Source organism: Sinohyriopsis cumingii, chromosome 1 (genome assembly GCF_028554795.1).
Source record: "Sinohyriopsis cumingii isolate HCF-2022 chromosome 1, ASM2855479v2, whole genome shotgun sequence".
NCBI lineage: Eukaryota > Metazoa > Mollusca > Bivalvia > Unionida > Unionidae > Sinohyriopsis > Sinohyriopsis cumingii.
In genome coordinates this window covers 20,211,446-20,463,252 of record NC_142961.1, presented here as the reverse complement: position 1 = coordinate 20,463,252, position 251,807 = coordinate 20,211,446, and the positions used below count along the sequence as shown (strand labels likewise).

Sequence of the window (251,807 nt, the reverse complement as noted above, 5' to 3'; positions counted from 1 at the left end):
TATCATGTATATTAATGTTTATCGATCTCACATTGATGAAATCGCGGACGGCTACTACAGCGATTAAACTATTAAATAACAGATAAGATGATCATACACAACAACAGTCACCACAGACCCGTGATGGACAGAGTAGTAAACCAACGATTACCCGTTTACAGTGCGTATTACGGAGATGGACTCGGTAATATTATCCAGGGATTATTTGCAAGGATGGCTCCCAAAGCAGCACCAATCGCGAAACAATTTTCAGTGAAAACTCCTGGTGCAATCAGCGACGTTGCTGGTAAAGCGTTCATGGCAAACAAAGACAGAATAGCAGGAGTAATACGACGAAAACCACAACCAGTGAAATTACCAAGCACCAAAGTTATGGCCGCGGATGTCAGTAAAATAATAAGTCAGGCTGCAAATCAAAAACTAGCAGAGTTAGCTGATGTACCTTCCGCCAAAGAAATAGAAAAAAATATAACTGCAAGTCTGATAGCAGGAAGTGGTCTTCGTGTTAGACGATAACAACTATAATAAAAATGTTCAAGTGCATATCCGACACAGCATTTGACGTAGATGCACCAGTTCCCAAAGATGAGTCTGTGCGTGATTATCACTATTATTAATATGATGCGCGCACACCAGACGCACGTGGAAGAATTAAATTACAAGTTCAGGATTCAAGTAAATATTTTCAAACCTCTGAGACATTTATCGAAGTTGAAGGTAGACTCACAAAAGCAGATGATTCAGCATACGGAATTGGTGATCGAGTTGGTTTTGTTAATAATGGCATGACGGCGTTATTTAACAGAGCTACATACTCTGTTGATGGAAAGGATATTGAATCGTGTCTTGAAAATGTCGATGTTGCCACGACGATACTTGGTCTTGCAAGATACTCCGATGACTACACAAGATCGACTGGTCCAACAATGATATTTGCAAAAGACACATATGATCACCCAGAAAATAGAAACGTAAGAATGAATGCAGCTGGAAGCGAAGTTGCATCAATGAATGAAGATTACAATATGGGGTTTGCTGCACGCCGAGGAATGTTAAACGAAAATGAAGAGTTGTCATGCGCAATTCCACTGTCTCATATTTTTGGATTTTGCAAAGATGTTAGAAAGGTTATATTCGGCGCTAAACACACAGTAGTACTTGTTAGAAAACCCACTGACATTGATGCAATATGGCATTCTGCTGGAGTTGATGATGGTAAAGTAACACTAACAAAACTGTCACTGTGGATGCCGGTAATGACTCCATCGCTTACTGACGAACAGCGATTACTTTCTTTTATGAACACAGGTGGTAAATCGATGCTATCATGGCTTGCAATGTCCACAGATAGTTCTCCCATTAACACCGCTGGTTTGTTCACGTGGCAAATAGTATCACAACAGGGAGTGCCGGCACCACGAAATATATTTGTTGCGCTTCAGGCAAACCACAGAGTGAACAGATAAGAAGGAAATCCAATGGTATTTGACTCATTTGGAGTTTTTGAAATTGCTTTGAGGATAAACGGACATCAAGAACCATCTGAAGAAATACTGCTGAATTTTGAGCGTAATCATGTTGCACCTGCATATCATCGATTAGTATCATACATGGGACGCATAAAAAAATCGATACTGGTTTACAGATATCTCAGCGTGATTTTACAACACTGTATCCAATCTATTATTTCTCGTTGGACTTGGATTTATTCAGGCAATCTGTCGTTGATATACACTTTCGAGCTCGCATAGCTCGAGTACCACCAGGAGCAGCTGGTCCACCGGTTATTCCTGCTGGTGCTAAAGCAATTGAGGCGATAAGGCAATGTTGCTTGAAGACGCTGGTGGCAGAATGAAAATCATTGACGCAACCGTAGAAAACATGTAATGTTTTCCAATATATAACGATTTAAAAACACGAGTATTTTATAAATGTCATCATATCATCATGTTAGTGTCAGTCTGACTCCTGGTCAGATTAAAAAACTACAATCCGCGTCAGTGAAAAAAAAACAGGAACCACAATAACGCTAAAGCACAGTCATATCACAGGCGGTGAAAATAAGTTGTCGTTGACAGAACGTCAGCTTAAATATCTTAATAAAGCCAAACAATCCAAAACTGGAATACGACTTAAACTTTCCACTGGTGCCATTAGCGACACCGCTAAGACCGGAGGGATATTTCCACTTCTCGCGGCAATACCAGCGCTGTTAGCCTCAGCCGCACCAGCCGTCGCAAAAGCAGCTGCGTTAGGTGCTATTGGAACCGCTGATGGAATGGCATTAACAAAAGCAACAAGAAAGGGCTTAAGACTTACAGGAACTCATTGAGGAATGGGTCTGAGACTTCCAAGAATAATGCGTTAATTTTACCGTTGTCGAATTTTGATTTATGTGATGCTGCTAAACTATTTTTTAAAAAATTAGAGGTGTTTTTATGCGCGATGAGTTACCGCAGTGACCAAACAACGCTGAAACTGGTATTATTAATCTCGATAATAGTACCGGTGCAAGAACTCATTGTGTAGCATACGCGATTGATCCCCGTGGAATTATTTATTTTGACTCGTATGGGCTAGCTCCACCGCAAGAATTCATCAGCTATGACACGCCGTTCAAAACCCCGGTTTGGTATTCAACGCTACCAGCACAAACACTAACCGATCCACCAATATGCGGCCGTGAAGCAATTGCTGTACTTGACGCTATTTCAAAGACACCATCGTTACCACCTCACAAAGTTGTGCACAATCGTACAAGTGCGTCGTTTGTGAATAATGGTAGATATTTACGGAAGATCCCGCGGTGATACTACTAAGAGTAAAAAAAAAGTTCGACGAAATAGATTTGTCAAATTACGGGACTAAAGAAGAACTCGCTGAAATTATGAACCTCTCTGGAGTTGACCGAGATGAAGTTGTTTTTCAGGGTAAATACGGCGTTTTGAAAACGATCAATATCAAATGGAATGATATAATTTGTAGAGTTCTCGGTGCTACCACGGATAACATCCCTGTGTTTACTGACGGCGGTAGAATCAGAGACTCATATATATCGTTTATAACCATCAGAGATGAAATTCCAAGAAGCGTTGATAATCGTTGAAGAAGACCGGCGACACAATGACAGGTGAATTCAGCATGAACGGAAATAAACTAGTGCTAAAACATCCAACATCCGACGAAGATGCCGCAACAAAAAATATGTAGACGTTAACTACAGCACCGTTGATGGTAAATTATCCACGTTGTGGGCCGAGTATGACGTTCACGTAAGTGCGTGTACAAATCTCCGTAGAAACTTTAGAAAACTTAATGAAATCGCAGATGATTTCTTTTGTACCCCGTTGACCGCTGACGCGAAACTCTCTGATGTCAAGACGAGCATTGAAACGATTAAAAAAAACTAGATGTCGTAAGTAGAATTCCTGATATCATTAACAAATTTAATCTGATTAAAATTCATCACAAACAGATTACAACGTAGTATATACACAGTGCCATCAGGATTCTCAACATGGTCACAGTAGAATAATACAATCAAAGATACCGCGGAAGTCACTGGTGTGTACATGTTGTCTGTGTTCAGCACTGAAAAATTTAGTATGTACACTACATATCCCTGGCGTCATTCAACCGATAAGTTTTCCGGGGTTGTGTCTATTGTGTTAAATAGCGGGAACGAAGAGACATTTATACTAGAAGAGCTGATAAGAAATTAACCGCAGCATCTGACTGGTGGTGTCTGAAATTTTTGCTGAAACGCCTCAATTGGTTACTTTGTAAAGTATAATGGCGTTGACAGAGTTAAACGTTCAAAAATTCCAGTATGAACAAGTACGTGAATGGCAAACAGCGCTAGAAACCATCGTTGACAAGTATACAACGAAAGTAAAAAAAAATATCGAAGACGTGTGGTTGCCATCGATGTTGTTGTATACGCGGTATCTACACTCGTTGCATCCACCGGCGTAGTGTTATTAGTGCTAACACCATTAACGGTAGCAGTAACACCGATATGTGTTTCATCATCAGCAACAATTGCTGGGGTTTTTAATATTATCGCGAGTACACGTGCACGAGTACAAAATTTGATGATTACTCTGTGCGATTACACACGGCAACAAACGCGTACTCTAAATTGTCGTCGCTGATATCATCAAGCCTTGACGATACGACGATATCAGATTCTGAATTTAATATAATGGTTAAGACATACAATGAAGTAATTGATTTAGAAAACCGCCATTTGGAAAATGGAAATTTAAATAATGACAGAACTCCTTTAGCAGACAGCCGCAAATACAAGTCCGCTGAAAACCACGATGATATCAGTAAGCTCAACCAACCCTGAATTCAGTATTAATTTTCCAACCACGATTCCAGTAAAAGAAATCGCCCTTGCGCAGTTGCGAATTTACTACAGTTGGCCAAATATCAGGTCAAGATTGTTTGGTGGATTGCAATCAAATAATTCGTTGGCATTTGCAAATAAAAATAAACCAGATGGAACACCTGACTGGATAGTTATTGGAATATCCACAAGCAGTTATCAAATCGAACAGATCAATGATGAATTTCAACGTAGAATAAAAAATATTACGGGGAAAGAATCCAAGATAGCCATAACAGTACATGAACCAACACTCCGCCGCGATAGGGATAAATTCACCGGACTAGGTCGTTGATATCTATCAGTCGTCGATCAGATCAGTGTTAGGATGGCCTGAAGTTGCACCACCGATACCTCCACCACCACCTGAACCAAAACAGTCTGATTTCTTCCCCGACGAAAAGAAATTTATAGCGGAGCCAGGGTACAAAAAAGATATTTGGGAAAGGGAATTATTCATTACTTTTGGTGACAACAAATACCAAAAGAAAAGCTTTGGGGTTTATTTACGACTTCGAATTTTACATTACTTGTAAACGAAAGATACATTAATAATTTTTCAGAAGTAATTGTGCCTGAATTTATACGCGTATTTGTTAGCTTAAAAATTTATTTGCTAGTATCACTCAATATTATTCTTGACGAATTAAAACAACAAATCATCGAAACGATGCAGCATTTAAATCAGGTTACAGACGATATTGAGCACATTAATTGGCGAATTCGTGATAATGTGATGAATGCTAAAGAGTATGATGACTATGGACGATCCAAAATTCGTCAGATAAGGTATTTCATGATCACTATAAAATAACTTAAGAACAATTACCAACATTTGCAATACCATCACTTCCAACAAACTAAAAAAAAATCAACCAGCGATCTTATCAACGAAAACTTTCCTAAAATACTTGAATAACGGAGAAAGATAACACCACAGCAGGATAACATTCTCAGATACAACAATGGACAACACGGACAAGACCGTCATATTTCACGGGGAATTGTAAATATATCCTCGACGATCGCGATCAATCTTGTATGTGAGGTAATTGATGGAAGCTATCAGACAAATACTGAAATATCAAATCAAGCACAGAAAAGATATATTCTTTATACTTTACCCCGCATGTCCCGCCCGGATATCTGATTGTGCAAGAACCGATCAATCCGGTCTATCTACGATGTCATAATTCGCTATTATCAAGAATAAATTTGAAACTAACTGACCAATCCGGCAACTTCTTGACCTTCGTGGAGAGGTTTTAAGTCTGAATTTATATATGAAATCTTAAAAACCTACGATTTTCGAGGACTTTTAATCGTTGAGTGTTGTCTCCCCATATCAAGGACAGAGTCAAGGGAACAAGTACATACCTGAAAAATGCCACTGACGCGTGATACACATTAAAAACAGTATAAAAAATAATCATGTTTCCTTGATTTTTATCCCCCTGATTTTATAAAAGTGGTGGATATATTTTTACTGACAAATCGACTAAAATCAGTGACAGAAAGACTAAAATCTGACATACTTTCACTTTCGTTTCCACGAATGACATTCTTTCATTTTCATTACCACTGACAGTTTCTGATATAACGTTTCTTAATTGTGTTATGCGAGTATTGTCTTTTTTGCCTCATATTCACGAGACAGTTCTGATCTGATTTTTTTTCTATTGCGAGAGAGAGAGAGAGAGAGAGGGACGAATTCCCTCACTTCACTTTCTTTTACTGTAGCCAACGATTGAATTATCCCCGTTTGAATTTGCTTTACGAACCTGTATTCTGATTGTAGTTTGTATCCCCCGTCATCTTTACGTTCTTGTAATGATTCAAAATCAGAAATAATTTTTTCAGGATTGATTTCATCAGATATATTTATGCCGTCTTTTTCTAATTTTTAATAGCAGAAATAATATCATTGACATTTTCATAGTTCATTATACAGTATATAAGATATCTTTAAATTATATTTCTCAACTATGTGATATAATACAATTGTGTAAAACGCAACCTCTAGATTACTGAAGAAAGTAATTCACTTACCTTTGCTGCTTACACTTCAGTCAGACTGACTAGAAAGTCGCTGATTCTCGTCTTTATAGTTATACACACAATATTTCCAAGAGTTATTTTGGGAAATCGCACACGATGATTCACTAGGAAATCGAAATTTTCCGTCTTTATAGTTATACACACAATGTTTTCGGTGAGTTATTTTGGGAACTCACACACGATGCTTCACTGGAAATATTGTGTGTATAACTATAAAGACGGAGAATCAGCCACTTTCTAGTCATTCTGGTCTGAAGTTTATAGGGGTAAGTAAAATATTTTCTGTCAATTATCACGTAGACATATAAATTGCACATAACAAAAACAATATTTACAAACATTTTGAAATCTATCTTCGTTGATAAAATCAAAGATAAAATCAAGGGAACAATGATAACTCTATCAACCACATTACATATCCGCGGCAGAGTTATCTCCGTTGATTTTATCAAGGATGTTGTCCGTATCTACATAGATTGGAACATAACAAAATGAAATCCATTGTTCATACTTGTGTGAAAAAGACAAATTAGTTATTTTATCTGCTACATATTGCACTGCGCATGAGTTAATACCGAAATACTTACCAGCCGCTTTCATTGACTGAAATATTATTTCTTTGCCGGCCTCAGTATTTATAGATTTAACTGCTTTTCTTGAAAAAGTTTTACATTTTCCAGTATTCTCACGTGCAGAATTCTCGCTCTGTGTAACAGCTTGAAGGTTGTGTAAAGAGTTATTTTGTTGTCCGAGTCAATATGGTCAATCACAAGACCGTTTCTGATCACCCCGTGAAAAGTCACGTACACAAACCTGTGACAGTAATACCTCTTCCCCCAGAGCAGAACGTTAGATAACCAGTATTATCAACAGCACCAACAGGTGCTTTTAGTCGATACTTTCGATTACACCATCACGAGATGCTTCATAATTCTTGATGATAGGATGTGGGACAAATTCTTTTTGCTCTATTATATATAATATTATTTGTCTAAATTATAATTTGTCTTTACAGATCTATGTATATAATCTTCAGGGGTTCTTATAACTTTGTCCAGAGCAGAGTCAACGTTGTTATACTTTTTTATCATAATATCGTTTTAGTTCTCTATATCTTTTGCAACCACATTGCACACACAACTGCGTTTTCCTTCTAACTCCAGCACCACACCGAAAACACGGTTTTGGATCAAGACTCCCTCTTCTTACACTTTGTAAATGTTGTCCACATAATTCATTTACACAGGATTTGTTATAAGGAGTTGAAGACCCTATCGTCAACCACTTGCATAGATTCCTTATTTGAGTCATTGTATATATAATATCTTAATTTAAATACTTGTTTTAAATATAACATGGAAGAGTTTGGGAGATTATCTACAATCAAGCCTTGGAAAACTTCGTTTCCTGAATCCAGATTCAGTCTTGACAGAAAACCTCCTGACTTGCGGAGGCGAGCTCTGGCTGATCTGACGAATAATCTAATTAATATTATTCGGGATGCTAAAAAAGAATTTCGCGATGATGGGGCATCTCACGTATGGTCGACATTCAATATTATACGCGATGACAAAGTCATTGATGCTACAATGAACAATGAGCGAGCAAAAATGATTATCGATTATCTCAACGCTTGAGCGTATCCTGTGACTGCGGTTATTTATGGAATTTATCAGCTAAATGATAACCCCAACATTAATGATCTTGCGCCAATGAGATTTTCAAAACTGAACTGTATAGCCGAACGAGTAATCGAACATTTTACAAACACGATCTCTGGAAATGGGTTAACGGATCTACGATGTGAAAAAAGAAACAAATGGGCCGAATCTGTCAAGGATACTAGAGTAACAATAAATGATGTCGCCAAGTTAGAAAATAAATTAAAATTTCCAATAAAAGTAAAAACGAGAACAGTAGAGATTTTATACGAATCAAAGAATAAATCGAGAGGAGCCCGAACTGAAATTATTGATCATAATGCGCATTCTTGGACTAGCACAGTGACAATGTTTCCACAAGATCGAACCTTAAGATTTTACCCCCAGAGACCTCTGGGAGGGGAAATATGTTTAATTCTTTTCATGAAATAAGTAAAAACGATCCTGTATCAGTATGGCTATTTAAGAGTTCAGGTGATGAAAATATGATCAATTTGAATGACCCAACGGCGAAATTCATCGTGAAGAATCTCTTCATGAAGAAATGAAACATCTTGCGCAGAAATTTTCAACAGAGAATATGAACAATTACTAAATAATTGTTTCACCATTCCATCAGTTGCTGCTCACTTTGCAAGAGAAAACAATTCGTGGAAGCCAACACGATTTGAATTTCTCGAAGACGTACAACTAAGCTGCTGTGAATATGGACACGGCGGATTGTGGAATACAAGTATGACCGCAACAACATTATCTTGGTTGATATGGTCGCGTGTTATCCTGGAAGTTTTCTCTGTTAAGGAGAGTATTCTGGGTATTTTAAAAGATTTGGACACCCCACACATGAGATGACAAGAGTATCAGTAAATGGACCCCAACCTGATTTTACTCTGACCAGATTCGCTTGTATTGTATCATTCGAGTTTGCTAAAGGTCTTCATCCAATCTGTTATGTTTGGTTTGGTAGGCACTTTTCAGAAAAACACTAGACACCAATGGTGCTGTTACAATATATGCTTGATTGTAAAATATTAATATCATTGGTTGTAAGTGAGGCAATTATATCGTACTGTCCTCAGACCGAAGTTTGGTTACCACCACGTCAGAGTTCTGATGATGAAAATAAAACCGCAAAAGATCTTGGTAGCAGAATAATTGGTAAATTTACTCAAGGCAAAGCATATGATCATAAATGACATTATGCACGATTGATCATAGACGATGTTGAGTATGATTTTATAATTACTGATGCAACGAAGAGAGATATATTTGTAAGTCAAGAAAACGCTTACTTGTCTAACGGAACATGATTAGGTACAATTGTTGGTTATATTGATGGTGAATCACCTCAGTTTACTCATTTAAGATCCTCAATGCTCATTTATGTTTCTATAAATTTATTATCGATGATAAATAGATTCCCTACCACTACAGTCAGAGTTGCTATGGATTCATTTTATATTGAAAGAAAATATACATAATTACTGACTCAATTTACAACCACTGAGGCATCATTGGGTGAATGGAGAATAAAAACAAGAAATGTTATATAATTATACTGAATCCGCATATGTTGAAATCAAAGATAGTTATTAAAAAATAATCAGTTATCAGAATTATTGTCTGTAGCATCTGTGTATGATCCAGTATCCAGACACAAGACGGTCTATCTAAACAGACCGGAAGGTTCTGGTAAAAGAACGTGAGTTATTGAATTATTTCAGCAGAATTCGGATGATATGGTTGTTTTAACAGCTACACACAGACACTCAAGAGAAATGAACCAATGAGGAGTGCGATCATGTACTTATCATAGTTTCTTCAGATGGAAGGGAGACACATGGACACCTGATCGAATGGGAGAGAAATATATTCCAAAGATAATCAATTACGAAGGGTGGTTGTTGGTTTTGGCCTTAGTTATTTCAAAATATTGAGTTTGGTTCAGCTATTACTGTACATGCAAAGTGCCTGTAATGAAAAACCCAATTACTTCCAGTTCAGTTGCAGTTGATTTGGCAATAACCATGTTACTTACAGTGTAAATTCTCACTGTAGTATCACTATACAGACAATTTTTATCAGTGAGCTATTTTATACAAGCAATCTTAAGCTGTAGAGGAATGTGAAATATAAATTGTATTCTTTCTTGATATCCATTTTATTTGGTTGAATTGCTTTACGTATTGAATATTTGAAATTTTATTATAAATTTTCTAGAAAGTGAGACCTATGTTGTGTAATACCATGCTACCAGATGACGATAGTTTGTTTTCAAGATGGCCATAGTTATAACTGAATAGACAAGTTGAATGTTGCATGCATTAAATGATGAGTAATGTTGAGTTTCTATAATCCAGTGATATCATTGTTGTTGGACACAGATTTGTGTATGGAATTGATTTTTATAAAAATGATCTTATATAGTAGCTCAGATAAAATAATTAAATATGTATTGAATCAGATATTTTGTTGCATAACATATATCATTCCTTATGTTCATACTTAACAGCGATATGTATTTGTTAAACACTATCATCCAAAATTGCCCTACTCAGCAGAATCAAGAAATATTTACCTATGGAAACTCACAATCTATACTACAAATCATATATTCTTCCAGCAATGGAGTATTGCTCAAATATATCGGGAAACTGTGCTAAATCTGAGCTTGACAGGATTTATAAACTTCAGAAATGAGCAGCATGCATAATTTTAGATGCATCTATTGATCGTCCCTTAAGCATTATTTACAGAACTCAAATGGTTCACAATATATGAAAGGATAGATTTTCACAAGGCAGTTCTTTTATATAAATGCTTACATGGAACTGCACCAGAGTATCTTCAGGACTTATTCAGGCCTTTTTCAACACAATACCAGTTGAGATCAATATCACATGGAAACCTTCTAGCACCAAAACCAAGAACAGAGCAAGTTAAAAAGAGCTTCAAATACTCTTGTACAGTTCTGTGGAACAAGCTTCCACTACATGTAAAATATGAAGAAAATATTAGAGTATTTAAGAAAAGATATCATATGCATGTATGTGTTTCTAATAGATAATGGAATTTAGTATTTTAATACTAAACATGTTAAAATAAATGGTAATTATTGCCATCTTCATATAATGTGTATTGTTATACTCTCATTAAGAGTGCCTCAAGGGAGAATAGTCCTTAAATAATGGGTCACCCTCCATAAATAAAGCATTATTATTATTATTATTATTATTATTATTATTATCAGATGGCTCAGTTATTATATTTGTAGCTCTTTCACAGCATCTTCGCTAGCCAAGGTTCTGATATGCTAACCTTATCTACACCTTAGTGGATCGATCAGTAATTTCAGTGCTTTGTCCTAGCAACATCTATTGCATTTCATGAGTTGTTGCCCTTAGTATATAATGCCAAATGACTAACAGCTTGTAACAGCAGTATATTGTAAATATGCTAAAAATGGTGGAGGCAATTGACTTCAAAAGGATACTTTTTAAGTTTAACATCAAAAGTATGACTGTATACCAGAGAGAAGCCTTTACACAGACTGGTAGTGGAAAATTGCTTATTTATGAGTCCATTCCAATTGTGTGCTTCCCTTGCCTCAGTCATGTGAGATAAGTGTTCAAATTCAAACACCTTGATTTTGATTGGATGTAGTGGCTTGCCTCCACATCCAATGAAATTTGCAGACCCAAAGCACAGAAATATCTGATCAATCGGCCAAGGTGTAGATAGGGTTAACATATCTGAACCTTGCCCAGTGAAGATGTTTCACAGGGACTCATAGAACTCTACTGAGTAACATTTAAAACAGATGCCATGGTTGATGGTGACATTGGCTCAGAGGATGATATTGGTTTACTCACAATGCAGGACCGTAGTTCCTTCAACCAATGGGTCTGCAGGAAATAAGAAGGCACTTGAGGGATCCTTTGTAAGTTCCTTCAACCAATGGGTCTGCAGGAAATAAGAAGGCACTTGAGGGATCCTTTGTAAGTTCCTTCAACCAATGGGTCTGCAGAAATAAGAAGGTACTTGGGGGATCCTTTGTAAGTTCATTCAGTAGACTACAGTCCTAAATGAAAAGTCGATTGCTCAGACATCAAATGTGGCCATCGCAGTAGCCATTTTGACAATCTCATTGTCACTACCTCTCCTGAATGAATGATTATATCAACATGGGTTTTCACTGAAAGACTTTTCATGATATCTAGCTGGTTGTAAATAGTTATGGTGCCAATCTGACCTCCAATATGACATAAAATGGCCACCTGGAAAATATTATTATCATGGGTTCTTCTAGATAGCTGGTCACATCAGCATTGTGCTTTACTAGAAGATTTCTTATAATGTCTTGTTGGTCCTAAATTGAAATGGTACTAATTGGATATCCAATATGGCCACGATAGGATGGTATCTTAAAAATCTTGTTCTTGTATTCCTCAGAAATAGAAAATCATTTTGACATGGGTTTTTTATTATAAGTTTTATTGTGTCTAGTTGATCCTAAATGAAAATGATATAAATGACCCTCAACATGTACGACATGGTAACTATCTTGAAAATATTGTTATCTCTACTTCTCTCTAGAATGACTTTTCACCAGTAGACTTATTTGATGCTTAATTGACTCTAAATAAAATGGTGGCATTTGTTTATTCAATATAGTTGCCATGATGGCTGTCCAATAAGAAATAGAAAATTTTCTGTTTTCACTCCCCTTCATTGGCTGGTCATATTGACATGGGATTTTCACAGAAGACTTCCAAATGACCAGTACTTGGTCATAGATGAAAATGGTATCAATCTGACATCCAGTATAATGTCCACCACAGCAGCTAATTTGAAAATCTTTTTATTGCTGAAGAATATCAGAGATGTTTTCAAAACTCATCAGTTATAAGGAGAAACAATCTTGTCTTGAATTCTTGGAATTTGGTTTCTTTGTCCTGTAGAGTGCCAGTTCCTTTGAAGGACTCTTGTTTAATGGTTATTTTAACACATTATTGGCTTGATCCTGTTGAGAAAACAGGAGATAGGTACCAGATTGGGTATCATACGCAAAATGCCATGGATTATGAGTCTGACACTCTACCACCTGCAGTAAAAGCAGGTGTAGACTGTTTTTGTTTTTCTCAGATTAATTATTTTATGAGATTGTGCATTTGTTTATTTGTTTATTTATTTGTTCAATTATTTATTCAAATGATTAAATATCTACTCTAATATTAAATATGAGCATAAATTTATTGAATCATTGATGGAGTATTTTATGTTAGGTTCAGTAATTGAAACTAATTTCTTTAAAGCTGTGGATTGTATTTCTTTACGTAATTGATCAAGAAGACTTTATGACTTTCCATATAACAACATTTTTTCTTATGTGAATGTACCTATACATAGATCATACAGAGTTCTCCAAGATGTTATTGAAAATTTTAAAAATCAGCCGGGAATTGAGACCAACCATCATGTTGGAGCTATAGATTCTAAAGGAATGGCTTGTATAAGACTATGCTTCATTCAAACAGAGAAATATGTCAGAAAAGAAATGCACATTGGGGTAGGTTAAATGCAGTAATTCCAATGCTCAATTGATCCATGATTAGTGAAAAGTGCATCAAACAAGTAACAGTGTAGGGTGTTAGGCACCAATCATTTATTCATTTCTGTAGGTGAATTTTCTATTAATCCAGAATTTTTATTTCTCTCTGGGAAAAATCTGGTTGTTAATTTTCTACTGGAATATAGGCATACATGGAAATTCCTGCCAGGAATATAGTGCTGTAATTGGCCCAGATCCTGCAAGGGCAAGTGAAATTAAGTTATCCTCAATAGAGTATTTGGTTTCCTAATCAGCCCAACTCCTGCCAGGGCAAGTGAAATTCAGTTATCCTTACTAGAGTGTTTGGTTTCCAAATTGGCCAAATCCTGCCAGGGAAAGGAAATTCATTTGTCCTCACTTGACTGTTTGGTTTTCTAACTGGATAAAATCATGCCAGGGGAAGTGAAATTCATTTTTCCTCACAACAGTGTTTGGTTCTGGTTAGAACATTGAACTACAAAACTTTGTCTAAATTCATTCATGACTTTAAAACTTAGAGCCAGATGGAATACAGCAGAACTAGAACATTTCAGCATACATAATAATGGAATCAGACCAAGTCAGCAAAACAACTCAGCATACATAATAATGGAATGTGCCGAGTCAGCAATACAACTCAGCATACATAATAATGGAATGGGCCAAGTCAGCAAAACAACTCAGTACACATAATAATGGAATGGGCAGAGTCAGCAAAACAACTCAGCATACATAATAATGGAATGGGCCAAACAACTCAACATACATAATAATGGAATGGGCAGAGTCAGCAAAACAACTCAGCATACATAATAATGGAATGGACAGAGTCAGCAAAACAACTCAGCATACATAATAATGGAATGGGCAGAGTCAGCAAAACAACTCAGCATATATAATAATGGAATGGGCCAACTCAGCATACATAATAATGGAATGGGCCAAGTCAGCTAAACAACTCAGCATACATAAAATTGGAATGGGCCAAGACAGCAAAACAACACAGCATTCATAATAATGGAATGGGCAGAGTCAGCAAAACAACTCAGCATACATAATAATGGAATGGGCAGAGTCAGCAAAACAACTCAGCATACATAATAATAGAATGGGCAGAGTCAGCAAAACAACTCAGCATACATAATAATGGAATGGGCAGAGTCAGCAAAACAACTCAGCATACATAATAATGGAATGGGCCAAGTCAACAAAACAATTCAATATATATCAAATATTGCATCCATATCTAGAATAGTCATTCATTCAGTCATTCAGTCATTCACTCATTCATTCACCAGTCTGACCTTCAAAAAGTGTAATTATTAAGTCATAATCTTCATGGTGCAGCTGAGATAAGGTCATGCATACCAGTTAATTCACTGTCCAGCTGAGATAAGGTCATGCATACCAGTTAATTCACTGTCCAGCTGAGATAAGGTCATTCATACCAGTTAATTCACTGTCCAGCTGTGATAAGGTCATGCATACCAGTTAATTCACTGTCCAGCTGAGATAAGGTCATTCATACCAGTTAATTCACTGTCCAGCTGAGATTAGGTCATGCATACCAGTTAATTCACTGTCCAGCTGAGATAAGGTCATTCATACCATTTAATTCACTGTCCAGCTGAGATAAGGTCATTCATACCAGTTAATTCACTGTCCAGCTGAAATAACGTCATGCATACCAGTTAATTCACTGTCCAGTTTTATACAATTAAATATATGGGATGGGGGGAGGAGCTGGACTCTTGGGGGTTATTTCAGTTACAGTTACATTCAGTTTGTCAGTACTGTGCATTGCCATTGTCATATAACAATTTCATTTCATGTTCAAGTCACAAATATTGACTGATGCAGATTGTGAATTTTTTGAACAATTAAGGGCTATCAAATCAAATAAAACAAGAATTTTTGAGCATTTTGAGAGAAAGCTTTTCACTACTTGTACTGTAAATATTTTGCCTGATTTGTTTTATTTGGAAGTAGCTATGTAATTTTGTTCATACATCCATGTGAGTTTATGGCATGACCATGTTCTGGCCATGCATTGTCTGTGGCCCATCCATCAACATCTGCTTGTTTCTGGAAGCCATAGAGTTTCTGATCTGACTTTGATGAAACCGTATTAAGTTTATATCATCAAGATCTGAGATAAGTAAAATTCACATGCATTTAGGAGTTGTGATCTAATATGACTTTGATTGAACTTGAAATAGGGTGTAAATCATCAAGAACTGCAATGAGTTTGATAATTAAAAAGATGAATTCACATTAATGAGATGATCTTGCATCTGACTGGCTACATCTGTTTCTACCAAGGAGACCATATTTTGTATTTGATTTTTATGAAACCTGGAATATGGGTTACATCATCAAGCTCTTGAAAAATTTAGATAATAAATGAGAGCCATTTAAATTAATGGAGTAAGCTTGTTACCAATCTAGAAGTCATATTTCTGACCTGATCAAACCTGACATATAGGTCTTATATCATCAAGTTCTCAGAAGAGTTAGGTAATAGAACCATAATTATTAATTATGTAATCTTGCATCTGATTGGTTCACTTTGGAAACCATATTTCTGACCTGATTTTGATGAAACTTGGATTATGGGCTTGTACTGATTGACTGGGTCTGTTACCACCCTGGAAGCCATATGCCTGGTCCAGTTTTATTTTCAAGTTTGCTTATAGGCTGATATGATCAAGCTCTTAGAAAATCTAGGTAATGAAAAAAATAATGTATATTAACGAGAAGATCTTGTATAATTGGATGAGATTGTTAACACTATGGTGATCATATTTCTGGTCTGAATTTATTAAATTTGAAATATGAATGTTATTGAGGTGATCTTGCCTCTGAGTGGCCAAGATTGTTACCATTCTAGGGGTTATATTTCTGCATAGATGTTTATCAAATTTGACATATATGATAATATTATCATGAACATGCATCATTTTGATAATGAGGGGATCCACGTATATTATTGAGGTGTTCTTGCATCTGATTGACTGCGGAGTCTGCATTTTTTATTGGATTGATTGAGCTTGTTACCAGTCTGGGGTCTGTATTTTTTAATTATTGGATTGATTGAGCTTGTTACCAGTCTGGAATCTGTATTTTTTATTGGATAGATTGAGTTTGCTACAACCCTGGAGTCTGTATTTTTTATTGGATTGATTGCGCTTGTTACCAATCTGAGGGTCTGTATTTTTTTATTGGATTGATTGAGCTTGTTACCATTCTGGGGTCTGTATTTATTTATTGTTGGATTGATTGAGCTTCTTACCAGTCTGGGGTCTGTATTTTTGTGTGTGGATTGATTGAGCTTGTTACCAGTCTGGGTTCTATATTTTTTATCTGATTTAGATTAAGCATGGTAGATAGACTTTAATCAGTAAGCTCTTAGATGAGTACAGTTATTAGCCAGGTACGTGAATATTCATGAGTTGATTTTGCATTCGATTGGCAGAGTTGTTAACTCTTTAATAAGTTTCTTCCGCATCAGGTTTTTATTAAACTTGATAAATAACCTTATTTGATCAAGTTATCCAATGAGTTTTATTTTGAGCAGGATTTATGCATATTAATGAGGTGATCTTGACTATGATTGGCTAAGCTTCTGAACATTGTTGAATCAGTGATTCTTACATAATTTTGATCAGAGGTAAGGTAAATAGGATACTGTTATCAAGATGTTGATGGGTCTTATCATGAATGTGACATATGAATATTAATGAGGTGATCTTGCATCTGATTGGCTGAGTTTTCTTTAGCTCACTAGAAGTAGAAAGTGCATCTCCTATCCAATTTCAGTAAAACTTGGTAAATATGTTTTTATCTCATAGATCTTGGAACTGATCTATTATGAAGAAATCATTTGTCTTTTGAAATTATTTTTTTGTCGGACTGTAGTAAAATAGGTAAAACTAAAATTTGGTAGATAGCATGCATATGTTCCTATGCTACATGTTGAGCTTGTTGCAAAGGTCAACTGTGAATGTATGCCAGGTGAGCAATATTAGGATGACTTGGGCCTCATGTTTCATTTGGATTTCAACTTTATATTGACTCTTTCTTGCTTTCTAACCAAACTACCTCCATCCCCATTTGTTTTAAAACTGCCAGATGTTTTCAAAAGAGCACCCATTAATCCCCAGTGCATTAGTGATGTGTAATAACTTATTTTTAGTCTTCAAATGCCGATAAAGTTCCACTTGACTAAAGAAAGGTAAGGGTCCTGAAGAGTGAGGAAGTGAAATATAAAAGTCAAAACAACACAGTGTGTAATATAATTGCAGTATAAGTCCAGTGTGTAATATAATCACAATATAAGTCCAGTATGTAATAGAATTGCAATATAAGTCCAGTATGTAATAGAATTGCAATATAAGTCCAGTGTGTAATATAATTGCAATATAAGTTCAGTATGTAATAGAATTGCAGTGTAAGTCCAGTATGTAATAGAATTGAAATATAAGTCCAGTGTGTAATAGAATTGCAATGTAAGTCCAGTGTGTAATAGAATTGCAATATAAGTCCAGTGTGTAATATGTGTGATGTGATTTTGATTTTTATCATAACTTTAACAATTTTTCAGTCATATCGCTAAGATGTCTGCAATGTGGCACTTTATAGTGATGTCTAGCACTGGGGCATCATGCCACAGACATATAGCATGATGTCCTACCCAGTCACATTATCCTGACACCTGACCGACCAGTCCTAACACTAACCTCTTAATGCTGAGCGTCAAGTGAGGCAGCTGTTAGTACTATTTTTGTAAGTGTCTGGTATGACTCGGCTGGGGATTGAATCCATGACCTCCTGCACAGTGTGTATTATAATTGCAATATGTATCCTAAAACAATGCAGTTTATTAACATTTATATATTAACTATCTAATGATTGTGCCATTTTTTTGTTGTTTGCATTTACAGTATTTTATTTCATTTCCAAGTCACACAGTTTAAAGAGGATCTGAGGTGCATTTTTTCTTGCTGGATTTAAATTGATTTTTATCTTGCTGGATTTAAATTGATTTTAGCTTGCTGGATTTAAATTGACTTTTAGCTTGCTGGATTTAAATTGATATTTAGCTTGCTGGATTTAAATTGCTATTTAGCTTGCTAGATTTAAATTGATATTTAGCTTGCTAGATTTAAATTGATATTTAGCTTGCTGGATTTAAATTGATTTTTAGCTTGCTAGATTTAAATTGATAATTAGCTTGCTAGATTTAAGTTGATTTGTATCCTTGCTTGATTTAAATTGATTTTTAGCTTGCTGGATTTAAATAGCATCAATGACCATTATTTTTCATCTATACATAAATTTTCTTTTGTATGATTTAATACTAAATATCACTGTGAAATAGTTTATATAAGATAAGGGTTTTATATATCCTCTTTATTTAGACTGTATCATGCATGCCAGAATACTAAAAATGTTAATGGTGTGAAAATGGATATGTTTATGTATGGTGTGAACATTTTTATGTTAATGGTTGGTTTGAAAATAGATACATTTCCTATTAATCAAATGCAAACTTAATGCTAGATTATTTATGTTAGATTTTTTCAGCATAGTCTGGCTGTAAAGAAATTGCAGATTTCACCTATTTCCAAATGGATTCCTGTTACATTCCAGGTAGATTCCACCTAGAATTTAGTTGTGGCTGGACATTTCTTGGTATACAATTTAGACACTCTAAATGATTAATGCAAGGAAATTCACAATAAAAAATCCCCGACCCCACAGCAACCCAGAGCAGAGATTAAAAGGTAAACAAAAGCTTGACTGCATTGCATTGTTCAAATGCAGGTGTGATCTGAAACTTCCACAAAAGGTAATAACTAAAAAGATAAAGAATTCTATTACCATTACAAAAGAGACCTCTAATACCAAAACGCAATCAGATGTGTCAATCAAGATACCAGAATGCACTTGACTCTGTGAGAGATCAATTCAGGGTTGCTAGGGTAAGCCAACCTGGCTGGCCTCTTTGGCAAGGGAGGTAACTTCTATATACAACTGAGCATTGCTGAGCAGGTGTGAGACTGAGGCTCTGTATGAGTGGGTATGTGTCTTGTAATGCTCAGGATGTCATTTTTTATATCACTGGCAAATAAATAAAACATTATATCTGTTGATATGATATTGTTTCAGCATCAGTTAATCATTATCTTGAAATAAGATGGATCCATTTCTTAAACACACATTCCATTATTGTCATGAAAGTTTATTTAAGGTCAGAGATAGCTGATTAAACATCCAAATTATTACATTCAGTTTATTTCTGATCTATTCTTTCCTACTGTCTATTGGCTGTGATAAGAAACAAAACTGGTATTCATTAAGGAAAGCAAGAAGACAAAGAAAGATGATGGCCATTTATGTTTGCATTTACGTCATGGCAGTAAAAGCTAGTCATAAAAAGCAAGTAGCTGGCTTTATATTATTTTCCCTCCATCCCACCCAATTCCTCTTTATTTTTATAATCTGATATAATTTGATTTTTTATTGTTTCTTCCTTGAGAAACTTTACACAACATACTACCAGTAGTTAAAAGTCTTGAAGACTTCATCATCATCATCATTGTCATCATACAAATCTTGAAGACTCCATGCCATCATCATCATTGTCATCAGTTCTTAACCTCCATTTTTTTCTTCTGCTTCTTCTACCTATCATACTTGTAAAAGTCCACTCATAGTTGTTATAAAAGTCCACTCATAGTTATTATAAAAGTCCACTCATAGTTATTATAAAAGTCCACTCATAGTTGTTATAAAAGTCCACTCATAGTTATTATAAAAGTCCATTCATAGTTGTTATAAAACTAATTTCATAGATTTGTTGTAAAAGTCATTATATAGTTGCAAAAGATGTTACTGTAAAAGTGGTTTCATAGTTGTTATAAGAGACATTTTATAGTTGTCCTTGTAAAACTCATAACAGTTGTTGTAAGAGTCATTTTATAGTTGTCCTTGTAAAACTCATAATAGTTGTTGTCATAAAAGTCATTTGCTAAAGTCATTTCATAATTGTTGGTGTAAAAGTAAATTTATAATTGTTGTTACTTACTGTTGCTTTTTTGTTGTTGCTGTCACACAGTAAGTTGATGGATGTAAATCATGGATGTACAGCATGTGTGGACAACATGGATGTACAGCATGTGTGTGGACAGCATGAATGTACAGCATGTGTGGAGAGCATGGATGTACAGCATGTGTGGACATCATGGATGTACAGCATGTATGTGGACAGCATGGATGTACAGCATATGTGGACAGCATGGATGTACAGCATGTGTGGACATCATGGATGTACAGCATGTATGTGGACAGCATGGATGTACAGCATGTGTGGACATCATGGATGTACAGCATGTGTGGACATCATGGATGTACAGCATGTACGTGGACAGCATGGATGTACAGCATGTGTGGACAGCATGGATGTACAGCATGTGTGGACATCATGGATGTACAGCATGTATGTGGACAGCATGGATGTACAGCATGTGTGGACAGCATGGATGGACAGTAAGTCTTTCTTCAGATTATATGCATAATATACAAACATGGAACAAGACTTTAATCTGTCAATAAAACTTTGTATAAATGGAAACTTACAATTTTGAACTTCATGATTCTGCTTCTTATCTGACAACCCATGCTTAAATCCATCCAACCCAGCACATTAACCCATTGGCTCCATCCATCCATCCATCCATCCATCCATCCATCCATCCATCCATCCATCCATCAATCCATCCATCAATCCATCCATCCATCCCTGCCTGCACATTAACCCATTGACTTATTGTCCATCCATCCATACATCCATCCATCCATCCATCCATCCATCCATCCATCAACCCATCCATCCATCCATCCATCAACCCATCCATCCATCCATCCATCCAACCCAGCACATTAACCCATTGCCTTATTGTCTATCCATCCATCCATCCATCCATCCAACCCAGCACATTAACCCATTGACTTATTGTCCATCCATCCATCCATCCATCCATCCAACCCAGCACATTAACCCCTTGACTTATTGTCCATCCATCCATCCATCCATCCATACATACATCCAACCCAGCACATTAACCCATTGACTTATTGTCCATCCATCCATCCATCCATGCATACATATATTGACTTACTGTCCATCCACGCTGTACATCCATTGACTTAATGTCCATCCATGCTGTACATCCATCGACTTACTATCCATCCATGCATACATCCATTGACTTACTGTCCATCCATGCATACATCCATTGATTTACTGTCCACCCAGGCTGTACATCCATTGACTTACTGTCCATCCATGCTGTACATCCATTGACTTACTGTTCATCCATGCTGTACATCCATTGACTTACTGTCCATCCATGCTGTACATCCATTGACTTCTGTCCATCTATACATACATCCATCGACTTACTGTCCATCTATTCATACATCCATTGACTTGCTATACATCTATATATACATCCATGGGGCCCCGAGTGGCCGAGTGGTCTAAAGCGCTTTCCATTACGGATCACTGCCATCTCACCTCTGTCTGCGTGGGTTCGAATCTCGGATTCAGCCAATGTGGGTATGTGAGAAAGCTTGCCAGTAGCTTCTCGTGGGTCGGTGGTTCTTTCTGGGGTTTTCCTGGGTTCTTCCTCCACCATTAATACTGGTCGCCATGTATAGCCTATCGGTGCTGAAAAATGGTGTTAAAACAACAACAACAACAACAACAACATACATCCATCGACTTGCTGTCCATCTATTCATACATCCATTGACTTACTGTACATCTATCTATACATTCATATTATTTTTGTGAAATATTGTCTGATTTAAGATATAGGTGATAAAGCTGTACTTGAGGTCTTATTGATACATTTGCTGTACTTGAGGTCTTATTGATACATTTACCATTATCAGATCCTGGATACATTTTACCATTATGATATCATAGCAACATTTTACCGTTATATAATCATTGATACATTTTACCATTATCCAATCATGGATACATTTTACCATTATCAGATCATGGATACATTTTATCATTATCAGATTATGGATACATTTAACCAATATCTGATCATGAATACATTTTAATATTATCAGATCCTGGATACATTTTACTCTTATCAGATCATGGATACACTTTACCATTATCAGATCCTGGATACATTTTACCATTATGATATCATAGCAACATTTTACCATTATATAATCATTGATACATTTTACCATTATCCAATCATGGATACATTTTACCATTATCAGATCATGGATACATTTTACCATTATCAGATTATGGATACATTTAACCAATATCTGATCATGAATCCATTTTAATATTATCAGATCCTGGATACATTTTACCATTATCAGATCCTGGATACATTTTACCATTATTAAATCATGAATACATTTTACCATTATCAGATCCTGGATACATTTTACCATTATCAGATCATAGTTACATTTTACCATTATCGGATCATGGATACATTTTACCATTATTAGATCATGGATACATTTTACCATTATCAGATCCTGGATACATTTTACCCTTATCACATCATGAATACATTTTATCATTATCAGATCATGGATACATTTTACCATTATCAGATCCTGGATACATTTTACCCTTATCAGAAAATGGATACATTTTACCATTATCAGATCATGGATACATTTTACCCTTATGAGATCATGGACACATTTTACCATTATCAGATGAAGGATACATTTTACCATTATCAGATCATAGTTACATTTTACCATTATCAGATGATGGGTACATTTTACCATTATCAGATCATGGATACATTTTACCATTATCAGATGATGGATATATTTTACCATTATCAGATCATAGATACATTTTACCATTATCGGATCATGGACACATTTTACCATTATCAGATAATGGACACATTTTACCATTATCAGATAATGGATACATTTTACCATTATCGGATCATGGACACATTTTACCATTATCAGATCATGTATACATTTTACCCTTATCAAATCATGGATACATTTTACCATTATCAGATCATGGAGACATTTTACCCTTATCAGATCATGGATACATTTTACCATTATCGGATCATGGATACATTTTACCATTATCAGATCATGGATACATTTTATCATTATCAGATCCTGGATACATTTTGCCATTATCAGATCATGGAGACATTTTACCATTATCCAATCATGGACACATTTTACCATTATCAGATCATGGATACATTTTACCATTATCAGATTATGGATACATTTTACCATTATCAGATCATAGTTACATTTTACCATTATCCGATCATTGATACTTTTTACTATTTTCATCGTTAAATGTACTGTATGTTCTGATATAACTTTACTTTAATTGCAAATAACATAGACCATGATGGGCCATTGCATACTGTGCTTGTAGGTCAGGGTCTATGGTGTTTGTTCTACTGATTACATCTAAAAGAAAATGCATAAATGTTTGTCCTTTGAGCACATTTCTGATGCCAAAAATGTAGGTTTCACATTCAACTCTTTTCACTGTAGTCACCGGTTGATAACTTCAGACCTAGTGGTAACAGACTTTTAGATCTGTGGTGTTAGACAGACTTTTAGATCTGTGGTGTTAGACAGACTTTTAGATCTGTGGTGTTAGACAGACTTTTAGATCTGTGGTGTTAGACAGACTTTTAGATCTGTGGTGTTAGACAGACTTTTACTGTGGTGTAGTGAGTACATTCTTTAGGAATTGGTACTGCCTTTTTGTAGTCCCTGACTTGGATTGATTTGGTAGAGCCATGTTATTTTCATAACTGATAAATTCAGTGCTATTAATTGCCTTTTTTTTTACCTTAGTCTCTAACATGTCATGGATGCACTACACCTTATGCAAAGGACATCAGTTTCTGCAGAGTGCATACAGGTAATGTTTAGCAACAAATAAGCAACATTTATATACGTTACCATTTGAAAATAGACCAGTTACCATTTCAAAATAGACCAGTTACCATTTAAAAACAGACCAGTTACCATTTGAAAATAGACAAGTTACCATTTGAAAATAGACCAGTTACCATTTGAAAAGAGACCAGTTACCATTTAAAATAGGCCAGTTACCATTTGAAAATAGACAAGTTACCATTTGAAAATAGACCAGTTACCATTTGAAAATAAACAAGTTACCATTTAAAAATAAACAAGTTACCATTTGAAAAATGGACAAGTTACCATTTGAAAATAGACCAGTTACCATTTGAAAATAAACAAGTTACCAATTGAATTTTGAGTGCAATGACTCAAGAATACCTTAGAGTGCCAGGGTGATGCATTTATGATAAAGACAGTTTTGTGCCATGCAGCAGCTGCATATGAATTTGTTGACTTTCAAAATGAAGGAGTGTTATGCTTTGGTACTTATGCTAGGAAATGCTACCTGTAGGTGTTACTGCACTCAGAAGGTTATATCAAAGTTCTGTAGGTGATTCTATTCAACCAGTATCATTTATAGTTAGCAGATGAAATTCGACCCACCCTACAGTACCCTCAATTGTAGATTGATTCTTTATCAGAATTAGATTTAACATTGTCCCAATGTGTTAGGAACCTCAATCACAAGCCACATATTTAGGACTGTTTTGTATCAGTCATTGACTGATAGACACCAAGCTCAATAGAGTGAACTGAGCTGGCCCAAGTTGCTAAATAACTGATACTGCTAGAGGTTTTCATGTTGATATGACCCCAGTTAATACACTGAAGTCTATTCAAGTTTTTTAAATTGGAATTTGAGAATTATTTCTCTTTGTAAATAAGTTCTAATTGAAGTAACTTAAGAGTGGTTGCTAGTGTTTGTAATTTGTCAGACTACTGATGGTATCATAGGACTCATATATCATAGGACTGTCTAATACATAGCGTAAATGTGGAAAATTAATGAGAACCTTAAATTCATTTCAAAATGAGTGAAGTTGGATGATATATTCTAAGGATTCAAATTTGCTGGAGAGGAATTTATTTAGGCAGAAATATGAAGACCATAAAAGTTAAAACAGGTAAGCCATCTTTGATGTACCAATTCTGTCTTTGAATGATCCATTGGAATTATAATTTATTGCTGGACTAAAACAAAAACTTTTTAGGAAGCCTGAGAAAAGTTGAAACTTAGGCTAGGCAAGGTTTATTCCCCTGCAATCATAAATTTGCCTTTTGGTTGTCCTATTTCTCTAAAGCTAAGAGTTTTGGTTGACTTCTCAAAAATTCAATAAGTATGTTTGTCACAGACCAAAACACTTCTCATAAATCGCAAAATAAACCATTGAGTTACAGTACATTTTCCTAACTACAAATTTGATTCACTTTCTTTATTTTGTCTTTTTTTCATGTCCAACATGTCTACCCTATTACATCAGTTCATTTATCTTGGTTTTCATGTGTAACTTATAAAGATGTTTTGAATCCAGTTTTTAACCATATAAGAGTAATATAGGTCACTGTGTGGTTTAAGTACATACTATAAATGTGTGACTTAAAGTGCAAATGCTATGGCAGGTTGTTTTCTTACAGCTTCTTGTAAAATTGACATAATATTATTTTGTAAATTAAATTCACTTGAAATGTGACAACAATAATTAAAAAATAATATTCATTACAGTGAGGGTTTATGCATCTACAGGCTGTTTCTCATATATCATGTACTTTCAAATACACAAAATACATACAGCTGTACTATGGACATATACTATTGGACATATATGGACATATATACTATTGGACATATATGGGCATATAATATTGGACATAAAATATTGGACATATATGGGCATTATAATATTGGACATATATGGGCATATACTATTGACATATATGGACTTATAATATTGGATATATATGGATATATACTATTGGACATATATGAACATATACTTTTGGACATGTACTATTAGACATATATGGATATATACTATTGGACATGTATGGACATATACTATTAGATATATATGGACTCGTACTATTGGACATATATGGACATATACTATTAGATATATATGGACTCGTACTATTGGACATATATGGACATATACTATTAGACATATATGGACTCATACTATTGGACATATATGTATGTATACTATTAGATGTATATGGACATGTAATATTGGATATATATGGACATTTACTATTGAACATATATGGACATATACCTTTGGACATATACTATTAGACATATATGGACATACAATATTGGACATGTATGGATATATACTATTGGACATATATAGACATGTACTATTGGACATATGTGAACATATACAATGGATATATATGGTCATATAATATTGGACATATACTATTAGACATATATGGGCATATACTTATAGACATATACTGAAAACATACTTTTGGACATATACTATGAACATAATATGGATGTATAATACTAATGGACATACAGTATATGGACATATACTTTTGGACACAACATGGACATACACTATTGGATGCAATTTGGACATATATTGTTGGACACAATATGGACATACACTATTGGATGCAATATGGACATATATTGTTGGACACAATATGGACATACACTATTGGATGCAATATGGACATATATTGTTGGACATAATATGGATATACACTATTGGATGCAATGTGGACATATATTGTTGGACACAATATGGACATATGCTATTGAAGACAATATGGACATAAGATATTGCAAAGCAAATTGTTAACCTAGTAAAGTGATATTTTACAATACATGCCATTAAACTGAATGTCTGCTTAATAACCTAGAATGTGTCTTACATTTTTGTCTTAATATGGTTTAAATGATCATGATTGATTATAATCAGGTCTAGTTATTACATCTAAACCTACATCCCCTCTGGGGGAAAAAATTGACAATTGAAAGGATGGCATTTAGTTATTTTATGATGTTCACAATTCAACAATTGAAAGGATGGCATTTAGTAATTTTATGATGTTCACAATTCAACAATTGCAAGGATGGCATTTAGTTATTTTATGATGTTCACAATTCAACAATTGAAAGGATGGCATTTAGTAATTTTATGATGTTCACAATTCAACAATTGCAAGGATGGCATTTAGTTATTTTATGATGTTCACAATTCAACAATTGAAAGGATGGCATTTAGTTATTTTATGATGTTCACAATTCAACAATTGAAAGGATGGCATTTAGTTATTTTATGATGTTCACAATTTGACAATTGAAAGGATGGCATTTAGTTATTTTATGATGTTCACAATCAAAAGCAGCTGACATAGTTTGAACAAAGGTAAACAAGACCAGAGTCAAACATTTCATGTATTACCTTTATCTTTCAGAGTATATACATTTAAATGAATTTTATTATCATTAATTTTTTGAATTATCTTGTCTTGTTTAGCTTTGTGTTCATGATTGTTTAGGGTGGGATTGGGGGTGTATGTCTTCTTAATTTGTGTGCAATTCAGTTGTTTAATTTTTTATACTTTGCCTTTAGTTAGCACAATATAGCCACTGTTGTACTTATGAGCGATAAAACACACACACACTCACACATTCACACACTCACACACATACAGACATACATACATGCATACACACACACCCCCACCCCCACACATATGCATACATAGATACATACATACATACATACATACATACATACATACATACATACATACATGCATACATACATACATACTTAGACCATAACATGAGAGTTTTCCTACAATTAAACAAGCCAAACTGTATGATCTGTGTGGATTTTGTGACAAATCATCATAAGTCAATGCAGTGAACACACTGATAATAATATTTACAACTCAGAGAAGGAATACAGCTTTAATAATAATACTGATTGTGACATGTTTTATTCCATGATTGTGACATGTTTTATTCCATGATTTTGACATGTTTTCTTCCATGATTTTGACATGTTTTCTTCCATGATTGTGACATGTTTTATTCCATGATTGTGACATGTTTTATTCCATGATTGTGACATGTTTTATTCCATGATCATCATACATGATTAACTACAATTTTGAATCTAATGGTTACAACTGGTTTTTCAATGAACATGGAATGACTGCCATTATGTGGGTAGGAAGTGTATGATTTTTTATAATACCATAATATTCATTGCATGAAATGTGTAATAGAGTTTTAAAGAGATTCAAGTAGAAAATAACCCCATTTTCATGTCTTTAAGAAAGGGAAAAATGAAATCCTAATATTTAGTATCATTATTGTATGTTTAAATGATTGTAATGATTTACTTTGGTAATTGTGATATAATTGGTACACCAGTTCAGTAGTTGTGATATAGTTAGTACACCACTTTAGTAATTGTGTTATAGTTATCACACAACTTCAGTACTTGTGATATAATTAGTACATCACTACTGTATTTGTGATATAGTTAGTACACACTTCAGTACTTGTAATATAGTTAGTACACCACTTCAGTAATTGTAATATAATTAGTGCACACTACAGTACTTCTAAAAATAATTAGTACACCACTTCAGTAATTTTACTATAATTAGTACACCATTTCAGTACTTGTGACATAGTTAGTATAGAGTATGACTATTTGAAGATTAGGATAGAATTATGATTTTAAAATAAGTATCTGCCATATAAAAATTACAGCTGAAAGCAGTCAGTAACGGATGTCAGTGAGACCAAAAATTTCAAATTCAGTGAAGACATAAAGTTCAATCAGACTTTAGTGTGAACAGATAAGTGTACTACCTGTAATTTGACTTCACCAGGTTTTGACAATACTTGTTTTTATCAGCATTGATACCTAGACACAAGCCACCTTGATTGGTATCTGAGATCTGTAGGCTAAAAGTTAAGCCATCTCTGTAATGCTGAAAATCAAGGGGATTACTGGGCAAAACTCTAGACAGGTAGCTGAAAATCAAGGGGATTACTGGGCAGTACTTTAGACTGGTAGCTGAAAATCAAGGGGATTACTGGGCAGTACTCTAGACTGGTAGCTGAAAATAAAGGGGCTTACTGGGCAGTACATTAGACTGGTAGCTGAAAATCAAGGAGATTTCTGGGCAGTACTTTAGATTGATGGCTGAAAATCAAGGGGACTACTGGGCAGTACTTTAGACTGGTAAGGGGATTACTGGGCAGTACTTTAGACTGGTAGCTGAAAATCAAGGGGATTACTGGTCTGTACTTTAGACTGGTAGCATATCATTTGAAGTCTTTATTATAATTGTTCCTTGATAAGAATCCTGGATGGCATCTATTGATTTTTATCAAATGATCAATGATTCTATCTTAATTGGCAAAGCTGAACTTACCATACCTCAGGCCAAGAGCCATGATTTTCAAATGCGTTTAAATAGTAAACACTAAATTCTAATTGAATCAGTTTCTTTTCATCTAAATCCTTGACAATAAAGAATGAATGATTACTATAAAAGCAGTCAGAGATCATTGAGTCTTTTTGTAAAAGTCAGATATATAAAGATAAATAATGTTTTAATAATAATAATAATAATAATAATAATAATAATATCATCAATTATATTTGTGGACCTGTTAAGAAGTAGTTTCAGTTATTTTTTTGTTAACTTTGGCATGAAAGCAATATATACATTCCATATGAACTATGCTGTATTATTGTGGAATCCAGTGGTGATGGTGGTAATGGTGATGGGGAAAATTAGAACAAATGTTACCTATGTCCATGATTGAATTCTTATGAATTTAACATAGTTGTGATTTTCACGTTTCTTTGTTCTTCAATTACCCAGTCAGTTTGCTTGTATCTCAGTGAATGCTGGTTAATTGGGGACCCTATTATCAAAAGTTAGATTTGTGTTCATTCTTTATGCAAGAAAATTTGAGATATATAATCTTATCTTCCAATATGTCACATTTTTCCATTAATCTGGAATAGTTTTTTACATTTTGCTGAGAAATATCTACAACTTATCTGTTAATATACCTTGCATTATCAGATCCATGTCTTTTTCAGAGCTTATCTTTAGTGTAATTCCTACATAGATTCGCAGATGGTTGAATCAAACTATTGCATTAACCTGGATCTTCCACTGCAATGTGCACTTAGGAATAGCACTTTATTTCCGTTGCCTCGGGACTAAATAACCTACTTGTGTTGCTGTGCCATAGACACACCCAACCAAATTTTTATGTTTCACCAATCTGTTGTAAGCACATTCCTCCGTAGTTGTAACAATTTGTAGTTTCCCATTAGATGATGATGTATCAAATGTTGACACCACTGAGCAGTACTAGTTGTGAAGCATTACTCTAGGATCCAAACAAAACTTGAACATGATAGTCTCTATGCTTGTCAGGTTTCAAAGTATTGTGTCATTGAATGTAATGCTAAATATGTAATTTATGCAAATATATATAATAAAGTGTAATTGTATATATATGCTGTGATGTTCAAGTCTTTAGTAAGGATCAGATTATTAAATTGGTTGAATGGTGGCCTGGGATTTTTGGGAAACCTGTCCCCATATAGCTACTCAAATAGATACCCTTACTCTAATTTGTAAAACAGATAATTTTATGCATAATATTAGTTGAAAAAAATATGTTGAGATAAAAGAAATTTAAATGTTTTAGAAAGAAAACTCCAGGCCTCCCCTGAAGGACGGCCAGTCTGTAATTCTGATTTGTGCTGTTTGAGAGAATTTCAGTTTTGCAAATAATAGTATATAAAAACTAATTCTTTTCATCATATTAGTTGCCAAAATAATATCTTGGTTGGAAAAAAAAATTGCATGCCCTTCACTCCCCTTCCCCCTCCCCAAAATGAGTTGTTGGTCCCTAATAAATGACTGTTTTAAATGTCTCTAATTGCCTGTGACAGGTAATATTATAAATTTAATGGACTATGATTATACAATGTTTTCAGGTAATGTCTCTAATTGCCTGTGACAGGTAATATTATAAATTTAATGGACTAGGATTATACAATGTTTTCAGGTAATGCATACCTAAGTACTTTTACCTTTGAAGTGGATTTATACAAATTACCAAAGTATGCATTTGCATGATGTGATAGGGTCATAGAATTATCAAATAGATTTGCATCAATGTGGAAATTTGATAAGAACCTTGAAGTCATTTCAGAATGAATGAACTTTGATGATATAGTATAGGTTGCAATTTGTTGGGGAGGAATTTATTTAGGTGAAAATATGAAGATCTTAAATGTTAAACCAGGTAAGCACTAATTCTATCATTGAACTACATACTGGAATTATAATATATAACTGGACTGGAAAAATCCCTTGTTAGGAATCCCATGACAAGGTGAAAACTAGACTGGACAGGTATACCCTTGCAATCGTAAATTTGCCTTTTGAGTGCCCCATTTCTATAAAGCTAAGAGTATTTGTTGATTTCAACAAATATTCAATAAATTTGTTTGCCACTGACCAAAACCATCACATAAATTGCAAAAGAAACAATAGGGATAGCAAAGACTTCCCAAAATAAAAATTAGATTTAGTTTCTTCATTTCATTCTTTATCACGTCCACTTTTTCTGTCCTATTGTGTCAATCTATTTGCCTTGAATGGCTGTACTATTGTGTCAATAGATTTGACCTGAATGACTGTCCTATTGTGTCAATCTATTTGCCTTGAATGTCTGTCCTATTATGTGAATAGATTTGACCTGAATGACTGTCCTATTGTGTCAATCTATTTGCCTTGAATGGCTGTACTATTGTGTCAATAGATTTGACCTGAATGACTGTCCTATTGTGTCAATCTATTTGCCTTGAATGGCTGTACTATTGTGTCAATAGATTTGACCTGAATGACTGTCCTATTGTGTCAATCTATTTGCCTTGAATGGCTGTACTATTGTGTCAGTACATTTGACTTGAATGGCACTGGTTATTATGTCCACTATGTGTGTTATGTTGTGTAGGTGCAGTTGACTTGACTGTCTGACTTTTAATGTCAATGCATTTGACTTGAATGTCAATGGTTATCATGTCCACTATGTTTGTCCTATTGCCAATGCATTTGACTTGAATGGCACTGGTTTTCATGTATAACTTTTAAAGTTGTTCTGAATCCATTTCTTACCCATATCAAAGCAATATAAGTCCAATTCATACCCATATCAGTGCAATATAAGTCCAATTCATACCCATATCAATGCAATATAAGTCAAATTCATACCCATATCAAAGCAAAATGGGCCTAATTCACACCCATATCAATGCAACATAAGCCTAATTCATACACATATCAATGCAATATATGTCAAATACATACCCATATCAATGCAATACAAGTCTATTTCATACCTATATCAATGCAGTATATGCATAATTCATACCCATATCAATGCAATATAAGTCAAATTCACACCCATATCAATGCAACATAAGCCTAATTCATACACATATCAATGCAATATATGTCAAATACATACCCATATCAATGCAATACAAGTCCATGTCATACCTATATCAATGCAATATATGCCTAATTCATACCCATATCAATGCAATATAAGTCAAATTCATGCCCATATTAATGCAATACAAGTCAAATTCATGCCCATATCAATGCAATACAAGTCAAATTCATGCCCATATTAATGCAATATAAATCCATTTCATACCCATATCAATGCAATATAAGTCAAATTCATACCCATATCAATGCAATATAGGTCCATTTCATACCTATATCAATGCAATATATGCATAATTCATACCCATATCAATGCAATATAAGTCAAATTCATACCCATATCAATGCAATGTAAGTCTATTTCATACCTATATCAATGCAGTATATGCATAATTCATACCCATATCAATGCAATATAAGTCAAATTCATACCCATATCAATGCAATATAAGCCTAATTCATACCCATATCAATGCAATATAAGTCAAATACATACCCATATCAAAACATTATTTGTACAATTCATATCCATACTGAAGCAATGTGGGTCCAATTCATACCAATATCAAAGCAGTATGGGTCTAATTTTTACCATATCAGAGCAATGTAGCATAATTCATACCCATGTCAGAGCAATGTAGCCTAATTCATACCATATCAGAGCAATGTAGACTAATTCATACCCATGTCAGAGCAATGTAGCCTAATTCATACCATGTCAGAGCAATGTAGCCTAATTCATACCATGTCAGAGCAATGTAGTCTAATTCATACCCATGTCAGAGCAATGTAGCCTAATTCATACCCATGTCAGAGCAAATATAGGTGACTAGAGTTCCAAATACTATAGCAGGCGAGCTCTGCTGTTTTCTGCAGCTTCTTGCAAAATTTTAATATTTTATTATGTTAGCTAAATATACTTGAAATAAGATGATGTTTGGAAGAAAATAATGTTCAAAAACTTATGCTTATTCAAGAGTGGGTTTTTACATATGCAGTCTGTGTCATGATCCAGTTACAGTTTTATAAATAATCCTTCAGAATGTGTGCATTAACAAATTTCAAGCCTCCAGTCAGCAAAGCTGACACTCTAAATATATAAAATAACTCCTGACACCCTAAATATATAAAACAACTCCTGACACCCTAAATATATAAAAAAAAATCCTGACACCCTAAATATATAAAACAACTCCTGACACCCTAAATATATAAAACAACTCCTGACACCCTAAATATATAAAACAACTCCTGACACCCTAAATATATAAAACAACTCAAGATTCAAAAGGTACGAATTTTATAAAATGGAAAGAATTGAATTGTTAAAAATATTCAACATAAATTTTTAATTTCTGCTCAGTACAGTGGAAATAGTGATCAACTTGGTTAATCAAATTCCCATGTTAGTTCATCTTTGGAAATTTCATGATCTATATGCAAGAGAGTTACTATTTTTTGTGTTGTTCCTGTTAATCATCTGATACAATCTTTCTCCTCCTTCCTTCCTTCTTTCACCTCCACCTCTTCATCCTTCCTCCTTTCCTCTACTTCTTCCTACTTTATACTTTCCTACCTCCTTCCTTCTATTTTCACCCTCTTCCTCCTCCTGTCTATTTTGTGTAATCTCATACATGTACCCTGGAAGCTTCCTGAAGGAAAACAAGGGACATAATCCTTTGCATCCCTACCCTGTCTTTTAAGAAATCCATCACTCTCTCACAGACCATACATCAGATTAACTGGTGACCAACCTTACAAGGTCCTATGTACATCTCCTGTTACATAATTTATTCATGCCTTGTACTATTACATACAAATAAAAATACGTCTATGAAAAATGATAACATACACCATCGAAATACTGATATATTCTTATATGGTAAACTGAAACATAGTTAACAAAGTGATCATTCATACCACATGCTTCTTAAGAATTTAGAAAATCAAACTCAGCATTTAGCTTGACAGAGCCATCAATCTATGCCTGTTACATTCTAATAAATGCAAATCCACATCATAACTCAAACATTCTAATAAATATAAATACACATCATAACTCAGTTCAAAGGATAATTACAAGTAATTGAAGGTAAAACAATCTAATTAGTTCAAATCAATTGCATAATTTGGCCAAGATATTTTCTTACCTTTTAAATTCTAATTCCCTTTTACGAGATAACCTGATTTAACTCAAGACATCTGTACTATTTCAGAATTCTCAGCACACTGAAAATCATAATGAAGTTTTCCCATATGAAGGTGTCTGTTTCCCCAAAAAATTGTTAGACCCTGCCCCCATTTGGTTTAAGCCATCTAGTTGACTATATTGGACTAGTCCATTGCCATCATTTGAATTTTTCTTGGTGCCAACCTTCTTATAGCTGGAGGCTTTAACATGTGGGGCATTAAGGAGCTGACTTGCATTAATGCATCTGACTTGAATGTCTGTTTTATTGTGTCAATACATTTGACTTGAATGTCTGTTCTATTGTGTCAATACATTTGACTTGAATGTCTGTCATATTGCATCAGTACATTTGACTTGAATGTCTGTTCTATTGTGTCAATACATTTGACTTGAATGTCTGTTCTATTGTGTCAATACATTTGACTTGAATGTCTGTCATATTGTGTCAGTACATTTGACTTGAATGTCTGTTCTATTGTCAATACATTTGACTTGAATGTCTGTTCTATTGTGTCAATACATTTGACTTGAATGTCTGTTCTATTGTGTCAATATATTTGACTTGAATGTCTGTCATATTGTGTCAGTACATTTGACTTGAATGTCTGTTCTATTGTGTCAATACATTTGACTTGAACGTCTGTTCTATTGTGTCAATACATTTGACTTGAATGTCTGTTCCATTGTGTCAATACATTTGACTTTAATGTCTGTCATATTGTGTCAGTACATTTGACTTGGTAATAGTCAAAGTTAATTAAAGGATTATGTCTCATTGAAGCAGTCTTGGTGGCTCATGCTTGCAGTATACCAAAGTAGGACACCCTGTTCTTGGGTATATGTGAATTCAAAATTCTTCTACAAACAGAGTTCGTTGCACACAGTTTGTCATGTGCTATATACTTTGGGCCTATACTATTGCACAGAAAATTGCCAGTGAAGTGATATTTTACAGTATTTGCCATGATTAAATCTTTGATAACTTAGAATCTGCCATACATCCTTGCTTTCATCGTAGTTTATGTTCTCAGAATTCTTAAAAAATGAATTCTAGTTATTAGATTTAAAGCTGTTATACCTCTGGGGAAAGCTTTGAAAATTGGGATACATGTAATGGAAGGACATGATTTTGTGGCCTTCCAGGTACACCAAAGTGTAGAAAAAATGGGGACTCACAGTGGGGACCTAAACTATCATGGCAGACAACTTAAATAAGGTGGAGTGTTTTCCAGTACATTGTCATTCACTTGTATAATAATGTGAACAAACAAGCAATGATGTTAGTGTGGCACATGTAACTATCAGAGTGGCACATGTAACTGTTAGTGTGGCACATGTAACTATTCACAGCTAACACCCAAAATTAACTTGAGAGATGATAAAGAAAAATGAAGAGAGCAAATACTGTGCTCGGCTGAAAACGTACCATCCTTATGAAAGTGTTGTTGATCCAATTGAAAAAACCCAAGACAGTCTTCTGAACACAGTATTTATTTACAAAATTTGCAAAGTTAGTCTCCTCCTCAAAACCCACCACCACTGAATGTAACTAATATTATTTTTAGACCATAGCACACATGTTTCCCTAAAAAATAAACAAGCCACACTCTATGATCTGTGTGGATTTAGTCATAAGACCACTGAATTCCATTGTGAGGCAACACAAGGAACACACTTGTAATAATAGTTAAAAATCAGTTTTGGGGGAAGAATACAGCTTTAATTATACTAACTGTGATGTGTTTTGTTCCATGATTATTATACATGATTAACTACAATTTTAAATCTAATGGTTACGACTAGCTTTTCAATGAACATGAAATGGCTGCCATTCTTCCAGTGAAACATGGAATGTCTACATTGCCCAGTCAAACATGGAATGTCTACTTTGCCCAGTCAAACATGGAATGTCTACATTGCCCAGTCAAACATGGAATGTCTACATTGCCCAGTCAAACATGGAATGTCTACATTGCCCAGTCAAACATGGAATGTCTACATTGCCCAGTCAAACATGGAATGTCTACATTGCCCAGTCAAAAGTTGTGTTTATAAAAATAAAATAATGCCATGATATTTGTACATGAAATATAATAGAGTTTTAAAAAGAAAGTAGAAGGTAACCACACATGCATGTATTTAAGAAAGGGAACAAAAAATTAAATCCTAAACAATTGTTGCATGTGTAAATAACTGAGATATAATTAGTACACAACTTTTGTAAATGTAATATAGTTAGTACACCACTTCATTAATTGTGTTACAGCTAGTACACCACTTCAGTGAATATAGTTAGTATACCACTTCAGTGAATATAATTAGTATACCACTTCAGTAATTGTGTTATAATTAGTATACCACTTCAGTGAATATAATTAGTATACCACTTCAGTAATTGTATTATAATTAGTATACCACTTCAGTAATTGTATTATAATTAGTATACCACTTCAGTAATTTAGGTATAAATAGTAAATGACTTCAGTAACTGAGATATAATTATTACACCACTTCAGTTATTCTACCCGAATTAGTACACCATTTACAGAGTATTAGTATTTGAAGATTATGATAGAATTATGATTTTAAAATAAGTATCTGCCATATAAAAATTACAGCTGAAAGCAGTCAGTAACGGATGTCAGTGAGACCAAAAATTTCAAATTCAGTGAAGATATAAAGTTCAATCAGACTTTAGTGTGAACAGATAAGTGTATTACCTGTAATTTGACTTCAAGGTTTTGACAATGCTTGTTTTTATCAGCATTGATACCTAGACACAAGCCACCTTGATTGGTATCCTAGATCTGTAGGCCAAAAGTTAAGCCATCTCTGTAATGCTGAAAATCAAGGGGATTACTGGGCATTACTTTAGACTGGTAGCTGAAAATCAAGGGGTTTACTGGGCAGTACTTTAGACTGGTAGCTGAAAACCAAGGGGATTACTGGGCAGTACTTTTGACTGGTAGCATATCATTTGAAGTCTTTATTATAATTGTTCCTTGATAAGAATCCTAGACGGCATCTGTTGACTTTTATCAAATGGTCAATGATTCTATCTCAACTGGCAAAGTCAAACTTACCATACGTCAGGCCAAGAGCAACAATTTCACAATGCATCTAGCCAGTTTGAACTCACAGCTGTTAAATCACTTTTCATTCATCTAAATCACTGACAGCCAAAAATGGTTGTTAGAAAGGCAATCAAATTTGTACACCTGTCAAGAAAACTCTTAAATATTGTTTGTGTTAACATTAGCATGGATGGAATATGTACACTGCACATGGCATACACTGTACACATTGTTATCCAGGTTGGTGAGGGGAGAGGAGAGAGAACAAATCAGGTGTCAAAGTATTGTGTCATTGAACATTGTGGCATGACAGGTTGTTATGCCGCAATGTGGTAGGTGTGTTATGTTTAGGGTGGGGTGCTTCCAATATTCTATTTATATTATTATAGAAGTCCCACCCAGGCTCAATTTTGGTTGGAAGTTAAATTAGTGAAAGATAGATGTAAAGCTCTGATCCCCCAGTCAACAATGCCAATCGTTAAATGAATGAATATACAAAAAAGTGAAATTCAACAAATAACAATTTAATAATAATTCAATAGTCAAGTGCTTCAAATTTCTCAAGTACTCTCCTTTTGCTCAACTTTGTGATAGCCCTTTGCATCATTTGAATAGTAGTGTGAGATAGCTTTCCACCTGTCCTTGTATATATTAGGGGTCCTGAGTGGCCGAGTGGTCTAAAGCGCTCTCCGTTATGGATCACTGCCATCTCACCTCTGTCTGCGTGGGTTCCAGTCTAGGATTCGGCCAATGTGGGTATGTGAGAGAGCTTGCCAGTGGCTTCTTGTGGATGGGTGGTTCTTCCTCTACCATTAATACTGGCCGCCATGCATAGCCTATCATGTGCTGAAAAATGGCATTAAACCCCACAACAACAACTGTCCTTGTATTTTACTCATTTGTGTATTCCTCTCTCCTATTCCTCTAAGTCCTTCTCCTCTTCCTCCTGACTTTTCCAAATTCCTTAGCCTACTCAACTTTTCTATATTCCTCCTCCTCCTCACTTTCTCCTCCTTGACTCCTTTCCTCCTCCTCCTCCTCAACTCTTTCCACCAACTAGACCTTTCGACTCTGACTGCTCTGCTAGTCTCACTTCCGTCTCCCCTCTTAGAGACTTGGGACTTAACTAAACTGAAAGTTCTGCACCCCAAAAAGCTTCCTGTGAAAACACAAGGACAGTAGAATATTTTCCTCTCATTTCACACTACATCCAGCCTATCATGAGATAATGGCTATTAAATTTCTTTGGTCATGAATTCATTCACATCAAAATACTCATACGTTCTTGTATGGTAAAACAATGTTGTAATAAAAGCACAGTATCAATTACTTCGCATACATACATCAATAAATTGCATCACATCAGTACATATTCCTAATCCCATTATACTAAACAATATCACATTAATTAGATGCATTTCTGTACATTACAACTCATACAAAGTACACAAATGTTCAAATATTTATGCTCTGATATATCCATACATTTCAAGCATGTGTAAATGCTAACATATTTCATGAATAAATGCACTAGTTTACTATGAAGTAACCTAATAGTGAATTACAAAATTAATTCTGACTACAAGTTAACAGTCTACATAATTCTCTACATAATACGCAAGCTCATTTCTCAAATACTCATGTAAATTAAACTCTACAAAGGTAATTCTATGTACTAAACGATCCTATTAATTAAGTATACATAATACCCATAATTATGATTACAATGCTGTAGTATTCTAAAAAATCAAGAAGATAACTTACTGACATTTATGAAGCTTTGTCTTTCTATAGAATCTCCTCTCTAAGTTTTACTGCCAAATTATGGGTGGCTTCCTCAGATCAACCTTATATTGCTCAGCAATCTTCCTAGGCAAGACTAAATTTTTGCTTGCTTGTTAGAAGTTATAATTTGGATTGAAATTGTTATCACAATTCTGATTGGGTATTGCTGGCCACGATCCAACCAAACTCAGCAGACAATGTCCTTCTCGCTGTCTGTCCTTGTGGGGATGGATTTAGAACCTGCCTCTGTCCCCTGTGGGTTCCTCTGATCTTATGACTAAGCTGGATCTTCTCTCTGGTTATGGTAACCTTGCATAAGAGATTAACTCTAGACTACGGCAATGCTTAGACATCAACTATGGCTTTTAATAATACCTTAGTTTATACATGACTTACAACCTGGGGCTGAGTAAACATGACAAACATAATATGCTAAATATGTAATTTATACTTCTAGATATAATAAAGTGTAATTGTATATATATGCTGGGATATTCAAGTCTTTAGTAAGGATCAGTCCGTTTCATTTTCAGAGTCAGGCACGAACCTGGGATTTTCGGAATAATATTTCTAGTTGTGGAATCACTTGTAAAATTTATTCTTGATCTGATTCATAAAAAGTTAAAAAGGTTGAAAACAAATATCTTCAGATAAGAGAAAACAGATATTGGTTAGAATGAAAAAAGCTTGACCCTTCCCCAAAGGTCTGCCTCAATTAAATTAGTTTTATGAATGTCTCTAGTTTTGTATAGCATGTAATCAGTCCAATCTAATGAGTATGATTGTTGAATGTTTTCATGTATTGCCTACTTGAAGACTTTTACCTTGAAGTGGATTTGTACAGATTACCATATGGATGCATGTATAGAAACCAAAATGTAGACATGTGATTATGTACAGCTGTTATATAGCAAGAGAGATTTAAGTGGCTTTGAATGGGGGTACCTGTTGAAAGTTTTAGCTCTGGTGATAATAGACCAAGAGAGCTTATGGGATGACCTGTTGTATGTCGGTCATGATCCATCTGTCTGTTAGTCATATCAAAATGAAGTTTTCACCAGAAGACTTCTTATGATATCCAGGGTCCATATTGCATGAAAATGGTTCCATAAGGAAATACAATATGGCAACCACAGTGGCCATCTTGAAAATATTATCACTTCCCTTAGTGGATGGTCATATAAAATTTCAGGTTTAACTAAAATACTTCTTTAGATGTCTAGTTTGCCATAAAGGAAATTAAGTGAATCTGACATTCAATATGGCCATCACAGAAGTCATCGTGTTATTGCTACTCCTCCTGAAAGGAATGTTCTGTCAAGATCAGGTTTTCACCAGAAGACTTCTTTTTATATCTAGTTCATCCTAAATGAAAATGGTTCCCTTGGACATTCAGTATAGCTACCATTTTGGCAACCTTTGAAGTTTTTTCCCCGCTACTTCTCCTCAATGGATGGTCATATTAGTATGGGAGTTTCACTAAAATACTTCTTATGATGTCTAGTTGATCCTTACTCTGCATATCTAATATGTATGGACACCTAACAGTCATCCTAACACATATCACTACTCTGCATATCTAATAGGTATGGACACCTAACAGTCATCCTAACACATATCACTACTCTGCCTAGTCATATCAACCAGAAGACTTGGTATGGTATCTAGTTGGTACTAAATGAAAATAGTGCCAATCTGACATCTGGTATGACCACAATGGCAGCTATCATGAAAATCTTCATTTACAGCTCATTGTAACAGGAAAGTCAGCTCAGTGTAACAGGAAAGTTAGCTCAGTGTAACAGGAGAGTCAAGTAGGGAACTATACAAATTGTAACTGTGACGATTAGGTCATTCATGCTTTAACATCTAGCACTTCCAAGTTGTATTATGTTGTGTCCAGTTGGGATGAATCTTTTCTTAAAATTATTGAATACAATTGTTATTTTCTCTGGAAATACAAAAGTGCTCTGATAAAATTCTTGGATAAAGACATTCACTGTAATTTATAGTATATTCAAACTTGGAATTATATTTCTGTGATTCAACAAAAGACTGTTGACACTTCAACACTATAATAGCTTTCACAGACACATCATCAACTTCAGTTTTGTGGATTTCTTTGGGTTTTGTACTGAGTTTTATTTAGGAATTTAACTTATTAGGACTTTTGTCTGTGATTCTTTGATTATTTTTGGATTTAATTTGCAACACCTTAAGTTCTTTTTTCTCATTTTCACCTTATATTGTTGGGAAATTCATTATTTGTTAAATTTTACAAAGCTTGTTGTCTTTCACTCTTTTCTGTTACTTATTTTAAGAGTATAGACTCCTAACAGTTTGATGACCTGGATGGCATAGGGTGCAATCATGTTAGATGGAATTACATAGATTGACCTGGATTGCATCGGCAGCAATTATGTTACATGCAATTACATTGGTTGACCTGGATTAGAAAAGGAGGATTTGTTTCATCATACATATGTGAATTGTATTCTACACATTTTTTAGAACATATATAATTATGTTGTATGCATAATTATTTTTCACTGGAGGTCACTCAGTTTCTTTCCTCAGAGATATAATTTACCTACTTTCTTAGTTTATGGGACTAACACAGATTCCATGAAAAAGTCTGAGGATTATATATATATAATTTAGTGCCACTTATATCATAAAAAACATAAAAATTTGATACAATGATTGATTGTTTGATGTTGTCAGCACATCAGCACAATTGAATGAAAGTGTCTCGCCTAGTGATACATTATGACAGTCAGTAAAGCTAGTACCAATTTCATGAAACATCTCCAGTTTTTATAGTCAAATTGTGATTTTTGAATATGTTTCTTATTGTATGGAGTTCCTCAAATTGTGATTTTCAGAAATGTTTCCTATTGTATAGACTTCCTCATATTTGTGGAATTCTTGAACTCTCTTTTCAAGAATGAAAAGGTTTCAGTGTCAAATGTAAAGCCTTTAAACTTTCTCTCTTTCACTGCCAACAGTACTGGCATTGTTTGATGCATGCAAACTATTACAGAACCTTAATTTGAGTGTAAATTTTTAAAATTTGAATGAAACTGGGTCTTGGTATGGACAAGAAGTGAACCTGCATGTGACTGTGCCAAAGTTACTTCCCTACGTGAATGCCATGTACTGTGCCAAAGTTACTTCCCTATGTGAATGCCATGTACTGTGCCAAAGTGACTTCCCTACGTGAATGCCGTGTACTGTGCCAAAGTGACTTCCCTACGTGAATGCCATGTACTGTGCCAAAGTGACTTCCCTACAGAATAACTTGAATGCCATGTACTGTGCCAAAGTGACTTCCCTACAGAATAACTTGAATGCAATGTACTGTGCCAAAGTGACTTCCCTACAGAATAACTTGAATGCCATGTACTGTGCCAAAGTGACTTCCCTACAGAATAACTTGAATGCAATGTACTGTGCCAAAGTGACTTCCCTACAGAATAACTTGAATGCAATGTACTGTGCCAAAGTGACTTCCCTACAGAATAACTTGAATGCCATGTACTGTGCCAAAGTGACTTCCCTACAGAATAACTTGAATGCCGTGTACTGTGCCAAAGTGACTTCCCTACGTGAATGCCATATACTGTGCCAAAGTGACTTCCCTACAGAATAACTTGAATGCCATGTTAAGTATGCCTTTGTTGTGAAATTGTTATCAATCTGCATGTCTAGATAGAAAGAGTAATAGTGACTTCTACACTACATCTTAAAATGTGTCCAAAAATTGCCCCATATTCATAAACAGGCCATCATCAATGTATGTAAATCTCTCCATTGCCAGAAGACTTAAACAAAATAAACTTTGCTGTATTATCAGAGAAATGTAATGAATGACCTGGGGGAATTTGAGCTTGTAATTATAGAGTTCAATATGCAATTGGGGCATGTAATCATGGAAATTCAATATGTAATTGGGCATGTAATTATGGAAATTTAATATGTAATTACTGTGTTGCAATGTACATATATTTCTAGTAAATGTAAACAAAATACAATCAATTATTCATTTCTGTAGCTTATTTTAAGAGAACACAATAAGAATTCTATGGAACCATTTATAAAATACTGAACTTAAGTTGATATGAATAAAGATGATTTTTTTGGGGTGGGGTGGGGGTGGGCAATGAAAACAGTAACAGTCCTTCTACAAAAGTTCCATCTACCAATGAGTAGATTTTACCTGAATTGATATAACTGAGTTATGCAGAAGGCAGCTTTAAATTCACTAAGTATTTCATATTTATTTATTTATTTTAAGGGTTGTCAGGGGCTGATAAGGGGACATCAGCCAATAAAAATAATAAAATTTATGCTGAAAATTTTAAATTCTATGGGCTTTTTTCCCCCAACAAAAAATGTTTTGAGCCCAAAGGCTCCCCAAAATCCATGAGTTCTTGACCTGGGTTAATAAAAACTTCAAAATTGCACAATTATTGCAGAATTTAAAGATGTGTGTCAATTGGTTATGATAACAAGTCCATGAAAATATTCATTTAAAAGGTAGAATGACTAAAGTAATAATTGGGGACCAAGGTGTAAAATTATTAATAAATTTGCCTCAATATCCAAAAATAATCTATCCAACAAATAAGAAAATTCAAGATTTATTTGCACAAATTTGGAGGTGTGTCAATTTATCAATCTCTCATTGGTCAAATTTAGTAGAACATTAATGTTAAAAACTGATCATGTAATCATGTGTGTGGAAAAACTTCAAGTAGCATGACAAGCAATTTTAAAAACAATGTCTGTTTATTTGTAGAAGTGCATGTTATAATAATGTGAAATAAACACAAGTCAGTAGCTGCATTCATTAATTTCTTTACACCATTATTGGATATATAGCTAGCAAATGCATGTAAATGTATACAATATGATGACATTGTCAAATAAAGATTTGTGTAATTCAATTACCTGGAAAACACATTAATCTGGACATATTCACTGGGAATGAAAGTGTCTGGATTAACAAGGTTCCACTGTATTGTAATTGTAATTGTAGTTATATGTAAACAAAGTACTCTGGAATTTACCCTCCTAACTTTTCTTTTCAAACATAATGTTTAAGAAATAATTAAATGTTTATATTGTTGTATTTGTGACTGGTCAAATACTGGTCACACAAAGTTTTCTCAGATTTTAGTACATCTGCTTATTATCATTCTAGGGAAAAAGAAAATGCTTTTATATTAGATGCATATTGAGGGGAAATCTGAAGATTAGATGAAAGAAGGCTGTATTAAAGCTAACAGTTGTGACCTCCTTTACAAGAAATCCTTGAGAAGGATTGCACAAATAAACCAATACTCTATCCCATGTAGACTGATATGTTTTAATAGTAGTTGTGGGTAGATCTAAACGCTTGACTGCATCCCTATACCCCAAAAATTGAATAGTCTGAGTTAAGCAGTAGTAAATCACATCAAATAGGAAATCCTGGATAGATTTCAATAGCTTCACTAAAACTTACCCACACTCACAAAGATCGATATCAATCAAATCTAACATATTATCTTTGCTCCATGGTTCTGTCTCAATATTTGCAAAGTCCTATCAACTATAGAGCTGTCACAATGTCAGAAGCTACAATGTTATTGATTTTAGATTTTTGTTCCCACTTAAAAGACATGTTCCAGAAGCAACATATTTTTATTATGATAATTGTCATAATCAGCCTGTCATAGAAGGTCATTTATTTTAATCAAATACATTTAGTGACATTGGCAATTTCATATCCTTATCAGTTAAGATAGCTATATCATTTTCAGACAGAATTTTAAGGAGTTATGGCCCCTTTTTTGACATGAAGCTTTGTCCTTCATTTGCATTATATTGATTAGGGCATCAATGTCATATAGAATATTAAGGAGTTATGGACCTTATTTTGACACGAGGCTTTGTCCTTCATTTGCATTATATTGATTAGGGCATCAATGTCATATAGAATATTAAGGAGTTGTGGACCTTATTTTGACATGAGGCTTTGTCCTTCATTTGCATTATATTGATTAGGGTATCAATGTCATATAGAATATTAAGGAGTTATGGACCTTATTTTGACATGAGGCTTTGTCCTTCATTTGCATTATATTGATCAGGGTATCAATGTCATATAGAATATTAAGGAGTTGTGGACCTTATTTTGACACGAGGCTTTGTCCTTCATTTGCATTATATTGATTGGGTCATCCGTATCATATAGAATATTAAGGACTTGAGACCCTTTTTTTCAGCATGAAGCTTTGTCCTTCATTTGCATTATATTGATCAGTAGTGCATCCATGTCATATAGAAATCTTTCTAGTCTGAAGTAAATTAGTGTGGTGGGGACTTGAGAGCATTTTGAAAATTCAACTGTTAGTTCTTTACGCTGACGGTTATGTGTAGGTCTCTGTGTCATATACCCATAGTCAGTCTGTCCATTGTTCATCCACTGTCTGTCTGTCACATTTGCTTTTCTATTTCTACAGAATGGCTGAATCAGTTTGGATCAACCTAGGAAGAAATATTCCTCATGAAATGCTGTATTGAAATTATTTTTGACTTCCCTATCAATGATGTAGGTTCTGTTGCAAGAAAGTGGAAAACCTATTTTCAACTTCTTCATAAGAAAGGCTAAGCCTATTGGATCAAACATGCAGATATTGCCCTTTTTCATAATGTATTTGCATATATACATTGCCATCTTACCTTGCATGAAAATTATAGAAATATTCCTACAAAAATAACATAATGTTTGCAGCTAGTTTATTTAAAAGCGCTTCTGGGATTATATTCAAGCCATGGAACTGAAAAAATACAGGAAGGCAGCTTGTCAACACTAAATACAGAAAGGCAGCATGTCACCACATGATGCACATAGCTGATAAAAAAATAGCATTTAAAATTTTGAAAATCCTGGTTTTAGCTTAGAAAAAAAATGCAAATGTTAAAAGTTGATATATCTGAATATGTGATGCATGTAGAATAGACACATATTTAAAATTCCCCATGATCCCAGAAAAACACACTCAGTGACATAAACACATGTTCAGCTACAGTTTGTGGAGATACTGGGCTCTTCGAAGCTCGGATAGAGGTTACATCAAGTAAATATGGAAATGTTGGTAGTTCATGAATTCAGGAATGAATTTTGATCAAACAGGACACTGGAAAGAAAATAAAATGTTATTAATGAAACTGTTTACTTGATGACATTTAATCTGACTGGTAACTGAAACATAGATAGTTTTATGGATGTCGGCAGGGAATAAAAAAAAGTCAATGGAGTGCCCTTAATTCTTAAAGAAATTAGAAGCTTATTTTTTTATTGGAGTCTGGAGCCAAAAGACAACCCAATCAGGAAGACATTTAATGACAGGCAGCTTGTCACAACAACATCTTACAAACAACTTAATTCAGTTAGTGGGAAACCGAAGATAATAGAGACTGTTAGATTAAAAAGGTAAAAATGGAACACAGCTGAAGATACTGGAGGTTTTCATTTATTTCAAAGGGTTTATCTTCATAAATGTTTGTGCAGGTAATGTTTACCTTTTTTGTACGTCACCTTTAGCTGGTACTATATAGTAACTATTGTACTGATGTGCCATAAATAGCTACAACATACATGTACATACATTATGAACCAGTGTCACCATTTCAGTGAGTACTGATGCTTTAAATTAAATTTGGTTCCAAGAAAATCTTTTCAACATAGGAAATATGGGAAAGGCAGAGAAATATTAAAAACGAAAAAGAAAGATAATTAAATTGATGTAAACTATACTGACTTGCTTGTATTATTGAAAGAACCAGAGTCTACATATAGTTTTTGCTAAGGTAGGTATTTATTTAGTGTTATGGCAGGTTAATATTTTTGCAGTTTGAAAATAGTGCAATGAAAATGAACCCACCAGTAAGTAGACTAATGGTAAAGAGACAGATAATCCGATAAAAACAACCATGGTGTCATCAGAGATCAGGCACAATCTAATGGTAAAGAGACAGACAATCCAATAAAAACAACCATGGTGTCATCAGAGATCAGGCACAATCTAATGGTAAAGAGACTGACAATCTGATAAAAACAACCATGGTGTCATCAGAGATCAGGCACAATCTAATGGTAAAGAGACAGACAATCCGATAAAAACAACCATGGTGTCATCAGAGATCAGGCACAATCTAATGGTAAAGAGACTCAAGGCTGTTACCCATTTGGCTCAGTTTTAGTGAGACTCAGGGCAGTTACTCATTTAGCTCAGTTTTTTTAAGATGTATATCATGTGCCATAAACATTACAAAGTTACCTAACTTAAAGCAGGAATTAGCATTATAAAGTAACCCAACTAAATACACAGGAATTAGCATTATAAAGTAACCCAACTAAATACACAGGAATTAGCATTACAAAGTAACCCAACTAAATACACATGATTTAGCATTATAAAGTAACCCAACTAAATACACATGATTTAACATTACAAAGTTACCCAACTAAATATGGGCTTAGCATTTGACAATATATAACCCTTTAACCATCATGCTTGGTGTCAGCAATTGACAATATATAACCCTTTAATATCAGGATATTGTATGGTATGAAAATATATATTGCATGCACAAGAAATACTTTGTAAATGGATAGGGGTTAAATAATAAATACTCCTAGACTTGGGTATTATTTTCAACAAGAAACCACTTTAGCTAAGTTCGTGAGTGATGTCGTGAGGCAAGGAGCAAGTAGATAAAGGTGTGTGTGTGTGTTTGTGTGTGCAGCCTGGTTGAGGTTCACTGTATGGGAGACATGCACAAGATCATGTATGTGTGTTTCCCATACACGATTGTCACAATACCACCTCATCTCTGCAATTGAAATCATAAGCAATGAAAACGTTTGCTTTTTGGGAGCTAGGCTTCATTTTAGTGCAGACACCAGTAGGACTATGGTAACCGCTATAAACATGGAGGCTTTACCCAAGATGGTGCCATAAGGTATTTGCAATGGCAGCTGTGACCTTGTTGATTAGAAAAGAAAAAGAAAAGTCTGCAGTTTTTATTTAGGAAACAAAAGAAGTGTGTGTGTGTGATTTGGATTTTTAACATAGCTTTTTAAATTTTTCAGTCATATCGCTACGATGTCTGCATTGTGGCAGTTTATAGTGATGTCTAGCACTTGGGCATCATGTAGCAGACATGTAGCATGATGTCCCACCCAGTCACATTATCCTTTCATCAAAGTTTTTAGTTCATCTCTGCGTTCTTCTAGTTCTTTGTCTATCTTGATCACTCTCTACATGTTGGTGTTGCTTATTTTATAATATATATATATATATATATATATATATATATATATATATATATATATATATATATATATATATATATATATATATATATATATATATATACGTGTGTATGTATGTATTATGTATGTATGTAAGTATGTATGTATGTATGTATGTATTCATGTATGTATTCATGTATGTAGCAATTGATTACATGTATATATATGTATGTATGAAGAGATTAATTATATATATATATATGTATGTATGAAGAGATTAGTTATATATATATATATATATATATATATATATATATATGAAGAGATTAATTTTTAACTGATGTCAGATTAGTTTCATAGAATAATAGAATTCATAATTCAATTAAAATGCTGCTTTATTCTACAATAGTGTATTTGCAACTTGATATGGTCATCACTACTTGACAATGTACAAAAAGGTATATGTACAGTTAAATTCAAGGATGCAAGTATTGACTATGAACAAAATGTGTATGACAGTTAAATTCAAGTAGGAAAGAATACAATTATACCTTTTCAGATTGAAAAGAAAGATTGAAAGTTATTTGATGACTACCAGGTAACACCTCTGGTGGATTGTCAATTTATTCATTTTAAGACTGTATGATTTGTGCAGGTAAAGCAAAACATTTAAATTGAAACTTTTCAAGTGTCACACCATTGAAAGGATTTTGACATGAGAAAAGGATCACTGTACATGAGACGGTTAAATCTGTAGGATTTCTTCATGAAAACAATTATATATTTAGAATTTAACTTGGGAATTTTGTCACAGTGAGCTTGACCTTTGTTAAAGGCACATTTTATTTAGTCATTAGTAAGAATTCATTGTTGAGGCTCTCTCAGTGATATGGGGAGGTTCCTTTATTCTTGTTATCTTGTTATTTACTGAAAATATTGATCTCTGTTACCTTGTTCTTTAAACTGAAAATCCTAAATATGTTCCATAAAAATGAACACTTTGTTCCCTGAGATTCCCTTATAAATGTCTGGAAAATGAAGGTTGATATTCCCATGTTTCCCAGAGATGGCCTTATTTATGCCAGTAACTAATGGCTTGTAATTCAATAAGCCTATTCTAGCCATTTGGAAAGTTTTAATTGACATTTCTATACCTTTTCAATATGTTATTATGGATGCAATATAAGCATGTTTTTCCTTGTAATCCTTACAGGTATCATTCAATAGAACATGCTTTTTAAATAGTGGAGCTATGGTCCACTTTAAATGTAAAAAATTATCTCCTGACAGAGTTCAGACTATTTGACATGGAGGGGAGTTGCTTTGGTAACTACAGGTGATCTTCCTGCATGTTTGCAGATCAAGGTTGACATGGAGGGGAGTTGCTTTGGTAACTACAGGTGATCTTCCTGCAGATCAAGGTTGACATGGAGGGGAGTTGCTTTGGTAACTACAGGTGATCTTCCTGCAGATCAAGGTTGACGTAAATGCGACACTGCTATAAAACTATTTAACTACAACCCAAATGAGATTATGTGGAGTTCAGTTGTGAGTTGCTGATAAAAAATATTTCATTCTGTCTAATTGTCTGGGAAAAGCAATCATTTGAAAGGGAGAAATTGATTTGAAAGGGAGAGATTGATTTGAAAGGGAGAGACTGATTTGAAAACTGCAAACAATTTAACATTGTCCTATCCTGCAGTAGAAAATTGAAGTTTTGTTTAGAATGCTCTCAAATATCTCCAACCACCTTCCTCAAAAAAACTATTAATTAGATTCATAAAATAAATTTTTTAAATACATTCCTAAAATCAGTTCTTATTTAGATTCACACAGCAATTTTTTTTCTTAGCAACTTTCACCTAAATCAGACTGATGATTATAGCTGATTCTACAACTTGTACTAATTGAAAAGAGAACCATTTACATTGTACTCTTGTGTCCTTAAAGTCAGTATTGCTTATCAAATGTACAATTGCCTTGAGAGCCAATATTGCTTATCAAATGTACAGGTGCCTTTAAGGCCAACATTGCTTATCAAATGTACAGGTGCCTTTAAGGCCAACATTGCTTATCAAATGTACAGGTGCCTTTAAGGCCAACATTGCTTATCAAATGTACAGGTGCCTTTAAGGCCAACATTGCTTATCAAATGTCAAACTGCCTTTAAAGTCAGTATTGCTTATCAAATGTACAGGTGTCTTTAAAGACAGTATTGCTTATCAAATGTACAGGTGCCTTTAAGGCCAACATTGCTTATCAAATGTACAATTACCTTGAGAGCCAATATTGCTTATCAAATGTACAGGTGCCTTGAAGGCCAACATTGCTTATCAAATGCACAGGTTCCTTTAAGGCCAACATTGCTTATCAAATGTACAACTGCCTTTAAAGTCAGTATTGCTTATCAAATGTCAAACTGCCTTTAAAGTCAGTATTGCTTATCAAATGTACACATGTCTTTAAAGACAGTATTGCTTATCAAATGTACAGGTGCCTTTAAGGCCAACATTGCTTATTAAATGTACATGTGCATGCATGCTGTATCTTTCTATTTATAAGATTTCATTATTTAAACTCTTGAAGATGACCCTCCAAAAAAAAACAAATCGAGAAAAAAATGGAAATCTCATGAAGCTAATTCAGAACTTCATTAAAACCTGACTTTGCAGACACATCATTATAAAGGAGGTTCTTCATAAAGGACAACAATTCAATCATTTATTTTGCATTACAATTTTATCTGTATATAAATTAAAGACAAACATTTGCATTCCCATAAATTACAAACATATTTCAATGTATGCTTTTTATATCTTGGAAAATGTTCTTAAAATAAACAACAAAATACTATGAAGAAATTTCCCAAAGTATCACATACATGGAACAGGATAATAATAACCAAAGTGAGAAATCATTTTTACATGTTGCAAAGTGCCAGAAATCATTTGTACATGTTGCAAAGTGGCAGAAATCATTTATACATGTTGCAAAGTGCCAGAAATCATTTGTAAATGTTTCAAAGTGCCAGAAATCATTTGTAAATGTTTCAAAGTGCCAGAAATCATTTGTTAATGTTGCAAAGTGCCAGAAATCATTTGTACATGTTGCAAAGTGCCAGAAATCATTTGTAAATTTTGCAAAGTGCCAGAAATCATTTGTAAATGTTACAAAGTGCCAGAAATCATTTGTACATGTTTCAAAATGCCAGAAATCATTTGCAAATGCTGCAAAGTGCCAGAAATCATTTGTTAATGTTGCAAAGTGCCATAAATCATTTGTACATGTTGCAAAGTGCCAGAAATCATTTGTAAATTTTGCAAAGTGCCAGAAATCATTTGTAAATGTTGCAAAGTGCCAGAAATCATTTGTAAATGTTACAAAGTGCCAGAAATCATTTGTACATGTTTCAAAATGCCAGAAATCATTTGCAAATGCTGCAAAGTGCCAGAAATCATTTGTTAATGTTGCGAAGTGCCAGAAATCATTTGTACATGTTGCAAAGTGCCAGAAATCATTTGTAAATGTTGCAAAGGGGGTGCTCACCAATTAATATGTACTTTAGAGAGAGTGATGTATGTAAGGTGAAGTAGTTTGCATTTAAAACATGCACAGTGGAGAGAATGTTGGCATACCTATATGCTACAGTAATGTAATGTGGATGATATTTCTTTGGATATTGTACTTTTGGAAATTTTACATGATTTAAGCACACTGCTAACTAAAATGATTGCTCCCTTCTGTTAAAAAAATCAACCTGAATTAGTCTAAAGTACACTATACATAGTAGCTATTAAAATAGGGAAAATGAATTTTGCCAGACTAGACAATACCAGCTTCTGAAAGTGTAATGAATGAATTACCAAACATATAAAATGCAAAAAAAGTTATTGGCTCTTTTTTATACAATTTACCTCTGAAGTTCAGGAAGTGAAAATGACCAAGTAGAGCTAGCACTTTTTTGAAAAGTGCACATTTGAAGTAGGGCCAAGCTGTATACTCTGTAACCCATAGTACACCCATCAATCATACACCAAAATAAAGGGAATTAAAGGTTCTTTTAATTATACCTAAGATATACAAGGTCTTTTTTAAATAGCCAGTATAACCAGTGAGGAAAGCCGGGGAAATTCTTTTTCTTTAAAATCCTAACCCTATGCAAAATGCGAAACTGTATAGCGCCACCAAAGTGACAGAAATCATTTGTAAATGTTGCAAATTGCCAGAAATCATTTGTAAATGTTGCAAAGTGCCAGAAATCATTTGTACATGTTGCAGAGTACCAGAATTCATTTGTACATGTAAAAAAGGGCCAGAAAACATTTCTACACGTTGCAAGGTGCCATAAATCAGTTGTAAATGTTTATCATCTAGCAGTGGGTTTATCATCTAACAATGGGTTTATCATCTAGCAATGGGCTTAAAATCTAACAATGGGTTTATCTTATAGCAATGGGTTTATCATCTAACAATGGGTTTATCATCAAGCAATGGGTTTATCATCTAGCAGTGGGTTTATCATCTAGCAATGGGTCTATCATCTAACAATGGGTTTTATCATATAGCAATGAGTTCATCATCTAGCAGTGGGTTTATCATCTAACAATGGGTTTATCATATAGCAATGAGTTCATCATCTAGCAGTGGGTTTATCATCTAGCAATGGGTTTATCATCTAGCAATGGGTTTATCATCTAACAAATGGGTTTATCATCTAGCAATGGGTTTATCATATAGCAATGAGTTCATCATCTAGCAGTGGGTTTATCATCTAGCAATGGGTTTATCATATAGCAGTGGGTTCATCATCTAGCAGTGGGTTTATCATCTAGCAATGGGTTTATCATCTAACAAATGGGTTTATCATATAACAATGGGTTTATCATATAGCAATGGGTTTATCATATAGCAATGAATTCATCATCTAGCAGTGGGTTTATCATCTAGCAATGGGTTTATCATCTAGCAATGGGTTTATCATCTAACAAATGGGTTTATCATCTAGCAATGGGTTTATCATCTAACAATGGGTTTATCATATAGCAATGAGTTCATCATCTAGCAGTGGGTTTATCATTTAGCAATGTGTCTATCATCTAACAATGGGTTTATCATATAGCAATGAGTTCATCATCTAACAATGGGTTTATCATCTAACAATGGGTTTATCATCTAGCAATGGGTTTATCATCAAGCAATGGGCTTATCATGTAGCAATGAATTTATAATATAGTGATGGGCTAATCATCTATCAATGAGTTTATCATCTTTCAATGGGTTTATCATCTAGCGATGGGTTTATCATCTAGTGATGGGCTTATCATCTAGCAATGGGTTTATCATATAGCAATAAGTTCATCATCTAGCAGTGGGTTTATCATCTAGCGATGGGTTCATCATCTAGCAATGGGTTTATCATCTAGCGATGGGTTCATCATCTAGCAGTGGGTTTATCATCTAGCGATGGGCTAATCATCTAGCAATCGGTTTATCATCTAGCAATGGGCTTATCATCTAACAATGGTTTTATCATCTAGCAATGGTTTTATCATCTAGCAATGGGTTTATCATCTAGCAATGGGTTTTTCATCAAGCAATGGGTTTTTCATCAAGCAATGGGTTTATCATCAAGCAATGGGCTTATCATGTAGCAATGAATTTATAATATAGTGATGGGCTAATCATCTATCAATGAGTTTATCATCTAGCAATGGGTTTTTCATCAAGCAATGGGTTTATCATCTAGCAATGGGTTTTTCATCAAGCAATGGGTTTTTCATCAAGCAATGGGTTTATCATCTAACAATGGTTTTATCATCTAGCAATGGTTTTATCATCTAGCAATGCTTTTATCATCTAGCAATGGCTTTATCATCTAGCAATGGGTTTATCATCTAGCAATGGGTTTTTCATCAAGCAATGGGTTTTTCATCAAGCAATGGGTTTATCATCTAACAATGGTTTTATCATCTAGCAATGGTTTTATCATCTAGCAATGGTTTTATCATCTAGCAATGGTTTTATGATCTAGCAATGGTTTTTCATCTAGCAATGGGTTTTTCATCAAGCAATGGTTTTATCATCTAGCAATGGTTTTATCATCTAGCAATGGTTTTATCATCTAGCAATGGTTTTTCATCTAGCAATGGGTTTTTCATCAAGCAATGGTTTTATCATCTAGCAATGGTTTTATCATCTAGCAATGGGTTTTTCATCAAGCAATGGGTTTTTCATCAAGCAATGGGTTTATCATATAGCAATGGGTTTTTCATCTAGCAATGGGTTTTTCATCAAGCAATGGGTTATTGGTAGATAATTATGGTGATTCAGATATGCCAATCTTCTAACAGAACACAGAGTGGACTACTTTCTTCATCTACATTTTGCCCTAACCAAAATTGTTTTCTCATTTGCAGATCCACCTGAAGTGTTTATTGAAGATGCGGTGAGTATAGATGAGTCCTGCAATTTGTCAGGATGCTTTTTTTCATACTTCTGTGATGTTTGCAAAATATGTTTCTCCTGAAAGAATATTTGGAAAATACCCACTTCTCTTTTGATTGATTTCTTTAAGGCTTTTGAAAAACCGTATCCTAAAGTACTGAAATTCTTTGCTTGATTGAACATATGCATAATTTTATCTTCAAAATTTCTACTTTATCAATATATTTTAGTCATTACTAACAAAGAAAACAAAATGACTCCCAGTTTTCCCCCCTCCCCATAAATTTTACTTTGGTTTGAAGATTAACTTTATATCATTCTATTAAAACCCAAACTTTATTTATGCTGGAATTTAATATTACCATGGCATCTTGAGATTTGGCAATCAGAAATCAGCCAATTATAAATAAAGTATTAATTCAAAAGAACTTCTTCATGTCTGATTGATAACAGTACAGTATCCTTTGATTTAGTGGAAAACAGGAATCTTGTTGAAAACTGTCTCACCTATGACAGAGTAAGTTTAACAATCAATGATTGTCTACAGACTTAAAGTACTTTGGTCGTACAAATAATAATATACACATGACAAAATATAGTATATGTACTTATTTCCAAGAGAGCATATAAACGACAGAATACATATGTGTGGTTGTTCTTTTTGTACTAATTTGATAAACATTTGGAGTTTCTTGAAGGTTGGCACTGCCATAAATATCTGTTAATTTCATCAGAGTACATAGGATTTCTGGATAATGACTTCTTAATTGTAAGTTGACTTGGTAGCTTTTATAGGTGAAGGGGGTATTACTCTCCCACAAAACTTCTCTGATATTGGACAATAGACCAGGTGGGAAATAAATTAATAACAAGACCAAATATTTTGAAAATGAGGAGAAGAGTTTGTATTAGTGCGTTGAATATGTGGGCACAACTTTAAATTTGAAAAAAAATTCTTCACCAATTTAACACTGAAATGATTTTGATGTCATTAGGTACCTTAATGCAATACAGGAACTCCTTGTTTTATGAACAGGATGTATTCTTTGAAAATCATTTGTTAAGTGAAAATTTGTTAATCGAAAATGAATTTCCCATTAATTTAAAGGCAATAATTAGAGATAGATGTCTAAGATAATAATAATAATAATAATAATAATAATAATAATAATAATAATGATAATAATAATAATAAAGTCTTTATTTAGAGAAGGTAACTCAGTTAGTTACAGAACTAATCTACCTTGAGGCCTTCTATCTGTTGTGTACAATATATACAGTATATACAACATGATGTGAAGAGTCTGGCTTGACACTAAATAAGTGATTTTAAAAATCAAAGGATCAAGCCTGGAACATATGCACAGGCATCTGTGAACACATAAACATATATAAAATATTGTCCTGCATTGAAAAATTCAACTGTGAAATCGATGCCAAATTACAGAAAAGCAGGCAGTATTTCTTGTACTAGAACTGTTCAATTGTCCAAAGATTTCATCCATTTGAGACATTGATTATAAAAAAAAAAGAAATGCTAGGAGCCTCACTAGGAATGTTGTTCCATACCAGTGGACCAGTATATTGAAAACTTTTTTTTAACAATTCCTTCTTTGGCCTTGGTATAATGTCATTTTTACTTCTTATGGAACATAAATTTGGAGTAACATCAGCGTCTCTTTGGTGAAAGATATTGCTTAGATTGACAGGAATGGTTTTTCTGGATACTTTATTCATCAGTTTGGCTTTTCTAAGAAATATTCTTTCATGTATTAAATGCATATATAAATCATAGTAAATACATAGCACACATAAATATTTATTATAATAATCAGTAATTAATTTGGAAGTAACAGTACTAATTAAAACATACAGTATAATGGAAAAATGGAACAAAAATGAAAAGAAGTGGTGCTATTTGAAATAACAGGCATTGATTCACTGGTATAGCGTACACAACAAATAATACAGTACACACAGAAAGACAGCCAATGTGAGAGATGATGGCAGCATGAGCAATCTATACATATCTGGTATAGCTTACACAAGAAGCAATACAGTACATACAGAAAGACAGACACTGTGAGAGATGATGGCAGCGTGGGCAATCTATGCATATCTGGTATAGCTTACACAAGAAACAATACAGTACATACAGAAAGACAGCCACTGTGAGAGATGATGGCAGCGTGGGCAATCTATGCATATCTGGTATAGCATACACAAGAAACAATACAGTACATACAGAAAGACGGCCACTGTGAGAGATGATGGCAGCATGGGCAATCTATGCATATCTGGTATAGCTTACACAAGAAACAATACAGTACATACAGAAAGACAGCCACTGTGAGAGATGAATCTATGGCAGCGTGGGCAATCCATGCATATCTGGTATAGCTTACACAAGAAACAATAAAGTACATACAGTAAGACAGACACTGTGAGAGAACAAACAATACAGTACATACAGAAAGACAGCCAATGTGAGAGATGATGGCAGGGTGGGCAATCTTTGCATATCTGGCTTGGTATGCTTTTGTTGTATCAAAATTCATTATGCATGATGAAAAGTGGGTATCATTTTTTAATGCATTAATGTGAAAATTTTTTAATTTTAACGTTCATAACACAAAGTGAGTATGTAGATATGCACTTTAGAAATTGAAGCTAAGTGAAAAAAATATTACTTAGTTTGTAATGATAACTTCAGGACAACAAAAATTAAATATTACTTAGCTTGTAATGATAACTTCAGGACAACAAAAATTAAATATTACTTAGTTTGTAATGATAACTTCAGGACAACAAAAATTAAATATTACTTAGTTTGTAATGATAACTTCAGGACAACAAAAATTAAATATTACTTAGTTTGTAATGATAACTTCAGACAACAAAAATTAAATATTACTTAGTTTGTAACGATAACTTCAGGACAACAAAAATTAAAGATTCTTAGGACACAGAAGCTACATTTAGAAAAACATGTTGTGCAGAATTGCATTATACTCTCAATATATATATGTACACCAGTGCTGTCCAACCTTTTTGGCAGCATGAGCCACTGAAAAATGTTTTTGTTGAAGCCAAGGGCTGCAGCAAAAAACTGAAAAGCAATGACTATATAGCTGCTTCAGCTCTGGCGGGCCATTTCAAAATCAACCCGCGGGCCATGGGTTGGACAGCACTGATGTACAAATATGTTATATAAAGGGATCATATTGGAAATGAATATATAAATAGAAGCATTCATCATGAAATGTTTAAGAATATTATCAAATTGTTGTTTATACATATCTTTGATTATTTCATCATTTACACTTGTATATGTACGATAAAGTAGAGGGCAATACTGATTTGTTTGTTTGTCTTGATTGCCAGGCACCTGTTGACATGTACTTGGTATTTCTTCAAAGATATAAATTTATGCATAAAATTTACAATTCCTGTGTACCTGTATTTAACACTGTTCCAGGCAGATAAAAGGATCACTATGAAGAGGAATTCTCCTATTGCTGATTTACAAGGCTAATTCAGTTATTATTCACCATTCTACACATATTTAATGCAATCTTTTAATCCCTTTGCAAATATTTTAAAGTTATATGAGTCAATATGTATTATAAAAAAGCTTTAAAACCAGACATTAATATAGATCGTATATCTCTCTCCAGGGTATTATCAAAGTGCTGTGTATAAAATATCTCTTCCATAAATGCATCCAGCTAATCCATTGGCATACAATCTTTCTTCCTTGGAGAGCACTGAACACAAATACAGTATTTCTAAACAACTTGTTTGACCATTTTCAGCTTTTATATTACGAGGGATGTTAAATCTTTTTTTGAAAAAGTGATTCAGGAATGGAGGTCCCCTGTTCATATCCACTCCATGCCAGATATGTATATAGTTGCCACTTAAATACACACTAGATCTATGAAGTCTTCAGCAGTTCAACTTGCTGTCAACTGCTTGCTTGTGTCCTATGCACCTGATGTCCTTCCTACCATTCAGACTGTACAGGTGGTATGCAGAAAACTGATTGGGATGGTTTTTGATTGGTCATTTTTAGTGTTTGATGAGAAGATCAAAAGTTGATCATGTCTTTATATCATCAGTCATGTCTTTATATAATCTGTCATGCTGCCATATAATCAGTCACATTTACATATAATCAGTCATGTTTTCATATAATCTGTCAGGTTATCATGTCATGTTTTCATATAATCTGTCAGGTTATCATATAATCTGTCAGGTTATCATAATTAGTCATGTTATCATATAATCAGTCATGTCTTCATATAATCAGTCATGTCTTCATATAATCAGTCATGTCTTCATATAATCTGTCATGTTGTCATATAATCAGTCATGTATTCATACAAAATCTTACTAACAAGTTTCTTGAGACGGATGAACCAATCACTTAGATGTATGGACCAGTCATTCACTTGAATGGATCAATCACTGAGATGATGGAACCAATCATTGGGATGGATGGACTAATAATTGAGATGGATGGACTAAATCATTGACATGGATTTACCAAATCATTGAGATGGATTTACCAGTCATTCAGCTGGATGGACCAAGCATCAAGATGGGTGGACCAACCATTAAGATGGGTGGACCAAATAATTAGGATGGATGGACCAAATCATTGAAAATCAACATAGGGTTTTCACCACAAGGCTTCTTAATATGTCAAATGTCAAGTTGGTATTAAATGAAAATGGTGCCGATCTGACATCCAATATGGCTACTATAAAAAAGGCATCTTGAAAACCTTGTTATCACCATTCTTCTAGAATTGATGGTCATGTCAACATATGGTTCTGACCAAAAGAACTTATGATATCTAGCTGGTCCTAAATGAAATTTGTTCACTGCAAACATTCAATATGGCTGCCACAATGAGCATATTGAAATCTTGTCACTAATTCTCCTAAATGAATGGTCATCTTTATATGGAGTCTTCACAATAAATCTTCTGATGGTGTCTAGTTTGTCTTAAAATGGCATGTCCAGCTCATGACCCATGGGCCACATGCATCCTTGTCCTTCACATTGTGGGCATGTCCAGCTCATGACCCATGGGCCACATGTATCCTTATCCTTCACATTGTGGGCATGTCCAGCTCATGACCCATGGGCCACATGCATCCTTGTCGTTCACATTGTGGGCATGTCCAGCTCATGACCCATGGGCCACATGCATCCTTGTCCTTCACATTGTGGGCATGTCCAGCTCATGACCCATGGGCCACATGCATCCTCGTCCTTCACATTGTGGGCATGTCCAGCTCATGACCCATGGGCCACATGCATCCTTGTCCTTCACATTGTGGGCATGTCCAGCTCATGACCCATGGGCCACATGCATCTTTGTCCTTCACATTGTGGGCATGTCCAACTCATGACCCATGGGCCACATGCATCCTTATCCTTCACATTGTGGGCATGTCCAACTCATGACCCATGGGCCACATGCATCCTTATCCTTCACATTGTGGGTATGTCCAGCTCATGACCCATGGGCCACATGCATCCTTGTCCTTCACATTGTGGGCATGTCCAGCTCATGACCCATGGGCCACATGCATCCTTGTCCTTCACATTGTGCAGTACATGGCCATGTATGTAGGCCTTTTGAAAATATGCATTTTAATTAATATGTATAACTATTAATAAGGAACTTCTTGCTCATGTGGCTTGTGACCTAAAGCATTTTATATGTTTTGGTCCCCAAACAAAATAGTTGGGACACCCCTGTCCTAAATGAAAAATGGTGTCAATCTCCAATAGTGCTGCCATGGTGGTTGATTTGAAAATCTTATTGCTCAAGAATATCAGAGATGCTTTCAGCACTCAGCAGTTGTCTTATCTTGAATTCCTGGAAATTCTTTTCAGACAATGAAGTGTAAGTCCCTTTGAGGGACTCTTGTTTAATTTTAGGAAGTTAGTCTTTTTTTCAGAATAACATCTTAGCACAATAAAGTAAAAGCCATTTAAGGCAGGCAGATAAAATTAAGTAGGCATTTTTGTATGCACGTATAAATGATAAGATTAGAGTTTAATGCCATTTTAGACATTTTTAACTCTTTTGAGTTAGAATTTATGGTTTCTAGTGAGGAGGTACATGTTGTACAAATATGAATCTAGTTTTCTCATTAAATGGTTCATAAACATTGTGTTCCAGTTAGACCATGGTCTCTGCAGCAACTGTATTTGGTTTCTAGGGCAATCAATTGCAAAGACAGTGTTTCATTTCTGATATGTCAGCTCAGTTTGAATTGATTGTCAATGAAATTAGTAAATAACTTTTTGGAAGCTTTAATGAATTTTACTTGCCCATATTTGCCTTATTTTCTCTTTTTTAATCTTTTTTATGTTTTGAGTAAAATGACACCTGCATGGGACTAAGTTGACATGACATCATTGCGTCTGTTGATCATTTTTTAAAGGAAGAAGGAATAAATATTATTAGTCAAATATCAGTTACAATGGTCTAAATGTTCTCAATTTTATAAATAAAATTTTAAATCTTTTCAATATTATAGTGTTTTGAATTTTTCATAGCTGAAGTTTGTGTCAGTTTTTGACCATTAACAAAGCTGTTGTTATACCTGTAAGAGTTTTCCCCCTTAGTTGCAAACGTCACATGAAGGTTTGTCTTAGATTTTATATGATAGTAAAAAAATATTTTCAAACAATAACAGGTATTTTGTCTTTCAAGGGAAAGATCTAATGGCTGTAATCTGTTGAAATTTGAGACAATTTCAAGTTGGTATGGTTGTTTTATATTTTTTGACACTGAAATATGGAAACCATCAATCAACATGTTGGATTTTGAGAGAAAAATTAAATTTTATAATTTGTGTGAATAAGGTCCTGTGTAACATTTGAAGACTAATACTCCTACAGGTAAATCTATTTTACCATTAGTGTATTTTGCTTAGGAATTAAATGAATATAATTTCAACATCAAAGTATCATATTTTTTGGGGGGTTGCAGTCACTAGTTAGTATATATTTTCTGTCAAAACATAAATTTAAAATTTCCCTCTTTTTAATGAGTGTCTTTAATGTGTGCAGTTTCTAATTTATTTTAGTACTCATGAATATATTTCTCACATTGTTAATCAAATACTTCTAAACATTTATGTGAGACATCTTGCAAGAGGGGAGATAGCTCTTACTTACCGGTAGTCACAGGACACATGTTTTAAGTGAGAGTGATTTCCCATTGTACCCAAAGTTGATCTAATTTGAAAGTTAGGCTGATAGAACTGGATTGTCTAAATTTTTTATTGCACTTGCTGATTTCAGTGTCATGAATTCTGAAGCTATTAACTAGCTCTATCACTCTTGCTCTTTCGGCCAATGACAGTCCAATAAATATTCCATAAGAAACTACAGGGTCCTTTCTAGAAGCCATAAAACTTGCATAGCAGGTAATGAAATATGATTTAAGCTATTTGGTACATAAATTCCATGATGCCTGCTATCATGTTTTGATTACAAAATGACAAGAAAACAATGAGAACAAGTAACTAGATATGACTGGAATATAATCCTGATGCATGGACAATGTATTTTCCCATGACCTTATCAAAATCAAACTCCTATGGAGAAACACAATCCTGAGTGGAGATTCTTAAAATAATATCTTTTATAACTGGTTTGATAGTGGAGATTGACACATGTACATCTTTTGTAACAGTGGGTTTGTTTTTTTTGTGTTTGTTATAGTTACCACTTGGTATTTAGCTCACCCAGCTGTGTGTCTAACTGATCTTATACTATGGCTTAGGGTCCATTTAGCTCACCCAGCTGTATGTCTAACTGATCTTATACTATGGCCTAGGGTCCATTTAGCTCACCCAGCTGTATGTCTAACTGATCTTATACTATGACCTAGGGTCCATTACATTCACCCAGCTGTATGTCTAACTGATCTTATACTGTGACCTAGGGTCCATTACATTAACCTTGCTCTATGTCTAACTGATCTTATACTGTGACCTAGGGTCCGTTACATTAACCTTGCTCTATGTCTAACTGATCTTATACTGTGACCTAGGGTCCATTACATTAACCTTGCTCTATGTCTAACTGATCTTATACTATGGCCTATGGTCCATTACATTAACCTTGCTCTATGTCTAACTGATCTTATACTATGGCCTATGGTCCATTACATTAACCTTGCTCTATGTCTAACTGATCTTACACTGTGACCTATGGTCCATTACATTCTCATCAATAGCTCTGTTTAAAATTGTTTCTAAACAAACTGTGGTTTGGCAGATTGCATCTGATTTCAAACTGACTTCAAACACTGACTTCAAACACTGATTTCAAACACTGATTTCAAACACTGACTTCAAACACTGACTTCAAACACTGACTTCAAACACTGATTTCAAACACTGATTTCAAACACTGATTTCAAACACTGATTTCAAACTGACTTCAAACACTGACTTCAAACACTGATTTCAAACACTGATTTCAAACACTGATTTCAAACACTGACTTCAAACACTGATTTCAAACACTGACTTCAAACACTGATTTCAAACATTGATTTCAAACCTGATTTAAGAAAATAATAAAGTTTAAAGTGGAGAAAACCAGCATAACCACTTGATACAGTTGGACTGTCAAGAGTTTTATATGTATTATTTTTTATCCAAAAGACGCAGTTGTCCTGGTACTTGCACCTGTACCTTTCTCTGCTGGTGACAGAGGAGATCTGCATGCCTCTAATGTGTTGTCAAAGTTGTAGAACATTACTAATCTACCCATTTTTGCCTTACTCTAGTGGTGTAAGTGGACCTCTTCAAGCCTCCAATGCATTGCCAAAACTGTGGAACACAACTAAACTACCTATCTGTGCCTTACTCTGTTGGTGTCAGTGGACATCTGCATGCCTCTAATGTGTTGCCAAAGTTGTAGAACACTACCAAACTACTCTTCATGCCTGCAATGCATTGCTAAAAATGGGAACACAACTAAACTACCTATCTGTGCCTTACTCTGTTGGTGTCAGTGGACATCTGCATGCCTCCAATGTGTTGCAAAATTTGTGGAACACAACCAAACTGTCCATCTGTCCACCAGCATCCTCTGTATCTATTTACTCCATGACAGGACACAGATACATAAATCTGCCATTGTGACAGACTTCCTAGATGAGTACAGCATCCAAACTTCTAGCTGTAACATTGTATCAAGTGATTTTTTAAGCTGAATCCCATTATCAAACATTTACAGAAGTGCAGACAATTTAAAAGCCATCATGCAAAATGAAGGGCAGACAATTTAAAAGCCATCATGCAATGAGAAGGGCAGACAATTTAAAAGTCATCATGCAATGAGAAGTGCAGTTTTCCAGTGTAAGAACATCATACAAAAAGTGAATACAAAATGACATTTAAAAATTGGACTGAAAAAGTATGCAGAGGTGGATGAGGTCCTTACACTGGCACATTATAATACTCTTCACTGATACCCTTCGTACAAAGTACATTTAAAAATTGGACTGAAAAAGTATGCAGAGGTGGATGAGTTCCTTACACTGGCACGCTATAATACTGATACCCTTCATACAAATTACATTGGTCCACTATCAAATAGAGCATCTGTATAAAAAAAAATAGATAAATCTTTAACTGATGTATCAAATTAGTCGCTTAACATAATTGGAGCAAATTCTGACAAAAAGTATCCTGGCATAGATGGCTTTGAAATGGATGCCAATCTGCCTTCAGATATGGAATCAGATGCTGAAAACCAAAAACATTTTAGTCTTTTAACAATTTATTTCCAAAAACTTCTCAACAGAATGTGACCAAATATGACATGCATCCTGGCTTAGTTTTCAGTATCATAGGAATGATACCAATTTAGCATTGCATTTGGTCAATGTTGCTAAAAACTGAGAAGAAAACATTCTATGGAACTAATAAAACTGTTCAACATATGATTTAATGATTTTCTGTTTTGACCTTGCCTTTTTATTTTATATACCTTGCACAGAATTTTAAAATCTTTACCTTTCTTTTTTTATTTTCTCGTACTTGATGTTTACCTTTACTTGGATAGATTTTATCTTTTTCATAAATGTGCATAGGTCTTGATGATTATAAAAATCATCCAACATCTTGATAATATTAGCTTATAAACCAAGTTGGAATAAAAAGGTCAGAAACTCTGCCAATCATGTACAGAACCACCTCTTTAATATGTAAAGAACATAATAAAGCATTCTATTCCAAGATTATTGAAATCAGAAATATGTACTCCAGAGTTATATCAAACAATAATTGATGGACAGATGATGTATGATGGACTTCAGATGATGTACAGCACACAACAGGTTTTTTTTGTGGTTTATTTTTTTTTTTTTGGGGGGGTGATGGCACTTTTAGCAAACTATGGGCTATGTAATGTCAAGGAAATGAAAGTTTACTGCCTTCCTCTAAGGCACACCAAGGCAGCTAACCCAAGCTGGCCTGGGCAGATATTGAACCTGGGACCCTTGGTTTAGGAGTCAGATACTCTAGGATGCTCTACTGGCTGACCTACTGTGGCTTCACAAAAAATGCCTGTACACAACTTGGCCTTGTGACTTTCTGTAAAAAATTGCTGAGCAGAAATTGACTAAATTTGATAGAAAGCACTCTGACATTAAGTGTTTCAAATTCGTACAAACGATGCTTATTTGCCATCAAATATGGCCACTGATACTAAAAATGGAAATCCTTTAAATGACTTTTCTATTGGACAGAATTTAATCTAGTCTTGCAGAAGACTTGATGGGCTTTGTATTTTTTAAATTATGTCAATCTTCTGTTAAATTTGACTGATGTTACTAAAATTTAAAAATCAATAACACTGTTAAAAAAGGCTAGACAGACTTTGATTAATTAGACAAAAAGTGTCCTAGCTTCAATGTCTGTAATAATTTTGTTAAATGTTTTTGTTCCCTCATCAAGAATGGCTGTCATTTTTAACAGTAGAAGAATGTTTACACAATTTTATCTCAAAGAACCATTGAATAGAATTTGACACACTAAAACAAGGAGCATGTTGTCTTTACAATGTTGAGGATGTTGATGTACTATCAAATATGGAGAATGATAATAACATTCAACTGTTTTCATTGTTAACTTAGTGTATCAAGGATCACAGGCATTATATCATAACATTCAACTGTTTTCATTGTCAACTTCAGTGTATCAAGGATCACAGGCATTATATCATAACATTCAACTGTTTTCATTGTCAACTTCAGTGTGTCAAGGATCACAGACATTATATCATAACATTCAACTGTTTTTATTGTTAACTTCATTTGAAGCGAGGACTTGTGTGCATATTTATTTTATGCCATGTGTACAGGTTTATATTTATTTTATGTGCAGTGTACAGGTGTATATTTATTTTATATCATGTGTGCAGGTGTATATTTATTTTATATCATGTATACAGGTATATATTTTATATCATGTGCACAGGTGTACATTTATTTTATATCATGTGTACAGGTGTATATTTATTTCATATCATGTGTACAGGTGTATATTTATTTTATATCATGTGTACAGGTGTATATTTATTTTATATCATGTGTACAGGTGTATATTTATTTTATGACAGGCTTATATACATAATCAGATTCCTAAATGGAGTAGATGGAAAGTTACACTGACAGAAAAGTATACTATTATGAAAAATCTTTGCAGTGTCAAATATTTCTACCTGTATTACTTAGACAACCATATTCTCATGATGTTTTTACTGAATGGGTAAAATAACTGTTCATATCATAAAAATAAAAACACAACTTCACCTGTTCATATCACACAAAAAACCACATTAAAACCTGTACATATGACACAAAAAAAAACACATTAAAACTTCACCTGTTCATATGACACAAACAAAAACACATTAAAACTTCACCTGTTCATATCATACAAACAAAAACACAACTTCACCTGTTCATATGACAAACAAAAGCACATTAAAACTTCACCTTAATGCTGTATTATTATTAGTTGTTGACCTGAACAGAAATTCATACTTTCTGACAGCACTGAGAACAAAAGCGTGGAATCAAATGTCTCATGGGTATTTAAGGCACAAATTTGTCATTGAGCTTTCTGGCTTGAAGGCATTTCAAAGTGATACCAATGAAATGATGCTGATCTAATATGGTCACTCTTTTTTAAATTTCTTCTTCAAGAAAACAGAAAACATCATGGCATTAAAGCCTTTATAGTTATACCAATGCTGCCCATCAAACAGTCAACTTTGCTCAAAATAGAAAGCATAAAATGACTTTTCAAAAACCACTGACCAAAATTTTATCACATTTCACTGAGATTATCCTGGCTTGAAGGATGTTCATATGTATCCAGATTAAGTTAATCCACCTTAAATAAGGCTGCCTTTACTAGAAAAGAAAAACGTTTAAACTACTTCTTCTAAAAAACAACACTGATCAGAATGTGATCAGATTGATGACAGAAAGCGTCCAGGCATCTCAAGTTTAGGATGCTCATCTGCATCAAACATGGCTACCATTACTATTTCACAGAAAAACCTTTAAAAAATTTTTTTAATGAACAAAAGTTGACCAAATTCGACATTATGCAGTCTAGCTTGAAGCCCATAAAAACTTATACAAATGATTCCATTCCATCATCAAGTATGGATGCAGTTACTAAAATTAAATAACTTTATCTAACAAAACTTTGGAACAGATTTTGACAGAAAGCACCATGAAACAAAGGCCTTTCAATAATAGACTAATGATTCCATTCCATCATCAAGTATGGATACAGTTACTAAAATTAACTAACTATATCTAACAAAACTTTGGAACAGATTTTGACAGAAAGCATCATGAAACAAAGGCCTTTCAATAATAGACTAAGGATCCTGATGAGTCCACAAATAAGGTTGAAGATACAAGAAATATAAAAACCTTGTAACAGTTGTTTACAACACAATTGTAATCAACATCATAGAATAGATTTCTAGAGAAAGCATCCTACTAACCCAGATATATTTGCCGTCTGCTCTGCTTTGGACTGTTAGGCAGAAGTCAGCAAGATAAGTTATCATTTTATATTATACCACCAATAACAACTATCACATATATCTTTGAACAATATTGCACACATCTACTTAGTTGATCTGGTTTTGACATATCTTAACCTTTCAGGATCATGGTATGTTTGCATTCAGCTTATGTAGACCTAGTTATATGATTTAGTATTTACTTTACTTTTCACATTTGAAACTGTGAATGTCAAATACACCACCATATTCCATAATTATGCAATCATTGTTGATCTTGGACTATCCAGGTCCTTTAATGCCAAGCTGTTGTAGCACTTATATCGCCTTGTATTGGTTCTCTTTTGGAAGCCCAGAAATGAGGCATTCATTTCATTAATTTCTTCCTTTCTTCCCATTCATTCCTTCCTTTCTTCCTTAAATGCAGCATAAGAGATTCAATCTGTAACTATAATCCGTTAGAGATCCAGTCTGTAACTATAATCTGACTGAGATTCACTCAGTAACTATAATCTGTTAGAGATTCAGTCTGTAACTATAATCTGTTAGAGATTCAGTCTGTAACTATAATCTGTTAGAGATCCAGTCTGTGACTATAATCTGTTAGAGATCCATCCTGTAACTATAATCTGACTCAGATCCAGTATGTAACTATAATCTGAGATCCAATCTGTAACTATAATCTGACTCAGATCCAATTGGTAACTATATGTTAGGGATTCAATTTGTAACTATAATCATTTAGATATTTGGTCTGTAACTATAATCTAATTATATAATATAATCACTCAGTAACTATAATATGTTAGAGATTCACTCAGTAACTATAATCTGTTAGAGATTCAATTTTTAACAAAATCTGTTAGAGATCCAGTCTGTAACTATAATCTGATATCCAATCTGTACCTATAATATGCTAGAAATCCAATCTGTAACTATAATCTGAATGAGACCCAATCTGTAACTATAATCTCACTCAGATCCAGTATGTAACTATACTCTGAGATCCAATCTGTAACTATAATCTGTTAGAGATTCAGTCTGTAACTATAATCTGAGATCCAATCTGTAACTATAATCTGACTGAGATCCAATATGTAACTATAATCTGACTGAGATCCAATCTGTAACTATAATCTGACTCAGATCCAATCTGTAACTATAATCTGACTCAGATTCAATCTGTAACTATAATCTAACTGAGATCCAATTTGTAACTATAATATGACTGGAATCCAATCTGTAACTAGAATCTGACTGAGATTCAGTCTGTAACTAGAATCTGGCTGAGATCCAATCTGTAACTATTATATGTTAGAGATTCAGTCTGTAACTAGAATCTGACTGAGATTCAGTCTGTAACTAGAATCTGACTGAGATTCAATCTGTAACTATAATCTGACTGGGATTCAATCTGTAACTATAAATCTGTTAGAGATTCAGTCAGTAACTATAATTTGAGATCCAATCTGTAACTATAATACTTACATTATCACTTGAATGTGTATCACGTACCACAGTGGAGGTCTTATCTTAAAGGTCAAATTCATAGCTTGATATTATACATTTTTCATCCCACTTTCATTTCTGCTCTGTAACTTTAAACCATTTGATATTAAGGGATGAAACTTGGCATCACTAGGAGATGTGATACTTACTTCATTGGGGGTATTATTGTCATGGTCAAGTTATGGCTCAATATTTCATTCCATGACACATTCCCTATTGCTCTTTGAAGCCATTTAAGGGACAAAACTTCACTGAATTTAGTTGTTGCCAGTAGACATGAATGAGCTTTTTAAAATATTACATTGTAGAATTAATTCTTCTCTCCTTCTTTATGTGAAGAGGTTATAATATGGGTCAAACATTTTCAATGGCTGACAGTTTGATTTTTTGAATGCACAGTACAAATAATAATATATGCTGGTGTCAACATTAATTTTTTGCTTGTTTGTTGTCATATTGTCATAATGATGTCATGATATCACCAGTGTGTTGTCAGTATATTAGCTTAATGTTGTCATAGTATCACCAATGTGTTATGAGTATATCAACAGAGTGTTGTCATAGTTTAATTGCCAGTGTGTCCTATCAGAATGTTGCCCAGATGATTTTAATGCCATCTTGTTGTCAATGTTGTCAAAACACTGGAACTAATTGGTGAGCAATGACAATGCCTGAAAATGTTCCAAGATCATTGTCACTGAATTACCAGATTGTTGCCAGATTAAATGATTTCCAGTTTATTACCAAAATACTGCCATTGCCTTCCTAGGTTCTTGTTTTAGTGCCAGTTTGATGCCAGACTGGTTCCAAAGAGCATTGCTTTTAAAAACAATCAATTGAACAATTCTCTTTATATATCCAGCATGAAAAACGGGGGCAATTCATAAGATATAGAAAGTTTAGAAGACTAAGGTTTACAAACATGTTTTCAAGCTATCTTTTTGTCAGACTGTGGATAAAATGGCATGAAGTGGCAACACACTGGCAATAAACTGTTGAGAAACTGGTGATAATAATGACCAGTTTGTTGTTGTTTGGCAATAAACTAAGAAGACATTTGCAACATACTAGTATTGCAGTGACATTTCTCTGATGTTGCACTGGCATCACAATGCCAACATAAAAAACTGCATAAGGTAATTTTTATTGATGATAACAAACAGCTGGATGTATATGGTAGCATTTACCAAGAGTAATATATGGTGTTACACCTTCTTTTTCCTGTCTAGCTGAAGGGTAATGGGGAAACAAAGTACCTCTGTTGTGGAAATTCAAGTGTCTACTTGACTTCTTGTGAAGAAAACACACCCAGAATAAAGAGCCTGAAGTTCTTACTTATGCATACCTAATTTTTGGCCCTGTGCCATGCTTGTAAAAGTGGACGGATTTATTGCATGTTTAAACTCTCATTTTAGATTGTTCAGTTTACTTGTACAGCAACATATATTTTCTGTTGCTCAATTTTGTAATAGTTGTAAGAAGAGAATGTTTTTTTTTATCTACCATATGTACTTGCTTTTAAGTTTTAGTTTGTTTTCTTTATCTAATGTATGTACTTGCTTTTAAGTTGAGTTCAACTGCAGACTGCAAAGATCTAGATTCGCTGTCAAACAGTATAGACCCTGATCTACTGACACATTTTGCATGGAAGATCATGGTCTATGATGTTTGTAGTTGGACTCGATTTACATGTGATTATATACAATTATACAAAATGCAATTTTTGTAATCCTTGTATTAATTCCTTTGTTTGCAAATTAATGAACAATGTAGTCTAACTTTTGATATTATTTGCTAGAAAAGTCTATAGTTTTATACAAGTTGGCAGAGAACTTTTTAATTTTATGGGATCAGAACATGTGCATAAAGCAGCAGCATTCCCTATGGATTTTAAACTATCAGTATTCCTTGCTATGTATCATGTATCACACCAGTTTCCATTGCCCTGTATTATCACACAAATTGCCATTGCTCTTTATCATGTATCACTAACTCCCATTGCCCTTTATCGTGTATAATGCTAATTCCCATTGCCCTGTATCATGTATCACACCATTTTCCATTGCCCTGTATTGTGTATCACACCAATCCCGATTGCCATGTTTCATGTATCACACGAATCCCCATTGCCCTTTATCATGTATCATACCAGTCATCATTGCCCTGTGTCATGTACCAGTATACAGCCATCACCATTCCCTGTATCATGCATCACACCAATCTCCATTGCCTTGTATCATGTATCAGACCAGTCACCATTGCCCTGTATCATGTATCACACCAATTGCCATACCCTCTATCATGAATCACACCAACCCTAATTGCCCTGTATCATGTATCACACCAATCTCCATTGCCCTGTATCATGTATCAGACCAGTCACCATTGCCCTGTATCATGTATTACACCAATTCCCATTGTCCTGTATCATGTATCACACCAACTGCCATACCCTGTATCATGAATCACACCAATCACCATTGTACTGTATCATGTATAACACTAACTCCCATTGCTCTATATCATGTATTACACCAATCCCCATTACCCTGTATCATGTATCACACCAATTCCAATTGCCCTGTATCATGTATCAGACCAATTGCCGTTACCCTATATCATGTATCACACCAATCCCAATTGCCCTGTATCATGTATCATACCAATTGCCGTTACCCTATATCATGTATCACATCAATCACCATTGCCTTATAACATGAATCACACCAATCACCATTGCACTGTATATTTATCACACCAATCACCCTTCCCCTGTATCTTGTATCATGCCAATCACCATTGCCCTATATCATGTAGCACACCAATCACCATTACTCTGCCCCCAGGGCATTGATAAGGACTTTAAGCCTTTTGTTGGATATACACATCCCAACCTCAAAGTATTAAGGAGTTCTATTACAAACATATACATGCATTCCAATGACAGAATCCCAACCTCAAAGTATTAAGAAGTTGTATAACAAACATATGCAAGCATTCCAATGACAGAATCCCAACCTCAAAGTATTAAGAAGTTGTATAACAAACATATAGATGCATTCCAATGATAGAATTCCAACCTCAAAGTATTAAGAAGTTGTATAACAAACATATGCAAGCATTCCAATGACAGAATCCCAACCTCAAAGTATTAAGAAGTTGTATAACAAACATATACATGCATTCCAATGATAGAATTCCAACCTCAAAGTATTAAGAAGTCGTATAACAAACATATGCAAGCATTCCAATGACAGAATTCCAACCTCAAAGTATTAAGAAGTTGTATAACAAACATATACATGCATTCCAATGACAGAATCCCAACCTCAAAGTATTAAGAAGTTGTATAACAAATATATACATGCATTCCAATGACAGAATCCCAACCTCAAAGTATTAAGAAGTTGTATAACAAACATATAGATGCATTCCAATGACAGAATCCCAACCTCAAAGTATTAAGAAGTTGTATAACAAACATATAGATGCATTCCAATGACAGAATTCCAACCTCAAAGTATTAAGGAGTTCTATAACAAACATATACATGCATTCCAATGACAGAATCCCAACCTCAAAGTATTAAGAAGTTGTATAACAAACATATACATGCATTCCAATGACAGAATTCCAACCTCAAAGTATTAAGAAGTTGTATAACAAACATATGCAAGCATTCCAATGACAGAATCCCAACCTCAAAGTATTAAGAAGTTCTATAACAAACATATACATGCATTCCAATGACAGAATCCCAACCTCAAAGTATTAAGAAGTTGTATAACAAACATATACATGCATTCCAATGACAGAATTCCAACCTCAAAGTATTAAGAAGTTGTATAACACAAAATACACATGCATGTCAAATTCACATGGTACCTGAGATTCTTTGAAATATGTGGGAATGAAAATTATGTTGGCCTGATTAAAAGTAATTATAAGTGTGATTTTTTTGGACTCAGCATTATTGGAAATATGCAAGTTAGATAGTTTAACTATTAGTCTTTCATTTTAATATGTCTCAGCTGCAGTTTTACCTAAAATAATTACACTTGCATATATCTACACAGTATTGTATTAAACAATTCATCTTCTATAAGTATATAGAAGTTAAGGCCCATTATCATTAACATCAATTATTTCTGTATAATTAGTTTACCCGACTGTAAGGTCAAGTGAAGAGCAAGGCATTGCCTTGCATTTGTTGTAAGTCACTGATCATATGTTCATCAACAAATGATTGTTGCCACTCAGGAGTCCGTATTCTGGTCTGAGTTTGATAAACTTTTACATGTGGGCTCATGTCATCCAAATCTAGGATGGCTTCATTCAAAATCCATGCATATTAAAAAGGAGATCTTTCATTAGCTCAGCTTGATGCCACTCTAAAGGCCACAGTTTGGATATGACTTTGATCTGTGTCTTGGACAAGGTCAGTATGAGTGAGATGTGTGCATATTAATGAAGCAGGCTTGTATCTGATTAGCTGAGCTTCTTACCACTCAGTAATCCATATTTCTGAATTTCTGATTTTGATCAAACATGAGATATGGGCTCATATCATCAAGATCTTGGATGATTTGGTTAATGAGGAGATGTGTGCATATTAATGAGGTAATCTTGCATATGATTGGCTGACCTTTCTAACACTCTGGGGGCCATATTTCTGATCTGATTTTCAATAAACTTGGAACATAATCATCAAGATCTTAAGATTTTTTGCACTGGAGGACATTTTTTTAATCAAATTTTTATAAGACTTGGAGTATATGTTTATATCAATGTCTTGGAAAATCTCAGTAATTAGTGAGACGCATGCATAATAATGAAGTGATATTGCATTTGATTGGCTGAGTTTGTTACCACTTTTGAAGCCACATCTTTCATCCAGTTGTGTTCAAACTTGAAATATAGGCTTATACCGTATAAATCTAGGATGGATTTGATGATGAGCAGAATCCACCCATATTAATTTAGTAATCATGCATCTGATTGACTGATCTTTTTGCCACTTTGGAAGCATTTCTGATCTTATATGGATCTAACTTGGAATATATGCTATGATCATCATAATCTTTGACAATTTTTATAATGAACCAGATCCATGCATACTAATGAGGTTATAATGAACCAGATCCATGCATACTAATGAGGTTATAATGAACCAGATCCATGCATACTAATGAGGTTATCTTGCATCAGATTGGCTGAACTTGTTACCACCCAGGTGGCCATAATTCTGATCCAATTTTGGTCAGACCTGGAATATGGCCTTATATCTTCAAGATCTTGGATATATTCAGTAATGACTAGGATCCATGCATTTCAATGCAGTGATCTGACATCTGATTGGTTGCTTTTTACCACTCTGAAAGGCTTTGGCCTGACTTTGATCTGAATTCAAGTGATCAAGAACTCAAAGGAGCTTGATAATGCACAGGATGCATGCATGATAATGAGGTGATCTTGCATGTGATTGGCTGAGCTTCTTATCAGTTGAAAGACTGTATTTCTGATGTTATTTGATCAAATTGGTAAATAGGCTTAAATCATCAAAATCTTGGATGAGTACAGTTATGGGCAAGATTCATGTATTCTAATGAGTTGATTCTGATTGGTACAGCCTGTCAGTATTTCACAATGCTGCTTTTGATTGGTACAGCCTGTCAGCACTTCACAATGCTGTTTTTGATTGGTACAGTCTGTCAGCACTTCACAATGCTGTTTTTGATTAGCACAGTCTGTCAGCACTTCACAATGCTGCTTTTGATTAGCACAGTCTGTCAGCACTTCACAATGCTGTTTTTGATTGGTACAGCCTGTCAGCACTTCACAATGCTGTTTTTGATTGGTACAGTCTGTCAGCACTTCACAATGCTGCTTTTGATTGGTACAGCCTATCAGCACTTCACAGTGCTGTTTTTGATTGGTACAGCCTGTCAGCACTTCACAATGCTGTTTTTGATTAGTACAGTCTGTCAGCACTTCACAATGCTGTTTTTGATTGGTACAGCCTGTCAGCACTTCACAATGCTGTTTTTGATTGGTACAGTCTGTCAGCACTTCACAATGCTGCTTTTGATTGGTACAGCCTATCAGCACTTCACAGTGCTGTTTTTGATCATATTTTTTTCTCACAGTCTTTATATGAAGGCTTATATCATCAAGATACATGGTGTGTTTTATCATGAGCAAGATCTATGCATAATAATTAGGACATCTTGGAAAGTATTGGCTTCTTGAGATCGTTAAACTTTTTATTTGACCTGATTTTAATCAGACTTGACAAGTAGATGATATCATCAAGATGATGGATGTTTTTTATTATAAGTGATACCTATGCATATTTATGAAGTGATCTTAGAACTAATTCAATGAGATGTTATACCTCTCTAGAGACTGCATTTTGATCAAACTTGGTACATAGGCCTATGTTATCAAAATTATGAGTAACATTCATGCAAATGTGACCATGCATCTGGCTGTGACCTTGCATATGGTTGAGTAAATTTGTGAACTTTTGAGTTACTTTTTCTTTGTTTAGAATTTAATTATAAAAAACAAACATGTTAATTAGTCTTTTATATTATCAAGATTTAAAATGAATTTGTGTATGATTACACCCTATGCATACTAATGAGGTAATATCTTAATTGTTTGGATGAGCTTGTTTCTACTCTAGAGATAAAACAGGCTTATTGATTTTGGGGTCAAATGTGAGGGTCATTGTGCCTCAAAGAAAATGGGGGTTTTGTAGAATAAATTTGGTTCTAGATTAAAATCCTGGACCAAAACTTTATAGATTACAAATTTCTTTAGATTCTGGGGTTTTCAAAGATCAGAGGTCAAGGTCATGGCAAGTCTAATAAGAAAGTGGTGGTTTCTGCAAACTAAGGTTAGTTCAAAGTCACATACCTTGACCAAATGTTGATGTTATTGAGACCCCTTGGTTAATAATCCCTGGAGTACCTACACAGTGTTTACATACTGATTTGTTAAACGCTGTGAGGATGTACAAGGTGCTGTCACAGTACTCTTGTTTGTCCATCATGAATGTTTGTTGCTTGTTTACATATACATGTACACACACAGTTTTTGCTCATTACTTCTTGCAAAACTAACTAAAAAAAGGAATAGGTGGGGCATCTGGAAATGCCTATCAGAATAATGAAAGTATTGTTTTTATTATCCATGTTAATTATGAATGGATGCAATATATTTTCAATCCTGGTTCTTGATATCACAATACTTACTATGTACCTTTGTTGGATGGTAGACTGGTCTCCATGAATTCCAAGTATAGAGTTACAAACTTGCAAGATTCAGTGGCTGCAATCATATGGAAATTAAGGCAGTCTGTTCAATCACTGACTGCTTTGCAACTTGGATTGATGTATTCATTCCATTATGGTTATGATGTCATTGATGATATGACTTTTTACCTGGGTCTATTGTAGCAATATGAACTTGGAGATTGGACATCAAATGATGTTAGGTTATGACTATGGGCTCTTATTAAGTAATGAAATGAAACACAAGTTTTAAATATTTACAAATCACAATAACAGTAAAATAAAATTAATTATTAAGTAATTTAAAGAAACTTGATTCTAAAATATGTACTAATACAATAAAAGTTCTGTAACAGAAAAAGAAGAGACAACAAAAAGTACACAAAACAATAAAAAGTACACAAAACAACAAAAAGCACAAAAAACAACAAAAGCACAAAAAACAACAAAAGGTACAAAAACCAACAAAAAGTACACAAAACAACAAAATAGTACACAAAACAACAATATTTACAAAAAACAACAAAATGTACACAAAACAAGAAAAAGTCACAAAACAATAAAAAGTACACAAAAACAACAAAATGTACTCAAAACAAGAAACAAATTAGAACTAAATCTCTTACCTAGCATATGTGAGATTAATTTTTTTTAGAACTAAGTCTCTTATGTGGCATGTGTGAGACAAGAAAAACAAATTAGAACTAAATCTCTTACCTATTATGGCATCAATATTTTGTATCTTGTCAGAAGGGCAAGCTGATATGTAGAACTGTACAATTGTGCATGAAATATATGAGTTTATATATATATATATATATATATATATATATATTCTTGAGGTTATTAACTATCTTATATTGAAATTTTCCTAAGGTATATCCACATATAATACATTGAAAACAATTCTAACTTCATGGTACTTTTAATATTACAAATATTACTCAATTGTTAAATGTGCATATGACATTATTGTTTCTTTGTAAAGCAGATAATCTGATTTTTGTAAACCAGATAATCCAATTTTTGTAAACCAGATAATCTGATTTTTGTAAACCAGATAATCCGATTTTTGTAAACCAGATAATCAGATTTTTGTAAAGCTGATAATCATACCTTAATTTCTCCTGATAATCTTGGATAATAATAGTGAAGTTCAGATCAATTTTGCAATGTGAAACCATTAAGTCCACAAGTTTTACCTGTTGACTTTACCTGTAAAGTCAACATTGTATGCTTGAAGCATTTGTTCATTCAGGGGGAATTATGGGTATTTGTCACCATTCCTGCCATTAGGTTTTGTTACTAAATGAACAGCACAAGGTAGCAGGTAAAGCTTTACATTTACTATTAGCAACAAGGTAATGGCTTGGTGAGGGTACTCCCCTTGGAATTTGAATGTATGTACAAAAATCAACAGACAAAAAGTTCTGCAATGGATATTAAAATTGGATAGACCTGGAATGTTCAGAATGGTTTCATTAGGAATTGAAACCAAGACTTTGGTAAGTGTACAATTTATCAGTTTATGCACTAGATATTCTTTTCAAATCATTGAATATAACAATAATAGTAATATCAGTGACAGTCGCTACAGGTATGACTTTTAGACAGGTAGTGCAAAAGCGATTGCAAGTTAATCAATGGGAAATAGTGTTTAATTTGGCCAGTATAGATAGGATACTATTACCTAGTGACAGGTGATTTATTTATTGGCTGAATTAGGGAAATTTTTTAATACATTAACACTGTACATGTATATTAATTGTCAGCTGCATATAATTTCACTATAGTATATTGAAATGAAACTCTTCTATTTCAAATGGAGAAAAGGAAGAGATTATTCTTGTTCATTTTTCACAAAGTCAAAATATGATTGCTAATATTTCTAGCTGGGTGAATCAAGATATTTTGGTTAAATTTGGTTAAAATTGGTTAAATTTGATTAAAATTGGTGAAATTTGCAAACTTTTAGTAAAGTAGTCAATCGTATCATTTTCAAGTAAATGTTATTCACAGTCTTTTGCTATTTTCCCCGCACACTAAATGGCACCTTACCACACCCCTGGAACTAATGGCGATTTTCTGGTGCAAATGCTGACATGGAATACTTCTCATGTTTCTCTTGCTTTGGTTAATGTCCAGGTCCACCACCACCACCACCAATGACTTAATTCATTATCATTTGTACTGTGAAATTGCTGGACTTGTAATCTTTGATTTTCTTTATGGACAAAAACTGACCCTAGGGTATAGGACTTTGGTAATTTCCAAACAACACTATCCTTAGCGTATATGAATTTGGTAATTTTCAAATGACACTAGCCTTAGGGTATATGAATTTGGTAATTTCCAAACAACACTAGCCATAGGGTATAGGAATTTGGTAATTTTCAAATGACACTAGCCTTAGGGTATATGAATTTGGTAATTTCCAAACAAAACTAGCCTTAGGGCATGTGAATTTGGTAATTTCCAAACATCACTAGCTTTAAGGTATATAAATTTTGTAATTTCCAAACAACACTGGCCCAATTTGGGTATAGAAATTTTGTACAAACTGGTTAAGTGCCATGGAATGGTTATGGGGCAATGATTAAAAATGATGATTGTAACAGCTATTCCATTTTGTATTACAAATATATAAATTATTCATTCCTCATATTATCCTGTATATGTGTTTAGTCCTTCCTCTTCAAAGTTACAATTTATACATTTTATAAAAACATTCCACTAATTTCTTACAACATACAAGCTGGTAGAATCTGTTAAATGTAGTTTTATCAGAGGTAAAAATGAAAGAATCTTTGGACCATGTTGTGCCTATATTTGTATATCAAAGTTAAAGTTGGATTTCTCGAATATCAACCATATCATAGAGTATTTTCAGTAAAAGAAACCAGAAAGATTTATAATCTCTGAATATTACAAAACACATTTGGTTATGATTCAGAGGAAGTGGAAGATAAGTGTCTTTCTCAAGGGTACACTAAGGCATCTGATCCAGACTGGTCACATGGGTAGATTAAGGCATCTGATCCAGGCTGGTCACATGGGTACATTAAGGCATCTGGCCCAGACTGGTCACATGGGTACACTAAGGCATCTGGCCTCGGCTGGTCACATGGGCACACTAAAGCATCTGATTCAGGCTGGTCACATGGGCACACTAATGTATCTGATCCAGGCTAGTCACCTGGGTACACTAAGGCATCTAGTGGCCCAGGCTAGTCACATGGGCACACTATGGCACCTGATCTTAGTGCTTTGGTGGCCTATGTGGTTAGAGCATCCACCTCAGACATGGGAGATTGTGGATTCAAACCCTGGTTGAATCATACCAAAGACTTATAAAATTGGTACTAGCAGTTGCCTCGATCACTGCTCAGCATTAAGAGGTTAGCATTAGGACTGGTCAGCCTGGTGTCAGGATAATGTGACTGGGTGGGACATGATACCACATGTTTTTGGCATAATGCCTCAGTGCTAGAATCACTAGAAACTGCCACATTGCAGACATCATAGCAATATGACTCCAATTGTTAAAGCTACATTAAAAATCCGAAAACACACACAGACACACACACACACACACACATCTGACCCAGGTTGGGTACATGGGCACACTAAGGCATCTGGCCCAGGCCTATCTTATGCAGATTTATTCTGCATCCTTTGCATTTCAAGTGCAGTGCATTAGGCATTAACTATTATTATGTAGATCTATATATTTATAACTCCGGGAATATGATTTGATATAATTTATGTAATTTTTATTCATGGCTGTAAATTGTACAGTTGTTGTATTAGGGTTTAACACATATTTCAGCACACGATAGGCTATGCATGGTGGCCAGTATTAATGGTGGAGGAAGAACCCGGTAAAATCCCAAAAAGAACCACCGACCCAAGAGAATAAATTGTACAGAATTTCTTTATTAGATTTTGCCTATGTGACCTGAGTTAGATTTTGCATATGTGACTTGAGTTAGATTTTGACTATGTAACCCAAGTTAGATTTTGCCTATGTGACTTGAGTTAGATTTTGCCTATGTAACCTGAGTTAGATTTTGCCTATGTGACTTGAGTTAGATTTTGCCTATGTGATTTTGAGTTAGATTTTGCCTATGTGACTTGAGTTAGATTTTGACTATGTGACGAGTGACTTGAGTTAGATTTTGACTATGTGACGAGTTAGATTTTGACTATGTGAGCTGAGTCTGTTAAGAGCATAATATTACATCAGAACTATAAATAGATGCTTAGGTATGGGTTGACAGTTACTAATAATAATCTTCATAAAAAAACTTAATGATGTCTTTGGGCTAATTTTTCAATGGCAGATGGGGTTTGGAAGGTTCTAGAATAATTCAGTAACTTCTCATTGGTTTCTGCTAGGTTACATGAATAGGTAAGTTAGGAGTAAGATCCATCATGTGGGGTATCTTGTGAAATACACTCATCATAGAAGGTGTATATAAGGAGAGAACTGAACAATCAGATTTATTCCATTTTTGGAGTCATCCTCATTTTTTGTGTTTCCGTTGCAAGCCTGCAGATTTGTTTGATTTTGTACTTTGATATTATTTGATGAGGATGAACATTTGATTGGACTGTTCAGTGGAAATAGAAAGTCCTCATTATTTTCACTATAGTATTTTGGAACTGATGTGAATTATTCAAAGGATTTCTGATGATGCCATCTTGACAATGTCATGATTCTTGGTGGACCAGTATATTTCCAGTTTTGAAATTTATACAGAACTTTTCATTGTTTTGGACTTTCATAGAACTCTGTCAGAATTATTTTGGATTCATTTCATAATATTGTAAGTTCCTCTTACATTCCCATTGATAAATTTGATAATTAAATCATTTCTTAAGTGTTTACAAAACTTGTTAGTTTTGATTCTTTCTGCTACTTAGTTTATGACCACAGAATTTTTTTACAGAGCTATTTCTGTCTATTGATAATAATACACATATGGACAGACTTGGACTATTTATGTCTATTGATAACATTACACATATGGACAGATTGGGCTATTTCCATCTATTGATAACAGTACACATATGGACACATTGGGATATTTATGTCTATTGATAACAGTATACATATGGACAGACTTGGACTATTTATGGCTATTGATAACATTACACATAATGGACAGATTGGGCTATTTCCATCTATTGATAACAGTGCACATATGGACAGACTTGGACTATTTATGTCTATTGATAACAATGCACATATGGACAGACTTGGACTGTTTATGGCTATTGATAACATTACACATAATGGACAGATTGGGCTATTTGTGTCTATTGATAACAGTACACATATGGACAGATTGGGCTATTTATGTCTATTGATAACAATACACATATGGACAGACTTGGACTATTTATGTCTATTGATAACAATACACATATGGACAGACTAGGACTGTTTATGGCTATTGATAACATTACACATATCGACAGATTGAGCTATTTCTGTCTATTGATAACAGTACACATATGGACAGATTGGGCTATTTATGTCTATTGATAACAATACACATATGGACAGACTTGGACTATTTATGTCTATTGATAACAGTACACATATGGACAGACTTGGACTATTTATGTCTATTGATAACAATACACATATGGACAGACTTGGACTATTTATGTCTATTGATAACAATACACATATGGACAGACTTGGACTATTTATGTCTATTGATAACAATACACATATGGACAGACTTGGACTATTTATGTCTATTGATAACAATACACATATGGACAGACTTGGACTATTTATGGCTATTAATAAAATTACACATATGGACAGATTGGGCTATTTCCATCTATTGATAACAGTACACATATGGACAGATTGGACTATTTATGTCTATTGATAACAATACACATATGGACAGACTTGGACTATTTATGGCTATTTATAACATTACACATATGGACAGTTTGGGCTATTTCTGTCTATTGATAACAGTACACATATGGACAGACTTGGACTATTTATGTCTATTGATAACAATACACATATGGACAGCCTTGGACTATTTATGTCTATCACCCTGATCTGTCAGTGCATTGTTTGGAGTAATCAACCATAAAAACACAAACACCCTGATCTGCCAGTGCATTCTTTGGAGTAATCAACCAAAACACACAAACACCCTGATCTGCCAGTGCATTCTTTGGAGTAATCAACCAAAAAAACACAAACACCCTGATCTGCCAGTGCATTCTTTGGAGCAATCAACCAAAACACACAAACACCCTGATCTGCCAGTGCATTCTTTGGAGTAATCAACCAAAACACACAAACACCCTAATCTGCCAGTGCATTGTTTGGAGTAATCAACCAAAAAAACACAAACACCCTTATCTGCCAGTGCATTGTTTGGAGTAATCAACCAAACAAAACACAAACACCCTGATCTGCCAGTGCATTGTTTTTGGAGTAATCAACCATAAAAACACAAACACCCTGATCTGTCAGTGCATTGTTTGGAGTAATCAACCATAAAAACACAAACACCCTGATCTGCCAGTGCATTGTTTTGAGTAATCAACCATAAAAACACAAACACCCTGATCTGCCAGTGCATTCTTTGGAGTAATCAACCAAAAAAACACAAACACCCTGATCTGCCAGTGCATTGTTTGGAGTAATCAACCAAAACATACAAACACCCTGATCTGCCAGTGCATTGTTTGGAGTAATCAACCAAAACACACAAACACTCTGATCTGCCAGTGCATTGTTTGGAGTAATCAACCAAAACACACAAACACCCTGATCTGCCAGTGCATTGTTTGGAGTAATCAACCAAAAAAACACAAACACCCTGATCTGTCAGTGCATTGTTTGGAGTAATCAACCAAAACACACAAACACTCTGATCTGCCAGTGCATTGTTTGGAGTAATCAACCAAAACACACAAACACCCTGATCTGCCAGTGCATTGTTTGGAGTAATCAACCAAAAAAACACAAACACCCTGATCTGCCAGTGCATTGTTTGGAGTAATCAACCAAAACATACAAACACCCTGATCTGCCAGAGCATTGTTTGGAGTAATCAGCCCAAAAAAACAAAAAGACCCTGATCTGCCAGTGCATTGTGATGATGGAGCAGGGTCCGTAATGTTTGCAGTAGGACCTGATTCATAAGTAAGCATATGCGTTAGATAAAGAAGACTGCCAATCCCATGACCAGTATTTCATTATTTAATTTTTTGCCTTACTGATGTTTAGCATTCTGGTTTCTTTTTTGCAGCACAATACAGGCTGCAAATATTCTAAAATAATAAATTTGTCTGAATCTGATATTTTCATGAAATCATATAAAAATATGAACTTTTTCATATTTTATGCAAAGTTCATGGCACCTGGAGGAAAATTTTACTTTTCCAGGAAAATGTTCTTTTTCTAAGGCTGCTGGATACTGGATTTTTTTTTACTCATCTGTGATAAATTCATTTTTTCTTCTTCTCATGCTATACAAAGTAGTATCAAAGTACAAAATCTTAATAAGACATTTTTATTTTTCTGACATTGTCATTAAACCTGTCTTAGTACATTACTATGTCCAGTAATCTGTGGAATATCTAGGCATTTTTACATGTAGTGGTACATTATTTTCACAGACAATTAGATCCAGGTCAGAAATCATTTAATAATCAATGAACTTCAACAACAGTAGTTATGGCCGTCATTGTTGTAAATGGTATCAAATGATCTCAGAATGTAAAGCTATGGTTGCTGTGAAAATGGTTTTTACGGTGTCATTATTTTATCTGATACCATATACTGACGTGTATATTTCCTTTGAAATGTTAGCTATAATATGATATAATATAATATAATATAATATAATATAATATAATATAATATAATATAATATAATATACATGTAATATGATAATAATTTATTATATCATAGAATTTAATTTAATTTAATTTAATTTAATATATGAACTCTTCCATTAACTTGTCATTGTTTTAAGTGAATTATTGGCCCTTGTGTAGAAGTGGCCCTAATTTTGAGGTTTGATTATTATTAGAAGGCTTTATAAGCCTGCATTCAAATTGTGTCCCAAAGTCAGCTATTTCCAAAGCAGGCCAGTTACTTTTCAATGAATTTTGTTACAGCACTTTCTCACTATGATACCATCCATGGAAGCCATGGAGTATGGAGCTTTATAACAAGACTGCTTAATAATACATTATACATTATAATATTATTACTATACAGTAAAATAGAGTCCATGATATACATTATGCATTATATAGAAAAGGTTGTTCTATCCCAGCTTGTATCTCATCTAAATTCAAATAGTCTTTTTAGCATTGTACAATCTGCATATCGCCCTAGCCACAGTACTGAAACTACTCTTCTAAAAGTAGTTAATGTCATTCTCTGTGCGTTGGATAGTGGAAAGATTACAGTCCTCACCCTCCTTGATTTGTCTGCAGCATTTGACACAATAGACCATGATATATTACTTCACCGTCTCCAGCATGTATTTGGCATTCATGATACAGCCTTACTGTGGTTCAAGTCCTACTTGGTCAATAGGACACAAATTGTATCTGCAAATGGAATACACTCCAGCCAAAGTTGATCTATGTTGTGGTGTTCCACAGGGGTCTGTTCTTGGACCTGTTCTCTTCATTCTGTACACTCAGTCGCTCTCAAGTGTCATAGATCATCATCCAGTGTCTCACCAGTTGTACACTGATGACACCCAAATATACAAATCTAGCCACCCAACTGAAGTTGATACTACCATCCAAGGTGTAGAGATGTGAAATCATGGATGACTTTTAACAAACTGCAGATGAATGATGATAAAACTGAGGCCATTCTGATCACAACACAAAGACTTTCTCATTCACATCCTTTACCTCAAACAATAAATATCAGCAATGCCAACATTAAATTCACACAATCAGTACGAAACCTAGGTGTTACTCTGGACAGTACTCTCACATTGCACCAACATGTCATGAACATATGCAAGGCTGCATATCTTGAGCTGAGACGCATCAGCTCAATTCGCAAATATCTTTCAGTTGATGCCACTAAAACACTTGTGTGTTCATTAGTACTTTCAAGACTGGACTATTGTAACTCAGTTCTGTCTGGTTCATCTCAATCTCTACTCCAGAAACTTCAAAAAATTAAAAACACAGCTGCTCGGATCATCCTTAGAGTACCACGATCAGAGCACACCTCCCCGCTGCTCTGTACCCTACAATGGCTATCCATTCAATCCACAATCAAACACAAAATTTGTTCTCTGTGCTACATTTCACTGTCGGACTCTAGTCCAACATACCTATCCGATCTCACCCATGTGTACACACCTGCAAGATACTTACGCTCCTCTTCTGACAATTATATACTCATTATTCCCACTATGAAAACAAAGTAATATGGACAGCGTTCTTTTGCATACCAGGGTCCAGCAACATGGAATGAATTGCCCACTGAACTTAGACACAAAGACACTGTGATCACATTCAAGAGGGCTCTCAAAACTCACTTATTTCAACTGCAAGAACAAACTTAAAGACCTAATAATGTTTCCTACCTAAAATATTCTCAGCATGTTTTTTATTGTTTAAAGTTTTTCTAATTTCATGTTGTTTGTTTTTGTAATAATATTATTATGTTTCTTATCTTATAGGTGTTGTCTAATGTTGTAAAGCGCTTAGAGCTTCTAAAGATTAGGTGCTATATAAAGTCCTCATTATTATTATAATTTTATTACTATATAGTAAAATGGGGACCATGATATACATTATACATAATGATTTTGTTACCAAACAGCAAAATGGGGTCCATGAAATACGTTATATTTTAATTATTATGATGTAAAATGGGGTTAATTAAATACAGTCCATGAAATACATCATAATTTTATTATTAAACAGTAAATTGAGTCTATGATATACAATATACATCATAATTTTATTACTATACAGTAAATTGGGGTCCATGATATACATTATACATAAGATTATATTACTATACATGAAATACGTCATATTTTAATTAATATAATGTAAAATGGGGTTAATACAGTCCATGAAATACATTTTTATTTTATTACTATACAGTTAAATGGGGTCCATCACAATACATGCTGTGATTTCTCCACAAATTTCACACAAGAGGGGAGTTTTCCTCAAGCAGGAGGTATTTTCAGTTTTTAAGGAGGGGGGTAAGTTTTTATATGAGAACAAAATTTATAAATAGACCTTCTTATATTATGTTTCAAGAAACATGTGGGATGAATAACTCTGAGTGAATAAAGATAAAAATGTGGCATGATTAAAACTAAATGGAAAAGCAGAGACATTACCACTGAATACAGAAAACTGCATATGACAGCAGAGACGTTACCACTGAATATTGAAAAATGCATATAACAGCAGAGGTATTAGCACTGAATATTGACAAATGCATATAACAGCAGAGACAATACCACTGAATACTAAAAACTGCATGTAACAGCAAACATTTCCACTGAATATTGAAAACTGCATGTAACAGCAGAGACATTACCACTGACTATTGTAAGCTGCATGTAATAGAAGAGACATTACACTGAATACCAACAGCTGCATGTCAGCCATTATACAACCTCACCAAATGCAGCTATTAACATGTTTTTAATAACTAGATAACATTATGTCATTATACCTTTCAAAACTCCTTGGATTTGAGGGTTGTCTTAAAATCTTGAATATGGAAAAATGTGGTTTTGTCATTCAACATTCCTTGAATTTATTGAACAATTCCTTGCATTTATTGAACAATTCCTTGCATTTAGTGAACAGTTCTTTGCATTTTTTGCCGAATGTTTTGAAATTATCCTGGACAATAAATTATTAAAACTACATAAAATCTATATCATATTTTACATCCAGAATTGTTGTTTTGATGTATTTTCTAAAACTATAAGTAAATAATTGGAATGAAATAAAATTAGGTGGATCAAATGACTCACTGTCTGGGGTGTACTAATTAGTTATGTGTTTTCTCGTACTTTGCATTGATCAGCAATTAAAACATAAAAAATGATTACTATCCACAATTTTGTGATATTTGACCACTGTGATCAGGTTATTTAAAAACATTACCCATATATGGGTCAAACATAATGCAAAAATGAATTTATCAATCATTAATTAGTCATCGACTGGTAAGGCATACATGAAATTGTATCCAACTCCAAACACTAGCTCTAGCACTCAGCCCTTATCAGTTTTGAAAATTTAGTCTCCGTAATAAAAAATAACCTGCTATTTATTGGATTGACTTGTTAATTTGTGTGACATTACACAGATATTTGTTAATTTGTGTAACATTACACAGATATTTGTTAATTTGTGTAACATTACACAGATATTTGTTAATTTGTGTAACATTACACAGATATTAATTTGACTTGATGATTTATATAGCATTACACTAATATTAATTAATATGACAGGATCATTTTGTGTAAAACTACACTGCTATTAATTTGACTTGATAATTTGCATAACGTTTTATATGTCTAGCAATATTTTGGTATATAAGCATATTTATATATTCTGTTTTAATGACAAAAGTTTTCCCTTGTTCCACAATATTGGGTTAAATATAACTGAATTGCAAACATTATGAACTGCTTAACTGGACATTAAAACAAGGCAAACCATGCTGTGTTCACTGCAACATGCTTTTTAAATTCATGCTCAAAAGACAGGATTTTGAAACCTGTGCAGGTGAGAGGCCATGCTATCTGGCTATCTAAACAATTAAGTATATCATTAACCAATCAGTTAATGACATATGTACTTGCTTATAAGTTCGGTACAACTGCAAAAAGAAAAAGACACTGATCTTCTATCATGTAATATACCAGCAAATCAGGACATATCTAGTAAATTGATTCAAACTGTTAGACACAATCAGGATCTACGTTGTAAATTGATTTAGAGTAATCAACCAAAAAACCACAAACACCCTGATCTGCCAGTGCATTGTTTGGAGTAATGAACCCAAAAAACACAAACAACTGGATAATCCTTTAATATCTTGGCCCTATTTATAATAATCTGTCTTAGAAGTGATCCTTTATGGACACAGCTAGATAATCCTTTAATATCTCAGCCCTATTTATAATAATCTGTCTTAGAAGTGAACCTTTATGGTCACAGCTAGATAATCCTTTAATATCTTGGCCCTATTTATAATAATCTGTCTTAGAAGTGATCCTTTATGGTCACAGCTAGATAATCCTTTAATATCTTGGCCCTATTTATAATAATCTGTCTTAGAAGTGAGCCTTTATGGTCACAGCTAGATAACCCTTTAATATCTTGGCCCTATTTTTAATAATCTGTCTTAGAAGTGAGCCTTTATGGTCACAGCTAGATAACCCTTTAATATCTTGGCCCTATTTATAATAATCTGTCTTAGAAGTGAGCCTTTATGGTCACAGCTACATAATCCTTTAATATCTCAGCCCTATTTGTAATAATCTGTCTTAGAAGTGAGCCTTTATGGTCACAGCTGGATAATCCTTTAATATCTTGGCCCTATTTATAATAATCTGTCTTAGAAGTGAGCCATTATGGTCACAGCTGGATAATCCTTTAATATCTCATCCCTGTTTATAATAATCTGTCTTAGAAATGAGCCTTTATGGTCACAGCTGGATAATCCTTTAATATCTTGGCCTATTTATAATAATCTGTCTTAGAAGTGAGCCTTTATGGTCACAGCTGGATAATCCTTTAATATGTCATCCCTGTTTATAATAATCTGTCTTAGAAATGATCCTTTATGGTCACAGCTAGATAATCTTTTAATATCTCATCCCTGTTTATAATAATCTGTCTTAAAAATGATCCTTTATGGTCACAGCTGGATAATCCTTTAATATCTCATCTCTGTTTATAATAATCTGTCTTAGAAGTGAGCCTTTATGGTCACAGCTAGATAATCCTTTAATATCTTGGCCCTATTTATAATAATCTGTCTTAGAAGTGAGCCTTTATGGTCACAGCTGGATAATCCTTTAATATCTCAGCACTGTTTATAATAATCTGTTGCACAGGATTATGACAGTTTACTTCCAGATGAGAGATACCTAATCCACAGGACCCAAGGCCACCACTTCTGGAATGTTGTTGTTGTTGTGGGGTTTAACGCCATTTTTCAGCACACGATAGGCTATGCATGGCGGCCAATATTAATGGTGGAGGAAGAACCTGGGAAAACCCCAGGAAGAACCACCAACCCACGAGAAGCTACTGGCAAGCTTTCTCACATACCCATGTTGGCCAAATCCTAGACTCGAACCCATGCAGACAGAGGTGAGATGGCAGTGATCCGTAATGGAGAGCACTTTAGACCACTCGGCCACTCGGGGCCCCCACTTCTTGAATGGAAATATGGCCTTTTAAACAGGTGACCTCTCCTGTCGGGCACATAGTGATTGAAATATACTATTTCACTGTAAGGCAATTTGGCCTTAAGAAAGGCTGGCTGTATGATGAGAACCTCTTGTGAAGTGGACCATATATAAGCCAACCCTGAATAATATATGATCGATGACCCATGTGGTTATTGATTATTATAGTTTTTTAGGTCATCTGTAAAAATAAAATGCAAGATGAATAGAAGTTACAATGTCACATCCATCAAGCATTTTTCATTATGCTGAAGGGCTAACATTATGAGATATTAAATATTTACAGACATATCATGCCAGTTTCATTTCATGAAGGAAAACAATCCAGTCCAAAGTAAATCTTATAAACAGGATTTTGTAAAAAAATTTAACTTGTGTTATTTGATTTTAAATTTATTCTTTTTATTTCATGTAAGGTGTTATATTTGTATTAAACATGTATATGCGCTAATACGTGATGTCCAACTCTAAATTGCATAGACCAGATATGCAGTTACATAATGTCAGCTGATCTGGGTCTATGTAAGGAGTAATCAGTAGAACAAGCAAAACAGACCCTGTGTTTCCAGTGCATTATGCAAAAGCAGATCAGAATCAATGTTGTGTATGGTTGGAAACAACTTATAAAGTGTGTATATGTGGTAATGTTTCAAATGTGAAGCCTTTTATTATGAATGTAAAATTTTCACATGTAATTACCATGTGTGAATATAAAACGTTCATATCTAATTATCATGTGTGCATGTAAAACTTTCATATGTAATTACCATGTATTAATTACATTTTTATATGTAATTATCATGCATGAATGTAACATTTCCATATGTAATAACCATGCATGAATGTAAAACTTTTATATGTAATTACCATGTATGAATTACATTTTTATATGTAATTATCAAGTATGAATGTAACATTTCCATATGTAATAATCATGCATGAATGTAAAACTTTCATATGTAATTACCATGTATGAATTACATTTTTTATATGTAATTATCAAGTATGAATGTAACATTTCCATATGTAATTATCATGTGTGGATGTAAAACTTTCATATGTAATTACAATGCATGAATGTAAAACATTCATTTGTAATTACCAGAACTCTTTGTTCACACTCCACAATTTGTGTGTGTGTATTTAATACCAGAAAATGATCATAAAGTCATAAACCCATTTTATGTTTTATATTTCACATTACACAGTGTCATATTAGACTGATTATGACTGACTTCAAATGAAGATAAAATAAAGGTGTAATGTACAAGGCATTTCAATGTATTCTAATTTCCCTAAATGCTTTTCATGGTTCAGATTATAAAAACGATTTAATGTACAAGGCATTTCAATGTATTGTCATCTCACTACATGGTTTTTGCAGTTCAAGATCATACAGTCATTTTTACATTATGATATTTATAGCAGAATTGCAAATTTCCTTTAGTCATTATAATGTGAAAGTATAATTTATATACAAGAATTTATTGGATCTGTGTATGAACTGTATACAGTGCTCTTCCTTCTGTGTTATTTCACTGAGTTATTTTTCCTTTCAGGAGGACTTTCTTGTCACTGATGACCTCTTTGTGGAGTATTTCAACAAATTCCTTGCACTACCTGTAAGTACAATGAACCGATTTGTTTCTTTTATTTTATTGCATACCCGTGTAATGTTTCATTGTTAATCTTGTATTCTGTATTTATGTTCAGTACCCAGACTGGGACTATGTTAATTTAGTATTTAGTGATATTCAGCCTGTATTTTCATACTGAACACCAAGACTGGGGCTATGTTAATTTAGCATTCAGTATGGATATTCAGTCAGTATTTTCATATTACATACCCAGACTGGGGCTGTGTTAATTTAACATTCAGTATGGATATTCAATCAGTATTTTCATATTACATACCCAGACTGGGGCTGTGTTAATTTAACATTCAGTATGGATATTCAATCAGTATTTTCATATTACATACCCAGACTTGGACTATGTTAATTTAATATTCAGTGCTATTTTCTGGGTATGCAAAATGAAAATACAGACTGAATATCCACACTGAATGCTATATTAACATAGCTATAGTATGGGTATGCAATCTGATAATATCACTGAATGTTAAATTAACATAGTCCCAGTCTGAAAATTATAAAACTTTCATATGTAATTACCATGCATGAATGTAACATTTTCATATGTAATTGCCATATATGATTTTTGGGGGTGAACAAAGAGTTCTAGTAATTACATATGAAACTTTTACATTCATGCATGGTATGTGTGTTTGTTTTCCAGCACAGTAACATTCATGTTAAATATGGGATATGTACCTGTGTATGTTTGCCAGCACAGTAATATTCATGCTAAATATTGTATATTCTACCTGTGTGTGTTTACCAACACAGTAATATTTATGTTAAATATGGGATATGGTACCTGTGTGTGTTTGCCAGCACAGTAATATTCATGTTAAATATGGGATATGGTACCTGTGTGTGTTTGCCAGCACAGTAATATTCATGCTAAATATTGTATATTCTACCTGTGTGTGTTTGCCAGCACAGTAATATTCATGCTAAATATGGGATATGGTACCTGTATGTGTTTCCCACTACAGTAATATGTTAAATATGGTATATGGTACCTCTGTGTGTTTACCAGCACAGTAATATTCATGTTAAATATGGGATATGGTACCTCTGTGTGGTTGCCAGCACAGTAATATTCATGCTAAATATGGGACTGGTATATGGTGCATGTGTGTGTTTGTCAGCATGGTAATATTCATGCTAAATATGGTATATGGTACCTCTGTGCATTTACCAGCACAGTAATATTCATGCTAAATATGGGATATGGTACCTCTGTGTGTTTATCAGCACAGTAATATTCATGCTAAATATGGGATATGGTACCTCTGTGTGGTTGCCAGCACAGTAATATTCATGCTAAATATGGGATATGGTACCGCTGTGTGGTTGCCAGCACAGTAATATTCATGCTAAATATGGGATATGGTACCTCTGTGTGTTTATCAGCACAGTAATATTCATGTTAAATATGGGATATGGTACCTCTGTGTGTTTACCAGCACAGTAATATTCATGCTAAATATGAGATATGGTACCTCTGTGTGTTTACAAGGGATATGGTACCTGTGTGTGTTTACCAGCACAGTAATATTCTTGTTAAATATGCTACATGTATATGGTAATTGTGTGTATTCACCAGAACAGTATTATTCATGTTTGTATGTTGGTAATTCAATGTGCTTCATTTTCTACCTTGCCTTGATTTATTGGTACAGTTTAAATTTATATAATCTGTCATGTACATCAATAAAATGTATTGGTACAGTTTAAAATTTATATAATCTGTCATGTACATGAATACAATGTATTGGTACAGTTTAAAATGTATATAATATGTCATGTACATCAATACAATTTATTGGTACAGTTTAAAATTTATATAATCTGTCATGCACATCAATAAAATTTATTGGTACAGTTTAAAATGTATATAATCTGTCATGCACATCAATAAAATTTATTGGTACAGTTTAAAATTTATATAATCTGTCATGTACATCAATATTTGTCAAGAACATTTAGTCCATAAAATGGTTTTATGATTGGTTGTACGGACTACCTTATTTTTTGCAATTATTCTTTGGTTGGAATTATCTTACATATGGCAAAGTGTAGTGTCAGTGTCGAGTCCAATCAAGCCTGTCAACAGCTGTTCTGTATATCAAGTTTCTGTTGTTTGTGAAGCTCACTTTAGTGGGTATTGATTCAACAGACAAGGTCATGATTCAGGTTTTTATCTGTACTGGCTTGTGAATATGAACACATTGTGTAAGAAAAGATTTCTTTTTTTCAAACCCGTTTTGTGAAATGATCTGGAGAAAACTCCGATGTTTTTCCCCCCAAATAATAGTTTTAAATTTAACTAACTAGCATGTGGCTGAATCTTGGCATTATCTGTGACCTTGTATATGTGATATCAGGTTCAAGGTCAAAGTCTGCAACAAAGATTTTTGCACTGAATAATTACAGGAATTTTGCTACTAAATTTTGTGTGTTGGAGCATGTAAGGGATATCAGAGATGGTTTAAAAACTCTGGAGTTAAGAAGAAAAGATGAAGGAACAGACTTATTGTGGACTCCTAGAAATTATTTTAAGCTAAGATATCATTGTCTGCTTTGAAAAACACTTTTCCATGGCACAAAAGTGGCTTTTGAAACTTGGTCATCATGCTTGAAAATCTCAGAATATTACTTAGTAATATTATTTTTGTCATTCTTGCCTTAGTCAACAACTTAGCCATTCAGTTTGGCATCTGTGTGCATGCATGTATGCCCATTGACACTGGCATCTCTGTGCATGCATGTATGTCCATTCACACTGGCATCTCTGTGCATGCATGTATGTCCATTCACACTGGCATCTCTGTGCATGCATGTATGTCCATTCACACTGGCATCTCTGTGCATGCATGTATGATCATCAACACCCTACATTAACGTTAGTTATAAAAGTCCTTTTCTAACTTTCTAGTTAAATAAAAGTGGGCTCGAAACAAGTGTGTTCTTGTATACCATTAATTCTCTATTGTACACTAAGAAGTTATTCATTCAGTTAGTTTTTATAGATACAAATTGTAATAAAGATGGCAGGCTATGAGTAAACTAAATATTTTTTGTGACATGCATTGACATGGCTGGTTTATGTTAGTTGTAATAACCATGTGTCCAGCAGGGGTCAGTAACATAGCTGTAATAACCATGTGTCCAGCAGGGGTTAGTAGCATAGCAGTAATAACCATGTGTCCAGCAGGGGTCAGTAGCATAGCTGTAATAACCATGTGTCCAGCAGGGGTCAGTAGCATAGCTGTAATAACCAGGTGTCCAGCAGGGGTCAGTAGCATAGTTGTAATAACCATGTGTCCAGCAGGGGTCAGTAGCATAGCTGTAATAACCAGGTGTCCAGCAGGGGTCAGTAGCATAGCTGTAATAACCATGTGTCCAGCAGGGGTCAGTAGCATAGTTGTAATAACCAGGTGTCCAGCAGGGGTCAGTAGCATAGTTGTAATAACCATGTGTCCAGCAGGGGTCAGTAGCATAGCTGTAATAACCATGTGTCCAGCAGGGGTCAGTAGCATAGTTGTAATAACCATGTGTCCAGCAGGGGTCAGTAGCATAGTTGTAATAACCATGTGTCCAGCAGGTGTTAGTATCATGAACGTATTCTAACTTGTTTGACACACACACACACACACACAGATATATATGCCAATTTTTGTACACACACACACACACACACACACACACACACACATATATATATATATTATATATATATATATATATATATATATAATATAAAGTGTATTTTAAAAAGAGTACTTCCTCTGACTCAAATTTCACATGCCACATAAGATCAGTATCTCTTTTGCTATTATTTTGACATCATAAAAATTGCTACACTAAAAACAAATCACTTACCCTGACTCAAATTCCACTTTCCAAAAAGGTCTCAAATTTTGTTGGCTATTATTTTGACACATTATGAAAACTGCTCTACTTTAAACAAGAAAGAAAGATTTCAATGCTTTAAATGGACTGATTTTCTGTGTTCATTTGTAAAACAGTACTTCAGAAGGAAACAAAATTATGACATTGTTGTATGAAAATTTTATTTGAATTGAACTCATTAAAATTGATGTTTCCTCCATGACTTGATGCAAGCCATTAATCAGCATGAAAATACTTTACAGTGTTTTCAAAGAACATTCATGTCTGTGATTATTTTCTCACATTTTGATTCCATAGTCTTGCTCCAATTTCTAGAAAATAAGAACCATGTTTTAATGTCCCATATATAAATTGAAACAAAAATCATTTTCAAGACAGAAAAAAATTATCCTGGTAGGAAAGAAACCCCCTCCCCCAGTTAAATGGTTGAGCCATCATACTCAGTAATCCACTAGTTTACCTTAATTGTTAAACCACTGCATATTTGTTTAACCACTGACAAATTACCTTGTAAGCTTGAACAAGGGACAGTTTATTATTAACCAGAGAAATATGGAGAAGAGAAATAGTACTGTTCCCTATTCATAGGTTATGTACTTTTCTCTGAAGGCAAAGTTTATAGTTTTCAATACAAGGACCTTCAAAATGAGGCACAGGAGGGGGAAACATGAATAATTTACCTGTGACTATCAATATCTTTGCAATGGGAATGCCACATTTGGTTGACTAACTCAGAATTTTGTCTGGCAAATTAGTTAATTGGTCAATACAGTTGATTGACTCAGTATTTTGTCAGGCAAATTAGATGACACATTCAGCTGGCTCACTCAGCATTTTGTCAGGCAAATTAATTAACATATTTTGTTGTCTCACTCAGTGTTTTGTCAGGCAAATTAATTAACACATTTGGTTGTCTCACTCAGTGTTTTGTCAGGCAAATTAATTAACACATTTGGTTGTCTCACTCAGTGTTTTGTCAGGCAAATTAATTAACACATTTGGTTGTCTCACTCAGTGTTTTGTCAGGCAAATTAGGTAACACATTTGGTTGTCTCACTCAGTGTTTTGTCAGGCAAATTAGGTAACACATTTGGTTGTCTCACTCAGTGTTTTGTCAGGCAAAATAGGTAACACATTTGGTTTTCTCGATCAATCAGTGTTTTATCTAGCAAATTAGATAAGATATTTTTGTTTTACAAGCCTAATAGGCAACTTGCTTTAAATGCAGGAGTGCCCTTTCTAGATTTAGAGGATCCCCAGGCATCGGTTATCCAAGTTCTTTGAGCACTGAATTTTACATAGTGTGTATTATTTTTTTCTCCCCCTGTCTCCTTCTATCAATATATATGTGTGGTCATATTAAATGACTCAATCCAACTGAACAGAACTGTGCATCACAGGCACCAAGATGTCAACAAATATGGATTATAATCTTCACACTGTATTTGATATCAGTAAATAATTGATCTCCACCTAACTGCCAAATAACATTTCATGTGCAACAATGCTAGCTACCATTTCTAACCAGTATACAAACTCTGCCTGTAAGGTGCTGTAAAGACATACCAACTCTTCACCACCCCAAAATTCAAATATGTAATTCAAAACTGCTGGTCATTCTTCTTTTCTTTGCACAAGGTCTTTATATATATATATATATATATATATATATATATATATATATATATATATATATATATATATATATATATATATATATATATATATATATATATATATATTGATTACAGTTTTGTAAAAATTATATTTTAACATTAAATTGATACTGTGGCTGTCAAAGTTAATAAAATGTGTTTCATACCTTCAATCAGTGGTTCCTAATCTTTCGTCACAATGACCTATATTGGCCAACAGAATGACCTCCCAACACTCAGGCTTAAAATTTGATTTAAAATTTTCTTCTGATGACCCTTTGAAACCCTACTGAGGACCCCCCAAGTGACCCTGATTTGGGTTGTGACTTTAAATGGACTCCTCCCAGGGAACACATTGGAGGGAGCCAAGATAATACCCTTGTTGCTGTTGATGGTTACCATTTGGACATGTAATATAAACCAAGTTTAATCAATTTCCAACCGACAGTTTAGGACATACAGAATGACAAGCTGTGTCCTTGAGGCTTAAGTATGGAAATGCCTATAATGTAATGTAAAGACAATTCATGACTACATAAATTATCCAGATGTTTTTATGACGTAGATTAGAAAACTGCTGTTAAAAGAAGTGGTGACAGATATTTTAAACACAGCAAAAACTAATTGGTAAATATGATTTGTGTATATACTGTCTTAGAGGTAAATTCATATAAACCTATTACACCTACATAGGTAAATAGGTAAATATTGACCCTAGATACTATGTCCATCTATTGGAGCCAATTAATTATTATCCTGATTTTTGACAGGGTGCTTGTCCTTGTTTGTTCAATATAAATACCGATAGTGAATGAACTTGTTATGAACTGTCTAAAATACAAATTGATAGGTTTTTGCTCACGATAAACTGTTTAGATAGAAATTTTCCCCATGCATAAAATATGAATGGATCAGAGTTTATGTTAATTTCCTACTGGTTTGTATATCAATGTAGTAAAACTGTTCATTGGAATTATACATATGACTGACATTGTACTAAAGGATGCAAAACGAAACTGCTTAAAGATTCTTCTATATGGATTACATCATTATTTTATGTTTAATTTATATTACCATTATGTTGTTGTTGTTGTTGTTATCGGGTTACCATATTACCATTAAAGATGATATACAATAATGTTTTCTTTTACATTAGTTTACAGTATAAACTTGATTATATAAATGTTATTGGAGAGATATTGAAATAACATTATTTATTTATCTGTCTGCCACTCCAGTGGCCTATTAGTGGTTAGAGCATCTGCCTCAGATATGGGATGTCTGGGTTCGAACCCCAGCCGAGCCATACCAAAGACTTATAAAAGTGGTACATGTACTAGCAGCTGCCTCACTTGGCACTCACAGTTAAGAGTTTAGTGTTAGGACTGGTCATCTTTGTGTCAGGATAATGTGACTGGGTGGGACATCATGCTACATGTCTGTGCCATGATGCTCCAGTGCTAGACATCACTAATAAACTGCCTCACTGCAGACATTGTAGAAATATGACTGAAAAATTGTTAAAGCTACATTAAAAATCCAAATCACACAAGTACACATGCACTGAACCAGATAAAACTAAGAAATATTAATACTTGGCTAATAAACAGGCCCTGCTGCATTTCAGAACCAAGTTGGGTAAAAAAAAGGCACTGTCCTTTCTCAAGACTAAATAGAGTAAAAATAAAAATGCTTAGGTATAAAAACAGCTGGTGATATTTGTTGACCAGATTAGGTTGTAACATGGCAGGGCACCATTTTACAACCAGCTAATAGTTCCCAAACAGCCCAGTTCTGTATTGGGACCAGTTAGATGTTTCAAAACAGCCCGATGATGTATCAGGGCAAGGTAGAAGTTCCAAAACAGCCTGATGATGTATCAGGGCCACGTAGAAGTTCCAAAACAGCCCGATGATGTATCAGGGCCAGGTAGAAGTTTCAAAACAGCCAGATGATGTATGAGGGCCAGGTAGAAGTTCCAAAACATCCCGATGATGTATCAGGGCCAGGTAGAAGTTTCAATACAGCCCAATGATGTATCAGGGCAAGGTAGAAGTTTCAAAACAGCCCAATGATGTATCATGGCCAGGTAGAAGTTTCAAAACAGCCCGATGATGTATCAGGGCCAGGTAGAAGTTCCAAAACAGCCCGATGATGTATCAGGACCAGGTAGAAGTTTCAAAACAGCCCAATGATGTATCAGGGCCAGGTAGAAGTTTCAAAACAGCCCAATGATGTATCGGGGCCAGGTAGAAGTTTCAAAACAGCCCGATTATGTATCAGGGCCAGGTAGAAGTTCCAAAACAGCCCGATGATGTATCAGGGCCAGGTAGAAGTTTCAAAACAGCCCGATGATGTATCAGGGCCAGGTAGAAGTTTCAAAACAGCCCGATGATGTATCAGGGCCAGGTAGAAGTTTCAAAACAACCTAATGTTTTATTGGGTACAGGCAAGAATTGCAAAAAGGTTCTGCCATTTCATGACAAGCCACCCATCCCCAGCACATACTGATATACAATTCTGTCTTAAAAACCGGTTGTTGTTAAAGAGTTTGATTCATTGGTACTAACATAGCTAAGCTCATGATAATGCTGATTTCAATAAATTCTCACAATGTTTCCTTATGTTGGCATTTTATATTTTGTTGCTTATATACTTCCGACAATATCAATATTTTTGTTGAAGAAGGGTAAATTGAAAAGGATGTAAAATCATTGTTTTAGTTTTAGAATTTACCATAGAAACCTCTTTACTCTTGAAATAAAGAGTTAAAGAGTGTCTCAAGTAAGGCAAAAACATTTTAATGGAAATTAAATATTTTATGACTGTATTGTCATCTTATTGCATGCTGAATATTTCGTGGGAAAAAAGTCATTGTTAGCAACCAAGCGATGAGAAAAATATTTGAAAATCTTAGTTGAGGAAGAATTTTTTTAGATGTTTTAGTGTAACAGTGGCTCTGTCCATTAAACTGACACATTGTTTCCTAGAATGTTTCAATGTGACCAAACAAATTCTTGCAACTTTTTAATTGAAACATGTGAGCTTGGCCTTTGTAGGTTTTATTTGGCCTTGATTTCCATTTCTGATATCCAGAAAATCGATATAACTGAAAATTGATATCATCCATACAGCTAGAAATCAGAGAGATCAGTGACGTGATGAATTTTATCTTAAACTGTATGTATATTCTAAACAATATTTCAAATTCTCAGATATAAAGTTGAGGCGGACTTTAGAACAGAACAGAATAATAATTTAAATCTTTGCCACACACAGATAGCATATGAGAAAAACAAATCTGAGTATCTCATATATTTGCTATTTTAGAATGAAAATAGGAAACATGCATATGTAGTATTTGGAAACAAAACTTGAGAGAAATCAATATTCCCAAGATTTAAGTGTTATAGTCTTTCAGTCAGAGTGTACATTATTAATAAGATATGTAGAAATTTATACTCATCAGCAGTAAAATATTATTTAATACGATGTTATATTTTACAGAGATAACAGGACTTCTAAATGTCAGTTTTATCTTGTGCAACACCTGTACCACATGTACTCCCTTACAAGTTGTGTCCAAGTGAAAACAAACATAGACCCTGCTCTGCCATCACATTACACACCAGCAGACCAGGGTCAGTGTTGTTATTTTACTGATTTGTTCTAATAAACTGCATAGACCCAGACCTGTGTGTGTATTATGTGATGACAGATGTGGGTCTGGGCAGTTGACAGTTGGATCTGACTTACAGTTAAGTATATACAGACATACCTATATAGTCTGTCCCACATAAGTAATATAATATATAATGATACATTCTGATTTAGGATGCTTACACAACTTCAGAGTGAATCCCTTCCTTGAAATGTATGTCCCACATAAGTAATATAATATATAATGATACATTCTGGCTTAGGATGCTTACACAACTTCAGAGTGAATCCCTTCCTTGAAAGTGTATGTCCCACATAAGTAATATAATATATAATGATACATTCTGACTTAGGATGCTTACACAACTTCAGAGTGAATCCCTTCCTTGAAAGTGTATGTCCCACATAAGTAATATAATATATAGTGATACATTCTGACTTAGGATGCTTACACAACTTCAGAGTGAATCCCTTCCTTGAAAGTGTATGTCCCACATAAGTAATATAATATATAGTGATACATTCTGACTTAGGATGCTTACACAACTTGAAAGTGAATCACATTCTTGAAAGTGTATCTGAATGGCTGTTAACAAAATTAACTCAGATAAATGTTATGTAAATAAAATAAAGTTTTTCTAAACTCACTTGTTAATGTTATTACTATTGCATGAATTATGCAAATATCTTCATTATTATTTTTATGATGAAGTGTGTACGAGTGGATAGCAAGAAATGTATGTACAATGTATGTGAGCAATACGATTATAAACTTAATATTTTGCAAAATTTAGGTTGAAGACTGGAAGGAGGAAAGAAAGAAACTCAACATAAGTATTAATACTGGAAAACAGTTGGCTTGTACAGGCTACACACATGACAATTTGATTGAAAACAATTGGCTTGTACAGGCTACACACATGACAATTTGATTGAAAACAGTTGGCTTGTACAGGCTACACACATGACAATTTGATTGAAAACAGTTGGCTTGTACAGGCTACACACATGACAATTTGATTGAAAACAGTTGGCTTGTACAGGCTACACACATGACAATTTGATTGAAAACAATTGGCTTGTACAGGCTACACACATGACAATTTGATTGAAAACAATTGGCTTGTACAGGCTACACACATGACAAATTGATTGAAAACAATATTATGTTAATGTAATATAAAATGCATAAATTTGTTTACAAAATGAATTTTCTAGATTATGTGATAAAACGACTTAGTTGAAATTCCATAGTAAATTCTTCCTCTGAAACAATGGTAGCTGATTAGGTTTTACAACCTACCCAGACTTAAATCTAAAGCTTTTAATTATGAAACCGAAAACAATCCGTTTGGGAGCTGAGAGTGCCATACTATACAAGTAAAACAAAATACCAAGAAATTATAAAAATTATTCAAGTAATATAAGATACACAGAACTATTAAAATTGAATTATCCACCTAACTAATGCTTAAATAATAGTGTGTAGAACAAATGTGAATACATTCATCATAAAATAATTGTGTGTAGAACACATGTGAATACATTCATCATAAAATAATAGTGTGTAGAACACATGTGAATACATTCATCATAAAATAATTGTGTGTAGAACAAATGTGAATACATTCATCATAAAATAATAGTGTGTAGAACAAATGTGAATACATTCATCATAAAATAATAGTGTGTAGAACAAATGTGAATACATTCATCATAAAATAATAGTGTGTAGAACAAATGTGAATACATTCATCATAAAATAATTGTGTGTAGAACAAATGTGAATACATTCATCATAAAATAATTGTGTGTAGAACAAATGTGAATACATTCATCATAAAATAATTGTGTGTAGAACAAATGTGAATACATTCATCATAAAACAAATGTAAATGTGTTCATCATAAAATAATAGTGTGTAGAACAAATGTAAATGTGTTCATCATAAAATAATAGTGTATAGAACAAATGTGAATGTGTTCATCATAAAATAATAGTGTATAGAACAAATGTGAGTGTTCATCATAAAATAATAGTGTATAGAACAAATATGAATGTGTTCACCATAAAATAATAGTGTATAGAACAAATATGAATGTGTTCATAAAAATAGTAGTGTGTAGAACAAATGTAAATGTGTTCATCATAAAATAAGTGTATATAACAAGTGTAAATGTGTTCACCATAAAATAATAGTGTCTAGAACAAATGTAAATGTGTTCATCATAAAATTATAGTTTGTAGAACAAATGGAAATGTGTTCATCATAAAATAATAGTGTATAAAACAAATGGAAATGTGTTCATCATAAAATAAAAGTGTGTAGAACAAATGTAAATGTGTTCATCATAAAATAATAGTGTATAGAACAAATGTAAATGTGTTCATCATAAAATTATAGTGTGTAGAACAAATGTGAATGTGTTCATCATAAAATAATAGTGTATAGAACAAATGTAAATGTGTTCATCATAAAATAATAGTGTATAGAACAAATGTAAATGTGTTCTTCATTAAATAATAGTGTGTAGAACAAATGTAAATGTGTTCTTCATAAAATAATAGTGGTGATGAATTAATACCAAGACCTTTTCACACCTCATTATGATTATCCTTGCATTACTACAAATATTTATAGTGTTACCATAGTTTGGTCAAAAGTTTATGTAAAGTTTTTAAAGTTTGGTAAATGATATTGTCCTGAAATGATTCTAAATCAGTTTTAAATATTGCAGCATTGTTGTCATAAACTAAAATTAAAATGTTGATATCTGTTGTATCTTGAAACCTTCTAAATATATATTCAGTTTGGAAAACCAAGTTTGTTGCAAGAAAGGTTTCAGTTCATTAGGGCTGAGTGTTAAGAGTCTATACTCTTAAAATAAATACCATAAAATTGAAAAGCAACAAGCTTTGTAAAATTCAACTAGTAATTTATTTCCCTAGAATACAAAGTAAAAATGTAATAAAAAGGAATGTATGTTGTTATGAATAAAATCCCATATAATCCTAGAATTACAGACTTAAGTCCAAATAATTTAAAAGTCCTGAATAAACTTCAGTAGAAGTCCAAATTAAATCCAAAGCTGGAGATGATGATGTGTCTGTGGTAGCTATTAGAGTATTGATGTACCAACATTCTTTAGTTGAATCACAGCAACATAATTCCAGCTTTGAATTCACATTAAATTCCAGTGAATGTCTTTATCCAAGAATATTATAAAGTAGTTTTGTATTTCCAGAGAAAATAGTTCCTTGAATTCAGTAATTTGAAGAATTAGAGTGCAGTGCAAACAATGTCAATAATATCAGTACAGATTTTGTACAGGCCTAACAATGTCAGTAATATCAGTACAGTTTTTCTACAGGCTTAACAAACAATGTCAGTAATATCAGTACATATTTTCTACAGGCCTAACAACGTCAGTAATATCAGTACAGTTTTTCTACAGGCCTAACAAACAATGTCAATAATATCAGTACAGATTTTCTACAGGCCTAACAAACAATGTCAGTAGTATCAGTACAGATTTTCTACAGGCCTAACAAACAGTGTCAATAATATCAGTACAGATTTTCTACAGGTCTAACAAACAATGTCACTAATATCAGTACAGTTTTTCTACAGGCCTAACAAACAAAAACTTTGGAGATAAATATACCATTTGCCCAGTACACATATAGACAGGAGGGGGGGGGGGAGGCAAACCCAGTGGTTGCCCTGTGTGCTGGAGGTGATAAGGTGCAAAAAATATGGGTGACAGAGGTCCTGGGGCATCAGAACCTCTATGGGTCTTCATTGTTACCCCAGGTGCCATGTAACCTTAGTACCCCAATACATTTGCCAGCAAACATCGAACTGAAAGTTAGTTTGCCATACAGATTATGAATAATTGTGAAAAGGTTGAAGTTTACATTGTTTTGGAGTAACTTAATTGTTAGATCCTCATAGTCAAACTGAATTGAAACGTTTGCTTTATTCTATAAAAGAATATGATGGGTTTTTTCTTCTGAATTTCAGTAATTCTTCTAGGACATAAAGTGTTGTGTATCCAGCTCAAAATTCAGCTTAATATTACTCATAACATAAGTGTAATGGATGCTTATTGCATGCATGGTCTTGGGAATGCATTCGTCAACAGTTTTGATACCATGGTAAACATGGCTGACATTGATTATATTTCCATCTGTGTAATGGATGCTTATTGCATGCAGGGTCTTGCGAATGCATTCATCAACAGTTTTGATACCATGGTAAACATGGCTGACATTGATTATATTGCCATCTGTGCCACTAGGCGATCAACATTTATTACCAATTAAGTCACCATTTTAACTAATCAAGGCATTTTAACTAATCAAGGGTTAATTATATAGACTGGACTAGAGATAGCCTTTGATCAAAGCATTTTGCTTAGTGAATCACGTTTGTTTAGTTTACGATTTCTGAATGACATATTGATCATATTCCAAAAATCTGTTGGGTGTATCATTTTAAATTCTCTCATTTTGGCTTCTGCTTCTTGACAAAATTTCTTTATGTGAAAATTCATTATTTTTTTGTGGTTGTTACTTGCTTTTTGGAGATTATTTTTTATTTATTGACAGGTACTTGAGTTGTTTAATTTTTGTTGATAGACAGGGACATGAGTTGTTTATTTTTTGTTTATAGACAGGGACTTGAGTTGTTTAGCTGTCAAAATGAATATTACTTTCATTGTTACTTTGGCACTGACATCTGAACCAACATTTATCTCAATGGTATATTCTTTGCACACTTTGACACTGACATCTAAACCAACATTTATCTCAATGGTATATTCTTTGCACACTTTGACACTGACATCTGAACCAACATTTATCTCAATGGTTTATTCTTTGCACACTTTGACACTGACATCTGAAACAACATTTTTCTCAATGGTATATTCTTTGCACACTTTGACACCAAAATAAATCCTAACTGTTATTATCATTGCTATATTTGTACTCCTCATTTTAATTTCCTCACAATTCTCTGGTAAAGTAGGATGAATGCCAGGTCTTTTGTATGAGTCTAGGTAGTTGGATAGATCTTGTAGGTCTCATAAAAACAGACAATGAAAATGGAAAGGGAAATCTAGTATCCATAGTGACAATGAAAATGGAAAGGGAAATCTAGTATCCTTAGTGACAATGAAAATGGAAAGGGAATCTAGTATCCATAGTGACAATGAAAATGGAAGGGAAATCTAGTATCTATAGTGACAATGGAAATGGATAGGGAAATCTAGTATCTAAAGTGACAATGAAAATAGAAAGGGAAATCTAGTATCCATAGTGACAATGAAAATGGAAAGGGAAATCTAGTATCTAAAGTGATAATCAAAATGGAAACAAAAATCTAGATTCTATAGTGACAATGAAAATGGAAAGGGAAATCTAGTATCCATAGTGACAATGAAAATAGAAAGAGAAATCTAGATTCTATAGTGACAATGAAAATAGAAATGGAAATCTAGTATATATAGTCTGTAGTGAAATGAGCGATCAAGAATCACTTAGCAAATAACCATTCTGAATATACATGTATATGCAAACAAAGGGTCATGACGAGAAAACAAATTATGTGGAGAGTCAGACACCATCCCAAATGGAATCCAATTGTAAAGTTCAACTTGCAGATAAATCCAATGGATTATATCACCAGTAATGAATGTCAGACAAGTCAAGTCATAAAAGAAAGCATCACACATGGAACAAAATATTGCAACTGAGGCCAGAAAGCAAATAGATATATTGATATAAAAGAAAAAAGCATGAAACACTAGAAAATAGTGACCATTTGCAACAAGGTAATGCTGCTAATGCATGCAATAATAGGTCATTGGTCACTACTGTCCATGTTACTATTAATAGTCATGGTAGCTCATTAAAGTAGATGTGACACTGGGAACATTGTCCATCTGTGTCCTGTGAGTCAAGTCAAGTATTCCTGAAATTATCAAAGCACACTAGAGAATTAACCGATGCTTTTGAATAGTTGATTATGGGAAATATTTTGGAAAGTATTGTTTATAGGTTTTGCTTTCACTGTGTCTTTCATTTAAGATAAATGCATTTTTTTCCTACTGATTTCAATCAAAATATTACACTCATTGCTCAGTGCAGTATCTCACAAAAAGTTCTATGATCAACAAGACTCAATTAGTGTTCTGTTGATGAATAATTATCAAGACCCAATTAGTGTTCTGTAGATGAATAATTTTCAAGACCCAGTTAGTGTTCTGTAGATGAATAATTATCAAGACCAATTAGTGTTCTGTAGATGAATAATTATCAAGACCCAATTAGTGTTCTGTAGATGAATAATTTTCAAGACCCAGTTAGTGTTCTGTAGATGAATAATTTTCAAGACCCAGTTAGTGTTCTGTAGATGAATAATTATCAAGACCCAATTAGTGTTCTGTAGATGAATAATTATCAAGACCCAAATAGTGTTCTGTAGATGAATATTTATCAAGACCCAGTTAGTGTTCTGTAGATGAATAATTTTCAAGACCCAATTAGTGTTCTGTAGATGAATAATTATCAAGACCCAATTAGTGTTCTGTAGATGAATAATTATCAAGACCAAATTAGTGTTCTGTAGATGAATATTTATCAAGACCCAGTTAGTGTTCTGTAGATGAATAATTTTCAAGACCCAATTAGTGTTCTGTAGATGAATAATTATCAAGACCCAATTAGTGTTCTGTAGATGAATAATTATCAAGACCAAATTAGTGTTCTGTAGATGAATAATTATCAAGACCCAGTTAGTGTTCTGTAGATGAATAATTTTCAAGACCCAGTTAGTGTTCTGTAGATGAATAATTATCAAGACCCAGTTAGTGTTCTGTAGATGAATAATTTTCAAGACCCAGTTAGTGTTCTGTAGATGAATATTTATCAAGACCCAATTAGTGTTCTGTAGATGAAATTTATCAAGACCCAATTAGTGTTCTGTAGATGAATAATTATCAAGACCCAATTAGTGTTCTGTAGATGAATAATTATCAAGACCAAATTAGTGTACTTAATTATTATCAAATATGTCAAGTATTTCATCAAACTGTAGGGAGAAAACTAATCAACACTAATACAATAATCTGATATTGAAATGGAAAAAAACCTGTATACTCCATGTACAGTAGATACTTGCAACTCCAGTTAAAACCTCTTATATGTCTATTTGATATCTGATAATAGATTCTAGTTCTTCTTCTTTGTGTCAAAATGTAGACGTATTTAATTTAGTTCTAGCAATCTACTTTTGGGACTCATATTTCCACAGATCTAATTTTATGTGCAGCTGTATTTTGATCCTTGAATGTCAATATCTCCTGACTGCATCGATGAATAGAGTCATCAGAATTTGTAGTTGTGAGCAATAAAAAATATCTGGAATTTATGACTACAAACTTCAAAGTCAAGGTTAATATTTAGCTCTACTGGTCAAACAAGTTTATGGGATGGCTTGTTGTCTGTCATCTGTCATCCACCCATCCATTAGCACATGTTTGTGGTCACTACTCCTCTTAGACAGCTTGGAGGATTGCCATTATAATTTACACAAACACAGTCATCCTATGGTATAGTTGGTCTTAAATGAAAATGGTGCTGCTCAGACATCCAGTATAGCCACAAGAACAGCCATCTTGAAACTCTTCCATTTAAATTGATGTTTGTATCAACACTAAGCACTTTATAAAGGAAAAAATGGTATTGAATTACTGGAAATTCTTTTGAGCACCAGTCCCTTCAAGGGACTCTTGTGCTTGTTTGAAATAACTTATTCTTCCACAGACAGATTGGAAGCACAAAGCACGATAGGTTATCCTTCCACAGATAGATTGGAAGCATAAAGTATATGATAGGTTATCCTTCCACAGATAGATTGGAAGCATAAAGTATATGATAGGTTATCCTTCCACAGATAGATTGGAAGCATAAAGTATATGATAGGTTATCCTTCCACAGATAGATTGGAAGCATAAAGTATATGATAGGTTATCCTTCCACAGATAGATTGGAAGCATCAAGTATGATAGGTTATCCTTCCACAGATAGATTGGAAGCATAAAGTATATGATAGGTTATCCTTCCACAGATAGATTGGAAGCATAAAGCATATGATAGGCTATAGATCAAAGTCACATGGTGAAATTTATCAAAACTGTTTCGATGGATTATGACAAGTTTTTTTATTCATTAGGTAGCTATATATATTAATTGTTTCCAAGAACAGGTTGTCTACATGGGTTTACAAGGAACATGCATACAAATATTGAGGTCATAAAGTGTAAAGTTAAGGTCACAGGATTCACTTAATTACATTTTCAGTAGTGATTCCAGCTTCGGTCTCCTTGGGTTTACTGGAATGTAGTCATCTTGCATTGATTAATTATATTACAAAGTACCATTCTGATATTTATTCTTGACCAGATAATAGCCAAGAATTTTTAGAGCTTTGCAAAACTATGTGTAAGTAATTATAGAAGTTAAAGTTTACAATTACCAGAAATAGAAATTTAAAAAAAAAATGAACATCAGCATGTTTATTCTCTGTTTGATGGAAATGTCATCATTTCAGACCTTCCCAGTGCCACTATGCTATAACCGGGAGTCAAAGGGTTTTGAAGTGGTCACAAGTGCCAAGAAGGAACTGGCCAATCAGATCAAGGCCGCCATCAGGTCACAGAAACGGACACCAAAGATCTACAAAGCCAGCAGAAATCACAGCTACATTGATATACCCCTGATACCCATAGAGAACCCTGATGGACCTGAAAATGTGGAGATCAACACTAGTTTCAATGTTATGGTAAATACAACATTAGCTCTTCACAATTCTCTGTGATTCAATGTTACAGTAAATACAACATTAGCTCTTTACAATTCTCTGTGAGCTCAACCTTATTCTAGACTTTCCTGTCATCTCTCTATTAAGGGAATGAAATCACTGAAACAACAAACATATGTCCATATGAAAGCTGGTGCTTTCTTTCATGTCATTTTTTGGTAGCATTTTAAAGATTTTAAATAAATTTGGTAGCATTTTAAAAGATTTTAAATAAATTTGGTAGCATTTTAAAAGATTTTTAAATAAATCTGGTTGCATTTCAAAAGATTTTAAATGAGTCTGATAGCATTTTGAAAGGATTTTAAATTAATTTATTAAGGGAATGAAATCACTGAAACAACAAACATATGACCATATGAAAGCTGGTGATTTCTTTCATGTCATTTTTTGGTAGCATTTTAAAGATTTTAAATAAATTTGGTAGCATTTTAAAAGATTTTAAATACATTTGGTTGCATTTTAAAGATTGAAATAAATTTGGTAGTATTTTAAAAGGTTTTAAAAAATTTGATTGCATTTTAAAAGATTTTAAAGGATTTCTTCCTACTTGCCATAGGTCTCTTAAGAAAAATATGTGCTTTTAGTTTTTGATAATTTTAAAAATATTATGATTCAAGGAGGTTTCAACCAATGATAAGACAAAGGTCAAGGTTTCAACCAATGATAAGACAAGGTCATGGTTTCAACCAATGATAAGACCAAGGTCATGCTAATGGAAAATGTTGCATCCTGGACACATAATGATCAAGCTCAAGATTATGCCTAGTGTCCATGCAAGGTCAAACATTACAAAAGAAAACTTTGTTTAGGGCTCACAGGGCTTACACAGACTTAGACTGTAATTGTTGCCACTCAGACTACCTAAAGATCAATAGACAGAAACATGGATGTATTACCATTTTAGAATTTTATGGTGTTTTATTATTGTATTAAAAACCAAGTAGTTTTTGTCATTTGCACTCTGTCCATGTCATGTCAGGATTAATGAATTTCACTTGCCAGTGAAATTTTTGGCTCTATGTCTATCTTTAAATCAATCGTATTGTTGACATAGTTATAACTGCTAATGTCATCAAGGAGACGGGGGGGGGGGGAAATAAATAGTATTTACTACAAACACTAACACTTACAAATGTAGCTTTTATTGATTCTGCCATATTTGTTATAATTTCAGTACTGCTTCAAAGCAATAGCATTTCAGTCTTATCTTGTTCCTTTAATGTAAATGCCCCAATGGTAAAATGCATACCAAGTGATCTGTTTCTAAATAATTACTTTGCATAATTTATAAAATATATTTTTCTTGTTAATACTTTTCATGAAATATAGGTGATTTTCATATTGAAATATGGCATTGCTTGGAAAAAGCCAAAGTTGACAAGAATTTAGTGTAAGGTCCATTAAACAATGCATTATATGGATTTACCAGAAATAATTGGGTATAGTGTGCATTACACAAAGCATCACATGGATTTACCAATAAGAATTGGGTGTAGTGTGCATTACACCATGCATCACATGGATTACCAATGAGAATGAGGTGTAGTGTGCATTACACAAAGCATCACATGGATTTACCAATAAGAATTGGGTGTAGTGTGCATTACACCATGCATCACATGGATTTACCAGTTAGAATTGAGTGTAGTGTGCATTACACAAAGCATCACATGGTTTTTCCAGTTAGAATTGGGTGAAGTGTGCATTACACAAAGCATCACATGGATTTACCAGTAAGAATTGGGTGTAGTGTACATTACACAAAGCATCACATGGTTTTTCCAGTAAGAATTGGGTGTAGTGTGCATTACACAAAGCATCACATGGATTTACCAATAATGAGATGTAGTGTGCATTACACCATGCCTCACATGGATTTACCAATAAGAATTGGGTATAGTGTGCATTACACAAAGCATCACATGGTTTTTCCAGTAAGAATTGGGTGTATTGTGCATTACACAAAGCATCACATGGATTTACCAATAATGAGATGTAGTGTGCATTACACCATGCCTCACATGGATTTACCAATAATGAGATGTAGTGTGCATTACACAAAGCATCACATGGATTTACCAGTAAGAATTGGGTGTAGTGTGCATTACACAAAGCATCACATGGATTTACCAAAAAGAATTGGGTGTAGTGTGCATTACACCATGCATCACATGGATTTACCAGTAAGAATGAGGTGTAGTGTGCATTACACAAAGCATCACATGGATTTACCAGTAAGAATTGGGTGTAATGTGCATTACACCTTGCATCACATGGATTTACCAGTAAGAATGAGGTGAAACACGTATTCCACAATGTGTCATATTGATTTACCAGTATGAATTTTGTGTTGTTTGCATTACACAAACTTAATATTGATTTACCAGTATGAATTGTGTGTAGTTTGCATTACACAATCAATCATATTGATTTACCAGCATGAATTGTTTGTAGGTTGCATTATACAATGCATGATATTGATTTACCAGTATGAATTGTGTAGTTTGCATTATATAATGAATCATATTGATTTACCAGTATGAATTGTGTGCAGTTTGCATTACACAATGCATCATATTCATTTACCAGTTGAATTGTGTGTAGTTTGCAATATACAGTGCATCATATTGATTTACCAGTATGAATTGTGTGTAGTTTGCATTACACAATGCATCATATTGATTTACCATTAATTCTGATAGCAAACTTCTTTGAGTTTGGAAAAGAATGTTCAGCAATTGAATATTGGAAGAGTAACATTACAATCTCATCCTTAAATATTTTACAGAAAGAATGCATCTGATCATGTACCTGATCATGTACCTCATTATGTACCTGATCATGTACCTCATTACGTACCTGATCATGTACCTCATTACGTACCTGATCATGTACCTCATTATGTACCTGATCATGTACCTCATTATGTACCTGATCATGTACCTCACTATGTAACTGATCATGTACCTCATTATGTACCTGATCATGTACCTCATTATGTACCTGATAATGTACCTCATTATGTACCTGATCATGTACCTCATTATGTACCTGATCATATACCAGCAGCAGACAAATGAAACCAGGCAGTTAAAATGATAATATTTCATATTTAATTCCACTATAGTCATAAACCAGAAGAGCATTGTTGTCTTGTACTTTATACATTGTCTTTTCTGTCTGTTAGCACAAGTCTGTTATTCATATTCCTTCTCCCAAACTACTAGGATGATTGCCACAAAGCACATTCATCTCATGGTCTAGTTGGTCCTAAATAGCAATGGTACTGCTTGGTCATCCATTATGGCTGCTGCATTATGGATATCTTGAAAATCTTGTTATCACTACCCCTGAATTGATGATCTGATCACTAAAAGACTGCTTATGATGTTGTCCTAAATGGCGCTATCTAATGTCCTGTAGAGCCACTACAACAGCCATAGTGCTACTTCTCATAAATGGAAAGTCATATCAACATCGAGTTTTCACCAGAAGATTATTTACAATGTTTACATAGTTCTAAATGAAAATGATGTTTACATAGTCCTATGTGAAAATGATGTTTACATAGTCCTAAATGAAAATGATGTTTACGTAGTCCTAAATGAAAATGATGTTTGCATAGTCCTAAATGAAAATGATGTTTACATAGTCCTAAATGAAAATGATGTTTAATTAGTCCTAAATGAAAATGATGTTTACATAGTCCTAAATGAAAATGATGTTTGCATAGTCCTGAATGAAAATGATGTTTAATTAGTCCTAAATGAAAATGATGTTTGCATAGTCCTAAATGAAAATGATGTTTACATAGTCCTAAATGAAAATGATGTTTAATTAGTCCTAAATGAAAACGATGTTTACATAGTCCTAAATGAAAATGATGTTTACATAGTCCTAAATGAAAATGATGTTTACATAGTCCTAAATGAAAATGATGTTTACATAGTCCTAAATGAAAATGATGTTTAATTAGTCCTAAATGAAAATGATGTTTACATAGTCCTAAATGAAAATGATGTTTACATAGTCCTAAATGAAAATGATGTTTACATAGTCCTAAATGAAAATGATGTTTAATTAGTCCTAAATGAAAACGATGTTTACATAGTCCTAAATGAAAATGATGTTTACATAGTCCTAAATGAAAATGATGTTTACATAGTCCTAAATGAAAATGATGTTTACGTAGTCCTAAATGAAAATGATGTTTACATAGTCCTAAATGAAAATGATGTTTACATAGTCCTAAATGAAAATGATGTTTACATAGTCTTAAATGAAAATGATGTTTACATAATCCTATGTGAAAATGATGTTTGCATAGTCCTGAATGAAAATGATGTTTACATAGTCCTAAATGAAAATGATGTTTACATAGTCCTAAATGAAAATGATGTTTACATAGTCTTAAATGAAAATGATGTTTACATAGTCCTATGTGAAAATGATGTTTACATAGTCCTAAATGAAAATGATGTTTACATAGTCCTAAATGAAAATGATGTTTACATAGTCCTAAATGAAAATGATGTTTACATAGTCCTAAATGAAAATGATGTTTACATAGTCCTATGTGAAAATGATGTTTACATAATCTTAAATGAAAATGATGTTTACATAGTCCTAAATGAAAATGATGTTTAATTAGTCCTAAATGAAAATGATGTTTAATTAGTCCTAAATGAAAATGATGTTTGCATAGTCCTAAATGAAAATGATGTTTACATAGTCCTAAATGAAAATGATGTTTGCATAGTCCTAAATGAAAATGATGTTTACATAGTCCTAAATGAAAATGATGTTTAATTAGTCCTAAATGAAAACGATGTTTACATAGTCCTAAATGAAAATGATGTTTAATTAGTCCTAAATGAAAATGATGTTTAATTAGTCCTAAATGAAAATGATGTTTGCATAGTCCTAAATGAAAATGATGTTTACATAGTCCTAAATGAAAATGATGTTTGCATAGTCCTAAATGAAAATGATGTTTACATAGTCCTAAATGAAAATGATGTTTAATTAGTCCTAAATGAAAACGATGTTTACATAGTCCTAAATGAAAATGATGTTTACATAGTCCTAAATGAAAATGATGTTTACATAGTCCTAAATGAAAATGATGTTTAATTAGTCCTAAATGAAAATGATGTTACTTGGACATCTTGGACAGAGGCATCTTGAAAATCTTCACATTGATAGCCTACTGAATGGATGGTCTTATTGACATACTGTAGGTTTTTCATCAGAAGATATGAAAATAGCACCACTTAGATGGCCAGAGTGAGTGTATGTTATTTTACATTTTATTGAAAAATTCTAAAATATGATGTAAAATTAGTTTATGTTTTCTTATCTTAGAGATATCTTAGCATGGGATCAGATCTTTGCTCCTTACTATTGTTTAGATTGACAGAAAATCTGGCAACCTTGGTCCATGTCAAGGAGAATTAAACATGCTTTAATAAATGATAGCAGCCACCAGTTAAAACTAAGTGGAGAACAAATGGGTCTTTAGGACTCATGGTATTAATTCAGTTCCCATAGCAAACCTATGAAAACACCATGATATTAAAAATTCAGTATCTTTACATTTCTTAGTGCTTATGATCAGACCTATATTTATAAGTATAGATGCATCCTGGATGACAGCTTCATTGTAGATACAAGGATATGATCTGCAGCATTTTCTGGACCTACATGTGTTGGAAACATATGCTTTAAATCTCGCACCAAAGAGTCAGGTGCTAATTTCAGTAATGAGTGTTCCAAACTCAAGTCTGTTAAAGGACTGAAAAACTGTTAATAAAACAATGTCTCTATATTTTTTCAGTTACAACTAGGATAAGCTGTCAAATTATTCTTTAAAAAAAAATATATCTTTCATTATCAATCAATCCCAGCCAGCCAAACCCATATGAACTCTTTTATCTTCACCCATTTCCCAACTGGCTCCCACTTTTCAATAAAATTAGGTCATGTTCTTTATTTTCCTTCCAAATGAAGGTGAGATAATCCTTTCAATTATTCAGCAAACTAATGGAGTAAGTACTATATATACTTAAATAGGTAAAAGGAAATTGGGATGGCATTATTTTGAGTACATTGAACATGGAAATAAAACACAAAGAATCACATTTCAGTAACTTCTTGCTCATTCTATTAAGTAAAAACTATGTACACACATATAGTCATGAGTTATCATCAATTTTAGCACCTCAGAAATTGTGCACATTGATCTCTGAATGATGAAATATCTACTATCTGAGGACCAGTTATCACCTTTGATGATGGTGACAACTGGTAAGCAGTGAAAACTTTTCCTCAGCTAGCAAAGATGTAAAACCATGTAAAGTTAACTTAATACAAGCATTTGTAAACTGACATGGAATAAATATGGTATGCACATTGTAAATCAATGACTAAGACCCATCTTGCAAGAGAGGTTTTATAAACCAATTTTGAGGAATGAAATTTCAGGATGCACATACTGTTCACGATTTCTTTCTTATTTTAGAGAATTTTGATTGAATGTATATTTTAATTACAGACCCTGAACAAAGAGCAAGGGATACACTGGATTAAGGCAGAAAGGCTTCCAACATTTCTGGAGAGTGATCTGTATGTGGAATTCAGACTTTCAAAGCTGGTGTCCCAAGCTCGGCTCACTGGAGAACATGGGGAATATGTCCTAATGGAAATTGACCATAGACAAAGTCCCAAGAAGGAGCGGAAGGTTGTCTCACAGGAAGTCCCAAAAGTGGATCCAAAACAAACATTAATGAAGGATATGTATGTCTGTATGGGAAATGCAACAACAACTGAAACAGATGCATGGTACTCAAAAGCCAAAATGCTCCAAGACCTGGAGGTGACATATTCAGCAGCATCCACACGTCCGAGTAGTGAGTATACCAGAACTCAACCTCGTCCAACAAGCGCTCGGCCAGCTAGTGCATATAGTGCAATGGATCGCTATCCTCGTGCAGATAGTGGCATGGGATCATCTTTGAAAAGCTCAGTACATTGCGGGTCAAATGGAAATGTCTATCAGTCCAAATATTCTCTCACTGGTGATAGTGAGGATGAAATTCTGATGAGCAAATTATTTGTCTCAGAAGGCAGTAGACCAAGATTGAACCAGAATATATGTGAAATGGCCCAAGATCAGCATGGCAAAAAGCCAGTGAGTGCTACAGTGTACACCTATCCCAAAGTTCTAAAAGAGCAGCCATCTGACATGGATAGTGAGTCAGGCTCTGATCTATCGGTGGACAAGGCAGATGATGATGCTTCGATGGACTCTGGTAAAGGTGATGAAAATCTCACTACTGATGGACAAGAAGAGGTGGAAGATGAAGGTCCATCTTTGCAAAATTATGTTGTATACTCAATAGATGACATGGGAGCTGTTATAGTTGGGACAGTTCTCAAACGATCTATATCTCTGTTGACAAACCAGGCTGAAGAGGATGTTCAGATCATTCCAGAAATTGAAAACATCTTCCCAGACAAGTCTTTTACTGGACTGACAATGGATCATCTTGACCGGCTGACTTTTATAGAAAAGCAGACATTGGCATCGGTAGCAACATTCCCCAATGAGCAGATGAAAGAGAAGATGGAGTACCCACCAAAAAGACAGGAGGAAGAAAGTGATGTAGATTCTCTACTGGACAGTGATGATGATTATGAGGAGGCAGATTTGTTTTTCAGAAAACATAAGCATAAAACATTCACCTTATCAACATACAAAGGTATAGAGCAGTTCAAGAAGTTCCTGGCTAGAACATCTGGAGAGAAACATTGGAATTTGTGGCTTGATATAGACAAAATGAGGATGGACAAAGCAAGGCTTCTGGAGGAGGCAGAAGAGCTGCAGCAGTAAGTTTCCACTGTATTTATGTTAACATGAAAATCATGTTTTTCTGCTGAATAAGCTGTAGTTCTGGTAAATTATACAGACATTTTGCTCTTGTTTGAATCAAAACCTTGCAATTCAGTTGCATCCAATTATTGGGTGTATTCATGTTGAGTGCATTCTTGTTGGGTGCATCCAGTTATTGGGTACATTCATGTTGGTTGCATTCATGTTGGGTGCATTCATGTTGGTGGGTGCATTCATGTTTGGTGAATTCATGTTGGGTGCATGTTGGGTGCATTTATGTTGGGTGCATTCATGTTTTTGGACAGATTTCTAGGGACCACATATAATCTTTTATAAATTGTATCCAACTGTAATCTTCATAGGGCCAGACCTACCATCACAGAATGCATGCAGTTTCTTAGGAGTAACTATTAAAAGAGATAGCATAGACCCTGATCTACCTGTGCTTTATGTGATGGCAAATCTGGGTCTTGTTCTATGTGTGTATATACAGTAAGTGCCTTGTGATACCTGGAAGTATCAAAACTCTAGAGACATGCTATGACATGTATCGTCTAAATCTAGGCTTGCAAATTTACAGATCTCCTTGTTTAGGGCAGTAAGTATCCAATCATCCTCAGTGTTTTCTCCAGGATGCACAATTGTGTAATCCTTCTTAAATTTAACTAACCCCACCCACCCCACCCCTATAAAAAATGAGCAAGCAGATCAAACTTCCACATAGTTTGCTGTCAGCCAAACAATACCTGTGGCATTCACAGATATCTTTGAAGCTCAGTCTGATCATGTAGGCACTTGACTTCTATATCAGCTGCCAAAATCAAGTGACATGTGAAGCTCAGTCTGATCTCATAGGCACTTGACTTTTAGATCAGCTGCCAAAGTCAACTAACATGTGAAGCTCAGTCTGATCTCATAGGCACTTGACTTCTAGATCAGCTGCCAAAATCAATTGATAAGTGAAGCTCATCTGATCATGTAGGCACTTGACTTCTATATCAGCTGCCACAGCCAACTGATATGTGAAGCTCAGTCTGATCTCATAGGCACTTGACTTCTGGATCAGCTGCCAAAATCAACTGATATGTGAAGCTCAGTCTGGTCTAATAGGCACTTGACTTTTAGATCAGCTGCCAAAGTCAACTGACATGTGAAGCTCAGTCTGATCACATAGGCACTTGGATTCTAGATCAGCTGCCAAAATCAATTGATACGTGAAGCTCATCTGATCATGTAGGCACTTGACTTCTAGATCAGCTGCCAAAATCAACTGACATGTGAAGCTCAGTCTGATCACATAGGCACTTGACTTTTAGATCGGCTGCCAAAATCAACTGATATGTGAAGCTCATCTGATTATGTAGGCACTTGACTTCTAGATCAGCTGCCAAAATCAACTGATATGTGAAACTCATCTGATCATGTAGGCACTTGACTTCTAGATCAGCTGCCAAAATCAACTGACATGTGAAGCTCATCTGATTATGTAGGCACTTGACTTCTAGATCAGCTGCCAAAATCAACTGATATGTGAAGCTCAGTCTGATCACATAAGCACTTGACTTCTAGATCAGCTGCCAAAATCAACAGATATGTGAAGCTCAGTCTGATCTCATAGGCACTTGACTTCTAGATCAGCTGCCAAAATCAACTGACATGTGAAGCTCAGTCTGATCACACAAGCACTTGACTTCTAGATCAGCTGCCAAAATCAACTGACATTTTGTAATGGAGTCATGATATGCATTCAGTAATTATCTAGTTATAAAAGGTATTTTTCTAACTGCACATGGTGAGATTGTACAATGGTAGACATGCAGTTTTGATGTTCAGTGAAGAGTGTTTCTACTGTTCAGTGCAATTCTAATGCATATATCAGAGTGCCATTTGTTATAACTCACCTCAGCTGATGTTTTGCTGTTAATGAAAATAAAGAACAGTAAGTGTAGTCTTTATTAATGGAAAGTTATTTATCAGATGTAGGTTTGTTGAAATATACTACATGGGATCTATTCAAATGGAGTCTACTCTCATATAAACACTGCTTCCCTTAAACATTAAAATTTCACCTGATGAAAAGTCTTGAGGTTGGTTGTGTGAAAATCATGGAGAAGTCATTGTCTCCTGTTTAGCTAGTATTTGGGCAACAAGTGATGGAAGAAAGACACATGTCTGAAGAATGACCCAATATTTTGACTAACTTTAATGGAATCAGCTGCAATAATTTTCATAATGAAGTGAAACATCTGTGGACCCTCAATCATTGTAGATTTGTCAATGTACAGATTAGACTGGGCTTTCAACATATTTTGTCTCCCAGAATAAATTGAAAATTTGATAGGCAGTTAAAACTTTGTGTAACTAGTTAAGAGGTTTCATAAAGAATATTAAGGAAATGTTTAATGATTTGATATTCCTGTTGTAAATCAGATGTTATGGCATTTCCATCTGTTAACATTGTCCATAACTCTGTAACAGATACAAAGATTATTAGAACTTCTGTCATAACTGGACAACATGCCATAAATAGACAGCATACCCTAAATAGAAAGCAAACCTTAGACAGCATACCCTAGCATACCTTAACTAGACAACATGCCATAACTAGACAGCATACCTTAAATAGACAGCATACCCTAAATAGAAAGCATACCTTAGACAGCATACCCTAAATAGACAGCATACCTTAACTAGACAACATGCCATAACTAGACAGCATACCTTAAATAGACAGAATACCCTAAATAGACAGCATACCATAACTAGACAGCATACCTTAAATAGACAGCATATCCTAAATAGAAAGCATACCTTAGACAGCATACCCTAAACAGACAGCATACCCTAAATAGACAGCATACCTTAACTAGACAGCATGGCATAAATAGACAGCATGCCGTAACTAGGCAGACTGCCATAACTAGACAAAATAACCTACCTAGACAGCATAACATAACTAGACAGCATGTCATAACTAGACAGATTGCCATAACTAGACATCATTCCATAACTAGACAGATTGCCATAACTAGACAGCATGCCATAACTAGACAGCATAACAGAACTAGACATCATGCCATAGCTAAACATCATAACATAGCCAAGCCCCCATCATCTAGTTCAATTATTTGCTAGGGAAAATGTAATTCTGTCACTTGTGTCCGTGCACATGGAACAACTTTCAAACCTCTGAAAGTATTTAGCCAGTTATATATTGTATCTAGATGGTGTGTTGCATACCATAGCCGGGCCCCCATCCTCAAAGTGAAACTGATAAAAAGGAAAACTGTAGTTCTTACTTTTATTTTTGTCTAGAGAATAGCATCCACCAGTTACATATATCATGACTCAAAGGTGTTCCCATGCTATAGCCATGCCCCTGCCTCCAAGTCAAGGTCACACCACTGGAAAAATATAAATGAGAGACCTCTGTTCGTGTTGTATAACTTGTAAATCATTGAACACATTTTAATGAATTAGCCTTGTATAGATCTTGACTTGACAGTATCTCGTATGTTTTAATGAATTAGCTAGGTATATATCTTGACTTGGCTGTCTCACATGTATGTTTTAATGAATTAGTCTTATACAGATCTTGACTTGAAGTATCTCAATATGTTTTAATGAATCAGCCTTGCATATATCTTGACTTGATAAGAGTCTCACCTGTATGTTTTAATGAATTAATCTTATGTAGATCTTGACTTGACAGTGTCTCACATGTTCAGTTATACCACTTGTCTCAAGGGCAAAGTCAGTGGCCTGTTTCTTTATCCAGGCTGTCAGTTTTTAACCCCTACTGATATTTTTTTTATGTACATGATAAAGTTTAATCAAAATATCAGTAGGGGTTAAAAACTGACAGCCTGGATAAAGAATCAGTGGCCTGTTTCTTTATCCAGACTGTCAGTTTCTAACTCCTACTGATATTTTGATCAAACTTTATCATGTACACATTCTTATTATACAAAGACTAGACTCTAGCTCCAAGGTTACAAATATATATTTGTTGGAAAAAGTTTATAAGACAGCATACTATGTTCCACATGCAGTACACTTGTTAGAAATGTAGTAAAAAATTCCATTGCTGGCAAGTGGAAAATCGTTGGATTTTCCTGTCTGTGAAACATATGAATTAATCTATATAGTGTTTATTGATGGAATGAAATGATATGTGAAAGCAGATAAAGTATAATTTTAGTCCATCAGTTGCCTTTAGTCCATCAGATGCCTTTAGTCCATCAGATACCTTTAGTCCATCATATATGCCTTTAGTCCATCAGATACCTTTAGTCCATCATATATGTCTTTAGTCCATCAGATGCCTTTAGTCCATCAGATGCCTTTAGTCCATCAGATACCTTTAGTCCATCAGATACCTTTAGTCCATCATATGCCTTTAGTTCATCATATACCTTTAGTCCATCAGATGCCTTTAGTCCATCAGTTACCTTTAGTCCATCAGTTACATTTAGTCCATCAGATACCTTTAGTCCATCATATACCTTTAGTCCATCAGATGCCTTTAGTCCATCAGATACCTTTAGTCCATCATATATGCCTTTAGTCCATCATATGCCTTTAGTCCATCAGATGCCTTTAGTCCATCAGTTACCTTTAGTCCATCAGTTACATTTAGTCCATCAGATACCTTTAGCCCATCAGATGCCTTTAGTCCATCAGATACCTTTAGTCCATCAGATGCTTTTAGTCCATAATATGCCTTTAGTCCAGTAGATGGGGCCCCAAGTGGCTGAGTGGTCTAAAGCGCTCACCATTCCGGATCACTGCCATCTCACCTCTGTCTGCGTGGGTTTGAGTCCAAGGCTCGGCTAGCATGGATACGCAGGAAAGCTTGCCAGTAGCTTGTCATGGGCCGGTGGTTCTTCCCTGGGTTTTCCAGGGTTCTTCCTCCACCAGTTATACTGGTTGCCATGTATAGCCTATCTTATGCTGAAAAATGACGTTAAACATTAGAACAAGTCCAGTATATGCCTTTAGTCCATCAGTTACCTTTAGTCCATCAGATACCTTTAGCCCATCAGATGCCTTTAGTCCATCAGATGCCTTTAGTCCATCATATGCCTTTAGTCCATCAGATACCTTTAGTCCATCAGATGCCTTTAGTCCATCAGATACCTTTAGCCCATCATATGCCTTTAGTCCATCAGATACCTTTAGTCCATCAGATGCCTTTAGTCCATCAGATGTCTTTAGTCCATCAGATGCCTTTAGTCCATCAGTTACCTTTAGTCCATCAGATACCTTTAGTCCATCAGATGCCTTTAATCCATCAGATACCTTTAGCCCATCAGATGTCTTTAGTCCATCAGATGCATTTAGTCCATCAGATGCATTTAGTCCATCAGATACCTTTAGTCTATCAGATGCATTTAGTACATCAGATGCCCATCCCATTTCCTGCAAATAACTACTGGTAGTAAACATATATTTTCAAAAGCAGAGAATTCTGGTTTTTGTGGAAATATACACAATTATGTGTTAATTGCCCTTTTAATTACAAATGATAATCACTGAGATCTTAAACTAAAGTTATATACATAATATGAATGACAATTATTATTATCAGTGCTAAATAAAGAAGTGAGAAAAGTCAGTTGAGAAGTGGTGTTGTGCATCTTATTGGGGGGGGGGGGGGCAATGGCGAGTGCAAAAAATACAAGGGAATGTGCACAAAAAGTAAGGACAGCCAATTTCATGCTTTCCAACAGCACTACTCTCCTGATTATTCTTAAAAGGAAATTTCAGTTTCAAATGTTGTTGTAAGAGAATTGTGCAGGACTTCATTGAAAATGGATTTTAATTATCTTGTATATATAAAATAAATCATGATAGGTGATTTACCTGCTCTAGCTTGAAGATCATAATAATGGCTTATATTGTATCTTATCAGCTGAAATATTGCAGGAATAACTCAGTTACCAAAGTTAAGACCAAAAATAGTCATCCCAAAATCAATAACATCAATGTTTGGGGTTTAGGTGCCAAGTTCAATGCTTCCATCTTGTATATAGTTAATGCAGAGAGTTTTACTAGAGCTAGAACATTCCCTTATTTCATTTTGTTTTACTAGAGCTGCAACATTCACTGTATTTCATTTTGGTTCCATAATGAATATTAAACATCAAATGAATGCACAAACAGTGCAGGTGATTTTAGACAAATTGCAATATTTACATTTAAATTGTTGAGAAATTTCTGAAATTTAAATTGGGGTGTTGAGGAATTTCTGAAATTTAAATAGAGATGTTGAGGAATTTCTGAAATTTAAATTGAGATGTTGAGGAATTTCTTTCTGAAATTTAGGCAATAATACATAAGGATAAAAATATGATTTACCATTTTGTTTGCCCCAGATGTTAGCATCATAAATGAACAATAGTGAAATGATATTAGAAATGTAATGTAATGTAAAGGAGAGTAATTCATACAGTTATAATGACATAAGGAACAGGATGCTAAACATAGGCCATTTCACCCTCTCACTTATATGTTCACCAAATGTTGGAGAATATAATGTTGTGATCTTTTGTGTAGGTCCGTCTGCATGTTTTTGATTTGGTTTCTACACAGTAACTTTGGTTGTCCATCATCTACAGCTACCAACCTTTATGGATAGCTCCATTTTGGGTAAGGAAGAACCCCATAGATTTTTTACTTAAAATGTGACCATGTCAAGGTCATTCTGGCTGAAAATAAAAAAAAACTTGTTTTTGCATATTAATTTGAGCATTCCTTCATTCATAGCTGGCTTGCAACTAATGAATAACCAATTTGATATTGGAGTCAAAAGGTCATATGTTAAAGATACTGTGATTGAAAGAATATATAAAATGAATTCTGTGTAATCACATTAGTTGTATATGACATAACTCATGCAAACATTCTGCTTGTGCTTGGGTTAAGCATAAGGCAGTTGATTTTGAGTTCAAAAGATAAAATGTCAAAGTCACAAACTGAAAGAAGAAACATGATTTCTGCACAATAACATTGGTTCTAAATGACAAGCCTGGCCCAAACTTTGTGAATGGCTTGCACTTAGGGTAAGGAAGTATCCTGTTGATCTTGGAGTTAAATTAACAAAGGTCAAGAACACTCTGGTGGAATGAAGAAAAATGTTTTTTTTTTTGTGCAAATATTTTGGTTGTACATAGTAGAATGTTAAACATTGGGCAGGAATATAATGTGCTGTTTATGGTACTCTTGTTAGTAAGATAGTAATCTATCACTGGTCAGTTAAACTACACCCAGGCAATAAGAAAGTAATTAAGCTACACCCAGGCAATACAAAAGCAGCTAAGCTATGCTCATGGAATTAAAAAGTAGCTAAGCTACACCCAGGCAATAAAAAAGCAGCTAACTACACCCATGGAATAGACAAAGCAGCTAAGCTACATCCAAGGAATAAAAAGAGTAGTTTATTTGAGAGATTTCTATTCATTTATTCTCTCAAAAATGAATTTATCATAAAGAATATCACCAAATATGTGTTAATAAAAAAACTTGTTGGTATCAGGAGTCCAAATATAAGGTCTTTGATCACCTTAAGTATATAGGACTATTTCTGGTGTCCACTGACTGGACTGAGCTCATGATGGTATATGGGATTATTTTTGGTAACCACTGACTGGACTGAGCTCATGTTAGTATATGGGATTATTTTCTGGTGACTAATGACTGAATTAAACTCATGATGGTAGATGGGGTTATTTCTGATGACCACTGACTTGACTGAGCTCATGGCAGCTATATAAAGGACATGCATATGGAAATATGAAGGAATTGAATGAAGTGTAAACAGGTAACTGCTTTGTGGAAATGATACTGGCATGACTAATCTTTATAGTAGAGAAATTAACTGTGACTAGTGTTCTTATATGTTTTTCTTGAGGAATTAACTGTATTTAATGTCTTATGTGTTTTTCTAAAGGAATTAACTGTGACTAGGGGTCTTATGTGTTTTTTCTAGAGGAATTAGTTGCGACAATGGGTCTTATGTGTTTTTCTAGAGGAATTAACTGTGACTAGGTGTCTTATATGTTTTTCTAGAGGAATGAAATGTGACTAGGGGTCTTATGTATTTTTCTAGAGGAATCAACTGTGGCTAGGGGTGTTATGTATTTTTCTAGAGAAATTAACTGTGTCTAGGGGTCTTATGTGTTTTTCCTAGAGGAATTAACTGTGACAAGGTGTCCTATGTGTATTTTCTAGAGGAATTAACTGTGATTAGTGTTCTTATGTGTTTTTCTGGAGGAATTATGTGGTACTAGGGGTCTTAAGTGTTTTTCTGAAGGAATTAACTGTGACAAGGCGTTGTGTATGTTTTTCTAGAAGAATTAACTGTGACTAGGGGTTTCATGTATTCTTCTAAAGGAATTAACTGTGACTAGGTGTCTTATGTGTTTTTCTAGAGGGATTAACTGTGTCTAGGGGTCTTATGTGTTTTTCTAGAGGAATCAACTGTGACTAGGTGTCTTATATATTTTTCTAGAGGAATTAACTGTGACTAGGTGTCATGTGTTTTTCTAGAGGAATTAACTGTGACTAGGTGTCTTATGTGTTTTTTTAGAAGAATTAACTGTAACTAGGGGTTTCATGTATTTTTCTAGAGGAATTAACCGTGACTAGGTGTCTTATGTGTTTTTCTAGAGGAATTAACTGTGACTAGGTGTCTTATATGTTTTTCTAGAGGAATTAACTGTGACTAGGTGTCTTATATGTTTTTCTACAGGAATTAACTGTGACTAGGTGTCTTATGTATTTTTCTAGAGGAATTAACTGTGACTAGGTGTCTTATATGTTTTTCTACAGGAATTAACTGACTAGGTGTCTTATGTGTTTTTCTAGAGGAATTAACTACGACTAGATGTCTTATGTGTTTTTCTTGAGGAATTAACTGTGAATAGGATTCTTATATGTGTTTCTAAAGGAATTAACTGTGACTAGGGGTCTTAAGTGTTTGTTTTTAGAGTAATTAACTTTGACTAAATGTCTTATGTGTTTTTCTTGAGGAATTAACAGTTATTTTGAGTCTAATGTGTTTTTCTTGAGGAATTAACTGTAATTAATGTCTTATGTGTTATTCTAAAGGAATTAACTGTGACTAGGGGTCTTATGTGTTTTTCTAGAGGAGTTAATTATGACTAGTAGTCACATTTATTTTGGTTTTTGTGGGTTTAACCCAATTGTTCAGCATATGATAGAGCTATACATGGCAGTAGGAGTGGTGGATTAAGAACCCAGGAAAACCCAGGAAAATACCACTTACAGACATTAAGTTAAAGCAAGTTTTCTTAAATATCCACACTGACTGAGCCCAAGACTTGAAGTCATGCAGAAGGAGGTGAGGTGGCAGTGATCTGTAAAGGTGAGCACCTTAGACCACTTGACCACCCAGGGCCTTAGACCATTTGACCACCCATGGCCTTAGACCACTTGACCACCCATGGCCTTAGACCACTTGACCACCCATGGCCTTAAACCACTTGACCACCCATGGCCTTAGACCACTTGAACACTGAGGGCCTTAGACCACTTGACCACCCATGGCCTTAGACCACTTGACCATGCAGGGCCTTAGACCATTTGACCACCCATGGCCTTAGACCACTTGACCACCCATGGCCTTAGACCACTTTACCACCCAGGGCCTTAGACCACTTGACCACCCAGGGCCTTAGACCACTTGACCACCCAAGGCCTCTCGCAATACTTTGCACATAGCTTCCATCATGTGTGAAATATATGTTATCACTGCATACAGTCTTTATACATCACATTGTGGATGCCAAAAATTATGTCATGGTGTTACTGTAGCACATATCTGGCTAAATTTACATAAGAGTTTTTACAGAATTTATTTAAAAAGAAATAAGTTTGAAAGTATAAAAAATAAATATAAATCTCTGAGAAAGTTGCTTTATTTGTTCCCTGTGTGTAGCTTAGTTGCTCATCAGGAAAGGCATGAGCTAAATAATCATGGGGTGAAATAGTTGAATAAGGTTTCATGTAGTGTTTAACTGGTGAAGATTATTTCAAACATGTTGATCAACAAGCACATTACAAACCACCAAGAAAAAGTCACTAAAATAATCAATCAGGCAAAGAAGAAGTACCATCAGTCAGCTTTAGAAAGTAATTGCAATAAGACTTCTATGTGGAATTTAAGTATTTAACAAACTAGGTGCAGATAAGCATTCCACAAGTTCATCCAAAATCCAACAACGTCACCAGGAAGGTCAGATTATTGATGAGGATGTTAAAAAAGCAAATACATTCAACAAATTTTTTAAAATATATTCTCCAGAATTAAGGAACCTATTATTCAGCTCTAATTACAATGAACTAAGAAATTTCTATTCAGAAAAAATTACACCTGACAAAAAATGTTGTTATCTCTGCAATACCAAGTGAAAAGGTTTTGAAATGTTTGCATTTTTTTACAACTTTTGCAACAAGGAAATCAATAGGTCAAGAAAATATTGGATCACATCTCCCAAGGGCTGCTACAAATATCATATTTGACAGCATAGCTTAAGTATGTAATCTAAGCATATCCACCTCAGAATTTCCCCAGACATAGAAATTGGCAAAAGCTATCCCTATTCACAAGTCTGGCAGCAAAGATGTCAATAAATACAGACCCATATCTATTGTACCAATTCTGTACAAACTACTTGAAAAACATGTTCATGACAATCTTTTGACATACCTATCAAACTATAACTTAATTCATAAAAAACAATCAGGGTCAGAGAAAACAACTAATGTAAGACAGCTTTGGTCTCCATGATAGATAGATGGATTACTGCCTTAAATCATGCAAACAAGTTAATTGTAGAGAAGCTTCTGACCTTGATGGTAACTCATGACAAAATAACTTGGGTGATAGCTGACAACAATTTGCAATGGACTGAACATGTTCAGGTCATATGTCATAAAATTAATTCATGTCTGTGATTAATTAGCAAGATAAGGCCATATCTCTAAACTAAAGATGGCTATATATATTGCAAAATCTAAACACCACCATACATAAACTAAAAAGCTAAATATCACCATACATAAACTAACTTATCGTTATCTGGGGAAACACTTCTGACAAGAATATTTGCAAATTATTCCATTTGCAATAAAGAGCTTCCAGACTCATCCTAGACAATGCTGAAAGCATTCCAAATGCAAATGAATGGTATTAAAATGTGAACAGTAAGTGAACAAACATTTTTGAGAAAGGCTAGACATATGCTCAAAGTTTCAAACAATATGCCCCATTATACCTCAATGAACTATTTCATGCTAGAAAACAAGGCAACACTACCAATTTAAGATCAGTTTCAGCTAACCACCTTTCCATCCCTAAATCAACTAAAGAACTCTTTAATAAAAGTTTTCATTATTCAGGATTACTACATTGGAACACATTGAAAATTAGAGAAAGTACAAATATTCAGTTATAATCTAATTCAATGAATGAAAAGTCGAACCTGTTCAGTTTGACAGATACATTACAATTTAAAGTATAAATTCACTAATCTTCGTTTTTGCTGTCTCTCTACTTTTATACTGTATATACACAATGTACCTACTTGGAGCATAGTCATTTAAATTTTCTGTTTATTATGTCCACATGTAAATATAGCTTATTATCAATGCTTGTGTGTGTGTGTGTGCGTGTGTGTATTTGTGTGTGTGTGTGTGTGTTAGTTAAATTTTCTGTTTATTATGTTGATGTATAAAATATAACTTATTATCAATGCTTTTGTGTGTGTGTATGTATGTGTGTTAAATTTCTTTTTATTAAGTCCATGTATAAATATAGTTTATTATCAATGCTTTGTGTGTGGGGGGGGGTGGGGGGTGGGGGTGGGGGGGGTGTATTTTTGTAAGTGTATGTGTGTGAATATGTACATGTACTTTGAATGTAGATATGCATATAATAGAGGGCCACAAGGAGAATTAGTTTTATTATTATTATTATTATTATTATTATTATTATTATTATTATTCCAGTTATTTAAACAGTTTAAGAGAAAAGTATGATAAACCTGGGACTACACTTGCTCTGACTCCTGAGCAGAAAAAGAACTTTGGTTTGTCTGATCCTACTGCATGGACACTGGAGAAGCTGTTATCCATACAGAAGAAACTTGTAGAGCCTCTTCTTCTATATTGGTCAGTAATTGCCAGAAAGGACAATAATAGGGTTCATTTGTGTGTTCTTATTCAATTTTGCTCATCTTTCAGTCTGACCATCCATCAAGTTCCAGTGATTAAAATATTTGTAATAGACAGAAACAGAAGGAGGATTAATTGTTTCAACTTTAATCTGTTGGACTTATTTTTATCTTACACTATAAGGTGCCTCAATCCATGCAATGTTGGAGGTCAACCTGCCATTTAAATCCGATGACATGGTCATTTGCAAATATATATATATATATAATGTATGTATAATGACCATTTTCTAACTTACATGTTGGACTTTGGACATTACATCTGTCCCTCATACAATGAGCTTTTTAACCATAATGTGTTGTGGTGTATCAGCCTGTAAAACCTTTCTTTGAGACAGTGTCACCATAGGGTTGGACATTGTCACCATTGGAATTGACAGTGTCACCATTGGGTTTGACAGTTTCACCATTGGTTTTGACAGTGTCACCATTGGATTTGACAGTGTCACCATTGGATTTTACAGTGTCACCATTGGATTTTTACAGACATGCTCATGAGTAGGGTGAAATGTATTTTTGAGGTAGTAAATCTACTTGTGAATTCTTAGGTTTTGCATACACTTTTTGTAAAATAAAATACTATTTTTGTTTGAAAAGTTCCCTTGTATAGATTATTGAGAAAAAAAAGAATTTTTGAAATAAACATTTAGTTCAAAATGAAACTAGTGAATCATGGATTGTTGTTGTTGTTGTTGTTGTGGGTTTAACGCCATTTTTCAGCACACGATAGGCTATACATGGCGGCCAGTATTAATGGTGGAGGAAGAACCCGGGAAAACCCTGGAAAGAACCACGGACACACGAGAAGCTACTGGCAAGCTTTCTCACATACCCACATTAGCTGAATCTGAGACTCGAACCCACGCAGACAGAGGTGAGATGGCAGTGATCCGTAACGGAGAATGCTTTTGACCACTCGGCCACTCGGGGCCCCATGAATCATGGAAGGATGATGATTAAACTAAAGATTTAGAGAAAATATTCAGTGAACTTGAGAGTTAAGAAAAAAAAAACATCTTAGGATGGTTATCAGTCTTACACATACACTGGTAAAGAACTAATAAAAAAATGAATTTTTTGTTTGTTTTGTTTTACATCTGAAATTTTTCCAAAAATTGGATTTGTCCCAAATATCTTTAACAACATTCAATTTTGGCCACCACTGTGGCACATGTGACACATGTCAAAAATGTGATTAAAGGATCATAAATATTCTTACATTTGTAATATTCAACATTAATTTGTAACAATACAAATGTTTTGAAAAAAGATAATATTTTTGAGAGTTTTTGATGGTCATGAAGAATGAAAACATGCTGTTAATATCATGAAATTTATCAGTAGTTTCAATATATTCCTTACTTATGGAAACTATCAAAGTACAGATACAGTGAAAAAGTACCATGGTATGTACCACCAGAAAAGAAATACCTCTGTAAATTGGTATATGGTTAATACTGTACACCTCTAATATGTATACCTACATATATACAATAATGTATATATAATACCTATATACATACAATGATGCAGACATAGTCATATATATTGCTGCATACATACAATGATGCAGACATAGTCATATATATTGCTGCATACATACAATGATGCAGACATAGTCATATATATAGCTACATACATACACTGATGCAGACATAGTCATATATATATCTACATACATACAATGATGCAGACAGTCATATATATAGCTACATACATACAATGATGCAGACAGTCATATATATAACTACATACAATACACTGATGTAGACAGTCATATATATATAGCTACATACATACAATGATGCAGACAGTCATATATATAGCTACATACATACACTGATGAAGACAGTCATATATATAGCTACATACATACAATGATGCAGACATAGTTATATATATAGCTGCATACATACAATGATGCAGACAGTCATATATATAGCTACATACATACACTGATGAAGACAGTCATATATATAGCTACATACATACAATGATGCAGACATAGTCATATATATAACTACATACATACAATGATGCATAGTCATATATATAGCTACATACATACAATGATGCAGACATAGTCATATATATATAGCTACATACGTACAATGATGCAGACAGTCATATATATAGCTACATACATACAATGATGCAGACAGTCATATATATAGCTACATACATACAATGATGCAGACATAGTCATATATATAGCTACATACATACACTGATGCAGACATAGTCATATATATAGCTACATACATACAATGATGCAGACAGTCATATATATAGCTACATAGATACAATGATGCAGACAGTCATATATATAGCTACATACATACAATGATGCAGACATAGTCATATATATATATATAGCTACATACATACAATGATGCAGACAGTCATATATATAGCTACATACATACAATGATGCAGACAGTCATATATATAACTACATACAATACACTGATGTAGACAGTCATATATATATAGCTACATATATACAATGATGCAGACAGTCATATATATAGCTACATACATACACTGATGAAGACAGTCATATATATAGCTACATACATACAATGATGCAGACATAGTCATATATATAGCTGCATACATACAATGATGCAGACAGTCATATATATAGCTACATACATACACTGATGAAGACAGTCATATATATAGCTACATACATACAATGATGCAGACATAGTCATATATATAACTACATACATACAATGATGCATAGTCATATATATAGCTACATACATACAATGATGCAGACATAGTCATATATATATAGCTACATACATACAGTGATGCAGACAGTCATATATATAGCTACATACATACAATGATGCAGACAGTCATATATATAGCTACATACATACAATGATGCAGACATAGTCATATATATAGCTACATACATACAATGATGCAGACAGTCATATATATAGCTACATACATACAATGATGCAGACATAGTCATATATATATAGCTACATAGATACTATGATGCAGACATAGTCATATATATTTAGCTACATACATACAATGATGCAGACATAGTCATATATATTTAGCTACATATATACAATGATGCAGACAGTCATATATATAGCTGCATACATACAATGATGCAGACAGTCATATATATAGCTACATACATACAATGATGCAGACATAGTCATATATATAGCTACATACATACAATGATGCAGACAGTCATATATATATAGCTACATACATACAATGATGAAGACAGTCATATATATAGCTGCATACATACAATGATGCAGACATAGTCATATATATTTAGCTACATAGATACAATGATGCAGACAGTCATATATATAGCTACATACATACAATGATGCAGACATAGTCATATATATAGCTACATACATACAATGATGCAGACATAGTCATATATATAGCTACATACATACAATGATGCAGACAGTCATATATATAGCTACATACATACAATGATGAAGACAGTCATATATATAGCTACATACATACAATGATGCAGACAGTCATATATATAACTACAAACAATACACTGATGTAGACAGTCATATATATATAGCTACATATATACAATGATGCAGACAGTCATATATATAGCTACATACATACACTGATGAAGACAGTCATATATATAGCTACATACATACAATGATGCATAGTCATATATATAGCTGCATACATACAATGATGCAGACAGTCATATATATAGCTACATACATACACTGATGAAGACAGTCATATATATAGCTACATACATACAATGATGCAGACATAGTCATATATATATATAGCTACATACATACAATGATGCAGACAGTCATATATATAGCTACATACATACAATGATGCAGACAGTCATATATATAGCTACATACATACAATGATGCAGACATAGTCATATATATAGCTACATACATACACTGATGCAGACATAGTCATATATATAGCTACATGCATACAATGATGCAGACAGTCATATATATAGCTACATACATACAATGATGCAGACAGTCATATATATAGCTACATACATACAATGATGCAGACATAGTCATATATATATAGCTACATACATACAATGATGCAGACATTCATATATATAGCTACATACAATGATGCAGACAGTCATATATAAAGCTACATACATACAATGATGCAGACAGTCATATATATATAGCTACATACACACAATGATGAAGACAGTCATATATATAGCTGCATACATACAATGATGCAGACATAGTCATATATATTTAGCTACATAGATACAATGATGCAGACAGTCATATATATAGCTACATACATACAATGATGCAGGCATAGTCATATATATATAGCTACATACATACAATGATGCAGACATAGTCATATATATAGCTACATACATACAATGATGCAGACAGTCATATATATAGCTACATACATACAATGATGCAGACAGTCATATATATAGCTACATACATACAATGATGCAGACATAGTCATATATATAGCTACATACATACAATGATGCAGACAGTCATATATATAGCTACATAGATACAATGATGCAGACAGTCATATATATAACTACATACATACAATGATGCAGACAGTCATATATATAGCTACATACATACACTGATGAAGACAGTCATATATATAGCTGCATACATACAATGATGCAGACATAGTCATATATATTTAGCTACATAGATACAATGATGCAGACAGTCATATATATAGCTGCATACATACAATGATGCAGACATAGTCATATATATATAGCTACATAGATACAATGATGCAGACAGTCATATATATAGCTACATACATACAATGATGCAGACAGTCATATATATAGCTACATACATACAATGATGCAGACAGTCATATATATAACTACATACAATACACTGATGCAGACAGTCATATATATAGCTACATACATACAATGATGCAGACATAGTCAATATATAGCTACATAGATACAATGATGCAGACATAGTCATATATATAACTACATACAATGATGCAGACAGTCATATATATAGCTACATACATACACTGATGAAGACAGTCATATATATAGCTACATACATACAATGATGCAGACATAGTCATATATATAACTACATACATACAATGATGCAGACATAGTCATATATATAACTGCACACATACAATGATGCATAGTCATATATATAGCTACATACATACAATGATGCAGACATAGTCATATATATATAGCTACATACATACAATGATGCAGACAGTCATATATATAGCTACATACATACAATGATGCAGACAGTCATATATATAGCTACATACATACAATGATGCAGACATAGTCATATATATAGCTACATACATACACTGATGCAGACATAGTCATATATATAGCTACATACATACAATGATGCAGACAGTCATATATATAGCTACATACATACAATGATGCAGACAGTCATATATATATAGCTACATACATACAATGATGCAGACAGTCATATATATAGCTACATACATACAATGATGCAGACAGTCATATATATAGCTACATACATACAATGATGCAGACAGTCATATATATAGCTACATACATACAATGACATGAACATAATTAAACAGGTTAAAGAGCTATAATTTATTCCAAGCAAAATCTTCAATGCATTCACCTCCACAATTTGATGGAGCAGGGTTTAAAAAATCTATAAATCCCCATGATTTTGATGTAAAAATGCTGAGTATATGCATGAAATTTAATATAACAGATAATTCCACAAAAGTATCACCATATTGTGAGATAGATAGATAGATAGATAGATAGATAGATAGATAGATAGATAGATAGATAGATAGATAGATATATAGATAGATAGATAGACAGACAGATAGATAGATAGACAGACAGACAGACAGACAAATATATAGATAGATAGATAGACAGACAGACAGATAGATAGATATATAGATAGATAGATAGAGAGATATATAGATAGATAGATAGAAAGATAGATAATATCTTTCTTTACTGCATTGCTTCTTCATGTGCATATGTCATATCCATTGTGAGAGTATCAATGAATTGATGATGATTGGAATGATTTCAGGGCTCCTAGTTTCTTGCTGAAGCAGTTGATGAGGACCAACCCAGATAAAAACTACCTGTATTTGCACCAGAAACTTCTAAGACCAAATGCCAATGAAGCTTTTCCAAGCAAACCTGCAACTAATTTACTTCCACTCCGACCAAAGTCATGTATTCCCAGGATCAGACAGGATTCATCAAGTGAAGTGAGCGCTGAATATTCTGTCATTTTCTATATGTTTTTTATTATTAATTTTGCTTACAAAATTGAGTCTTAGCAATATTTAACTCATAATTTCAGCCGATTCCTAATTATGTACAGAAATTCATAGTATCTTAATTAGCATACAGTGTTATATTGCATGACAATTTAAATTCCCAAAATAAATACAGTACTTGATATTTAATCTAGTTTAGTGGTGATGTTAAGTTTATGGTCACTTTATCATATCTAAGTTATTTCCATTTTATTGCTAGTCATGTGTTCTATAGCATGTCATATTTTGGAAATGGTATTTGTGTACAATAGCTAAGCATAACACACACTACATAAACATAAACATCATATATACAATAGCTAAGCATTACACACACTACATAAACATAAACATCATATATACAATAGCTAAGCATCACACACACTACATAAACATAAACATCATATATACAATAGCTAAGCATCACACCCATTACATAACATAAACATCATATATACAATAGCTAAGCATCACACACACTACATAAACATAAACATCATATATACAATAGCTAAGCATCACACACACTACATAAACATAAACATCATATATACAATAGCTAAGCATCACACACACTACATAAACATAAACATCATATATATAATAGCTAAGCATCACACACACTACATAACATAAACATCATATATACAATAGCTAAGCATCACATGCACTACATAAACATAAACATCATATATACAATAGCAGACAGTTACAGTCTGTAAATCTCTTTGATAACAAGTAGTAACAAGTACATGTATCAAAAATGACAAAACATTCTTAAAGGAATTTTTTTAGATGTGTTTGGATGTGTCAGATGGCCATGTAGCATCCTCTAGATTCCCTGAAATCATTAAGTGATAATACAGTAATCCATTTTTACCATGGCAGTCCCAGCCTTAGTTGATTACAGTTGGCACATGCAAGTGGCAACCTCAGCCTTAGCTGGTTACGGTTGGCACATGCAAGCGGCAGTCCAAGCTATAGTTGATTACAGTTGGCACATGCAAGTGGCAACCTCAGCCTTAGCTGGTTAGAGCTGGCACATGCAAGTGGCAGTCCAAGCCATAGTTGATTACAGTTGGCACATGCAAGTGGCAACCCCAGCCTTAGTTGATTACAGTGGGTACATTCAAATGGCAGTCCCAGCCTTAGTTAATTACAGTTGGCACATGCAAGTGGCAACCCCAGACTTAGCTGATTACAGTTGGTACATGCAAGTGGCAGTCCCAGCCTTAGTTGATTACAATTGGCACATGCAAGTGGCAGTCCCAGCCTTAGTTGATTACAGTTGGTACATTCAAGTGACAGTCCCAGCCTTAGTTGATTACAATTGGCACATGCAAGTGGCAGTCCCAGCCTTAGTTTATTACAGTTGGCACATGCAAGTGGCAGTCTCAGCCTTAGCTGATGACAGTTGGCACATGCAAATGGCAGTCCCAACCTTAGTTTATTCCAGTTGGCACATGTAAGTGGTAGTCCCAGTCTTAGTTGATTACAATTGGCACATGTAAGTGGCAGTCCCGACTTTAGTTCATTACAATTGGCACATGCAAGTGGCAGTCCCAGCCTTAGTTTATTACAGTTGGCACATGCAAGTGGCAACCCCAGCCTTAGTTGATTACAGTTGGCACATGCAAGTGGCAGTCCCAGCCTTAGTTGATTACAGTTGGCACATGCAAGTGGCAGTCCTAGCCTTAGTTGATTACAATTGGCACATTCAAGTGACAGTCCCAGCCTTAGTTGATTACAATTGGCACATGCAAGTGGCAGTCCTAGCCTTAGTTTATTACAGTTGGCACATGCAAGTGGCAGTCTCAGCCTTAGTTAATTACAGTTGGCACATGCAAATGGCAGTCCCAGCCTTAGTTAATTACAGTTGGTACATGCAAGTGGCAACCCCAGCCTTAGTTGATTACAGTTGGAACATGCAAGTGGCAGTCTCAGCCTTAGTTGATTACAGTTGGCACATGCAAGTGGCAGTCCGAACCTTAGTTTATTACAGTTGGCACATGCAAGTGGTAGTCCCAGTCTTAGTTGATTACAACTGGCACATGCAAGTGGCAGTCACAGCCTTAGTTGATTACAGTTGGTACATGCAAGTGGCAGTCTCAGCCTTAGTTGATTACAGTTGGCACATGCAAGTGGCAGTGTCAGCCTTAGTTTATTACAGTTGGCACATGCAAGTGGCAGTCCCAGCCTTAGTTGATTACAATTGGCACATGCAAGTGGCAGTCCCAGCCTTAGTTGATTACAGTTGGTACATTCAAGTGACCGTCCCAGCCTTAGTTGATTACAATTGGCACATGCAAGTGGCAGTCCCAGCCTTAGTTTATTACAGTTGGCACATGCAAGTGGCAGTCTCAGCCTTAGTTGATGACAGTTGGCACATGCAAATGGCAGTCCCAGCCTTAGTTTATTACAGTTGGCACATTCAAGTGGCAGTCCCAGCGTTAGTTTATTGCAGTTGGCACATGTAAGTGGTAGTCCCAGTCTTAGTTGATTACAATTGGCACATGCAAGTGGCAGTCCCGGCCTTAGTTCATTACAATTGGCACATGCAAGTGGCAGTCCCAGCCTTAGTTGATTACAGTTGGCACATGCAAGTGGCAGTCTCAGCCTTAGTTGATTACAGTTGGCACATGCAAGTGGCAGTCCCAGCCTTAGTTTATTACAGTTGGCACATGCAAGAGGCAACCCCAGCCTTAGTTGATTACAGTTGGCACATGCAAGTGGCAGTCTCAGCCTTAGTTGATTACAGTTGGCACATGCAAGTGGCAGTCCCAGCCTTAGTTTATTACAGTTGGCACATGCAAGTGGCAACCCCAGCCTTAGTTGATTACAGTTGGCACATGCAAGTGGCAGTCTCAGCCTTAGTTGATTACAGTTGGCACATGCAAGTGGCAATCTCAGCCTTAGTTGATTACAGTTGGCACATGCAAGTGGCAGTCCTAGCCTTAGTTGATTACAATTGGCACATTCAAGTGACAGTCCCAGCCTTAGTTGATTACAATTGGCACATGCAAGTGGCAGTCCCAGCCTTAGTTTATTACAGTTGGCACATGCAAGTGGCAATCTCAGCCTTAGTTAATTACAGTTGGCACATGCAAATGGCAGTCCCAGCCTTAGTTAATTACAGTTGGTACATGAAAGTGGCAACCCCAGCCTTAGTTGATTACAGTTGGAACATGCAAGTGGCAGTCCCAGCCTTAGTTTATTACAGTTGGCACATGCAAGTGGTAGTCCCAGTCTTAGTTGATTACAATTGGCACATGCAAGTGGCAGTCCCAGTCTTAGTTGATTACAGTTGGTACATGCAAGTGGCAGTCCCAGCCTTAGTTGATTACAGTTGGCACATGCAAGTGGCAGTCCCAGCCTTAGTTTATTACAGTTGGCACATGCAAGTGGTGACCCCAGCCTTAGTTGATTACAATTGGCACATGCAAGTGGCAGTCCCAGCCTTAGTTGATTACAGTTGGTACATGCAAGTGGCAGTCCCAGTCTTAGTTGATTACAGTTGGTACATGCAAGTGGCAGTCTCAGCCTTAGTTGATTACAGTTGGCACATGCAAGTGGCAGTCCCAGCCTTAGTTTATTACAGTTGGCACATGCAAGTGGCAGTCCCAGCCTTAGTTGATTACAATTGGCACATGCAATTGGTAGTCCCAGCCTTAGTTGATTACAATTGGCACATGCAAGTGGCAGTCCCAGCCTTAGTTAATTACAACTGGCACATGCAAGTGGCAGTTCCAGCCTTAGTTGATTACAGTTGACACATTCAAGTGGCAGTCCCAGCCTTTATTGATTACAGCTGGCACAGTCCCAGCCTTAGGTGATTACAGGGGCACATGCAAGCTACGAAATTGACTGACTTAGTTTTAAACATTATTTGGTTTCCTCCTTATATGATTATATGTTGAGTCCAACTGCAAACAACATGATCTGTTGTTGCATAATGCACTAACAGATCAAGGTCAATTTTCTTTGTTCTACTGATTACTCCTAACAAACCGCATTGATCTAGATCTGCTGGCACATTATGTGACGGCGGATCCCTGTCTGCGCATTTTTCAGCTGGATTTGACTTATAAGTGGGTATACACTGAAAGTTGTTAGAATTTTGTTGTACAGATGTCTGAATCCATTTCTTGCCTGCATGTCACACCCATTTAATCTGACACCAATTTAATCTCACACCCATTTAATCTGACATGTTTGAGTTGGCATTTGATGGAGATCCTTAATTTTGTTTCACAAACGCAAAACGGAACTATTTAGGTTCTGTCACAAAGATCACCATGTAGAAATTAATGAGTCTTTTACGGATCTTAATTTGTTTTGAACTCTATTAACACTCAGCAGCTAAAATATTTTAAATGTGAAGAAAAAGAGGAATAAAGAATCTTTTTGTTGTCTTGGAACATGACACATATTTAGTTTCTTGTTTTGGTTTGGTGTTTATGGCACAGCAACACAAGTAGATTAATTTTAGAGCTAAGGCAATTGAATTAAAGTGCCTTGCCAAAATGCTTATTTTTTGTACATGTATAATAGTTAATGTAGCACATACCCATCTGGGAACAGTAAATAACCAAGTTTGTAAGTTATTAAATTTTATGCTTGAGTTGGACCACATATTTTTCACTCACAGTTGGGTCCATTGTTATCCTTGCACTATTTTGGACTTTCTAAGGGTTGCATGTAAAATTATACCAGCAAGATTTACTCCCCTTGGATACTCATCTTATAAGTGTAACAACTTTCCATTTTAAAAATAGATCAGTTTTTGTCAAAATGTTTGTTTTATTGTTATGAAAGGATCTTTCAAATTTTATTGAAGTTTTCAGATAGTGATTTGATTTGTTTCCTTTAAAATTAATTTGTCATCAGCCACTGTTTTTTGTTGTTAGTCAATTCCCTATCTATTTAAAGTTGGGGCATCATATGGGTAAACATTATAATGTCACAAATGAATGTTTGTTTGCATGCAACCAATCAGTGCAATGGTTATGAATATGTATTTGCATGCAACCAATCAGAGCAATGGTTATGTAGATACACAACAGACACAAATTAATATTTGTTTGCATACAACCAGTCAGAGCAATGGTTATGTAGATACACAGCAGACACAAATGAATATGTGTTTGCATTCAACCAATCGGAGCAATGGTTATGAATATTTGTTTGCATGCATTCAGTCAGAGCAATGGTTATGTAGATACACAACAGACACAAATGAATATGTGTTTGCATGCAACCAATCAGAGCAATGGTTATGTAGATACACAACAGACACATAGACTGGGTCTGCACAGGCATCTGTATGCAGACTCAACCCAAGGTTTATATTCAGTGCTTGCATTCAGACAACCAATAAGGTGAAAAGAATTATAATTGAAAACTTAGAACCAATCATTATTTTATTTAGGTTTCACCTCAAGTTCATCTGGAGATAATGCACCAAATCCCAGACACATCACCCCCAGTTGGGATGAAGCGTAGCTATCTCCAACCAACACTGCAGTTCCTGAAAAACTGGCAGAAGAGTCAAAACATACAGAGGAAGACCCTCTTGTCACCACAGTTACCATCAGACAAGTCAGCAAAACCCCAAACTAGACCCACTTCATCTGCCAAGTAAGAATAGTCAAACATGCTTTAAAAGTTACCTCCATCCAAGTCTTTTTTCAGCTTATCTTTGTACCTATGTACCAGTAGAAAAGTCCCAGGTCAAAAGGCCATCCAAGTCTTTTTTTCAGCTTATCTTTGTACCTATGTACCAGTAGAAAAGTCCCAGGTTAAAAGGCCATCCAAGTCTTTTTTTCAAGTTATCTTTGTAACTATGTACCAGTAGAAAAGTCACAGGTCCATTATAAAATCTTCTCGTGGATAGTTTTCAAAAAATTCAGAGGAATATCTAAAAATTTAACAATTATTCACTTGTATGTAAAGTTCAGACATTTTGTTTATAATTGGTATTTTTGTTTGACTGGGGTTTAAAGGTTTGATGTAAAAAGAGCTATTTTGAGTCAGCATAGAGAGAACCATTCCATTTTGTTGAATTCTATCTTCTTGCTCATTATTGCACATCATTTTATATGCTCAGCCATTTGTTTATGCTGCTTGAGAAGTAATATACAAAACAGCCTACATGTCAACAGCTTTAAAACAAAGACATCTGCAAGACAACTTTTCAGCAAGAAAGTCAAGTATGTATGTACATTATCAACCACACACTTTTTAATAACAAATTTTTTTTTCCATCCTTACCTGTGAAGATTTCAGATTGACTTTGGCATCATGAGGTGGGTTATATGGAAACTTCAAATTGTCTAATGGTGGTGGGAGTCAGCTTGGAAGCAAATAAACTTATGGTATAGAGTACTCTTTCCTTTTTAAGGTCCTCCTCTCTCAGTTTGACCAGAGTAATGTCAGGTAGACCAAGGTCCAGATCTGCCCGACCCTCCTCAGCACAGTCTGTTGCCACCAGCATTTCTGTTGAATCTGCTACAGGACGAGTACGCATCAAGACACCGCATCTAAAACACGACAAACTGAAATCCTCCTCTCGTCCATCCTCTGCAGTATCCAGGATCAGCTCTGATGAAACTAAGTCACAAACATCAGAAACCTCTTCGTTCCTTGGAGGTCGTCGTATGGAGACACTGCTTCAGGCTCTTCATCATGAGCAACAGTCAGGAGGTTTCTTCAGAAAATATGTGGAAAAAAGTGATAATGAGGTATGTTCTTGTTTCTGTTTACATTTTGTGTAGGGGCTATCATTATATATAAGCAATGCAGTTCAATCAACATGGCAGAACCCTGTATTAATCCTGTTATCCATCTCTCCAAGCTGTCTGTCCATGTGTCAGCAATTTGGCTTCTGCAAGATAACTGTGTTGAAAATTGATGGATTGTAACCATATTTGGCATGCATCTTTGTATTGATGAGGTCTCAAAAGAATCTGATTTCCAGCCTTCCTAGATTTCTTTTGCAGGTGTTATGTCCCTTATTGCCCATCATCCTGACTTTAGCTTCTTCATCATATCTTTATTGAGGTCAGTTTAATTTAGACCAAACCTAGCATGCAGCTTTACAATGATCCTGTACGAAAACTTCTGCCCTGACTTTAACCAGATTCCAGGTGGAATTTTAAAGCGGATTTCCCTTAAAGCCTAGATTCCACTTATTATAAATTTTAAGTTGGTTCAGGGCGGATTCAGGGTGGAATACAGCCCAAAATATGCAAATTAGTCTGTCTATTACTAGGTGGAATTTATTTACTCCGCCTACTAGGCGGAACCTGTATGAAAACTTCCACCCTGACTTTAACCAGATTCCAGGTGGAATTTTAAAGCGGATTTCACTTAAAGCCTAGATTCCATTTATTATAAATTTTAGGTGGGTTCAGGGCGGATTCAGGGTGGAATACAGCCCGAAATATGTAAATTAGTCCATCTATTACTAGGTGGAATTTGTTTATTCCGTCTACCAGGCAGAATCTGTTTATTCCGCTTATTTAGCCTAGATTCCCCTTATTATCACTTTTAGGCAGATTCAGGGTGGAATATTGCTTGAAATTACTGTTACTAGGCAGAATCTTTATTTCTGCCTAATTACATGGAAATACCTGCAGAAACCCCATCCAATAATGAAAATGTCAAGGCAGATTTCATATGGGTTTTTTTAAGCATTTTCTGCCTAAAGCATAAAAAATATACTTCAGATTTCTATTATGTATTAAATGCCTAATGATTTTTTAGATATTATTGGGAATCAATGATAAATATTCACAGTAATATTTAAAATGGATCATAAATTTTATTTTGACAGACATTATCAAATAAGATTTAGGTTTTACTTGTCCTAAGGGGCAATGCCATTTTCTTTCTTGCATACAAAATTTAATCCAACATGGCATCACTTAGTAATATTCATTTCACTTTAAAGTTTGGTGAGATTTCACACATATTTTGACCAAAAACTTCCATTGAAATTATGTTGAGGTCTCACTCAAATGTCTTTGAAATATTTGTGAGGTTTCACAAAAAAAAATGACTACAACTTCTGTAAGATTTCACTAAAATTTTGATCATTATATAGTATTTTACTGAAGTTTTTGTTAGTGTTTCAGACATTTCAAAGAAATAATGGATATGAATTAAACAGGACTTTGTTAACCAAGGTGATATTTAAGTGTGCATGAAAACAATTATACTGATGTTGTAATTATATGACATCCAAGGCAAGAGAAATGGGAGTCAATACTACTAAAAACAATAACAATAATAATAATGACTTTATTTAGAGAAGGTAATTCAATTAGTTACATAACTAATCTACCTTGAGGCCTTCTATCTGTGATGTACAACATATACAGTATATACAACATGATATTAAGTATCTGACACTAAATAATTAAGTGGTTTTAAAAATCAAAGTATCAAGTCTGGAACATATGCACAGGCATCTGTGAACACATAAACATATATAAAATATTAAATATTAATCTGCATTGAAAAATTCTACCGTGAAAATAATGCAAAATTACAGAAAAGCATCCATTTGAGACAATTTGATTATGAGAAGAAGAAAAGCTAGGAGCCTGCCTTATGTCATTTGTACTGCAGACTGGATTTTTGACTGCACAAACTATGATGCTGTTGTGGTCTCTCGAATTAATCCTTGTACCAAAAGCAGCCGCGAAAAACGTTTATCATGATATAATAACTCTTATTTTACACTGAATTCCAACACACCAAGAATATTTTGATAATATACACAATCATGCTTTACGAGATTGAAAGTAGATTCTACTTTTCGGCCAAGAAAACTCCGCAAAGATATGACTATCTTTGATATACATGGATATCTGGCAACAATTCCCACCAGTGATCTACACGTTGTCCCTCCTTAAATTCTGAAGTTAATCAGTTTGGAGTTGTATATTACTTCGAAATCATCCCAATTCAATTCCATGTCCTATTTAGCACGTTAGCCGCTACTGTAAAGCTCTTTATGGCACAAAAAGCAAAATGCTTGTCCTGGCGTTCAGTTTTCATACAGATTGACCAGTTATGTTCCCATCAAATTTGCGTTTAGGGTATTCTCATTGCCGCACATTTTTTAAATGGTTATTCAATCTCTCGTCCCGCTTGAAAATTCGAATTGCCATGCTTAGTAAACATGCTCTTTCCAATCAGTTTCTGTTACGCGATGATTCATTGGCCAATTACCAATGTTGACCAATCAGAAAGCTTTATACAATGATCCTCTGTTAAACAATAAACGGAACAAATACTTATTTGAAAGCTCGTTGTGGAATGGGACCGGATAGAGCATTATTTAAAAAAGAGTTTCGGAGACGATATTAAAAAATGGGTCCATATCGAGGAAATTCAGGTCAGGAGAAAAACGAAATTATGTTTTAAAACGGAAAACAAGATGAAAACTTGTTCGAGGGCAGTTAAATCCAATTGAAGTTAAATAAAAATACAACAACAGCAACAACAAATTTGAAAAAGAAATTTAATAACAAGGAAAGCTGTGGAAAGAAGTTATTAAAAAAATTGTGTCCAAAATAAACAATACAAATTTACAGCTATCAGAAACAGGAAATAATTTTAAATGATGCTGAAAATCATTCAAATTGTACCAGAAACAATAAATGTTATTATATTTTATTGATATTTTTATTGAACTGTCAGTGATATTACAATCACAAAATATCACTATATTTTCAGTCATTTAACTTTACAGACACACAGAAGCCAAGTCCTAATTATGCCTTCTTTAACTGATGTAAATGACTAAGTTCTTCATTCTGCCTAGATGTTGGTTAGAAAATAAACTAAGTCCTGATTCCTCCTTTCATATAATAGATGCCAGTGACTAAGTTCCTAATTCCACCTAGATGGTGGGTGGAAAATCAACCAAGTCCAAAATTACGCCTAAAGATGTATTTATAGCAGGAATTTGACAAAAGTCCATCTTAGAGTTAGACAGACTCTTAGATGGATTCATCTTTGACTTTTCAAATTTTCCATGTCCGCCTTTGTAGTAACCAGATTTTTTACATTTTAGGCAGATTCCGCCTGGAGTCTGCTTAAGTTCCAGGTGGAATCTGCCTAATTATTTCGTACGGGATGAGACTTTGAATGAATTTTATTTCTTACTTCCCATGATGCCATTTGCAGGAGTTATTCCCCCTGATTACATATTCTCCTGTTTTTTTGGTTTCTGCAGCATTACTTTAACAAGGATTGTTGGATTTCAAGTAAATTTGGCATACAACTTTGTATTGATGAGATCTTCAATAAGAATAATTTCCAGTGATCATCATTTGTTGGAGTTTTAGTCCCTGGCATTTTATCCTTCTAATTGTGGTTTCTGCAACATAACTTTACAAGGAATTTGGGATTTAAGTCTGGTTTACTTCTGACCTTGATATTGAGAAGACCTTGAAGTAGTTCATTATTATTAATCCATGACATCCTAATGCTGGATTTGTCGCCTCCTTGTTTTCTGTCCTTGTGGCTTTGGGTTCCATAACATTAGGTCAAAGAAAATATGTGTGTTTCTTATTGCACTGGTTTTAAAATTAGGGTAAGTAGATTGGTGTTTTTGTTCATTTATAACATTATCTATGTTATAATGATTAATAAATATATAAATATATATATATATATATATATATATATATATATATATATATATATATATATATATATATATATATATATATATATATATATATATATATGTATATGTATATGTATATATATATATATATATATATATATATATATATATATATATATATATATATATATATATATATATATATATATATATATATATATATATATATGTATGTATATATAACATAGTAAGCACTTTAAGTACTGGGAAAAACTAGCTCAGTTAGATACACAAATCAGTTTCAGGATTTTTTAATTTTTTCTTTTTTAAATCCTGATGGAAGAAGGTACTAGGGTCGGCAACAAAAAACAGAGATGGTCAGCCAACCGGAAACACATATTTTGAAGGGATTTACTTTATCAAGAACATCTGGAAGTAAAATTAATTTGGTATTAGCTTTATATTGGTGAGACCTTCTGTAAACAGGGGGAGAACTGTCCCTCCAAATTTGGTTTTCGTTATCTAGGGGTTGACCGCCCTCGATGTTATTGCCCGGTTCGAGTAAATATAAATATAAGTGGTGAAACTTATAGGTGAAATAGATAGAGATCTGAGCAGGTATATAGAACAAACCAACACAAGCCCCCGTACATGTAAACAAACAATTTAATCAATTACACAAAAACACTGTGAAAATTCATTACATCAGGAATGTACTCTGCTTTTAGAAATTTAACTTTCACCGAAATACAAAGAAAATGCAAAAAGATTTAAATAAAACAGCCGATCTGTTTACTGATAGATTTAGTTCATCATAGGATCGAGTGAACAATCAAAGACAATGTCTTGTACGATTGCATAACCTGTTCGTCCTCAGTTTGTCTTGCTTCCTCTGTAGCTGTTCAGACCCTTGGATCTCAGGATGATACTTTCCACCATCCATCTCAGGATACTCTCAGAATACATTTCAGAAATTAATACGTTGCAGGATTGCGTCACAGGATAATATGTCTCATACGTCTCAGGATAACACATCTCATACGTCTCAGGAGCTATTTCCTCCCTTTTAAATAAATATAAATAGAGACAACCTAAATTTCCCGTTATTTATGAAACAGTTAATTCTTCATCATTCTCCCTCATTATCAAATTTCACTATCAGTGCTAAACAGATGCTAAGGCAATCAATCGACTCCACATGTTCTATAATGACCCTAATTAGTCAAATGGCTAATTTGTTACGCCTTGACCTTACACATTAACACATACATGAGGCCTGGGGTTCTGAGCCAGCCTCAATTTACACAGCAAATAAATAGGATACATCACATCAATCAATTACTAGATCATTTCCGTCAATACACACTTATTCTTAATCATACGTGAAATCTTCTAAATTCGGCGAATTCACACAGATTCTCGTAATCCTATTAACTAATGTAATGTATTAAATTCTTAGAACATAATTCTTATGCAAACAAGACAACAAATTCAAACAATTCGTCAAACTTATCTAAAGAAGATTAATGTACAACATCCTATGCATAAACTCAACACAGTTATACTTCATAAAACAAATTATTACACGAATATAGAAAAAAGATTCATGCAACTACAAGTAAATAACTTCAGCAAAGCATTATATATGGCATCAACAAATTACATGGAATTGTCACACTACCTTTGCTTTCAATGTTCCTCCCTCTAATCGGTAAATTAGTTCGTCGGTTCCTTTCGACAATAGTCCCCTTTGGACAACAGTTCCTTTTTACGAGAATTTCTTGCAAATCCTCAGAGTCCTACTTTGGTTTTTCACGTAGAAAAGCTTAGACTGATTAGAATTTCGATGTGGCAATTTTAAAAACCTAGAGAATTTTGTGTGGGAAACATGCCCCTTATTTAACGGAACCAATCAGAATCAAATATCTCTGCCGCCTTTTTCCAGAGGCACCAAAGTCAGGGTCAGCTTGACCTGGTAGTTTGAGTAACAGAGTTTCTGCAATTTCTCAATTTGTGACAACTTTACCATGAAAATGAAGTTTTCCTTGTCCCTAATAGTCCACCTGGCTGATGTATAAACAAATGTTTAATTAGGAACAGAATTCTCCCTCTAAAGGACATTACCGTGCACGGTAGTATGGCGATATGATATGCGCTTGTCTCCATAAATCTAATTAATGGTTCTCTGGTCTCAACTAATGTATTCTTGTTAGATCAACATAAAATTTGCCACTTCACACTCTCAATGAATATAATTTTCAGTGTTCCACATTATCATTTACAAGAATTATGGCCCCTGATTACCTGTTTCACTGTTTATCTTTATATTGATATGACTATAACTGACTTGGATTTCCAGCATTCCATCATTGGGAGGGGTTATAGTCCCAGAATTTCCATTCTAACTTTGTTTCAGACCTTGTCAAACACACTGTATTTCTAAGGACCTTTTGCAATGCAGACATTGCAAATAGCTCCAGTTCGTCACGCAGCTACTATTTTTAATTGAAAGTAATTGAATTATAATTTGAAAATTTAGTTTAGAATGTCTTAATCATGCCAGACCAATCATATAGTGCCTAAACCTCTTTTCTAGAACTTGGTTTTATTTCCCAAGTAAACAGGAAGAAGACTTCGAAATGCATTTTAAAGTAAAGTTACAAGAGTTTTGAGTTTCACATTTGTTTTCATTCAGTATAATACTCATGTGTCATTTGTGTTACTCTGCCATACTTTCAAGACTACATTGCAGTTATTAAGAAAGAACTGTAATCTTTGTCCATTTTTTTTCTTTTCAGCAATCAGTCAATTGCCTGAATTTCTGGCATGACGTTCAGGAATATCACTGTCTGTTTTATGCACAGTCTTTGGATGCCTATGTTGTGGAGAAAAAGGCCAAGGTGAGACTTAGATTAAAAGTGTTCAGTTCCAAACAGTCTCCTAATTAGTTTTTGTTTTAAGGTTTACCAATCCAGTTATCAATTTCATAGGTTTTACCAATTTTCACCTCTGCAATTTTGCCAAGATGTAAAATAAAATACTCAAGCCCTTAGAGTGATTACGTGCTTTTAAAATGTTTGTTCCTTATTTTGTGCTAAACGTACCTTGATTCATATGTAGTTTATATACCTGATGATGGAAGCAAATAAATAAGGTTACAAAAAGTGTGATTCCAAAATGAAAGGAAAAAGAATCTGAACAACTTCTTGCCTAAGTTGCATATAGGGAATGTGATTCCCATGTAGCCCTCACCCCTTTTTTATAGCTCCACTGGTCATAGACCAGGAGAGCTTTTTTATAGAATATCCTGCAGGCCATTGTCCATCATCCAATGTCCAGTGTTCATTAGTACAAGTTTGTTTTCACTGCTCCTGCCAAGCTACTTGAATGAATGCATGAAACTTTATAAAGTCTAGTTGGTCCTAAATGAAAATGGTGCTGCTCAGACATCCAGTATTGCCACCACAGCAGCCATCTTAAAAATCTTGTTTATTACTACTCTCTGGAATGGATGGTCATATCAATATTGGGTTTTAACTTCAAGCATTATTGTGATGTCTAGTTGGTCTAAATTAAATTGGTGTTGATCTGACATCACACCTGCCATCTTGAAAATCTTATCGCTTCTTCTCCCGAATGGAAAGTCATATTGACATGGGGGTTTTAAACAGAAGCTTTATTATGATATTTAGTTGGTCCTAAATGAAAATGATGCCACATCCAGTATACACACTGCAGTCACAAATTTCTTATTGCTACTCCTACTGAACGAAAAGTCATGTCAGCATTGTTTTTTTTTCTGGGTGATTTTTTTATGGTGTTTAGTACATCTTGAATAACAACTGTACTGACCCATTATTCAATATTTCTGTCTCAGTGACTGATTGAAAATCTGATCACTACTTCTCTTCAATGGGAAGTCATGCAACATTGGGTTGTTACCATTAGGTTTTTTATGATGTCTAGTTAGTACTAAATGAAAATGGTTTCAGCCTGAAATCCATAAGGCTACCATGGTAGCCATCCTGAAATTCTTGTTATTGCTATTCCTCAGAAATGAAAAGTCATCTTGACATTAGGATTTCACCAGAAGACTATGATATATAGCTAATCCTAAATGAAAATGGTGCTGATTAAACTTCATATACAGCTGCCACAATAAATATACTGAAAATCTTTCATCACTAATTCTCCAGAATGGATGGTCATGTCAACATTGGATGTTGACCAAAATTCTTCTAATTGTGTCTATTTGGTCCTAAATGAAAATGGTACTAATCTTACACTCATTATGGCTGCTACAATGGCTAATGTACTAATCTTACACCCAGTATGGCAGCCACAGTGGCTAAGGTACTAATCTTACACCCATTGTGGCTGCCACAATGGCTGATGTACTAATCGTACACCAGTATGGATGCCACAGTGGCTAATGTACTAATCTTACATCCAGTATGGCTGCCATAGTGGCTAATGTACTAATCTTACACCCAGCATGGCTGCCACAGTGGCTAATGTACTAATCTTACACCCAGCATGGCTGCCACAGTGGCTAATGTACCAATCTTACACCAGTATGGCTGCCACAGTGGCTAATGTGCTAATATTACACCCATTATGGCTACCACAGTGGCTAATGTACTAATCTTACACCCAGTATGGCTGCCACAATAGCTAATGTGAAAATCAGACAGTAGAGCATCACTCTTGTCTTTTTAAAAAAATGATATTGTTCAGTTTTCTTGCAACTCTAGAAGTAAGACCTTTTTTTGGTCCCATAACATCTAATTATCTATTTCATTTTCAATCTCTTTTTCAGACTATATATTCTCAGTTCATTGTAACAGGCTGTGAACATCCAGTTGGTTGCACAAATGAAATTGCAGAAGACATTTTCTATCACATCAGTCCTCCATTTGAAGAATTATTTGATCAGGCAGAGGTACACGCCATCACAGTGCTGTACTCAGCATGGGTAGAAATGATAGAAAATGACAAGAAAACATATGGCAAGGTAAAACCAACACACACACACTTGCAAGGTAAAAATACAGACACTCAGTGCCAACATAGCAAGGTAACCATTGCAATATACCAAATCTTTGTAGATACATGCAGTTATGAGGTATTATATTAATGATGAAAAGCAATAATAGCTACAGAGCAAAACTTTTTTTTAAAGTTCTTTGGTTTAAATTTGTTAACTTAGGTATGGTAGAGTTTGCAGTAAGTGGGTTATGGAAGGATCTAGCTCCAGAAAGGTCCTAAATCCAACAATGTATACAATATTATAATGGTAAGAAACTCTATTGTAGAGAAATTTAAAAGTGGTGACATTCTATTGTACTGACTTAGTGACAGTCACTGACTTAGCTCACAGAAGAATGTTGTTACCCTAATTTTGTTAGAGTAGCATGACATCCATATATAATCCAGTGGTAAGTAACAGCACATACATGCAGACAGATATGTTGCTATTGTTAATTAGTTAGGCCTCTGGACCAAATTAGATGAGAGTCACATGTTGACATTGCATGAATGGACTTAGCATGCAGTAAATAGTGATGTTTTGTTGTTATAATCCCTGGCAACATCTGCCAGTTTGCTTATAATATTGATTATGATTTCATGTTAGACCCTTTCTCGTCTAATTGTTTACTTATGATCTCATAGTAGATATTGTATTTGACCTTGTTTTCATCTGATTGTTTATTTATGATCTCATATTGATATCATAGTTTACCTTTTCTTCATGTGAACAGTAATCATGATCTTAAAATATATATTGTATTAGACCCTTTCTCATCCTATCACTTAATTGTGATCTCATAGTGTCTGTTGTGTTAGACCCTTTCTCATCTGATTGTTTAATTATGATCTCAAAGTAGATATTGTTTTAGACCCTTTCTCATCAGATCATTTATTCATGTTTTTTAAGTTTGCTTTCCATAATATTTACAGTTTATGAAGATAGCGTAAAGTTTAACATGCACAATGATGCTAAGTTAAGGTTTCTTGTGTGCATAATGGCATGTTTAAACTAATGTTTGCAAAAAACAAAAAGGTAACTGAAAATTGGTATCATGATTTTCAGAATTTTCCTCTAGTTTATATGTTACTAGAAAATCCATCATTTTTAATTTTGTGTACACACTGTGTCTCTCATACTTATAGGCCTTCATAACGCCTTTTATCTTACACTTCCAAATTTCATATTTATCTGTTGAATTCTTTCAATGTGATGTATGCTGTATGTCGGTTTCGGATATTGGCAGCACATTCAGCACTCGATTCACTGTATCGTTCTGAGAATATTGAAGCTAAGTTCCTTTCACAAGTACAGATTGAGGCAGTTTGGGCTTGACCGGTGGGTGTAGAATCTGTAACTTTTATATTACAAGTCCAGCTGGGGTACTGTGGTTCCCATTATGCATGCTAGAGTGTCATGAAGATTTATTTGGGATTTGATTCTTATTTTTATCATCCTTTCATTTGATATAAATTGTGTCAACATAGAGCTCATATATAGTTTGATGGGCTTGGTACTTATAACAAAAATCTTAACTGTTATAAACGTTTTTCTTTTGATAGGTTGAGCTAATAGAAGTGAACCGTCGCCTTGAGACAAAGTCAAAATATGTCCACCATCTTCAACGTAAAGGACTAATCAAGGAGGTAAAAGAGACAGAGACCGGTTTTCTATATGCCTCTGATTAGGTAGGGTGTAGTACATCATCATGTTGTCCACCTGTCTGTCCAAATGTTTACCATTTTGTTTCTGTACACAAACTCAATTTCTTGAACATCTGCAGTTAACAAACTTTTGTGATCATGTGGTCATAAATCAAGGTCACCATGACTCAAACAAGAAAAACAACATTACTTCTAAATGACAGATCTGGACCAAGCTTTTTGGATGGCTTGCATTTGGGATATGGAGGATACCTTTGAGCTTTGGGGTCAAAGGTCAGGGTTATTATGTCTCAGAGAAAGTCGATTTTGCAGAACAACTTTTGTTCTATAATAAGTTTGCGGAGCATATATTGTGAATGGATTCCACTAATGACCATAAGGAAACCAAATAATGTTTGGGATTTAAAAGTCAAAGGTTATGGTCATGTTGAGTCTCATAAGAAAATAATTCTTTTGACACAGTAAATTCATTTGAAGACTTTGACAAACAGTCCAGGCCAATGAGACTTATTAGTCAATAATCTCCAGAGTTAATCTTAATGATTAAACATGGGGTGGGTGTATACCATGCTAATTACAGATGATGATTAAACACAGGGTGGGTGTATACCATGCTACTTACAGATGATGATTAAATATGGGGTGGGTGTATAACATGCTAATTATAGATGATGATTAAACATGGGGTGGGTGTATACCATGTTAATTACAGATGATAATTAAACATGGGGTGGGTGTATACCATACTACATGTATTTACAGTGCTCTTTTAGCTTCTGTATTACAAAGGTGTACACTTATTTTTTTAAATATGTAAAAAGTGTTTATTCTGATTATTTTATATGAATTTGTAAACAACAATATACAATCCAACAAATTAAGTGTGTTTGTCTTCTAGTTTGCATAGGGCTAGGGTTAATCCTAACCCATAACCCAACAGATCATGTGTATTTGTCTTCTAGTTTGCATAGAATTATATCTTTATGATTATTTTATTGATTACATTTTTTTCTGTCCACATGAATTTTAACCTTAGAGTAGAGACATTGAAAGGAAATAATTGCTTTTTTTATTTTTTTGCATAAGATATTAATGTTAATTTTTGATGGAAAAATGTAAAAACACATTTACACTTATGTTTGAAACGTTTATTTTTACAGATGTTCCCATTATCCATGTGCATAGCATATTATAGGCCATGTTCCCATTATCCATGTGCATATAATATTATAGGCCATGCTGACATTATCCATGTGCATAGCATATTATAGAACATGTTGCCATTATCCATGTGCATAGCATATTATAGAACATCCTCCCATTATCCATGTGCATAGCATATTATAGGCCATGCTGCCATTATCCATGTGCATAGCATATTAAAGACCATGCTTCCATTATCCATGTACATAGCATATTATAGGCCATGCTCCCATTATCCATGTGCATAGCATATTATAGGCCATGCTCCCATTATCCATGTTCATAGCATATTATAGGCCATGCTCCCATTATCCATGTGCATAGCATATTATAGGTCATGCTCCCATTATCCATGTACATAGCATATTAAAGGCCATGCTTCCATTATCCATGTGCATAGCATATTATAGAACATGCTCCCATTATCCATGTGCATAGCATATTATAGTCCATGCTGCCATTATTCATGTGCATAGCATATTAAAGTCTATGCTTCCATTATACATGTGCATAGCATATTAAAGGCCATGATTCCATTATACATGTGCATAGCATATTAAAGGCCATGCTTCCATTATACATGTGCATAGCATATTATAGAACATGCTCCCATTATCCATGTGCATAGCATATTATAGGCCATGCTGCCATTATCCATGTGCATAGCATATTAAAGACCATGCTCCCATTATCCATGTACATAGCATATTATAGGCCATGCTGACATTATCCATGTGCATAGCATTTTATAGGCCATGCTCCCATTATCCATGTGCATAGCATATTATAGGCCATGATCCCATTATCCATGTGCATAGCATATTAAAGGCCATACTTCCATTATCCATGTGCATAGCATATTTTAGAACATGCTCCCATTATCCATGTGCATAGCCTATTATAGGCCATGCTGCCATTATCCATGTGCATAGCATATTAAAGGCCATGCTTCCATTATACATGTGCATAGCATATTAAAGGCCATGATTCCATTATACATGTGCATAGCATGTTAAAGACCATGCTCCCATTATCCATGTGCATAGCATATTACACTGGACAACAAATTTTTACAAAAGTCATGTTACTGAAATAAAATTAGTCAATTCTTATCAATTTTTATGTGCTGAACATGAATATGACAGTCAAATTGCAAAATTGGCTCTAGTTTTTTTGTAATCTGCAAGAAATTAATGTTTACATAACGAAATGCATTCCAATAGTAAAAGGTCAACTGTAATAGCCTACCTATAAAAAATCAAGTCATTGACTACATCTTAGATTTCTTCGCCTGTCTCTTGTACAGCTGTTTGGGAGCATCTCTGAGGAGTGTCCAGCAGTAGTCAGCCAGCATTGTAGTGGACCATTTTCCCTGGTATCTTTGTTCCATTGTTGCGATATCTTGATGCAAACGTTCGCCGTGTTCATCACTAACAATACCACAGTTGCTAGGAAAGAAATCCAAATGGGAATGAAGGAAGTGAATCTTTAGAGACATATTGCAGCCAAGTTTCTTATACTTCATCAACATGTCTTCTACTAGTTCCTTATAGTTTTCTGCCCTAACATTTCCGAGGAAGTTTGTAGAAACTAGGCGAAAAGCATTCCATGCTTGTTTCGCGTCACCTTCCAGCAAGTTGTTGAACCGGTCATCTTTGAAAAGCTCTCGAATCTGAGGACCCACAAAAACTCCCTCTTTAATCTTTGCTTCGCTGAGTCGAGGGAATTTTTCATGCAGGTATCGGAATGCTGGCAAAGTCCGGTCAATGGCTTTCACGAAGTTCTTCATCAAACCTAGTTTGATGTGAAGGGGTGGTAGCAAGATTTTCTGAGCCTCAACCAGAGCTGGGTGTTGGATATTCTTCTCTCCAATGGCTACATTCTGCCTGTGAGTCCATTCCTTCCTCATGTAGTGCATTTCCCTTGCTCGGCTATCCCACTCGCATAAGAAACACATGTATTTTGTATATCCTTGCTGCAGTCCCATTAAAAGAGCAACTACCTTCAAATCACCACAGAGGTGCCAGCTGTACTTGTTATACTCAATGGAATTCAGTAGCTGCCTTAAGTTATCGTATGTCTCTTTCATGTGGACAGCATACGCTACTGGAATAGATGGAAGAATGTTTCCATTGTGCAAAAGCACAGCCTTGAGACTCAGTTTCGAAGAGTCCACAAATAGTCTCCATTCTTGTGGGTCATGAGTGATTTTTAAAGCATTCATGAGGCCCTCAATATCGGAACAGAATATCAGATTACTTTCCTTTCTGAAGAAAGGCTCCAATTGCTGGTGGCGCTTTCGATATGCAGTAATTGTGACATCTTCTTCTAGAAGATTCCATTGTTGGAGTCTTGATCCTAGCAATTCTGCCTTGTTCTTTGATAAGTCCAAATCACGAATCAGGTCATTTAGTTCTTCCTGTGTTATTCTGTGTGGGGTTGATGATGCACCACAGTGAAAATCTGGATCACTGCATGCTGATGGACCAGGAGAAGAACAGGTCGACTCACCTTTGTCTTCGTCAGATGAATCAAGAGAATATTCTGCTGGAGGTTCTGGAATAGGAAGTCCCTCACCATGTGGAACTGGTCTCAATGCAGACGGAATGTTTGGGTAGACTATTCTCGACTTCTTTCGCTTCGTTATTCCGCCGGAAAGAGGAGGAACCAAGCAGAAGTAACAGTCATTTAGGTGGTTGCTTGGCTCTCTCCACACCATTGGGACTGCAAACGGCATTGATGACCTTTTGCAATTCAACCACTGTGAAAGCTGTGTTGTACATGTAGCACAGCATATATGCGGAGCCCAAGGCTTGTCTTGGTCACCAACCTTGCATCCGAAGTAAAGATGATATGCCTTCTTCACTTGAGAATTGATACTTTTCTTCTGGTTGGCAAATGTCACTTCCCCACAAATATAGCAAAAATTGTCCATGGTATTAACACACTTTCGAGGCATTACTGTTCTTTATTGTACGTAAATGGATAAAATAATAAGTTTTATGTAACAGTAGCTTGAACTGTCTCGCACAACGTCTAAAATATTTTAAATGCTGAACCTATCTGATTGGGCTTTATATAGTACACTGCTTACGTCAGCTTCAGCAGCCGCCTGGCATTAGTATAATAGGCCTACACATGTATAGTACACTGCTGACGTCAACTTACTTCAGCAGCCACATGGCATTAGTATTGCATTGCATCAGAAAATGATGCAATCAACTGTGGATGATGTGAGCATGATGGTATTATGCAATGTTACATCATTATTTCGGATGTTGCTGCAGTCCTACTGGAGAAATTTACACAGTGAAACATAGAAAATGAGGTATATGAATATCTTCAAAACGAGAGCCAATACAAATTTTTCACGGTTATATTCGTGTTCGGCACACCAAAATACTACAGATTAGGGCCTTTTCAAGTCAGTAATGATTTCACTGTTGACCAGTGTTATAGGCCATGCTGCCATTATCCATGTGCATAGCATATTAAAGGCCATGCTTCCATTATACATGTGCATAGCATATTAAAGGCCATGCTGCCATTATACATGTGCATAGCATGTTAAAGACCATGCTCCCATTATCCATGTGCATAGCATATTAAAGGCCATGCTCCCATTATCCATGTGCATAGCATATTATAGGCCATGCTTCAATACTCAATGCTTTTTGGACACATGAGGAATATTTTCCTCAGAATTGTTTCTTTGGATATAAGGTGATCATAAAACACAGAATATTCTCAATCTCAGGGATAAAAGATCTACATTTTTTCAGTGAGAATTAAATCAGAAATTTAGACTTAAACTGAAGAAGTTTCATGATAAAGGATAGGATCATTAAACAAACTATTTATATGTTTTAAAAGAATATATACATAAAACATTTTTCATGGAACATGATAACTTTTAGTAGGTCAAATAAAATTAGGAACTTTTCATTTTACAACTGTAAAGTATATCATGGCAAAGATTGCTTTAAAAATTGAAAAAATGCACTCAATTCAATCCAAAAGTAACCAACATTTGCCTCAACTTATGGCAGACTTAAATTTTGATGCATGTATATTACCCTCAGGGACAATCAAAGAGAATTTATCAGGACCCAGAAGCAATGATACAACTGAGATGAGTATTTACCTGTAAGCCTTATGTGGGTTTATATCTTTTGTGCCTGTTTATTTGCACTTTTGGAGAAATGAGTTATAAAGAAGAACTTTAGGACTGCTAAGTTACTTTATGTCATTTTTCTTGATGTCCTCAATATATCCCTATTCCATATTAAACTGGTTCTACTCAGAACAAAGTATGTATGCAATTTTGCATAGTTGCTGGATGTATACAATGGTGTCATAGACAAAAGTTCACTCCTGTGAAGAGCATCAAAACAATTAACATAATACACAAAATTTCCAAAAATGGGATCTTAATAAAAGCATGAAAAGAAGAGTACAGGAGAATATGCACTCAGCACAAGTTGGGACAAAAGTATGGTAAAAGTATCATATCACTAGGCACTACAACTTTCCTAGTGTACACTTTACATATTTAAATAACACAAAGCTTGACTTTAAATGATTTATTGATTACTGAATTCTTTTTACTTACTTGTTTACTTTTTGTATTTTGTTTTACATATTCTTTAATTTTTAATTCTTCTCTTTACTCTTTTTCTTTGTTTTGTCCACAGAGGATGAAATAGACCAACAGGACCTTTCACAGATGGCATGCCAGTGGCATGACATTGACTGTGATATTGTTTGGCATGCCAGTGGCATGACATTGACTGTGATATTGTTTGGCATGCCAGTGGCATGACATTGACTGTGATATTGTTTGGCATGCCAGTGGCATGACATTGACTATGATATTGATTGGCATGCCAGTGGCATGACATTGACTGTGATATTGTTTGGCTGTGCTCATAGTTATTCCATATAATTTCATATAATGTTTTCCATTATTTTTTGTTCTACAGAGGGCACTAACACCAGAAGATCCCATGGAAGGGTATTCAGACCCTGTTTATGATGAATCTTTGCTAGAACAAATTTCAGAAGATTTCCGTGATTACACATTGGAAAAACTTGTCCATAACCGCATTGAGTTGGAACACTACCGACAGTTCCTGGAAGAGAATTATGCCAGCATGGATCTTAAGTGTTGGATGGACATTGAGGCCTTCAGAAGAATTCCACATACTGATGAGAAGAAGAGAGATGCTAAAGCCAAAGAAATAAACCAGAAATACTTCAACAGGAAGTACTTCTTTGGCGCTAACAGCCCTGCTGGCAAGGAGGGACAAGACAAGGTCAGTTAGCTTCATTACTAATATTACTCAGCTGAAGATACAGTTGTAGGTGTCATGCATTTGAGCCTTTGAGTTAAAATGCAGGTAATTCCTCAAAATTAGTAACACTAGCCTTCTAATCGCTGATACATCTTTAAGTGGCTAACCTTTTAAGTCTTTTGAAGTATGTGTGTGTGTTTGCTTGTTATTTTGATTTTTAAAGTAGTTTTTTTTTCATAAATCTTTCATATCGTTGCGATGTCTGCAGTGTGGCAGTTTATAGTTGTGTCTAGCACTGAGGCATCATGTCACAGACATGTAGCATTGTCCCACTCAGTCACATTATTCTGACACGAGGCTGACCAGTCCTAACACTAAACTCTTAATGCTGAGCAACAAGCAAGGCAGCTGCTTGTGTATTGTGTCTGTGTACCCCATTGTGTGCAGTCATTAGCAGTAGGTGTCTGTGTACCCATTGTGAGTGTGGTCTTCAGGGTCATTAGGTGTCTGTGTACCCTATTGTGAGTGTGGTGTTCGGGGTCAGTATCATGGTGTTATATGTTGCATTGTTTTTTATGACACTTTCCTTTCCAATCTATAAGTTCAGAGACATTGGAGACTGCTCCGGTGGCCTAGTGGTTAGTGCATCTGCCTCAGATGCGGGAGGTCATGGGTTTGATCTCTGGTCGAGTCATACCAAAGACTTTTAAAAATGGTACTAACAGCTGCCTCGCTTGGCACTCAGCATTAAGAAGTTAGAGTTACGACTGGTCGGCCTGGTGTCCAGATAATGTGACTAGGTGGGACACCATACTAAATGTCTGCAGCATGATGTCCCAGTGCTAGACAAACTATAAACTGCCACACTGCAGACATCATAGTGATATATATGAGAAATTGTTAAAGCTACGTTAAAAATGCAAATCACACAAACACACACAGACGTTTGAGATAAAGGGTCAAAGTCACAGATCATTATTTTAAGTTTCAGTCACATTTGCCCTTCCACTCTTTAACTTACTATCTATTTATGATAAATGGATATAGCTTAATTGATATAAGCCTGTGGGTATCATTAAATATACTACCCATCTATCTGTCACCAATTGCATGTTGCATGTATATTGACTATATAGTTTCAATATCTATGGGTGAGAGAAAGGAAAGAAAGTAAATATGTTGTTTTCTTTACATATACATGCTGCTATATATACTCTATGTATGTATGTGTGTGCATATGTGGGCATTTGTATGTAAATATGTTTCTTTGTATGATGGCCTCAAGGTAGCTGAGTTCATTAGCTAATTGTTTTGCCCTCTTTAAACCTCTATAAGTAAAGTCATTATTATTTTTATTATTATTATTATTATTATTATTATTATTATTATTATTATTATTATTATCATAGCATGTTGTGTATTACAGTCAGGGTTTTATTTTCATGGTCAAGTTAATTGATAAATTATTTACCCTTTTTCTGCATTTTTGATTGTATGTCCTTTTAGATTAGATTAGGGTTTGAATATGTGATTTCTAACAGCCACAAAGTCTGTGATAATTGTTATTCATATATAATAGAGAATTTACAATATTAAAAAAGTAATCACAAATAAAAATGTTCAGACTGATACATCTATGTATTCCATGATAAATCTATGTATTCCATGATACATCTATGCATTCCATGATAAATCTATGTATACCATGACAAATCCATGTATTCCATGATAAACCTATGCATACCATGATACATCTATGCATTCCATCATAAATCTATGTATGCCATGATACATCTATGTATTCCATGATACATCTATGTATGCCATGATACATCTATGTATTCCATGATACATCTATGTATACCATGATACATCTATGTATTCCATGATACATCTATGTATACCATGCTACATCTATGCATACCATGATACATCTATGTATACCATGATACATCCATGTATTCCATGATAAATCTATGCATACCATGTTACATCTATGTATTCCATGATACATCTATGCATTCCATGATAAATCTATGTATACCATGATACATCTATGTATACCATGGTACATCTATTTATACCATGATACATCTATGCATACCATGATACATCTATGTATACCATGATTCATCTATTTATACCATGATACATCTATGTATTCCATGATACATCTATGTATGCCATGCTACATCTATGCATACCATGATACATCTATGTATACCATGATACATCCATGTATTCCATGATAAATCTATGCATACCATGTTACATCTATGTATTCCATGATAAATCTATGTATACCATGATACATCTATGCATTCCATGATAAATCTATTTATACCATGATATATCTATGCATACCATGATACATCTATGTATACCATGATACATCTATTTATACCATGATACATCTATGCGTACCATGATACATCTATGTATACCATGATACATCTATGTATACCATGATACATCCATGTATTCCATGATAAATCTATGCATTCCACGTTACATCTATGCATTCCATGATAAATGTATGCATTCCATGATAAATCTATGTATACCATGATACATCTATGTATTCAGTGATACATCTGTGTATACCATGATAAATCTATGTATACCATGATACATCTATTTATACCATGATAAGCAGGTTTGAATACCAAGAGCTTTTTGTATAAAATGATATAGTAAAGCTGTAAACCAGTAAAGTCTGTAAACAGGGGCATCACAAAAATTTCATTTAGTTCTTTAGGTCAAGATTTTGTTGATTTGTGTGGCTGTGATGTGTTTGTTTTTTATATAAGAATTGTAAGAGAAAGAGAGGCATGTATTTTGTCACATATTTACCACATTTTGACCACCACTGTCTCCAGGTGATGGCAGCTGGTGGGGGTTGGGGTAAACTGATGAATGACAGACCTCCAAATCCAGTCATTATTGAGGCACAGAAATTTGTGAGGGATAGACTGGAGAAAAAATGGCTGCCACTGTTCCTCCTTACACCTGCTTTTGCAGAGAGACAGAAGCCCCGCACCAGCATGGATAACGTTGTGGATGATGTGCTGGTTCAAAAGAGAAAGAAATCCCAGGCTGTTTGGAAGGCAATAACTTTTTTACTCAGTTTTTCACATAAACATTTTTTTTCACACTAGCATTATTGTTTTCCATTGCACACTGATAGTCGAAGACATTGCAAATGAGTGTATTAACCTTGAACCAGCAAGACAGAAGTATTTTCATGTGAAGTCAAACCTTTAGATGATGTACCATCAGACAAAATATTAGACTATTGAGTGAATGTGGTTTATATGAAAACATTTAACCCTATATTTTTACAGATTTTATAATTTTTTGCATACATTTTTTATTTTACATACCTTTTATAGTATTTTAAATCATTAATTTTTGTCCTTTCATTTCACAGTATATTCATCTTAACTTTATCTTTTCTCTATTAGTACTTCTTGTGTACTTTTATCTTTTCTCTAATAGTACTTTATGTGTACTTTTATCTTTTCTCTAATAGTACTTTGTGTGTACTTTTATCTTTTCTCTGTTAGTACTTTGTGTGTACTTTTCTCTTTTCTCTAATAGTACTTTGTGTGTAATGTTATCTTTTTTCTTATAGTACTTTGTGTACTTTTTAATTTTTCTCTTATAATACCTTATGTGTACTCTCAACTTTTCTCTTACAGTACTTTATGTGTACTTTGTATCTTTGTCTAATATTACTTTATGTGTTTTTTTTTTACTCCTTTTTCTTATAGTACTTTGTGTGTACTTTTTGTCTTTTTTCTAATAGTACTTTGTGTGTAATATTATCTTTTCTGTTATAGATACTTTGTGTACTTTTATCTTTTCTCTAATAGTACTTTTTAACTTTTCTCTTATAGTACTTTGTGTGCTTTTTAATTTTTCTCTTATAATACTTTATGTGTACTTTTATCTTTTCTCTAATAGTACTTTATGTGTACTTTTGTCTTTTCTCTAATAGTACTTGAAACGTATTTTTACCTTTTCTCTTACAGTGCTTTATGTGTACTTTTTATCTTTTCTGTTATAGTACTTTATGTGTACTTTTTGTTTTTCTCTTACAGTAATCTATGTGTACTTTCATCTTTTCTCTTACAGTGCTTTATGTGTACTTTTATTTGGAAGGCTTTTTCTTCCAAAAGATTCTTTTGCAGTTCTTAATATTTACATTTTTGTACTTAAACTTTTAACACATTAACCTCTGGTGACAAGTTAATTGTTGTTGTTGTTGTTGTGGGGTTTAACACCATTTTTCAGCACATGATAGACTATACATGGGGGTCAGTATTAATGGTGGAGGAAGAACCCGGGAAAACCCCAGAAAGAACCACTGATCCACGAGAAGCTACTGGCAAGCTTTCTCACATACCCACATTGGCTGAATCCAACACTCAAACCAGCGCAGACAGAGGTGAGATGACAGTGATCCATAATAGAGAGTGCTTTAGAACACTCGGCCACTCAGAGCCCCGGTGACAAGTTAACAGGGCAGGAGGTAGTAGTCTACTGCCAAGCTCTATAGCATCATGGTCATGCATGATACACTAAAGTGGGTGGTATTATAGAAAGGTAGACAGTTGTAGCTCTACAATGATACCAAATATTCTGGAATTTCTAGTTGCACTACAAAATACAGAGGGAAAAACCTCATTTTTTGGACCCAATTTATTTTTCTACCCTAAATTGGCCCATGGTCGGAATCTGATTTTGTGTCCGGATTTTAGACCTTTTGGTCTCAGTTCTAAGCAAACCCATATGAACTGCAAACAGACAGATGAACCTTTGCAAAAAGTAGGATAAGATGGGCATTTGGAATAAAGAGTGGTCTCGATACAAAAATAATGGGTCCGTTTAGCAAAAAAAAAGAAAAAAAGAACTCCAACTTTTACCCTTCTGCTCATGCGCGAGCCAAATAGCCAATGAAAAATGATGTTTCTAACACAACTAGGCAGTATTTTATTGAAAGTTCACCTGGGATTTGGTGTTTTTGGATGTATTCAGAAATAGCTTTCAAAATGTGTTTCCTACTTGAGTTTTAGGCGAAAATGACAAAAACTTCCAGGGGTTAATGTGTTAATGGGTGCATTTTGATGACATCACCAAATTTTAATATTCCTTGCATATTTAATCACTTGTGCATCAACATTGCACATAAATTACAAATTTACCCATTCCTTGATGATTTGTACAAAAATTAAAAAATCCTTTTTAACACATTAACTCCTGGTGACGAGTTAACGTGGCAGGAAGTAGTAGCCTACTACTGAGCTCTCTAGCATCAAGGTCATGCATGATACACTAAAGTGGATGGTATTATAGAAAGTTAGACAGATGTAGCTCTACAATGATACCAGTTAATCTGGAATTTCTAGTTGCACTACAAAATACAGAGGGAAAAACCTCATTTTTTGGACCCAATTTTTTTCTACCCAAAATTGGCCCATGGTTGAAATCCGATTCTGTGTCCGGATTTTAGACTTTTTGGTCTCAGATCTAAGACAAACCCATATGAACTGCAAACAGACAGATGAACCTTTGCAAAAAGTAGGATAAGATGGGCATTTGGAATAAAGAGTGGTCTCGATACAAAAATAATGGGTCCGTTTAGCAGAAGAAAAAAAAAAGAACTCCAATTTTTACCCTTCTGCTCATGTGCAAGCCAAATAGCCAATGAAAAACAATGTTTCTAACACAACTAGGCAGTATGTTATTGAAAGATCACCTGGGATTTGGTGTTTTTGGATGTATTCAGAAATAGCTTTCAAAATGTGTTTCCTACTCGAATTTTAGGCAAAAACGACAAAAACCTCCAGGGGTTAATGTGTTAACTGGCATCATATAGCCAGTAACATGCTGAATGCCGTTGAATCCTAATACATACATATCATCCAATGCTACATCAAGACAAAGAGAGATGTTATGATAGATGCTTTAAAAGATTCTCAGTTGATATTATTACTTATTGCTTGCAGAACAAAGAAAATTTACCATCATGTCTACCATGTAATAAAGGTTATTAAAATTTACCATCTTGTCTGTTATGCAATAAAGGTTATTAAAATTTACCATCTTGTCTGTTATGCAAAAAAGGTTATTAAAATTTGCCATCATGTCTGTTATAAAACAAAGGTTATAAAAAATTACCATAAGGTCTGTTATGTAATAAAGGTTGTAAAAGAACTTATTTATTTTATCAATTGATTTTTTTGAAAGTTTTATTTTTATAGTTTGTTATTTAATCAATTATATTTATATTTTTTTAGTTTATGTTATTTGATCAATTATATTTATAACTTTATAGTTTTTGTTATTTGATCAATTATAATTATATTTTATAGTTGATGTTATTCAATCAATTATGTTTAGGGAATGATTCCATTATATTCAGAAGAATAAAAATTAAATAGTATAAAGAAGTAAAACCTTTATTAAAATAATAAACTAAAGCTAAATCAAATGTATGATATTATTCATTGCAAAGTCTTGATATCATATACATTGCAAAGTCTTGATATCATACATTGCAAAGTCTTGATATCATACATTGCAAAGTCTTGATATATTTCTTTCTTTCAAATCATATATGATTGGTTACATATGGGTGTGACTGCATAAACTTAACAGGCACAAGCTCTAATTACACAAGCTTTTGTCTTTGCAAATACAACCTCTTTGAGGTGTTATTTAGTTCAAAAATAAAATGAACTTGAATACATTCTATTCTTGTAATGTTGCTTTTTTAAAAAAAAGACTGAGAGGGGTTGTCAGTTAATTAAAGGTTTATGAATATCAGAATAACTCAATTTGTTTTCTTCAACCAACTATCAGTTGCAAAGAACATTACCAGTCACTTAAGTATTTTGTTCAAATTCAATTTTCTTTCAATATTTCTTGTACCTACCCTGACAGAAGCTTAACCTAATGATAGCCATCCCATCTGTGTGTATGGTTATCCACACTAGAAATTAACCATAAAGTTTTCACTTTTGTATAACTATACATTTTATTCCACCCTCTTTAAAATTTGGAATATAGCTTCACTATGCACTATCTCTACTGAGCTCAGTGAAAGTCCTCATTACTGAGTTGCATGGGCAGGCTGTGGCTAGCTGCAGGTTGTCAAAATAATCCCTATTAATCCATAATCCCCATTATTCCTTCATTTTTTATTTCATTTATTTCCATGGCAAAAAATAGTGTAACATGTTATTTTCAAAAACATTTTTGCAGCTCTTAGAAAGCAGATGGGTGTCGTCATCTCAAGAGATCATTACATTCCGTAATGCCCTTCTGAACCCTGTGACTTCAATGCAGTTTCGACGATATGTTTCCATCCAGGGAGACAGTCTAGAAAATGATGTTCTCTTCTGGCAGGAGGTCCAGAAATACAAGGTTAGACACTCAGCCTTAATGTAAACTCAGAACCAGTCTACTGCTGGCACACTCAACCATGCTGTCAAGTTAGACCCAGTCTAATTCTGACACAGTCATCCTGTAAAATAAGACCCAGTCCAATGCTGACAGTTATACTGTAAAATCAGACCCAGTCCAATGCTGACAGTCATACTGTAAAAGCAGACCCAGTCCAATGCTGACACATTCAGTCATGCTGTAAAATAAGAAATTGTAATGCAGGAACAAAGTTCATTGCTTGATAGTAAATTTCACAATTAAACAAGACTTACCAAAGTCACAGTTTGATTGTAATTTTATGAACCTGTAAGTGCCTGAGGGATCACATGAGATGGAATTGGTCATGTGATGAGTCATTCTTTAGAGTATGATCAGCTTGGATGTCGCAGAGAACAACAATAGGGTGGGATATGCCTGAAGATAATTAATTTGCATATGGGTGGGCATGTGATCCCTCAGGCACTTACAGGTTCATAAAATCCCAATCAAACTGTGACTTTAGTAAGTCTTGTTTAATTGTGAAATTTTATTTCCCCTGTAAGTGCCTTGGGATCTCATGAGATTTCAGAGTTTATGCATCCAAGCACAACAATGAAGAAAAAATAAAATAAAAGGTATATTTGTTATACTAGATAAAACTATAAAGAACAAGATATAAGCATCTGAGACTGAATCAAAAAATTTTATAGGTGGGACTTACCAAGCACAGCACTGCTGAAATCTAAGCCATCCAATACAGGTTTATGATAGAACTTGTGGAATGTGCAATCATTACTCCATCCTACAGTCTTAATAATAGTATGCAAAGACAGTTTCATTGTAGCTGCAGCAGTGCTTGATGCAGCTCTAGTGCTGTGGGCCCCAAAAATGGATGTATCAATCCCTGCCTCCTTCATAACAGTCTTGATCCATCTAGCTATGGTGCTTTTAGCAACAGCTCTAAAAGGAGGTTGTGTGGTTATCAATAATTTTTTCTCATTTCCTTGAAGGGAAGAAGTTCTACTGATGTATTCTTGTAAGGTTTCAACTATACATAGTCGTTTATCGTGATATGCAGAAAAAGCCATTTGTGATAGATGTTGACTAGGTTTACTTTGCTTCAAAAGGTCCCTAATTCTGAAAACAACTCTATCAGAAAAAATAGTAATATCATCAATATTTATGACATGCAAAGTTTGGCATCTCTGGCCACTAAGTAAAGCCAACAGGATCATTAGTTTCTGAGTCACTTGTTTCAAAGAAATTTTGCACACAGGAAATAATTTTTCCAGATGCTGAAGCACAGTTCTCACATCCCAGGTTATGCCATATCTGGGCAAACATGGCCTACATAGAAAAACTCCTCTCAAAAATCTTTTTATGAGCACATTATTACCTAGGTCAACATTACTACTCAATTTAATTAAACTAGATATAGCAGATCTGGCAGTGTTGATGGAGCTGTAACCTAAACCAGAATCAAACAGTTCTGTCAGGAAAGCCAGGACCAAATTTACAGGTGAATCAAGGGGATCAATATATTTCCCAACCGAAAAGTGCAACCATTTCTGGAGATGTGTCCAATATTGTTTCCATGTTGATTCTCTCCACGAGTCAATTATGACACTGGCAGCTTTTAGTCCCCTTATCTGTAGATGCTGGATTTCTCCTAGATTTTGAAGCCACTACAGGGCTATCATTTTGCATAGTTGTTCCCCCTTGGGAATCATTGTGTTTTGTTGCAACCATGATGGAGAAATCTTTCGCCTTATCAGCTAAACGCTGCTTGGCTCTATTTTGCAATATTTCTTGCAATAGTCCATTCCCCATATTAACAGGATACCTTTGGCTTTGTCCCGATTCCACCATTGTGCAAAACTGTGCAAGAGATGACACTCAAAAACGATGAAACAATGAAGTACGGTACAGTTATGACTGTACAAGGCCTTTCAAAAGGTAGAGGAAGTTTCTGCCCTGCGCTAATTACAAATTTGCATGAAAGTTCAGCTGTAAATTACTGGAATCGTGAAATTTTAAAACTCGAGAAAAACACTTATGTACTGACTCCTTGATGCTGGACCATTCACTGACTCATCACATGACCAATTCCATCTCATGAGATCCCGAGGCACTTACAGGGGAAATAAAATGGAGGATTATGTGCATGAAAATAGATGTGAGATCACTCTGTTTTCCTTAACACCAGTCACATTTAAACTTTTTGGCCTAATTTAATTTCATGGATACTCTTTACATATCAAATTTGAAACCCATCATGACTATTTCTGATTGGACAGTATTTATAGATACATACTTCATTTTGAAAGGAACAATGTTGTATTTTGCCAGTTAGGATTAAGAGACTTAGAACTGTTACACAGGATGGTAATGTATTAGATTTACAAGATGGAAAATGACTAACATATTACACAGGATGGTAATGTATCTGATTTACAAGATGGAAAATGACTAGCGTATTACACAGGATGGTAATGTATCAGATTTACAAGATGGAAAATGATTAACATATTACACAGGATGGTAATGTATCTGATTTACAAGATGGAAAATGACTAACATATTACACAGGATGGTAATGTATCTGATTTACAAGATGGAAAATGGATGGTAATGTATCAAATTTACAAGATGGAAAATGACTAACGTATTACACAGGATGGTAATGTATCTGATTTACAAGATGGAAAATGACTAGCGTATTACACAGGATGGTAATGTATCTGATTTACAAGATGGAAAATGACTAACATATTACACAGGATGGTAATGTATCTGATTTACAAGATGGAAAATGGATGGTAATGTATCAAATTTACAAGATGGAAAATGACTAATGTATTACACAGGATGGTAATGTATCTGATTTACAAGATGGAAAATGACTAACGTATTACACAGGATGGTAATGTATCTGATTTACAAGATGGAAAATGGATGGTAATGTATCAAATTTACAAGATGGAAAATGACTAACGTATTACACAGGATGGTAATGTATCTGATTTACAAGATGGAAAATGACTAACGTATTACACAGGATGGTAATGTATCTGATTTACAAGATGGAAAATGGATGGTAATGTATCAAATTTACAAGATGGAAAATGACTAACATATTACACAGGATGGTAATGTATCTGATCTACAAGATGGAGAATGAGTGACGTACTAGGAAAAATTTCAAATCAGATTCTCCATAAAAAAGTAGTTTGAATGTGAACAATAAAAGTGGGGTGAATTTCTTGATGCTTACAAATCACTGAAATTATCATATTACCACATATGTTTATCATAATTACACCTATGGATTTATAATGTTATGTCTAACTAGGATACACTGGACAACAAATTTTTACAAAAGTCATGTTACTGAAATAAAATTAGTCAATTCTTATCAATTTTTATGTGCTGAACATGAATATGACAGTCAAATTGCAAAATTGGCTCTAGTTTTTTTGTAATCTGCAAGAAATTAATGTTTACATAACGAAATGCATTCCAATAGTAAAAGGTCAACTGTAATAGCCTACCTATAAAAAATCAAGTCATTGACTACATCTTAGATTTCTTCGCCTGTCTCTTGTACAGCTGTTTGGGAGCATCTCTGAGGAGTGTCCAGCAGTAGTCAGCCAGCATTGTAGTGGACCATTTTCCCTGGTATCTTTGTTCCATTGTTGCGATATCTTGATGCAAACGTTCGCCGTGTTCATCACTAACAATACCACAGTTGCTAGGAAAGAAATCCAAATGGGAATGAAGGAAGTGAATCTTTAGAGACATATTGCAGCCAAGTTTCTTATACTTCATCAACATGTCTTCTACTAGTTCCTTATAGTTTTCTGCCCTAACATTTCCGAGGAAGTTTGTAGAAACTAGGCGAAAAGCATTCCATGCTTGTTTCGCGTCACCTTCCAGCAAGTTGTTGAACCGGTCATCTTTGAAAAGCTCTCGAATCTGAGGACCCACAAAAACTCCCTCTTTAATCTTTGCTTCGCTGAGTCGAGGGAATTTTTCATGCAGGTATCGGAATGCTGGCAAAGTCCGGTCAATGGCTTTCACGAAGTTCTTCATCAAACCTAGTTTGATGTGAAGGGGTGGTAGCAAGATTTTCTGAGCCTCAACCAGAGCTGGGTGTTGGATATTCTTCTCTCCAATGGCTACATTCTGCCTGTGAGTCCATTCCTTCCTCATGTAGTGCATTTCCCTTGCTCGGCTATCCCACTCGCATAAGAAACACATGTATTTTGTATATCCTTGCTGCAGTCCCATTAAAAGAGCAACTACCTTCAAATCACCACAGAGGTGCCAGCTGTACTTGTTATACTCAATGGAATTCAGTAGCTGCCTTAAGTTATCGTATGTCTCTTTCATGTGGACAGCATACGCTACTGGAATAGATGGAAGAATGTTTCCATTGTGCAAAAGCACAGCCTTGAGACTCAGTTTCGAAGAGTCCACAAATAGTCTCCATTCTTGTGGGTCATGAGTGATTTTTAAAGCATTCATGAGGCCCTCAATATCGGAACAGAATATCAGATTACTTTCCTTTCTGAAGAAAGGCTCCAATTGCTGGTGGCGCTTTCGATATGCAGTAATTGTGACATCTTCTTCTAGAAGATTCCATTGTTGGAGTCTTGATCCTAGCAATTCTGCCTTGTTCTTTGATAAGTCCAAATCACGAATCAGGTCATTTAGTTCTTCCTGTGTTATTCTGTGTGGGGTTGATGATGCACCACAGTGAAAATCTGGATCACTGCATGCTGATGGACCAGGAGAAGAACAGGTCGACTCACCTTTGTCTTCGTCAGATGAATCAAGAGAATATTCTGCTGGAGGTTCTGGAATAGGAAGTCCCTCACCATGTGGAACTGGTCTCAATGCAGACGGAATGTTTGGGTAGACTATTCTCGACTTCTTTCGCTTCGTTATTCCGCCGGAAAGAGGAGGAACCAAGCAGAAGTAACAGTCATTTAGGTGGTTGCTTGGCTCTCTCCACACCATTGGGACTGCAAACGGCATTGATGACCTTTTGCAATTCAACCACTGTGAAAGCTGTGTTGTACATGTAGCACAGCATATATGCGGAGCCCAAGGCTTGTCTTGGTCACCAACCTTGCATCCGAAGTAAAGATGATATGCCTTCTTCACTTGAGAATTGATACTTTTCTTCTGGTTGGCAAATGTCACTTCCCCACAAATATAGCAAAAATTGTCCATGGTATTAACACACTTTCGAGGCATTACTGTTCTTTATTGTACGTAAATGGATAAAATAATAAGTTTTATGTAACAGTAGCTTGAACTGTCTCGCACAACGTCTAAAATATTTTAAATGCTGAACCTATCTGATTGGGCTTTATATAGTACACTGCTTACGTCAGCTTCAGCAGCCGCCTGGCATTAGTATAATAGGCCTACACATGTATAGTACACTGCTGACGTCAACTTACTTCAGCAGCCACATGGCATTAGTATTGCATTGCATCAGAAAATGATGCAATCAACTGTGGATGATGTGAGCATGATGGTATTATGCAATGTTACATCATTATTTCGGATGTTGCTGCAGTCCTACTGGAGAAATTTACACAGTGAAACATAGAAAATGAGGTATATGAATATCTTCAAAACGAGAGCCAATACAAATTTTTCACGGTTATATTCGTGTTCGGCACACCAAAATACTACAGATTAGGGCCTTTTCAAGTCAGTAATGATTTCACTGTTGACCAGTGATATACATTGCTCTCTAACATCACAAAGGTTGGACACTGTGTACTTTTACTCTCTAATATCACAAGGGTTGGACACTGTGTACTTTTACTTTCTAATATCACAAGGGTTGGACACTGTGTACTTTTACTCTCTAATATCACAAACATTAAACACTGTGTACTTTTACTCTCTAATATCACAAGGGTTGGACACTGTGTACTTTTACTCTCTAACATCACAAGAGTTAGACACTGTACTTTTACTCTCTAACATCACAAAGGTTGGACACTGTGTACTTTTACACTGCAACATCACAAAGATTGGACACTGTGTACTTTTACACTGTAACATCACAAAGATTGGACACTGTGTACTTTTACTCTCTAATATCACAAGAGTTGGACACTGTACTTTTACTCTCTAATATCACAAGGGTTGGACACTGTATACTTTTACTCTCTAACATCACAAGGGTTGGACACTACTTTTACTCTCTAACATCACAAAGGTTGGACACTGTGTACTTTTACACTGTAACATCACAAAGATTGGACACTGTGTACTTTTACACTGTAACATCACAAAGATTGGACACTGTGTACTTTTACTCTCTAATATCACATGGGTTGGACACTGTGTACATTTACACTGTAACATTACAAAGGTTGGACACTGTGTACTTTTACTCTCTAACATCACAAAGGTTGGACACTGTGTACTTTTACTCTCTAATATCACAAGGGTTGGACACTGTGTACATTTACACTGTAACATTACAAGGGTTGGACACTGTTTGCTGTGAGCAAACATTTGGCAGAATACTAGGGAATAATTGGAGCACAAGGTTTCAGAACCATTCCCAAGTACTTCAGTAGATGTTTGCTTACAGCAAAGTGTGTATGATTATTAATCTTATGTGACCATTTACTTTTAGATAAACTTAATAGTGAATTTCTACAGAGTTTTTCAGTGTGACAAAACCTGTACTGAGACAGCACACTGATATTTGTGTATGGAGCAAACCAGTCAACCCTGGCCAGATTATGTTTTCTTACGTTTATTTATGGGGCAAACCAGTCAACACGGGCAAGATTATGTTTTTCTGATGTTTATGTATGGGGTACACCAGTCAACACTGACCAGATTATGTTTTCTGATGTTAATGTATAGAACAAACTAGTCCACACTGTCCAGATCATGTTTTCTGATGTTTATGTATGGGGCAAACTGGTCAACACTGGGCAGATTATATTTTCTGATGTTTATGTATGGGGCAAATCGGTCAACACTGGACAGATTATATTTTCTGATGTTTATGTATGGGGCAAACTGGTCAACACTGGGCAGATTATTTTTTTCTGATGTTATGTATGGGGCAAACTGGTCAACACTGGGCAGATTATGTTTTCTGATGTTTATGTATTGGGCATTAACCGGTCAGAACTGACCATACTAAATTAGAACAGAAAGTCACAGAAATTTACACAGAGAAATATTTTGATTTGGTGAATTTTCTGAAAGGAAAAATGCCCTCCACTTCCCAGAAGTTTGTAATGTGTGCCATTTTAGCATCTTTAATTACATTACTGTGTATTTATTGGTGTTATTACAGGATCTGTACCATGCCCACACTGATGACTCCATTATACTACAGAAAATTAACACCATCATCAACTGCTTTATAGACTCCCAGCTTCCTCCAACCCTGCAGATTGACATCCCTCAAGAGATTGCAGACAAAATAATAGACCACAAATTTGAGAGGAGCCCATATCTCTTCAGGGAGTCACAGGTCAGTGGATATTCTTTTTAACACACAGGTCAGTGGATATTCTTTTTGTTCTTGTCTACTCCAGCTTCAGAGATCAGTGTGAGTTCTGAACCCAATAACATATTATGAACAATGCTCCTTGCATTAGGAATTAGAAGAATCATGAGAACATTGGTCTGGTGTCACCTAAAAATATGAATACATTCCAGTGTCACCTAAAGATATGCATACATTCTAGTGTCACCGAAAGATGTGCATAATACATTCATAATGTCACCTAAATATATGCATACATTTTGATGTCACCTAAAGATATGCATTCATTCTGGTATTACCTAAATATATGCATACATTCTAGTGTCACCTAAAGATATGCATACATTCTAGTGTCACCGAAAGATGTGCATAATACATTCATAATGTCACCTAAATATGTGCATACATTCTGATGTCACCTAAAGATATGCATACATTCTGGTTTCACTTAAAGATGTGCATTCATTCTGGTATTTCTAAAGATGTGCATATATTCTGGTGTCACTTAAAGATGTGCATTCATTCTGGTGTCACCTAAAGATGTGCATATATTCTGATGTCACTTAAAGATGTACATATATTCTGATGTCAACTAAATATATGCATACATTCTGATGTCACCTAAAGATATGCATTCATTCTGGGTTCACCTATGACGTGCATACATTCTCGTGTCACCTAAAGATGTGCATATATTCTGATGTCACCTAAAGATGTGCATATATTCTGATGACACCAAGGGATATGCATTCTTTTTGGTGTTACCTAAAGATGTGCATACTACATTCATGATGTCACCTAAAGATATGCATACATTCTGGTGTCACCTAAAGATATGCATACATTCTGGTATCACCTAAAAATGTGCATATATTCTGATGTCACCTAAGGATATGCATATATTTTGATGTCACCTAAGGATATGCATATATTCTGGTGTCACCTAAAGATGTGCATAATACATTCTGGTGTCACCTAAAGATATTCATACATTCTGGTATCACCTGAAAATGTGCATATATTCTGATGTCACCTAAGGATATGCATATATTCTGATGTCACCTAAGGATATGCATATATTCTGGTGTCACCTAAAGATGTGCATAATACATTCTGGTGTCACCTAAAGATATGCATACATTCTGGTGTCACATGAAGATATGCAAAAATTCTGGTGTCACCTAAAGATATGCATACATTCTGGTGTCACCTAAAGATATGCATACATTCTGGTATCACCTAAAGATATTCATACATTCTGGTATCACCTAAAAATGTGCATATATTCTGATGTCACCTAAGGATATGCATATATTCTGGTGTCACCTAAAGATGTGCATGATACATTCTGGTGTCACCTAAAGATAATGCATACATTCTGGTGTCACATGAAGATATGCAAAAATTCTGGTGTCACCTAAAGATGTGCATAATACATTCATGATGTCACCTAAATATATGCATACATTCTGGTGTCACCTAAATATATGCATACATTCTGGTGTCACCTAAAGATATGCATAATACATTCATGATGTCACCTAAATATATGCATACATTCTGGTGTCACCTAAATATAGGCATACATTCTGGTGTCACCTAAATATATGCATACATTCTGGTGTCACCTAAAGATGTGCTTACATTAAACATTTTTTTAAGGGTTATTTAGTTAATACAATTTTAATGCTAAAAACCTTATCATCATAGTTTGCACTCTAAAGATCACGTATAGTGCATATGATGTTTCATTAAGTTTCAAGGTTAAGTCCTTCTGATAAGTGCAAGTAAACATCATGTGACCTGACAAGGACATTTGTTCTGGTAAAGGGTCAGACCATCCTAGTTTGTGATTTGCCAGAATTGAAATAACTCATTTGTTTACTGCAAGTGATCTCAAAATACATGAAATGATTCATTCAAGTTGCAATTTATATCTGTTGCATGTTAGTTATTTGTGAATTATTGTGTGGAATCATTCATTCATGATAGCATGATTGGTCTTGGAAGAGATACATTGAGGGGATAGATGCATTTATTTAATTTTAAATCATTCTTTGGAATTATAGTGCTCTAACATTTATTTAAAGGACGTTTGGATTAATAGTTGCATTGGAATTTCCATGAATTCATTTAAAAACATTTGGATTTATAACATAGTTATTCATTTGTACTGTTGGTACTTTAAAACATTACAGTTATCATCAGAATACCTTTGAAATGTATTTGGTTTACTTGGAACTATTGTAATTGATAGAACTTTTAGGATATTTGGGCATTCTCTCACCATACTGACAGCTATAAGAAAATAAATGAATATTTAAAATTATACAAAACTTGTTGGTTATCTCACTCTCTTGTTAGGTAGTTTAAGACCCTAGATCATAATACCTGTGTGTTATTTATTTTGTCTTCCATATAGTTGATAGTTTTCCGCTACCTATTTGGACACTGGAATGATTTTTGTAACTTCCGTGCCAACTTGGCTGAAGAGAAAATCATGCCAACCATCGAGCGTCGACGAAGACATGCCAAGGTCAAGGATAGAAAGAGGCAACAAGAACTAGAAGAGAAACTGGCCAAGGTATTGAAGCTAGATGTGATAAAGGCTTATACTGACAACATTTATTTTCTCTAGACCTATTTTTATGTGGCACCTATTTTCATGGAATTGATGGAAGCTTGGAAAATTAATATTGAACAAAAAATATCAAAAGAAACCAAAATTTTGATACCAAATAAAAATGATACTCATATTTTGAAAAAGGGCCCTTTCCAAATCCACCATTTTTTAAAAACTGACAACAATGTCATTGTTTGCAAAACTTCAAAATTCTTTTTATCCAAATGAATTGACAGTAGCTTACTAAAGGTATTCTGCATTCAGAGTCTCTGTAGCTATGTATTAATTAAGCATGTAATATTTGTAAAACTTGAGTACATGATTTGTTTCTGTCAGCTTGTGTCCTGCAATACTCATCTTGGTTTATTCATTTCATATCTGTTAGAAATTTACGTACTAGTTCTTCAGTCAGAGATTTTAAATCTGTTCACGGTTCAACACTTGTAATAATCAAATTGTCCTATTAATGCAAAGTTAGGAATTAGTTACAAAAGGATGTACCTAATTATGATTATAATGTCAGACATCTTTCAGTTTGTAATATTATTTCTTTTTCATTTTACTTCATCTTTTTAAGTGACATTGTAGATCTTTCTTTGGTTTTTTGTCTGTCTTGTTCATATTTTATTTAATAAGTTCTTGAAAAAGGAAAGAATTTTGCATTAAAAAGGGACTTCCATTAAATGGGACTTCCATTAAAAGGGACTTCCATTAAATGGGTCTGTCTGTCCACATCCAAGATGAAGCTCATTGTTTACATTCTAGCTAAATATAGACAGGCTTGACAAAAATGGAGTCTTTTGTTAAGGAAAAACATGATTCAGAAATCAAGATAAATAAAATAGTCATGTACTGAACAGATACTCTTACAGAATTCATCAGTTAATTAAGGTTACAGAATTCATCAGTTAATTATTTAGGGTTACAGAATTCATCAGTTAATTAATTAAGGTTACAGAATTCATCAGTTAATTAATTAAGGTTACAGAATTCATCAGTTAATTAATTAAGGTTGCAGATTAATTTATCCAGGAGAGTCCTGTATAGGAGCTAATTTGTGAGTAATTTACATAATTGATTAAAAATCAGCTATCCTACATGTTCACAAAGTACTAACATGGAAAAGCTAAGCTTGGTAGGACTGCATTTCTTAACATCAATGTGAAAAACAATGATAACAGATTTTATCATTATGGATTGCAAGTGGTATTCCATTGCACACAAATACACATTGTTCTCAAGTCTCCCCATTTCACAAACTATCAATAGAAAAATACCTGTAAAAACTCATGTGTGCTTTAACTTTTCAAAACACAAATTTAAAATGCTTGTAAGTGTGCCACACAGTTGAAAATGTTTGCCACAAGTATGCCAGAACAGACATTGATGTGTCAATCTATTTAGATAATACATGAATGACTCTGGATCATGTACTGTGTGTCAATCTCTTTAGATAATATGTGAATGACTCTGTATCATGTACTGTGTGTCAGTCTCTTTAGATAATACATGAATGACTCTGGATCATGCACTGTGTGTCAGTCTCTTTAAATAATACGTGAATGACTCTGGATTATGTACTGTGTGTCAGTCTCTTTAGATAATGCATGAATGACTCTGGATCATGTACTGTGTGTCAGTCTCTTTAGATAATATGTGAATGACTGGATCAAATACTGTGTGTCAGTCTCTTTAGATAATACATGAATGACTCTGGATCATGTACAGTGTGTCAGTCTCTTTAGATAATACATGAATGACTCTGGATCATGTACAGTGTGTCAGTCTCTTTAATAATACATGAATGACTCTGGATCATGTACTGTGTGTCAGTCTCTGTAGATAATACATGAATGACTCTGGATCATGTACTGTTATTGTACAATGCAAATTAAAATGTTATCTGCCATGGATATTTAAATATTGTCCTTTAGAGAGAAAATAATGGCATTTTGTTCTCTGGTAATTTTCAGGAAGAAAAGGTAATTCATATTTGCTTTGCAAATTATCACATGCAAATAGCTGAACATAATTCACCTTCATTAGTGTCCTGCTTATGTCAGTAAGACATAAACATTAAAGTCTGTAATAGGAAAAAAAATGTTTTATTAAGTCACATGCTTGCTTAATTTATATTCTCACTTTTTTAGTTCATTTGAATGAAAAAGCAGATTTTGTATTTAATATTTACTGTGACTTTCAGATTGAAATTTTGAATTAAAGTAATATATAGTTTTAGTATTTGTGGTGAGAATTATTTAGGTAATATTACAAACTAGTGATTACAATATAAGTACAGTTATGTTGTTTTTTTTTTAATTTAGGGGTTTTGAGTCTGAGTTCAATATTTCTACTCAGACAGTTTTATTAATACAGGACAGTGTCATGCAACATCATGAATGATCTCATTAAGACACTCGGAAGTTCTCAGCCATCATGAATGATCTCATTAAGTCACTCGGAAGTTCTCAGCCATCATGAATGATCTCATTAAATCACTCGGAAGTTCTCAGCCATCATGAATGATCTCATTAAGTCACTCGGAAGTTCTCAGCCATCATGAATGATCTCATTAAGTCACTCGGAAGTTCTCAGCCATCATGAATGATCTCATTAAATCACTCGGAAGTTCTCAGCCATCATGAATGATCTCATTAAGTCACTCAGAAGTTCTCAGCCAAATGATAGAAAATAAAATAGTCTGTCTATATTAGCTGGTGAAGATAGTGTTGGTTTGGTTGAATTAAATATTTGGTTTAACAAGGCTAAGACATATCTTAGAGCTCTATATGGTTACAGGAAGCATGAAAATGGAAAGACTTCAGAACAAAAGTAATGTAACTTTTCTTCTAATAAGTAATTTTAGTATAAAATAATCAAAGACTTTGGTGTTATTTTATGCTTAATTTGATGTTTTCAGCATGAAAAGGTAAAACAATTAATTTCCTCATGCCACATGCATAAACTAGTACATAGTTATCATCAAATGACACTTCCATAAACTAATATACATCGAATTTTATTCATTCCATGACATATCCATTAGAAGAATTTGAATTTATTTGGTTTCCATTTTTTCTACTAAAAGCTACTAACTCAATCAAGTGATTCTTTGCTTGTGAAATAAATGCATGATAATATTATCACTGATTCCTATTCCAGCCTTCTAATCAGTATTTGCAACGAGCATTTTGCCTTTTAAGCAGAATAAACCACTGACAAAAAAGCCATATTTTATGCCACAGTTTGATAGATCCATGAAAACTTTTCTTACAACTTTTCTTTCTGCCACTACACAGCAGAATAACCACTGACAAAAACGCCATATTTTATGCCACATTTTGATTCATCAATGAAAACTTTTCTTTCTGTCACTACAGAAGGTTTGAAGCGTATACTTATATATGCTAATTCCCAGGTTCAGATCTAAAAGTTAAATTTTTGGGGGTGGGGGATTCCTTTGTTCATTTTGAGAAAAGAGGGAATTTTCTGAATATGGGAAATGTTTCATGAAGAAATAAAGGTAGGTCTTGAATGCAATTTATTTTAGAAATAGGCATGACATCCTAGAATATATCCCGAAGTTTCCTTAAGTCTGTGCACTTAAGTCTATGTCAATGACATGGTCTTTAGACTTAAGTGTATGTCACTGAAATTGTCTTTAGATCTAAGGCTATGTCACTGAAATGGTCTTTAGATCTAAGTCTATGTCACTGACATGGTCTTTAGACTTAAGTGTATGTCACTGACATGGTCTTTAGACCTAATTGTATGACACTGACACAGTCTTTAGACTTAAGTGTATGTCATCGACATGGTCTTTAGATCTGAGTGAATGCCATTGGCATTGTCATTGGACCTAAGTATATGTCACCGACATGGTCTTTGGACCTAAGTGTATGTCATTGACATGGTTTTTAGACTTAAGTGTATGTCATCGACATGGTCTTTAGACGTAAGTGTATGCCACTGACATGGTCTTTAGACCTTGGTGTATGTCACTGACATGGTCTTTAGACTTAAGTGTATATCTGCAAAGCTACCAACAGGTCAATTTTCATCAAGTCAGCAGAGTACTATGTTCCTTTGAGATTGGAACTTGTTGGAAAGGGATTGGGGTCAGAACATTTTACATAAGTTAGCTTTCAATGAAAACCAGCCATTTTTTGTGGTCATTTGATTTTTGTTATGAAATGATATGAGATGAAATGAAGACCAGTTAATTTTTTGTTGGTCATGTGATTTTCTTGTGAAATTGAGAAGACTGTGAAATAAAAACAGTCCATCCATAATTGACTTACTGTAATGTCATGTGATGAAGTTTGAGGTTTGTGTTGCAGAAGAGCCCCCGGAGCAAATCTCGGGTAATAAAATGTTACTTGATATACTACGTGTGATTATATTACACTTGGTGCATGACAGAACACAAACGGGCAGTTGGGAATGCATTAGAAGGGCATGGAGTGAAAACCATCATTGTCATACTCTAACATAAAAATGAAAATGTAGACACATCCAATTCATGATTGAGCTTCTTCAGATAAAATTGTTAAATTGTTATGAAATTCTTTCAAAGTTATGTCCGCTCTAAAGGTAGTAATTTATTAAAAAATAAGCTGTTATTTAACTGTCTTGTAACATATGCAACACTGATTTAATTATTATTATTTTTCAGAATAATAATTATGTAAGAATTTATCTCTTGTAGAATGAATATTTCATCAGATGTTAAACATTTCTAACCCTGATTTAGGCAATTCAGAACATTAGATTCTACTTATGAAGTACAATGCCAAATGCAAAGTAAATTTTAATGGTAGAAATTACTACCTGACAACTTATCTTATGATACACAACTTTTTCTGAAATATACTTTCTCTCATGAAAGCAATTATTTTAGTTCGACACTGTATACAGGGTTACTTTTGTATTTTTTAAATACTTTTTCACAATACATCAGTCTTCTACAAATATGAAACATATGTGAAAAATTTCATCCTCTAAGCTGTATTCACCATTATGAATTGAATATATCTATTCAGCGTTATGAATTGAGTATATCTATTCAGCATTATGAATTGAATATATCTATTCAGCATGAGGAATTGAATATATATATTCACCATTATGAACTGAATATATCCATTCACCATTATGGATTGAATGTGTCTACATCAATGAGGAACTAAACATTCCTAGAACACAGTAGAGCATTCTTTTATACCAGCATGAACTGAATTCTGAAATGTGTGCAGTCACTTGCCAATCCACATTGTATTTCAGTATGCATTTACCAGTTTGTATTCAAAACAAAATCCATGTCAAAACCAACCCAAGCATGAGACATTTAAACATGCCTTCCTCACTTTATTTACATGTTTAATGAAGCAGAATGGAACATAAATATTTTTTATGAAGTAATATCAATGTTATGATGTTTATCTAAACTTAATTGGTTACTTCTAATCTATAATAAATATCTAATCAGTTTTCCGTTTAAATTTGGGTTTATTTCGTTTGTGGGTTTTAATACCATTTTAAGCGCATGTCAGGTTTTATATGGTGGCCAGTATATTGGGTGGAGGAAGAACCCAGGAATACCCTGGCAAGCTTTCACACATACCCTCATTGGCTGAGCCAAGATTCAAAACCCACATGGACAGAGGTGAGATATGCATGATCTGTAAATGTGAGCACTTTAGACCATGTGACCATACAGAACCCCTTTAATTAGGGCTTTACATGGGAACCCTATTGTAGTTACCTTTTCTGTCCATTCTTACACCCATCTGTTTACACTTTATATACCAAAGCTCTGTGACCCTTACACATAACTGGATGCTGTATGGTAATGAATTGTCTGTTACATGTAGCTGTGTCTTTTAAGGTCCAATTTTGATAAATTTATTACCCTTTATAATCTCCCAGCAGCAGGTCCTTGTAACCAGCATCACAAACATAGCTCAGGAATAATTTAACATACTCAGATCCATTAAGATGTGATCAAAGGTCTGAAAATGCCATCTGTGCTTTGTTTCATGAACTCCATTTTGGTTAGAGTTCTGGCCCTTGACAATTATCTCCTCCTGAGTTATTGTTTGTGACTGGCACAGCTTATGAACCATTCAACTAATTCCAGTGCATTTTGTTATGACCATGGTCTCAGTGACCTAGATGTACCTTTTATGGATTTTGACTTATCAACTGCATTTTTGGATAGAGTTATGACTCCTGACAATTTCATATCTTCACATGGGATGCTGCATGGAACCGGCATAACTCAAGAACAGTTCAAATATTCTGTTATAATTTGGCATGATCATTCTATCATCGACCCAAATGTACCTTTCATTGGATGTCTCATCAAGTCTGTTTTGAACAGAGTTAAGGTCCCTGTCAATTGAGTTGATGTCTTCACATGGGATGTGGTTTTGTAAAGTATAGCTCAAGAACCCTTCAACATATTCTGATATGAATGTTGTCTCACAGACTTACATGTGCCTTGTATGGATTTAGTCTCGTTTACCCCATTTTGTAAGGCATGAATATTGTCTCATAGACTTACAAGTGCTTTGTATGGATTTAGTCTCATTTACCCCATTTTGTAAGGTATGGCCCTTGATAGCTGAAAACAATTATTTGAACCGTATAACTAATTTTAATCACAAAATAGAAAATTCATAAAATTAAGGATATTTTCATTTACTTCATTTGAAAAGAAGTTCTTTTTCAATGAGGTCTGCATAGATGCAAGTTCCCCCAAAAATTGTCTAATGAATGAATTGCTACAATGAATGGAGAGAACATGTGTTCTTCTAGCCACTCTCTCCCACCACAGTTGTTTTGCCACCAATTTTTCAGTTGGAAATCTTGTTCTGACTTGTGTGACTCAAATTGCAATAGCACAGATAGGGTGTTGACTTGAGTCCCTGGCAACCCTTGGTTACAGTCAGACTCTGGTAATTAATATTGTACCCAGTAGTCTGTTATTGACTGGTAGAATGTCACTGACTGGTTAACCTCTTTTTTCTATAAGCTCATCTCTTCCAGTACCATGTTATGGTATTGTCATTCTGAACATCCATTAACATTTACCTCTTTGGTACATAACTTTGTAACAGTATGAGAGATTTTAATGAAATTGTGCCCAAATATACATAATGACTGGACCACAGGGTTGGATACAATATCCTCCCCCAGCCTCAGTCATGGCAATAGCAGAAGAGAAACTTTGCCAATATAAAGGCACAAAAAGGGAACTGTAATTCTTTGACTTGTACCATTGTCTGGTGTAGAATTTTTGAATCACTGAAGATAATACAAATTTGCCTATGTATAGAAACTGACTAAATGGTGTGTCTCTTACCTTTGCCATGCCCTATGCATAAAGGTCAAGTTCATGCAAGGAATTATGTCATTGTGTGATTTGTATCCTGATCCTGAGTAAAATGTTTGCAGTACTGATATTTTAATGCCATTTTTGGCCATTTTTATATTATGTCTAATAGATGTGTCATGTACATTGCCATGCCCCATGCCTCAAGGTCAAGGTCACAGAAGGCAACTTGTAATTCTGATAGTTGTATCCTTAACTAGGGTTTAAATTTTGAAGATATTTTGATGAAGCTCTGCCATTGAATTGTCAAGGACATGCCACCTGTCTCAAGGTCAAGGCCATGGCAAAGGAAAATGTAATTATGTTACTTATGTTTCTTTTTGGAATATTACTTTTGAACTACAGAAGTTATTTTAATGAAACTTTACCATTATTTTTTTTTGCTTTATTCATGAATGAAAGATAATTCTGTCACTGAATATGCCATTGTTTTACTCTGAATATGCCATTGTTTTACTCTGCTAGATGCTTATTGTATTATCACCTTCTGTTCATTGCTGATAAGAAACTCCTTTATTTTTAACAGAGTATGAATGGTAGTTAACGTTGTCATCCAGTAGACATATTTTGTTCATATTTGACAGCAACTAGAAAAAGTTCAGAATCTTGTTTAGATATGAATAGATAGAATGAAATACAGCAGTTAAAGGTTTTGTGCTACATGCCATCTTTCACTGCAAGTAAACAAGCCACTTCCATTCTCTATTACTATCCCACTTCCATTCTCTCTTACTATCCTACTTCCATTCTCTATTACTATCTCATTTTAAGATGACACAGACCATATTTACAATATGCTTTGTAGAGAATTACAAACTGGTATGTACTTTTATGAAATTGGCAAAATCTAAAAAGAGTATATTATAGATTGTATGTATATATATATATATATATATATATATATATATATATATATATATATATATATATATGTTCACTGTGGAAAAGACTTCATATGTTATTGAAAGATAACCAATGGTTGGACATGTAGTTATATAATACTCAAAGTGTGTACAATTAGGTCTAACAATGGGATTAAGGAACAACAGATTTAGGAAAGGACATGGATTAAAGGATTAGTTAGTATGTATTGTGCACTAATGTAATTTTTGCTTTGCAGGAATCAAACACAGAATGATGTGTGTGTCATGAACAACAAAAATAACACATTTCATACATGTATACTTGAATCATTAACAAGTCAGAAAATAGTTTGATGTTATGCAGATTGACTTTGATATTTGCTTGTTTTTGTCTAATTAAAAATTGCAGCAATCAGGATATCAAACATTTCAAGTTATTTTTTTAAAGTTGTAATTGGATGAATCATTTATTAATCTGACATTATTGTTTTTCAATCAGTATGCAGCTATTTACTGTTGATCACCTTTTGTTTTTGCACACTGCACCAATTTTCATGGGGTACCAGTTTTCAATAATTTTGTGGGAGCTTCAGACCTTGAATATTAAGATCCAACAAAGGCATTCTCACTCAGACAACCAGACATGCAGACACAGTTAACAAGTTTATGATTCCACTAAAAGTCTTTTTTCTTCTGTTCTTAAAACAGAGAAAAGAAGAAAATAAGTACCAATGAAAATCAATCAATTCAAAGAAACTTATGCATTTCAGTATTTGTTGCAGCATTCCCTCACTATAATGTCCTTCATTATAAAGCATTGTCTCACATCTACAGTATAGCGATGAGAAAATGATGTCTCACATCTACAGTATAGCGATGAGAAAATGGTCTCACATCTACAGTATAGCGATGAGAAAATGATGTCTCACATCTACAGTATAGCGATGAGAAAATGGTCTCACATCTACAGTATAGTGATGAGAAAATGGTCTCACATCTACAGTATAGCGATGAGGAAATGATGTTTACAACATTTATTATTTGTTTGGTACTGTATATACTCACTTATAAGTCAAGTCCAACTGAAAACAACATAGCACCTGATCGTCTGTCACATAATGCACCAGCAGATCAGGATCTATGTTATTTATTCTACTAATTATTCCTAACAAGCTGCATAGACTCAAAATCTGGATAGCCAATTATGATAATGCAGATCTGTGTCTGTGCAATTTGCAGTTTTACTTGACTTATAAGTAAATATAGATGGTACATTGCATTGCATTATGTTCTCAAAATACTTTTTAGCAATTTCAATAATAAAACCTTAGGATCTTGTTCTTGAATATCTAGTGTACATAGTTTCAATAATAAAACCTTAGGATCTTGTTCTTGAATATCTAGTGTACATAGTTTCAATACATTATGTTCACACAAAATAATTAATAGCAAAATTAAATACTAGGAAATTCTATTGCAGAATAGACTGTATACAATATTTGTCATATTCCCACTGTTTTTTATCATAAGTATTTGTTTTATGGTATTTATCTTAAAATAAAATAAATATATTATCTTTATGTTTTAGCGTAAGATGAAAAAGGTAAATTGAATATACTGCTTCATGTATATAACCAACCCTAAATTTTTTCAATACCATTGTGTATATCTGGATTTTTTTGATATATTTTTTATATTTATATCACCAGTATATATATGGAGATTTTTAAAACATTTTTTCTTCTAGTGTAGTTTTATATCACTATGATTTATACCAGTCTTTTTACATATGTTTACTATTTGTCCCAAACCATTGCTGTGGTAGTTCTTTGTGGCTTAAATGTTATTACAGCCTGACTGTTGGGGGACATTTTTTAGACAAAACATGTTACATGTACACTATTGTCATTATTATTATTGCTATTATATTATTATTATTATTATTATTATTATTATTATTATTATTATTGCTGTTTTTGTTGTTGTTGCTGTCCTCTGCCTTTTGACAAAAGATGATGGACACAGTATGCATGTCCCATTACATCAAATATTACAGACAGTGTTTCACAGATCCATCCATAAAGTCTTGACCCATCATGTCCTGTCACATTACATCCATTATAACATATAGTGTATTTCACAGATCCATCCATAAAGTCTTGATCCATCATGACCTGTCACATCACATCCATTATAACATATAGTGTATTTCACAGATCCATCCATAAAGTCTTGACCCATCATGACCTGTCACATTACATCCATTATAACATATAGATTATTTCACAGATCCATCCATAAAGTCTTGACCCATCATGTCCTGTCACATCACGTCCATTATAACATATAGTGTATTTCACAGATCCATCCATAAAGTCTTGACCCATCATGTCCTGTCACATCACGTCCATTATAACATATAAATTATTTCACAGATCCATCCATAAAGTCTTGGCTCATCATGACCTGTCACATTACATCCATTATAACATATAGATTATTTCACAGATCCATCCATAAAGTCTTGACCCATCATGTCCTGTCACATCATGTCCATTATAACATATAAATTATTTCACAGATCCATCCATAAAGTCTTGGCTCATCATGACCTGTCACATTACATCCATTATAACATATAGTGTATTTCACAGATCCATCCATAAAGTCTTGACCCATCATGACCTGTCACATCACATCTTTTATAAGAAATAGTGTTATCAATATCTGTCCATAAAGTCCAGTCTCATCCAAAGAAGTTAGTTTGACTTTGAAGTTTAATTTTCAGTTCCCATGAGTAACTTATAAATAAAACTTCATGAATTGATATTAAATTTGATTTGAGGCTTTATCTTAGCAACACCTTGGTCAGGTTTTAGTCTTACTGTTGTTGACCAATAACAACACCTTGATCAAGTTTGAGTCTTACTGTTGTTGACCAATATTAATAAACCTTGGTCAAGTTTGAGTCGTATTGTTGTTGACCAATAACAACACCGTGGTCAAATTTAAATCTTACTGTTGTTGACCAATATTAATAAACCTTGGTCAAGTTTGAGTCTTACTGTTGTTGACCAATAACAACACCTTGGTCAAGTTTGAGTCTTACTGTTGTTGACCAATATTAATACACCTTGGTCAAGTTTGAGTCTTACTGTTGTTGACCAATAACAACACCTTGGTCAAGTTTGAATCTTACTGTTGTTGACCAAATTTTATGTCAGAATAGCACCTGTTTGATTTGTTAGTTTTGCCCTTTACTAACATCATAATGTCAGGGACATCTGTTACTTACAGACACATTTTTAGTTCATTCTTTTAACATTAATACCATTTGACATTAATAGATAAAAACTTTTATACTTGCATAGCATTACATCAGGACATCTTACTACATGTAGGATCATATCTTCAAGCTGAAGTTCAAAGGTCATCATTTTCATTTTTTTCATTTCTATTTTTAACTCTACAGGTGAGTGCAATAGAAACATGAAACTTGGTACAGCTCTTCCAAGTTATAATGCAGTTGTGGATATAGCATGGTACCGCAGTTAGTTTATCAGATGTATCATAATATTGGTAGGACTAAAACAGCTTAAAACTTAGCATTATATCTTTTTAAACAACATTATTTGAGAACATTCAATAAATTCCACTTTACTGCAGTCCAGTACATACAGCTCTCACTACACCATGATTCAGTACATAATGATGTTATCACTATGTCATGATTTGTTACATAATAATGTTCTCATTATACCATGATTCAGTAGATATATATGTTCTCATTAATCTTGATTTGTTACATAATGCTGTTCTCACTATACCATGATTCAGTACATAATACTGTTCTCACTATACCATGATTTGGTACATAATGCTGTTCTCACTATATCATGATTTGGTACATGATGCTGTTTCACTATACCATGATTCAGCACATAATACTGTTTTCACTATGCCATGATTTAGTACATAATACTGTTTCACTATACCATGATTCAGTATATAATGATGTTCTCACTATATCATGATTTGGTACATATTGCTGTTTCACTATACCATGATTCAGTACATAATACAGTTTTCACTATGCCATGATTTAGTACATAATGCTGTTTCACTATACCATGATTCAGTACATAATACTGTTCTTACTATGCCATGATTCAGTACATAATACTGTTCTCACTATGCCATGATTTGGTACATAATACTGCTTCACTATACCATGATTCAGTATATAATGATGTTCTCACTATATCATGATTTGGTACATAATGCTGTTTCACTTTACCATGATTCAGTACATAATACTGTTTTCACTATGCCATGATTTATAATGCTGTTTCACTATACCATGATTCAGTACATAATACTGTTCTTACTATGCCATGATTCAGTACATAATACTGTTCTCACTATGCCATGATTTGGTACATAATGCTGTTTCACTAGACCATGATTTGGTACATATTTCTGTTCTCACTATATAATGATTTGGTACATAATACTGTTCTTACTATGCCATGATTCAGTACATAATACTGTTCTCACTATATCATGATTTGGTACATAATGCTGTTTCACTAGACCATGATTTGGTACATATTTCTGTTCTCACTATATAATGATTTGGTACATAATACTGTTCTTACTATACCATGATTCAGTACATAATACTGTTCTTACTATTCCATGATTCAGTACATAATACTGTTCTCACTATATCATGATTTGGTACATAATGCTGTTTCACTAGACCATGATTCAGTACATAATGATGTTCTCACTATATCATGATTCAGTACATAGTGCTGTTCTCATTATACCATGATTTGGTACATATTTCTGTTCTCACTATATAATGATTTGGTACATAATGTTGTTGTCACTATATCATGATTTGGTACATAATACTGGTCTCACTATACCATGATTTGGTACATAATGATGTTCTCACTATATCATTATTTGGTACATAATGCTGTTCTCATTACATTGCAGTTAGATACATAATACTATTGTCACTATACCACAGTTAGATACATAATACTGTTGTCACTATACCACAGTTTGATACATAATACTGTTCTCACTATACAACAGTTTGAAACATAATACTGTTCTCACTATACTACAGTTTGGTATATAATGCTGTTGTTACTATACTACAATTTGGTACATAATGCTGTTTCATTATACTGCAGTTTGGTACATAATGTTGTTGTCACTATACCACAGTTTGGTACATAATGCTGTGGTCACTATATCACAGTTTGGTACGTAATGCTGTTGTCACTATACCACCATTTGGTATGCAATGTTGTTGTCACTATATCACAGTTTGGTATATAATGCTGTTGTCACTATACCACAGTATGTTACATAAAGCTGTTGTCACTATACCACAGTTTGGTGCATAATGCTGTTCTCACTATACCACAGTTTGGTACATAATGCTGTTGTCACTATACCACAGTTTGTTACATAAAGCTGTTCTCACTATACCACAGTTTTGATACATAATGCTGTTGTCACTATACCACAGTTTGGTACATAATGCTGTTGTCACTATACCACAGTTTGGTACATAATGCTGTGGTCACTATATCACAGTTTGGTACGTAATGCTGTTGTCACTATACCACCATTTGGTATGCAATGTTGTTGTCACTATATCACAGTTTGGTATATAATGCTGTTGTCACTATACCACAGTCTGTTACATAAAGCTGTTGTCACTATACCACAGTTTGGTGCATAATGCTGTTCTCACTATACCACAGTTTGGTACATAATGCTGTTGTCACTATACCACAGTTTGTTACATAAAGCTGTTCTCACTATACCACAGTTTTGATACATAATGCTGTTGTCACTATACCACAGTTTGGTACATAATGCTGTTGTCACTATACTGCATTTTGGTACATAATGAAGTTGTCACTATACTTCAGTTTGTAACAACATGGATGGTCGTTATGGACCAAAACTATTGTGTAATAACAAGGGAGAGCTGTATTATTATGTGTCTTAACAAGGTGTGTTGGTACCACAATCAGGGTCACATCTTCAAGGTCAAGGTCACAGATTGAAATAGTGACTTTGTGTGTGGGTCTTCAGCTTTGTTAATTTTAAGATGTAGACTCTACTTGGTACTTATATGTAGATGTATCACTACCAGGAAATGAAGACCATATTCAGGGATATATTATTGCTACCAGGAAATGAAGACATATTTCAGGGTTTTATGTTTGCTACCTGGAAATGAACACCATATTCAGGGTTATATTTTTGCTACCAGTTAATGAACACCATATTCAGGGTTATATTTTCGCTACCAGGAAATGAACACCATAACCTTATCTTTCTTAATCACTAAAATATACTTTTTTGCTTCTTTTTTATAAATTATTTCACATCTTTTTATCATGAATGAACATGTGTTTACACATTTTCTTCAAACTAATTCTATGAGTCTTAGTGTGAGGTATTCAATAATATATTTGTTTGAAGGATCTGTAGAAATAATGCATCTTTGCCATGCTCATACATAAATATGCATTAAAAAATTCCTGATACTTTGCATTCATCATAGCTAACCTTGGCAATCATCTGGTATACACTCTTCTGTGGAATCAATTTGACTTCTGTTCCAATCTATACATTTAAGTACAAAGAAAAATATTTGTTTTACATGGCCACCAAATGATATGCATAACTTCATAATATATCATATTGTATACAGAAAAGAAAAAATTTATTGCAGCAAAACAAGTCTTGAGAGACCACTGCTAAGAGATACCACCTGTCTTGAGAGACCACTGCTAAGAGATAACACCTGTCTTGAGAGACCACTGCTAAGAGATACCACCTGTCTTGAGAGACCACTGCTAAGAGATACCACCTGTCTTGAGATACTGATTTCTCCATGCACCAATTTATCGATTATGTAGTTTTATGACCATCTGTGTTGAGAGAAAATTTTTGGTGGAACGGGTGGTCTTTCAGCACAGGTTCTACTGTATACAGAAGGGGTGGTCTTTCAGCACAGGTTCTAATGTATACAGCAGGGGTGGTCTTTCAGCATAGGTTCTACTGTATACAGAAGGGATGTTCTTTCAGCACAGGTTCTACTGCACACAGAAAGGGGTGGTCTTTCAGCACAGGTTCTACTGTATACAGAAAGGGGTGGTCTTTCAGCACAGGTTCTACTGTATACAGAAGGGGTGGTCTTTCAGCACAGGTTCTACTGTATACAGAAGGGGTAGACTTTCAGAACAGGTTCTGCTGTATACAGAAGGGGTGGTCATTCAGCATAGGTTCTACTGTATACAGAAAGGGGTGGTCTTTCAGCACAGGTTCTACTGTAACCAGAAGGGGCGGTATTTGAGCACAGGTTCTACTGTACACAGAAGGGGCAGTATTTGAGCACAGTTTCTACCAAATAATATACTGATCAAACTTATTCTTTTTAAAGGATTTAATTTACAGATTAGGTGACCTGCTTGCTATTCACTTCATTTTTCAATGCAGCAGAAAAATATTTGCTTGAGCCCACCTTGGTGGAAACTCAGAATAGCTGGAACTTTAGTGTTCATATGCATGTATCTTCATATGTCTGTCTGCACACTAAATTGAGGAAAATGTTAGTATTTTTTATAAGCTTGATGTTAATATTTTGTTTAATTTCTTAATGCAAGATAATAATAATAATAATAATAATAATAATAATAATAATAATAATAATAATTATAATAATAATGCTTTATTTATAGATGGTGACTCATTAGTCAAGGACTATTCTCCATTGAGGCACTCTTAAGGAGAGTATAACAATGCACATTATATGAAGATAGCAATAATTACTGTTTATTTTAACATGTTTAGTATTAAAATACTAAATTCCAGTATCTATTAGAAACATTTACATAATCATGATATCTCTTCTTAAATACTCTAATATTTTCAGCAGATTTTACATGTAGTGGAAGCTTATTCCACAGAACTGTACCAGAGTATTGAAAACTCTTTTTAAATTGCTAAAATGAAAGGCAGATTGCTCAAAAGGGGTCTATTTTTGTAATTGAGTGTAGAAATTCCTGCAGCATTAAATTTAAATGCGGGTGGCAAGGAATACCAGTCACCAGAATGAACAGTCATCAATTGAGTCAAGAAAACTTTACAGTTTTTAAAAAATTAAAATTGTACACAGTATAACTCTTTCTTAACAAAAAGCCTTTTTTAATGCATAAAATAAAATGAATAATGTCCCATCATTATTTCAGGTCCAGATTTGTTTTGGAATGTTTACACTGTTGTACTTTTTATATTAGTCAAGAAGAGCAAATGAAAACATACTGGTTGCATAAAATGGTCTCAAAATTAATTTAAAACATACTGGTTGTATAGAATGGTCTCAAAATTAATTTAAAACATACTGGTTGTATAGAATGGTCTCAAAATTAATTTGAAACATACTGGTTGTATAGAATAGTCTCAAAATTAATTTAAAACTTACTGGTTGTATATGGGCTCAAAAATTAATTTGAAACATACTGGTTGTATAGAATTGTCTCAAAATTAATTTCAAACATACTGGTTGTATAGAATTGTCTCAAAATTAATTTAAAACATACTGGTTGTATAGAATTGTCTCAAAATTAATTTAAAACATTCTGGTTGTATAGAATAGTCTCAAAATTAATTTAAAACATACTGGTTGTATAGAATGGTCTCAAAAATTAATTTAAAACATACTGGTTGTATAGAATTGTCTCAAAATTAATTTCAAACATACTGGTTGTATAGAATTGTCTCAAAATTAATTTCAAACATACTGGTTGTATATAATTGTCTCAAAATTAATGTAAAACATACTGGTTGTATAGAATGGTCTCAAAATTAATTTTTTGATATTTTTATGTACAAATTATAGGCTAGGGGGAGGTACTTACATAACATATTGGAAGCTCATCATTAATTTTTATTTTAGTCAGGTGTTTTTATGTACAAATTAGAGGGGAGTGGGATATACTTAGTTAAAATGTTGCAAGCTCAACATTAATTTTTATTTTAGTCAGGCCAAGGATAATATATTGTGATTTTTATGATTTCTTTGTCTATACTGTTTTCAAAATAGTTGCTGATAAGTTGAGTCCATCTGCAAATATCATAGACCCTGATTTGCTTTCACATAATTTGCTGGCAGATCAGAGTCTATATTGTTTGCTGGAGTAAATTGTTCCGATTACTCTTAGAAAACTGCATAGACCCAGACCTGCTAGTACATTATGAGATGACAGCTGTAGACAGTGTAGTTTGCAGATCGACTTTGAAAAATAACTCATTTCAGGGTAAACCTAATTGTGGATATGGGGCATACAATTTAAGTTTATGGGGCTTGGGGTTAACTATAAAAATGTAATGTAATAACAAAGAATATAATAAATCATAATTATTAATGGATTGAATACAACTTACACAGATCTTTATTAAATTTATTAATTAAATCTTGAATTTGGTTATAAAATGTCTTTATTTTACATAATATTTCCTGACTTGTCATTTTCATAAAAACTTTTCTACCGACAGTCACTGTATTTCTCAGTTGCCATGGTAACAGGATGTTCTCTTTAGAGTGTCTCCCATTAGAGTCACTTTGGAATACCGAGCACTTTGCCAGTCCCATTAATCAGAAATTAAAATCATTTGTCACAAATGCACAACATGCTGATTACTGATATAGTAGGATAAAAATGAAAAAGTAAGTAGAGTGAAACATTTTGGGAGTAAATTAGTTAACTAAGTACTAGGACATACCAGGCTGTATATAGTAATATAGTTATATTATAATTAACTAAGTGCTAGGACATACCAGGCTGTATATAGTAATATAGTTATATTATAATTAACTAAGTAATAGGACATACCAGGCTGTATATAGTAATATAGTTATATTATAATTAACAAAGTAATAGGACATACCAAGCTGTATATAGTAATATAGTTATATTATAATTAACAAAGTAATAGGACATACCAAGCTGTATATAGTAATATAGTTATATTATAATTAACAAAGTAATAGGACATACCAAGCTGTATATAGTAATATAGTTATATTATAATTAACTAAGTAATAGGACATACCAGGCTGCGTGAAGTAATATAGTTATAGTATAATTAACTTAGTAATAGGACATACCAGGCTGTATATAGTAATATAGTTATATTTTAATTAACAAAGTAATAGGACATACCAAGCTGTATATAGTAATATAGTTATATTATAATTAACAAAGTAATAGGACATACCAAGCTGTATATGGTAATATATGGTAGTTATATTATAATTAACTAAGTAATAGGACATACCAGGCTGTATATGGTAATATATGGTAGTTATATTATAATTAACTAAGTAATAGGACATACCAGGCTGTATATAGTAATATAGTTATATTATAATTAACTAAGTACTAGGACATACCAGACTGTATATAGTAATATAGTTATATTATAATTAACTAAGTACTAGGACATACCAGGCTGTATATGGTAATATATGGTAGTTATATTATAATTAACTAAGTAATAGGACATGCCAGGCTGTATATAGTAATATAGTTATATTATAATTAACTAAGTAATAGGACATACCAGGCTGTATATAGTAATATAGTTATATTATAACTAAGTTCTAGGACATACCAGGCTGTATATAGTAATATATGGTAGTTATATTATAATTAACTAAGTAATAGGACATACCAGACTGTATATGGTAATATAGTTATATTATAACTAAGTAATAGGACATACCAGGCTGTATATAGTAATATACGGTAGTTATATTATAATTGACTAAGTAATAGGACATACCAGACTGTATATGGTAATATAGTTATATTATAACTAAGTAATAGGACATACCAGACTGTATATAGTAATATATGGTAGTTATATTATAATTAACTAAGTAATAGGACATACCAGGCTGTATATAGTAATATAGTTATATTATAATTAACTAAGTAATAGGACATACCAGGCTGTATATAGCAATATAGTTATATTATAATTAACTAAGTACTAGGACATACCAGGCTGTATATAGTAAATATAGTTATATTATAATTAACTAAGTAATAGGACATACCAGACTGTATATGGTAATATAGTTATATTATAATTAACAAAGTAATAGGACATGCCAAGCTGAATGTAGTAACATAGTTATATTATAATTAACTAAGTAATAGGACATACCAGGCTGTATATAGTAACATAGTTATATTATAATTAACTAAGTAATAGGACATACCAGGCTGTATATAGTAACATAGTTATATTATAATTAACTAAGTAATAGGACATACCAGGCTGTATATAGTAACATAGTTATATTATAATTAACAAAGTAAGAGGACATACCAAGCTGTATATAGTAATATATGGTAGTTATATTAGAATTAACTAAGTACTAGGACATACCAGGCTGTATATAGTAATATAGTTATATTATAATTAACTAAGTACTAGGACATACCAGGCTGTATATGGTAATATAGTTATATTATAATTAATTAATAGGACATACCAGGCTGTATATGGTAATATAGTTATAATTAACTTACTAATGGAACATACCAAACTGTGTATAGTAATATAGTTATTTTATAATTAACTTAGTAATAGGACATACCAGTCTGTGTGAAGTAATATAGTTATTTTATAATTAACTTAGAAATAGGACATACCAGGCTGTGCATAGTAATATAGTTATTTTATAATTAACTTAGTAATAGGACATACCAGGCTGTGTATAGTAATATGGTTATTTTATAATTAACTTAGTAATAGGACATACCAGGCTGTGTGAAGTAATATAGTTATTTTATAATTAACTTAGAAATAGGACATACCAGGCTGTGTATAGTAATATGGTTATTTTATAATTAACTTAGTAATAGGACATACCAGACTGTGTGAAGTAATATAGTCATATCAGAAAATTAAAATCAGCATGATATAATGTATATAAATAATGTATGGTCTTTGTTATCCAATAGGAAGCATGATTTAATGTATATAAATAATGTATGGTCTTTGTTATCCAATAGGAAGCATGATATAATGTATATAAATATTTATGGCCATGTTATCCAATAGGATGCAGAACGTAGAGCAGCAATGGGTCTGTCAGTGGATGATGATGATGCTTACCATGACCTGTTCCAAGCGCAAGAGGGAAGTGATCGGGAAGAACACGAAGTAGAGGACAAGGACAAGGTGACATGGTCATACTCCAAGTACATGTCATCACTGGAGACAGAGGAACTGCTTAACAACACTGATGAGACTTCATTCAGTTCTCTACTGATAGATTCAGGTAAGATAATATGACACTCCTAGGTTTCCTGTTGACATATACAGGTTGGTTGATTCAATCTTTCATGTTTCCTGTTGACATATACAGATTGGTAGATTCAATCTTTCATGTTCCTGTTGACAGATACAGGTTGGTTGATTCAATCTTTCATGTTTCCTGTTGATAGATACAGGTTGGTTGATTCAATCTTTCATGTTCCTGTTGACAGATACAGGTTGGTTGATTCAATCTTTCATGTTTCCTGTTGATAGATACAGGTTGGTAGATTCAATCTTTCATGTTTCCTGTTGATAGATACAGGTTGGTAGATTCAATCTTTCATGTTCCTGTTGACATATACAGGTTGGTTGATTCAATCTTTCATGTTTCCTGTTGATAGATACAGGTTGGTAGATTCAATCTTTCATGTTCCTGTTGACATATACAGGTTGGTTGATTCAATCTTTCATGTTTCCTGTTGATAGATACAGGTTGGTTGATTCAATCTTTCATGTTCCTGTTGACAGATACAGGTTGGTTGATTCAGTCTTTCATGTTTCCTGTTAGCAAAGAGTGGAAACACATTGACATCATGTGTAGTATAAAACTTTCCCTATGGACAGATGTAGAGGATATGTGGATCCCTATGGACAGATGTAGAAGATATGTGGATGAGGTATCCAATCAGTTCCCTGTTTTCGAAATACAGGTAAAATAATAAACATTTTTATCATTTTTAAGTTTTTCTGTGCTGATGAATTGATGTCAAATTTTGACAAGGTGTGGTTCAAATTTATTTAGCTTTTTGGAGAGTACAACAAATTTTAATTATGCAATACTTGCCTAACTTTTAACTTTTTTGTGTTGTAAAATGTTGTAAAGTCAATGTGAATAGATCGTCTTAGAGTGGAGAATTGTCAATAAGTCATGGTCCAATCATGTTCTTGTGCAGAATAGTCATTGTTTTCATAGATGATGATTACACCAGGACATCAGAATGGGGTGGGATGAGGGTTTTCAGCAATAGAGATAGGTAAATATTGCATAATTCACATTACTTTTACCCCCAAACTACTTTTAGAATAGCAGGAATAAGTTAATCACCACTGTTATGTAGCTGAATTGGTCAGTAAAGTGGTTGGCTGATGTTTTAAACTGATCAAAAACAGAAAATTGTGATATACTCACCATTTCAGGGAGAGATCTACTAAATTGCAGACTGTTGGTGTCTTGGATGCATGTTGTGCTGCATCAAGACAAAAAGCATGTACTCTGTTGTGAGTATAAGGAAGAGAAGTTAGTATGAGATTGCCCAAATAATTAGATAGGCCCATGTGGCAGTGATGGCTCAAACCTCATGTGATTTTAGTTTCATTAAAGAAAGGTCTGTATTGGTAAGATAGAAATGTGATGTCCTAACTAAAAGCTTGATCACCAGCTGAGACTGGGGATCTCTATCGATTGTTGAGCTTCTGAAGGTAACTGATTTTTTGCTACAGATCCTGGTTGACAAAGGAGAGAAATAGAATCATAATTAAACCAGAGACTGCAGCAAGTGTCAACAGACAATCAGAGGCGTAGCTAGGGGGGGCAGGGGGGTACATATGTCCCCGGGCGCCAAGGTACAGGGGCGCCAAAATGAGGCTTACAACGTTACATTATAATAAGTAAACAAGGGTAATATTCAAAAATGTGATTAAACGGGGAGGGGGCTGGGGCGCCAATTTTATAGTTCGTCCCCGGGCACAAAATATCATAGCTACGCCTCTGCAGACAATGCATCAATCTTTCTGCATCTTCTCACAGATGCCAAAGCAAGTAAAAGCACACTGTTGAGTGTGTTAGGTCCTGAAAGGAAACCACACTCGACGATTTATAGGGATATTTGATTGATTCAAGACCATACAACACAAGGTAGATTCCATTTATAATATTTAAAACACTAAGTCATTTAGGCAAACTGCTGATTATATCTAGTTAAACATATGCTAAAGTTCTGTCCACCTCTCCAAATTCTACACTATAGTTTAGTAGAGAATTATAAATGTACACCAGATAGGATGGAAAGTTCTATCCCTGGATTCCATAGAAGTATGCTTGATAATAGTAGGCAGAATTAATATTTTTGAATGCAGATAATGCTGTCATAGAAGTTAGAGAATTTTGAATTCTTACTCTATGGAGATTCAAACCCAGGTCATGGGTAAATGGCACCCCTAGCCCATATTCCCTTATGACTAAGCACACATCACCCAAAAATTATGCTACACATTTGGTGTTATATGCACTCATGTGTAGCAGACACACTTGCATGATGACCTAGTAGTTAATTCTCATCTATCTAAACAGTCATTTTGGATTCCTGTGAAAGAAATCAGTTGACTGTACCATAACTAAATAGCTTTAACAGCATTTCATATGACCCATTTACCCAGATTTGTCATTGCTTTTTCCACAACCATCCCAGATATTGATATGTTTTCCAGATTCTCACAGCCAATGTATTGCTAGTTTGAAACCTGATATTGGTACTGCTATCCTGTTATTTCCTGCCCATTCAAATTTGTATATTTGTACATTGGTTAGTGTACCTGGTAACTTTAACGGAGACCATTGGTCTCAAAGTAGAGGGAGTAATGGACCAACCTTTATGTCACCATATTTTCTCAGTCAGGGAGGAATGAGGAATAAGCTAGAGATCTGGTTGTAGATAAATCTCAGGGTTCTTGTGCAAAAGGGAAAGGATTGTATTGATGTTTGCACTGAAACGTTTTGTGCACAAGTCCATGGGTAAGAAGTGGTCAGCTTAATTTACTGCCTCATCTTATCGATCATCCTAATAAGAGGTGGCAGACCTCACACGAGGCTTCAGATGAGCTGTTTCTACCTCAGTGGAGTTGATGAGGATAGATAGACCATCATCATCTAGTATACTACATTCAGAAGAGTAGCTGAGCATCACTCTGTCCTTCAGTGGAAGTGATGTTGGAACTCTCAGTGCACAATGTTCCACATCTCATCATTGTGAGTAGGGGCTTTATGTGTACTAGAATTTCCAGGAAGAGGACAAGACCATTTAACTTTCCTGGATGATGCTCTGCCTCCAGCCTTCCTGGTGGATGACACCAGACAAGGAGGTGAGGTGATGTTGGGACACAAGCCACAGCATCTGGGTGAGTGTCCCAAGGATCCTTCTTGTGGCCGCACTTTCCCTCAAACTGTCCTGACATTTTCTGAGAATCAAAATTATCTGAAAGAAAACATTAAATGATGACAATATGTAATTTTGTCATAGGTGAAATGCTTTATACACTGTGTGTTATAGGCACACCATGTAACAAGCAATTTGCCTTGGTCACATGATTTATAACCTGTCCATTAGCATCATGTCCCTAAAAATATGACTATCCTGTACATGGGCATACTAGGTGCAAGAGTGGACGATGTTTTATTAACAATTCTCCATTGCAGAAGGATGTATTTACATCCTGAACACACAAGATTTGTTTGACATGAAAATGTAAAAGCTTCTCAATAGTGATGGGTAAATTATTGCTGCATTTATAGTTTCCCGTTCCAAAACTTGCACAGACTAGAATTTGACAAGATGTAGCCTGAATATTTTTATGTGGACAGATATTATTGGATACTGAGAAGATTGAACTTTTCAGGGTTTTTTATCATTAATTTTTTGGCATTAAAAACATCCAAGTGTGTGAGTTGGATCTTTTACATAGCATTACAATTTTTCAGTCATATCGCTATGATGTCTGTAGCATGGCAGTTTATAGTGATGTGTAGCACTGGGGCATGATGCTGCAGACATATAGCATTATGTCCCACTCTGTCACATGTTATGACTTGGTCAGGCTTTGAACCTGTGACCTCCTGCATCTGAGATGGACTCTCTAACCACTTAGGCCACTGGAGCAGTTTCAAAACCAACAGTCATTTTGTATGGTTAAATTGTAGGTATCCAAAACATCTGTATTCAAATTCTCTGTTGACAAACACAGGATAGTCACTTATCAAAATTCAAAAATTATTAAATCTTATTAATATGCGCAGATGTTAAGATATTGACAAGTTATTCATCTGCTGATTTTCTTTGAACAGGCATTGCTGACAAATTATCATGGTTATGCTAAGAGATGCAAAAGTCCTCTAATAATTGATAACATTCAGACATTTTCAAACAACTGGTCCATTTCTATACCATTCAGAGTTTATTATATTTTCTTGATTCTAGGTTTTCAACTATATTTCCTTTTAATTTATTTTCACTGTACTGAACATTTTAGTGTAGATTTGTCTTGCTTAAAACTAAAGTTGCTTGGAGCCTACAATTGGCAGCCAATGGGGAAGGGGTTCAGGACCTACAGTTGGCAGCCAACTATTGATGAGGGGCTATGGACCTATAATATAGTTGGCAGCCAACTGTTGGGAAGGAAGTTCTCTTTCCAGGAGTGTGTTTTTGTTTGTTTATCTTTCTGTGTTACAAGCTAGTTCTATTTATTTGTCATGATGGAAAAACACAACCTTCAGATAACCCAGTCCAAAATGCACTAAATTACTATAATCGTAGCAGATGCATTCATATGAATAGCCTATATTTTCATCCAGAAAGAGTTAAGCCATTTGAAAGTTGTATTCCAGTGGAATCTCACTTGTCTAATATTTGTAAAATGAATGAAACTACAGCAGGATCTCAGAACTGAAGGCTGGAATCAATAGATTTTTTGTAATGGGTTTCATCCAGTTTAACACATTTAGCAACTAATTGTGTTTTCTGACAGCTTCAGTGAAAGAAAGCATAGCCTCTGATGGAGACAAGGAGTCAGCAGGCAGCAAGCCATCAGGGCAGGATAAGAAAGTCACCAAGACTGAGGAGACTCCGACAGGCAAACGGTGAGTAGAGTGGCTGTACATTAGTCATCTGGAAGGATGTAATTCAAAAATTGACAAACACATTCTCACTGCTCTTGAATGGCTGATGAACTTTATTATAATTATAAATATGTACAAATGGCAAAGATGAGATGGCGTTATGTCATTTTTGTACAGGACACACCTGACTTATGTCTCTCAACCAGTGTGCATTATAATTATAAATATGTACAAATGGCAAAGATGAGATGGCATTATGTCCTTTTTGGACAGGACACACCTGAATTGTGTCACTCAGCCATTGTGTATTATAATTATAATAATAATAATAATAATAATAATGAGGACTTTGTATAGTGCCTAATCTTTAGAAGCTCTAAGTGCTTTACAACATTAGACAACACCTATAATATAAAAAACAAAACAAACATATAATGATATGATTACAAAAACAAACACCATGAAATTAGAAAACATTTAAAAACATGCTGAGAATTTTTAAGGTAGGAAACATTATTAGGTCTTTAAGTTTGTTCTTGCAGTTGAAATAAGTGAGTTTTGAGAGCCCTCTTGAATGTGATCACTGTGTCTTTGTGTCTAAGTTCAGTGGGCAATTCATTCCACGTTGCTGGGCCCTGGTATGCAAAAGAACGCTGTCCATATGACTTTATTTTCATAGTGGGAATAATGAGTATACGATTGTCAGAAGACCAGCGTAAGTATCTTGCTGGTGTGTACACATAGGTGAGGTCAGATAGGTATGTTGGACTAGAGTCTGACAGTGAAACGTAGCACAGAGAACAAATTTTGTGTTTGATTCTGGATCGAATGGATAGCCATTGTAGGGTACAGAGCAGCGGGGACATAATTATAAATATGTACAAATGGCAAAGATGAGATGGCATTATGTCATTTTTGTACAGGACACACCTGACTTATGTCTCTCAACCAGTGTGCATTATAATTATAAATATGTACAAATGGCAAAGATGAGATGGCATTATGTCATTTTTGTACAGGACACACCTGACTTATGTCTCTCAACCAGTGTGTATTATAATTATAAATATGTACAAATGGCAAAGATGAGATGGCATTATGTCATTTTTGTACAGGACACACCTGACTTATGTCTCTTAACCAGTCTGTATTATAATTATAAATATGTACAAATGGCAAAGATGAGATGGCATTATGTCATTTTTGTACAGGTCACACCTGACTTGTGTCTCTCAGCCAGTGTGTATACCCTTCCAGTGTAAACACACTGAAACACATTCTTTTCTACTTCCACACTGTAAAACAGAAAATTATTTTAATGTAAACTCAGAGTAAAGTAATTTTATCTACTTTCACAATGTAAAACAGAAATTATTTTAATGTAAACTCAAAATAAAGTAATTTTATGTACTTCTATCCTATGAGACAGAAATTTTTTTTTACGTAAACTCAAGGAGTTGCATAAAGGAGTTGTATCTACTTCAACACCCTGAGGCATAAGATTTTTTTAATGTAAACTTAATTGAGGAATTTTATGATCACAAGAGAAAAATTTGAAATTTTTGAGGGAATGCAATTGTTATAAAAAAATATTATATCCTATATTTTAACGATTTAATATTTTATTTTCCATACATTTTAAAGAATTTTAAATTTTATACGTTATATCTTTAGTACTTATAGATAGTTATTACATTTATTTGGAATGTTTTGTCATTATTAAGTTGGTAGCAGTTCTTTATATTTACATTTTTGTCTGGTAGTACTTTGTCTTTTAATTTGTTTTGAGAGGTTTGTCTTCCAGGTGTGTTTTGTGAAATTCCTTTTTTTTACATAAATGTGCTAGTCATTATTGTGTTTACATACCATTAGGGGCTGAGTGGCCTAAAGCACTCACCTTTACTGATCACTTTCATCTCTCTTCTGTCTGTTTGGATTTGAATCTCAGGCTTGGCCAGTGTGGTATGTGAGAAAGCTTGCTATTTGTCTCCAATGTGTCAGTGGTTTAAACTCGGTTTTCCATAGTTCTTCTCCACAAGTTATCTGGCTGCCATGTTTAGCCTATCATGTGCTGAGAAATGGCATTAAACTCACAACAGCAACATACCATTAAGTTATATTGTAAATATACAGCATATATATACTTACTTATTAATCTTATATTTAGTTGACCATCATGTTTTACAATGACATGATGGAAACAATTTTTATTACTGGTCCTTTGTCTGTAAATCAGGTTACAATGACATGATGGAATCAATTTATTGTAGGTCATTTATCAGTAGATCAGGATACAATGAATTGATGGAAACAGCTTATTGTGGGTCATTTGTATGTAAATCAGGTTACAGGTTCCATGATGGAAACAGTTTATTGTAGGTCATTTTTCTAGAAATCAGTTTACAATGACATTATAAAAACATTGTATTGTAGGTCATTTGTCTGTAAATCAGGTTACAGTTCCATGATGGAAACAGTTTATTGTATGTCATTTGTCTGTAAATCAGGTTACAGTTCCATGATGGAAACAGTTTATTGTAGGTCATTGTATGTAAATCAGGTTACAGTGCCATGATGGAAACAGTTTATTGTATGTCATTTGTCTGTAAATCAGGTTACAGTTCCACGATGGAAACAGTTTATTGTAGGTCATTGTATGTGAATGAGGTTACATTTCCATGATGGAAACAGTTGATTGCATGTCATTTGTCTATAAATCAGGTTATAGTGCTATGATGGAAACAGTTGATTGTATGTCATTTGTCTATAAATCAGGTTATAGTGCCACAATGGAAATAGTTTATTGTATGTCATTTTATGTAAATCAGGTTAATCTGTCAACTTCAATCAATGAGATTTTTGTTGAAAATAAGCAAGGCCAGACTATACATTGAATTGTTTGTGCCAGAACTGTATTTAAAGAGATTATCTTTTTTACCATTGTTTCATTATCAGATTTTAACTTCTAGGCTGATTTATTAGAATTAACACAATTAAATATATTGTACTGCAATTGTATGATAAAATAGATCCACTTAAGCTCAGAAAGTATTCCTAAAGGTAACTATGATGGCATCAGGTGGATAAGTGAAAAAAACATTAATACTTCTTGAAAACTGGTGAATGGGAAGAAAACAAAAACATGATGAGTATGAGGAATTACTGCCAAATAGGAGGAAAACATGAGTCTTGAGTAAAGCTAAATGAAGTCTAGATAACTGCCATGTAAAGTAAGACTGCACTATAACACAATGTCTGGGGTCCACCAAATATCACCATGCTATGTGCTGTATTATACTATAGGCTAAGAAGTGAAATGAAGATAAAGATTGCATCTGTAACCTTTTAGCTATACAAAATGGATGGGGGAGCATTAAACTATGGTTGTTATTAACACAGTCAGTTATCAGCTTGTTGCAAATCAAACAAAAATTACCAGTACTTAAAACCATTGTTACATATTTAATATATCATTTTCGCAGAGAAGCCATTAATTAGTACATGCATATAAATCAGTGTAAATAGTAAGAATACATGTACTTACCACTAAGCTGGTCTGGTTGTATTCAAAACTGTAATGGTATTGAAAATGGCTTTATTGTTGATAGTTCAATAATAAAATATGATTAACAATGATCAGGAACCAACATCTTTTTAAAATTAGGCAAGAAGATATTTTTCTTTTCTTCAAGAATACAACACATTTTTGCTAAATTATTTGAACAAACTCTTGTTTATTTTTGTACTAAAGCTTTGATGTACAAGAAAAACTTGAGGTTTGAGAATATCATATATAAAGATAACATGAATTTAGAGAATTACTGAGTGCGAAGAAAAAATGAATACAATTAGGAAACTGCAGAGTTGAGGAAAGCTTGAGACAAGAGAACTAATGGGCAGAGCTCAATAACTGTTTAACCATCATACATGCCATTTGTTTAATGATGGTACTATTGTACATGCCATTTGTTTAATAAGGGTACTATCGTACATGTCATTTGTTTAATGATGGTAGTATTGTACATGCCTTTTGTTTAATGATAGTACTATCATAAATGCCATTTATTTAATGAGGGTTCTATCGTACATGCCATTTGTTTAATGATGGTAGTATTGTACATGCCATTTGTTTAATGATGGTACTATCATACATGCCATTTGTTTGACGAAGGTACTATCGTTCATGCCATTTATTTAATGATGGTACTATATTGTACATGCCATTTGTTTAATGATGGTAGTATTGTACATTCCTTTTGTTTAATGATGGTAGTATTGTACATTCCTTTTGTTTAATGATGGTACTATTGTACATGCCATTTGTTTAATGATGGTAGTATTGTACATGCCTTTTGTTTAATGATGGTACTATCATACATGCCATTTATTTAATGAGGGTACTATTGTACATGCCATTTGTTTAATGAGGTTACTATCGTTCATGCCATTTGTTTAATGATGATACTATCATACATGCCATTTGTTTAATGATGGTACTATTGTACATGCCATTTGTTTAATGATGGTACTATCGTTCATGCCATTTGTTTAATGATGGTAGTATCATACATGCCATTATTTAATGAGGGTACTATCGTACATGCCATTTGTTTAATGAGGGTACTAATGTACATGCCATTTGTTTAATGAGGGTACTATCGTTCATGCCATTTGATTAATGATGATACTATCATACATGCCATTTGTTTAATGAGGGTACTATTGTACATGCCATTTGTTTAATGAGGGTACTATCATTCATGTCATTTGTTTAATGATGGTAGTATTTGTACATGCCATTTGTTTAATGATGGTAGTATTGTACATGCCTTTTCTTTAATGATGGTACTATTGTACATGCTTTTTGTTTAATGATGGTAGTATTGTACATGCCATTTATTTAATGAGGGTACTATTGTACATGCCATTTGTTTAATGAGGGTACTAATGTACATGCCATTTGTTTAATGAGGGTACTATCGTTCATGCCATTTGATTAATGATGATACTATCATACATGCCATTTGTTTAATGAGGGTACTATTGTACATGCCATTTGTTTAATGAGGGTACTATCATTCATGCCATTTGTTTAATGATGGTAGTATTTGTACATGCCATTTGTTTAATGATGGTACTATTGTACATGCGATTTGTTTAATGATGGTAGTATTGTACATGCCTTTTGTTTAATGAGGGTACTATTGTACATGCCTTTTGTTTAATGATGGTACTATTGTACATGCCATTTGTTTAATGATGGTAGCATTGTACATGCCATTTGTTTAATGATGGTAGTATTGTACATGCCATTTGTTTAATGATGGTAGTATTGTACATGCCATTTGTTTAATGATGGTACTATTGTACATGCCATTTGTTTAATGAGGGTACTATTGTACATGCCGTTTTTTTAATGAGGGTACTATCATTCATGCCATTTGTTTAATGATGGTACTATTGTACATGCCTTTTGTTTAATGATGGTACTATTGTACATGCCATTTGTTTAATGATGGTAGCATTGTACATGCCATTTGTTTAATGATGGTAGTATTGTACATGCCATTTGTTTAATGATGGTAGTATTGTACATGCCATTTGTTTAATGATGGTACTATTGTACATGCCATTTGTTTAATGAGGGTACTATTGTACATGCCGTTTTTTTAATGAGGGTACTATCATTCATGCCATTTGTTTAATGATGGTAGTATTGTACATGCCGTTTGTTTAATGATGGTAGCATTGTACATGCCATTTGTTTAATGATGGTAGTATTGTACATTCCTTTTGTTTAATGATGATACTATTGTACATGCCATTTGTTTAATGATGGTATTATTGTACATGCCATTTGTTTAATGAGGGTACTATTATACATGCCTTTTGTTTAATGATGATACTATTGTACATGCCATTTGTTTAATGATGGCAGTATTGTACATGCCATTTGTTTAATGATGATACTATTGTACATGCCATTTGTTTAATGATGGTATTATTGTACATGCCATTTGTTTAATGATGATACTATTGTACATGCCATTTGTTTAATGATACTATTGTACATGCCATTTGTTTAATGATGGTAGTATTGTACATGCTATTTGTTTAATGATGAGACTATTGTACATGCCATTTGTTTAATGATGGTAGTATTGTACACACCATTTGTTTAATGAGGGTACTATTAATACATGCCTTTTGTTTAATGATGATACAATTGCACATGCCATTTGTTTAATGATGGTACTATTGTACATGCCATTTGTTTAATGATACTATTGTACATGCCATTTGTTTAATGATGGTAGTATTGTACATGCCATTTGTTTAATGATGGTACTATTGTACATGCCATTTGTTTAATGAGGGTACTATTGTACATGCCATTTTTTTAATGAGGGTACTATCATACATGCTATTTTTTTAATGAGGGTACTATCATTCATGCCATTTGTTTAATGATGGTAGTATTGTACATGCCATTTGTTTAATGATGATACTACTGTACATGCCATTTGTTTAATGATGGTAGTATTGTACATGCCATTTGTTTAATGATGGCAGTATTGTACATGCCATTTGTTTAATGATGATACTATTGTACATGCTATTTGTTTAATGAGGGTATTATTGTACATGCCATTTGTTTAATGATGGTAGTATTGTACATGCCATTTGTTTAATGATGGTACTATTGTACATGCCATTTGTTTAATGATGATACTATTGTACATGCCATTTGTTTAATGATGATACTATTGTACATGCCATTTGTTTAATGATGGTAGTATTGTACATGCCATTTGTTTAATAATGGTAGTATTGTACATGCCATTTGTTTAATGATGGCAGTATTGTACATGCCATTTGTTTAATGATGATACTATTGTACATGCCATTTGTTTAATGAGGGTATTATTGTACATGCCATTTGTTTAATGATGGTAGTATTGTACATGCCATTTGTTTAATGATGGTAGTATTGTACATGCCATTTGTTTAATGATACTATTGTACATGCCATTTGTTTAATGATGGTAGTATTGTACATGCCATTTGTTTAATGATGGTAGTATTGTACATGCCATTTGTTTAATGAGGGTATTATTGTACATGCCATTTGTTTAATGATACTATTGTACATGCCATTTGTTTAATGATGGTAGTATTGTACATGCTATTTGTTTAATGATGATACATGCCATTTGTTTAATGATGGTAGTATTGTACACACCATTTGTTTAATGAGGGTACTATTAATACATGCCTTTTGTTTAATGATGATACTATTGCACATGCCATTTGTTTAATGATGGTACTATTGTACATGCCATTTGTTTAATGATGGTAGTATTGTACATGCCATTTGTTTAATGAGGGTACTATTATACATGCCTTTTGTTTAATGATGATACTATTGTACATGCCATTTGTTTAATGATGGTAGTATTGTACATGCCTTTTGTTTAATGATGGTACTACATGCCTTTTGTTTAATGATGGTACTATTGTACATGCCATTTGTTTAATGATGGTAGTATTGTACATGCCATTTGTTTAATGATGATACTATTGTATCAAGCTATTTATTTAATGAGGGTACTATCGTACATGCCATTTGTTTAATGATGATTATCCCACAAGGCACTCACAGGGCTATGTTGAATCCCAGGGCTACCTACAATTAAAAAACCCAATTCAGCATCCCACAAAGCACTCAGGAACAGAGCTATGTTGGATTCCAAGGCCACCTGGAATTAAATATAACAATTCAACATTCCACTAAGCCCTCAGTCACAGGGCTATGTTGGATTCCAAAGCTACCAGGAATTTTAAAAAATTATTCAGCATTCCACTAAGCATTCAGTTAGAGGGCTACGTTGGATCCCATGGCTAGTAGAATTAATCAAACCAATTAAGCACTAAGCCTTGTAATGTTTGCTACTATTCCCCTCATTTGTGGTAGTTATGATAGAAGACATTTTTAACCTGTAATAAGAAAATGTAGCTTTTCAGCACCTCAAGTAGATTCTTATTGCACTTCAAGTATACATGTACCTGGAATGTTATTGCACTTCAAGTATACATGTATATAGATTGTTATTTCACTTCAAGTATACATGTACATATTGTTATTGTACTTCAATTTTACATAGATTGTTATTGCACTTCAAGTATACATGTGCATAGATTGTTATTGCACTTCAGTTATACATGTACATATATTGTTATAGCATTTCAAGTATTAATGTACAAAGATTGTTATTACACTCCAGTATACATGTACATAGATTGTTGTCTTAGTGGATGAATTGCTTCATTTTGCAGGAGATTATCCAAGGCAAGTACAGGGAAGAAGACTGATGATGGAGATCAAGGTAATTATACTGTATTGTAATTAAGTACAAGGAAGAAGACTGATGATGGAGATCGAAGTAATTATACTGTATTGTAATTAAGTACAAGGAAGAAGACTGATGATGGAGATCAAAGTAATTATACTGTATTGTAATTAAGTACAAGGAAGAAGACTGATGATGGAGATCAAAGTAATTATACTGTATTGTGATTAGATTTTTAAAAATTCTTCTGTATCAGGATTTAAACTCAGAGTATATATTCTTCTGCATTGGTATTAAAACTAAGTGTCTATTCAACTGGTTTTGATTCAAACTTGTACAAATTCTTCTGCATTGGTATTAAAACTAAAAGTGTCTATTCAACTGGTTTTGATTCATACTGTTACAAATTCTTCTGCATTGGTATTAAAACTAAAAGTGTCTATTCAACTGGTTTTGATTCATACTGTTACAAGTTCTTCTGCATTGGTATTAAAACTAAAAGTGTCTATTCAACTGGTTTTTATTCATACTGGTACAAATTCTTCTGGATTGGTATTAAAACTAAAAGTGTCTAATCAACTGGTTTTTATTCATACTGGTACAAATTCTTCTGGATTGGTATTAAAACAAAAAGTGTCTAATCAACTGGTTTTTATTCATACTGGTACAAATTCTTCTGTATTAGTATTAAAACTAAAAGTGTCTATTCAACTGGTTTTGATTCATACTGTTACAAATTCTTCTGCATTGGTATTAAAACTAAAAGTGTCTATTCAACTGGTTTTGATTCATACTGTTACAAATTCTTCTGCATTGGTATTAAAACTAAAAGTGTCTATTCATCTGGTTTTGATTCATATGGGTACAAATTCTTCTGCATTGGTATTAAAACTAAAAGTGTCTATTCAACTGGTTTTGATTCATACTTTTACAAGTTCTTCTGCATTGGTATTAAAACTAAAAGTGTCTATTCATCTGGTTTTGATTCATACTGTTACAAATTCTTCTGCATTGGTATTAAAGCTACAAGTGTCTATTCAACTGGCTTTGATTCATGTCTTTATTTACAGAACATTACAATGTATTAAGAAGTTGTACTAACTAGTCCATTTCTGTGATCTATATCCATTTCTGCCACCATCACTTGTCCATGTCTGTCCCCATAGTCCATTTCTAAGTCCACATGTACATCATCAGATTCTTGTGTTCATCTTAGATCACTGTGCACCTGTCTATCCCATTGATCCATTTTTGGGATCTGTATTTCTTCTTATCACTTTCTACTTTCTGTATCCTGTGTTGATTTATGGTCTTTGCATCAATTTTTGTTTTCTGTGTCTGTTTCTGGCCCCTGCTTTTATGTTCTGTTTATTTTTTTCATGTATAGATCATAAATTCATGCATTTATGTCCATTTTGTCCATTTCCTTGCCCTGTCCACATTTTTGACCTTCTTGTCTGTTTGTGGCCTTGTGTACATTTCTGTTTTCTTGCCTATTTCTTGATCTTGTATACAATTCCATCCTATATGTCCATTTCCTGGCCTTGTGTACATTTCTTTCCTTAATGTCCATTTCCTGGCCTTATATACAATTTCATCCTTTATGTCCATTTCCTGGCCTTGTGTACATTTCTGTCCTTAATGTCTATTTCCTGGCCTAGTATACATTTTCATCCTTTATGTCCATTTCCTGGCCTTGTGTACATTTCTATCCTTTATGTCCATTTCCTGGCCTTGTGTACATTTCTGTCCTTTATGTCCATTTCCTGGCCTTGTATATATTTCTGTCCTTTATGTCCATTTCCTGGCCTTGTATACAATTCCGTCTATTATGTCCATTTCATGGCCTTGTGTATATTTCTGTCCTTGATGTCCATTTCCTGGCCTTGTGTACATTTCTGTCCTTTAAGTCCATTTCCTGGCCTTGTATACAATTCCATCCTTTATGTCCATTTCCTGGCCTTGTATACATTTCCATCTTTTATGTCCATTTCCTGGCCGTGTGTACATTTCTGTCCTTAATTTTCAATTTTCTGGCCTTGTGTATGTTTCTGTACTTTATGTCCATTTCCTGGCCTTGTGTGTATTTCTGTCTTATATGTCCATTTCCTGGCCATGTATACAATTCCATCTATTATGTCCATTTTTTGGCCTTGTGTATATTTCTGTCCTTGATGTCCATTTCCTGGCCTTGTGTACATTTCTGTCCTTAATGTCCATTTCCTGGCCTTGTGTACATTTCTGTCCTTTATGTCCATTTTCTGGCCTTGTATACATTTCTGTCCTTAATGTCCATTTCCTGGCCTTGTATACATTTCTGTCCTTTATGTCCATTTTCTGGCCTTGTATACATTTCTGTCCTTAATGTCCATTTCCTGGCCTTGTATACATTTCTGTCCTTGATGTCCATTTCCTGGCCTTGTATACATTTCTGTCCTTTATGTCCATTTCCTGGCCTTGTGTACATTTCTGTCCTTAATTTCCATTTTCTGGCCTTGTATGTATCTCCATCATTATGTCCATTTCCTGGCCTTGTGTACATTTCTGTCCTTCTTACCAATTTCCTGGTCTTGTGTTCATTTCCATCCTTTATGTCCATTTCCTGATCTTGTGTACATTTCTGTTCTTGATGTCCATTTACTGGCCATGTGTAAAATTTCTGTCCTTCGTTCCCATTTCCTGACCTTGTCTGCATTTCTGTCCCTCTTGTCCATTTCCTTTCTTTATGTACATTTTTGTCCTTTATGTCCTTTTCCTTTCCTTGTGCATAGTTCTGTTCTTTTGTCCATTTCCTGGCCTTGTTTACATTTCTGTCCTTGTCCATTTCCTTGCCTTGTGCACCTTTCTGTCCTTCTTGTAAACTTCCTGGACCTGTGCTCTTTTCTGTACCTTGTGCCTTTTTCATTACCTTGTGTCCATTTCCTGGCCTAATGTACATTTCTGTCCTTCTTGTCCATTTCCTTGCCTTGTGCACCTTTCTGTCCTTGTTATCCACTTTCTGGCCTTGTGCACATTTCTGTACCTTCTTTAATTTCCTGACCTTGTGTCCATTTACTAGCCTAGTGTACATTTCTGGACCTTGTGTACATTTCTGTCTTTTGTATCTCTTTTAGTTCCCTTGTGCTCCCTCCCCCAACCACATTTGCATTCATGTCTATTTTTCATGTCCATTCCTGTCTCTGTATATTTTTCTTTATATTAATGAGTTGTTTGTTTATTTCTGTTTATTTTACTTTTCGTTGCTGTTCATTTCTTTGACTTAGTGCAGTGTCTGCCTTACGAGTTCTTTCTCTGTGCAATGTTTGCCTCATGAGTTCTTTTCTTTCATTATTTTTCTTAGGTGTTATCCATCATTGCAAAATGGTATCCACATCTCCAAACATCCACTTTCTGTAACATCCACATCACCAAACATCTACTACTTCCAACATCCACATCTGGAAACATCTACTTCTTCCACTTCTTCAAATATCCATGACTCCAAACAGATGATACATCTTAGTGACAAAGAATTTAGGGTTTCAAAAATGCCTAAAATATGTGAGAGGCATCAGTTTAAACTGAACCATGCTCTTCTCCTTGTCATATTTTTATTTCAGCTTCCCAATATTAATGGTATCACTATTTAACCATATCCTGTGCTGAATAAAGCACTCATTTGACTTACTTGGAATACAAAAATACCATGCAATTTATTTTATTAACCAGAAAAAAAAGAATGCTGTTTTTTTTTGTAAAACTGTAATTCAGTTGTTTTATTCACAAATATAGCTTCAACACCAGTAAGTACATATGTAGAAGCTTATGAGCAGATTTAAAATATGTTTAATACATTTTAACATGGCTTTGAGAAGTTTAATGCTTTACAACTTGATGTATAAAGTGCTGAATCTTCACTTAATATATTTTCATACTTGAGTACATTGATTGGTTTCCATTGTGTTGACCAGACTTGGTTTTCACTGATTCGACCAGGTTCCTTTTGAAAAACAGACACCGTATTTGGAGTTTACATTTTCACATATATACTAAAAGACTTTGAGAGAGTATGTGTTTCATTTCAAACTTTCAATTTTAGTTTTACATGTATGTAAGCAGGTAAATGGAAATGAATCTCAGCCTCTTATTTGGGAAAGAGGATAAGATGAATTAGAATACCATTTTCAATGTAATATTTTTTAAATTTGGAAAATCTTTGTGTTTGGTATAATTTCTTTTGCAAAAAATGTCTACCACTTGTTTCAGAATACATCTAGAAAAATATCTTTGTGTTACACTTCCTAAAATTGTAATCACTTAATATTACAGGCTTAATTTTCCTAAGTGGATTGTATACTTCGGAAATACATTGAACAATTTGTCAGCTGATATAATCACTGAACTTAGTTTCAGTCATTATCTTGGTAGATAAACATAATGGAAGCTAACTCAATCAAAGCACAATATATTCTGTATAAAAAAGACCTTATATGCTAATATCAATTAATTTGATTTTTGCACAACCATAACTTTTGGTATTTTGCATCAGTGTACTTAAATAATAACCACTTAGACTTTGAGATCATAGAGAAATGCCTGCATAGTGTTTTCATGATTTGTTTGCTATTTTTTCTGTTTTCCACAGTCATATCTAGATTTAAACATATTTAGTTTCCAAAAATGCATGAATATCAGTGCCTTGTGCTATTGATTCTAAATGTCAATGTCTTGTACTAGTGATTCTAAATGTCAGTGTCTTGTGCTATTGATTCTAAATGTCAATGTCTTGTACTAGTGATTCTGAATGTCAGTGTCTTTGGCTACTGATTCTAAATGTCAGTGTCTTGTACTAGTGATTCTAAATGTCAGTGTCTTGTGCTATCGATTCTAAATGTCAATGTCTTGTACTAGTGATTCTAAATGTCAGTGCCTTGTGCTATTGATTCTAAATGTCAATGTCTTGTACTAGTGATTCTAAATATCAGTGTCTTGTACTAGTGATTCTAAATGTCATTCCTTTGTACTAGTGATTCTAAATGTCAGTTTCTTGTACTAATGATTCTAAATGTCAATGTCTTGTACTTGTAAGTCTAAATGTCAATGTCTTGTACTTGTAAGTCTAAATGTCAATGTCTTGTACTTGTGATTCTACTTTTAAATGAGTAATATGGGGTCATCAACTTAGCACATACACATGGAGGGGGAGGGGGTGAAACCTCAATAATAATTTGTCTAATACGTAACCTGGTGTTTTAATTTTAGTGGACACTAGACAAACTTTTTAAAGTTACACTGCTTATTTCTTTGATGCAACCAGTCATTCAGCATCGATGGACTATCTGTTTTATTAAACACGTTAATATTTTTAATCCTTGATCATTTTTGCATGGAATAAATATAAACCATTTTTTAGAATTGGGGGGTGCATCAAGCATATGTATGCAGGTGGGGTGGTGTAAAAAATGTATGCATGTGTACAGGGAGGGGTTAAGCTTTGTCATATTTTTGCATACACACTAAATGGGTGGCCCTATCCCTAAATGTCAGTGCCTTGTATTAGTGAGTCTAAATGTCAGTGCCTTGGACTTGTGAGTCTAAATGTCAGTGCCTTGTACTAGTGAGTCTAAATGTCAGTGCCTTGTATTAGGGAGTATACTTTCAAATGAGCAATACCCTTAAACGTTACTATCTTGTACTATTTCAAATGAGTATTACTAGAGTCATGTAATATAGTGCTTTTCTTCACATGCATCAATTACCATACATACTTGCATACAAGTTGGATTCAGTGGCAAACTACACTGACATAAGAACTGCCATCACATAATGTACCAGCAGATCTGGGTTTGCACAGTTTGTTAGCAATAATCAATGGAACAAACAATACAGACCCTGATCCATTGGTGCATTGTGTAATGGCAGATCTTGGTCTGCACAGTTTGCAAACAGGGCTCAACTTATGAGTGTAAATGAAACAAAATTATGGGTAATAAAATATGCTTGCATCTACAGAATATAGAACAACTATAATAATACATAAAACCTTCAGGCAGTATCAGAAAATCAACTGGTTGCACATGATACAGTGTTCCCTCATTATAACACTGTCCTTGTAATCCATACTGTGTTATAGGTAAAGTCACTTTATACTGGGGCACATAAGGAACAAAAATAAATTTCACCCAGCAGGTCAGGATCCATGATCATACCCATGTTAGATCATTGACAATGTTATATTGAGATGTTTTATACTGAGGGAAAACTGTAAATAGATAAATACAATAATGTATATCATTGACAATGTTATATTGAGATGTTTTATACTGAGGGAAAACTGTAAATAGATAAATACAATAATGTATATCATTGACAATGTTTTATTAAGATGTTTTATACTGAGGGAAAACTGTAAATAGATAAATACAGTAGTGTATATCATTGACAATATTATCTTGAGGTGTTTTATAGCCAGCGAAAACTTTCTGTGGATAAATACAGTTATGTTATATCATTGACACTGCTGTCAAGAGACCATCAATCTCCAGGTCTCTGAATAGTAAAACTAATAAAAACTGTACAATCTGTTGTTTGAATATGATTAAATCCCACTTTGCCTTTCATTACCATTATTTCAACTTGCCTATCTTGCCTACTTAGAAGGTCAGAAATGTCTTTTTCTAATTTCCTTCTTACATATCATCCCTACTTTCAACTTTGAAAGTCTAAAAGATATAACATTCCATTTCTTAAAACAATCTGAAAAACACAAAGCATGTGGCTGAAAACTATTTATAGTGTCAGCGTATTCATTATCTCTTGACTTCCCATAACAGATTTTTATTGTTTATTGCTTTTTTGTCTTTTAAAAAAGATTTTCTCCTTGATCTTCTGACAATATGCATACAATTTTTTTTAACTGTAGATGAAAAAGCATACTTTTTCTGCCCTTCATAGCAAATAAAAGTTTTGTTTGTGTATTATGCATGACAAACTGGAACTGAATGGAATAACAATGATATGACACTATCGTATCTGACCTTCTGCATCTGAGGCAGATGCTTTAACCTCCGGGCCACCAGAGTCATTGGTCCATAAGTACATGTAAAAAATTTGCCTCATCATTACTGATGTCTTCATGTTAAGTTGTTATGTCTCCAGTATAAACACATACCACCCAAACCAAAGTTAAAATTCTTTTATTTACCCTCCCCTTTTCCATAAGTGCCAACATCTTTATAATTTATTTTTCTTTCTTCCCCTTTTATTGATTTGCAAATATTTAGTAACAGGTTTTTGCTGTAAACACTTGTTAGTTACTCTGTGTGTGTGTGTGTGTGTGTGTGTGTGTGTGATTTGGATTTTTAAGATAGCTTTAACAATGTTTATTAGTTACTATCTGATAATATGGTATTTACAATTTGTTACTTTAATACCTCATTAGCATGTTTCAATATGGAATATAATGCCCACATTATTCACATCAACAACAACTTAGCAAGAAATATTGTTAATGAGGAGAGATCTTGAAATAAGCCTATGTTTGTTGTCGATTTCTCTTGTTCAATTTGATGTACATTTTACAATGACATTTATGGTAAATAAATATTTAAACCAAATAAAAATCCAATCTGTCATGAGTTTGAATTTAAACCAAATAAAGGTCGAGTCTGTCATGAGTTTCAATTTAAACCAAATAAAGGTCGAGTCTGTCATGAGTTTGAATTTAAACCAAATAAAGGTCGAGTCTGTCATGAGTTTGAATTTAAACCAAATAAAGGTCCAGTCTGTCATGAGTTTGAATTTAAACCAAATAAAGGTTGAGTCTGTCATGAGTTTCAATTTAAACCAAATAAAGGTCCAGTCTGTCATGAGTTTGAATTTAAACCAAATAAAGGTCGAGTCTGTCATGAGTTTGAATTTAAACCAAATAAAGGTCGAGTCTGTCATGAGTTTGAATTTAAACCAAATAAAGGTCGAGTCTGTCATGAGTTTGAATTTAAACCAAATAAAGGTCGAGTCTGTCATGAGTTTCAGTTTAAACCAAATAAAGGTCGAGTCTGTCATGAGTTTGAATTTAAACCAAATAAAGGTCGAGTCTGTCATGAGTTTGAATTTAAACCAAATAAAGGTCGAGTCTGTCATGAGTTTCAGTTTAAACCAAATAAAGGTCCAGTCTGTCATGAGTTTGAAATTAAACCAAATAAAGGTCGAGTCTGTCATGAGTTTCAGTTTAAGCCAAATAAAGGTCCAGTCTGTCAGGAGTTTGAATTTAAACCAAATAAAGGTCCAGTCTGTCATGAGTTTCAGTTTAAACCAAATAAAGGTCCAGTCTGTCATGAGTTTGAATTTAAACCAAATAAAGGTCCAGTCTGTCAGGAGTTTCAATTTAAACCAAAAATAAAGGTCGAGTCTGTCAGGAGTTTGAATTTAAACCAAATAAAGGTCGAGTCTGTCACGAGTTTCAGTTTAAACCAAATAAAGGTCCAGTCTGTCATGAGTTTTGAATTTAAACCAAATAAAGGTCTAGTCTGTCATGAGTTTGAATTTAAACCAAATAAAGGTCCAGTCTGTCAGGAGTTTCAGTTTAAACCAAATAAAGGTCCAGTCTGTCAGGAGTTTGAATTTAAACCAAATAAAGGTCCAATCTGTCAGGAGTTTGAATTTAAACCAAATAAAGGTCGAGTCTGTTTGGAGTTTTAATTTAAACCAAATAAAGGTCCAATCTGTCATGAGTTTGAATTTAAACCAAATAAAGGTCCAATCTGTCAGGAGTTTGAATTTAAACCAAATAAAGGTCCAATCCGTCATGAGTTTGAATTTAAACCAAATAAAGGTCCAATCTGTCAGGAGTTTGAATTTAAACCAAGTAAAGGTCCAATCTGTCTGGAGTTTGAATTTAAACCAAATAAAGGTTGAGTCTGTTTGGAGTTTGAATTTAAACCAAATAAAGGTCGAGTCTGTTTGGAGTTTTAATTTAAACCAAATAAAGGTCCAATCTGTCATGAGTTTGAATTTAAACCAAATAAAGGTCCAATCTGTCATGAGTTTGAATTTAAACCAAATAAAGGTCCAATCTGTCATGAGTTTCAATTTAAACCAAATAAAGGTCCAATCTGTCATGAGTTTGAATTTAAACCAAATAAAGGTCCAATCTGTCAGGAGTTTGAATTTAAACCAAATAAAGGTCCAATCTGTCAGGAGTTTGAATTTAAACCAAATAAAGGTCCAGTCTGTCATGAGTTTGAATTTAAACCAAATAAAGGTCCAGTCTGTCATGAGTTTGAATTTAAACCAAATAAAGGTCAAGTCTGTTTGGAGTTTGAATTTAAACCAAATAAACGTTGAGTCTGTTTGGAGTTTGAACTTAAACCAAATAAAGGTCCAGTCTGTTTGGAGTTTGAATTTAAGCCAAATAAAGGTTGAGTCTGTTTGAAGTTTCAATTTAAACCAAATAAAGGTCCAGTCTGTTTGGAGTTTGAATTTAAACCAAATAAAGGTTGAGTCTGTCAGGAGTTTCAGTTTAAACCAAATAAAGGTCCAATCTGTAAGGAGTTGGAAGCTTAAGCTTCAGTATTTCTCCCAAGAGAAGACTAGCAGGCCCACCTAATAAATTTATCTAAAAGTGTGGGATGAGCTTATTATAAAGTAAAGATGTCCTTATTAGGTATTTGCCAGATTATTTTTTTTAAAAGTGGGTTGGCTTATCGTTAAGCATGGGTGTATTTATTATCAGATATATACAATATATATATATATATATATATATATATATAAAACATATTAGCTATGTATATTGCATGGGCAACTGCAAACATATATGACCCAGATCTGTCATCTCCTAATTATCCAATCAGGGTCTGTATCATCTGCTTAGTCAAAAATGGAACAAACCATGTAGAACCTAATTTTCTAGTTCATTATACAATGACAGATCAGGGTCCAAGCAGTTCCCTTGTACAGAGACTTGTATGATACCATATTGATCTGATGATATGCCTCCCTAACCCCACTTTTTTCAAATACAAAATGTTGAAAAGTAATTACTAATAAGTCCATCCTTTATTTTTTGACAGATTTATTAGGATTACAGCATGGGCTTTTCATGAGAGAAATACTGTAATTTATTTTATGGACAGAAAAAACATTTTTTTTTCATTTGAAGTGAATGATTTTGCTTGCCACTATAATAATTTGAACATATCTGTAAGCATTGTGGTTTTCATAATACATGAAGAAGTAATCAAGCATCTTACTTATATAAAGTATTTAACCCACTGCATATGTGTGTATTTTTGTTTTGGTTGTCCTTGAAGGATTGTGTTATAATCATATTACTATTTAAATCATTAATATTTAATATTTGGGTTTCTATGACTAAATTTTGTTTATCTTAATAAAAATTCAAGTTACCCTTCCAGATAAAGCTCCAGACTGTTAGTTGTTTCAAGCTTAAACTAAAACATTTATCCTGTAATAAGACCAGTCTAATAAATTTGTCCCATAATAATACCTGGAGTCCAGTCTAATAAATGTGTCCCATAATAAGATTAGAAGTCCAGTCTAATAAGGTCTCACTGGACAGTTTATCTGGTGAATTTTCATCCGACGATGACCAGTTACAGAAAAATGAGAATAATTTTACACTGAAGATACAAATAAAAACAAACTAATGATTTTTGTAGAAAGCATACATGTGAGATTTTGACTGCAGTAATCAGGTTAATTCCTGATGCAACTGGTGGTTTTTATACTGAACCAACACTGCCACCAACCCCTAAATTTTACATTCATTTTTGACAAGAAATAGCTATTTTGAATATTTTTCTGTGACAAGGCAGCTAAAAGAATCAGTATGTGCCTTATGCATGAATAAAGTTCACTAGTACTATAACAAATTAGCATACTTTTCATCACCCCTCAACCATCTAGATTTTTAGATATTTACCTCTGTAGCAGACACACATAAATACGTAAGCCAAGTCGACAGCTCATTTGCAGCCCAAGTTACGCATTTGATCTCCAATGCAAATCTAACTGTGACAGGCAGTCACCAACAAGCCAACCTATTTCCAAGCCTAACTCAAAGTAAATCTGAACCACATTATAGATTTAGCTTATGTGTGAATTTATAAATGCTAGGCTTGTGATAATTAGGTTCATGCCTTCTACCTTAAAAATTAGGGGGGTGTCAAAATACGAAACTATCCAGTGAGACCTAAATTTGTCAAAAGTAAGGGGTCAGCTGAATGTAAGATGGAGATACCCTATGTAAATGATTACAATTTTCTTTTGCAAAAACAAAAAGGCAGGGGCCTATCATCAATCATGGGCTTTTTATTATAGATACATGGTGTGCTTCTTCAATTGTATCAAATTTGTTCATGAATCATAAAAGTATAAATCCATGCATTTGTTTCTTAAGCTTAGCAGAATTCTTCAACAATGAAAACTAAGCCATTATACACTAGATTTGATATACACACTTGTTTATAAGTTGAATATAGTACACAGACCCAGGTTTGCTGTCACAAGCACATTTGGATCTGTACAGATTGTCAGAGGTAATCAGCGAAAGAAACAACATATGACCCTGATCTGCCAGTGCATTATGGGATGGCAGATCAGAGTCAATGTTGTTTGCAGTTGGACCTGACTTGTAAGCAGGTATTGATGGTATCAATATTTTAAAACTTATTTTCTTGTGCTTTAATTTGAACAGATACTCTGAAAAAGAGGTCTTCTAGTGAAACAGAAAGACAGCCATCCTTAACAGCACCAACCCGTCCTGGCAGCAAAGAATCACAGAGGTCAAAAGCAGAGAACCACTCTCCTCAAAATGGCAGCAAGATGAAAACTCTTACCAAGAAACTATAGACTGCATTGAAAAATTTTAAATTCCTTATTTCAAGTAATTTAGTGCTTGTAACTATAGAATAGTATAGATAATATGGGAACATTTCCATGCTACTTGATATTAGCCATAGTGATTTCTTGACAATTATGAAAATTTTGTCTCGCAGAATGGAATAAAATGATTTGAAAATTACAAAAATCAAACATGCTTATTTGGAAAAATTTGAAATTAAAGGCTGGCTTGACCAGAAAGGAGTCTTGTTTTTCAAAATGAACTATTAATGAATTTATATATAACAAACTGTTCTATGTAACACACTAGTCTCACAATGAAAAATATTTTTGTAAATTATGTTTGATGGCAAAATGTTAAAAGAATGTTTTTGTACAGTAACTTCTGATAAGTTATTATTATTATTATTATTATTATTATTACAATTATTATTTTTATTATCACTACTACTACTATTATTATTATTATTATTAGTGCCAAATATATGCTGCAGGATAGCACAGACCAAAGAAAAATAAAATATTTATTTGGAAAATTAAAATACATCTGTGATATATGAATTGTATTTGCAGTTATAGAACAGTAATTAACAAATTTTAATTTTTTTGTACTTATAAATATGAAAGGCAAAGAAACTATTGAAATTTTAATATTTCCTGATTTTTCACCCATTTAATACAAACATTAACATGAAGGAGATAAGGCTTGAACTGTATAGTCATGATAAATACATGTGTATTTAGTTTTTATTAATGGGCAATCATCAGAATGTAAAATTTTTATGCTGGAGTACTTTGCATCGATTAAAAGATTAAACATCCGACATTGATGTAACATGAACATTTATGTAAAAAAAGACATTGCTGTAACAAGGACATTTATTCAAAAAGGACATTGATGTAACATGGACATTTATGAAAAGAGAACATTGATGTAACAAGGACATTTATGTAATGTGGACATTTACGTAAAATAGACATTGATGTAACATGGACATTTATGCAAAAAGAACACATTGATGTAACAAGGACATTTATGTAACAAGGACATTTATGTTAAAAGGACATTGAAGTAACAAGGACATTGAAGTAACAAGGACATTTATGTAACAAGGACATTTATGCAAAAAGGACATTTATGTAACAAGGACATTGCTGTAACAAGGACATTTATGTAACAAGGGCATTGATGTAACAAGGACATTGATGCAACATGGACATTGATGTAACAAGGACATTGATGTAACAAGGACATTTATGCAAAAAGGACATTTATGTAACAAGGACATTTATGTTAAAAGGACATTGAAGTAACAAGGACATTTATGTAACAAGGACATTTATGCAAAAAGGACATTTATGTAACAAGGACATTGCTGTAACAAGGACATTTATGTAACAAGGACATTGCTGTAACAAGGACATTGATGCAACATGGACATTGATGTAACAAGGACATTGATGTAACAAGGACATTTATGCAAAAAGGACATTTATGTAACAAGGACATTTATGTTAAAAGGACATTGAAGTAACAAGGACATTGATGTAACAAGGACATTGATGTAACAAGGACATTGATGTAACATGGACATTGATGTAACAAGGACATTGATGTAACATGGACATTTATGTAACATGGACATTTATGCAAAAAGGACATTGTGCAGGATACAGTCAATAATTGTGTTTAAAAATAAAAAACTGGCGGTTGTGTTCTGTTTTCCTTTCCTAATTTCTAAATGAAGATAGACCCAGAAAATAGGGATCTGACAAATATACTGTGCCAAACCAGGATGTATTACAAAGAGCTTTCTTTACAACAGTTTGGCTCGTCCTCTATTTTTCAATTAAAGCACATTACAAACAATCAAATCATCACAAATGTTACTAAATGCTGGAAAACTGATATATTGTTAAGGCAATCATCAGGGGAAAAGAAAAGAACAAAAGAGGGAGAAGAAGAATAAGATTGAACATAAGTCATGTCCTTTCATGTTTTCATTAAATCACTGCTTTATGACAGCACCAAGAAATTTCATGTGATTAGCCATGGAGTAATGTATGCACAAGTGAAGGCCTCAAGGTAGATTAGTTTTTAGCTAATTGTGTTACCCTCTTTAAATAAGATCATTATTATTATTATTAATATTTTCTGCAAAGAAACACTTTGTTCTGCCTGGTTTAACATTAAGTTTTGGCCAACAATGTACATGATTGGCTGCCCATTTTCTTTTAGCTATTGTTTAAATAATAGAGTTACCCTCTTTGAATAAAGACATTATTATTATTATTGTTAGTTTTATTATTATTATTATTATTATTATTGTTAGTTTAATTCTTCTTCTTCTTATTATTATAGTGTGTAATTTTGCTGGAATTTGGTCTGTTCAATGGGTACTTTCCTCTTTAATAGAATAGTATCTGTGATGCAATTATCATTGAATATGAAATGTCTCTGATTTTGTTTATTGTTGGTTTGGTAGAAAGCCAAAAGTTTTAGGATTCTTTGTTTTGATAGAAAATGGATCCCAAGATGAGAGGCTACATCCTCAACTACAGCTGTAACATAAAGCTGTTATGTGCGACCCATAGCGCTGTGATGAAAAAATAAGAACAGTAAATATAAGGTAGATTGGTTTGCTGAGTTTGATGGCATTTTAATCACATTATTCATTTTATCATTCCAGGAAAATGTCAAGCAGAATATAATGATTTTCGGAGATAAGGGATCATATTTAAAGAGGGTGGGGTTCACCATTTTTGATAATTTTGACCCAGACTAGGAATCTAATTCATTTTCTCAGACATGTATAATATAGAAGTTAGAAAATATGCAGTGATTGCTTTTATGTAATTTAATTCACAGTATTTTATATTTTCCAATAATTGTCATTGTTTTTTTATATTCATTCAATCTGTCAATTATATTCACCATATGTGTAAATCATTTAAATTTCTTAAATTTCCACAGGATCATTGTTGATTTCAATACCTATCACAAATTCCCTACTGTATAATGTCTATTTTAGCAAGTTGTTCTAACAGTGTAATTATCAGCATATCAAATACCAACTTTGGGTTAGTGAAATATTAATATTATTTTCAGCCGATACTCCATACATGCACCTTAGGAAGCGGGTATGAAGTATATATGGGCATAATAGTTGAGTACATTTAAGTACTGACACAAATTAGGGGTTCAAAAGCAAAGTTATGAATGCCTGAAACTTGGCAATGGATCTTTGTTCCATAGGAATACCTCAGGAAGAGAGACTCTGGAGAGTTTGTAGGGTTGTGCAGACTGTCCGACACCTGTATGTGGAGCCGCAAGCAGCTGATACGAGGTATATAGGGACAAATAACCGAAACTCATCAAGTCTGATCGTGAGGATTGCCATGATAACAAACATCAGCCGATACTGCATACATGTACCATGGAAAACGTGTATGAAGAATATATAGCCTAAGTATATTCAAGTACTGACAATTGGGGATCAAACAAGTTATGAATGCATGAACTTGGGCAATAGGCCCGAGAACAGACTGGAACAATATGCCGTACAGGTAATGCCCCAAAATGAATGACATGGTAGAAGGAGGGGAGGCGGGTGGTTCTTTCCGCAGAAAACTTTTTACGTTAAATGCAGCGTCTACACTGAAAAGTACACATCTCCACAGGCATCCCGGTTGCTGACTCAATGCCTCATACAACAGACAATGTTTCCTCACATGCTCCACCTCGGTCGTCTGATTGGTTCACAAAACAGTATCTAAATTTAGTTACTAGCTTATTAACATACTAGCTGCACTGACCTCATGTCTGGCAGAGTAACCATAGTATACAAAGAGGGGCCCAACAAGGGGCCAGAGAATGATGCACTGTGTGTTACTCAAACTATATTTAATCAATTAAATTACAATTTAAATAACACACAATACCCAGGTTCAATATACACTTTATTATACATATAAAATAATCTTTGGCATAATGGGGGCAAGTCCTGTCACAGCACACTGCACCAGCCTAGCTCTGAATTGTTTGTTCTATAGGAATTACTCAGGAAGAGAGACTTATGGGAGTTTGTAGGGTTGTGAAGTGGGTCCGACACCTGTATGTGGAGCCGCAAGTGGCTGATACTTGGTATATAGGGACACTGATAACCGAAACTCGACAAGTCTGATCCTGAGGATGCCATGATAACAAACATCAGCCGATACTCCATACATGCACCTTAGGAAGCGGGTATGAAGTATATATGGGCATAATAGTTGAGTACATTTAAGTACTGACACAAATTGGGGGTTCAAAAGCAAAGTTATGAATGCCTGAAACTTGGCAATGGCCCAAACAAAGTGAAGGGAGCACTGTGGCTATGGAACAATGTGACTGTAACGAAGGCCCCCAATTTAAAGTAAATGTAAGTATATATATATATGGATAATAATGATTGAAAATGCATGAAATAAGGTTGGAATTGCATGATAAGCCTGATGTGCATAAACGTAGAAATGTTAGATATATGCATTAGATAGCCAGTTTGGAATTCATATGTCCACTAATAGATGATACAGTAAAGAAATGAATATTGCACTTATTGACACAACTAGTGAAGCACACGCTGTGACATCTGTCGCTGTGCAAAGTTAATTCTGTCTGGGTGCACCTGAATATATCTACAATATGTATTGAATAAGATGGTCTGGAATTCCAGCCCTAGCTGCACTCGTAGCCGCCCCTATGCGGAAGGAGTGCCCATTATAACGATGTGAATCATAACCTAACCTGGACAAAACGTTCTTAATGGTAGTGATAAAGAAAGTTCTACTTAAAGCGCGACCATTGTCCATGAGAAACAGAGGATCAGAAGGGCGAGCTCCAGCTAATAACCGAATACAATGGAATTTCTTCATCACACGGTATGGGCATATAAGGACATCACCGTTCATAGCATAAATACTGATATCCACCCCTTGGCGGAAAACATCAGTCTTAGATGCCCTAAGATGCAGAATGAATAGGCGCTTACCCTTATGGAATATTATATCCGACAGACACAAATTGTTTGTTGCAGAAAAATGGGCACCATAAATAGTAAATTCTCCACACCTCAAAAAAGCATAAAAAGCAAGTGCACAGGCAGTCTGTAGTAAGAGTTTGGTGTACTCACTCAGTCCATAGTGTTGCAAACACTGCCATATGTCACACAATATATCATATGTAATCGGAAGTCGTTTCTGTCTGTAGTCACATTGTACCTTTCTGACTCCTTTCAATATATTCTGTAATCTAATTAAAGAGCTACTATTAGTTAATGGTGTGTGAACACCAAGATGTAAATATGAATGCCGAATACCGGCTAGATAAAGTTTTATAGTTTGATACGTCAGGTGCAGCATCTGCGTACAATGCGCAACAGAGTAAATCAAGGTGTCCTCATTCACAACAGGGGGCAAACTAGATCCTGGAACCCACAATCCTACCATTAGCAAGAAAGACCTGAAGGTCTGGAAGCCTGTTGAATATGCACATCTGGTGTTCGTGGTCAAAGATGAGTCCCACAGGAAATTTATGGTAGGCTCTAGGTGAGCAGTAGTTTTGCTGGAGGGCGGCACTCACATGGTTGTTGTGCTGCTGTGGGCGCCAGCTGCTGGAATCGTGTAATCTGTAAACGACATAAAGCATCAGCTATAGCATTTTTCTTCCCTGGTATATGTTCAGCATATATGACAAAGCCATTAGTAGCTGCTGTCAAAGTTAGACGGCGCATTAATTTCATAATGTCAGGACTCTTAGATCTGCCTTTTTTTAAGATTGCAACTGTAGTCTCATTGTCACAGTGGAAAAGTATTTTCTTTTGCTGCCATTCCTGACCCCACAACACTGCTGCCACCACTATGGGGTACAATTCGCAGAAAGCTATCAACAGTTTATGGTCCGCTAAAGGACTCAACTCATCTGGCCATGAATTTGCAAACCAGCGACCACTAAAATAACCCCCACAACCAACCGATCCTGAAGCATCAGTGTAAAGTTCCATATCTGCAGAATCAGAAATAGTATCATCATAAAATAGAGAAATTCCATTCCACTGATTGAGAAAACCGCTTCACATTTGTAAATCTTTCTTGCATTCTCTGGAAATATGTATGTGATGATGTAGCTCCCTAACAGACGTTGATACCTGCAATAAATAAGAGACAAATGACCTGCCTGGGACATTTACACGACAGGCAAAATTCAAGCGTCCCAGGAGACTTAAGAGTTCACGTTTAGTACTGGATTTTGTCTGGAGAAATTGAGTGAGAAGGTTTCTAATTCTGTCTATTTCTTCCTCTGGTAATTTTGCTTGCATGTTTAATGTATCCAGAAGCACTCCTAAATATTCCAAACATGTGGTAGGACCAAGAGTTTTATGAGAAGCAAGTGGGATTCCCAAACGAGAAAAAAGCATTGTCATGATGGCCATGGTTCTATCAGCCATGTGGTGTGGGTGATCAATTGTAAGGAAGTCGTCCAACAAGTAGAGCAGATTATCAATGCCATACTTATTCATTGCAATCCAACTGATTGCTTGTGACAGCTTGGTGAAAATCTTTGGTGAAGACCGAGAACCAAACACTAGACGTACATAGAAATAATACTGATTGTTCCATTTAATTCCATGATAGGGCCACAGACTAGGGTGGATGGGGATGATTTTAAAAGCATCGCAAATGTCAAATTTACATAATCATGCCCCTCTACCTGCCTTTCTAATTGTCTTTATGGCATCATCCACCATGACATATTTCAAGGAAAATTCCTGCTTGTCAATCATGCTATTCAGGCTAGAGTGTACCTGATTATTATGTGGGGCAGAGAGATCAACAATTAGTCTCTTTTTCCTAGAGTATTTACCCTCTACGATGCCTATTGGATTGACGCGGTAAATGGGGTAAGGTGAAGAATCAAAAGGTCCTATGAGAAATCCCTTTAGTTTCTCCTGTTCTATAATATCTTGAACTACGTGTGGCTGAGATCTAGCAGACATTAAATTTTTACATTCAAAGGATGCTGAAGGTTCTCTCTGAATACCAGTATGAAAGCCCTCACGCAAACCTTTTATTAAATCTGTTACAAACTCAACATCAGGGTGAGCTTGGAGCTCTTGAAGAAGCACATCAACATTTAAAGGGGTAGTGGCAGTTGTAGGCATGGAAGAAACATAATTCCTTTGTATCTTATCTAGTGCCACACCAGGAACGGAAAAGAGTCAGTCTTTATTATTTTCTTTAGCATGATTTAAATTTTTAATGGGGTTATCATTCTTGATTCTCTGATTACATGTGGCCTGAGGGTGGTCATTCTTGCACAGTTTACATACATGTACCAAACTGCAGTTAGGCTTGCTACAAAAGGTCTCATTGAAATTGTTACAAATTTGTTTCCCATTGAACAGAATTATGGGACAGCCACGCCGATCCATTGGAGTATGAGTAGCTGAGTTGAAATTCGAATATTTGGTAGTTCTCTTAAATTGTTGAGTATTCAAAGGCATTGTGAGGTTAGCCGGACAGAATCCACTTGAATGCAGAGTACTGTTGCAATGAATGCAAACCTCAGTCTTTCTACCAGAGAAAATAGCTAGAAACAACTCTGTATCCCTGGAAGACCAATCTACAACAACATTGTGTTGCAGTAAATACTGGGCAGCCTTGCGGGAAAATGCATTATGATATTCATACAAACCAGTTCCATTATATTTCTGGTGCAGTTCATCAATAAAGTCAGCATAAGAATCTAATTCAGGCCTCCTAAACGGATAAACCTCACATAGAATGTTTTTGTATTTAGAGAAGGCCTTACGAAATTCAGAAATAGTTAATGTGCCTGCCAAACGTGGGTCATTCCCTTTTACTACAATTTGATTGCCTCCCTGGTCAATAATTTTAGTCTCTGAGAAAGAGTCCATTCCCGGTATCAGCAGTAGGGCAAAATTAACGTGCTTACCATTGATTATATCCTTGCGTATATTGGTGGGCACAATGTCCACCGGCGGAAGTTTATCTACAGGTACAGCATACTGTAATGTTTGGGAGAATCTCATGTTGTCATCCACGCGACTAGCAAGAGCCGACTGGAGGTTAAAGTCACTATGCGATTGACATGTATCTTCGGCAACCGGACCCCATCAATAATGTGAAGCTGTTGTATTTCGCGGAGATATTGTAGAAGTTGTGCAGAATTGTGTCATTGCGGCGACAGATGCTTGTAATTCGGCTAACTGTTGCTTTACAGCTGCCATGTCCGACATGTTGTGATCACGTGGTGTATCAGCTGCTGGCAGGTCACGTGACGATGCTGGTGATGACACATATGAAACAGCCGTCTGATCACGTGATGATGCTCTTAAATCCGAAGAAAAATCTCCCGTTTGCTGTACATTATCTCTGTACAGTTGAAGAAGATGCTTCTTTCCAATTGAAACGGAAACCTTGATGTTCTTCTCAGCTAACTTTGTAACCAATTTTGAAGCAGTCCCATTTTCGGGAATGTCTGCCCAAGCTGAATTTGTCGCAGTGACGGTGCTCTGGTTAAGTTCTGTATTGCGGACGCTGGTCAAACGATTAACAGTTCGTCTTGATCTACGAGAAGCCATTGCGAGTTAAATAAACATATGATCCCCAAACTACGTCACGTAACATATAGTATAGGTAAACAGAAGAAGGATTGTATCTTCTTTCCGCAGAAAACTTTTTACGTTAAATGCAGCGTCTACACTGAAAAGTACACATCTCCACAGGCATCCCGGTTGCTGACTCAATGCCTCATACAACAGACAATGTTTCCTCACATGCTCCACCTCGGTCGTCTGATTGGTTCACAAAACAGTATCTAAATTTAGTTACTAGCTTATTAACATACTAGCTGCACTGACCTCATGTCTGGCAGAGTAACCATAGTATACAAAGAGGGGCCCAACAAGGGGCCAGAGAATGATGCACTGTGTGTTACTCAAACTATATTTAATCAATTAAATTACAATTTAGACAATCTTTAATGTAACTGGTGTGATATCTTTTGAACTGCTATGCTTTTCATTCAGACTTGGTATAAACATGACATCAGTATTGGGTTATTAACAAAAATATAAATGTCATTTTTACCGTAAGTTGTACTCTCAAGACACATTTATGACATTGTGTCCGATTTAGAGAAAAGGAACTTGTTCAAGTCATATATGGAAAATGTCCAACTGTCGGACTGACGTTTAACTTTGTGTGACATTAGATCTCAAAATATACATTATTTTATATTCCGTCCATATACATGTCAGTTTTTCTGTTTCCTATTCATACATTGATGTCCTATATTAAATCCATAGATACATATAGCAATTTGAATCAGTTTTTCTGTTTCCTATTCATGCATTGATGTCCTATATTAAATCCATAGATACATATAGCAATTTGAGTCAGTTTTTCTGTTTCCTATTCATACATTGATGTCCTATATTCAATCCATAGATACATATAGCAATTTGAATCAGTTTTTCTGTTTCCTATTCATACATTGATGTCCTATATTAAATCCATAGATACATATAGCAATTTGAATCAGTTTTTCTGTTTCCTATTCATGCATTGATGTCCTATATTAAATCCATAGATACATATAGCAATTTGAGTCAGTTTTTCTGTTTCCTATTCATACATTGATGTCCTATATTCAATCCATAGATACATATAGCAATTTGAATCAGTTTTTCTGTTTCCTATTCATGCATTGATGTCCTATATTAAATCCACAGATACATATAGCAATTTGAATCAGTTTTTCTGTTTCCTATTCATGCATTGATGTCCTATATTAAATCCACAGATACATATAGCAATTTGAATCAGTTTTTCTGTTTCCTATTCATGCATTGATGTCCTATATTAAATCCACAGATACATATAGCAATTTGAATCAGTTTTTCTGTTTCCTATTCATGCATTGATGTCCTATATTAAATCCACAGATACATATAGCAATTTGAATCAGTTTTTCTGTTTCCTATTCATGCATTGATGTCCTATATTAAATCCACAGATACATATAGCAATTTGAATCAGTTTTTCTGTTTCCTATTCATGCATTGATGTCCTATATTCAATCCACAGATACATATAGCAATTTGAATCAGTTTTTCTGTTTCCTATTCATGCATTGATGTCCTATATTCAATCCACAGATACATATAGCAATTTGAATCAGTTTTTCTGTTTCCTATTCATGCATTGATGTCCTATATTAAATCCACAGATACATATAGCAATTTGAATCAGTTTTTCTGTTTCCTATTCATGCATTGATGTCCTATATTAAATCCACAGATACATATAGCAATTTGAATCAGTTTTTCTGTTTCCTATTCATGCATTGATGTCCTATATTAAATCCACAGATACATATAGCAATTTGAGTCAGTTTTTCTGTTTCCTATTCATGCATTGATGTCCTATATTCAATCCACAGATACATATAGCAATTTGAATCAGTTTTTCTGTTTCCTATTCATGCATTGATGTCCTATATTCAATCCACAGATACATATAGCAATTTGAATCAGTTTTTCTGTTTCCTATTCATACATTGATGTCCTATATTAAATCCATAGATACATATAGCAATTTGAGTCAGTTTTTCTGTTTCCTATTCATGCATTGATGTCCTATATTAAATCCATAGATACATATAGCAATTTGAATCAGTTTTTCTGTTTCCTATTCATGCATTGATGTCCTATATTAAATCCATAGATACATATAGCAATTTGAGTCAGTTTTTCTGTTTCCTATTCATGCATTGATGTCCTATATTAAATCCATAGATACATATAGCAATTTGAATCAGTTTTTCTGTTTCCTATTCATGCATTGATGTCCTATATTAAATCCATAGATACATATAGCAATTTGAGTCAGTTTTTCTGTTTCCTATTCATACATTGATGTCCTATATTAAATCCATAGATACATATAGCAATTTGAGTCAGTTTTTCTGTTTCCTATTCATGCATTGATGTCCTATATTAAATCCATAGATACATATAGCAATTTGAGTCAGTTTTTCTGTTTCCTATTCATGCATTGATGTCCTATATTAAATCCATAGATACATATAGCAATTTGAGTCAGTTTTTCTGTTTCCTATTCATACATTGATGTCCTATATTAAATCCATAGATACATATAGCAATTTGAGTCAGTTTTTCTGTTTCCTATTCATCCATTGATGTCCTATATTAAATCCATAGATACATATAGCAATTTGAATCAGTTTTTCTGTTTCCTATTCATGCATTGATGTCCTATATTAAATCCATAGATACATATAGCAATTTGAATCAGTTTTTCTGTTTCCTATTCATGCATTGATGTCCTATATTAAATCCATAGATACATATATCAATTTGAGTCAGTTTTTCTGTTTCCTATTCATGCATTGATGTCCTATATTAAATCCATAGATAGATACATATATCAATTTGAATCAGTTTTTCTGTTTCCTATTCATGCATTGATGTCCTATATTAAATCCATAGATACATATAGCAATTTGAATCAGTTTTTCTGTTTCCTATTCATGCATTGATGTCCTATATTAAATCCATAGATACATATAGCAATTTGAATCAGTTTTTCTGTTTCCTATTCATGCATTGATGTCCTATATTAAATCCATAGATACATATAGCAATTTGAATCAGTTTTTCTGTTTCCTATTCATGCATTGATGTCCTATATTAAATCCATAGATACATATAGCAATTTGAGTCAGTTTTTCTGTTTCCTATTCATACATTGATGTCCTATATTAAATCCATAGATACATATAGCAATTTGAGTCAGTTTTTCTGTTTCCTATTCATACATTGATGTCCTATATTAAATCCATAGATACATATAGCAATTTGAGTCAGTTTTTCTGTTTCCTATTCATGCATTGATGTCCTATATTAAATCCATAGATACATATAGCAATTTGAATCAGTTTTTCTGTTTCCTATTCATGCATTGATGTCCTATATTAAATCCATAGATACATATAGCAATTTGAATCAGTTTTTCTGTTTCCTATTCATACATTGATGTCCTATATTAAATCCATAGATACATATAGCAATTTGAATCAGTTTTTCTGTTTCCTATTCATGCATTGATGTCCTATATTAAATCCATAGATACATATAGCAATTTGAGTCAGTTTTTCTGTTTCCTATTCATACATTGATGTCCTATATTAAATCCATAGATACATATAGCAATTTGAGTCAGTTTTTCTGTTTCCTATTCATACATTGATGTCCTATATTAAATCCATAGATACATATAGCAATTTGAGTCAGTTTTTCTGTTTCCTATTCATGCATTGATGTCCTATATTAAATCCATAGATACATATAGCAATTTGAATCAGTTTTTCTGTTTCCTATTCATGCATTGATGTCCTATATTAAATCCATAGATACATATAGCAATTTGAATCAGTTTTTCTGTTTCCTATTCATACATTGATGTCCTATATTAAATCCATAGATACATATAGCAATTTGAATCAGTTTTTCTGTTTCCTATTCATACATTGATGTCCTATATTAAATCCATAGATACATATAGCAATTTGAATCAGTTTTTCTGTTTCCTATTCATGCATTGATGTCCTATATTAAATCCATAGATACATATAGCAATTTGAATCAGTTTTTCTGTTTCCTATTCATGCATTGATGTCCTATATTAAATCCATAGATACATATAGCAATTTGAATCAGTTTTTCTGTTTCCTATTCATGCATTGATGTCCTATATTAAATCCATAGATACATATAGCAATTTGAATCAGTTTTTCTGTTTCCTATTCATGCATTGATGTCCTATATTAAATCCATAGATACATATAGCAATTTGAATCAGTTTTTCTGTTTCCTATTCATGCATTGATGTCCTATATTAAATCCATAGATACATATAGCAATTTGAATCAGTTTTTCTGTTTCCTATTTAGACATTGATGTCCTATATTAAATCCATAGATACATATAGCAATTTGAATCAGTTTTTCTGTTTCCTATTCATACATTGATGTCCTATATTAAATCCATAGATACATATAGCAATTTGAATCAGTTTTTCTGTTTCCTATTCATGCATTGATGTCCTATATTCAATCCACAGATACATATAGCAATTTGAATCAGTTTTTCTGTTTCCTATTCATGCATTGATGTCCTATATTCAATCCACAGATACATATAGCAATTTGAATCAGTTTTTCTGTTTCCTATTCATGCATTGATGTCCTATATTCAATCCACAGATACATATAGCAATTTGAATCAGTTTTTCTGTTTCCTATTCATGCATTGATGTCCTATATTCAATCCACAGATACATATAGCAATTTGAATCAGTTTTTCTGTTTCCTATTCATGCATTGATGTCCTATATTCAATCCACAGATACATATAGCAATTTGAATCAGTTTTTCTGTTTCCTATTCATGCATTGATGTCCTATATTCAATCCACAGATACATATAGCAATTTGAATCAGTTTTTCTGTTTCCTATTCATGCATTGATGTCCTATATTCAATCCACAGATACATATAGCAATTTGAATCAGTTTTTCTGTTTCCTATTCATGCATTGATGTCCTATATTCAATCCACAGATACATATAGCAATTTGAATCAGTTTTTCTGTTTCCTATTCATGCATTGATGTCCTATATTCAATCCACAGATACATATAGCAATTTGAATCAGTTTTTCTGTTTCCTATTCATGCATTGATGTCCTATATTCAATCCACAGATACATATAGCAATTTGAATCAGTTTTTCTGTTTCCTATTCATGCATTGATGTCCTATATTAAATCCACAGATACATATAGCAATTTGAATCAGTTTTTCTGTTTCCTATTTAGACATTGATGTCCTATATTAAATCCACAGATACATATAGCAATTTGAATCAGTTTTTCTGTTTCCTATTCATACATTGATGTCCTATATTAAATCCATAGATACATATAGCAATTTGAATCAGTTTTTCTGTTTCCTATTCATGCATTGATGTCCTATATTAAATCCATAGATACATATAGCAATTTGAATCAGTTTTTCTGTTTCCTATTCATGCATTGATGTCCTATATTAAATCCATAGATACATATAGCAATTTGAATCAGTTTTTCTGTTTCCTATTCATACATTGATGTCCTATATTAAATCCACAGATACATATAGCAATTTGAGTCAGTTTTTCTGTTTCCTATTCATACATTGATGTCCTGTATTCAATCCACAGATACATATAGCAATTTGAGTCAGTTTTTCTGTTTCCTATTCATGCATTGATGTCCTATTAGCTAAGCAGCTTATCATATGGATTAATTATACCAATAACCTGCGTATCATATGGATTAATTATACCAATAACCTGCATATCATATGGATTAATTATACCAATAACCTGCTTATTGTATGGATTACTTATACCAATAACCTGCTTATTGTATGGATTAATTATACCAATAACCTGCTTATTGTATGGATTAATTATACCAATAACCTGCTTATTGTATGGATTAATTATACCAATAACCTGCTTATTGTATGGATTACTTATACCAATAACCTGCTTATTGTATGGATTAATTATACCAATAACCTGCTTATTGTATTGATTAATTATACCAATAACCTGCTTATTGTATGGATTAATTATACCAATAACCTGCTTATTGTATGGATTAATTATACCAATAACCTGCTTATTGTATGGATTAATTCTACCAATAACCTGCTTATTGTATGGATTAATTCTACCAATAACCTGCTTATTGTATGGATTAATTCTACCAATAATCTGCTTATTGTATGGATTAATTATACCAATAACCTGCTTATTGTATGGATTAATTCTACCAATAATCTGCTTATTGTATGGATTAATTATACCAATAACCTGCTTATTGTATGGATTAATTATACCAATAACCTGCTTATTGTATGGATTAATTATACCAATAACCTGCTTATTGTATGGATTAATTCTACCAATAATCTGCTTCAAGAATCTAATAATCAGATGTCATGAACATTGTATGTTTAATAGTGTTTAACATGTACCTACCATATATATTCACTTGTAAGATGAGTCCGACTGCAAACAACAAAGTTTAGCAAGCTAGCTATCTAATAGTGAGATTGCGAAAATAAATTCTATCAAAATTTACCACATTAATACTATAACCTCTCTTGATCCAAAATTGCCACAATAAATGACCAAAATTAAACCCCCTTTTTAATAATGTTGCCAAATTTTATACCATTGAAGCATACTCTCCATACAGTGTCTGCCACATTTATTCTTATTTATTGAAAATCTGTAATATTTGATGATTATATCGTTTTGTGGGGTGTGAACAAGCATGGTCATGTTAATATGCCATCTGAATAGCATTTGGCTTAAAGCTCAGTTTAGACCTGGATGATTAGGTTGTCATGGTAACAACACTGCTATGTCACTGCTTGTCACATGATAAACACTATTTTGGACTCTGAAACCCCTGATTCATTTGAAATTTCAGAATTTTTAACCATCTACAATAAAATTAATACAGTCCAACACTGATACAAATCTTTTACTAATGACAATCTGCTTTTTAACTTTCAACAAAATTTCACAATTGTATCTTCCTTTAGCATAAGACTAAATGTAATGATCACCATACAGGAAGTTTACAGGGGAGGAAATGGGTGTTTTTTCTATTTATGGCAACAAAAACAGTTTGGAAAAGCCTGAGGAAAAGAAAGCATGATTAAAAAACTTTGAAAATATATATATATACTAAAAGCATATATTTGTCAACAGAATGCATTAAGCGAGATAAAAGTGATTATGACTAAAATATAAAATGTACCTAAAACAATAAATAGAAGAGTGATAGTTACACGAAATGCATATGCACTAGTAACTAATTGTAGTGACATTTCTTTTAACTAATTATATATTACATCATATTTTCTATCAATTAAATCATTGTAAATTAATATGTAAACATATAAAAAATATATAAAAATATATATCACATATAAAAACAGAAAATTAAAGAGGCTGTTTAATATAAATAATTGTAATAACTAAATATGAACTTTTAATTAATTATAAGATGTTTTATTAACTTGTAGTTTTGAAGAAATTTGTTATTCTGAAACCTTTATTTATCTGTATGAAAGAGAAACAAAAGTGTCTGGATTAATGGGGTTTCACTATAAATATTGAAAGTGTGCTCTAACATAAAATGTGATAAGTTACATGGATAAATTTGTCACAGCAAGGATTTGTCACCAGAAATGAGTTCATTTGCCCATGTTATTCTGTCACGTAGAGTATTTCAACTAGTTATTCATCAGTGTCATTGATGTATTTGTACAGTAACATATACCAGGATGTATTTTAGGTAATGTATGACATAACAATAAACCTGTACATAAAATTGGATATATTTTAGGTAATGTATGACATAACAATACACCTGTACATAAAATTGGATATATTTTAGGTAATGTATGACATAACAATACACCTGTACATAAAATTGGATATATTTTAGGTATTGTATGACATAACAATACACCTGTACATAAAATTCAAAAAGAAAAAGAAATCAGCTGCATTGACCCATGATAACCAGATCTGCATATTGAATTTTGTATGATTATTCGGAGTCTATGACAAGATCTGCTCATGGCAATCACTAATTTTATATCTTTGCATACCTTCATTTTTTAAATTCTTGTATGTAATATTTTATAAATGATATTTTCTGTGATTTCATATAACTGAGGCTACTTTTGTAGCATTAATATTTATAGTTATTGTTTAAGGACATAATTTACATGTGATTTGTTTATCAGTTTTAGAATTGATAATTAAAACTATGTCAATGAATTTGTTATGCAAGAAATTATTTTATTTTAACCAGAAAATGTCTGTTTGCAACTGAACTTCATGTAACAGCTGATAGGCTACCTTTTACTTTGTGACTGTTCATTTCAAAGATTATATGTGTATAGCATAGTTAAATAATTCTAAGGCAAAACCAAGTTATTTTTTTGCCTAATTCTGTGACATACAGCCACCAGTCAAGATATTTGTGTATGATTCAGTTAGATTTATTATAAAATAAACTCTATACAAAACAAGTGTCTTATTTCTTTATATAAAAAGAGAAAGATAACAGAAACAGTTCTCTTCTGATAATGATATTCCAATATTTGCCATGTATTGATTGCTGTTACCTTCTCTGTAGATTAGACTGTAATAATCCACTTTTACACCTTTTGGGGATTAGAATATAATAATCCACTTTTACACCTTTTGGGGATTAGAATATAATAATCCACTTTTACACCTTTTGGGGATTAGAATGTAATAATCCACCCATTACACCTTTTGGGGATTAGAATATAATAATCCACCCATTATACCTTTTGGGGATTAGAATGAAATAATCCACCCATTATACCTTTTGGGGATTAGAATATAATAATCCACCTGTTATACCTTTTGGGGATTAGAATATAATAATCCACCTATTATACCTTTTGGGGATTAGAATATAATAATCCACCCATTATACCTTTTGGGGATTAGAATGAAATAATCCACCTGTTATACCTTTTGGGGATTAGAATATAATAATCCACCTGTTATACCTTTTGGGGATATTCCAATTCTCTTTATATATCTTGCAGTCCATCCACATATCAAATTTTCTTCCAATCACTAAGGGCAAAATTACATCAAACTGGGTATTTATACTTTCTCAGATAGTGACAAATTGCCATAGGGTTGGTGTTTTGTGTGTATGCCTATTCCAAGGTTGTTAGGAAGAAGTCAGGGGTTATGGGCCAGCATTTTACAAAGGTGAATTCCAGGGACATGTTGAAATAAAGATTAGTAAATGCAAAGTTGAAAAGAGAATAAGAAAAAAAGCCATTTAGTTGTTTGATGGATGTGGGCATGCCTGCATGGTCCAAAAGGGAAGCAGGTTGAGACATGAGGTCACATCTCAAAGGTGCATGTTACAAAAATTTAACTTCTTTTTAACCCACACATGCTGTTATGTTGAATGAGATGTTGTTATGACAAGCATTATAGTTTACTCCAGATTAAAAAATGGGGTTGGAGTTAAATTCTATTGATATGACACAGTTTTTTAACTACAAAACTAGTCAAAAATGAGGCAATAAAAAGGAATTGGTCATTGTGACAGAAAAAACTCTACATAATTAAAAGTTTAAATTATTAATAATTTAAATATTTATGGTCATTTCAGTACAGGTTTTATTACACTTCTCCACATTAATTGGAAAAGATTGGGGTTTTCTTGGTGCATATTTTTATTGTCAGCAGTTCATTTTCAGGTCTTTGTAATGTAAACTAGTTTTGATATATTTAAGTTAAATTATAGAGATTAATAAATAGAACAAACTTATTTCCTTGTTCATTGCCCATCCAGAGATGAATTCTAGTGACCCCTTGCTAAACACTGTTCAGGATAGCTATGAAAATGTATTATTATTAGCAAGGTTGTCTTATACTGAGGTTGTTATATACCTTATAATAAGGTTGTTATATTCTTTATACTGAGTTTATAATATACCTTATACTAAGTTTGGTATATACCTTACAGTAAGGTTGCTATATTCCTTATACTGAGTTTATAATATACCTTATACTGAGGCTGTTATATACTTTACAATAAGGTTGTTATATTCCTTATACTGAGCTTATAATATACCTTATACTAAGGATGGTATATACCTTACAATAAGGTTGCTATATTCCTTATTCTGAGTTTATAATATACCTTATACTAAGGTTGGTAAATACCTTACAGTAAGGTTGCTATGTTCATTATACTGAGTTTATAATATACCTTATACTAAGGATGGTATATCCTTACAATAAGGTTGCTATATTCCTTATACTGAGTTTATAATATACCTTATGCTAAGGTCGGTATATACCTTACAATGAGGTTGCTATATTCCTTATACTGATGTAGGTTCACTATCAAAATGACATTCATCCTTAAAATGGATGCATAAGCAATACCCATGTTATATGATGGACTAGATGAGGCACTTTATATTAAGGGACCATTATATCCATGTTAAAGACAAAATGTAACTCACTGTCACCATCAGTCTTAAGTCTTAAGTTCAATTAAGGTATCAAACTGGTTTTAATTAGTATCCAAAGTACTTCTTATTCTTATAACCCCAACTAAAGAAGTATGTGGTGAACAGGGTTCTATGTGTCTGTTCTTGTTTCTATTGATTCATCCATATGTCTGTCTACCAAACCTCCATGTCCAGGCCATAACACTGATTCTTTGTGTCTGGTCTTGTGTCTATCGATTCATCCATATGTCTGTCTACCAAGCCTCCATGTCCAGGCCATACCACTGATTCTTTGTGTCTGGTCTTGTGTCTATCGATTCATCCATATGTCTGTCTACCAAGCCTCCATGTCCAGGCCATAACACTGATTCTTTGTGTCTGGTCTTGTGTCTTTTGATTCATTCATATGTTTGTCTACCAAGCCTCCATGTCCAGGCCATAACAATGATTTTTTGCATCTGTCCTTGTGTATTGATTCATCCATACGTCTATCTACCAAGCCTCCATGTCCAGGCCATAACACTGATTCTTCACTGATTCTTTGTGTCAGTTCTTGTTTCTATTGATTCATCCATATCTGTCTACCAAGCCTCCATGTCCAGGCCATAACACTGATTCTTTGTGTCTGACCTTGTGTCTATTGATCCATCCATATGTCTGTCTACCAAGACTCCATGTCCAGGCCATAACACTGATTCTTTGTGTCTGACCTTGTGTCTATTGATTCATCCATACGTCTGTCTACCAAGACTCCATGCCCAGGCCATAACACTGATTCTTTGTGTCTGACCTTGTGTCTATCGATTCATCCATATGTCTCAGCATATTTACTTGATAGACTTACCAAATCATTATGTTATGCCATAAATACATAGTTAATGTGTGCTTCATAATATACCATTCATATTCAATACAAAGTCACAAAAGTGAACAGCATCAAAAACATTTTCTGTCTTTGTTGCATATTGTAAGCACATCCTTTTGACTATAATTCTGTAGGAATGTAAGCACATACTTTTGTCTATAATTCTGTAGGAAAGTAAGCATATAATTTTGACTATAATTATGTAGGTACATACTTTTGACTAATTCTGTAAGCACATACTTTTGACTATAATTTTGTAGGCACATACTATTGACTATAATTCTGTAGGAATGTAAGCACATACATTTGACTATAATTCTGTAGGAATGTAAGAACATACTTTTGACTATAATTCTGTAGGAATAAACATATACTTTTGACTATAATTCAATAGGAATGTAAGCAGATACTTTTGACTAATTCTGTAGGAATGTAAGCACATACATTTGACTATAATTCTGTAGGAATGTAAGCACATAATTCTGACGATAATTCTGTAGGCATATACTTTTGGCTATAATTCTGAAGGTACATACAGTGTACTTTTTGACTATAATTCTGTAGGAATGTAAGCACATACTTTTGACTATAATTCTGTAGGAATAAACATATACTTTTGACTATAATTCAATAGGAATGTAAGCAGATACTTTTGACTGATTCTGTAAGAATGTAAGCACATACTTTTGACTATGATTCTGTAGGCACATACCTTTGACTATAATTCCTAGTAATTAAAATCCTGAATAAATTGTAAATTCAAATTAAATCCTACTTTATAAGTGTTGCTGTGTCTGTCGTAGCCCTTGTCATAGTGGTGTGTTAACAGTCTTTTGTTGGATCATAATACAATCCAAGAATATATCCTTATTTGAAATTTCTGTATCGGTTCAGGTTTCTGCATCCAATAATGTTATTTTTGAAGAGCACTTTGCATTTCCAGTGAATAAAAAATGTGAATAAATACAATTCCGGCCCCAATGAACTACTGGACACAATAATAATACAGGTGATTCTGCCTCAAGATCTTATAGCATGAATAAGTAATTTTTTCCAGTAACAAGGTTATATAGTCCTCTACTTGACCTCAGGTCACAATTAGCATTTTCTGATAAAACTTTTACCTAAAGGAAAATAGCCTTCTAGAAGGACCCTAATGTTGACTAGATAAAATCTCAGTTATAATTAGAAAATCTGTTACTAAAATTATAATACAGAATGTGGAATCGATCAGTTAGGTCAGGTATATTTATATGGGATTTGCAATAACCTAAACCCAGACCCAAATAAATATTTAACTTCTATTAATAATGATTCCCATATTAAACCCAGACTCATAGGAAACTATTTTGGCAATGTATTAGTTGTTTACACAATAAAAATGCATTGAGTGAGTGAGGTCAAGTAGAAAATGAGCTTGATTTCGGACAGGGTCATGTCCAACATACAATATAACATTATAACAGCGTAAAATTAAATAACAAACAATTTTTTTAAAGAAACTAATTAATAAACAAGTGTACAATACATTACTAAATCAATTATTAGTAGTGAAGTGGGATACCCTAGCGTCAATGGGAATTAGCATTACAGAACCCCTTGGGACAATCTGGCGTCAATGGAAAATTAACATGGAGAAAAATCGTGGGACAATCTAGCGTCAAGGGGAATTTAACATGGGAATAAATCGTGGGACAATCTAGCGTCAAGGGGAATTTAACATGGGAATAAATCGTGGGACTGTCTAGCGTCAAGGGGAATTGAATATGGGATTTTTTTTTTTTTTTTTTTAAATTTTTTAAATTTAAAAATTTAAATTTAAATTTAAAAAAAAAAAAAGGGGTAGGCAATGGAAAGGCTATCTCTTTTCGAGAAATATGGCTGGCCCTGAAAAGGGCCTTTGGGTTTATGTTAATGTATTCATTAACATAAAGGACACCGCATTGGTCTTCTTCTTGTTCTTAGGCTGCGTCTCACTGTTGGTCCGTAAATTAGCACTCTTTTCAGGCATCCTTGTCTTTCAACGTAGATCCTACGTATCCACAGGCTGGTGTTTGTCCTGTGGACAATGGTCCACTTGGATCGGACATACATGAGCAAGTCTGTCCTAAACATCATGGAAGACACAAGGGTGGATGACTCAACTGTGGTCCACATCTTGAAGCGACGAGAACAGGTGAATCAATGCACTGAACTGCGCTTATTTATAGGCAGAGGTAGGATTGAAACGGATTGAGTTCATTCACCAATCCGAACACGCGTTACAAAATTCAGTCAGCCCGCATCCAATCCGAAGAGAGCAGTCTGTGACGTCACGTAGTCTATATAGATTCCCTAGCGCTTGTGTGCAGTCAATCTATGCGACAGTGATTCAACATGACGGAAACTCAGAAAACGATCCAATGGGGTGCACCAACAGGGGAGACCGCCCAAGGGAACCCGGACTTACTTTCAGAAGAGGTGAATTGGGATTTTGTGGATTTTCTCTCCTCGCAAGAATTTGTTCCGGAACCTTCGTTACCTTCTTCATTACCGCAAGTGGAGAATTTTAGACAGAGACAGAAAGAAGAATCGGAGAAATTTATACAACGACAAAAGGAAGCGGAACAAGCTTTTCTCCTACAGCAGCAAGAAGAAGAAGAGGTAAGAAAAAAACAACAGCAACAACAGCAAGAAGAAGTAGCAGCAAAGAAACAAGAGGGTGAAAATCAAACGGTCACGGTACTGTTGGACATTTTAGCGGAGTTAAGAAGTCTGAAACAAATGTATCAGACTTCTTTATTACGACCGAAGAGAATACGACCTTCCCGAGCTAAACACGTCAACCCTGTGACTAAGCCTACCGTACCACCCTTAGTGATTTCAACCCAATCATCATCAGCATTACGCAGTTCAGAAGTAGGCCTTGGCCGTGGCAAAGGCATAAGGCAGTTAAAGTTGATTGCTTAAACTCACCCCTACACCATAAAGAGAAAAAGGCCCTTTTCAGGGCCACCCACATTTCTCGAAAAGAAATACAATTTCAATTTGCCAATAACTCAAAAAAAAAAAAAAACCACCCATTTTACCCTTATAGTACTTGTCTGTGTATGAGTGCGTGAGTGTACGTTCTTATTTTAAAATCAAAACTAAAAGACTCTTACCTTATATCATTAATTTATTCTTTTCTCCATTTTTTACAATCCAATTCACAATTCACAACACAACACTTTAATAAAAAGTTCATTGACTTCTTTCTCCTTGTTTAGTCTCTCTGTTTTTTGAATTTCTTCACCGTCTTTTCCTCATTTTCTTCCCTTCTTCTTTTCTTCTTCTCCTGTTTCTTTGCCTCTTGTAAATAGAATTGTCTTTTTTCTTCCTCTTCTTCCTCTGAAGAATCCCTCTCTTCTTCTGAAGAATCCCTCTTTTCTTCTGACTCCTCTTGTTTCTTTTTTGGGCAATCTGGAGACCAATGTCCTTTTTCTTTACAATAATAACAGGTATCTTGACTTTTGTCTTTTTTAGTCCCTGTTTTTGTTCTTTTCTGACGGTCTGGACACTCTGAAGACCAATGCCCTTTCTTCTGACAGATATAGCAAGTATCTTGACTTTTATCTCTAAAGGAAGGAGAGTAGTCCGTAGGCTGGTCTGAAGAGAATTTTCTAATGACCCCTCGCAAAGCTCTGACGAAACGTTCCATCTGGTTAGTCTCTTCCATCGTTGTGCTCGGCTTGAGAGTGAAATGAATAGTGAAAGGACAAGACACACACCCTTTTATATACGCTGGTCTGCTATGACTATAAAGTAGCTCATGGTGTTTGAACTTGAGTCATTTGACTTTTTGCTTTCAAGATGAAACGATCTAATTCATTCGAGAAGAAAGAAGAAGAAGAAAGTAAGAGGCAGAAACGTGATCTATCGCCTCGTACCAGGGCTGAAATCTTGGCACAAATTCATGCCAGTGATTTTGAAGAGGACATGAGTGAACCAGAATCCGAACCCTCTAAACCAAGTTCACCACCCTTAGTCAACCCTGAAAAGTACTATTCCATTCGAGAGACGGAAAAGCGCTCCTCTAGAAAATTTAGAACCACGGCTTACAAATACACAGTGAAGTTTAAAGATTTCAAGGCTGAAGTGCCGTTAGAGAAAGCAGAAGTGTTCATCACTGAGGTGTGGGATTCTTTGCTCACTGCACTCAAGCAACAATGTCAACCCAAAGAAGACGATCGCTTGAGACTTTCCATACAACACGACGGTTTGAAATCCCCTGTTTGGATCGAGTTTAGCACCCCTGCAGAATTGACCGCTTCCAAAGTCATGGACAAGATTCAACACGTACAACAATCTAATGACCAGTTTGACATCACCGATGGAAAAGCCACACTGGACATGACCCACGTCTCTCCTCCTCAAGGGACAGGACGCAAAAAGATGTTATTGGTGGACGACCTTCGCAACACCAAAACAAGTCTCGTCCGAATTAACAACCCTCATGACCAGATGTGTTTAGCCCGTGCCATCGTGGTGGGACGAACCTATGCCAACAAGAACGACACGGTAGAATGGAAAAGAACCTGGAAAACTATTCAACAATCCGACCGAGCCAAACAACGAAACGAAGCAGAACTCCTGTTACAACAAGCTGGCCTGTCCAAAGACACACCCTGTGGCATTCCTGAGATGCAAAAATTGCAAGATGCCCTAGCTCCACGCTACACCTTGAAAGTGCACCCTCAAGAAATGCGCGGGCCTCTGTTGTTTCGAGGCCAAGAATTTAAGGACGGAAAATACATTCATGTCTATTATAACGATGGCCATTTCGATACCATTACCAGTATCACTGGATTCCTAGGATACGGTTATTATTGTGAGAAATGTGATTATGGTTATAACAATCGAGAGCAACACAAGCATTGTGGATCGAAATGCCCAGGATGTTTGGCCTCTCCACCCTGTCTGAGCGAAGAACCAGTGCCTTGTTCAACTTGTCTGCGCACGTTTGTCAGCCCTACCTGTTACCAACAACATTTGAAAACACAAGGTTCACAGAAGAAATGTGCTTGTCAACTCCTGAGATTGTGCTCTACGTGTGGACAAGGCATACTTACCAACAATGCCAAGGCACACGTATGTCGAGGAAAGAAAAAATGTCACATTTGTCACCACATCGTGGACTTGGAACACCAATGTTACGTGCAAAAATACCAACCCCCACCAGAGAAAGAGGACGGTCACAAGAAGAAAGGCAATTTCATCTTTTTCGATTTCGAATGCATGCAAGAGACTGGCATTCACATCCCTAATTTCTGCGTGGCTCATCGAGCGTGCGAGAAGTGCATTTAAGAACCTATCTTCAGTCATTGCCCTCACTGCAGCAAGATTCCTGGAGGACGTGAAAAAATCTTTCGGGGACCGAACACGTTAGCCGATTTTGCCCAATGGGTCTTAGACCCCGTTGACAAGACGTGGAGCCAAGAGGACATCGAACGTTACCGAGATTGTCATCGTCATGCCATAGTGATGGCTCACAATTTTTCCGGATACGATGGACAGTTTCTTCTCAGATACTATACGGAACAAGGCACCGAGCGTCCTAAAGTGACTTTGAACGGAGCCAAAATCATTTTCATGCAAGTGGGACAAGTACAGTTTAAAGATTCGATGAGCTATTTGGCCATGCCTTTGAATCGAATGCCTAAAACGTTTGGAATGACAGAAATGGCTAAAGGGTACTTTCCACACTTTTTCAATACGGAAGCCAATCAACACGCCGTTCTACCCCATTTACCTGAGGCTCACTATTACGACCCCGACAACATGCGTACCGAACAACGAGAAGCTTTCTACGCTTGGTACCAGGCTCACGCCTCGGACCCTTTCGACTTTCAGGAAGAAATGCTAAAGTATTGTCGTTCCGACGTGGACATTTTACGGCGTTGCTGTGGAAAATTTCGAGAACTGTTCATGGAACACGGAGGGGTGGATCCTTTGAAAGAAGCTTGCACCATTGCCAAAGCGTGTTCCCTAGTGTATCGACAACGATTCATGCCTGAAAACACCGTGGCTGTCATCAGCCCTCAAACGACCCACTTTGTCAAACGTCAATACTCGGTCAAAGCCCTACGTTGGTTACATTACTTGTGCGACAAGGAAGACAAGTGGATTCAGCATGCCCGCAACGGAGGGGGCGAAAAGACCATCGGAACGTATTCGGTCGATGGCTGGGACTTAGAAAACCCCAAGATCGTGTACGAGTTTAACGGTTGCTTATTTCACGGATGTCCTGTTTGTTACCCTGACCGTGGCACTAAAAATCAGTTTTTGCAACGAACCATGGAAGACTTGTACCAGGACACTTGTCAGCGACGCCTAAAGTTAGAACAGCAAGGATACCAAGTGGTGGAAATGTGGGAACACGAGTACGATCACCGTATGAAAACCGATCCCGAGTTTAAACGCCTCGTGGAAAGTTACCAGTTCATGGACCCGCTGAACCCGAGGGATAGTTTGTACGGAGGAAGGACCAATGCCACCTGTTTGCTGTACCAAGCCGACGAAGAGAAAGGAGAAGAAATCAAATACTTGGACGTGTGTTCGCTGTATCCCTACGTGTGCAAATATTGTCGCTTTCCTGTAGGGCACCCACAATTGTTAACGGAACACATCGACCTGAAAAACATTCGACAATACGAAGGCTTGATCAAGTGTAAAGTTTTGCCTCCCACGAACCTATACCATCCCGTCTTACCTCACCATTGTCAAGGCAAACTGATGTTTCCCTTGTGCCGTACTTGTGCCGAAACGTGCAACCAAGACCAGCCTTGTCATCACAGCCAGGAAGAACGGGCCTTGACGGGAACCTGGGTCAGCGTAGAATTGTTCAAAGCTTTGGACATGGGATACCAACTGT

The 251,807-nt window shown here is 34.3% G+C and overlaps 3 protein-coding genes across 4 annotated transcripts; 1 reads left to right on the top strand and 2 right to left on the bottom strand.

Moving 5' to 3' along the window:
• The first annotated feature begins 25,403 nt into the window (after nucleotides 1-25,403).
• LOC149806521 (regulator of G protein signaling 22-like) lies at nucleotides 25,404-227,112 on the top strand. 2 transcript variants are annotated; one of them, XM_089954185.1, is made up of 21 exons: nucleotides 25,404-25,809; nucleotides 55,988-56,016; nucleotides 92,977-93,039; nucleotides 110,893-111,123; nucleotides 117,716-119,049; nucleotides 131,087-131,248; nucleotides 137,439-137,622; nucleotides 143,102-143,310; nucleotides 144,074-144,413; nucleotides 151,114-151,215; nucleotides 153,135-153,329; nucleotides 154,907-154,990; nucleotides 161,194-161,526; nucleotides 164,385-164,612; nucleotides 168,775-168,936; nucleotides 176,285-176,464; nucleotides 178,902-179,063; nucleotides 199,539-199,758; nucleotides 204,534-204,645; nucleotides 212,962-213,011; nucleotides 224,674-227,112. In XM_089954185.1, exons 1-21 carry the CDS (start codon nucleotides 25,785-25,787, stop codon nucleotides 224,826-224,828), a joined length of 4,560 nt encoding a protein of 1,519 aa, XP_089810311.1. In that variant the 5' UTR covers nucleotides 25,404-25,784; the 3' UTR covers nucleotides 224,829-227,112. The 2 variants fall into 2 exon arrangements, with proteins under 2 accessions (XP_089810311.1, XP_089810312.1); XM_089954186.1 differs by lacking the exons at nucleotides 25,404-25,809; nucleotides 55,988-56,016 and adding an exon at nucleotides 79,300-79,425.
• On the bottom strand, nucleotides 169,641-175,482 carry LOC149806523 (uncharacterized). Its single transcript, XM_089950967.1, has 2 exons — nucleotides 175,333-175,482; nucleotides 169,641-170,621 (listed from the first exon to the last, which is right to left on the bottom strand). The coding sequence occupies exons 1-2, from the start codon at nucleotides 175,480-175,482 to the stop codon at nucleotides 169,641-169,643; spliced, it is 1,131 nt and encodes a 376-aa protein (XP_089807093.1).
• LOC149806522 (uncharacterized) lies at nucleotides 208,181-216,702 on the bottom strand. Its single transcript, XM_089954187.1, has 2 exons — nucleotides 214,078-216,702; nucleotides 208,181-208,196 (listed from the first exon to the last, which is right to left on the bottom strand). The coding sequence occupies exon 1, from the start codon at nucleotides 216,043-216,045 to the stop codon at nucleotides 215,224-215,226; it is 822 nt and encodes a 273-aa protein (XP_089810313.1). The 5' UTR covers nucleotides 216,046-216,702; the 3' UTR covers nucleotides 208,181-208,196; nucleotides 214,078-215,223.
• Nucleotides 227,113-251,807: the final 24,695 nt, after the last annotated feature.

What these genes read in the sequence shown, in the direction of transcription:
- LOC149806521 (XM_089954185.1), top strand. Translation starts at nt 25,785, where the DNA reads ATGAAGACCATAAAAGTTAAAACAG. An exon ending in AGACCCACTTCATCTGCCAA is followed by an intron (nt 143,311 to 144,073) that starts GTAAGAATAGTC and finishes TTCCTTTTTAAG; the next exon opens with GTCCTCCTCTCTCAGTTTGA. An exon ending in ACAAGAAAACATATGGCAAG is followed by an intron (nt 153,330 to 154,906) that starts GTAAAACCAACA and finishes TTCTTTTGATAG; the next exon opens with GTTGAGCTAATAGAAGTGAA.
- LOC149806523 (XM_089950967.1), bottom strand. Translation starts at nt 175,482, where the DNA reads ATGTTTGCTCACAGCAAACAGTGTCCAACCCTTGTAATGTTACAGTGT. An exon ending in GTACACAGTGTCCAACCTTT is followed by an intron (nt 170,622 to 175,332) that starts GTAATGTTACAG and finishes ATAGCCCTGTAG; the next exon opens with TGGCTTCAAAATCTAGGAGA.
- LOC149806522 (XM_089954187.1), bottom strand. Translation starts at nt 216,045, where the DNA reads ATGTACACTAGGCTAGTAAATGGACACAAGGTCAGGAAATTAAAGAAG.